Source organism: Podarcis liolepis (assembly GCF_965112155.1).
Source record: "Podarcis liolepis genome assembly, chromosome: 5".
Lineage (NCBI taxonomy): Eukaryota > Metazoa > Chordata > Lepidosauria > Squamata > Lacertidae > Podarcis > Podarcis liolepis.
The window spans coordinates 76,856,620-77,144,977 of NC_139556.1; positions in this window are offsets into that span (position 1 = coordinate 76,856,620).

The window sequence follows — 288,358 nt, forward strand, 5'->3', positions numbered from 1 at the left end:
TTTAGTGATGCATCTTCACTTTTGGACATTCCAGTTTTCTTTCATTCCAGAGGTAGTCCTATTATCCTATGGGTCCATGGGAGACTGTGCTCTCTGACAATTGATTTCTGAAGGTTCTGTATCTTTGAAATGTGTTATACAATAGGATTCATTCCTGTATGCCGAACAGTTGAAATCAGTAAAAAGCACACTTTTCTTTGTGTTAACAAATTGTATTGAGTTCAGCTGAATGGCTGTAGCAACTGTTGAATGATTTATGCTATGAAACCTAGTGCTCAACAGAAAGCAAACAAACCTTTGTGCTATATATGGAAAGCAGCACAGCGCTAGACACAAGCCACAAAGCACCCATCCACCTGTCACTTTTCAGATTTCTCCGATGGATATTCCCAGAATCAAAAGCAACAGTATATTAGCACATGCTATGTTTTGTTCTACCTATGTTATATTAAACACTACCTCTATAATAGTAATCTGGCACAGATCTTTACACTATTCTGCTCTGAAATACAAAATACAGAGTAATAAAAACTAACTAGGGAATAATAATAATAATAATAATAATAATAATTAAACTACATCACAACATATTTAAAATCAACAATTAAAATACAATTTATCTCAAAAGTCAGCATAGACTGCACCTTAGGTTTCAAAGGCCTGTCTGAATAGGAAGGCCTTTGCCTGTTAGCAGAAGGATAACAGCCAATCTAGCTTCTCTTGGTAGGGAATTCTTCTGCTAGGAGCCATCCATTGGTTCCAGTCCTACCCTCTGGAGCAGGAGAAAACAAGCTTACTCAATCTTCAACGTGACCCTTCACCAGTCCTTTAGATCAGGCATTGGCAAACTCTGGCCCTCCAGATGTTTGGGACTACAATTCCCATCATCCCTGACCACTGGTCCTGTTAGCTAGGGTTTATGGGAATTGTAGTCCCAAACATCTGGAGCTTTAGATATTTGAAGATGGCTATAATATCTCCTCTTATCCATATTAAACATACCCAACTCCCTCATAAGGCTTAGGTTCCAGACCCTTGGTCATACTGAGCATTATCCTCTGCATATATTCCAGATTGTCAATACAGTGGTGCCTCGCAAGACGAAAAGAATTCGTTCTGTGGGTCTTTTCGTCTTGCGATGTTTTTCGTCTTGCAAAGCACGGTCCGTCGCAACTGCGCCTCTTCAAGCGGCTTTAAAAAAAAAGTGCAAGACGTTTTCGTCTTGCGAAGCAAGCCCATAGGGAAATTCGTCTAGCGAAGCAACGCAAAAACGGAAAACCCTTTCGTCTAGTGAGTTTTCGTCTTGCAAGGCATTCGTCTTGCGGGGCACCACTGTAACCTTCTTAAATTGTGGGGCAATCAGGAATAATATAAAATCCTCTTGCTTCTCGTTTTCGTAACTTGCCAGACCTAAGGCAACTCTAGATTATGTTAAACTTCATGTGATGCAGAGGTGTATCCTTACATATGAACCTTCATCCCACCTGCCTCCTTACTTTCAGCCCAGTTACCTCCATGCAGGCTCACCTGTGCTATACAGGAGCCTGTGCTTATGTCCAGCCCTGCAAAGGACATCAGCTGCATGTTTGGTTTACCACTTTATAACAAAGTCAACTATATCTTGTGGGAACTAATTAAAATACAATCTCTTGCAGCAAAACGCATTAAGAAAATACAGCATACAGTTGTAATGTACAGAATGCAATCTTCCAAAATGAATTAAATCAATAAGACCATTCAAATTGCAATAGCACATGTCTTTGCGCTGTAGAGTTTATAAATATGCCATGTACATACTTATCAAAAGCTGGAATGCTTGAGGAATTCATTCTTTGTGGATTTATGTACAAACTTCCCAGATCTGTACCTCTGTACATGGGAGCCTTCATGAATATAGTGAGCCCCCAACTCCAGATATTCACACTCCAACACAAGGAGGGCCCTCGGGCCTTGGGACCAGGCAGCATATCCCCCATGCAATTCATATCATGTGGGGGAACTGAACACTCAAATAGGGTTCAAGTAATTGGGAATTCCAAAATCAGAGGAAACATGCAGGTGGGAATTTTTGAAGCATCACTACCTGAGCTTTGCTAAATAAATAAAAGAAGACCTCTATTTTTGCAAAGAGAGGATAATGGAACCGGATCAGTTTGTAAGCTGTTTCTGAAAGCAGGGAGAAAGCATTCATTTCTATCTGTTAAATATCCTCAGCTGTGTTTTGCATGAAGAACTGGATGACAGATTTATCAAATGCAAAGGGACAAACAAAATTAGGAGGGATTGCAAATACTGCATTTGCTTCCACACGAAGCACATGAAATGCGAACTTCAATTAACCTGATCCAGTTCAAACTTGAAAATATATTGTCAAGCATCTCACATTGGAACACAGTGGATCCAGGCAGGTGATGTTGCTATCTAAGCCTAGCAGCCATCCACTGAGCTTGTTTTTGTTTGGTCCGATGCTATTCCCCTGCTAGGAAGCGCAAGGATTTTCCTCAATTTGTTTTCATTTCATGATGCACCAGCGCCAAGCACAGCCTGAAGAGCACAACAAACCAAAAGCTTTCTTCGAGGTAGCAAAGCCCCAGCTGAGCTCAAAAGCAGCCAGTTGATGATTCAGATGGGGCTTTAATAATTTTGAATGCATGCTCATTAGCAGCAGCAGCAGCAGCAGCAGCAGCAGCAGCAGCAGAAAGCACTGGCCTGGCAACTTTCAAACACAGGAAGTCCTCTTCTAATTTTATTTATAAGTGGAAAGTAATTTAGGTGGCAACCCACAGTGAATGACCTGGAGTTGAATAAATGTCACAGTCCACAGCCTCACAAGAGTGGGGCTCTCTCCCCTGGTTCTTTTCCTTTCAGAAAACAGTGCTCAGATTAAAGTCCGGTGTCTGGGTGAGTCTGCTTCTGCTAGCCATGCAATGCTGCAGCTGGGTGCATTGTTGAAGCCAGCCTGGGGAGGGGGGGGGGGACAAGATGAAGCCATCTGCTGTGCACATGCATGCCAGCAGCTCCATATCATGGGAGGGGGCAGGCTTGATAGGCTTCACTTCAGTTTATTAATTCACTCACATCAAAGAACCCCAGGATAATGCAGCTGGTGAATACATCCCCCCCCCTTATCTCCGCTTTAACATTCTTCCCCTTGCATTCCACATGCATGGCCTTGATAACAAAATGGTTGGTGCTTCATCCTGGAATCCGACATCAAGGTTTCATCAGCTGGCTCTTCAGGCAAGGACCAGGGGGTTGGACTAGATGGCTCTTGCGACCTATACATGCCTTAGATTCTATACAAATACAAAGGCAGACTATAGTAGCATATGTGGGGACTTTTAGTGGCTTTTAGTGTGGACAGGGGCTCTCAGGGGTGTCGGCCGATCCCTGTTGATTATTTGATGGAGTTTTGTGGAAGTATGCATGAGAGGGGCTTGTCTGTACAGACAATGAGAGAGAAACTTCCTGCTCTATCCTTTTAGGCAAAGAGAAGAAGAAGAAGTTTGGACTTGATATCCCACTTTATCATTACCCTAAGGAGTCTCAAAGGGACGCGGGTGGCGCTGTGGGTTAAACCACAGAGCCTAGGACTTGCTGATCAGAAGGTCGGTGGTTCGAATCCCCACGACAAGGTGAGCTCCCGTTGCTCGTTCCCTACTCCTGCCAACCTAGTGCAAAGTGCAAGTAGATAAATAGGTACTGCTCAGGCGGGAAGGTAAACGGCGTTTCCGTGTGCTGCTCTGGTTCGCCAGAGGCGGCTTTGTCATGCTGGCCACATGACCCGGAAGCTGTACGCTGGCTCCCTTGGCCAATAAAGCGAGATGAGCGCCGCAACCCCAGAGTTGGTCACGACTGGACCTAATGTTCAGGGGTCCCTTTACCTTTAAGGAGTCTCAAAGCGGCTCACAATCTCCTTTTCCTTCCTCCCCCACAACAAACACTCTGTGAGGTGAGTGGGGCTGAGAGACTTCAGATAAGTGCGACTAGCCCAAGGTCATCCAGCAGCTGCATGTGGAGGAGTGGGGACGCGAACCCGGTTCACCAGATTACGAGTCCACTGCTCTTAGCAGTGGTTAAGAGTGGCTCTCCAAGGTCTTCAGAATCTACATGATGCCAGAAGGCTGGGTGTGGGCACAGCCATGGACTTTGGAGGCTGGATAGTTCATTTGCCTAGATATGCTGAAGGGGCTAAAGACTCATTGGTTGTTGGTGTATACCTCACCTTTTGTTCCATGCAGCACTAGGGGGCTCTATGGGTTGGTGATCTGGTGGCAGTTCATTAAACTAGACACAAAGCCACATCAAGGCATGAAACCCTGTAGTGTGCATCAGAACAGCACTATCTCATAGAGTCCATTCATACTTCCACTTGTCCCATGCCCTAGAAAGCATGGACCCCAGAAGTTTTCCACTTATCCTGTGGTTTCTAGGGATGGGCCTAAGCAGTTTTCTGTTTGTCCCACTGGTTTCCCCAGGAAAACCCACTCTTTACCACTGAGATGGAGCAAATGTCAATATGTATAAAACCTGACTGACATTTGTTCCAATGTAGTGGTAAAGAGCAGGTTTTTGTGGGGTAAAAGGGTGGGATAAGTAGAAGTGTGGACACAGTTCTAGCCTCTAGGCAAATGACCCCAGGTCTGCTGGCTTGTGGAGCAGTTGCAACAACAATGGGACCATGCTCCCACTAGCTTGTGTACAATAGTACCTTGGTTCTCAAACTTAATCCGTCCCAGAAGTCCATTCCAAAACCGAAGCATTCCAAAACCAAGGCGCGTTTTCCCATAGAAAATAATGCAAAATGGATTAATCCATTCCAGATTTAAAAACAACCCCTAAAACAGCAATTGAACATGAATTTTATTATCTAACAAGACCATAGATCCATAAAATGAAAGCAGTAATCTATGTACTGTACTATAAAATAAATAAGACATTATTATAGATGATACCTGCACTGATGGTAGTCATTGTTTGGATGGGGGGCTTTTATCCATTTCCATTCACATCAGTAGCTGAACTAGGTTCCATACAGTCACAAAAATAAATTAACTAAAAAAGCCTCAACAAGAAAAACAGAATAAATAACAAAAACCAAAGCGCCAAACGTAATCCGTTCCAGAAGTCCATTTGACTACTGAAATGTTCAAAAACCAAGACACAGCTTCTGATTTGTGCAGGCGACCCAGAAACAATAACCGACAGCTGTATCAGACGTTCAGCTTCCGAAAAACATTTGAAAACCAGAACACTTACTTCCGGGTTTTTGGTGTTTGAGAACCAAGGTGTTTGAGAACCAAGGTACCACTGTACCCTCATCTAATGGTTGCATGCACACAGCCTGAGGCTTCTCCTACATGAAAGCTGTTGCTGCTCTTCCCTCTTCAAGCCCCTCCTGGTTCTAGGAGACAGTGTGGTGGAGAATGGCCCATCTGAACAGCTTCTTCCCCCATCACAGCCTGCATGCCCATCTCCATCTCTGACGGCTCTGTGGTGTTTGCCCTCCTAGGTGGGTCATAAGGAAAGGGTTAAATGAGTGTGAAGTGATTGGCCAGTGGGAACCCAAGGGGAGGAGTTGAGCGTTGGAGAAGGAAGAGGGAGGATACATCTGTGGGTTGGTCTAGTTTTGATGTGAGAGAGTGAGAGAAACTGTTAGGAGGAGTCAGATAGAGAGTTGGGATAATCAGTTAGAAGTTATTCGGAAGGTATAGGCCAGTAAAGAAACTAAGAATAAGAAACTGACAAGAAAAATTATCTGAAACCATAAACTTGTTAATGCATATAAAATAAACTTGCTTATTTGATTTAATGTTAACAACTGTCTGGACTCTGTGTGTACCCGAGAGAAAGGGGTTGGTGGCAGCGGGGAAGCAATCACAGTGGTGGCACAGGGATCAATAGACCGTCAAACGTCCGGGGACCCTGTGTGATCGCCACAGGCTCTGACTATTCCTCTTTCCCCTGCCCTGGCTTCTGCCTTGTGGGTGGTGCCAAACCCCATAAATCGCTGGTCTCCTGCCTCTGACACACACTCATCAGAACCCTGCCAGTTCCTGACAGAGATTCTCCACAGCAAGGGGAGCAGAGCTCATTTCTATATGAAAGGAATATTTGATCAGAATTTCATAGCAATTTCATTTATTATACTAACTCTTTAAATAGTAACTTCATTGATTATTCTATTTTATTCACTATATTTGTATGCCATTGGATGGCTAACATACCTTCACATATATTCACATGCTTTTTTACCTAAAGGATATAGTAGCATTGTGCAAAATGTGTGAAACAGTCCTCAAACCAGTGACTCTAAAAAAACAAGATGCGCAATCTTCAACTAGTTCTTTGAAGATTGGCCCACACAGTACTTGTTAAATTGTCCACAAAGTCATAAAAAGAAATGAGAGGTTTAATATTAAAGGAGGGAAAACGGTGTCATTTCTAGTCTTTCTTGTTTCCGAAAGAGAGATGAAATGTACTTGAAATTAAGACTCTTCCATTAAGCTTATGATGCAATATTTATAAAGGCAAAAAAGGAGAAGGATGGAGAGGTGCCTTCTATATTAAAATACATATAAAAAACATTTATTTCCTGGATCTGCTCTCTACTGTTTATAAATATTTAAGGAAGTTAAAGTAATTTCATTATGCTACTTTTACTTTCTGACCTAGAGTGCAATTTTGCTTCAAAACTATTAACTGGGGGAAAATGTTGTTAACCTGGAAAGGTGGCTTCATCTAAGCATTATACTTTTCTCACTTAGGCCATATTCACACCATACATTTAAAGCATTATGGTATCAACATGGCTTCTCCCACAGAATCCTGGGAGCTCTACGTGGTTTGTTAAGGGTGCTGAAAGTTGTGAGGAGACCCCTATTCTCCTCTCAGAGCTACACTTGCCAGAGTTCCCTGGGAAGAGGGATGGACAATTAAACCACTCTGGGAATTGTAGCTCTTAGAGGGAAATTGGATCTCCTAACAACTCTTAGCAACCTTAACTACAGCTCCAAGACTTCTTTGAGAGAAGCCATGGCAATTTAAAGTGGTATGATGTTGCCCATGCTGTGAATGGGGCCTTAATTCTACTTAGTTACATCTGTTACAGTCCATTTTATAAAAAATTCCTTCCAGTAGCACCTTAAAGACCAACTAAGTTACTTCTTGGTATGAGCTTTCGTGTGCATGCACACTTCTTCAGATACACTGAAGTCCATTTTATGAAAATCAAATTGTCACTGGTTTCATAGCTGAGTGATAATTTGAACTTAGGTCTTCCAAGTCCTCATCCTGCACTCAAGAGACTCCACAACACTGGTTTACAGAATAAAGGTAAAGGTAAAGGACCCCTGGATGGTTAAGTCCAGTCAAAGGCAACTACGTGGTCATCTCACTTTCAGGTCGAGGGAGCCGGCATTTTTCCACAGACAGGTTTCCAGGCCATGTGGCCAGTATGACTAAACTGCTTCTGGCACAATGGAACACTGTGGTGTAAGCCAGAGCGCACGGAAATGCGGTTTACCTTCCCGCCACAGCAGTACTTAATCATCTACTTGTACTGGCATGCTTTCAAACTGCTAGATTGACAGGAGCTGGGCAGGCAGGAGTCTTTCCCAACCCTATCTGAAGATGTTGGTGATTAAACCTAGACCTGTTTTGCATGCACAACATGTGCTCTGCTACTGAGCCAGTGCAAAGGTATTAGGCGACTGATGCTTTGAGATAGGCTATTCTGTGTGCCCATCTATAAAAACTGCTGCTACATCATAATCACTATTCTCATGCATTCGTTCAGTTGACCTGCTGCTACCATCACTTCCCTAATAGGCACTCTCATTTCTGGGTTGCTTCCAAGTAAGTTCTACACAGAGTAATATAATTTAGTCATGTACATTAATTTCCATGGGTCTTCTCTGAGTATGGCTAACTTTGGCTAGAACTCACTGTTTTCAACTTCAAATGGTAACATTTACCCTTGTTAGCAGCCAAGCATAAAGAGGCTGCTCAAGAAAGCGAGCTTTTAGACAACCAACCTATTGCCCATTCATTCTGATTTGTTTGTAGGAAGACTAGAGGACATGCTATCACTGTATCATCTCACATCTCACATTAAATTTCCCAGTCCCTTTTCTGATTGCAAAAAGTCTGGGGAAGTGGGTTTGTTGGGCAAGAGTTCCCAATCAACTATAATTGTGAAACTTGAATTAGCAGGTGTATGAGATTGAATCCTACCTGGAAGTAGCAATAACTTGTAAGTGCCCAAGGAAAGCCAGAATGCATAGCACAGCTTTTTAGAGCTTGTCATGCATCAGCTTTGTGCCAGCATTCACGCAATTTATGTGGATATCTGCAACAGAGCATAGCCACATTATGGCCTAATAAAAGTGTATCATGTATATATTTACAGCACATTGGCCCCTTCCAATATGAAATCTATTCCATAAGGTGTAGAACTGACAAGGATTTGCAATTCTAAAGCAAAAGATGGGGAATTTGCGAATTCGTTCAGCACAGCGGATGATGCCTCTTCATTTAATCCTTCCAAAAACTGCCACTGAAAAATAGTGAGGTAGAACAGCTAAGCATCATCAATTATTTGGTAATTTTAGAGGTTGTAAAGTGAGACCTGCTAAGATCCTTTTTACTACGAACTTCTGAAATTTATGTATGGTTCCTGAGACTTTTTGCATGGAAGGTCCCATTTCATCTGCATCACTTTGAAGGTTCAAAAGACATCTCTTCATCTGACAGCCCTAAAAGTGTCACCTGAGGAGGAATCTCCAAATACATTTCAAAGGACACTTTTGGGCAAGCGCTGTAGGAGAGATGGCATTTTTTGAGACTAAGGCCCTTGGCAACTAGCTGCAGCCATGTCCTTGTTGAAAATGTCACCCAAGACCTAGAAAGCTAAGGCTGAAAAAGAACAGCAGTCATCTTCCACAATAAAAATAATAATGCATTTATGAGACTTGGTTTCTGGTAGGCAGCCATGTGGCATGTCAGGTGCTGGTAGAGATGAAGCTCTGGTGGTTCTTAATGGAGTGTTCATCAACCTTCCCCTAAGGGCCTATCTCTTTTGCGTGTAACATGATATCACTGATGGTGAATGATTTATATGTGTTTTACAGTAGTGGATAGTGTGGTGGAGCTTCATCACATACCTGACTTCCCTCCTTCTGAGTCACTTCTGCATAACAGGTCAGATATGGGGAGGTGATCGCCGGATTGATACAGTGTCTCTGGCTCTGCTGATCCATCTGCACTGCACCAGCCTAACTGCTGACTCCCCCTCTCCATCCTATACAGCAGGAGAGAGGTCAGGTCAGGTGAGCGTACCATCCACTGCTGATGTTCTGAAATAATGCAATATGTACCTTTTGGAATTTTTTACCCCAAGAGCTAATGTTGCTGCTTATATGCACAGGAATGGTAGTACTGTTTGGTTTAGAATGTGGGATTTGTATCCCCACCCCCACCCCAATTTATTCCCTTAGAGGTGTTTATTGAAATATGAAATGGTATATAACAAAATGAAGGGGAAAGGTCAAGGGGAATGGCTCCACAGCTGGAGTTCCACATTTAGCAAACCTCACCCTCCCCAATGTCATATAATGATGTCAATAATTCTTCATTAAATCATCATCCACGGTGATCTAAAGGAAGGGAGGGGGAGTTTCATAATATCAATAGCTTGATATAAACGATTCTTTTCCCATATCTAATCAATTGGATCTGAAGGTCAGATGCATAGAACTCAGCAGCGGTCCTCACAAACTGTTTGGGTTCTCTACCAAACCTAAGAAAAATAAATATTTACATTTAAGAATATATATATATATATATATATATATATGCAGGTTTTGGTGTCCTCGGGTGTCTTCCCGTGTAAAAGTTGGGGTGTCTAGGCGACGTTTCGACGAGGTCTCACTCGTCATCTTCAGGCTGGTGCTTTCGGCTTCTTGTTACTGGAACAGAGCGGGATCTCAGTGTTTGAGTTCCTATAAATACTGTAGAGGGGTGTGGTGTATTGCCTCAAAAGTTCTGGGCAGAGGGGAAGTTCCCAGGCTAGTGTTCTTTTCTTCTTTTGTTCCTTAATTACTTGAGGGATATCTTGAGTGATTTCTTGAGTGATATTCTGAGTACCACTTAGGTGGGTCATTAGGTGTGGATTAGTTGCTAAAGCCTTCGTGTCTTGACCTCTTGAATTTGTGAAGAGTTTTTCTGGGAAGATGGCTGTACTGCACTTAGTTGTGCTTTGGCTTGGCTTCGTGTATAGGGGCGAGCTGTGGTTTTGTGCCCTGTGCCAGCCAGATCTGTGTAGGGATTGCAGGGGGGTGCAGCATCCGGAGGTGCCACTATGGTTTGGTTACTGGATGGTGTCTGTAATTTATCTGTGGAGAGGGTCTGGGTTTGGGTCTGGTGTGGTTGATTGGTGGTGGCGTTCTGTGTGCCTCTGGATCTGGTGTCGGTTTTTGTGGGGAGGGCTAATTTCCAGATGTCTGGCAGGCGGGACGTGTCGTCACGCTTGTTCATGTTGTGAGGGTGTTTCTCTATCTCGATGGCTTCCATGATTATTCTCTTGTGGTGATGTTCCATGTTAAAGAGCAATTTGGAATCTGCAAAATTAATTTCGTGTCCTGTTTCTTTCATGTGTTGGAAAAGAGAGGAAGATTTTTCTTCTTTTTTGACGGCATTCTTGTGTTCTGCGATACGTGCATTTATTCGTCTGTTTGTTTGTCCAATGTACGTGGCTGGGCAGACTTTGCAGGGTATTTCATAGACCCCTTGGTTTTCCAACTGGATTTTATCTTTGGGGTTTCTGAGGATATTGGCTATTTTTTGGTTGGTGCAAAAGGCTGTTTTGATATTGTGTTTATGGAGGATTTTGCTAATTTTATCTGTAGTGCCCTTGATATAAGGAAGGAGGGCCATGCCATTGTTTTCTTCCGTGTCTTGGTTTTTGGGGGGTGTTTCTTTTTGGATTAGCTTCTTAACCCTGTTTTGCTGGTATCCATTGGCGATTAACACATTTGAGAGATTCTGTAACTCAGTTGTCAAGTGGTCTTTGTCAGCCAGGCGTTTGGTTCTGGAGATGAGGGTCTTGGCTACGGAGTTTATTTGTGCAGGGTGGTGGTGTGATTGAGCATGTAAGTAGCGGTTGGTGTGTGTTTTTTTCCGGTAGATAGTGTGTCCTAGGGAGCCATCAGGTTTTTTGTAGATTAGGACGTCAAGGAAGGGAAGCTGGTTGTTGGCTTCTATTTCCATAGTGAATTGTATTTTGGGGTGTAGGCTGTTGAGATGTGTGAGGAAGCTATCTAGTTTTTCTTTCCCGTGTGGCCAAATTACAAAGGTGTCGTCAACATATCTGAGCCAAAGTTTGGGTTTGTGTTCTGACTTGTCTAAAGCATTGGTTTCAAAGTGTTCCATGTACAGATTTGCGATGACCGGTGAGAGGGGTGATCCCATAGGTGCTCCTTCTATCTGTTTGTATCTTTGTCCATTGTGGATGAAGTACGTGTTGGTTAGGCAGTGGTTGGTCAGGTCCAGGATGTATTCGGGGGGATTGTATTTGTTTTGAATGGCTGTCAAGGCTTCATTAATGGGCACTTGTGTGAAGAGAGATACAACATCGAAGCTCACAAGTAGGTCATCGGGATGTAGGTTTTGCTTCTTTATTGTTTCTATGAACTGGAAGGAGTTTGTAACGTGTGAAGAGATGGATTCTGCATAGGGCTGAAGTTGCTTAGCGAGAAATTTAGCGAGATTTTGTAGAGGTGAGCCTATGGAGCTGACTATTGGTCTGAGTGGTGTTCCTAGCCGTCTGGAGAGCTGAAACTGAGACCTCACATAAGACAGACACACACACCAACAAACTCCACAAACTAGAGAGACGCCAGAAGCCCAGCCACCCTCCACAACAACCCATGAAACAAACAGTACATAACATATCAGACAGGATCCTCACCTCAACTGAAACCAAAGTACTCTCCAAAGGTTTCAACTTTGCAGTTACCCCGAGACGCATCCCCACGGAAAACATCATATGCGGAGTCGAAGCTAGCCTAACCAAAATCAACCCAGATGAAGCCAATAAAATCAGACTTGAAGTCACCAACATCCTCTGCTCCAGCAAACCACCCAGAAGCAATTTACACAAAGAAGAACAGAAAGCACTCACCAACCTGAGGAAAGACAACAACATAATCATTCTCCCAGCAGACAAAGGTAATGCCACTGTTGTGATGAACACATCGGACTACCAAGCAAAACTATCAAATCTACTCCAAGACCCTACCTACCAACCTATAAAAACAGATCCCACCACCTATCTGGAAAAAACCACCAAATCCAAAATAAAAGCCTCTCCTATCAGTGAAGAAATCCAGCTAAGAATCATCCCCAGAGAAAAATCATCCAGATGCCCCAAACTCTACGGCCTCCCCAAGATACACAAAGAAGGAACACCACTCAGACCAATAGTCAGCTCCATAGGCTCACCTCTACAAAATCTCGCTAAATTTCTCGCTAAGCAACTTCAGCCCTATGCAGAATCCATCTCTTCACACGTTACAAACTCCTTCCAGTTCATAGAAACAATAAAGAAGCAAAACCTACATCCCGATGACCTACTTGTGAGCTTCGATGTTGTATCTCTCTTCACACAAGTGCCCATTAATGAAGCCTTGACAGCCATTCAAAACAAATACAATCCCCCCGAATACATCCTGGACCTGACCAACCACTGCCTAACCAACACGTACTTCATCCACAATGGACAAAGATACAAACAGATAGAAGGAGCACCTATGGGATCACCCCTCTCACCGGTCATCGCAAATCTGTACATGGAACACTTTGAAACCAATGCTTTAGACAAGTCAGAACACAAACCCAAACTTTGGCTCAGATATGTTGACGACACCTTTGTAATTTGGCCACACGGGAAAGAAAAACTAGATAGCTTCCTCACACATCTCAACAGCCTACACCCCAAAATACAATTCACTATGGAAATAGAAGCCAACAACCAGCTTCCCTTCCTTGACGTCCTAATCTACAAAAAACCTGATGGCTCCCTAGGACACACTATCTACCGGAAAAAAACACACACCAACCGCTACTTACATGCTCAATCACACCACCACCCTGCACAAATAAACTCCGTAGCCAAGACCCTCATCTCCAGAACCAAACGCCTGGCTGACAAAGACCACTTGACAACTGAGTTACAGAATCTCTCAAATGTGTTAATCGCCAATGGATACCAGCAAAACAGGGTTAAGAAGCTAATCCAAAAAGAAACACCCCCCAAAAACCAAGACACGGAAGAAAACAATGGCATGGCCCTCCTTCCTTATATCAAGGGCACTACAGATAAAATTAGCAAAATCCTCCATAAACACAATATCAAAACAGCCTTTTGCACCAACCAAAAAATAGCCAATATCCTCAGAAACCCCAAAGATAAAATCCAGTTGGAAAACCAAGGGGTCTATGAAATACCCTGCAAAGTCTGCCCAGCCACGTACATTGGACAAACAAACAGACGAATAAATGCACGTATCGCAGAACACAAGAATGCCGTCAAAAAAGAAGAAAAATCTTCCTCTCTTTTCCAACACATGAAAGAAACAGGACACGAAATTAATTTTGCAGATTCCAAATTGCTCTTTAACATGGAACATCACCACAAGAGAATAATCATGGAAGCCATCGAGATAGAGAAACACCCTCACAACATGAACAAGCGTGACGACACGTCCCGCCTGCCAGACATCTGGAAATTAGCCCTCCCCACAAAAACCGACACCAGATCCAGAGGCACACAGAACGCCACCACCAATCAACCACACCAGACCCAAACCCAGACCCTCTCCACAGATAAATTACAGACACCATCCAGTAACCAAACCATAGTGGCACCTCCGGATGCTGCACCCCCCTGCAATCCCTACACAGATCTGGCTGGCACAGGGCACAAAACCACAGCTCGCCCCTATACACGAAGCCAAGCCAAAGCACAACTAAGTGCAGTACAGCCATCTTCCCAGAAAAACTCTTCACAAATTCAAGAGGTCAAGACACGAAGGCTTTAGCAACTAATCCACACCTAATGACCCACCTAAGTGGTACTCAGAATATCACTCAAGAAATCACTCAAGATATCCCTCAAGTAATTAAGGAACAAAAGAAGAAAAGAACACTAGCCTGGGAACTTCCCCTCTGCCCAGAACTTTTGAGGCAATACACCACACCCCTCTACAGTATTTATAGGAACTCAAACACTGAGATCCCGCTCTGTTCCAGTAACAAGAAGCCGAAAGCACCAGCCTGAAGATGACGAGTGAGACCTCGTCGAAACGTCGCCTAGACACCCCAACTTTTACACGGGAAGACACCCGAGGACACCAAAACCTGCATTCCTGTACCCGTGAAAATCTACGAAAACAAATATCTCACCTCTACGGGGAGGAAACCTTCCAGCTGACAAGAACCTACGAGAAACTAGAAATCCGAAGAGCCACCATCTTATGTGATCTCTTGTTCCTACGCAACTGCCGAGACAACAACTTAATTCCCACATGCTTCCAACTTAAATTCCACTCTAAAACCCCAGCTACCGAAAGGATCCTGAAACGAACTGAACTATCCCTAATCAGAAACGAACTACATAAGAAAAGATACCTACTAAACCAAACCAACAAAGATCTGCTCACTCTTCACCTCAAACTCTGTAACAAAATCCACCCTGCACTCTGGGACAAATGCAAACAACTAGCCGTCTGGAGAGCTGAAACTGAGACCTCACATAAGACAGACACACACACCAACAAACTCCACAAACTAGAGAGACGCCAGAAGCCCAGCCACCCTCCACAACAACCCATGAAACAAACAGTACATAACATATCAGACAGGATCCTCACCTCAACTGAAACCAAAGTACTCTCCAAAGGTTTCAACTTTGCAGTTACCCCGAGACGCATCCCCACGGAAAACATCATATGCGGAGTCGAAGCTAGCCTAACCAAAATCAACCCAGATGAAGCCAATAAAATCAGACTTGAAGTCACCAACATCCTCTGCTCCAGCAAACCACCCAGAAGCAATTTACACAAAGAAGAACAGAAAGCACTCACCAACCTGAGGAAAGACAACAACATAATCATTCTCCCAGCAGACAAAGGTAATGCCACTGTTGTGATGAACACATCGGACTACCAAGCAAAACTATCAAATCTACTCCAAGACCCTACCTACCAACCTATAAAAACAGATCCCACCACCTATCTGGAAAAAACCACCAAATCCAAAATAAAAGCCTCTCCTATCAGTGAAGAAATCCAGCTAAGAATCATCCCCAGAGAAAAATCATCCAGATGCCCCAAACTCTACGGCCTCCCCAAGATACACAAAGAAGGAACACCACTCAGACCAATAGTCAGCTCCATAGGCTCACCTCTACAAAATCTCGCTAAATTTCTCGCTAAGCAACTTCAGCCCTATGCAGAATCCATCTCTTCACACGTTACAAACTCCTTCCAGTTCATAGAAACAATAAAGAAGCAAAACCTACATCCCGATGACCTACTTGTGAGCTTCGATGTTGTATCTCTCTTCACACAAGTGCCCATTAATGAAGCCTTGACAGCCATTCAAAACAAATACAATCCCCCCGAATACATCCTGGACCTGACCAACCACTGCCTAACCAACACGTACTTCATCCACAATGGACAAAGATACAAACAGATAGAAGGAGCACCTATGGGATCACCCCTCTCACCGGTCATCGCAAATCTGTACATGGAACACTTTGAAACCAATGCTTTAGACAAGTCAGAACACAAACCCAAACTTTGGCTCAGATATGTTGACGACACCTTTGTAATTTGGCCACACGGGAAAGAAAAACTAGATAGCTTCCTCACACATCTCAACAGCCTACACCCCAAAATACAATTCACTATGGAAATAGAAGCCAACAACCAGCTTCCCTTCCTTGACGTCCTAATCTACAAAAAACCTGATGGCTCCCTAGGACACACTATCTACCGGAAAAAAACACACACCAACCGCTACTTACATGCTCAATCACACCACCACCCTGCACAAATAAACTCCGTAGCCAAGACCCTCATCTCCAGAACCAAACGCCTGGCTGACAAAGACCACTTGACAACTGAGTTACAGAATCTCTCAAATGTGTTAATCGCCAATGGATACCAGCAAAACAGGGTTAAGAAGCTAATCCAAAAAGAAACACCCCCCAAAAACCAAGACACGGAAGAAAACAATGGCATGGCCCTCCTTCCTTATATCAAGGGCACTACAGATAAAATTAGCAAAATCCTCCATAAACACAATATCAAAACAGCCTTTTGCACCAACCAAAAAATAGCCAATATCCTCAGAAACCCCAAAGATAAAATCCAGTTGGAAAACCAAGGGGTCTATGAAATACCCTGCAAAGTCTGCCCAGCCACGTACATTGGACAAACAAACAGACGAATAAATGCACGTATCGCAGAACACAAGAATGCCGTCAAAAAAGAAGAAAAATCTTCCTCTCTTTTCCAACACATGAAAGAAACAGGACACGAAATTAATTTTGCAGATTCCAAATTGCTCTTTAACATGGAACATCACCACAAGAGAATAATCATGGAAGCCATCGAGATAGAGAAACACCCTCACAACATGAACAAGCGTGACGACACGTCCCGCCTGCCAGACATCTGGAAATTAGCCCTCCCCACAAAAACCGACACCAGATCCAGAGGCACACAGAACGCCACCACCAATCAACCACACCAGACCCAAACCCAGACCCTCTCCACAGATAAATTACAGACACCATCCAGTAACCAAACCATAGTGGCACCTCCGGATGCTGCACCCCCCTGCAATCCCTACACAGATCTGGCTGGCACAGGGCACAAAACCACAGCTCGCCCCTATACACGAAGCCAAGCCAAAGCACAACTAAGTGCAGTACAGCCATCTTCCCAGAAAAACTCTTCACAAATTCAAGAGGTCAAGACACGAAGGCTTTAGCAACTAATCCACACCTAATGACCCACCTAAGTGGTACTCAGAATATCACTCAAGAAATCACTCAAGATATCCCTCAAGTAATTAAGGAACAAAAGAAGAAAAGAACACTAGCCTGGGAACTTCCCCTCTGCCCAGAACTTTTGAGGCAATACACCACACCCCTCTACAGTATTTATAGGAACTCAAACACTGAGATCCCGCTCTGTTCCAGTAACAAGAAGCCGAAAGCACCAGCCTGAAGATGACGAGTGAGACCTCGTCGAAACGTCGCCTAGACACCCCAACTTTTACACGGGAAGACACCCGAGGACACCAAAACCTGCATTCCTGTACCCGTGAAAATCTACGAAAACATATATATATATATATATATATATATATATATATATATTTCTCCATGCAGCTTGTTAGATTAACAGTTCAAATGGAGCAATGTGTTGGCGGGATTAAAGACCCCTGAGATACTTTACCAAACTAAAATCTGTGCTATAAGCCTTTTATCCTTTTAATCCTTTACATATTTTCCACCATGTGCATAACAAGTGAGGCTACACAGTTTTAACCTGTAAGACAGAAATATCCTGGGGACGGCCTCCTGTGCTGAGTTGGCTGAGGCCAGCTTTGCGTAGGCAGCACTGATGTGGATCCAGTGCTCTGTTTTTCTTTCTAATCCCCAGGAAGTTTGAATTTTCAGTAGCTCTGGAGAATTTCCAGCTGGTTGCATCTGCTTCTTGTCCTATGATAACTGGTATGTAGGCTTTTAAAAATAAGATTAGTAAATGACACTGCCAGATGAGTTTTGCATTTATCTCTTTGGAAGATTATATACAGGTTTACCTAAAAGGTATTGTATTAGCAACAATGCAAGAGCTACACAAATTAAATAGCAGTTATACAGGTTCACAATCTTCAGCTTTTGGTGATATAATTTAATCCTCAGCCCAATCAAGTGCATTAAGTCAGCAATCATAGCATGAATTTGGAAACATAGAAACATAGCCTTAGTATTAATTTGACTGCTTTCAAACACACAGCCCTCCCCCATACTATCCTCAGTGTTGATGGGGACATTGGCCTGCATGACTTGTGAACTCAAAGAACCATTAAGTCCAACCCTTTGTCAATGCAGGAAAACCACTACTACTACAGTAATAAAGGTAAAGGACCTCTGGATGGTTAAGTCCAATCAAAGGCGACTATGGGGTGCGGCGCTCATCTCGCTTCAGGCCGAGGGAGCCGGCATTTGTCCTCAGACAGCTTTCTGGGTCATGTGGCCAGCATGACTAAACCGCTTCTGGCGCAACAGAACACCATGACGGAAACCAGAGCACACGGAAACACCGTTTACCTTCCCACCACAGCAGTACCTATTTATCTACTTGCACTGGTATGCTTTTGAACTGCTAGGCTGGCAGGAGCTGGGACAGAACAATGGGAGCTCACCCCATTGCGGGGATTCAAACTGCTGATCTTCTGATCAGCAAGCCCAAGAGGCTCAATGGTTTAGACCACAGCGCCTCTACTACAGTATCCCAGCCTGAGGGGTGGCCACCTAAGCTTACTCAAAAACCTATGTTCCACTGTTGATCAGCTCATACCATCAGGAAGTTTTTCTTAAACTCCTTTTCTTCTCATTTGAACCCATTAGCTTGGGCCATGCCCAACCCGCATTTGGAAGTGGTACAATCCAGTAACAGATGCATCAAGTATGCCTGCAGCTTGGTTCATGGTTTGTCTACAATAAACTGGAAATATAAACCAAATGTTATTTTTGTTTTTGTTTTGATTTTTAAAAACAGTTCTGAGAGAGAATGCCATCAGCACTTTTCCAAATTAAACAAATAAATGATCAATCATGGCAGTGTCAAGAGACGAAGCAAAAGTCTACTTTTGTGTTATTAGATTAGAATGAAGTCTTCGATTGTTGCTTTTGCGAGGAGTAAATGTGCAGGGGTTCTCTGCCCCCCTCCCAGCTGTGGCTCCACAATTCTCTCCTGTAAGCACTATGATAACATATAGCCTTCAGTCAAGACATTTTCTTCTACAAAACACCAATATAAGATATTTTATTGTGCACAAAGTAGAAAGGAATGGCTCACAAATTTTCATTCTCCCCATTCCATTATTGGTTAAGAATAATGAATTGCAAATGCGAATGCACAGAAAAAAAGAATGTCTCAGAAATGCATTATAATGAACAATCACTGCCCACCAGGAATTAAAATAGGTATAAATAACACGGTAACATAACAGTATTTTATTCCTCCACACCACATCAAAACTACAAAACGAAGTTCAGAGAGACGTTAGATTCTAGGTCCCCCCCCTACAGTTCTATAATGCTTCAAATTATAAATGTGTTATTCATAATAACCAAATTATAATAAGATTTACAATTTGAACAGTATTTTTGCTGTCTCTCTCCTCCCTTGGAATTCTGCCACTCTCATTCCCCCCCCCCCTTTGTAGATTAATAACAAAATAATGCATTCAAAAATTATCAGAAATAATTTTTATGAGATCAAATTTTGGTGAAATTCTACTGTGTGGGGTTCGTGTTTTATAGATCCGACAGCATGCTTTATAGATCTGCCAGACTAGTAGCAGATGGATTCACCTGGCAACATAAGGAGAGTCACCTCCTGCATAGCTCATTTATCAATAATGTCTACTTAGAAATCTATAGAGCTGAAACAAAACCATGTAATATGTACTTTTCAATAAGAACTGTCACATGGAAAAAAACTAGAGCAATCAACATGCTATTCTAAGACCATTAAAACATTCCAAAAATAGGTCAGTAAACAATAGTAGACTTTATTTAACAGCAAGCAACTAATCATATTTCATCCCAAACAATTCTCCTTTTGAAAGGGCTAATTGGCTGCATGGTGGGAGTTCTATGTAGGTGGAAAATATCAGAAAAGACTTGAATTCAACTGTTAAATTCTATTCCTGCTTTTAGCTTCTTTTTACAGCCCTACCTATGTCACAATAAATATGTGTCTGTTAAGGTTAAAGGCATCTGAAAGTGTGGTGAAAAGGATTGACCACACCATCTGCTGCATCCCTAAGCAATTTTCAGGAGCAGGAAATTTTCAGCAGAAGGAGGAGCAGGATATACGGAGACAGTTCATTGTTTCATCTTACTCAATACTCTACAATGACAGGCAGGATCTACATATATAGGGCAGATATGATGGGGAACCTGTTTGCCAACAGATGTTGTACTCTCCTCATTCCTGACCATTGGCAATGCTTGCTGGGACTAATGGGAGTTGGAGTCCAACAACATCTGGAGCGCAGGAGGTTCCGCTAGTGTTTCAAGAACAGGGGTATTTCCCATCCTAACCTGGAGATGGAACCATTTGAATCGGGGACCTCCTACATACAAAGCACCTACGAATGAGTTTCTAATGTGTTGTGGCCATTCTTCCAGCCAAGCCCTTCCTCATGTTCCCTCTTGGGGCTCTCAACTTCCGTGGACAGAATAGAATCTATTCTAATGCACTCTCACTTTTCTGTTCATTTCCTCCTTGTTCTCTTCCTATTCACCCCACTTTCACTGTCCCATCAAATGTACCACCATCATAAACTTTATTGCACTAGCCAAAGGCCGTGGCATCATTCACAAAGGGAACAAAAAGAAAAGCAACAATAACCGTAAAAACCATAAAAACATCAGGCACTGCAAATACAATAAACCACGGTCACGTCTCCTAATAGTTATTTGTTGCATACGATAGAATAGCAGGGGGTTCTCAGGTAGAATGTGGCAGCTTAAACGTCCAAATCACCTGTGCAATTGACCGCTATTTCATCTAGTTCTTTCCCCCTGATCTTCTTAGCTGCCAATGCATATAGTGCTACTTTATAAGTTACAAAGTCATCAGTCATCACATGCACAAATATCTATATTCCTGATGTGAGGCACTGAATATCAGATCTCTGTTTGTATGCTGGTCTTGCACCGAGAAGCCCCAGTGTCTGCTTACATGCATCAAGAAATGAAAGGATCCCGCGAATAGCATGCACATTCAACATATTTTTTTAATGCAGCATAAGTTTCCAGGGGTACCAGACAAGGTTTCCAGAGTCTGTGTTTCCTTTTGGAACAATGAGGCACAACAGTGTCTTTATGATCTATGGATTTATGTATATGTACAACCTGAACCTAGGGACGCAGGTGGCGCTTTGGGTTAAACCACAGAGCCTAGGACTTGCCAAACAGAAGGTCGGTGGTTCAAATCCCCACAACGGGGTGAGCTCCCATTGCTTGGTCCCTGCTCCTGCCAACCTAGCAGTTCGAAAGCATGTCAAAGTTCAAGTAGATAAATAGGTACCACTCCGGCGGGAAGGTAAACGGAGTTTCCATGCGCTGCTCTGGTTCGCCAGAAGCGGCTTAGTCATGCTGGCCTCATGACCCGGAAGCTGTACGCCGGCTCCCTTGGCCAATAAAGCGAGATGAGCGCCGCAACCCCAGAGTCGGCCACGACTGGACCTAATGGTCAGGGTTCCCTTTACCTTTACCTTTACTACAACCTGAACCTAGATGGAGAGAGGGCAGAGAATTCACATTGGAAGAGGGTTCTGTTCCTTCCATTGCTGCAGCCTCAGATTCGAAGACAATCGAAACATCATGTCTGCCCCTCTCTGCAGAATAAAATAGACTGCCTATTTCATGCTCACCCTCCAGCTTACAAAACTGACACTTTTTCCATCACCCACTGCAATTCTGCTTCTGCCCCCTGAAACTCAGGCCATTTGTCTCTGCTGTCTCTAACTTCAGAGAGGGGCTTTCCTCATTTTCTGTCCAGCCCAGAGTATCTCAGTTAACAGCCTTCTTAATGGGTTTGCCTTGACCATTCCAGTCATTACCTCTTGATGGTTCTTCCACCAGGCAGTTTCCTGGACACAGGGGGGGGGGGCGGCTTTAAATTCCAGCCCCCCACTAGATCCAGGAATTTACGGGTTTGCTTAAATTCTAACCCTGTACTGAACCCAGATATTTTAGGGGAGTCTTGCCTCCCCTCAACTTATAACAATATTTTGAGGCATACTTTATTTGAGAAACGTTCTCACAATCCTTTGACATAAAGTATGATTCAAATACCGTTTGCTTTGCAAATCAGATCAGAAAATTAATTTTCATTAAGGCATTTTTGAATGTTCTTGGGAACATTGACATGAACTCTATCTTCATTAATTTTGGCTTGCTGGAGTATCTGATGAAATCCAAGTTTATCACTGACTGGTTCATTAAACTATCAAACTAACTCAAACATTTGATTCCATCAGTCAAACACTTTATGCTATGCCCTGTGATATCAGTCAATCAAACATAAATTTAATCAATCTGGGCTGATTTTAGCCTCACTTCCACAATCAGAGACAGTGATGAGAATGAAGTCCAGCATCCAATAAATTAGGATTCGTACTGAATCACAATCACAGCTTTTTCAGTCTACACAGAAAATTTACTGATTATGGACGAATGGCCAACTCAGACTGTGACACAACAGTGAAAAATCAGCCTTAGGACTAACTAAAAGAAAAGCCAAAACACTGCTAATACAAGATGAGGAAGCTGTGTGAGTTTAAGAGGGGGCAAATTATATTGCTTCATTTTACGGTTATATCTGGAGCACTCCACCCACTTCAATCTTTAAAACATCTAATCATTGTCAGTTTTTGAGCTGATTATTTATCCTACTGCTGTCCTCAGGATTATTGGAAAAGGTTTTCCATTCTAGCAACTGGAATCCAACATTCTGCATTACCCATCTGCTTAATTAGACTTTGGGTTTAGCAAAGACTGCACACACACATGCGCGCGCGCACACACACACACACCACACACACACTTTCTGCTATGGGAGGAATATGTTAATCAGGTATTTCTTAAGTGGCACTGGACTGAATCCTCACAGTGCATTTGAATTTTGGCAAGTATCTTGTTTACTGAATTTCTAGCCAGATTAATATATTGCCCAAAGAGCCAATGTTCCAGTGTTTACACGGCACTTGATTTTTAAAATATTGTGATCACCATACAACAGCAGCTGGCTAAATATATCAGCGAGCTATTCCAGCACTACCACTGCCATTCAAGGCACGTTCCCATAGAATAGCAGAGCCACAGCTTTTCAAAGGTACCTCAGGAAGAGAAATATATAAGAAGATCCAGAGGGGATATACTAGATTGGTGCATTTCCTATGAGCACCATAGTTGGGTGGATAGGAGAGGAAAAGGGGAGGAACACTTGGCTATTTAACAGCTAAGGCTGTAACCCTAACCTCACTTACTTGAGGGTAAGTCCCAATTAATTCAACAGAACTTACTTTTGAGAAGTCATAATTAGGATTACTCTGTAAAATCTCTAAAATGGATAACAATGTGATGCTTTCCACATGTTTTGGACTACAACTTCCATCAGTCTCAGCCAACATGACACATAGTCAAGGATGTTGGAAGTCGTAGTTCAGATATTCTAGGGTTGCCAGACGGCTGGAATTTCCCGGACATAGCTGGCAGTCGGCCGTGGAAAGCTGTGTCTAGGTGGAAATTGCTGAAGTGTCTAGGAAAATCCAGATGTATGGAAACCCATATTGGTAGTGCTGCAGAAAAGTGTCCGGATTTGCACCTTTTGAAAAATGGCAACCCTAAGATATTCATGAGTAATCAAACTTTGAAACTGAATTGATTCATAAGAAATAAACTTGATGATATTTCTTTGTCTTTGTTTTCACTGTGCAATCCCTGTAAAAGAGACAATACATATTTTTGTTAAGAAAAATAGTACAAATTTGTACTATACCTTCATAAACATGGAATTAACAGATTCATTAAGATTCTGGTCCTTGCACCATCATCAAAAATAGTGTTATCTGGGTTCCTAATGACTCATGTTTAATCTCAGTTCCTATTCCCAGAACATTTTAGATGACAATAGCACAATAGTCATGGGAATAAGGGTTCAATGTTGAGCATGCTTGCCTAGGATTAAGTCCCATTGAACTTAAAATATTCACTTGGATTTACAGCAGCCTTCCACAAACTGGTCTCTCCAAATGTTGTTGGACTCCAATTCCCAACAGTCCCAGGCAGCATGGTGAGGGAGGGTGGAAATTAGACCCCAAAGCATCTAGAGGGCAGAGGAAGACTGATTTACAGGTGATCCTCTTAATGTTTCCTTAGTCTCATTGAGTTCATTTAGACTTAGCTTCTATTGTGCATTTATAGGATTGCACTGTTTGAATTAAAATAACTATACTACTGTACCCTGATACCCCTAAATGGAGGGATTATGTGCCTATGGTGTTCCGGAAATATAAGCTCCTAAAGTAGTCATCACTTCAAGAATTAGCCTCACCTAGAATGAGGGGATAGAATGACACAAATCACAGTTTGGCCCTAGAACCCAAAGTCAAGTGTAGCCAAGTGGAATATATCCAATCTGCCACAGCGCTCCCCGCCCCCCTTTGCCTACACATATTATATTTGCCTGCATTATTCCCATGAAAAGAGCATCCTACAAATACGCAGGAGCAGGGACACCTGATTGTATCTGTGTTCCGAGAACACACAAACACAGTCAGCCGGTCTAGCTCAAAAGGACACAAAGACTGAGCAACTCATGGGAAGGAGCAGAGGCCACCTTCAAATATCTAGTGCTCTGTCCTTTGCTTTGGGCACCTCTGGAAGACTAGCAGCAGATGAACCACCAGCAGGACCTCACCCTCCCACAGAGGAAAAGGAGCTAGTTACAATGGCAGTCCTGATCACCACTGGGGGGCGGGGGGAATGGAGAATAAGGGGAAAAACCTGTGCTTGTTCATAGCTGGTTGAAGCTCCTGCCAACTATCCCAAGTCAAAGCCCTAAACAGTCTCGACCCAGTATACCTGAAGGAGCATCTCCACCCCCATCGTTCAGCCCAGACACTGAGGTTCAGCTGTGAGGGCCTTCTGGCAGTTCCATCACTACAAGAAGTGAGGTTACAGGGAACCAGGCAGAGGGCCTTCTTGGTGCTGGCACCATCCGACTTTTAGAAGGCATCTGAAGGCATCCCTGTTTAGGGAAGTTTGTAATGTTTGAAGTTTTATTCTGTTTTTAATGTTCTGTTGAAAGCCACCCAGAGTGTCTGGGGAAACCCAGCCAGATGGGTAGGGTAGAAATATTATTATTATTATTATTATTATTATTATTATTATTATTATTATTAAAGAAAGGGGGCAAGCCTCTGGAAGAAGGAAGGCTGTCCCATCAATGCAGAATGCTGTAAACTTTAGGCTCCAATCCTTCCTGGACCATTATCAGTGAGTTGACCTACATTCTTCTCCTTTTGATTTTGTTCTCTTGTTCTTTTTCTTATTGAATATTTGACCTCTCGAAGCTCTAGCTCCAGTATGAGGGAAGGCAAAGGCCACTGCTAATTAGGCTCCATCCACTGGAAAGGTCTCTGATCCCCCAAATACCTCCAGAGCATACAAAGCAAGAACTAGCCCACCAGCTTCTTCATGATCTCATTGGAATGGATCCTGGCCACCCTCTGTTATGGACAATTATCTGTCTTAGTATGAGACTGCTTCATATGTGTTTTAGTTGTGTTTTAAGCCTGAGTCTTGTTGCTATTGGGTTTGTGAAACTTTCCCCAAAGACTCCTGCCGTTCTTCACTGTGGTAGGAATATAAGGTAATGGTTCTAGCTGGTTGCCATGGTCTTAATTATACTGACACTAATAACTGCTTTCTCAAAGTTTAATGTACTTCTGCTTTAAGCCACTACAGATCTTTATTAAAAATATATATATTCTCATCGGCTGTATCCCACAAGCAAAGCTGTGTTTCCGCCCTGATGATGAATTATTCTTCAGTGCTTCAGTTCCCACCTGCTGATGAATCTGGTGATCAAATGGGTTAATTGGGGGAATACTTTGTGAATAAAAAAGAAGAGAATGTGCTTTTATTTTACATAAAATGATTTTTAATATACATTCTGAAGGAATAAATGCTTTGATACTATCGGCTTTGCCAATCGCTATCAGGTACCCACTATAGCTATTATTCCTTATCAAATCAGACAGACACTGGAAATTAATTGATTAAATTTGGCACATTGCCTGCAGAAAAGTCGGCAGTGTCTAAACCACTCTATTGTATTTATCCTCTTCAATTTATGTATAATTTCATGAAAGAACTTTGCTGCAAGGTGACTGCCATCTCCACACGCTCAGAATGCAAATCTGGAACAGTAGGAAGTGGATGTGCTGCAAATATGTTTCATTGCGGAAAGGTGCATTGATTTGAAAGTAATTCCTGCCTAGGGTGCAATCTGCAGTCCCATTGTGCTGTGCAGAACTGACAGGACCCTCCATTCCTACTCCCATGCAGGCATTTTATTATTTATTATTAGTATTTATTTCATTTCTGAACCAGTTCTCATGAGACATCCCAAAGTGATTTACATTGTCCAGGCAGGCACATATTTGTGGCTCATGAGCACGGTGGGGAAAAAGGACTGGACACCAGTGTGTGTGATGAAATCAGGCAACAGCCTAATTGCCCAAACAGCAGTTAAGCTGCTAGCATAACAGTAGGGCAAGGATCAATTCCTCATTCCACTCAGTCCTTGCTGATGGAATGGTATTCCACTCTAGATTGGGAAGCACCCAAACCCCCACCATGTCGGCCAGCACTGATATTGCAAAGCACACAATCACTATCTTTTTAACTTTCACCATTAAAACTGATAATATATACTTATTTTATTCAAAAAACAACAACAACCCAACAGCCCATTCATTGGAGGCTGAATGGTAAGCAGGGCCAGATCTAGGCTTGATGAGGCCCTAAGCTACTGAAGGTAATGGGCCCCTTTATATGTCCAGCTGTCCTTTGTCAACAACAAATTGTCAATGTTTTTTGTGTTGAATATATGCTATGTGGTAATTTATGGACCTAATATGTATCTAAAGCCATTTCCACATAACAAAATACGTATTTTATCAAAGTAATTGTTGAACTGAAATACAATTAAGAAGTATATTAATAGCAAACTAGTGATATTTTAGGGAGCAGGCTAGCAGGTGGGGCCCATTAGTTACATCTTAGGAGCCTACACAACACAAAACACTGTTGCTGTATGTAGGTTTAATTTTATTTGTTTTTTATCTTATGTTTTGGAAATGTACATCCAGGTGTTTTTTTTCCTTTAAATTTTTTTGGGGGCCCAAGAGAGGGGCCCTAAGCTACAGCTTGTTTAGCTTATATGTAAATCTGGCTCTGAACTACTGCATTGGGCCAAGTCTGCATATTTATTTACTTAGGGTGCCATCCTATGTTCACTGGAAGGAAACCTTCAGGACCATTGGATGATTCAGACAACCCCACTGACATTAGAGACAGAGCTCCAGCATTAGAGAATGAGATTCGATGGTGCTGTGAAATATGCAGCATTTTATAATCAACAGGCTTAACTCTAATTAATGTATGAATGGGTTAAGACCATAGAGTATGATGTCCTGCCAGGTTTAGTTAGGTCACTCCCCCTCACCTTCTGAGTAAGGGTTACCAAATTCTTTGTGCTCTCACTTCTACCATGTGAACCCTAGCGGTAAGGAGGTCTAAGATGGATGCTCCAAGCTAAGATGGGCAAGGGCTTCTCTCACCAAGCCTGGGCAGAAAAGGAGCTTCAGAAACCTGCAGCAAGCTGGCAAGCCTTAGTGAAGATTACTTCTTAAAGAGAAACCCCTGCAGAGCCACATGCTCCCCCCACACTCCGATCACAGGGGCAGCAGGGGGCATTTTGCCCCAAGCACCGTAATGTCTTTGGCAGCCCTTGGCTGCAGGGCACTGTATGAGAAGCACAGGCCACATTTGGTTGCAAGTAAAACCCTTAAGTCAGCAGCCTGAAGGCATTTCATAGCACACTTAAATCATACGCCCAGAGCAGTTCAACAGGAAGAATAAAAAACAATTAAAGTATAAATGCACACAGTACTTGATAAACTAAAAGGCCACAAGACCACAAACCAGCATAAAACAGTCAGCAAGATCACAGTTACACCCAAAATGCTGGGGTAGGGTTTAAAAGGTGTTTGCTGTGCACAGGAAGTGCAAGAAGAGAGCACTTGTGGTGTTTTGCTAATAACTGAGTTTCAGAGGTCTTAATTTATTGAAAATAAAAAGGAGAGCAAATCTGAGCCTGCTTTCATAAGCAGCAAGTAATTAAACAGTCTCTTTAGTATTTCCAGAAAAAAGAGGGACAGGGATAGCAATCCTTTAGGTCATGCGATTTCTTTAACTTGAAAGTCTGTCATTGCTATTTTTGGAATTCAGCCTAGCTGTGTGTTTTTCCTCCCGAGAGCATCTTTCAAAGGTGCTATATTTCCAGTTTCCTTAACACACACAGAAAGACTTGAGAGGCTCCAAATGGTGCTATTTTGCAAGGAAATTTTTGTCTAAAAGATAAGAACTACAATAACTCCTCCCATTTATTTTAGTCTAGCAATGTGGCAGAGGCTTTAAGGAGCACAAAACTGGCATCCACAAGGTACAAATTTCTACTCACAATGGGCAATACCATTACATCATGTTTGGAATTACAGTTAGGTGATCACCGTGTATCTGTAGATATTATTAGAACCATTCAGAACAGTCTTCCCCAAGACACCATTTTCCTCCCACAATTACTTGCCCATTTGTTTTGTTTTGATTTCTGGCATCCCCAGTGAGAAGCATGAGGTGCAAATCTGCTGCAATGACATCCCACAGTGCTATCAAGGCCTCTGAGTACTTCCACTTTTTTCTCCCTTCAGAAGTAGGGAGAGAGAAACCACATATTTAAAGTGTGCATAAAGGTGAGGGAGGTAGTGAGCAGGATGTTGACCATTCCTCTCTTGGCTCTCTGAACTTTTCGAGGCTGAGATCCGCACCCCTGCACCAAGACATCTAAAAGAGTTATAGCAACAGCAGATAACAGTGCATCAGCAGAATACAACAATCAGAGAGGGTGCATACACATGGTGCTTTATTCCAGTTTCACAGCATTTCCCTAACTGTAGAATATAGTGGAACTATAGTTAAATATAGCACAAGTCCAGCACTCAGTTCCATATTATCTGCAAATGGATTTTTTCTGGAAGCAAATAACACTGAAATGAACACGAAACTTGCACTGTACTCCACTATGGTTCCAGAAGTGGCTTTACCATCCTGTGACTCCACTCACCCAGACTGGCAATTGGATCCCACTAGGCAGGAAGGTGGTGCTGTGGTGTAAACCACTGAGCCTTGGGCTTGTCGGTTGGAAGGTTGGCAGTTTGAATCCCCATGACAGCGTAAGCTCCCGTTGTTCGGTCCCAGCTCCTGCCAACCTAGCAGTACGAAAGCATGTCAAAGTGCAAGTAGATAAATAGGTACCACTCTGGCAGGAAGGTAAACAGCGTTTCCAGGTGCTGCTCTGGTTTTGTCAGAAGCAGCTTAGTCATGCTGGCCACATGACCCAGAAAAACTGTCTGTGGACAAACGTCAGCTCCCTTGGCCAATAAAGCAAGATGAGTGCTGCAACCCCAGAGTCGTTCACGACTGGATTTAACTGTCAGGGGTCCTTTACCTTTTTAGGCAGGAAGGAGTTTAAAGGACTTCCTTTCCCACAGGCATTGCTTGAAGAAAGAAAAACTACTTGAGGTTTAGTGTGTCTTAAAATGCAGAGCTTGCTCCTTGATCTTAAATGGGATTATTCTCCAGTGCTGCTCCCTGGTTTGAACTGGGATGCTGAACCCTCTGTGGTCCTGACTCCAGGATTGTTCTCCAGCCCTCCCTTCTGGTCTCTCCTCAGATCCTGATTTTTCTTTAGTTTGACAGTCAGCACGTTCCTCAACCCTACCTTCTGATTTATCCTTAGGTCCTACTCGCCTTGCTCACCAGTTCTGACCACCAGCCTATCTCATGGCTCTTCTCCATCTATTGTCCAATGTCCAGCTGTGACATCTGTATAGGCATCATGCATGCCTCTCTAGAGAAGGAGTCCCATAAGCATGAAGCCGCCACTGAAAAGGTCCTGTCTCTAGTGCCCATCCATATAATGCCTCTTAGAGAAAGTTTCATACTACACATGGATTTCAAGTTGTATTAATTAGATTATTTTCCTATGTCTAAGCATTGCAATTAAGAAAATTCTGCAATATATGTCAAAACAAATAGGAGCCTTTTCCTAACAGATTAATGGAAATGTTTAATAATGATGATGTGTTAGCTATTTCTTCTGTTGCATATAAATATTAGAAGTTTGACTGACAACAATAAAATGAAAAGAGGGAGTTATTAAATGCTAAAATGTCCTTATGCAGGAAGATTGGAAAGACTAGGAATAATCATGCATACTTACATAAAAATGAATAAAACAATACATTTCTATTCCAAGCAATTAAATCTTGAAGCAAACCAGAAGCATCTGATGATATTATATATATTGTGCGTACTTTGATGTGGTAAATATAAAATGAGAGGATGTAGGAACAAAGTACAACCTAAAGGCATGCATATTCTTCTGTTTCTGACAAAGGTTTGGAAGTTCAACAAAGCTGCAATTAGATTTGCTATTGACATATGTTTGGAATAGCAGTTAAGTGGCTTATTTGAAGTCAGGTTCAAACTATGAATAGTTGAAAGAACTGTATGAAAATCAAAGATGGTCACTGAACAAAGGATTAAATTAACAGTTCCTTCAGAGATGGAAAATGTCACGAGGGCTGCATCCTGAACTCGTAACATTCGGTGAGTGAGCAAGCAAGTATGTTCTGACACTTGGCATGTTCTGTCTCCAGTTTCCGGCCTTTTGCTCACACTTTCTAATTTGTAATGACTTTACTCTGATTTCCCTCCCGGGCCAGCTCCTTGGTGGTTTGTCTGGAGAATCAACATTCATAACTTTGCTTGTTTATGCTCATACCTTTACCTCTGATCATGACTCTTATCTGTGCTCCATTACACCTACACATTAGGTCTGTCCCCAGGCCCCCTCCACGTGTTTAATGAATGGCTGTGTCAGCACCAAGGTACCCAAATGTTGCTAAAACCCACAGGCTCTTTCTCTCTTAACTTCACAAATTCAGCAGGTATCTGAATGTTATGTAGAAGATATCTCTACAGATGTACAGACGTAGGCTGCATGTTTAATTGGTGTCTTTGACAATCTCCTAGTTAAATGTTAGCTCTGCCCGCAGAACTAATTTGGGAGCAGATTCAGGATGGGGTGGGTAGTGCCAGGATTGGCCCAGGGCAAGTCAACTTGATTTAGGAGGCCCTGATGGGGACAAGGCTGCAAATGCACATGGAAGGGCTCTGCAAAGCACTGTCCTATAGTCGTAATCCATTATAACACAAATACATTGATATCAGTGCAGATTTATATCTGTGCACAGAATGTGTGCATGCCATATGTTCTCCACAGTATACTGAAGATAAACATTTATTCCAGATGATCATTCACACCATTTGCAACCTCACTGTTTTATTGTAGAGTTACAGTTGCCCCAGTAACTTAAGGTAAAGATAAAGGACCCATCCCATGGACAGTTAAGTCCAGTCAAAGGCAACTATGGGGTTGCAGCATTCATCTCGTTTTCAGGCCGAGGGAGCCGGTGTTTGTCTACAGACAGCTTTCTGGGTCATGTTGGGTCATGTGGCGAGCATGACTAAACTGCTAGACTTCCGGGTTGGCGCGATCTGGGAATGGCGGATTCCCTCCGAGCTCCGGAGGGAATCGGCTCAGCGGTGGATGGGTCTTTGCCGTGCCGGCGACACGGGGACCCTTAAAAACCGCAGGCGCGGAAGCCTGCGGACTGAAGACTCGGCGGGTGCCTTAAGCGCCCCCCCTGATTCGCAATGAGCCTTTTTAAAGGCTACGGAGGGGATACGGGGGACGGCGCGGCACTGAGAGTCGATCGCTACCGCCGCTGAGCGAAGCCGCGAGCCATAACTGGAGAGCGCTGACTTCCTTCCTTGAAATTTGGACTGGAAAAAGAACCCGTGAGTAATTTGGAACCGAACTTTAAAAATCTTTTACTTTCTGAATTTGAGACGACCGGGGGGGTGTGCCAAAAGGAAGTCCCCACCCCCCCCTTGCAGACGATCCAGAGCAAGGACATAAGAACTAAGCTGGAGCGCCTACCCTGTAAAGGGTGAGTTTCAAAAAGACAGTAACTTCCAAGATTTGGAAAGGCAAATTTGAGCAGGAGAGTGGAGTGTTGGAAGAGTCTTTGTTTTGTGGTAAACAACCCTCCCTCCTGGGCCCGGGAGCGACCTGCTTTGGAGCCTGTATAGAGGAGCAGAATTTGACAGCTGTCAAAGCTGTCAAATGGACTGTTAATAGTGAAAAAATTGCTATTTAAGACCTCTCCGGATTAAAAGGAGTTACAATTGAACTAAAATTGTGGGAAACAAAGAAACAATAACAGGACAGAGGATTGTTGGAGAAAAGATCACTTAGTAACCAGATTCCCTCTAGGGGGAATTCTGTGGAATTACAATGGCTGTGGGTGGAAAGATACTGAGAGAAATCGAAAGGATGTTCTCACTGGTGGGAGCCTTACAGGAGCAGACTACAGCTATGAGTAAACAATTGATGACCTTGGATTTGGAAACAAGTAGTTCTGCTGAATGTAATGAGGACCTGAGTGAGAAAGAACCTACAGCTGAATTCGAAATAATAAACAAAAAAGAGGAGAAGACAAAACATGAAAGAGAACAAGTTATGCAGGAAAATACTAACCAGAAGCCGACATCAGGAGAACACAAGCAAGGAGACTATTGGATTAAATTCATTTTAAGCCTACGAAAGCTACAGAAGACGAAAGTGGAGGCCCTGGGAGTTTATGGAATTCAGGAATTTGAAATAAAGAAGTACAATTGGGGCCTCCACATAGACTTTGACTTCGACTATCACCAAGACCTAGGCCTTGTGGAAATTCTTCAGCAGTTGCTTCTAAATATGGGAAGAGACTATGGACTGATTGGATTGATTGTTAAGGGAATCTTTCGAGACTTGATGACAGACAAAAAGGACTACCAACAAAATTGGCGGAGAGGGACTGAAAGAGATTTGAGAGCCTCTGACGTGCGGAACCCAGGCTAAAAACTGTTACTTTGGGCATGTCTTGGGAAAGGACGCAAAACGGGGATGGGAGGGAGGGAAGTATAAATTTAAACAACACTCAAGACCAGGGGGATTAGTAATAAGATAACTATTCAAGGAAAAACGAGAAATCGAGGGAAGAGAATTGGGGTCCAACTTAGGGAAAATTTATTTTTGTTTTTATAAAAGGACTAATATTGAGACGGAAGAAATGCCAACTTGCTGACATAAACCTGGGAATAGGGATGCAAGGGAGGGGGTGGGGGGAAGTCAAGGACTAGGGTTAGAAAATAAGATTTTCGGGAATTATTCATGTTTGTTGTTTTTTATGTTTGTTTTGGTGTTATGTGTTTTGTTTTTGTCTATATAAATTGTGAAAACCCAATAAAAATATTTAAAAAAAAAAAAAGAGCATGACTAAACTGCTTCTGGTGCAACAGAGAACCGTGATGTAAGCCAGAGCACACAGAAATGCTGTTTACCTTCCTGTCACAATGGTACCTATTTATCTACTTGCACTGGTGTGCTTTCAAACCGCTAGGTTGGCAGGAGCTGGGACAGAGCAACGGGAGCTCACCCCATCACAGGGATTCGAACCGCCAACCTTCTGATCGGCAAGCCCAAGAGGCTCAGTGGTTTAGACCACAGCACCACCCGCATCCCTGCCCTAGTAACATTGCCCATCTTATAAAGTATAAAATCAAACTTCGGCATTACAGTCCATGCACACAAACAGAATCCATTGTCTCTATGCACAGTCAAGTGTCTGTGGTGTGTTCTGGCCTATTCAGCCTGCACTGGTGAAAGCAACATGAGTGCAGAGAGGTTTCACTGCAAAATGTGGCATTTGGTGGGAATACCAAATCCACAAGAGCTGTAATGCGTAAAAAGTTTTCTACATCGGTCTGCAAAGCCTGATATGTTTTGACTGCTTGTTTCATGCAGGGGGGGAGGGAGGGAGTTGTTTTCTGAAATGCTCTAATTTTTACATGGTGTCAGCTCCTGATGTACTGCCTCAACTTCCCACAAATATAATTAATGTAAAAGTCAAATTCAAGGTATACTAATTTTTCTCACTGTTTTGAAAGGGAATTCAAGAAGTGCTAATTACAGATAATGTGTTTTCAACATTTTCAGGCTGATTAAGCAAGCCTGATTGTGCTCCCTCTTCCTAACCTTGTTTTCTCTTTCTCTTCCTAATCATCTGCACTTTAAAGTGGCTCTTCTACAAAGATAAGACATAATTTTGGAGGTGTAGGGGGAAAAACAACCCAGCACTGTCTTTGAAAAATGAACAAGGTAAACAATATCAAATGTACCAATATTCTATTTTTTACTACCTTTGTGTGTTTTTTTACTGCATTGGACTGCTTTTCCTCCAAGGAGCTCAATGAAGCAGAATACATGATACTTTCCCATTCTATCTAAGCCTCACCACTTGTGGATGCATCATACTGGGTTGTATTCAGTGATACAAGAGTGGGGTCCTCCCCCACCTGCCCTCAAAATGAGCTCTAGAGAGGATTGGGAGGGGGTCCAATTGAATGCAACCCTACATTGACCTACATTGGCTCCCAGTATGTTTCCGAGCACAATTCAAAGTGTTGGTGCTGGCCAGCGCCGGATTTATGTATAAGCTAAACAAGCTATAGCTTAGGGCCCCACTCTCTTGGGGGGCCCCCAAAAAATTAAAGGAAAAAATAAGCTGGATGTACATTTCCAAAATATAAGATAAAAAACAAATAAAACCTACATACAGCAACAGTGTTTTGTGTTGTGTAAGCTCCTATGATGTAAGTTTTGGGCCCCGCCTGCTAGCCTGCTCCCTAAAATATCACTGGTTTGATATTATTAATTCATGTTATAGCAAGTTTCTAGAGACTAGATTATGAGTCTTTGTAAATTGTGTTTCTAAAGGAACTTTTGTTATTGACAAATGCCAATGTGTTTGCATTATTAAGTTTGTTGTGAATAAAAAATCATTTTAAGTTAGAGCTTAATAATTATTTCACTATTAATACACTTCTTCTTAATTGTATTTCACTATTAATATACTTCTTCTTAATTGTATTACAGTTCAACAATTACTTTGATGAAATACACATTTTGTTATGTGCAAATGGCTTTAGATATCTATTAGGTCCATAAATTACCATATAGCATATATTCAACACAAAAAACAGCGACAATTTGTTGTTGACAAAGGACAGCTGGACATATAAAGGGCCCCATTACCTTCAGTAGGGCCTCATCAAACTTAAATCCGGCCCTTGTACTGACCTTTAAAGCCCTCAACGATCTCAGCCCAGTATATCCCACCCCTATTTTCTGTATGCACTCCCACTTAAAGTTATAGTAAACTGTTAGCACAGTATACACATTTCTATTTAAAGTAACTGTAACAAAGTGAACCATCTAGTTCCACAAGCAATGGCATATACGCACATCGCCATCTATTAGGAACAAACTTAAATAAAATATATTATACTTTGTTTTCACTTTACATTTGTATCTAAGCTGTTTTGCCCTACTATAACCTCAATATAGCTACGGGAAGTTAAACTGAAGTAGAAAAGAAAAGATACTTGGTGGCAGCAGCAGTAACAAAAGGTTAAGAGAAACTAGAGAAATTTATAATGAAAGGGAAAAGGTTATTATCTAGTGGGAAATATCAGTAAAAGGGCAATATAATATATTAGCATATGGATAAGTTATGCAAAATGTAAAGTCAGGTCCACAGAGGAATTGGGTCATAGGTGAAACACGAATCAATGTGATGTAGTGGTTAGAGTGCTGGAACTGGGTTCAAATCCTATCTCAGCCATTACAGTCGGCCAATCATTGCCTCTCAGCCTAATCTACCTCATGGGTTTTTTGCAGAGATTAAATGACGATGAGGAGAACAATGTACACCATCTTCAGCTCCTTGGAGAAAAAGGTGGGATATAAATGCAATATATAAATAAATAAAATGACATTCCCACAACCTGGTATGGTTCTCCACACAGGACCACTTGGAGGGAGGCTAGGCTGAGAGTTCATGGCTAGTTCTAGGTCACCAATGAACATAGGGCTTCCCATTGCTAGTACAACCCCATAACCACTTTGGTACTTTGCTATCTATTTTCTAACCTAAATGGCATATTTTCTTTTCTTTGTCATCTTCTGATACCATAAACTTTGATTTAATTTACATTAGCTTTAATTAACGTTACATTAGCGGTGTTAGCACTGTGCTTGTGAGAATACTAATGGAACCAATTACCCCGCTCCATACAAACAGAGCCTTCTTATTCACACCAAGTGTTTGCGAGACATCTGCATGTGTAACCCAAGTGTGTATACAACAGAGGTGTGCACTGGCTGCAAAACTTGCCTTGTAGCTCTATGTGTGTGTTTTTAATCCAGTCTATTTCTGAGTCGTTCTGTTCTCCCTTTGCTTCAATCTGTGATATTGGTTCTGGGCCACTGCATAAAAAACAAAGCACTGGGTTTGCCTTTCACTATAATGAGGAATCTAAAAGCTGCTTTACCATTTCCCTGTTTTGACCAAAGCACAGAAATGGAAATCCCTCCAGAGTAGATTCAGCCTGCCAAATTGCAGACAGAGAGGTGCAGCGGCTTTTGTGAGGGAAGTAAAAGAGATTCACTTAGAATAAATAAGAGGCGGCTGAGTCATTTGTCAGGAACGTCCTACACAAGAGTAGGAACCTGGCAGAGACACATGCCCGGCTGGCATGTTCTCTCCCTCCTGGTCGGTCATTCGGGAGACTCAAAGTCTTTCTCCAGCCCGAACATCACACTGATATCTCTGAGAGGCATCAGCACACTTCAGGATTCTGTAGAGTATTGGCAGTTCGCGTGACAGACTCAGCAGTACAGCATTTTGGCTAAACTACTTTATTTACATATAATACACTCGGAGCTTTCTGACACAGCTTCTTCCTCTTTCTCCTCAGACAGCAAAGAGAAAGAAACAAAGAAACAAACATCCTACATCACGGAACACAGTAATACAAACATCCTGTCTCCATCACTTCCCACACTGTGGAATGAAAACATACACCGTCATGTGATGAAACCAATCCCATGACTGCAAGCACAGGGCAAGAATCCTAACATCATTTGTATTCTTGCTTACTAGTGCTCTGCACAGACCCCCTGATCTATCCTGTGGGCCAGATCTCCAGCCGACAGATTGGGTCCATTTGTCATGGGCTGACCTGGGGACCACCCGCCCTGTGTTCGTCCCCAAATTGATATGGGGGCAGGGCTAAATTGTTTTTTGTTTTTGGTTTTTTTTAGTTTTATAAATCCTATTTTAGAGTCAGGAGGGAGCTGGCACAGGTCAGATTATCCCAGAGGATCAGACTATCCCACCACCCAGATTATGGCCCCCATCCAGCTCAGAGAGTTCATTGACACTGCACTTCAACTTGAGGTTGTATAAGACATGTATAAAAAAGCTTCTACTCATGTGGAACTTCATGTCTCAAAGAGATAGGCTACATCTTATGATCATTATATGGTAAGGTGTTCCATGCATTTCCACCATATTGAAGGCCAAATCATATAACCGCTTTTAAAGTAGAGGAGTCACCAGCAGGTGACTTCCAATCTCAATGTTCCTGGGGTGGAATAGTCTTGTGAAACCTCCCTCTGCAGAAAGACGGTAATTTATTGTGGCCCAGAGCATACTTGCGAACTATTCAGGGCGCTTTGGTGTGGGTCAGAAAGAGAATCCTTGAAAATGTCTCTCTTATTTTGTGCTTTTGTCCCTGATGCAAATTACTATTTAGTGAGGTAAAATACATTGTGGTGGGATCAGGAGCTCACCTGGCTTGTTATAAAACTAAACTTTACATTTGTTCTGAAAGATTAAAGCAAGCATGTTTAATGGCCTGGAGAATATCGGTGGTGTGATAGAATCTGTCATAGTCATATTTTTAAGAGCTTGAAGATTAATTGGTCTGCTTTTACTTGAAGTTGTTATGAAACTTTGAAGTATTTCTAGGATGAAGAACTAAGTGTAAACTTCTTCAATATGCAGCATCTCTAGATAATCTTAGACAAACTGGGTCAAGAAACCATTTAATCTAGTTTACTGATGTATTATGTGCAAGAGAATAATGTGAGTTTTAGAGGGTGATCTTACTTTTCTTTTTACTCACCATCCACATCCCCCTATCCAAGTTACCCCCTTTTAAGACAAGATTCTCCAGAAATTTGCTTGGGAAACCTAAATCAGAACAGTGGGTTGTTGTTATTTTTTATTGGATCTGAAAATGCAGTTGATACCATCTAACATGGCATCCATTCTAATATATAAAAGTGTGTGTGTGTGTGGAGAGAGAGAGAGAGAGAGAGAGAGAGAGAGAGAGAGAGAGAGAGAGACTGTGACATATTTTAGATGTGATATAGCCCCATTAGTCCTGAGTGATTGGTCTAGTCTAGTTTCATATACAGTGGTACCTCGGGTTAAGAACTTAATTCATTCTGGAGGGCCGCTCTTAACCTGAAACTGTTATTAACCTGAGGTGCCACTTTAGCTAATGGGGACCTCCCGCTGCCGCTGCACCGCCACCAGACGATTTCTGTTCTCATCCTGAAGCAAAGTTCTTAACCCGAGGTACTATTTCTGGGTTAGCGGAGTCTGTAACCTGAAGAGTCTATAACCTGAAGCGTCTGTAACCCGAGGTAACACTGTATGCGTTTAAGTATGGTTTTAGGGCATTGGCTTATAAACACCCTCAGTCCTCCATTTGGGGTAGGGGATGGAAATTATTATTCTCAAAAAGCCTCAAAGGCTCATCCAGAACAGAGATTGTTCTCCCCACTCATTCAAAGATGAGTAGGAATGTTAGGAAAACAGTATCCACTGCATCAATTGCCCCAGAAAAACCGGGCCATCCTGTTTCCCCCATGAGAGTATGGTGGCCATTTTGGGCACCTTGCTGTCTCGCAATTTCAGGCCAAGATTCCATCTGTGATCTCACTGTTGGAAAACGCCCTGGGGTTGCCTGCAAACCCCCGGAACTCCAAGCGTCCTCCAATGTGCACAGCACTGGAAAAGGGCACCTCCCTTCTTCTCCAGAGTGCTCAGCGACATATATCAGCTTGATATACGCACACCACTCTTCTGGCATAACACAGGAAGAAGAGTGAGACATTGTAGAGCTGAGATACTATTTATTTACACACTATATGGAGACTACAGCATAATGGTGACCGTTCTCTTCAGCTCCGAGAGAACAAAGCAAAATGAAAGTACGTTACAAAGTACATACAGCAGAAGAGCGATAAGGCTGTCTTCCACTCCCACAGTCTTCTCAGATTCACACCAGTCACATTTGCAGCATAAGCTGCATGAAATGCTAACACTCACATGGTGCCCCAAAACATACATTTTGGGGCACTGTGCCCCCCCAAAGTGCTTTTTCTGGGTTCACAATCTTGCACTGGTCACATGACTGATGCAGTATTTTGAACCCAGAAGATGGTGTACCGGATTTGGCTGCATACTGGAGGGTATGTCATTAGCACCAAAGGGAACTTTTTTATAAGGCTCCTATCCGCATACAGGGTTAATCTTCATTCCACTGACAATGGGGGAACTAAATAAATGATCCCGCTTGACACTGCCTTTCCAGTATGAATTGGATTTCCCCACACCTGCAATTAATACCTAAAACAAGGTAATTAATCTGAGGCCTTCCAGATAGTCTTGGACTACAGCTCCCAACTTGCTTGTTCATCGTCCATTCCGGCTAGGATTGATGGGTCCAGCTACATCTGGAAGGCCCAGAGTTAACTACCTCTGAGCTAATGGAAAGCAGGACACACACCTGCATGCTGATGGTTGCAACCTCAATCCACTTACCTGAGAGTAAGTTCCTATGAATTCAATGAGACTTACTTCTGAGTAGACATAGTTGCAGCCTAAGTGAACCTCTGTTTTGCTCCTAAGTGTGTTTAGGACAGGGGTCTTAAACATTGATCATTGTGGTCATATTCTACTCCTCACAGGCAATTCAGTTCAAGAATTCGAAGCTAGGCTTGGTGAATTCATTAAATTACGTTCCTCCACCCGTTGTATATTTCACATTACTCACAAAAAGCCATTTCTCTCTGCTAATATGCTGATAAGGAGAGCAAGGCACGTGTTCTCATGCACCTCTAGGACAAATGTTTAGCTCTCTTCCGCTAATGTTTCTGCACTGCCAGATGAAATGCCTTCATTACCATGGGCCTCTTTCTCGTATTGTCATGAAGAAGAATGAATTTCATTTACATACCTAGCAGCTCTGACACTTGAATGGTGGCAAATTCCCAAGTTTCATTAAAAGCTCTCAGCTTGTCCCCCCTCTTAAATGACAAGAAATGCTCTTAAGGGACAAAAACTAATTTTGTGCCATTTCTGTGCCAAGCACTTAAGACAATTAGAAAGCGTGAATCTGGCATGACACCATCTAATGTGAGGCAATTATTAAGATGTCTCACAGTTTGGGGGAGAGGCAGAGAGAGCGCTTTCGTTCATAGAAAGCCAATACACTGTTTTGTTTGTATTTATAAACACATTCACACTTTCACTAAAGCAAATATAAGAGTCTTCTTCTGGCCCATGCTGAACTGGAGCTGGCTAGAGATATTTATTAACTTCCTTTTTCTTCTGAAGCTGTAGGGTCTCAATCTTGTGCACATTTAACACAAAAACTGCATGGACCAATTCTAAGTGCAGGTTGGCTCTGTATGTAATGGGAGACACAGGTCTCCAGCTGTTTTTGGACTACAAGAGAGCCAGTGTGGTGTAGCAGTTAAGAGCAGTAGACTTGTAATCTGGTGAACCGGGTTTGCTTCCCCGCTCCTCCACATGCAGCTGCTGCGTGACCTTGGGCTAGTCACACTTCTCTGAAGTCTCTCAGCCCCACTCACCTCACAGAGTGTTTGTTGTGGGGGAGGAAGGGAAAGGAGAATGTTAGCTGCTTTGAGATTCCTTTGGGTAGTGATAAAGCGGGATATCAAATCCAAACTCTTCTACAACTCCCACCATCCCTAATTGGCAGGATCAGTGGTCAAGGATGATGGGGATTATAGTCCCAAAACAGCTGGAGTCCAAAGTTTGTGAAACCCTCCTTTAGATAATTTGGAACTACTCTGATTATCAGGCCCACCCAGCATGGCATGGGTGAAGGAACCTGTACAGGATTTTATTTCTAGGTTTGCAAAATCCCTGATTAGTGATGACACAATAAATAGGTTATGCAGCAAAATGAATAAAAAGAAAGGACCCTTAGTAGACTGTGAACAATCAACCAGGTCCCATAATTAAAGTGACTTGATACAACTCTTATACAGTTTGATTTGCATCAATAATTCTTGAATAATCCTCTTTGGGGCTGACAGACTGAACTGTTGCCTAGGGCGACACATCCAAATAAATCTTTCAGATCTCACATTATTCAGTTTTCTTCACTCTACATAATTCATTTTGTGTTACGCCATACGCCTCCTTCGCCCCTTCCTTCCTCTTCATAAATATCAGATTTAATTCCAAACTTGTTTTCTTCTCCATTTTGTTAATAAAACATTTGTTTTCAGCAAAAGAGAACAAGAATCATTATGTAAAAGATAAGAAACTAGGACTAGTGATGGGCAAATCTGTCAATTTTGGTTTCTGTTTCTTATTCTTCCAGTCTCCCATTCGCAGTCCTCCAGATTTCAAAATGAGTTAGCAATGTTTTTTTATTTATTTAAAGAAAGTCCTCATGAAATTCATCACCATTCAATTCAATTTTCTCATAACATAAGCAGTTTTGTATTTTATTTTCAGTAATGTATGCATTTTATATACACTTTCCCCAAATATGTGCATGTTGTTAAACATTACTTGGCTGGAGAACTTCACTGCAATTTTGTCTAATATTTCCATTTTTGCTAAGCTATTTCCCCAAATATTTGCATTTACTGTATATGCACACTTTATACAAATATATGCGTTTTGTACACATAACTTGGCTGAAGAACTGCATTGCAAGATTAGGAGAAGTTTGAATTTTGAAGCATGATTGTGTTTCAGTTTGTGTATGGGTGTGTATGCAAATTAGGTTGGTTTTTGCCTTTAAATGTGAAATGAATTGAATTTCTTCTCCCATCTCTACCTGAGACCCTCCAGATGCTATTGGACTCCAAGTCTCATCAGCCCCAGCTAACATGTTCAATAACCAGAGGTTATGGCACTTGTGCTTCAACAACATCTGGGTGACCTTCTCTAACAGTAGTGTACTATAGTTAGTGGTATAGCTGTAATTAATGCTAATTATGTCCCCTCTTAATGACTCACCTTCTGGCTGCCCCAGCCACTCTGGGAGGCTTCCAACATATTAAAAGCAACTCAAAACATCAAACATTTAAAGCTTTCTGAAACAGAAAAGCTTTGCCAGGTTCCCTGTAGCTTCACTTCTTATATTCAGGGAACTAACAGAACTATCAGACCTCACTGGACCTCAATGTCCAGGCTGAATATGGCATGAGGATTAACACAGGAAAAGACATAAAGGTTCGTGGCAAGAAGCCTAATCCCACTCTCTTAACCCCAGTTAAAAATCCACCCAGTGTTTACATGTACACCAGTCATAGAGATCTACCATTTTTATGCTAGAAAATCTGCTGTCATGTTATTTATTTGAAAAGATCTGGAATAGGGAGCAGCCAGATGTTGTGAGCACAACACGGGAAGCTGTACTCCAACAGCATCTCCAGGGCTACCAGTTTCCCATCCCTGCAACAGAACATCAATTCCATAAAGTTATCAGAAGTGTGTGATATTTGAGTAGACAGTTCCTCCTGCTGTACATCAAGAACATCTGGATAAAACATATCATGCTGAGGTCTTTCACCTGACTGAAAAGGAAAGGCACAGAACAGTTTGAGGTGGAGAAATTTCTATTCAGCATCACAATGCAAGTCTTTGACAGGGAAGTACAATCATGAGAAAAAGCTAGAACCAAAAAGGAAGGGGAAAATAATTCACTTATGTCCAAAAACGGAGCGTTTGCTATACACAGCAATGACTAGTTTGTTTGTTTTACAACAGAACTGATGTCAGCACAGACTGAATTATTAATCCTGTTTCTTACACATTTCAGTCTTCGGTGGAAATTTATCCTCATGCAATGCCATTACTGGCAGCCTAAATTTTCATTGCCCTGTCCTTGAAGCATGTCATTTTCTGGCTTGAAAAATATATCATTGCATTTATTTATGAGTGTTAACAATGCCAATAATAATAATAATACAATGGATTCACAGTACAGTGATAAGAGATCAAGGAGAAGTTCTTAATATAGATGTGGAAGTAAACAATGTTAAAATCCATAGCATTTACTCTCTAGCAAAAATCAAATTTGAGTAGGATCTGACTGAAATAATTCATAACAAAAAAGTGAAAGATTCACTGTACAATAATAAGAAGTGGAAATCAAGGACGTGATCTTAAACACACACGCATACAGAAGTAAATGGCATCAACATCCATATTTTTTACTCTATAGTAAACAGCAAATTTGGTTAGGATCAAACTGAAGAATGCACATCGAAAAGACCATTTAGTGATACAACCTTCAAGTTTGCATGCAAAGAGGAAGGCACCCTATGTGTGGAAAGTATCTGAGAAATGAATAGATCAAATATGTGCAACAATGTTTATGCTTAGCATTTATACATCCTTTTTTGGCTCAGGTTTTCAAGTCTCTCATTCACATCAGCCTTGCTCAACATTATAGTCATCAAATGTTTGAGAGTACAACTCCCATCCACTCCAAATAGTGTGCCCATGGGACAGAGATAGTGGGACTTTTTGACCAAAACATATGGAGGGCACCAGGACTGGAGAACATGTTATTCCTAAGGAAATGTGGAGAATGTAATCTAAGGCTCAGGCACTCCACAGCTACAGCCATAGCGTCTTGATAGTTATTTCTGCAGTTAAAACAGCAAATCACTTCTGGCTAGTTGTGGCTGAATTTCTCTCTGGAGGACTTGAACATAGCTGTCAACTTTTCCCTTTTCTTGCGAGGAATCCTATTCGGAATAAGGGAATTTCCCTTAAAAAAAGGGAAAAGTTGACAGCTATGGACTTGAATATGTCACACTTGGGGGTCAGTGGGATTAGGAAGTTGGTTAAGCTTGGCTCTGAGCACACATGAGCAAGGCCTTTTAAGGTCTCATCCTTCATTCTTCTCACAAGATCTCTCAAGCTGCTACCACCCGAGGAAATGCCACGAGAGGTCACGGGGGACAAAAGAGCCCCCCCAACAATCTCCAGGCCCTGTGATGCCAGGCAAAGTCACCCCACATGCAGAGGCAACTGGCAGAAGGCATAATGTGAATTGATGTGTGAATTGTCCACCACTAATGCACTATTATTGTGTTACTGACATTTTGTGGAATATATCTGAAAACACCTCACTAGTCTCGAGGGGCCCTGGATTCTCCCAAAAACAATAACATAGAGATTCAACTCATATAGATGTACCTTGCATGCTCTTTTCCATCTTCCAAACAGAATCAGATAATAGATGAAATATCTCTGCTGGAAATTATTCTATTGATATGTTGTTGTTGTTGTCCCCCCGCATTACTGTAACTTTCTTGAAATTTTTGGCATGCGCACAGCAAAGGACTCTAACTAAACACAGACGTATGTAAAAATCCAGCTGTGAGAATCTTATTAGCTTTTTGGAAGGCTAAAGGCTGTATTTGCATATTTACAAGATGAAATGTCAAGTTAATTTAGAACATTTAAAATAGTTTAAATTTGAAATGCAGTAGCTGCCCAGTGGAACTACAGATTCTATGTGGAAATATAAGAGACAGTGGGATGTAATAAGCCTGCTTTCCAAGTAACTAAAAGTTGATGGTCAACCTGAAGGCTCTTTATCTTTAAATTGGACTTGGATCAAGCAGTTTTTCAACCAGAGGATGCCTACTATTTGAGGACTGGCCTCTGTAAAGCAGAACATATAGTCACCCTATTCCTGAGTGAAATCAGGAAGCTATTCATAAATTATCTGTACAACACTTTTATGCTGAGACAAACCCCAGTGAGTCCAGCCAAATGTCAAGATGTGTGTGATGGCTAACTAGTGTCTGAACCCTTAACACTACTTTGGTGGTAAAATTCTTCAGCTCCAGAAAGGATTGCCAGGCCTCCTTAGGCTCAAGCACGGGGATCTAGGGGCTGGAGCCTGAAAGCTTGTGGGTAGATCCTATCAAACAGTGGTAGATTAGGGGTGGGAATTCCTAACACAATTCATTCATGTGCTGCATCACAAGTAGTATTTTACATTGACATACATAACCAGAACATGAATTTTTACATAGGAGAGAGACCTATTACAAAAGTAAAGGGAGAGAATTAAATGGCAATGAGGCAGAAAGCTTTATTTTATATCGGCCCTGACCTGTCCCCCTACATATTGAAAACTGCAAGGAGAGAATGACCAAATAGGACTTAATTACCCCTAGAGTGTGTTATCTTATGCCACTATATATATGTTTGACATATTTCTGCATGTCAACGATAATGCCTAAATCTCTCTAGCTAGCTAGCTACCAGTAAATGACTCCATAGGTAAGATTAGGGATGTGATCCATAATAGGAACAATAGGACTTCTTCCTGCTCTCCTCTCTGTAATAGACCATTTGCATTGCATACAGAGGGTCCCAGGTTCAATCTCTGGTGTTTCCAGGTAGGGCTGGGAGCAAACATTGCCTAAAACTCTGGATCCCCACTGCCAGTCAAACAGGACAATAGTGAGCTAGATTGACTCATTATAAGGTTCTCTATGTTCCTTCTCCCTGCAGTCCACCAGTGTCCCCAAAACTGTTCCAGAGGTTTGGGGTACACTTCAGGCAAATTTTTGGAGAGGCCAGAGGAGGGAGAAGAGAAACAAGAACTCCCATTGCACAAGTGAATGTCCATTTCCCCAGCATGCAGATGTCACTGGATATCATCCTAGGAAAATATATATGAATAACAACTTGGTCATAATGCTGGTGTTTATCTATCTGTGAGACTGGGAGGGGGGGAATCATGTTGACTCTTTTTCCTCCCATGGAACATTACTTATGGAATAAACGGTGCATGGGAAACTATATCACACCTGTGGATCCTGCACATGCTGAAACCTCTTGTAAAATACATGAGTAGAGATAACAGATTAATATTAATGCCTTGTCTCTTTTTTCCATTTTATATATCTCCTCTGAGTGATATCTGGTTTAGTACAGAGAAATGTTCCTATATTGATCACAAGGAAAAAGATAGTGCAGTTGGCCTTTTATTGGGCAACCTTTTATTTATACGTGCAAGCTTTGAGGGTAAAAATAATTACTTTGTACCCATCTACATGCATTTATGAAGCTTTAAGGTAAAATTGGCTTTTCAGATTTTTTTTTAAGTAAATGCAAGTTTTGTTAGAACCAGAGGTTTCTATTCTAATATGGTCTTTGATGCTCTGTTGAAAGCAGTTTTACTGCATTAAAAAAAAGTTTTGTTTTGTTTAAGGCAAATTACTTCTTTATGCCTTCAACAGATTTCTTTCTGAAAGAGCTTGAGGATCTTTGGAGACTAAACTAGCTTTCGAGGTGTCTGTGTTTGGAAACTCTGAGATATTAAGCAGAAATAAACCATCATTAGAACCAACCATGACTTAGTGTTAGCTGCGAATGGCAATGCCACCATTGTCAAATTTCATGACACCGACTATTAAGCAATGGCTTTTATGAACATTAGTAATGCCTGAAGGGATAATGGAAACACAAAGATTTAGGAAGGATACCAACAAACTGGGGCATGTTAGGAAGAGAGAGAATAAGAGAAGTGGAACTGGCAACTTGGTCTTCATTCACACGGCTGTTTATTTCATTTCTCCAACATTTCCCTAACTGTTAATTTCTGCATTATATTTTAGCTTTCATGCAACATAAAAGCCACTTCCAAATCTATGCTGGAAAATAATGTTTAAGTTTAGTGCTCACTTCCATATTATTTGAAAACAGATGTTTTCTGGAAGGAAATAACAATGAAATGAGCACTAAACTTGCAGAATATTCCACTATCATTACAGAAGTGGTTTTTACATTGTGTGAAAGCTCTGACATATTGCAGGAATTAAAAGTTAGGGAAACACAGGGAAAATGGAACAAACTATTATGTGCATCCCAAGTTCTGGGTGGGGGGGGGGGACAATGGAAAAAACTGGATATGTTTAGCCTGGAGAAAAGAAAATTAAGGAGAGACTTTATAGACATCTATCATGAAGGCTTGTTGTGCAGCAGAAGACAGGACAGACTTGTTGTTTGTTGATTTGGGGGGCAAATAGGATATTGTAGGGTTCAAAAAGGTTCGGAAAAGATAAGATTGTCATACACCTGGAATTTCCCAGACATAGCTGGGATTCGTCCATCAAAATGGCATTTTAATAGTAGATAAATGTGCTTTTCTCCCTCTCTCATAACACTAGAATTCATGAACATTCGATGAAGATGAATGTTGGAAGATTCATGACAGATCAAATAAAGTCATAGAATCATAGAATCATAGAATCATAGAGTTGGAAGAGACCACAAGGGCCATCGAGTCCAACCCCCTGCCAAGCAGGAAACACCATCAGAGCACTCCTGACATATGGCTGTCAAGCCTCTGCTTAAAGACCTCCAAAGTAGGAGACTCCACCACACTCCTTGGCAGCAAATTCCACTGTCGAACAGCTCTTACTGTCAGGAAGTTCTTCCTAATGTTTAGGTGGAATCTTCTTTCTTGTAGTTTGGATCCATTGCTCCGTGTCCGCTTCTCGGGAGCAGCAGAAAACAACCTTTCTCCCTCCTCTATGTGACATCCTTTTATATATTTGAACATGGCTATCATATCACCCCTTAACCTCCTCTTCTCCAGGCTAAACCTGCCCTTCATGCAGTGCATGGTTAAACTATGGAACTCACTCTCACCGGATTGGCAACCAATCTGGATGGCTGTAATGGAGGATTAGACAAATTTGTGGAGGAAAAAACGATCACGAGATAGTTAGCCAGCCATGAGAGTCATGCTCTGCCCCCGCAGCTGAAAGAAGTAATGCTTCTGAATACCAGTTGCTGGAAACTGCAGAAAGGCAGAGTGTTCTTCGGCTTGGGCCCTGCTTGTGAGTTTCACATAGTCATTTGGCTGGCCACTGTGAGTGCAAGATGCTAAACTGCAGAGGCCACTGGCCTGATACAACAGGCTCTTCTCACATTCGGTGGGTGGAGAATGCAGGAATGGTGGAACAGGCTGCCTTAGGAGGAACTGAAACTATTGATGTGGAAGCTGCATGGCCATCTCTCTGGGATGATCATGGTGTAGTTGCATCCTATATTGCAAATCCTGCATATCTGACTTCCAAGAACCTTGCCCAAGAATGGGAGATTGGCAACTGGCTGGTAGTTACGTAGATTTTCAAAATCCACGGAGAGCTTCTTAAGGAGTGGTCTCACCACTACCTCCTTCAAGAAGGCAGGGACCACTCCCTTTTGCAAGGAGGCACTAATCACCTCCCTGGCCCAACCAGCTGTCCCTCAAGAGAGACAAGGGTCCAGAGCACAAGTGGTTGCTCTGACTTGTTCTGATTCTCAAGCCTTGCTAATCGAAACTCATCCAACAGGACTAGACAGTGACCTGGGCATCCCATGGGATTTGTCTGCTGTTATTCTAGTCCTCCTTTCTGCCTCAAATCTTCCTAAAAGATAAATTAGGGACACGAATTTACTAGGGACAGGGTATGGAAATTCAAGGACTGTGTCTGGTCAACGGGGACAGTTGGAGCACATGAATTAAGCAAAAGCATCTGCCAAAAGGGAGCGTGTTGTGAAAATGTTCTGCAGGCAATTTCACAAAGCCTTTTTGTAGGCATCCACGTTACAATTAGTTTGAGTTTGGCATGCAGTCCTGACATTTGCTTTCTATTCCCTCTTTCAGTCATAGTTTTTCCTCTCTTTTGAGGTCAAGACCCAAGCACTTTCCCTGGAGGAATGGTTTTTTTTAGTGCAATCCATTTGCAACCTATTATTCATTTGGTGAAGAAATACAATTAGGTCATTACATTTCTCAAAGGTTCACCTGTTACTTTGGTACTTGGAGGCTAATTGACTAATCATTAACAGCCCATATTGTCTGCTAAATTGGGAATGAAAGTAATTGGAATCGGTACAAATCACGTCCCTTAATCTTAAAGAACAAAGTGGTGCATGTCACTGTGTCAGGACATGAGACGCAGTGAATAACAGCTTGTAGAAGCCCCTGCTGATACTGGATGAAGTCCGCAACCCTTTTACATTAAAATCAGTGGCAATGCTCCAAAATCAGTGGGTATGAAAGTGAAGTCGCAGCTTTAAAAAATAACTTGTTTTCTAAGATTCTGACCCTTACTTTTTTTTTTAAAAAAAAAAATGTTTTTACATCTACCACCTACTGTAATTTTTTTCACCCAACTCTGTTTCATAGGGAATCATGAGCGGTTGGCGCTGTGGTCTAAACCACAGAGCCTAGGGCTTACTGATCAGAAGGTCGGCAGTTCGAATCCTCACGATGGGGTGAGCTCCTGTTGCTCGGTCCCTGCTCCTGCCAACCTAGCAGTTCGAAAGCATGTCAAAGTGCAAGTAGATAAATAGGTACCACTCCGGCGGGAAGGTAAATGGCGTTTCTGTGCACTGCTTTGGTTCGCCAGAAGCGGATTAGTCATGCTGGCCACATGACCCGGAGGTTTTACGCTGGCTCCCTCGGCCAATAAAGTGAGATGAGTGCCGCAACCCCAGAGTCGTTTGTGACTGGACCTAATGGTCAGGGGTCCCTTTACCTTTACTCTTTGCCCCACTGCTTTCCCCCAGGAAAACTCACAGATTAGCACTGAACCAGAACAAATGGCAAAATGTGCGGCAACTCCTAGGGGCAGAGGTGTCTCTGGCCCCCTCAATATTTGCTGGCAGGGGGCCAGGCCCCCTCAATATTGAGGCGGCAGAGGAAGCTGAGCACAGAGCTGAGTGTGGCACTATTCAGTCGCTGGCTCCTCTTCAGCGTGAGAGAGCAAGTCGCTTTGGAGACTCCCTTTTCCTGCCACTGCCAGGAACCACTTCTTAGTACAAGGAATGTGGCAAGACATTTTCTGTATGATATTAGTGTGCAGATTCAACAAGCTCTGAAGGAAATAGTCTGGTCAATACATAAATGTGTAATTTTATTATTATTATTATTATTATTATTATATTATTATTATTATTATTATATTATTATTATTATTATTATTATTATTATTATTATTATTATTATTATTATTATTATTATTATTAGATATGCCAGAAGAGAAGGAAAAAACCTGTTCATGTATGCTACAACAGTGGCTAGGATTTTACTAGCCCCAAGATGGAAAAGCGATGAAATACCAACCAAAGAACAATGGCAAGAAAAACTGATAGAAATATGCTGAAATGGCGAAGCTAACTGAAAGACTCAGAGACAAAGACAATACAGATTTTTAAAAAGATTGGGAACCATTTATGCTGTATCTACGGAATCAATGTAAAGAAATGGACTCACTAGCAGGGTTTGAATAAACACTTACAATTAATAATATAAACATAGAAGTTATAAAGGTGAGGTTAAAATGATAAGAATATAACAACATTCGATTTAAGGATATCGTATAGTATTGTAAGCAGGACAAGTTCATATGTAAAAAAAAACCAGAAGGGGAAGTTGAGGGAAGTCATGGGGAGGTGGGGGAAAGCGGAGAACTCAATTTGTTATTACATGTTATGATGTAATTGTGATAAAAATAATAATAATGTAAAATTCAATAAAAAATATTTTTTTAAAAAAATACATTGATGTGTATTCTATGATGGAAGAAAAGTGGGATATAAATGTAAGAATAAATATGTAAAATGTAAAGAAATACATTTCTGCTGGCTGAAAGAATGGATGCTCCTCGAGAACACGGACATTTTGGATCTGGAAGGTTTTAATAATGCCTTTGGTTGGCATGCATATCTATGGTATGACAAAGTTAACAGTGCCTTTAAAAATCACATTGTCAGAAAAGCATTGTTTAATGTTTGGATAAGATATAAAGATCTATTGGAAAATAAAACCCCTAGATGGGTGTCACCAGTGGAGGCTAAAGCAGTGAAGAAACTCAATATGGAGGTCGGATGGCCGAAGTATTGGGAAATTTTAGAACAGGATGGAGATAAGTTCAAATTACAAAGTCATGAGAAATTGAAACATAAAGTACAAAATTGGTTTCAATATCGTCAAATAATGGAATTTTACAAACAGGACAGGAAAATTGGTTTCCAGGTAGAAAAATCAAAACTAGAAACCGAACTGTTAGAACCCAATACTAAGAATCTATCTAGAATGTATAACTTGTTGCTGAAATGGAGTACACAGGATGAAACAGTTAAATCGGTTATGATTAAGTGGGCACAGGATGTTGGACATAACATTATGTCAGCTGACTGGGAATGGTTATGGAACACCGGCATTAAATTTACGGCATGTAATGCCTTAAAGGAAAACATTATGAAAATGGTTTATAGGTGGTACATGACCCCAGTCAAGCTGGCAAAAATCTATCATTTGCCCGATAACAAATGTTGGAAGTGTAAAGAGACTGAAGGTACCTTCTACCACCTTTGGTGGACATGCCCGAAGATTAAGGCCTTCTGGGAAACGATCTATAATGAAATGAAAAAGGTACTTAAATGTACTTTTCCTAAAAAACCAGAGGCCTTTCTCTTGGGCATTGTCGGCCAATTGGTGACAAAGAAGGATAGAACTTTTTTCATGTACGCTACAACAGCAGCAAGAATACTCATCGCAAAGTATTGGAAGACACAAGATCTACCCACTCTGGAAGAATGGCAGATGAAAGTGATGGACTATATGACATTGGCCGAGATGACAGGCAGAATCCGTGACCAACAAAAAGAGACGGTGGAAGAAGAATGGAGAAAATTTAAAAGTTATCTTAAGGACTATTATAAACTTAATGAATGTTAAAATGTTGTGGTTTTCAGAAATAAAGGGGTACAGGGATATAAGGTCAGAACACAAAGAGGACTAAGATGACAGAGGTTGGAAAGTAACAATTGGGAGTTGCTACGAGATTATGGACATTGGGATGCAGAAAGGGGGGGTATGGGGAAGTCCAAGAAAAGAGGTTTATGAAAATATGTTTGAAACTATACGTGTATGTTTGTCTTTTTAAGTGTTTGTTTGTTTTTTTTAAAAAAAATTGTAAAACCAATAAAAATTTTATAAAAAAAAAAAGAAAGAAATACAGAAGACTGCTCTCACATCTGCTGCAGGGCTATCACAAAGAGCATATTCACAATTTATGTGAGTTCATGTCCACAGACTCCATGCCAGGCCTTCTCTGACATGCATAAGCTGCTCTTTGACCTGGTGTGGGGAATATTTTTCCCTGCACATGTTGCTGAACTACAACTTCCATCAGCCTCAGCAAGTATAGCGAATCACCATGGATGATGGGAATCATATTACAGAAACATCTGGAGCACCAAAGGTTCCCCACATCTGTCCTTGACTAATTCACCTGCAGAAATGGAATAATGCATGCACTGATTTACTCACAACAGAAAAATATTGATGCTAGCTTGTGCGGTTTCAATTAACGCAGCAGCACACTGATGTGCACTGAACACTAAAGTCTCCACTAATGAGACTTGGAACACTGAAATCTAGAAAGAGAAATAATACCATCAATTTACAAACGAAGGGAACCAGTTTGACAAGACCAAAGTTCTTTGGACCTATATAATTGCACTGTGTACATTCACTATCAGTGCAATATGATGTGTAGCACTATTGTGTTGCTGTTCTCTGGTTGATATTTTGGTGTCGCTGAGGTCAAGATTGACCCTGTGACCATAAGTTCACTCTAGTATTGGGAAGGGAGAGTGAAGGGCAGGCAGGGAGATAGCTTGGCCTATAAGGTCATTCATTTCCACTCTAGGCATCTATGAATGTATGATTTAGTGCACTGACCATGTTATTTATCCATATGCCAGCCACAGTGAATTTCTTTGTTATCTTATCAATCATTCTTTAATAGTGATTTAGTGGCTCTATTTATCTCTGACTGGGAGATTCTTCAATAACCATGTAACCCAATGACCTCCAACACGGCAGTTGTGTCCATGAGTCAAATATAATGTTCACAATTTTTACAGTGAAGGATAGGAAATGCAAATGATTTTGCCAGTGATGGAATTGGGTTCCTAGTAGGTGAGGGGGGAAACCTATTTTATTTAAAATCTGCTGTATTCTTTTTTCTTCTAGGAGGAGACTAAGTGTTACTGCATTTGTGTGTCCTTTGCACTGTCACAAGGTATATCAACATGAAGGGTAGGCTGCTTTTTAATTATTATTGAAAAATCAATGATGGAGGGAAAGGAAAAAATAAAAAACCTCTTAACTACATAGTCGTTTTATAATGGAATTTCTCCTTTGTTTTTTATTTTGAGGAACATGTCTGAGAGTCTGAAACCTATTCTTATTGGAATTACTATGAATGTCTTATCTACAGTAATTCTAAGGAGCAAAATATTTTGTCAGATATTGGCAGATTCATAAATTCAGTCAGTTATGTAGTGAGAAATTAATTAGTTAAATCAGACCTTGGCAAGAAAAATATACCTTGCAAGGCAAGCTAGCAAGGTCTTACTGGGTGACTAGAGTGCAGATTCCAACCAGGCAGGTACCCCTACCCGAGCTTGGGGGTGCCGTGGTTAATAATAATAATAATAATAATAATAATAATAATAATAATAATAATAATTTATACCCCGTCCATCTAGTTGGGTTTCCCCAGCCACTCTGGACAGCTCCCAACAGAATATTAATAATAATAGTAATAAAACCAATAAAAGACCAAACATTAAGAACAGGGCTGCCTTCAGATGTCTTCTAAAAATCAGATAGTTGTTTATTTCCTTGACATCTGATGTGAGTGCCACTACTGAGAAGGCCCTCTGCCTGGTTCCCTGTAATCTCACTTCTCACAGTGGGGGAACTGCCAGAAGGCCCTTGGAGCTGGACCTCAGTGTCCGGGCTGAATGGTGGGGGTGGAGATTCTGAGCCCAATTCGGCAGTGTTCCATACAGCCTTTTGTGGCTTGGAACCTTGTTATTTTAACATTCTGTAATCCCAGATGCTCCCACCCAGATCCAGAGATCATCAACTGCAGCCCTTCTTTGAGTGCCCCTGCCTATTAAGTTATAGTGGGTGGGTACGTGTGTGTGTGTGTGTGTGTGAGAGAGAGAGAGAGAGAGAGAGAGAGAGAGAGCATGTGTGTGTGCCTGTATTGTGGAATGGCTTCCCAAGAGAGAGACAAACAGAGGAACCTGCTTGGCACCAATTTCAGTGTAATTTTGGTGCCAAGTAAAATACTTTAAAAGAAATTTTGAGCCTTTTAAATGATGTTGTAGCTTTTAATGCTTCTTGAGCATCATTCATTTTCTGTTCTCAGCCGTCTGTTACCTTTGATCTGTTTTTTATCATTTTTTAAACACTGCGTTTAATACGGTGTTTTAGCCAATTGTATTTTGATTCTGTTTTTTCATTTATTGTTTTTATTTGCTGTACTTCGCATGGAATTTCCATTATACAGTGACCTGTAAATAACATGTATAAATAAATAAATAAAAATTGTGACTTCATTAAAGGCAACTGCAGTGTGATGTGTAATATGCTCTTCAATCATCCTTTATTTGGCTCTACCTGTTCCTAGAAAGCAGCATACTTCTTCTATCTGCACTTTAAAAAAAGAGAGAGAAAGAGACCTTATTTCTTAATTTACAATGGACAACAGTAGGAGACCATGCACAGAGATCACATGTGGAGAGAACAGATTGGTGTATGTCTGAGATATTAAGAGTTAAGCTTAGCAAGAAGCTGTGTGATGTTGTATCATTGTTTTCCTGCTGATCTACTGGATTTCACCTTGAAAGTCCCAGCATGAAGTTTATTTCTCTTTCACTTGTTATTGTTCTTTATCAGGCTTGGAGCCACAACTGATAAGAATGTCTAAAAAGAATTCAATATGCCATATTTTGTTATGCAGAACATTTCTTTAAGATGCTAGCTCATTAACAAGGAAGTCCTTGTAGTACCATGGGGAGAAAATAAATATATTGTGGGTTACCATCACAACTGAACTATTTTTAAAATTTACACCACAAAGCTAAAATGTTATCAGACAGAAAATGTATATCAGATGCACTGTCTATACTGATGGTATATAAGATCATAATATTGTTCATACTAGTGATTTCACCATCAAATAATATTAGCTTGCCATACATCCTTTACATTTTGACTTACATTTTTGACTTACCAAAATTGGATTTTGGTGGAACTTCTGGAATGAATCATTTGTGTGGCATGTGAACAGTGCTGGATTTACGTATAAGCTAAACAAGCTATAGCTTAGGGCCCCACTCTCTTGGGGCCCCTAAAACAATTAAAGGAAAAAAGTGTTGGCATTATTAAGTTATGAATAAAAAAGCGTTTTAAGTTAGAGCTTAATAATTGTTTCAGTATTAATATACTTCTTCTTAATTGTATTTCACTATTAATATACTTAATTGTATTTCAGTTCAACAATTACTTTGATAAAATGCATATTTTGTTATGTGCAAATGGCTTTGGGTCCATAAATTACCATGTAGCATATACTCATCACAAAAAACAGTGACAATTTGTTGTTGACAAAGGACAGCTGGATATATAAAGGGCCCCATTACCTTCAATAGCTTAGGGCCTCATCAAACCTAAATCCAGCCCTGCATGTGAACAAGTATCAGGATGGAAGGGCTAGGGATTGATGAGCATGGCCTCCCTCTGACTGGTGCAGGCAGGCAGTCTACGAGCTCAGTTCAAAGGAGAGACAACAATCATTAGCTAAGGACAAATGTCTACCACAAGGCACTACATGGAACAACCCCTCCAGCTTCTACTGATTAGTTCACTGGTAGAGCAGTTGCTATGCATGCATAAGCTCTGAGAATCAAACCCTGGCATGCCTAATAATAATAATAATAATAATAATAATAATAATAAATGCATCTCCAGTTAAGAGTATCAGGAAGCAGGTGGTGTGAAAAGCCAATGCTTGAGACTCTGGGCTAGATCATAGCTGTCAACGTTTCCCTTTTTAACCCTTGAAGGTCCCAGGCCACAGAGAAGTTAGGCTGGCCTCAACTAGAGCCAGGGCTTTTTCGGCTGCGGCTCCAACCTGGTGGAACGCTCTGTCACAAGAGACCAGGGCCCGGCGGGACTTGACATCTTTCTGCAGGGCCTGCAAGACAGAGCTGTTCCACCAGGCCTTTGGCCAGGGCACAGCCTGACTCCCTCCCTCGGCAATCTTCGCGGAGCTCTGGCCCAATGGTTGCCAGTGGCTTGAATTAATTAATTTTATAATGAATGATTTTAGAGTGTTGTTTGTGCTGTACTTTTGTACTGTTTTATTGTTGTTAGCCGCCCTGAGCCCGGCTTCGGCTGGGGAGGGCGGGATATAAATAAATTTATTATTATTATTATTATTATTATTATTATTATTAAAAGGGAAATTCCCTTATTCAGAATAGGATTCCTTGCAAGAAAAGGGAAAGGTTGATAGCTATGGGCTATATGAATAAACAATCTGATTTACTCTAAGGGAGCCTTCTGTGAGAAGTAGTAACTCATTCATATTAGAAATGTATCGCTCCCATACATTTGAAAAACCAGTCTATTGTCCTGTGGGAGAAATATGGACACATAAAAGGGCTACTCTCATCAGAAAAACAATTAATCCTCGCTAACGGTTTTCATCAGCACTGACAACACAATGAAAGGACCATATATTCCTGTTTAAGCCAACAAAGAATTCATATGTAGCAACCAGAGGACCATTTATCATCTTGTCTCAGAAGAGGTTACTATAGCAATCTCAAAGAATCAAGCTATTGAGTTTTAATTAAGAATTAATAGATCCTCAAAGAGAAGATTAAAAGCAATAATTGCTAGACAATAGACTATAAAAAAGCATGAGACAATAAAAAATAATTAGAGGCTCTGCAGAGCCTCCATGTAATGTCATTGGAGGTTGTTAAAATCAATCTGTGGTGATGCTGATGTCATATTTATTATTTGTGAAACATTCATATTATGCTGTTAAGAAGGAGATTTAATGGAAGAAGATGATGTATATGCACTCCAGTATACACAGAATTGGTAACAATTGCATACTGGCCAAATACATGCTATATGCTTAAAAACACAAGGCTTCCTTCAAAGGGTCCTGGGAATTGTAGCTTAGAGAGCTACAAGTCCCAGCGCCCTTAACAAACTGTAGTTCCCAGCATTCTTTGGGTGAGGGAGGCATGTGCTTTAAATGTACACAGCCCTTGTCTGTGACTTCAGCATGCAAAGCAGCTGTACCATCACTGAGGAAGCCCCATCCCCAAGCATGTCAATGAGTTATACCTGGCAACACAAAGCCACTTCAAAGCAGTGTCTAATAGCTCACTTTAAAGAAAGAAAGCCACAGATTTCCTTAAGTCTTTGCAGTAGAAGGACCATGTACACACACTCACATAAACAGATATCAAATGTGAGACTGTCCAAAGAATACCTCAATGAAGCTGAAAACGTTGACTAGGGCTGAATAAAATCATGTGCTTTGAAAAAGAAAAGAAAAAGACTATACAGTGGTAACTCGGGTTAAGTACTTAATTCGTTCTGGAGGTCCGTTCTTAACCTGAAACTGTTCTTAACCTGAAGCACCACTTTAGCTAATGGGCCTCCTGCTGCTGCTGTGCCACCACCGCGCGATTTCTGTTCTCATCCTGAAGCAAAGTTCTTAACCCAAGGTACTATTTCTGGGTTAGCGGAGTCTGTAACCTGAAGCGTATGTAACCTGAGGTACCACTGTACTAAATTTGATGCAAACACCTTGGAAAAGAACTATACTGACTGGTAAGAAGAAGCAAACAACATAGAAACAAAGGTAAATCCCAACTTTATTCATTATTAGCTTAATATTATGGAAATGTCTGGAGTTATTTAAAATACCAAACACTTTTTTTTATTGTCTGATGCCCAAATACTACAAACAAATCTTAATATGAATCAGATACTTCATCCAAAAGCTTCATTCTAAAATAGCAATATATGGCCTCTGGGCAACATTCCCAGTAAACTACATGTATGCAGAGCTTATTTTCTGGTGGGACGCAGGGGTACGCATACCCCTAAACATTTTGTGAATCTTTTTACTTTTGTCCATTTGCTGTATTTATTTTTCCAGATTTGAACTATGAAATGGTGATTTTCTTGAGTCAAAATGAGGGTACCCCTAAACATTTTTTTAAGGAAAAAAGCACTGCATATATGTCCTCTCCAAACTTGTCCCCCATCCCTCCACCATTCATGCATTCAACCTACACATGTAAGAGGAAAAGTGTGTAGAGGGTATGTGGGCATGCACATGTCTCTGGCCATGCCGGGAATGTCTGCATGTTTAGCACAAGAAGCCGAAAAGGACTTGTAAGTGTGATTCCCTGGATTCACTTACACAAGTCTCCTCGTTGCTGGAAATCTTGATGGGGCTGAGTTCCAGTCCATTAGAAGTGTTATGAGTATAAGAAGCAAACATTCTTACAACCTCTGTTCAGACCTTTTACCATAAACAAGCAAAGGTCAGAAGTGGAAGCAGTTGGAGGTGAGATGTTGGAGGTGGAACCAACCTGCATGGCAATGTCTCCTTTAGGCACTTTTGCCCTTGCAGGTCCAGGATGAATGCTTGAACACTTTGATGTATATCAGAAAATAAAAGTAACAAAGGAGTTCATAAATTCAGATTATTACTGTGGATACTAGATCATCTCCTGCTAAATCATCACCATCATCATTATAAAATGTCCTGATTTGATATAGGAACATCTTATATCTTCACTTAGGAACTGATACGTGTATAATTCTGAGACATTTACACTGGAGTATTTAGGCAGTAATCCATATCTAGCTAGATATGTATTAAAATTATCCTATACCATGCTCACAATCCTAACATACATTTTATTCCGCCGATATGAACATTGTGAACGTGTTCTGGGTGTTTTGTCCTGTTTTGCAGACAAGATCTGGTTTCTATCTACACTTTTGAACATCTGCCAACAATGTTTTAAAATAGTATCATAGTATCATAGAATCATAGAGTTGGAAGAGACCACAAGGGCCATCGAGTCCAACCCCCTGCCAAGCAGGAAACACCATCAGAGCACTCCTGACATATGGTTGTCAAGCCTCTGCTTAAAGACCTCCAAAGAAGGAGACTCTACCACACTCCTTGGCAGCAAATTCCACTATCATCAACCTTCCTTTTACTGTCCTCTGTCTAATCTAGGTTTTCAAAGTTTGTCTCAACTCATATTTGTCACTTCATAAAAGGGTTGACTCTGGCTATTCTCTTGCTTTTAGATCTTTCAGAAAAACATTTGGGGAGTTGAAACAGGCTTAAGTCTAGCCGGGCCCCATCCCACCCGCACCATACCCACAGAACACCCACATTTGAGAACATACACTGGCTTAAGTTATGGTACATCATCTTAAATTAAACTGGCTGATCCCTGGTCAAGGGACTTACACCAGCACTCTCCTACTCTCCTGCCAGGGTGAGGTCCTTACTCTGGCATTGCCCCAGCTGAGCCCCAGTGCAGCTGAGAAAACCCATGATCCGCAAAATCCAAATTCTCTCACCCCAGCAAATCTTATGTTTGGATTGTTCTGTAGGATTTCCTTTTGTTCCAAGGCATTTGCTGGCAAGTGATGGATCGTTTAGTATTAATTATCAGCTTCTGATAGTGCTTGGCTATTGATTGTGTGTTGTGATAATGTTCATTGTGTTGGTGCTTATACAGAAGGGTGGTTTTTCTGTATTATATGGATAAATTGTTTGGGTATTTATTGCTTGGTATCTCAGAAATTATACAAACAGTTTGTTAATTTCATTGAGTGGTAATGCATACCATGAATGATCATATTTAATTATTGTGATTTAAATAAGTTCATTTCCTGACTGAAATCCTAAACCCACTGAATTCAATAGAACTTACTTCTGAGTAGACATGGCTAGGATTGTACTGTTAGGCATTTTTTAAGACCTTCGTTTTGCTTTTTTTATGCTCACAAAACTGCTGCAATGTTGCCAGTTTTTGTAACCTACTTTTAAGATTATTTTCTTCCCCTTTACTTCAGATTATTCATGTTTTGTCCCAGTTACATATTTGCTTGTCCAGCTGGTATTTGCAATCAGTTTTGTAAACTGCCACATCCCACAAGTCATCTGAATAACATGTTCAGTGTATTTTGCAGTTGTCTGCAAATTGACATTGAGGTCATTGTCCTTATTTATTCTTGGTGGCAGGAGTCTGCCGGTGACATACAGGGTGTTTGTTGTTCAGATCAGAACATGCTGCAAAGACATGGAACATTTCGGCAATTAAAACACAGCAAAAACAAACTTTTTTTTTTTAAAAAAAAAACATTTTCACATCTACAACAGTTCAGATGTGATAAGAGGAAGAAAATACAAAGAGAAAGGGGAAGGCACACAATGTCCCTTGATGCTGGAAAGGAAAGTGAATCCTGTTAGAGGACACGCAAGTTGAATTAGATCCCAGTGGGGATAAGACTGGCTATTTTAATTCAGCCCTATCCAGTTGTTAGACCTGATGAGATGTGGTATTTTAGAGATAAGCACACAGAGAGAACCTGCTGAATTTTTTAAAGCTTTGTGCACTATAGTTTCTTTCTTTGTTCCTCATTTTTTTTCCAGTTTTTGGATGTATTCTCCAAACCATTCCAAGACCAATGTTGCTGATAAGCATTGTAAACAAACCTGTCTTCATTTTTAAAAATCCTTTCATTATCTCTCTGCATGGTAGGTTACAGTTACAAGAAAACAATACATTTTAGCCCAGTGTGAAACAAAGGAGTTCCTCGCTGCAGAAATCTTTCTAGCCTTATCTGCACTTGGGTTACAGCTAAGGATGCCTTTCCAATATTGAGCGGCGCCTTCTTTATGCCAGCAGGGGCGACTGAGGTTGCAATCCTGTATTCACTTATCTAGGCACAAACCTCACTGAACCAAACAGGACTGGATTTATATTTAGGATTGTGTTGTTGGCTAGGGATGCTGGAGGAATCCGTTCAGTCTTTTAGGTGGATTTCCTTCTGTTTGCCTGTTTGATCCCTGTCATTGCACAAACCCTTGCTTTTCACCTTATTTCTTCACAATTATTTTTTTAAACATGCAAACATTACATGTAAATAGATACTTTGCAATTTATGCTATTTACATATTCACTGATATTTTATTACTATTGTCCTGGCATGGGCCTTGTTGCTTTCCTTCTTTTTTCAAGTGTTCTTTGTTGACTCACTCTCTCTCTCTGTAGGTTGTTTGTTGCTAAAGGCAGCCTGCAGGCACTAAGGCTGCAAAACTATCCATGTCTACTAAAACATAAGTCCCAGGTAAGTGGGCTCCAGGATTGTAGCCTTAATCCACTTCCCACAGTGAATTTTAAAAATCAATAGAATGCATTATTCATTGTTATCGTCACGTGGAAGTATATGGTCTCTTTTGTTACCTGTTGACTTTATCTGTGCTTCTCGGATGAAAACCAGAGGATTTTTAAGCTGCCGATGCCAAAATTGTTTACTACAAACATTTAAAACATAATTTAGCTTAAGCAAAAGGAGATGATTTAGAACTGTAATAAGGGAAGGGTAATATTCATTTCTTACATATCATTGGAACAACTATTAGAGGTCATCTGCCATGTTCATTCCCTAATGTCAGATTTTATCTGGATAATGGCTAATTAGCATTTTGGCATGCACAGCGGTGATATAGTAAAAGTGCAGAGAGCATATCACAAGCCACCATTGTGTTGTTTATGTGGTTGAGATGCAATAACTAAACTCATTCGAAAGGGTGAGGGAACACTATTAGATGTTAGCTGAAGAATCTGAAGAAGTGTGCATGCACATGGAAGCTTATACCTAGAACAAACTTAGTTGGTCTCTAAGGTACTACTGGGCAATTTTTTTATTTATCTTGACTGCGTCAGGCCAATATGGCTACCTACCTGAATCTAGATGTTAGCTGAATCACAGTCATTAATTGTTACGTAGAAAGTGTGTGATTAAAGTCTCATTGCGTGTTCAACCCATCCCCATTCATGTGTTTACTTTAAAATGCCATTGAGCCTAATGTGACTTACTTCCAAGTAGAGTAAACATAGAAGGCATAGTGAGAATATTCAGCTGATACAAATGACTTTTGTCAAGGGTGTAATATAGTCCTGTACAATGCTTATTTAATGAGCATTGCTACCGTAAGACCAAACAAATGTTACAGATTCATAATGCTATTATTTTCCTGTTTCAAAGGACAACAAGATTCATTACTGTTGTAGTTCAGGCATGAGGAAACTCCAGCCTGCAGGCCAAACTGGGTAATCCTAAATTGGCCTGTGATGCTATTATCCCCAAGCCACACCCAGCTACCATCAAACACGTTGTCACGTGTGGGGCAGGCAGAGACACACTGCAAAGGAACAAACTGTGAACCCCACAGTGCCCTCCCAAATGTTCCTTGCATTCTGTGCCTTTCAGATTTGGTGCCAAATGCAAGCCCTGCTGAGACTGGATACTCCCAAATGGAATGATTGGTCTGCCTGAGCAGAGTTCAAGATCCTGGATCACCCTGGCTTGCCTTTCTCTTAAGAAGTGCCAGCTGGGAGTGATTTAGGCCAATGGACTGAGAGGAGGAAAATAGGGAAGGTGAGTAGGAAGCCAAGTTTGCCATGGACATTACAGGCCACCTCTAGAGGGATAAGGGGGCCCCTCTTCATAACATTATACATACGTGGTAGGGTTTGGTGACCTGGAAATAGTAATGACTGACTGTGCACAGTAGGAAAAGTTTGATAAATGATTAAGGGAAGCAGTGGCAATGTACGATTAAAGATTCAGAATTACTTTCAGTCTTCCAAGCAATTTGGAAGAGCTACTCACAAACATGCAGTTTTGTGTTGGAAACTGCAACTCCAGTAACTATAAATAACAAGAATGTGCTTGATCTGACTGAGAGCTGAACTTTTTGCCTTCCCACTGCAGCGTGCGAGCCATATTAATATGCTGAAAGCAGCAATTGGGATCCCCTTGGCGTATGAATTTGCACAGGCTTTTTGAACACAATTTAAGCGAGTGTGATGCAAGGACAACTGGCAAGAGCCTGCCAAGATGACAGTCTATCTCGAGTTGCGATATCTTAATCCTCAGATTTACCACCAAAGTGTAGAGAAAATTAGTTCGGGAAGCTTTGGGCGTTGGGAACTCTTGAGTCTTTTGTACTCTTTAACTTTAATGCAGACATTACATTTATTCTTTGTGTTTGCAAGCTCTTTTTCAAAAAAGAAGAAGAACTCAAATAATTCCTATTGCAGCTCCAAATGTGATTTGCTTAATCTACTAGCAGTCTTTCTGGTTGTTTTAAATCCCTTTCCTAGCACAGCTGACCTGGTTATAATATGTAACTTTAATAACTCAAATTTTGTGACTAACTGGAATGGAATTATAATAATGCCAGAGTCTATTAAAGTAAAAGGCTATGCAATTATTACTTAAAGGTCATGGAAGTTCTCTGCAGAGACATCTACATTATTCTGAGGTGTTTTCAACCTCTAGGTGTAGACACCAATGTGTTATGCATAAAAATTCATCATAAACAATGGGAGAAAGGAACATTGGAAAATAGCTCATGTTTAAGGGCTCTGTCATGCAACTTTTCAGTATTATTTGAGCAAAGTAATACCCATAAGGTATGATTATCCTGCCAATCTCACTTTTGTCAGAAAAAAAGGGTAGGTACTCTACGCAAGTATGTGAAAAGAACTTGTCAGATATTCATTGTTTTTCTTTTCTTTTTTAAAGCCAAAACACTGTGACCAAACTACACAAGCCTACTGACTTATATATTTTAATGAACATGCTCTGAGTTTGTATATAGCTACACTGATTGCCTTTTAAATTGAAGATTTGCAAAAGGTACCTACATGTGAGTGGAAAGTCTATAGTTTAATCATAGAAAGGTTGAGCTAGGTTCCTCAGGGTGGAAAATGGTAAGCAAGTTTTCTTAAACTTGTTGAGGATGAACCTACTTAAGAATTCAGGGCCAAACTGGATGTGACATCAATTGTGTGAAATGCAATTAAAATGCACTTTTTAATGTAAACAGCAACAGTGGGGAAACCTGATCTGCCTTTGGGAGCTGAAACTTCATTTTTCTCTCTTCTTGATGTGGTCCAGACAAAAACACCCTCGCCAAAGCTCTTCTATTCACATTTCAAGAAGAACATCTATTGGACCTTGGTTGGAAGAACCCATAATTAAAACATGTTAGTTCAAGTCCTGCCTTTTGGGGCAGCAGAGAACAACTCTTTGAAGAGTACTATTTACAAGTTTAGATGACTTACATGCTGCCCTTTCTGGAAGCCACAGTGCAGTTTGCAAAAGCAACAACAAAACAAGATAAAAAGAATACATAAAAGCCATAAACTAACACAATCCTTTAAAATGGCAGCACAATTCATAATAAATCCTTAAACAGCAATTCCTAATAGCAGCAGCAACTATGTATCTACTCACATTGTCTCACCAGGGATGGATCTACAAAGGGGGGAAATGCCATAAATAAGTCAGAAATTAAATTGTTATAACAAAAGAAAAAGAAAGAATGCTATGGAAATTCACGTATAATTTCTCTCCCCCCCCCTCTATCTCTCCAGCACCATAGGGTGCCGCATGTATATAAAGCATTCAAACCAGTATTTCTTTACTAATGTAGTTGAGTCCCAAGTCTTTCCTCCTATAAATGCCTGTTAAAAAGTTTTGTCTTAAGCAACCACCTTAAACTATAAAGAGGTGTGGCTACCAGATGAACCTTAGTGAGGAAGTTCCACAAGCAAGTTCCCCTCGGGTTGGTTGTCTGTATGGGTGATCTAACACACACACACCCCAGCATGTCCCGGACATAGTCTCACATTCTATCTTGGCATCTGGTGAACTCTTATAGGACTTACCTGACCTCCTGTCTCTGGGCTTGCTGCAGTATATTGGGAGGGAGAGAAATATATGAAACTACATAATTACATAAGCCACAAGTATCAACTATGAAAAGATTTTACCAACAATGGTAACAACAGAATCAAGATAACTTCTGAGGCATGTGTGTGTGTGTGTGTGTGTATCACTAATCTCTCTTTAAAAAAAAAAGAACCATAAACTCTTATTATATGCAGGAATCTTGATCCTACTCTCACCAATAGGGGTATCACAAGGGTTCTCATAGTTGGGGGTTGCTTATATGTCTCCTAGAAATCTATCCAGATCAGGCACAGGAACCTGTGTACTTCCAAATCCTGTTGGACTGTAACTCCCATTGTTCCTGGTGGCCATGCTGGCTGGGGCTGATGGGAAGTGGAGTCCAGAAGTATCTGGAAGTAGAGTATTTATGGAAATGAAAATCCTGTTGAATTCAATAGGGCAGTTCCCAACTAAGCACCTCACCTTTATGACGTGGGATAGTGTGTTGTCTCTGAAGGAAGGAAGATAAGGAGGGTGCATTAGAATGATGGAATTAACTAGTGCAAACTCTCCAAATACTTATAACCTGTTTGCACACTAGTTATTTTCCTGAAGCCATGTGGCACAAACAAAATATTTAGCTATAGGTAGTCTCACTACGGAAAGAGGCAACATGAACCTGGCAAAGATGATTAATATAAGATTCTGAAAGAAATGATACTTAAAGGTTAGCTTCTCTGAAGGATAAATTGCCCCTAGAGGGGATAGCTTCTCGTAATATAGAAATGAGCAAACACTTTTGGACAGCTTAATTTATTAGACATAATCTTCAGAGATGTGCAGTTATATATAGAAAACTATTAGAAATGCAAGAAAATAGTTTCAGTCTTAACAACACAGACCCTATGCAGACATCGAGCTGTATTGTATACTGTTGTTTGGCTAGCAAAATAGACTTCTGCTTACACAATAGAACTTGTGTCTCAATTGCCTCTCTCTCCCCACCCCACACATTCAAAATCTGTTCCAGAGGGTTGGAGGACCCCCTGGAACAGATCTTGAGGGTGTGGTGAGAGGGGAAGCCCTCTTGTGTGTGGGAAACTCCACATGCAGAACATTGAATACAACCCACACTACTTAATCATGGTGCCTTAGCCATGGTGACTTATTAGCTGTGAACCAGGACATCGAAGACTGCATTGAAGCTTCTTTGCTATACTAAAGTGTAGCTAAGTGATAACATCTGTACTGAGCACACCTCTGCACCATCTTGTTGTGCTGCAAGGTGACAAGCAAATCTCACTGGGTTCCTCCTGTATACACCTGTATACAGTAATTTCTTATTTGTTTGAACCAGAGTGGGTGGGCAACTTTTGGCCCACCAGATACTGGCTGCATGTTCAGAATATGTTTGAAGCAAATGGCATGCTCCAAAGAATCGTGGGAAATGTAGACAGTAGTCATTCCCAGCTCTACTGGAAATGTTGGGGATTGAACCTGGAATCTTGAAGAATTTGGAGCAAATGATTCAGCAGAGGAAACACAGGCCAGAATAACTAAGGAGATAGTACAAGAATACTTGGCTAGTTTAGATGTATTCAAGTCTCCAGGGCCAGATGAACTGCATCCAAGAGTATTAAAAGAACTGGCAGATGTGATCTCAGAACCACTGGCAGTCATATTTGAGAATTCCTGGAGAACAGGCGAAGTCCCGGCAGACTGGAGGAGGGCAAATGTTGTCCCTATTTTCAAAAAGGGGGAAAGAGAGGACCCAAATAATTACTGCCCAGTCAGTCTGACATCAATAACAGGGAAGATTCTGGAGCAGATCATTAAGCAAACAGTCTGTGAGCACCTAGAAAGGAATGCTGTGATCACCAATAGTCAGCATGGATTTCTGAATAATAAGTCATGTCAGACTAACCTGATCTCGTTTTTTGACAGAATTACAAGCTTGGTAGATGAAGGGAACGCAGTGGATGTAGCCTACCTTGATTTCAGCAAGGCATTCAACAAGGTGCCCCATGATATTCTTGTAAAGAAGCTGGTAAAATGCGGTCTTGACTATGCTACCACTCAGTGGATTTGTAACTGGCTGACTGACCGAACTCAAAGGGTGCTCATCAATGGTTCCTCTTCATCCTGGAGAAGAGTGACTAGTGGGGTGCCACAGGGTTCTGTCTTGGGCCCGGTCTTATTCAACATCTTTATCAACGACTTGGATGATGGACTCAAGGGCATCCTGATCAAATTTGCAGATGACACCAAACTGGGAGGGGTGGCTAACACCCCAGAGGACAGGATCACACTTCAAAATGACCTTGACAGATTAGAGAACTGGGCCAAAACAAACAAGATTAACTTTAACAGGGAGAAATATAAAGTATTGCACTTGGGCAAAAAAAATGAGAGGCACAAATACAAGATGGGTGACACCTGGCTTGAGAGCAGTACATGTGAAAAGGATCTAGGAGTCTTGGTTGACCACAAACTTGACATGAGCCAACTATAACAACACAACAAGACGGAAGAAGTAAAAAACTGAGATCACACATGGGTGAAGGGAAGTGGGGGGTATAGGGGAATTTGAATTATTATTTATAATATAAAAGTTCTAATATAAAATTTCTAACTGTGTTGTATTTGTATACAGCAAAGAGAAGTTTAGAGTAATTAGGTATATTTTGATTTAGCTAATCATGTAATAGGTTTATGTTAGAAAACAAAAATGGATGTTGTATTTGATGCTTGTAATTTTTCTTTTTTTCGATTTTGAAATAAAAGAAAAAAGAGAAGGGTAGAAATGCTTCTGTAAGAATGTGAATTATATTGCAATGGTATATTACAGTAACAGGATATACAATTTACTGTAATAATATTCTCACTTTCAACATACAAAGACCTTAAGTTTAACAAAGCATCTGCCAAAAATATCCCTAGTTTGTTCTAGAGCAGAATTTCAGTCTGTATGCATTACTGTATGCATTTAAAATGTAACACAGCCATTCTTACGATTAATGATTCTTTTAGAAAGAAGTTGGGGATTATAAGAAGAATCTGGTTTTTCCATAGCATTGAGAATACGACTGTTCCTTTTGTAGTATTGATGTTGAGTCATATTCTGCTCCTTTATTTTTATGCTATATCCTTCTTGTGTACCTCTTCAAGGAAAAGTAATATGTTTTCAGTCCTTTGAGACATCATTTGCTTTACTTGGCCCTTCTCAGAAATCGTCAATGGGGGAATATTTCCATAGTTAAATTATGTAATTTACTACCAGAAGATGTAGTCATGTTCACCTACTTGGGTGGCTTTAAAAGAAGATTCATCAAATTCATAGAAAATCCTAGACATTCTGGCTGTGTTCTGCCTTTATTGTTGGCGGCAGTATGCCTCTGAATATCAGCTGCTAAAAATCACAAGCCTGGAAAGATTCCCATAAGCCTCTGGTAGGCCACTGCAAGAACAGGAGGCTGGACCAGATGCTGGGGCTAAAGCAGCAGGACTCTTCATATGTTCTTATGCCCAACTCTTCAGCTCTCAACATTTTTCCATGTGTAAATGAGGAGGGAGGCGTGACTCTACATAAGCAAGACTTCCTGTAGACTTTGCTGTTGTGGGAAGGTGGCTACCATATCAACCTCCCACCATTATTTCCCTGAAATTTATCTCTACCTAATGTATCACCAATTAGAGATGAGCACATGTATACGCTCCAAAATCCATTTTGTCTCGTTTTCACATTAATCTGCATTAACAAAATCTGAACATAAATTGGTGTTTAAATGTGTGTTTTAGAACATACTGTTGCACGTCACCCAAATATCTGAGCCCCAAACCCGGAGGTCTCAGGGCGGTTCACAGTTCTACTCCAGCGGGGAGTTTCCCTTTGACAAAGTGTAGGATCATGGCGATGAAAATAATAAATAGGATTGGGGTGATAACACAACCCTGTTTAACACCTGATCCCACTGTAAATGGTTCACTTTGAGAGCCATTGTTATCTGCGACTATTATCATGGAGGAGCCGAAGGATGTTCACCAATTTATCTGGGCAGACAATTTTCAGAAGGACAGTCCACAGGGCATTACGATTTACAGTGTCAAAGGCCTTAGTCAGGTTAATAAACGATGCTTCAGCTGGCACACAGGGCTTAGGACAGTTCTTCTCAGATTTTGCAGAGACTGAATTCCTCAAGCATTCCTATCACATGCATTTATTTAGCCATTTCTGGGAAGAGGCCCATATCTTCACATTTATAATTTAGATTCTAAAACATGGTGAAACACCTCCCTGGTGTAAGAGATGATCCACATGCCAACGGGTCATCTTGCTTTCGACATGTGGCACCATGCTGTTTTTCACTCTTGGCAAGAAGCCTAGAACACAAAATTAGTAACTTTCAGCCTTTAATCCCATTGGTAAAGAGTGGTGAAGTGCCTTAAAACCACTCATTTAAAAAAGTTTCCTAGAGAGACAGCATATATTTCACATCAGCCTTTTCCCTCTTCACTTGCAGCCAAATTGTATATCACATAGCTATACATCCACCATTTATCTTTGGTATATGGTAGTAACATGCCGAAAAATTCTCCTGCATTTTTATTTTTATTTTACATTTGCAATCCATTAATGGGGAAAGATATGGCATTTGACAGTTATCAGAGGGAGAGAAAAATTCAGTGCCATTCTCATGAGCAGAATAGTTAAGCACCAGCAGCATAGGAAGCAATAATATATTTGTACCCTTTATCCTAACTTTTAAGTGCTATTATTATCTAGCTCTTTATATCCTTTTCTAGCTACTTTCCTTTTCTAAAAGTCCTCTAATTCAATAGGTAAGTACACTATTTTCCCCTTGTGTGTGAAATTTGCACAAAAGAAGGTGGGCTTCTTTACATATGAAGGGATGGGGAAATGTTTATTACAACTCCTTTTGTCTCATCTTTTATTACCTGTAGGTCACAAAGCAGTACTTGCCTAGGGCAAGAGGGAAATATCAGAGACCTTGGAGTTGTCACTCTTTTCTCGCCACACTGTTCTTGTGACAATAAGCGACTAGAGAGCTGTGAAGACATGTTCATGTACCTTTGAGAGACCTGAAAATACAGCCTGTGGTATTTCCCTTTGTTATGCCCTTGGAGGTTTTGTTGAGGCTTAAGACAGAGCGAGGCACTCTGGCCGTCATGTTGAATCAACAGGAGGATTGCAACACAGCAGTGAATTTCTTTCCATCCTTCTAAGACACAGCATTTCTCCAAGAACAAATACGAATATACACATGCAGCAGAAAGATTTATATAGACTACACAGACACTGGAAACAGAATGTGCAATTAGAGACCAACTAATTTGCTCAAGAAGGAGGAGAAAGGAGTGGAGAAGGAAGACCAGACTTACTATGAAATGACATGCTGTGCTTTTGGGGTGGGCAGATTCCAGAAAGGCCGATTCTCTCATGTTGGAAACTGACACTAACAGGATAGACCCATTGAAAGTAATGAACATGACCAAGTTAGGTCCATTAATGTCAGTGATTCTACTCTCAGTAAGACTTCATGGAATGATAGCCATCTTGAGTCCTGTCAAGCAAAAGGACAATGAATTAATAAATAATAATAATAATAATAATAATAATAATAATAATAATAATATCCAGTGTCCATGTTAGTAGTGTTAAGAAAAAGGTTTTGTTTCTATAACCAGCACTATACAAATGCTTGATCACCCCTGTTGATATTAGCTACCCATGCCCACACTGGAGTAACTGCGCAGGGTGTCATTTCATTGTAAGCCCAGAAATAATAACATACTTATCACCTGCAAAGCAAGTGATCACCACATTTTCTGCACCATAAGACGCACCTGACTATAAGATGCACCTAGTTTCTAGAGTAGGAAAACAAGAAAAAAATTATTCTGAACGAAACAGTGGATGTATGATTTTTGTGGTTCATGCTGTGGCCACAGACATGATATGTGCTTTGACAGCGAGTTTGGGGTAGGCCAATGGAAAAATCCCGAGAATCCATGTGGATCTGATCTGCATAATTTGCTTTTTGCCCCTGGGCAATTTGGCTCCAGGGACCACGCATTCGCTTCATAAGATGCACAGACATTTCCTTACTTTTTAGGAGGGAAAAAAGTGTGTCATATGGAGCGAAAAATACGGTAAGTGGTGCAATAGCTGAAACTGGAATAATATGTTTGATGGTGTGCACACCTCTGGGCAGTAGCAGGTGGTGTCACTCCCCCACAGAGGCCCAGGGTGGAAGTCTTCTTCTTGGCAGGAGGGCTCTGGCAGGCTTTCCCTGATACCAGTTGGTCACATTGCTCCTTTTAAAAAACAACACCAGTTTAAACAAAGTGGGAAGTAGGAAAGTGTCTGAGTGCATGGAAAATAATAATAATAATATATGAATATTGATGATAAAAAACACCATCATCCCATATTAAAAATACAATACTAATCAGTATATCCATCTTAAGTTAAACACATAGAAGAAGAGGAGTTTGGATTTGGTATCCCGCTTTATCACTACCCTAAGGAGTCTCAAAGCGGCTCACATTCTCCTTTCCCTTCCTCCCCCACAACAAACACACTGTGAGGTGAGTGAGGCTGAGAGACTTCAGAGAAGTGTGACTGGCCCAAGGTCACCCAGCAGCTGCATGTGGAGGAGCGGGGAATCGAACCCGGTTCACCAGATTATGAGTCTACCGCTCTTAACCACTACACCACACTGGCTCACCGCATAGGCTTATGTAAGCCCTCCAAATGTCCAAATAGTTATCCACAGAAATGAGGAGGAGGACAAAGTGCTGCAAATGGACTGGTGGAGCCAATTTGGCGCTACCACTGGTGCGTTTGCACCTCACCACTGCCTTGCCCTTCCACTTCTCCATAAGTAGCTGTGACGTGACTGGCCAGGGTGCTGGAGAACTGAGTTTGTTCTCTTTGTCCACAGGCAGGGTGAGCTCCAGAAGGACAAAGCACTCCCAGAAACCCATTTATGTGGAAAGATTATCATTGCAGGCTTCAGTTGCTAGACTACTATAATATCTTTGGCATTTTCACACAAAAACTACTGCAGAATTTTTAGTTTCACATAAGGATGCATGCATGTTAGTAACTACGTTGTATTTCTCTTGAGAAAAGAAAATCAAGAAGCAGTAAAAAGAGTTTGGACACTCAATGGGGTTTTTTTTGTCTTTTTGCAGGGAGGGGGGTGTTATGCTCCTCATAATTATAATTCATTTTATGAAGTTTATTAAAAATCTCAAAGGCTGGCAGTTATTCCCTCTGTGATTATGTAAATGGGCAACAAATAACAAACACAAAAACACAGTGTTTGGCAGGGAGAGCAAATTCAATCAGGAAATTAAATAAAAAGATTTATCTCGCTCTTGGCAGGGAAGCAGATGCTATAGCTCGATTTCAAATTGGCAGCAAATCTATATGAATGGATAATTTAGTGCCATGAAAATTAAATGTATTAAGGGAAAGGGATTTTAAATATTTATAATACAGTTTTTCACCTTAATGGCTGGAACCTTTCAATTAAAAAATGAAACTAATGTACTTGAGAAGGTCCAGAGGAGACCATGTCACCCAAAGATGTAATGCTCGGGTTGATTTGCGCTTTATGTGAAAAAGAATTAGAACTAGTTTGAGCTCTATAAGGAAGCATGATGGGAAGTAGCTATCAAAGTCTGGTGAAGATGAAATAGCCTGGCAAAGTGATACTATTGCTTTTCAGCAAGATTTGGTGAGACAAATAACAACAACGAAGGTTAATTACTGAGGGCATAACCCAACCCAAAGTCAGCATTTTAAAGCCGTGTTGTTTTCATTGGGATGTGCTCGACATTCCCATTGAAATGATCAGGGCCTGGATGATGTTCAGATTGCATTTTATGTGCAGCCTTACCTTTGCCTACTCAGAAAGCAGTCCCATTCTGCTGCAAGTTAAGTGGTGTGGCATTGCAACCTTAAATGGGAGAACAACAACAATTTATTATTTATACCCTGCCCATCTGGTTGGATTTCCCCAGCCACTCTTGGTGGCTCCCAACAGAATATTAAAAACACAATAAAACATCAGACGTTAAAAGCTTCCCTAAAAAGAGCTGCCTTCAGATGTCTTCTAAAAGTCAGATAGTTGTTTATTTCCTTGACACCTGGTGGGAGGGCATTCCACAGGGCGGGTGCCACTACCGAGAAGGCCCTCTGCCTGGTTCCCTGTAACCTCACTTCTCGCAGGGAGAGAACCATCAGAAGGCCCTCGGTGGTGGACCTCAGTGTCCGGGCTGAACGATGGAGGTGGAGACGCTCCTTCAGGTGGAAGAAGAAGCTACTTCATAAAGCATATCATTTACCTCCTTCATTGATCAGGCATTATTTACTTATTGGAAGACACAAGATTTACCCACCAGGGAAGAATGGCAGATGAAGTTGATGGACTATATGGAACTGGCGGAAATGACTGGCAGAATCCGAGACCAGGGAGAAGAGTCGGTGGAAGAAGACTGGAAAAAGTTTAAAGACTATTTACAGAAATACTGCAAAATTAATGAATGTTAGAAAAATGTTGGAATGAAGTTATACGGCTTTAGTAGAAATGTTATAAGGAACTAAGTATAAATAGATTAATAGAGTATTAAAGGAAAAAATAAGGTTAGAATGTGTCAAGATAATTATAGGATAGAAAACAGAGGAAGATGGAAAGGAATTGCTGAAACAATTAACAGAAGTGGAATACAAAAAGGGAGGTGTGAGGAGGTCGTTGAAATAAGTGAATGAAAGATAAGATATTGAAATTGTCTGATGTGTTTTAAACGGTTTTTGTTTTGTTTTGTTAGTTTAATGTGTTAGTGTTATGTAGTGTTTTTGCATTTTATTGTATTGTTCCTTTTTTCTTTTTTCTTTTTTGTAGTGTTTAAATTGTTGGAAAAGTAATAAATATTATTATTATTATTTTTTTAAAAAAAAGATCAGGCATAATTTACTGAGGAAGCACCAGCCTCAATGAAATGTATAGGATTCTAGGGGGGTGGATACAAAGCTCCTCACTAACAGACTAAACAGAGCATGTATTGAAGAGCATCCCAGTGGATTCTTGCAATCTATGATAGGATTAATCATTTTGATGTTCAATACTCCATTCTGTAGAATGTCTTCCATGTGGAGGAACTAGCTTCTGCTTAACCTTACCAGTACTGCAAAAGCCAGGTGTGGTGATGGAAACCACATATTCAGGAGCTGGCAGTGTGCCCCAGGTACAGCCTTAAAGCCTGTCCAATAGAAAATGATCACTATAGGAGCAAAAGCTTCAGCAAATAATAAAATCTGATTGACCATGGGGGAGCAGGAGAAAGGGGGGGGGTCTCTATACACTTTATTATGATCATATATATATTTATACATTGCCTTTTTTCCTGATGAGACTCAAGGTGGCTTACATATAAGAGCAAGAATTGCTAGAAACATAGAAAAATAATAATTAAAAAGCAGTTAAACATTAATGGAACTAAAACTATGTACACATATAATATCTGTTTAAAACATACAAATAATTACAATGAAAACAGAAAAGCATCAACACAACATATAACATGTTCAGATCAAAAAGCAGGATGCGCATCTTCCGGGATGTACAAGTCATGTGAACCCCCACTGCGATCTTGCATTTTTGGGCACTTTGCAGGATCATGGCCCTGGCAAAAGTGCTTTTCTGGGAGGGGGAAGAGTGCTGTGCAAGAACACGTGTGATTGCAGCATCTACTCGTGCACGAAAAAAAGGCTGCCCCATTTTTTCCCAGGACACCCGGCAGATACGCATCAGCCCTTTCATTAAAATCAGTCAGTTCCCCAAAGCCTGTTGGAAACCAGCTCCCTGACAGTAAATTTAATTACATTTTAATTGTTACATGTACTTGATTTGAATTGCCACAAACTACTTTGGGAACCATTTTTGGGGTGAACAAGTGCACTAAAAATATAATTAATAATTGAGGTAAAGACTGTGATTTCTAATACCGGAATACACAAGATCAGGGTGCGGTTCTGAGGGTTGATGATCTTTCCAATTCAGTAACCCCTTACACCCAAATGGCCATGCCACATTTCAAACGGTAGATTTGTGGGTCTGCTGAATTAACGAAAAGGATAACCATGCAATACAACAAATCACACCTTTATTAGTAATTTTGCTAGACTGCATCCAAGCCATTAACTGCTGCTCACAGTGACAAGGAGATTGCAATATGACAAGAAAATATGAAAAAGAGAAAAATTTAGATTTTGACCTGTTACTTCATGCAAATGTAATTTTCGCAAATGCATCTGTAGTTTCAATCCACCATGTGCATTTGGAAATCTAATTACTTTCTCAGCACTTCTTGTGCATAATAAAATAATGCTCTTCACAGACAGATACCTAATTATAAAAAATGTGCAGGCACTTTGTGAAGCCTGTTGAAAGCTGACGGACAGAACCAGTAGCAGGGACAGAATCAGGGCTATGTTGCCGCAGGCAGGCAGTGACTCTGTCGCCCCAACTCCTATTCTCACTACCACACCAAACCATCCTCCTCTTCTTGGTAGTCAAGCTATTCCTTTAGACCCTTCAGATCCTTTTCCAAAGCCAGAGACAGGTGCCACCAACACAACTAGTCCTCCTTCTCCTCTGCTACACCCTCCACTTTTTCCTGCCTGCCAGTGAGGTCTTTCCTCCAACTGAGCCATTCTGTGTACTGTGGTAAGGAGTTCGCTGTGGAGGAGAAAGGCTGTTTAAACTTTGTGGGAATAAAATTACTGTAGAGGATGCGGGTGGTGCTGTGGGTTAAACCACAGAGCCTAGGACTTGCTGCTCAGAAGGTCGCGGTTCGAATCCCCGCAATGGGGTGAGCTCCTGTTGCTTGGTCCCTGCTCCTGCCAACCTAGCAGTTCGAAAGCATGTCAAAGTGCAAGTAGATAAATAGGTACTGTTCTGGCGGGAAGGTAAACGGCGTTTCCGTGCGCTGCTCTGGTTCGCCAGAAGCGGCTTAGTCGTGCTGGCCACATGACCTGGAAGCTGTACGCCGGCTCCCTCGGCCAATAAAGCGAGATGAGCGCCACAACCCCAGAGTCGGCCATGACTGGACCTAATGGTCAGGGGTCCCTTTACCTTTACTTTAACTTCAAAGCTGCCCTTCCTCAGAGCATGGTTGAGAGGAGGGAGTGGTAGATGAAGTAGACAACCTCCCTTTCCAGGTAGGTGGGTGGGCATTGACAGCAGTAGCAGGCATAGGAGCCAACTCCTAGGGGCCGAAGGCCCCTTGGTCCTTCCAATAAAATAGTTGAGGGGATAAAGCCCCAAGTTGATGGGCATTGCCATTCAAATGGTATGTGTGCACTGTGTCATGCAATTGATTATGCAGGCCGGGGCTTACCTGACCCCCCCCCCCCCAGTATTTTATTCAAGTTGGTACCCCTGGTGAGAGGATCAGCAGTTACTAATGAAACAAGTGCAGGGTGGGTCATGCATGCAATGAGAACTTTGTCTCATTCTGCCTCAGGTATTTTATAATAAGTTTTTTTTAATGATTATGGTGATGATAATAGATTTATTGTTCTATACAGTCTGCACCGAAAAGTGACTGGGATATGGAAGGAATGACAATGGTACAATGATTTTTGTGAACTGAAACCATTAAACCCTTAATGTTAGCTTAATGAGGTCCAAATCTTTTGTAGAAGGCTTTAAGGGAATTGACTTCCAAAACGTAGCATAATGGTATTAATTTGGCATAAACGAAACCCTAGAAGCAAAATGCTACCTACTGTTTAGTAATTATTTTTAAACAATAAACTCATTGGCCTTCTACATGCTTTTCAAAATCTTAATGTTATCCATTAGTACACAGATGCTCCTGCTTTTGATACAGTAGCTCTGGGAGCCTGAATGGATCATTAGCTTACCAATTAGCTTGTCTTTATTAAACATCTATTTTATAAACTTTTCAAAAGGGTGGGGGGCTTGTACCGTGTAGGACATTATGTTGCGTTTTCCAATTCTATCCAGGACCTGAATGCTCCAAACCCACAAAAGAGATTCTAAAAACTGGATGAATGTGATTGGAAGATAATATATGAAAATACAGGCAATAAAGATGCATTTTTCTTAGTAAGCACAAAGGGATCTGATCTCCATAGAGGGCTATGGAGAAAATAAACAGAAGTGAGCTTCCCTGTGTAGCATCAAAAAATAGTCCAGATATGTGGCAGCCCTACGTTGTGAAATTCCCTCCCCACAGAGGTCCATCTGCCTTCTTCACTATCCAGCTTTCAGCCAATGCTGAAGACACACTTCTCTATCCCTTTGACACCTGAGATGTTTTAGGACCCACTCTATTTCTGTGACTGTAATCTGTTTTAACTGTACTGCTTCTGAAATTGGAACTCACCCTAGGATCTGCTGTTGGAGGGCAAGTATTCATTTAACAACAATAGGAAGAAGAAGAAATCATTTTAAGCTTAAATATAAACTAAAACAATTAACATATGTGAGCCATAATAACAGGCAGACCGAAATACTGAAATACAGCAGGGACAGCCAGCCGTACCCACAAAATATACAAGTTTGTATTGAAAGGTGGCAGCAGCAACAACAAAAACAACAACCCTCGTGCTTCTGCTGCCTTCTGCCCAACTTTAACTCACACCAGAAAGCGGGGCAAAATTACACAACCTCACTGCTAAAGCAATATGCTCTCCCTGGGAGCATCCCTCCCACCTCCAATATCACCACCTCCTCAAGCCAAAGCAGTGGTGCCATGGTCCTTGGTGACTGACAGCAGCAGATATTAATATTGCACAGCTTGAAGTGACTGAATGCATAAAAACTGACTCCTTTAGGAGTGAACCATTGTCCAGACCTATTAGATATCCTTCAAAACTTCACTTGCAGAACTTTCTTCAAAAAAGAACAAAAACATCAAAGATGTCTCCAAATAATTCCATACCTTGTGTATACCCAGCACAGGTTCAGCACCTTATTAGAAATAAAAGATAATTCCAAACAAACCTATAAGCATAGGTCTCTCCTTAACAGCCTCCATTTTGCTTGGAGCTGTTGTCTCTCCCTTCAGGTGACGCTTTTATACATCTCTACTTGCACAAAGCTTAAGAACAAAGACTCTAAGCACCACCTAGATGGCAAATTTGCAATTCAATAGCCTCCCATGTGATCTAAGGTTAATTACTCATGTGTTAGCTAGCAGAGAATAGCAAGTTTATTACCAGCCTATCCAGGAGCTTAGGAAGCTTTTCTTGCTTTTCTTTGGGTTCAAAGTTTATCTTCCAGTTAAACCCTTTCAACAATCCACATAGTCATTCTCCATTTCAGTGTCAATAAAACAATTATATTTAACAAGTACTGTTATAGGTCCATAGGCTGAGAGTGTTTCGTTGTTGTTGTTGTTGTTTGTGTGTTTTGTGTGTGTGTGTGCAGGTCAGCATCTGCCACTGAGTATGTGTATAGCAAATGGGGAATGGTACAGTGAAAATGTTACAAAGAAAAACACAAGCATCATTTTTATAGATCAGTAATTGCTAATTCATGATTCTAAAGCCTTTATACAACACTGTATTTTAAAAATATTTTTATAATAATAACAATAACAACAACAACAATCTAAAGCTGCTTTCTTTGGGGAAAACACATATTCTTTCATCTCTTAGCAAAGTGCCCACTACACTTTGCTGAAACTTACATTCTCTTGACTGCAGTGGGTGATTGAAATATTAATGCATTTTGTATTTGTCTAAGGATAATCAAATAGACACTTGCTGCTGAGCTGTGAAATAGCTCTCGCTGCATTTTTATCCAAGCAGTACTTTCTTCTGAGTTTCCTTGCTGCACTACAACATTATTGATTGGTATTTTGGGGAAGGGGAGGGGAGAGGAGAGGTTTCAGCTTATATCCTGAAGCATGAGCTTTCCTGGAAACTGAGCAGGAGAGCAGGGAAAGTTGATAGACTATTTTTCCTATAGTACCTTTCCTTCAGCTCATTGTGCTTGAGGACTGCCTCAAGCACACCCTTTCCACATTATAGATTACAATGAAGGTGGCTGCAGGGGGCGGGGGGAGTTAAGAATGAAAAGGTCTGCCACAAAGGCAGCAAAAGGTAAAGATTAAAAAAGAATCCAACGTACCAGCTAGTTCTTTTGTCATTGTAACTGTGGAATCAATCATAGGTCCTTTCAGAAACTGGAAGACCCTGCTGATGTTTTGAAGAGGACATAACACTTTTCAAATATTTAAAAGAATGAAGAAAAAGGATGAGCGGTTGCTTAGCATATCCGCTGAAGAAATGTTTGACATCCATTTAAGCATTAGGGGAAAAACAGATACAATGGAACTTAAGGAAGAACAAGATGAACTTGCTATAAAATGTTGATGTACAAAGTGCTCCTGTCCATTGTGCCAGTCAGCCAGCCATGCTCTCCTTCACAACACTCCATTACTGATAACCATTTGAGGCAGGGATGGAAAACCTGCCACTCTCCAGATTTGGACCTGTGGCCTACCCCAGTATGAAGGCATTGCTATATTGACAAGTTTAGTTTTCTATTCATTTCTTAATGTTCCTGAACATGGAATTCACCCCCCCCCCCATGCTGCTCACCAGAACCATTTGCATGTTTCGTTCTGGAAAAATCCTAACATCATATATGCCTTAGTCCTTTCAGCCTATTGCATGTCCCTGAGTACTACCCAGATTTCTGGCTTCCTTTGAAGGAAGCAGACTGATAGCATATTTATGATAGTAGCTTTATTTCCAAACGCACAAGTAGCAACAAAGTGGAGGCATCAAGAATTGCTCCACTGTCCAAACAGCTGCACTTCCTCTCTGACCAGCGTTTGATATTCTCCAGTGATCAAAGGACTAGCATACTGCCTGGCCACAGCAGCTTTTGAAATGCTATGGTTCCTGCTATAATGTACCATATCAACTGTCCTCTCTCTACTTCATCTTGCTTCAGGGGAGGCCCAAGCCATTGTGCTGCCTGAGGTGAAGGACAAGATGGTGCCTTCCAAGTCTGTGCACAAAATCTAACTAGACAGGTAGTTGAATTTTACTTAGGCTCTCATGATGAAACAGAGCCCCCTTCCGCCATACCCTAGGGCAGCAAGTTAGGGGCTATAGGGTAGGCCACATAGCACACCTTTCTAACCACTTTCTGCCCTTCAGAATTTGTCACCGGAGGCAGCTGCCTCACTTTATACTCCAAAATTATTGATAACCTACACTCCAAATTTGTTTCAGTTCATGACATTCTGATTCCCCACCAACCACTCTTTGTCTCTGCTATTTAGTTGGAAGACATCTCATGGTTAGTCACATACTGATTTGGCTCTTGTCCATACGCTCTACCTCTATACAGTGGAACCTCGGGTTAAGAACTTAATTCGTTCTGGAGGTCCGTTCTTAACCTGAAACTGTTCTTAACCTGAGGTACCACTTTAGCTAATGGGGCCTCCGGCTGCTGCCGCGCTGCTGCTGCACAATTTCTGTTCTCATCCTGAAGCAAAGTTTTTAACCTGAGGTAATATTTCTGGGTTAGCACAGTCTGTAACCTGAAACATCTATATCCTGAAGCATCTGTAACCTGGGGTACCACTGTACACATATCCCATATTGGTACAGCATGGGATTCTTAATCCCAGGGTGGTGGGCTTGAGTGCCATGTTGGACAAAAAGATTTCTGCATTGCAGGGGGTTGGACTAGATGTCCCTTGTGGTCCCTTCCAACTCTACAATTCTATGATTCTATATATACAACGAAGAGGGTTTATTTCCACCTGCAAGCACATGCTCAGCTCTTCTGGGCAATGTCTCTTTGCATTTCCACTGAAAGCAATAGAAACTCATTCCCACGTGGGGGAACCAGAGTATAGGAAACGCCTCAAGACTATGTTCCTGTGGTTTTTCTGTGTTGACCTCCGGCTTGTTTCCAAACTTTGGCTTGGCTGTATTCAAGCATTTAAAGAAGGACTGGATGCACCGCCCAATGAATGCAGTTATTCTGAAGTTGAAGAGGGACATTCATCTTTCCTTTGGCAAGCTCAGCTAGGCTACTCTAACTATACTTTGGTGGAATTATATTTCTAGCACCCTCAGGATAACAGAAACATATTCTGTTTGCTTACTCTATGGCAATGAGGACTCCACTGAGTGCCCAAAAGGCTTGAAGTAAGCATTGAGTAGGAATGCTGCTAGGATACTTTAACACCATTTCAACATTAAATTAATGCACATACAAAGTGACATGTTATCTTGAGCACATTTGTCTCTCCCTGTGCACTGTTTGCACAGGAAGTAGTACAACATTTGTGTTAATGTTCTCCATACCACACATGAGCACCTACCTTTCCATAAGCCCTAAATCTATGGAAGAGGAATTAGACTAACATTTAAGGGATGGAACATTTTTTTAGAACTTGTACAGAATCAAGCTGAAGCGTGCTTGAAAGAGGCAAGGAGAAGCAATATAATTTTCCCCCCAAACATGTTTAACTACGGCCACGGAACAAAAGAAAAAAAAAAGATGGCCTTTGATAAACTTTTGAGATTACTCCCCCCCCCCCTTTGCTACAAAACACTATCAGCTCCAAGGGCATCAAGAACATAAGTGAGATTTAGAATACAGTTTAAATAAGATTCACCTCTAGATTGATCAGTACGCGGTAGAAGCCAATTGCATCATCGTTTTTTAATTAGATGGTTTCAGATATGAGTCTTTGAAAAAGGCAATAAAACCTTGGGGGTTTAATTGGTTCTCGAGTCATGTAAAACTAACATTATAAAAGCTAGGGCATAATACAGAGTGTGGAAATGTGGCATTTCAGGGGATTCTACTGCATTTAAAATGCTGACGGTGGTAGGCAGACGATATTTGCAGTGAAACTAAGGCTACAAACAGATGAAGATGTAAAGAGGCCCCTGTGTTTATGAAACTGCTTGACTCTTTGTTTTTTGTTTCTGAGCAACTGGAGGAAATGAGAAGCTTTTACTTTGAAGCCAACTTGCCTCATTATTTTAGACAGAAAATCTGCTAGAAGTGCAAAAAAAGAAGTGAAATTATTTATTAACATCATTATGTATTTTCAGTGGGAAGCTGGTAATCTGTTTCAATAAAGAGAATATTCATAATGAAATCAAGTTGTTGGTCATAAATTTCAACCATATATTTATTATTATTATTTAAAAAAGCCCACAAAGCTACATTTTCTTAAGTGTGGGGAAATAGCAGGTGCTTCCTTATAGTGCACAGTTAAAAGCTTCTCAAAAGAGCACGAGGCCTTTATTAAAGGGAAAACCCACTCAGCTGTTAATTAGACATCAGACCCAGCACCTTCTGTAAGGGAATTAGAATATCAGCTGGTAGAAATGAGGGGGGTGGAGTCTTCAAATTAGGCCAAGGTAAAGGAGGTAGAGCTGTGTATAGTCTGTGAGAGGGGGTGCTATTGAGGCAGGGAAGCTGAGGGCTACAAAATCAGCATATGCTATGGACTTCTGGATTGGACCCAAAAGCCTACCTGATCCAGCATCTGACAGGAGCAGCAGTTTGGAGTGTGGGTTGTGCGATGCTACCGTCTTCTTGATAGCAGCACCAGTGCATCACTTACTAGGATGGTGCTGGGTTGAGTCAAGGTGATGTTAAGGTCAGGGCTACCCTATACTTTGAATCACACGGCTCTGTCCTCGCTACCCCATTGACCTATCCCATCCTGGCGAGTGCCTATGATTTGCTGTTAGGAGGGCAGGAGCACCTCACCACCCCAGCCACTCTGGGTCTCTGGTTTCCTACAGTATCTGACCAAGTCATATTTCATGACTTAGTCATGACTTGTTATCTGAATGGGGAGATCTGGGAGCTTCCCCACCACTTGTATAAGGCAATCTGGAACCCTGAAAAGTTGGTGTCTGGGTTGCACAGAGAGAGTCCTGTGCTTATACAGTTGTTTTGACATAGGTTTTCTGCAGCCACTTGACTAATAGTGTGTAGGTCTGCTCTCCCAATACCAATACACATTCGTACATCATGCTTGTATCACCAAGGTAGTGGTCTAGTTAGCACAGCATGGCTTTCTAAATAGGGGGTGCAGAATGCAAGAGGATTCCATAAGTAGATTTTCGTTAAGTCAAATGGTCTGGGAGAGGAAAGTAATTTGTAACTAGTGGGCCAGATTCCGCAGAAGAACAACTCTGATCCTAAACATCCGCTGTCTTACGGCCAAGCTCATTTGTGAGAAAGGCTTTGGGAGTAAACTCTGAGGAAAAACCCATACCAACTGCCTTGTAGGACACCTTCAGGAGAAGAAAAGGCTAAGGAGTAAACCCGACACCAGGCATGGCTAAACTTGGCCCGGCAGCTGTTTTGGAACTACAATTCCCATCATCCCTGACCACTGGTCCTGTTAGGTAGGGATGATGGGAGCTGAAGTCCCAAAACAGCTGGAGGGCCAAGTTTGGCCATGCCTTCCCTACACAAATCCAGAGTGGAGTCCCTAAGACAGTGGGATGGCATCTTATACGCCTCCTTCTGGCAACTCTTGCAGCCAAGCTAGTGCCAAATGTATTGCTCTGCTTTTCTTTGGACTACATCAGTGAGGCTGAGAGGGGGTCTTGTTGTCTAGGCAGCCCAGGAACTCCATACACACTGCCCAGACTTGCACCCTAGAGACATCACTTTGGTGTTGCTAATGCAGCAAAAACAACACAGGAGACAGCAGTTACAAGTTACCAGTCTCTGTAGCCACAATGCACACAGTGATTTTCCTGTGGTTTCGCTTTGCCACTGGAGGTGCAGTCCATTGTCTCTTGAGACAGACAGATGCCAACAAGGCCACATTCACTTAATACATTTCATAGAATCATAGAATCATAGAGTTGGAAGAGACCACAAGGGCCATCGAGTCCAACCCCCTGCCAAGCAGGAAACACCATCAGAGCACTCCTGACATATGGTTGTCAAGCCTCTGCTTAAAGACCTCCAAAGAAGGAGACTCCACCACACTCCTTGGCAGCAAATTCCACTGTCGAACAGCTCTTACTGTCAGGAAGTTCTTCCTAATGTTTAGGTGGAATCTTCTTTCTTGTAGTTTGGATCCATTGCTCCGTGTCCGCTTCTCTGGAGCAGCAGAAAACAACCTTTCTCCCTCCTCTATATGACATCTTTTTATATATTTGAACATGGCTATCATATCACCCCTTAACCTCCTCTTCTCCAGGCTAAACATGCCCAGCTCCCTTAGCCGTTCCTCATAAGGCATCGTTTCCAGGCCTTTGACCATTTTGGTTGCCCTCCTCTGGACACGTTCCAGTTTGTCAGTGTCCTTCTTGAACTGTGGTGCCCAGAACTGGACACGGTACTCCAGGTGAGGTCTGACCATTTAAAGTGCTCTGGTATACTTTAACCCCTCATGGCTTCCCCCAAATAATCTGGGAGCTAGAATTTGTTCAGGTTGCTGAGAGTAACCACCAATCCCTCTTCACAGGGAATGCTGGAAATTAGAGGGGACTAGGAACCAGTCTAGCCTAGGGAACTAGGGACATGGGTGGCGCTGTGGGTTAAACTACAGAGCCTAGGACTTGCCAATCAGAAGGTTGGCAGTTCGAATCCCCGTGATGGGGTGAGCTCCCGTTGCTTGGTCCCTGCTCCTGCCAACCTAGCAGTTCAAAAGCACGCCAAAGTGCAAGTAGATAAATAGGTACCGCTCCGGCAGGAAGGTAAACGGCGTTTCCGTGCACTGCTCTGGTCCGCCAGAAGTGGCTTAGTCATGCTGTCCACATGACCCGGAAGCTGTACGCCGGCTCCCTCGGCCAATAAAGCGAGATGAGCGCTGCAGCCCCAGAGTCGGTTACGACTGGACCCAATGGTCAGGGGACTCTTTACCTTTACCTTTTAGGAGCCTGTCAGCACCTTTAACAAACTACAGTTTCCAGAATTCTTTTGGGTAAGCCATGACTGTTTAAAGTTGGTACCATAACACTTTATATGTGGCTTGTTGTCCTAGCTAACACCTCCTCCCATTTCCTCGTAGTTCCTTATATGACAAATAGCAGTTCCTTCACAAAGTTCTTTGTACTCTCTTAACACTTCTGCAGAGGAGAGACTGATCGGTAACCAGATTTGGAATGTGCCAAGAGAAGGCATGACTAGTGTACTACAATCCTGCTAAATTTCACCTGTTTAATCTGGATGGGTCCCTTTTTCCTTGATGGTATTTCTCCCTTCAGCAAAGAACCTTGTGGCTGGTTTCAGTTAAGGAATAGATTATTTGGAAACTTCATCCTGAAGGGAATGAGTTCAGACAGAATAATGGATGTCACTTAACCCAAAGCAAACATACAGAGGTTACTAACCTGTGACCAGAAACTCACACTGACTGCACTTCATTTGCAGTTCATTAGGTAGAATGTCCCAACTGTTGTTTATTTAATGCAAGTGAACACTTTTGTCACTTAGCAAACCAAAATATTCCCATGAGCTGAAATTAGCAATTTCTGAAGCTGTACTTAAGAGACAGATAGGATTTCTAATTAAAATACGATGTACAGAATTATTTTGCATATTGAACAGGTGCAAAGGAAAGGAAAATGGTTGAGATTCAGAAGAATTGGCTCTACAACAAGGGGAGGCAGACATCTCCCAAGAGTGGAAGTGCCACAAGTCACTTCTACACTGCCAAATATTCCTCAACTTGAAGGTCAGTCTGGTCCAAGTCACTTTAAACTTAAAGAACCATAAGAGAGGGCTGGGGACCTTAATTTGCCCATCAACAGTTAATCCTGGGACAACAGACTAAGCAGGTATGCAAGGACTTGGTCCTGGTTCCTGCAGGGTTGTTTTGTGGACCCTGTGTTGTTCAACATCTTTATAAATGACTTGGACGAAGGAAGAGAGGGGATACACATCAAATAAAGAGGACACCAACTAGAGAGGAGCAGCTAATATCTCGGAAGACAGAATCAGGATTTAAGATGACCATAATAGATTGGAGAACTGAACCAAAACTAACAAAATGAATTTCAACAGGGACAAAGTTCCACGCTTACGCAGGAATAATTAGATGAACAATATGGGATGCTGGACACTTGGCTTGCTAGCAGTACATGTGAAAAAGCTCTAGAGTTCAAAGTAGACCACAAGCTTAACATGAGTCAACAGTCTGATGCAGCAGCAAAAAACACCTAAGACGTTCTAGGCTGAATCAACAGAAGTATCTTGTCCAGATCAAAGGAAGTAATAGTTGCACTCTATTCGGTCTTGATCAGTCCTCACCTGGAGTCCTGTGTCTAGTTCTGGGCACTGCAGTTTAAGAAGGATATTGACAAGCTGGAACATGTGCAGAGGAGCGTGATCAAGATGATAAAGTGCCTGGAAACTAATATTTATGAGGAGTGATTGAAGGAACTGGGTATGTTTAGCCTGGGGAGAAGATGTGGGTTGTTGAGTGAGCTGGGTATGCTTATCCTGGGGGTGAACACGGAGAGGTGATATGATAGCAATCTCTTAATATCTGAAGGGCTACTGGAAGTTGGAGCAAGCTTGATTTCTACTGCTCCAGAGGGTAGGACCTGAGCAAATGGATTCAAATTGCAAGAAAGGAGATTCCAGTTAAATGTTAGGATGAACTTTCTGGCAATAAGAGCTGTTTGACAGTGGAATGGACACTTCTTCATTGAATGTTTTTAAACAGATGTTGGATTACCACCTGTCGGGAATTATTTAACTCCGATGTCTGCATTGCAGGAGGACATTCTGTTGTTATTTAAAAACATCACAAGAACATCCAACAATACTGGTTGGCTAAAAGAAAATCCACATTTCAAAAGCCCATCTAAAAGAAGGCATAGGTGATTCCTCTTGAACCTCTACTGGCCAGGAGATCCACAGAGCAGTGCCTGCTACACTAAAGGTTGAGTCCTTAGTGAAGGCTGATATAACTGCAGTGGTTTGGGCAGCCACCAAGTGCCCCATCTCTGTGACTGAGGTGGAGCATAAGAGATCAGGCAGTCTTTAAGTTACTTTGACTCCAGGTTATTTAGGGCTTGAACCTGACTGGAAGCAAATCAGCAACCAGAGCTGCTCTCTCAGCAGTGGAGTAATTCCTCTGAGAGAAAGTTCCTTGGTTTGTTTCCGCCTTTTCCTTTGGCTGCCCCAGCTCTGTCTGTTTTACCCAGACTACTGTATATCTAGTGAGCTTTCCTCACCTCTTTGGTGGATCTGATCCCAGTCTACTCTCCAAGGAACCTCAAGACTCAGAAACTATAACCCTGGGATGTGAAAGCCAAGGGTGAAATAATATTGTATTGAGCACATCTCCTGAAAACTCCTATATGGGTATTCAAGCACACAAGGGACATAGCAAGCTGCCCTTTCACACTATTACTCAGTAAGGAACATTCCATGACCCTTTGATAAAACAGGTTTTGCTTTGCCATATAATGCACTGAAATAAATTGATTTTTGTTTTGTTTTGTTTTTCGCCATCTCAGGCTTATGTTGAATTTGGCAGTCTACAAATGTGCTGCCACTTGGCCATACTGCGTTATTTTTCAATATTTGGTTTTATTCTGCTTTGCTCTAGGCAATGTATAACAGCTTTTGGACACACAAATATTGTGTTTAATTCCCATATGAGCCCGGAAGAGTTATGATTGAATATTATGAAATAATGTTGAGTCAGTAAGTTCTTGTAATCAACAGATGAGCTGTGAGCTTTTTTAAAAAATGAGTTCTGTGTGGGTAGAAAGATTCACATTATTCCTGGTTTTGCCCACTATTCTTAGAAACTGTTAAGTGCTTGCTTTATTCAGGAACTGGTTTTCTAATGAATTAAAACTTCAGTTGATGGCTAGTGATAGGGGCAGTGGGGTGGATGGTGCTCTTTGAGACTGGTATGGCAGAAGGTGGGGAGGTCAAGAGCAGATGGAGCCAGAGCCAATGACAGAAGGAGCCAATTGATTCCACTTTTGTCTGCATCCTCCTCCCTGCTACAAGGACAAAACTGTCATTAAGGAGGAGGAAACACACATCCTCTAGACTGGCTGGAAGTAAGAAAGCTGGTGGGCTTGGAGGAATGGAGACTGTGTTTGGTGGGACAGTGCCCCATTTGTCCTAATAAACCACCACATTGGGAGGGGAAAATATTTTTCATATCATGACTTGGAAAAGAGAGCCTTCTGCATCAATACGCCACAAGCAAAATAAAATAATAATAATAATGACAGAAATTTGATTTTTTAAAAAGCTGCTTATGGGCTCTGTGCATCTGGCTTCCGATGAAATGAGATGTAGGATCTGTACAGAGGCTTTCATTAAATGAATGGCTATTGGGCTGACAAGCCCTGGGGCATCTTTGCAAATCTCAGATATAAATGGTTTTTCCATAGTATAAGAATGTTAACAATTTCCAAAAGGGTATGAGAAAAGGAAATAAGGCTTTTGGCAAGATTATTCAGCTGTTGCATTTCAGCAGCTGAAGCCCATCTATATCCCGCTAAGCAAGAGTGATTTAACTAGGTGACAGGGAGACGCCATTTCAGTCGTAGTCATAGAATCAGAGTCAAGTCTCAAGAGGCAATAGCACTGCTCCACACAGCATATTCAGTTGACATGTTGCATGCTGAAGATAGCACCTTTTGTCTTTCATGCACATGCAGTCAGAGAAGTTAACATCAGTGTGCCACCATCCATGTCCTTCCTAGGAAGCAGAACTACATGCTGCAGCACACAGGCTAGGTGAGTGACCACAAGGACCCAATTAAAAACAGTAGGAAACACAATAGCTGCAACCTTTCTTGTGGTGTCTGTCTGATTGCTACTTGCTCAGCTCCTCAAGTGGTAAATGCTGCTGAGTTCATGTTCTAAATAATAATAATAATAATAATAATAATAATAATAATAATAATAATAATAATAATAATGGTTTTCCCAGTAGTGAAAAAAAATTCCCAGTAAAAAAATGCTTTTCCCAGTAGTGATGTATGGAAGTGAGAGCTGGACCATAAAGAAGGCTGATCACCGAAGAATTGATGTTTTTGAATTGATGCTTTTGAATTATGGTGCTGGAGGAGATTCTTGAGAGTCCCATGGACTGCAAGAAGATCAAACCTCTCCATTCTGAAGGAAATCAGCCCTGAGTGCTCACTGGAAGGACAGATCCTGAAGCTGAGACTCCAATACTTTGGCCACCTCATGAGAAGAGAAGACTCCCTGGAAAGATGGAGGGCACAAGGAGAAGGGGACAACAGAGGATGAGATGGTTGGACAGTGTTCTCGAAGCTACCAGCATGAGTTTGACTAAACTGTGCGAGGCAGTGGAAGACAGAAGTGCCTGGCATGCTCTGGTCCATGGGGTCATGAAGAGTTGGTCACGACTAAACGACTAAACAACAGCAACAACAACAACAATAATTTTTATTTATACCCCACCCTACCCAGCCAGAGCCGATCTCAGGACGGCTAACACCAATAAAATAACAGTAAAAACATAATAGGCGAAAATACACGTTAAAATGCAATTTAAAATGTAGCCTCATTTCAAAGTAGCCGAAAAATCAAGACCATAAGGGGAGGGAAACATAAGGATCAGACCAAGTCCAAACCAAAGGCCAGGCAGAACAGCTCTGTCTTGCAGGCCCTGTGGAAAAATGTCAAGTCCCACAGGGCCCTAGTCTCTTGTGACAGAGCGTTCCACCACGTCTGTGTTCAGCTCTGGAAAGCAAACATGCAGAATTTATAACTAGGACTTGGTTTGTGCCTCATGCTAAGCCAAGGTGAACGTCTGCAGGCTCCAGGAAAGGGGACCACAGCCTCTTTGCTCCTGCCTGGTTGTTTTGCTGCACCACATTGAGCTAAGCCATAGTTTGCCTTAGTGTGTCATCCCCACAAAACAACTTGTTCAGCACCTGCCCCGTGATTGTGTGCATAAAAGCACATGTCCTTTTTGAATATTGTGTCTACCTTTAGACACTCATTTTGCTCAAGATTGAAAGTTGCTGAAATTAAAGTGGAAAACTCATCTCTCCTCCCTCCCGTCTGATTTGTAAAGTACTAATTCCTACATCATATGGAACAGACTTTCAGAAGAGATGGTATCTATAGGAAGTCATCTCCAGCTTAGTAAACATTTGGTTATATAAGGTGTGAGACAATGATTTAGGTATCCTGATCTCAAGGTGCGTAGGGCTTTGTGCACCAGTAGCTAATTTCAGCCAGTAGCTAATTGTTAGCCCCAGCAGTTATTTCAGCGATGATAATATTCTGCCCCAGTAAGCAATTGAACTACTGCACTATGCAGTGGTTACAGCTTCTGGGCCAGCTACAGGGGCAGCCCTATATAGGGTGTATTTCAATAATGTCCAACCTTTGTGTCAGTTTTCTGTTTTCAGATCAAGGTGCTGAAAAACAGGGCTTTCTATATGTCTGGAATGGAAATACCATTTGTCTCAAGTTACTTCCACATCTGCCAGTGAGAACAAACACAGTGCTTGCTGAAAAACAAATATTTCATCAAAGTCTTTCCAGTTCTGAACTGCTAGCCATTGGATTTGGTTTGTCATAAACCGGTGCCTTATTTACTTCTCCCATCTGCAGCTCACCATCTGGAATTTTAGAGAGACATTTTGCAAAATGCATACGGCTCAATACTGTAAATAAACATCTATTTTATTAGTGGAATAATGGCATCTCAAGGGTTGGTGCTCAGATCCTCTAGCACTGAAAGGAGCCAAAGAGCAAAACCATTGTGATTTGCTTATTTCCAGGATGGATGCAGAGAAGCAAACATTTGCCATTCCCCAAAAGAGAAAATATAAAAAGCAGGACTCTTCAGCATATTCAAACATCTTTTCTTTTCACCTTTAGAAAGTGTGCCAGGCAGGCTGAGTTTGGAAGGGGAAAACATCCCGGCAGACTGGTAAAAGGAGAGAGAGAAACAGAGCAGATGGCTGGTTTTAAAGCTGGTGCTGAACATTGTCAATCAACACACCTCAAAGCAGCAGTGGCAGGATACATAAATAAACTTAAGGGCTTTTTTATGAAAAAAAAAACACCTGGAGTTCATGAGCAATCTTACATTATTGCAATCTCTACTAATTAAAACAAAAGTTAATGTAAACAGAAGGCTAACATTTCTGTGGTTTCTGGTAACCTTGCCTATACATTCCATTAAATGATAGCAGATTCAGCACACAAAACAACAGTACAGGTAATTCAATCCCCCCTTAATCAAATGTTATTGCAGTGTTTTATTTTCCAATTCACCCCGTGTTCCAAAGGAGGTCCCTCCTGCAGCTCTCTCTGCAGAAGTTAGTTAAAGTTAAAAACAAAATGCCAGGAACTACAGAGCTACTCAATTAGCATTGTATGCCCGCAGGGGATTTTGAGTAGTGTTTCTTGAACAGCAGTGCACGCACAAACCACACATTCTCCCTGGCCCAAACCTGAAACTGAGAGGAATGCCAACCAAAAGCAGCCTCTGGTATGACAATGGTCCTGCCAATCTTCTCACCTCTTTGTCATTGCTTTGGAGCAACCCTACTCCATTTGAAAACATCATATTCAGTTTTAATAGTGCTTTTTAAAAAAAAATTGGGACATTGTCTTTATTTATTGGATTTATAAAGCTGCCCATCAATATTATTCGCTGGGTGGCTTACAAGCAGTGGCGTAGGGTGGGTTGCCAGAACCCGGAACAGTGCAGAAGGTGGGTGGGTGGGTGGGAAACGGATGGAGTACGCATGCACATTCAACTGCCTAATGGCGTCTGTGTCACCCAGGAGATCACAGCTGCAGAGCTAAGAAGAGTTGTTCCATTGTCTGGAGAGGTCACTTCCTGGTTTGCATTGAGCAGACGTTTTCAATGGAGCCCAGCAACGGAAGGTGCAACTGTATTGAGGCAGCACCGGGCGTTGAAATTTTGTGCCCCTAACAATTTTGTACCGGGGGCAACTGCCTGTATGTGGTCCCCTGCATGCTATGCCACTGTTTAAAAGGAAGACAGTGTTAATAAGTTTATATATAAAATAGAACAGGCAAGATAAACAGAATGCAATAAAGGACTGCAATGAACACACACACACACACACACACACACACACACACACACACACACAAAACTTTTCTTGTAACAGAGGCAGCATAATCTGTTTACTGCCTGGATTTAAAGCACACATTGCCAGCCTGGGTGAATAAAATGGTTTGCATCTATTCTCAAAAAGACCATAGAGAAGCAGCCAAACCAGCCTCACTGGAGAGGCAATTCCATGATGCCCATACCAAAACTCCATGTATGCTGTAGCCACCTACTTCATTCCACCTGACAGGAGCACCCAATGAACATCCAAATAGATTATAGTATAGTGAGCTATTTTTAACTGCCCCAGGGGGGGTACCCTATTGAGTAGACAAAAGCACTAAAGTAAACAGTAAACAATGGCTCTGTTTTATCTGGGTCTTCCTTTCTCAAAAATGTTTTTCTCCATCTTGATATAAATAGAAATTGCTTTCCACCTGCCAAAAATAAAGCCTCACTGTTTTCCAGTATGCAACATTTTGCCCATAAGTCAAGGAAATGACTACAGTCATTTTGACCCGACCCGCAATGCACCTAGGATTTCAGCTCAAGATAACTGTCATTGTTTCTCACACATTGCTGGCTAAATGAAAATGATTTGCAAACCAATCTCAGAACCTTCTACTCTGATCTCTGCTTCGATACATAACTCAGATTTTTGCATTGTATTGGCCTGTTTTGAAAGCATGAAATCTATTTCTGATGCTCAGATTTGTGGTGGTAGTGGTGGTGTGGTTGATTATTTTTCTTTACGGCTTCTGATGTTATGAATCTTCCTTTGGCATGAAGATCTGAGAGGGACATCAACATCATAAAGCCAGCTGTGTCATACATCTGCCTTAGATAGTGGTCATAGAAATATGGTTTTAAGAATTTTGCCCATTTTATAAGGTCTTATAGGGTCTTAATGACCCATTTGCAACATTATACCTCTGGTTAGCATCCAATGACAAGAGAAGGACCCCAGAGGGATACTGATGGAAACATCACACACAAGCAACTTTGCCAACCACAGCCTGGTTCCAAATCCTCCCAAGATGGTTGGCCATTCTTTTCTGCTCCTATAAAAACTATTTTGTCTGTTGGCAGACTTAAGACTATGTATCAAGAGATATTCCCTTCCCATCATTGCTCCCATGCCATTCTGAGTGTCCTCATCCCCTGGTCTACCTGGCAAACAGACAGTGTGCCAAGACCAAATCCAAGGGCCGATCAGCATCCATAAAGTCCACAGTCTGAGATCCAAATTTGAAGGCCGAAAGTCAGGAAACAAGGTTCAGGGCCAATCCAGGTTCGAAGTCAGGATTGTAGTCCTGAGTCACACCCACAGTAGAAACCTGTGGAGGTTGAGGCATATCCAAGGCTAGTTCCCTCAACATGGGCAGTTGAGCAGACACAGCACCTCAGCTCTGCCACCTTCTTATACTCTGCCTGCTGACTGCAACATCTGGGCTTGATGAGGGATGTGACCCTCACCTGCTCTCAGCTTGCCCCAGCTGAGGAATCACATGCCTCCTTCCCCACCTGGCCAGCTAGTGAACTGGGCTGCAGGCCCTGGGCTGCCTCTGCTTCCTGGAGTGCCCCACTCACTGTTCCCTATGTCTCAGGACTTGCTGCGTTTGTGGGGACAGGGGCCTCTTTGGCTCTGGCCAAGGGTCCCACTGCTCGTCTTCCTGTGCACTGGCTCCTGTCCCCTTATCATCCTCTGTCACCCCAGGAGTACTACCTACACTAACCTCTCCACCCACAGTCCCAGCTGCACCCCTCACTGGGATCTTCTTCCTCCTCTTCCTCCTCCCCAAAGTCTTGCCAGTCCATGACACCTAGTGATGTACACAACTTTTGTTCACATTGGTGCAGTAGATTGCAAAGGTACGCTGGCGGCATGTGAACCATTATTGGGGAGGGGAGGTTGCTACAGCAACCAAAAATCTCATTGACAGTTGATATGTCAGGATTTTATTCACTCTCTCATTGGAATTCATTTTTTCCTTTCTGTTCACCACCTCCTAGATCAGGAATGGAAATTTTTTAGCCTTCTGTTCTGGACAGCCTTTCTAAGACAACATGGATGGAGCAGGCAGAGAAGATCAAACCTCTCCATTCTTAAGGAAATCAGCCCTGAGTGCTCACTGGAAGGATAGATCCTGAAGCTGAGGCTCCAATACTTTGGCCACCTCATGAGAAGAGAAGACTCCCTTGAAAAGACCCTGATGTTGGGAAAGATGGAGGGCATAAGGAGAAGGGGACGACAGAGGACGAGATGGTTGGACAGTGTTCTGAAAGCTACCAGCATGGAGTTTGACCAAAGTGCGGGAGGCAGTGGAAGACAGGAGTGCCTGGCGTGCTCTGGTCCATGGGGTCACGAAGAGTCGGACACGACTAAACGACTAAACAACAACATGAGCTTTGTACTGCATGCAGTTTTCTATAGGCACTCCCATCCTCCTCTTTATCCTTCATCCAGACAAGCAAGAGGCATTGCCAGAGTTCAAGGATGCATTCCAGCCAGGCAGGACAAAACAGTTAGTGTGTGACATAGAACCAGTGAGGGGTGTGGCGTGGGGAGAATTCTGCGGGCCAAACAGGGCTATATTGGCACCCCTGACTTGAGATGCAACCACTTCTTTTCTAGAAGTTCTCAAAATGTATGAACTGTGTTTTCTGGACCTCACCTTTTATTGAATTTGTGCTCCATGAGAAAGTATTCCAGTGCTAAGTACCCTCTTGCACTGGACGGCCAACAGTATGGCCATTTGTCAGTTCCTCTGCAGGAAATTATTCCTTCTCAATTACAGAGTCATTTACTTGGGACTGATTGCTAGATTGCTACAGGCCAGTTTCACATTTTCTATTTCTCCCGAAGAGAAAATAATGGGGCATTGAAATGGAATGGGTTGCCCTAAAGCACAGTGTTCTTTCACGGCTATTTGTCTCTGGAGATGGCTAAATATTTCTTGACTTTCTTTTAAAGCCATCTTTAACTTAATAGCAACGACTAGCTTTAATTCTACAGCTTGTATTCATAAAACCCCAACAGAAATGTCTTGTGATGTAAATTATGGTCATTGAAGTCATAATAAATGAACGGCTACAGAAATATCTATGATCAAAATGCTCAGTCAGCCCTATGCATTTTTCATTTAGTCAGGTATCTGCAATAAACAAGGATATTATGCTCCCTCAATTTATTTATTTTTTTTGAAAAGGACGCATCTTTAATTTAACAGCACTTGACTACCTTTAATTCTACAGCTTGTACTCATAAAAACTCATGCAAAAACTTCTGATGTAAATTATGATAGCTTAAGTGATAAGAAGCAACTGCCACAGGAATAAAATGCTCAGTCAGCCCTATGGGTTTTTCATTCAGACAGGTATCTGTAACAAACAAGGATATTATGTTTTCCATTTTTTCCTACTTAAAAAGAAGAACGTGTATGCTTCAGCACTCTGGAGCAAAGTGAGAATTGCAAGATCATGAACAATGTCGTTACATTCATCTCCACTTTTCATTAGATTCTTTGGGTGCTTCTCAATGCAAGTTTTGAGCTTATGGATAGACTTTTCAAAGCAATCATCATGTAAGCCATTCTTTATCCTGCAACATTTTCTAACTGTATACGCAGTTAGAGGATTCTACATTTCTCTGCAGTGCTTTTCATGGATATATATTGTACTTCTATAAAAGGCACATATTTCTTATCTGCCTTCAGTGCACATTGACCAAGATATTCCTGTCCATGTAGCATTTATTCAGGATGCAAACGACACAAGAATTAGATATTTTAAATTATCCATCAAATATTCAACTTTGCATGGTTAAGGTCACCTTTAACCCTGAAAAATCAGCTCTTTATCGTTTTTGTCACTCTCTGCAACACCTTACCTAACTAGTTTATGTCCTTCTTGGAATTTAAATAGCCAAACTTGTATTGAGGCCTGGTTATTGTGCAAAGTGATGCCTAGGCTTGTGCAAAGTGATACTAAAGATGTCTGCATCTTGGCTTTAATGATCTCACTAATGCATCTGAAAATGGCACTTGCCCTGTTTTTCTGACATCTCTATCTTGCTGACTATAATGTTCTGCTTGTCAGCAATGATAATTATAAATCAATGGTCATTAATCTGAATCACAAGCGACCCTTTGTAAGTAATGGGAGGAAATGCCTATTGCCAAAATGGGGGGGGGGGACTGCTATGAATTCCTTTGGGCTCATTTTCCCTGTGAAGAGTTCCTACTAGAAATTTGTGTGTATTTGTGTGTTGATGGGTGAGGACGAAGGTTGAATCTGACATTTTCAGTTCTTGGAGTTTGTAATTTTTTGACTCTTAAATTCAGTTCTCCGCATTTCCGCAGCAATTTGAAAATCCACCTGCATGGATCATTTCTTTTTGCAGATTTGACTAATTTAAACATTTCTGGAAACTGGACCCTAACTCTCTTCTGTTCAGTCATGTGACCCAGTAGTCCAGAATAATTTAGGCTGGCAAATAGGGTGGTGTAAACCAAATTCTATGTTTAAAGGCTTGATTTCCCTCTACCAGACTTAGGCTGCCTCAGCCAGTCGAGGAACCACTCCTGAATGGAGTTTGGGCCAGGTGTACTTTATAATGACTTAATTTAATTTAATTTAATTTAATTTAATTTAATTTAATTTATGCCAGTTTCCCATAATGAGGATTCCTCCCTTAGTCAGATACAGCCTCATATGAAAACTATAGAATTACACAGAGGAAAGCTTCTACTACTGCAATGATTTAGTTGAATACAGCCCATTGTCAGCATTTGTGCATAAATATAAGCATTCAGGTGGCGCTGTGGGTTAAACCACTGAGCCTAGGGCTTGCCGATCAGAAGGTCGGTGGTTTGAATCCCCTCAAGGGGGTGAGTGCCCATTGTTCAGTCCCAGCTCCTACCAACCTAGCAGTTTGAGAGCACATCAAAATGCAAGTAGATAAATAGGCACCGCTCCGGTGGGAAGGTAAACGGCTTTTCCGTGTACTGCTCTAGTTTGCCAGTCATGCTGGCCACATGACCCGGAAGCTGTATGCCAGCTCCCTCGGCCAGTAAAGCAAGATGAGCGCCGCAACCCCAGAGTAATCCACAACTGGACCTAAGGGTCAGGGGTCCCTTTACCTTTATAAGCATTCACTAAACTATGGAAGTTTAGCCTAATACTGGATGCTACCCCAGAGCCGTGTATCTTAAATAATAAGCAGTCAAAACTAAGATTAAAGCAAGCAAGTGAATTTTGTTTTATGCCTGAAAATCAGATCATTTGTCAACTCAGTCTCCAGTACTCTCGAGATCAAACTTAATCTCATGATCAGGAATGGGTTGCATCCTTAGCACCCTCCCATTTTAAGGCAATATACTCATGAATATTTATGATAAAAAGAAAACTGCTTCTGAATTGCATCTTTGTTCTTCACGAGCAAAGAAATTGCATCCCCCACATATGAAGGGAGTAGATAAGTCATAGCTTCATTAAACAAATGATTACAAGCCTCATTTTTATACGGCTATAGACTAGATGTCTCTGACTCACAGTCATTCTTTGCTAAGCTCATGAGCCTGGCAATCCCATTGATGTCTGCATTCATGGAAATAGATGTAAAACAAACAGCAAGCAGGTACAATATGAATCTTGCTCCTGCAGAGAAGACAGAGTGCTGGCTTTGACGGATGCAAATTTTCATTTCAAAACAAAGCCATCTAACACACATTGAACCCATCTATAAAGCAACCTTTGCTGCTTTGCTATGCTGGAGTTGTCTTCAGATGTGACGATAACATCGCTGGACTGCAACTCAAAAGGCAACTTCAATACAGAAAGAGGAGCATGTGTCAAACCTTCAAGAGATATGCATATTATGGATGCATATACTGTGGCAGTGGTGAGCAACAAACCAAGGGTTAAGTATGGCTCTCAGCCTAATTTCATGGGAAGGGAAAATGAGTGGGGAAATAGGGAAGAAAAACAGGGGATGGCAGAAATAAAGAGGGTAAAGTGTTGGTGGGGGAAAATAGTGCCCCATTCACTTTTAGCTCCCCCCCATCCAGTTTCAACCCTCCCCATCTATTGCATGCAGTCACCAAATACTACCTCGCTTGAATGCAGCCTTTGACTCTCTGGACATCAGAAAACCACTTCAGCCCTAGAAGGAAGGAAGTAGAAAGTGTATCATCCAGGCAACTTTTACCCCAACCCTATCTGTGGAACTTGGATGAAGCACAACAAGAATTTACAAAAGGGGTCACCAGCATGGTGCCCATGGGCACCATTGTGGCGTCTCCTCCCGAACCTGCTATAACGCCTGCAAGAAGCCTTGTCCCTTATACAGCAGCTAGACAATTGTGACCTCCTCATAATCTTTTAGGTTTTATGCAAATCAAGACTTTTGGTGGAGCAGCATCAGACTTTTGAGATACTGTGCCTGATGGAAATCAGTTGGGCACCTACAGTCCTGATATTTTGTCACTTTTGTTTCACCAAGTGATGTAGTGTTGGTCATTTGCTCTGTATTTTATTATTTTAGAATTTTATGGTTTTGGCTTGTTGTTGTTGTTATTTAAATTTATATACCACCCTTCCCTTCATCTGTAGCTCACAGGATGGTTCACTACATTAAAAAGTTTTAATTGTAATGCTTTTCTGGTACACTATTATGTGTTTATATATACTCCGTAGCCAAGACTCTCATCTCCAGAACCAAACGCCTAGCTGACAAAGACCACTTGACAACTGAGTTACAGAATCTCTCAAATGTGTTAATCGCCAATGGATACCAGCAAAACAGGGTTACGAAGCTAATCCAAAAAGAAACACCCCCCAAAAACCAAGACACAGAAGAAAACAATGGCATGGCCCTCCTTCCTTATATCAAGGGCACTACAGATAAAATTAGCAAAATCCTCCATAAACACAATATCAAAACAGCCTTTTGCACCAACCAAAAAATAGCCAATATCCTCAGAAACCCCAAAGATAAAATCCAGTTGGAAAACCAAGGGGTCTATGAAATACCCTGCAAAGTCTGCCCAGCCACGTACATTGGACAAACAAACAGACGAATAAATGCACGTATCGCAGAACACAAGAATGCCGTCAAAAAAGAAGAAAAAACTTCCTCTCTTTTCCAACACATGAAAGAAACAGGACACGAAATTAATTTTGCAGATTCCAAATTGCTCTTTAACATGGAACATCACCACAAGAGAATAATCATGGAAGCCATCGAGATAGAGAAACACCCTCACAACATGAACAAGCGTGACGACACGTCCCGCCTGCCAGACATCTGGAAATTAGCCCTCCCCACAAAAACCGACACCAGAACCAGAGGCACACAGAACGCCATCACCAATCAACCACACCAGACCCAAACCCAGACCCTCTCCACAGATAAATCACAGACACCATCCAGTAACCAAACCATAGTGGCACCTCCGGATGCTGCACCCCCCTGCAATCCCTACACAGATCTGGCTGGCACAGGGCACAAAACCACAGCTCGCCCCTATACACGAAGCCAAGCCAGAGCACAACTAAGTGCAGTACAGCCATCTTCTCAGAAAAACTCTTCACAAGCTCAAGAGGTCAAGACACGAAAGCTTTAGCAACTAATCCACACCTAATGACCCACCTAAGTGGTACTCAGAATATCACTCAAGAAATCACTCAAGATATCCCTCAAGTAATTAAGGAACAAAAGAAGAAAAGGCACACTAACCTGGGAACCTCCTCTCTGCCCAGAATGTTGGAGGCTATACACCACACCCCCTCAACAGTATTTATAGGAACTCAAACACTGAGATCCTGCTCTGTTCCAGTAACAAGAAGCCGAAAGCACCAGCCTGAAGATGACGAGTGAGACCTCGTCGAAACGTCGCCTAGACACCCCAACTCTTACACGGGAAGACACCCGAAGACACCAAAACCTGCATATATATATATATATATATATATATATATATATATATATATAGGTGTTCTAGAAATATTTTTTTAAAAAATAAATAAATAATATTGTATTAATTTGCTGTAAATCACTTTGAGGACCAGATGATTGAAAGGCAGGATGTAAACCTTAAACAAACATGTTAATATGCAAGTAAATGCAAGAGCTCAGGGTTTATATTAGTGATGCAGTGAACAAAATCCTCCTGCCTTTGTTTTATCAATCTAGATCAGTTAAGGAGAGAATACAAAGCATTTAAAAGTTATCAAAGAGGAGATAATATGTTGGTGAAATTATTATGGGTGGGGTGCTGGTTTTTGTTGTATGTTTGTTACTTTCAAAGTGGTGAAGGAAAGTTTGTGAGTGTCCTTTCTTTCATTCTGCAAATCATTTCTCTAGTGACCTCCACTGTGCAGCCTTCCTGGGCACTTGCTTTTCTATAAAAATCCTTGACGTCATCGGTTGGGCTTTGCTGTAAGGATGGTGAGGCTGTCTGGCAGCTGTTCACAGGTGTGTGTGTGTGTGTGTGTGTGTGTGTGTGTGTGTTATTCCATTTCCCTGTGGCAGCCAAGTTCTGTTATGATGGGCAACCACAGCACCTTCTCAAAATCTGAAATGTGACCGCTGGTTGGTGACCCCTGTTGCAGACAACACTGAGCTAGATGGAGCAATGGTCTGGCTCAATGTAATGCAGCTTCTGATGTTCTTGTACTCAACGCTAATGTCTCACAAAAAATGTAACTGATTTGTAGAAAAAGAAAAAGAAAAAGATCTTTCTGAAAAAGAAACAATGCATGTACTTTTGTAAACCAAGCAAATCTTTAATACAAATTATACTAAAAAACTGGGTTCTCTCTGTGACATCACAAGGATTTATGCTGAATTAGTCCCACTAAAACAATCCTAAACCATCTCCATCTATTGAATTCATTTACATCCTGGACTGTGAGATACCAACTTTTAAAATAATATACTGAACAGTGGATAACAGGAAATTTTGGAGGGATGGTGGTGGTTTAGATGCTTCCAGTTCCATTACAGATCACATCACATAAATGCTTGAAAGAATCTTGTTTTGAAAAATGGATGCATTGTCCATTTGGATGGTACAAAACTAACAAGATGGGGGAAAGGCATTGTGTCCCTTTTTAATCTTATGCAACTATAGAACTATTGGAAATCCAGTCTGCTGTTTTCAATCAGATACACAGGAAGATAAGGAAGAACACAGAATATACAAGGGAAACAAGAGGTGAAAATATTGATTTCTCAATGTAAATGTATTCCAGGCCACAGAAGTGACAACATTTGTGCAAATCAACAATATTTCCATTTCTCCCCTTATAATGGTTGTATATTCATGTTTTCTATGCAATCTAAGTGCCAGTATGGCATCTCACAGTGTTATTTAAACATTGCATCCAAGATGTATTATGGAAAGGGCTCGTCAGCAAAAAAATATTCTTTAGTCCCCACAGTCTTCTTTACACATGAAAGAGCAGATGTTCATTTTGTTTGATGAGCTGAGAAATACCACTGGCTGCATCCAAAACAAGATAACCTTGGCGCAAAGAGTTGAAAGCTCTCTTGTCTGCAAGACAGAGGCACCTCACTGGTTCCCAGTCCACACACTTATCAACCATTAATGCAGATTTTGCAAGGCATGCTAAGCAAGACCAATAACAACAGATGCAGCGAGGAATTGATTTGCTGTGTTTCACTATGAGTTATAGGCTGGAATCCATTTTCCCTGCCACCTGAGGCTTCCTCTCAAGAAAGAACAAAGAAAAAAAAAGATACCATTTCCAAAAAAAAAAAAAAAAAGTTACATATTGATCTGCTGCAAAGTACTGCACATGCAGGAAGGAAGTAAACTAGAAGTTCATTGGCATGGAAATTCTTCAGATGTACTGTAAAACTTAGATGAAGTAATTAGAAAGGGCTGGCTCATGACTTTTGACCTGGCAAGTCATCAAGGAGAACTGTGCCTGGAAGATGCTCTGCTACTCTTTCAGAGATCCATTTCCCCTTGTACTTTAAGCTCATTAAACACTGAAAAAGAAAAGTAGGGGCAATTTACTGCTTGTGTCATAGAACCATAAATCTACTTCACAGGAAGTAGTCATTATGCAGAAGAGTTTCAAACTTGCATCTGTGAAACAGCTGTTGTCATGACCTTGGTCTCCAACTCAGAGTTGGAGAAGGGGTTGATGTATTATCACACTCCTGGTGCTGTCGGCTCAGAGCTTCCAGAGCGCCATGGTTTCAAGCCCACAGGATCTGAGGCTGGTGGTCCAGAGCCTGGAGTCTGCAGAGCCTGAAGTGAGACCATCACAGAAGCTGTCTTCCATGCTAGACTTGCTTCAAGGGGCAGATGATCTCAACACTATCACAGTGCAGGAAGCATGCCAAGCAGAAAGTTGTTCCTTTCAGAACCATAGGTCAAGGAGGTGGAGTATGGGAAAGAGAAACTGGAGGAAGAGACTCATAAGGCCTCAGTATAGCTCCAACCTTTTTAAGAGGAAGTGATGCAGGGAAATCCACACTCCCCAAGCTAGTATGTGAACCAAAATACAGGGATCCTTCAAACATAGCACTTTGCTGAATTTTCTGGTACAATTCTCCAACCAAAAGATGAAGAAAAAAAGCATATATTAGGGGAAACTGAATGCAAAAAAATAATGTTTATATGAGAGAAAATATTGCACCAAAAATGCACTCTTAGGAAAACCTGATTGTAAAATATGCATCCTTTAAACTTCTCTGCATTTTACAGTTGTCCAACAAAAAATATGCATGAAAATATGGATATTAAAAGAAAGTGTGGACAGAAGTGCATGTATTATGTAGCCTGTGAAGTGCATGAGCAAAAACTAACACTTCCATGCTTGAATAATTCAAACAGTTTAAAATTAGATTTTGGAACGAATGCACATTTCTAGATTTATCTTCTATTGCTTTGTAATAAGAAAACACTGCCTTCTCGGAGCAGTGGGTGTTTCACAATTTACAGCGCTGTGCCTGTGCTTAGTTTCTTAATGGTCTGAAAAATACTTGGCAAAGAACAGCCATGAAGCAATAGGAGCAAAATCATTATCATGAGCACTCCAGACAATCAGACAAGTGGCTATTTTGCCAGCACATCTCAGAGGGATTCAAAAATGCCCGTGTTGTGCTGGTGTACAAGAAAACAATCTTCTCATTCTATCTGTTAGTCTTTGAAACTTACATTCATGTCATTTTTAAGAGGTTTTATTATTATTATTAATGTTTAAAATTTTTATTTTTTCACAACAACCAAAACACAAACAGTGAAACCCCCCAGGTGGCTTGAGAAGATATTGAATTATTTGGGTAGGTTTGAACAATTTGGGGGAATTAAAATGTTAAAAGTTAAATAAACCTTGTGGATGGAGGAGTGTTAACGTATATAAAATTGTACATATGGTTGATTTGAATATGTTATTATTGATTATACATTCATGTCATTGTCGATTCATTAGAACACCCTTCATTTCATGATGAATAGTTGCAAGAACATCACATTTCCCACCGACTGAAATGGGAATTATTTTTGATCATTCCCATTGATTTCAATGGGGAACCCACGTGTTCTTCTGGCACTTATAGTTTTATTTTAGAATTTATTCCTCACATATAGCAACATGAAAACTAATGTCTTTCTTCCATAATTCTCCTTGCTGTGCCCACTTGCTGTAAGTCTTGTGGCAGACTACTCTGTGCTTAGTACAGGGCATTCAGATCCAGGAATTCCTTGGATCAACAAATGGGGTTATCATAACAAAATCACACTGTAGTTCCTGGAACTCCAGTGACCATCAGCCAATCAGCATTTATGTGCAACAACCAATCCACAGAATTCTGTTCTTCTGTCTTCCCTTCTCCTGTCCCCAAGGGTGGTAACTTTGAAATTTTCATTCTCATTCTTTTCTATAAATTCTGAGTTGCATGGCCAGATTTCTGAAAGGCATCTCAGAAAGGATAGGGTGACATGTCCTCACAAGAAGATAAGATGAGCCAACTGGATCAGGCCAATGGCCCTTCTAGTCCAGTATTCTGTTCTTACAGTAGGCAACCAGACACCCAGGGGAAGCTCACAAGCTGCACATGAGCACAACTCCATTCTTCCCACCTGTAGTTCCCGGAAACTGGTATTCAGAGAGGTGAAACACAGTCACCAAGGTTTGCAGCCATTGGTAGCTTTGTCCTGCATGAATTTGTCTAATCATCTTTTAAAGCCATCCAAGTTGGTGGCCATCACTGCCTCCTGTGGGGGCAAGATCCACAGTTTAACTATGTGCAGTTTCTTGGAGTTCAGTGGTCCAGTGGTACTGAATTCAATGGTCTTTAGTTGTTCATGTGTATAAAACAGAAAATACAACAGAAAGTATAAAACAATGCAGCTACATAAGAACATAAACCATTTCCAAAATATAAACAAGCCTCTTACATATATGTACCATAAGTATGTATAGAAAGCCAATGAGTTAATTCTGCAATTTTTTAATACTATACTATACGACCCTACACTAAAATGTTTAAACGTTTCTTTGATTGTCCTTGAATCTTCACAACACACTTTCCATCCTCTCCTGGCACACCAGTGCGGCACACCACACTCTTTGAGAACCACTGAACTAATCCTTCTTCGGGATATACAAGTTGTTTGCTGTTCAAGTTTTCTTCAAGTTAATAAAGTTGAAGATTAATTTAAATAAAAGTGTAGAACATATGAGTGTTTAGCTGACTGGGCAGACACGCAGTCTTCAGAACCTAGGAAACTGATACACTTACTGGCAATGCCTCTCCAGGATTTCAGACAGGGTTCTCTTCCAGCACTATATATACCTTCCTGAAGAAACCAGAGGCCTTTCTCCTGGGCATTGTCGGCCAATTGGTGCAAAAGAAAGACAGAACTTTTTTTATGTATGCTACAACAGCAGCAAGAATACTAATCGCTAAGTATTGGAAGGCACAAGATCTACCCACTCTGAAAGAATGGCAGATGAAGGTGATCGACTGCATGGAACTAGCTGAGATGACTGGCAGAATCTGAGTCCCGGGAGAAGAGTCGGTGAAAGAAGACTGGAAGAAATTTAAAGACTACTTAAAGAAATATTGTAAAATTAATGAATGTTAGAAAGATGTTGGATAGAAATTAAGCAGTTTCCAGCTGTAATGCTTTAGGAGATATGAAAATAAGATTATAAAGCGTGTTCTCACTAGCAGAGAGCACGTGTTGCGGTTGGGGAGCAGGCCACCATCATGATTAGGCAAATTTGGAGAACCAAGCTGGTAGGGGGTTAAAATTGGGTTGCTGGGGATTTTTTGGTGTTGCTATTTTCGGAGGAGGAGTCAGAGTCTATAAATTGAGGAGTAGGACTAGGGGACGTCCTCTTGGCCGTTTTGCATTGGATCAAGGAGCTGCTTGGTGTCTGAGACGGTTGTATTTCCATTCTATTTGCTTCCTATTGCCCCCCTGCCTTAATTTTTTTTTTTACCGGATTTATTGTTCCTCTTTGATTTAATTTCTGGGCTTAAGTTCCTCGTGGGTTCGTTTCCTTAGGCAGGGGGGGGTGCCCCCTCCCTAGTCAGGGAGGTTTCTCCTTGATTGCGCCGTTCCAGGCCGCTTCTAGGGCCGCGGAGTGCGGCCGAGCCGCTTACAGCGTACTGCGGGAATACCCTGCACCCACCGGGGGGTCGCTCCGCGGCTCCGCGGCCTCGGTGCGCAGCCAGCTTCCATCCTTCCCTCCCCCCCCCACATTCCTCCATCGTCTCCCTCCGAAGGGAGGCCCTAATTGTGGAGATCGCCCGTGGCTCCCGAGCTGCGGAGCGCTCCCAGTCCCCCCTTCCTTCCCCGTCCTTCTCCCATTCCGACTCACCTTATCCCTTTCGAGCCGGCTCCTGGGCGGTTGCGCTGCCTGGCGCGTCCCCGTCGCTCCGGCGGCCTGTAAAATAAGAAATAAATAAATAAATAAATAATTGGTGTGGGCTACCGGAGGGACCGCGCGGCGCGGCCAGCGCCTGCTTAGGTGGCCTCGTTTACTTTAAAAGCAGCAGCCGACGCTTGAGGGTGGTTTGAGGCCTTCAGGGCTTCCTGCGGCCTCGGAGCGGCCTGTGCCGGTGGAGGAGCCTTTGCTGCGTCAGGGCCCTCCATTGCTGATCCGTTTGGCGTGGCTAGGGAGCGTGCGCAGTCAATCGGCCTGCGCCCCCTTGTGGCCGGTTGCAGTAATTGCAGCCTGCCTACTCCGGAGCTCCCCTAGTGGCCTTGCCGGTATTGCAGCCGGCCTGCTCCTGAGCTCCCCTGGTGGCCTATTTGGTACTGCAGCCTCCTTTCCTTTTGTGGACAGGCTGTCATAGCGCCACCTGCTGGTGGATCTGCTTATTGCACCATTGCAATTGTTTTCTGTGGAATTTTTTGATGTTCTTATAGGTTTCCCTATTGGAATTGACTGAATAACCCCTCTTTTGTGTGGTTGAGCCCTTAATTGGGCTGCCTACTCTTTTATCCTTGCAGGCTGGTTTGGAAGGCGCGTAATAATTTTACGTTAAGGATTTTAATTAGAATTGTTTAATTTTGTGCCTGGTTCTAATGAAGTTAATTGTCTTAAGTGTTCTGGAGTTCTTGGTTTCAAGTGCTACCGGGTCAGGCCTGTTTACTCGTTAACTGTTTGGAATTTTCTATTTTTATTTTCTTATTGCCTAGCAGGTATGGCTCCAAAGCGGGACGCAGCTCGCCCTGGTCCATCTTCCACTGCAAAACGGCCTATTAGAGGCCCATCGCAGGCGTTACGCTCACCTGTGACAAGACAACCAGAGGGACGAGTGCAGTCCTTGGTGTCCAGCATGGCCGGCGATCCTGCGGCTTTATCTCGCTTCGCGGCTAATCTGGATGGCTTTCTACAGCAGTGTTCCAGTCAGCCGTCCACGTCAACAGCACCGCCTCCTCCTGTGGGCGCATCATCACCAGTCTTGTCGTCATCTGAGGAGGATGAAAGTGGGGAATTGTTTCCTGTGGTGGGGGGAAGTGACCCCCAGCCAACACAATCCCGATACATACCTGCTGCTCGTGGCCGGGCACGGAGGTCCCATCCTTCGCGGAGACCTTCAGGGAGGGGTGCCCATTCGGCCCCTTCTTCCCGCCATGGTAGGTTAGTGCTGCCTACTATTGAGGCAGCATCTGTTCCTGGTCCCTCACGGGTGGTTTCTTCTCCATCGGTCCCAGGTCTCTCTCGGCCGGATCAGGAATCGGAATCTTCCATTGAAGACAGCTTACCGGTTCCGGCCAGGAAGTCTTCGGGCGGGAAGCGTCGCCGCAGGAAGTCTTCCCGGAAGCACGCAAAGCGTAGGAGGGATGACTCCTCTACTTCTTATACTGGTACGTCATCTTCCAGTTCTGACGAGGAGGCAGGTAACTCACTGGAACTTTACTGGGGATTTGGCGAATCCGCATCGGGGCTTCCTAAGTGGGCTTGGGAGCGCCGGTCCAACACACATCGGGCTAGATATGGCATCGTTCAGGAATGTTTGGATGGCGTTTTGGTACCAGACGTTAAAGTATCCACCAACTCCGCCAGAGATGTTATTCCTGGTTTGCACCTGTCATCGAAGGTGCGCTCTAGGATTTTGGATGGTCGATATGTAGACATGTTTAAGTTGGCCCCGCCCTCGGAGGACCAAGAGAAGAGTAGTTCTTCCAAAAAGCGCCAGGGGGTTCCCAATGCATATCGTTCGTTCGAACTTTGGCTTGATTGTTTCCAGGTCTTTGCTGGTGTGGTAATGGCTGCTTATCCCCGGAGATCTCTTCATTTAATGGTTTATTTGTCTATCGTTCGCTCGGCATTCACCAGAGCAGGTGAAAAAGCCGCGATAAAGTATGATGAGGCTTTCCGGCGCCGCGCAGCAAAAATTCCGTCTGCTCGCTGGGATCGGAAAGATCTTGACGTATGGACCACCCACGTGGCCCCACTTATTGATAAAAAGGCTCCTGAGCAGCAGAAGCCTAAGACAGGGGTTTTAAAAACTGGCCGCCGCCTGTTCTGCTGGGACTTCAACAAAGGGTCTTGTAATCGACAGGGGTGCAAATTTGTCCATGCCTGCGAAAGATGCAATGGCTCGCATCCCATTTCCTCTTGTTTTGCAGGCCGGCGGCCCTTTCGTGGTGGAAAAGGGGGTTCTCAGCAACCCCCAAAGCCCGCTCCTCCCGCAAACACCGCGGGAACTGCAAAATAGCTCGTTGACCTCTTTAGCTTTTACACCTATTCGCCTGGGGGTTTTGTTAACTTGGTTGCAGTCATACCCCAATAGGGAGGCTGCAGATTATTTGGGTAATGGTTTTTCTCAAGGTTTTCGGATTCCGGTAGTTGAGTCGCCTGTGGCAAGGAATCCTGCTAACCAAAAGTCAGTTCGTGAGCTACCTCAGGTTGCTCGCAAGAAGATTGCAAAGGAGGTGGCCATGCGTCGGATGGCCGGTCCTTTTGTCACCCCTCCTTTTCCAAATTTGCATGTATCCCCATTGGGTATTGTGCCTAAGAAGGCACCGGGGGAATTTCGTTTAATTCATAATTTGTCACACCCCATGGGTACGTCAGTTAATGACGTCATCCCTCCTGAACTCTGCTCAGTGAAGTACGCATCTCTTGATCAGGCAATCAAGTTGATTCGGAGCTTCGGCCGTTCTGCGTTATTGGCAAAATGCGATATCGAGTCAGCTTTTCGCCTCTTGCCAATTCATCCGGAAGATTTTTGGTTGCTGGGTTTTCAGTTTGAGGGCAACTATTATTTTGATAAGGCAATGCCGATGGGATGTTCGATTGCTTGTGCCGCTTTTGAATCTTTCAGTACCTTTTTGGAATGGGCTCTCAAATCAAAAACCGGCCTGAGCGGAGTCACTCATTATTTGGATGATTTTTTATTGGCCTCAGCCTCTGATACTGGCGATTGCTCGGTGCTTTTGCAAGCTTTTGCCGAGCTTACACAGGAATTGGGGGTGCCCCTAGCCGCGGACAAGACTGAGGGTCCTTCGACTCGGCTTACTTATTTGGGTATCCTTTTGGATACTGTTGCTCAAACTTCTAGCTTGCCAAGCGACAAACTAGCAAATTTGAGGAGGGTAATAGAGGAACTACTCCCGTTGAGGAAGGTGTCTCTTCGGCAGCTTCAATCGCTGTTGGGACACTTGAATTTTGCTTGTAGAGTGGTGGCGCCGGGGCGCCCCTTCTGCTCTCGCCTGGCTCGCCTCACCTCAGGGTTGAAAGCCTCGCATCATCGTGTGCGCCTCTCTAGTCAGGTAAAGGTTGATCTTTCCATTTGGTTGGAATTCCTCGAGGAATTCAATGGGGTGTCACTTTGGCAAGACACTTTGAACTTGCAGAATGACTTTCAAGTGCAGTCTGATGCTGCCGGTTCCCTTGGCTTTGGACTCTATTGGAAGGGACGTTGGTGTGCGGAACGTTGGCCAAAGACCTGGCAAGGGGGAGAGATTACGCGGGACCTAACTTTTCTCGAGTTTTTTCCCATTGCAGTGGCAGTGCATTTGTGGGTCGAGGAGTTCAGGGACCGTCGTGTCTGCTTCTGGACCGATAATCAAGCGGTGGTGTCAGTTTTGGCCAAGCTGTCGTCACGCTCCCCCCGGGTGTCGGCCCTTTTGCGGGTTTTTGTGTTACATTGCTTACGTTATAATATAGTTTTTTCAGCACGTTTTGTCCCCGGGGTGTCTAACGAAATTGCTGATGCTCTGTCCCGTTTTCAGATGGAGCGGTTCAGACTCCTGGTTCCAGAGGCTCGGATACGTCCGGAATGTTTCCCGGAACATCTCTGGAGCCTTGGCAGCAATTAGTTTTACAGGGAGTAGCGGCATTGGTCTCCCCTTCTACCTTACGTTCATACACAAAAGTGTGGGGTGATTTTGTAACATTCATGCAGCAATCTGCCTGCGACTTAAAAAGGGCTTCGCCCACATCTTCGCAGGTGTTGAGTTATTTAGCACATTTATTTCAGCTGGGCAGGGCAGCTAAGACGATTAGGATACATGCTGCCGCTATAGCATTTTTCTGCAAGGTATTCTTTGATAAGGACCCTTGTGCGAAGTTCATTGTCCGCAAAGCCTTGGAAGGATGGAGTAGACTTTGTCCTTCCCGCCCGGCAAGTCGATTACCCATATCTTTTGAGATGTTGTGCGTAATGCGCAGAAAGCTGCGGGGGGTGTGCTGGTCCGGCTATGAGGCTCGCCTCTTTTCGGCCGCCTTTTCGATCGCCTTTTTTGGTGCCCTAAGAGTGGGTGAAATTGTGATTGAGGTTCATAGGGATGGCTGTACACGGGGCCTTTTGTTGCAGGACGTGCGGCTGTCTCCTGTGGAACTTCAAATTACAATAAGGCGCTCGAAGACGGATCAGAGGGGTAGGGGTGCAATCATTCGTCTCCCGGCTACTGGGGAGGCGGGCCCTTGCCCTGTGAAGGATGTCAGGAGGTACCTGTCCATCCGCACCCCTGGGGATGGTCCACTACTTAGGCATGAGGATGGTTCGCCCCTTTCTAGGCAACAGTTTGCGAAAATAATGCGGAAAGCAATCTTGGCGGGTGGCGGCAGGGCAAAGGATTTTGCCCCACACTCGTTCAGGATAGGGGCTGCCACTACGGCAGCACATTGGGGCTTGTCAGCAGCCAGGATAAAGGAGTTGGGTCGCTGGAAGTCGGGAGTGTTCAAGAATTATATCCGTTAAACGAGGACCTCACATTATTTTGTTTATTTATATTAGGTTTGGCGCCTGTCCGCATATAGATGGTGGGGCACAGCATCGTCCATTGGGCTGGTGTCGCTGCGCGGCAGTCGCGAATGGGTCCCGGTCTCGGCCTTCCTCAACATGTTCGGTTGTCCTGGCTGTCCAGAAGGGGAATGCATTGGTCGGAGCTCCTGCCTCGGATTCGGAGGCAGTTGCTATGGGAAGAACCCCCGTCGGCCATTGTGGTGCATCTGGGCGAGAACGACTTGGTTTCTTTGGACTGTCGTTCACTGCGTGCTGCCATTTTATTGGACTTGGAGACGCTGCGAGCTATGATGCCGGCAGCAAAAATTTTTTGGTCAAGGCTGCTTCAACGGCGCTCTTGGAGGGGCAGTCATTGCCCGGCCGCCATTGAGAGAGCCAGAAGTCGCATCAATACTGCAGTATCAAAAAAGGTTTTGGAGTTGGGCGGGGATGTGATTTTTCATACCGAAATTTCTTCCCAGAGGCCATCCTTATTTCGAGATGACGGCGTGCACCTTTCGGCTTCGGGTAATGAAGCCTGGATAGGTGCAGTGGTGGTCAAGCTGAGGTCTTGGCTGGGGTTGTGAGTGGTTTGGCGGTGAGCCGTTGGCTCCATGGCGGTTAGGCATTGGTTAAATTGGTGCTTGGAGGGGTAAGGTGCCTATCCCTCCAAATGATGCGAATGGGAATTCCGTTAAAGGAATCCAGGGGCTTGCCATTCTTTCGTCCTTGTCCGTGGTGCCGGGCTTGGGCCGTGCAAGCCCCACCGGAACATGAGGGTGAGAGGTGTTGGACTGAATTCCCAGCCTCATTTCTCCCCAACAATTGTTTCCCACGCTGGCTTCCGGTGGTGCCCGGAAGTTTCAGCTCTGTCCTCGGGGGCAAGGACAGTTAGTCATAACCAGTGCCTAAGCAACCACTCACATTGGCTGTATTTTAATAAAGTTGTGGCCAAAATTATGCCAAAAACCTTAAACAAAAATGAACGTGTGTTGTGTGAATTTTGGGGGGGTGGCACTGCGGAACTCAACACGCAAAGCGTGTTCTCACTAGCAGAGAGCACGTGTTGCGGTTGGGGAGCAGGCCACCATCATGATTAGGCAAATTTGGAGAACCAAGCTGGTAGGGGGTTAAAATTGGGTTGCTGGGGATTTTTTGGTGTTGCTATTTTCGGAGGAGGAGTCAGAGTCTATAAATTGAGGAGTAGGACTAGGGGACGTCCTCTTGGCCGTTTTGCATTGGATCACCCGCCCCCCCTCCCTTTTATAGGGTGGTTCTTGGGTTCAATTGACCTTGCTCTGCCTGTCATGGGGTCGTTCGCATTGGTGCGGGGGCCCAGTAGGAATTTTCCCATCTGGCTGATTAGTGTGTGCCTTTGGGTTTTGCCTACTGCTTAGCAAATCGTCACAACTTGTAAGGTTGGCGGTTAGGCATTGGTTAAATTGGTGCTTGGAGGGGTAAGGTGCCTATCCCTCCAAATGATGCGAATGGGAATTCCGTTAAAGGAATCCAGGGGCTTGCCATTCTTTCGTCCTTGTCCGTGGTGCCGGGCTTGGGCCGTGCAAGCCCCACCGGAACATGAGGGTGAGAGGTGTTGGACTGAATTCCCAGCCTCATTTCTCCCCAACAATTGTTTCCCACGCTGGCTTCCAGTGGTGCCCGGAAGTTTCAGCTCTGTCCTCGGGGGCAAGGACAGTTAGTCATAACCAGTGCCTAAGCAACCACTCACATTGGCTGTATTTTAATAAAGTTGTGGCCAAAATTATGCCAAAAACCTTAAACAAAAATGAACGTGTGTTGTGTGAATTTTTGGGGGGTGGCACTGCGGAACTCAACACGCAAATGGGTAAAAGTTTTATGGTAAGGATTTGCTGAACTAACAAACTGAACTGGAATACAAAGAAGGGAAGTATGAGGAGGTCGGAGGAAATAAGGGTATGGAAGTTATATTATTGAAAATTAATGTGTGTTTTTAACTGCTTATTATTTTGTATGTTTATTTTTCATTTTTTCTTATATTCAAAATTTTTTCTCAATAAATATCTTTTAAAAAAATAAAGTTGAAGATTAATTTAAATAAAAGTGTAGAACATATGAGTGTTTAGCTGACTGGGCAGACACGCAGTCTTCGGAACCTAGGAAACTGATACACTTACTGGCAATGCCTCTCCAGGATTTCAGACAGGGTTCTCTTCCAGCACTACTGGGAGATGCTAGGGTTTGAACCCGGGACCTTTTGCATGCAAAGCAGATGCCCTACTAATGAGCTGCAGCCCTTTCCCTAAATCTAACATGTGTTGAGGCCTAAACATCCCCTATGGATCTTTTTAGCACAGGGATACATTTAATCTTCAAGGCTCACAGCTATCTAATATTTTTCTGGTGCCAATAAGCTCACAAAGTTTGCTTGTAACTGCAATGCTGAAACTCTGAAGGGGAAATAAAATAAAAAGTAAACTCTGTCAAATGAGTAACCTATCAAAGATAATTGCACTCGGTAGTTCAAAGCAGCTTCCTATTCAATTAATTCATTTCTATCTACTTTTCTCCTCTAATGATGTAGCCTCTTTCAAATGTCTCTGTATTCTTTGGCTTTTGGGAAATGCTAAGGGAAAAAACACCCTCTGCTACCAGCGAATTGGATTTTCAGTCTAATCAATACAGCTAAACTACACTTCCTTCATGTCATTTTCTTTCTTAACTTTTTTTTGTCCAATCTATTTTATAACCACAACCTAACTAAGGTAATTAATTTAGAGTGAAGGGAGTAGTTGGCATGGCTGAAAATACTAAGAAAAGTGGGGTGGGTGTTTGTTATTTTCTTTCTTTCTTGAAAATCCAAGCAAGCATCATTAAAGCTACTTTGAAAACAAAGTTTAGAAATCATTAAAATCTGAGGCACGCTTAGTAGCTTAATCCTCTAAGGAATCCCAACATGGCTTATATTTTCGGTCTCGAGAGTGGGTAGTATTAGCAAAGCAAAGAAGGAAGTTACTCTCCTCTCCTCTCAAGGGGTGTTTTAGCTACATCTCCACCCCTGTATTGAAGGTCAACAATGAGGGAGCCAGTCTAACATCTCTGTGGAGGGCGTTCCAAGTCTCAGTGGCTGCTCCCATACTTTAGAACTCCCTCTCTAGAGAAGCTAGACTGGCTTCTTCCTTGTTGTCCTTCCACCAGCAGATGAAGACTTCTTTGCTTCCCCAGGCTTTTTTGAACTGTATATAGTTATTTATCTCCTTGACCTCTGGTGGAAAGGCATTCCACAGGGTGGGCGCCACTGCTGAAAACACCCTCTGCCTGGTTCCCTGGAACTTCACTTCTCACAGTGAGGGAACTGCCAGAAGGACCTCAGTGTCAGCTCTGAATGATGGTGGTGGAGATGCTCCTTTGAGACATGGCTCATAAACAAATCATGAGCATCACAGTTCTCTCTTGCTGTTGTTCCACAGTAGCTGATATTCAAAGACATGCTGCCCCTTGTTCTAAGCTGATGGCCATTTGTGCATTTTTGAGTTGTGAATTCCATAGACTCACTGCACAGCATATGAAGCAATATTTCCTCTTTGTTTGTCCTAAATCTCACACCACAATGCATGGCAAATAGACATAGCCAGAGCACATGGAATCAGGGCTATGGCTGCACTGATTTCTGAAAATCAGAGGCCACTGGATGACATGGCAGAGGTAGGTTTAAGGCAGTGCAACTGGTTCTGCTGCACTGGGTGTTGAGCCCAGGGGGTGCTGCAGTGGAGATACCCTGCCCATGAAAAAATGCTACAGCTGTCTCACACTGGCATTTATCCTGGGTGCAGGTCCACCCCCGCCCGCCCTGTTTTGTCTGTGATTACAACGCACATATTATTAAAAGACCTTGATATCCAGTGGTTGCCGCCAGCAGATATTAAGATCATTGTACAGTGGTACCTCGGGTTACATACGCTTCAGGTTACGTACGCTTCAGGTTACAGACTCTGCTAACCCAGAAATAGTGCTTCAGGTTAAGAACTTTGCTTCAGGTTGAGAACAGAAATCGTGCTCCGGCGGCGCAGCGGCAGTGGGAGGCCCCGTTAGCTAAAGTAGTGCTTCAGTTTAAGAACAGTTTCAGGTTAAGTACAGACCTCCAAACGAATTAAGTAGTTAACCTGAGGTACCACTGTAATCCTAGCCTTAAAAAGTTTCACTTTTTCTAGCATAGCCTCTTCTTAGATTGCTTAAAACATTTCTGACATTTTCTACTTCTTCAGACAGTTGACTAAAATGTTAGTTAAATCATCTATCAAGTCCATGGAGGCTCTTCAAAGGCCTTGTCTCAATGAAAGACATGGAAGTCAGTAACTGTCTCTCAAATACTCATTGGTTCTCTAGAGAACACTAATTGAATAGTGTGTCACTGAGAGCAGTTTTATCACTGTTTCAGGAAGGCACAATGGGAAAATGCTGCTGCTGGCAAATAAATGTTTGGTCTCACTATGCTACATAAAATAAGTTATTCTCTGTTAGTTGTTATTAGTACATTCAAAGGAAAAAGCGAAAAGTTTCCCAGTGCTCATGAAACTTAGTTAACTATTGGCACAATCCTGTACTTTACATGGGGATTTGTTGCTGTGAATTCCAGGAAATGTATCTCAGAGTTAGTGGCTCAAGGCTGCAAACGTTTATTTTTCTTTTGAATGATTCTAAGTACATTACTTGGAAGGAACACACAGGCAAATCTACTCATGACTAATTCGAATCCCATTGCTTTCAGCAACCTGCTTTTTAAAGGTATTATATTTTTATGACAGACACATAGGGTTGAATCCAACTACCGGTAATTCACTATCGGAGTATACTTAAAATCAATGGGCCTGACTAACATGTCTATTGAATGTGATTTAGGAGAATACAACCCAACATGCTCAGAAATCTTATGTAAAGGAATAGGGTATCTTAATACTTGCAAGCACCAAAGAAAAGAGATGTGGGGAGGAGTGTGCTTAATCTATATATCATCTACCTACCTACCTACCTACCTACCTATATTTAAAACTGTTTGTCCTCTTACTGGGATTTCATAACATAAGAAGATCCTTCCGGACCAGGTCAATGGCCCATCTAGTTCAGGCATCCTGTTCTCATCATGGTCATCCAGATATCTGTGGGAAGTCTATAAGCTGGACATTAGCACAACAGTACTCTGCCCACCTGTGGTTTCCAGCAAACTGGTGTCCAGAAACCTTATTGCTTGCAGCTAGGGTAGATCAAAAAGGGACGCAGGTGGTGCTGTGGGTTAAGCCACAGAGCCTAGGATTTGTCGATCAGAAGGTTGGCAGTTCGAATCCCCGTAACGGGGTGAGCTCCCATTGCTCAGTCCCTGCTCCTGCCAACCTAGCAGTTCGAAAGCACGTCAAAGTGCAAGTAGATAAATAAGTACCACTCCGGTGGAAAGGTAAACAGTGTTTCCATGAGCTGCTCTGGTTCACCAGAAGCGGCTTAGTCATGCTGGCCACATGACCCGGAAGCTGTACGCGGGCTCCCTCGGCCAATAAAGCCCAGAGTCGGTCACGACTGGACTTAATGGTCAGGGGTCCCTTTACCTTTACCTAGGGTAGATCAAGGCTAGTTGCCATAGATAAGGTTCCCCAAATGAATTTGTCTAATCCTCTTTTAAAGCTCATGAGAGTGATCTCCATAGCATAGCTACGTGCTGAGAAGAAGTGTCTTCTGCTGCAGCTCTAGTCTGGTCTAGGGTTGTGCCAAAAAAAGAGAAAATGTTGGTGAAATTCTTATAATTGGGCTTTTGTTTTTGTTTTTACCACAGTTACCTAGCTTTTGAGGTGGCTGATGGGTTCTGAAAACCATCTTGTCAGTGGTCTATACTCTGCAGCTTTCCTGGGTTACCACACTTCAATTAAGGACCAGGAAACGACTTATTGAGACAGCGCCTCCCACTGCTTTTTATTAGCCACAGCTAATAAAGAGATGACTCAATAGTTTCCACAATCTGTTCTATTACCATTTTTAAACAAATTGATAATTTTGGCATCCCTAAAGTCTGCTAGGATCTCCTCTCTCTCCCAGATTTTTTTGATGAGCTTGTGAAGTTGTGTAAGTTCAATTCCACCCACTTTGAAGACTTTGGCAGGTATCCCATCAGGTCCACTGGCTTTGTTGTTTTTCATTTGGTTAATAACTGTACACAACTGTCCCAGATTTGGAGATACTGCAAGCTCATCTCTAATTTGTTTTTGTGGAATTTGTGAGAGGAGTTGCAGTTAAGGAGATGCTGCTAATGTTTTCCAGCACAGTGCAATAGCTCCTTTATCTTTTAGAAGTGTGGTATTATCTGTTGAGAGTAGGGGGCATATGCTATGATTTATTGGCCCATAGATGGTCTTTGTGACTTTAAAGAAACTCTGTGCATCGTGCGTGTCGGCTAAGTGCTGGATCTCTTGAGCTTTTTTTTATCTACCAAGTGTTCTTTAGTTATCTGGTTCTTCTTTGAACCTCAGTCTTAGCATAGGTTTTTTTCCTTAGTGATGCAGTTTCTATCTCTTTGCCAGATCTGAAAGGCCTTCCTTTTCTTGTCAATAATATGTTCAATTTCACTGTCAGTCTCATCAAACCAGTCCTGGTGTTTCTTGGTTGGGTATCCAATAGTCTGATCACAGGCTGCAAAAATGGATGTTTTTTTTAGCTTGGTCCAGTGTTCCTCGATGTTGACACGGAACTCTGAAAGCAGATTGTCCTTAAAAGTCATTTGGAAGCAATCCCATTTAAAAGGACCTTGAAGGGCTTTAGTGTTCATTTTGTGCCTTGGTTTCCTTCCTTGAAGCCTGTGTTGAGGTATAATTTTGATAGCCATAATGGAACATATTAATCAGCGATCTGTCCAGCAGTCATCAGCATTGGCGGAGGAAGTGGGGTGCAGTGGGTGTGGTCTGCCCTGGGTGTCATACCTGAGGGGGGGGGGGTTGTTGTTGACATGCAGAGGGCTGAGAGGCCAGCTGGCAAGCCCCAGTTCGGACGTCTTCTTCCATCGGCCTGTGCTCCAATGTAAATCAGCAACCCGGACTTCAGAAGCCAGGGCACGCAATTAGCAGAGTGTACTACACACAGAGAAAGTAGGTGTGAGGTATATGAAGTCATGCTATAGCTACAGCTTTATTAAACATAAATCAGAACAAAGAAACAAGTCGTCTCTCATGTCGTCTTGGAGAGAACAACAAAAAGCAAAAGCGATACACAAACGGAAGTTCCCAGAATACAGTGCTGGAGTGTAAACAGACATGTGACACACAACAATCTCATGCCTGTTCCTTAAGGTGGAATGGAAAATGTCAACATTGGTGACATTGCCGTGCCACCCCCTTGGGATGCTCGCCCTGCCCCCGTGGGCAGCTAGCCATACGCCTGGGTACACAGCATGTGTGCAGCTCTGGTTGCCGGAGCAGCTAGCTCCACCTCTGGTCATTGGCACACGTCATAGCTCTGGTAAGGAGCACATCGTTGCGATCTTCAGCTTGGACAATTACACAGTCTGAGAGGTGCCAGTGGTTTGACTGAAGTGCCTTCATGATGTTTTAAATTTATTTATTTATTGTCAAAAGTGTGTGTTGGTAATAACAAGGTTCCGCGCTGCTCATACAGTCAAAGTAAGATTCCATTCTGGTTGCTGTTGCCAATCCCTTCTTTCCCAATAGTTGCATGCCACAGATCAAAATTTCATCCAACTTTTGCATTAAAATCACCCAGGAGGATAATTTTATCCTCTTTAGGCAGCTCTGATAGGATGACATCCAGCTGAGAGTAATTTTTTTCTTTAATGTCTTCATCCATTGTTGGTGCATAAGCACTTAGAATAGTAGCCTGCTGGTTTTTGGAGAGTTTTATTCAAAGGGTTGAAAGTTGCTCATTAATGCAACTTTCTGACAAGAGCTTTACAAGATCATTTTTGATAGCAAAGCCTACTCCATGTATTTAATGTTCAGGTAGACCTTTCGAGAAGAATGTGTAACCTCCCTTATCTTCCTTCAGTTGTCCGTCTCCTGCTCTTCAAGTTTCTCAAAGTGCTGCAGTATTGATGTTACAACATTGCAGCTCTCTTGCAACGATGGCAGCCCTGTGTTCGGGACGCGCATTATCCAGCAAAGTCCGTATATTCCATGTTACAAAGTTCAATTGCCTTTTACGACCGCTGGGTGATGACCCCACTGGGTGCGGTAATCCAGTCAGGGAAAAAGGGAGGCAGACTATGTTCAGGGCACCTTTTCTAGCCCCTCCCCCTTTTCGAGGTGAGCAGAGTGGATCCTAAATAATGTTGGGATACTGCCAGGGAGACAAAGTCCATCATGGCCCCACGTCGCCTCCGGACGTCCATTGATCTCCCGTAGACACGCAGTATCAACAATTAGCGACATGAGCTCCAGAAATAGCTTGTCACATTCCAGTGCTGATGCACGCTCTTATCAGCAGATAATGCACAGCGAAAGATGCACGCAGGAGAGCATTATTTATAAGTTTATTCTGCGTTAGTCAGAACAGAGAAAAAACATGACCGCCTGCTTCAGCGTTCAGGCACCGAGAGAGAAAACGAAAGCAATAGAAAACATAAACTTCCTGTGAACAGGAAATGCGCAGACTCTGTGACTCACAAAGCCTGCTCCCTTTTAAGGTGGAACAGAAATATCCTAACAAATAAGACTGTTCAGTCATGGATACAGCTGCCAAGCTACTCAACTGCCTCATTTCTTGAGTTAGAACAAGTGAATCTGTATCCACGCCCATGTGCCAGTTCATGACTAGGGGCTTCCAGATTTCATGGTCCTTCCCCAATTACCATTTGCCAATCGTCACTGGACTTTTTTGTGTTTGGGATGGGTTTTTGGAAGATGCTTGTGTGTGAATTTGATCAAAGCACAATGACCAGTGCACAGTCTTTGCACTTTGCACTTTGCACAGCCATTGTAGTGTACTGCTTCTTATCTCCCACCTGTTCTGCCATTGAGGACTTCTTGGACCATTCTTTGTCTAGCTCCTTCCTTTTGAGTTTACTGCCTTGGGTGACCCTGCTGGGAGTATGAGACTTTCAACGGCTTCACTCACAAGGGTCATAGGAACGTTCAAGCCCACTCACCACAACAAGGTGATGATCCAGTGAGTGAGACAAATGAGACAATTATACAGTGACAGATTGTTTTGTGCCCCCTCCCACCAAAAATAGCAATCTTGTCATACTCTCTATTCTCTTTCAGACAGAACATTTGTCAAACTGTTAGCCAGTAGAAAGGAATTCTGCCCCTTGGTGGTGGTTTCGAACATTCTCAGTGATGCCATGAAATTTTGATGGATTTAACAGGATTTCTTACAGAACAATTCAGGTCTCTGATCTGCTTTGGTGTTTGGATGTAGTAGAGGTGTCCCTCTACCAAGTCCCTATTGCACCCATTGAAAACATGGGTGGAAGCTAATGCCTGAAACCCTGAAAGGTGCATTTTGGGGGAGAGGGAAGAGGGTGGAGCTGGGTCAGCCACTAATCCCAAGCTGGGCTAGCTACTGCTAATAGGTACAATCCACACCCCTCTGCTGTGCCAGTCTGGAGTTGGTGCAGCAAAAACGGGAGGACAAAAAATGGCTCGCCACCTTGCATCAAGGTGGCAGAAGTTCAGATGCTAAAGTAGCTTCATTGCTCTGTTCAGCAACAATAAAACAGAAAGCCATAATAAAGACCATAAAAAGTTAAAAATAGGCATCAGTTAAACATTGCGGGAGAGCCTTTTCAAACCTGGGGGCTTCCAGTTGTTGCTAGACTACACCACCCCTGAACATGGATCACGTTTGCTGATGTTGATGGGGGTTGAAGTACAACTAAACAGAGGAGCACAAGTGAGGAAAGGCTGGTACAGAAGCATTGTCAAGGCTTCCTAATAGGATCTTTGACTGAACGCTCAAGCCAGATGCTTGCTTAAGGATATCTACTGGTCAGTAGAGCGTCATTCATTTACATCACTTGAGGATCTTTTCTCATGTCACTTTTGAGGCTTCCATGAATGGAATGCCTAAAATCAGGCTGTCAAACCAAGCTCCATTGAATGAAGATGAAGCAATGCTGTTTAATTATATTTATTTTGTTTAGTTCCAGAAATGACTCACTCGCCACCTCTCATATTTGCCAAGGAGACCTCAGCACACTACAGCATTCACAGGAATATCCCTGCGATGATTTAATCTTTACCTTAATACCCACAGAACTCCTGTGCGCACTGCTAATTTCATTAGTCAAAATATTTGAGAATATTATAAATGCCATTCAGTTATCTCTTAAACCTCATTCTGCACTATAGATGATTAAATGGCTTGTTATAAGAAAAGGAGTGGGCAGGACTTTATTCTGATTGATGTCAAATAATTGACTTGGGGCAGCCACTAAAAGATGGTGAATAATTGAAAGAGCAATGGGATAATAGTTCTACATCACACTGTTCCTTTGCATCTTGGAGTGGGTGATAAATTTTATTCAGAATGTACTTAAAAGTGAATACAGTGGTACCTCAGGTTAGGAACTTAATTCATTCTGGAGGTCCGTTCATAACCTGAAACTGTTATTAACCTGAGGTACCACTTTAGCTAATGGGGCCTCCCACTGCCACCGTGCCGCCACCGCCGCGATTTCGATTCTCATCCTGAAGCAAAGTTCTTAACCTGAGGTATTATTTCTGGGTTAGCAGAGTCTGTAACCTGAAGCATCTGTAACCTGAAGCATCTGTGACACGAGGTACCACTGTATACCAAATTCACACCTTCCCAGACAGTGTACAAACTCAGTGCCGCCATCTTTTGAAATTCACACTTCTCTGAATTTTGCAATGTACCGTATTTTTCGCTCTATAACACGCATCTGACAATAACACGAAAATAGTTTTTAGAGGAGGAAAACAAGAAAAAAAATTCTGAATGAAACGGTGGATGTATCATTTTTGTGCTTCATGCTGTGGCCACAGACATGTGATTTGACGGTGAGTTTGGGGTAGCCCAATGCAAAAATCCTGAGAATCCATGTGGATCTGTGCTTTGTAACCACGTTTTTGCACCATTGTGGCCCCAGGCAACAGTGGGTGCATGTTTTTTTTGGTGCAGGCTGTAGCCATGGTCATGCTATGTTATCTGATGGTGAATTTGGGGTGACCCAATGCAAAACTCCTGAGGATCCATGTGGATCCGTGCTTTGTAACCACATTTTTGCACCATTGTGGCCTCAGGCAACAGTGGGTGCATGATTTTTTTTTGGTGCAGGCTGTAACAACTCGCCGGTTGGACTACTTTCCCTGATGCTTCTCGACAAATTCCAATCTAGCTGGTTGAAGGGCATCCTCAGAAAACTGGCCACATATGGTCTCTCCCCAGAGTATTTATTAAGTTTAGAAAGGGGAAGGGCCAAGAACATAATCAAAGAAAGGCTCAGGGACATTGAAACCCAAAATGACTTTAACCAACTTCCGATAACTTATAAACCTCTATACAATTCCCAAAGGCCCCATCTAGCAAACTATCTCAAAGTTCTAGACAATGCTAAACACCGATGGGCATTTTCCAGGGCCCGCTTCAACGCTCTCCCTTCAGCTCTTCTAGAGGGAAGATACAATAAAACACCGATCGAACAAAGACTATGTCCCTGTAACAGCAATGAAATCGAAACCATTGGGCATGTCATCTTATACTGCCCATTATATCGAGACTCAAGAAAAGAGCTGATCGAACCGATTCTGAGGAAAATACCTCGTAGCACAGATGACACCTATATCAGACACCTCTTAGCTGACAAAGAGCCCGAAATTAACAGGTCCGTGGCAAAGTACTGTTACATTGCAACAAGAATAAGACGAGCAATGATGTCTACAAAGGAGTCCAAACTGTAAACATCGAAGGAATGATACTAAACAGTAGCGACTCCTGAATTGAATTTTAAAAACTTAAAACTCGAAACCTGGTCATAAATATAAGCACCAACTCTGAGAACTGGCCATATTTTTACTGCTACTTCTAGCACAATATTACTTTTAATGTCATATTTTATAAACTGTTTCCTGGTCATTGACCGTATTAAAGATATTTGATTTGATTTTTGATTTGGTGCAGGCTGTAGCCATGGACATGTAATGTGATCTGATGGTGAATTTGGGGTGACCCAATGCAAAAATCCTGAGGATCCATGTGGATCTGTGCTTTGTCACCACGTTTTAAATGGGGAGGGAAGGAAAAACATAGAAGGGACAAGGAGCATGAGAGGGGTGTGCGGAAAAGCAGCTGGCTAAGAATGCAGGGGAGGGGTTTAACGGGGGGGGAAGGAAAGGAAGGCAAAAGTCCCCCCCCAAGCCAGCCCTCTCTCTCTCTCTCTCTCCCACCTGCATGTTTTTCGGCTGCCTGCGAGTCCCTAGAGCACGGAGAGGAGGAGGTGGTGGTCTGGAGCCTGCGTGCAGCGTGACTAGGAAAGAATTAGAAGGAAGGACTCGATCCTTTCCTTAACCCTCTGCTTGCCAGGAGGGCAGGGGATTCCCTGTTGTTTGTTGAGTTTGAGCAAACACAGCAACAGAAACAGAAGCGGGTGGGCAGTAAGACCCTGAGGCAGAATGCAGGAAAGCAGCAGCTTCCGCCTTCCCTCCGCCTGCCCGCACAATCTTATTTTTGCCTGATTTTTGCCCCTGCGCTCCGGCGAGTCAGCTCCAGGGACCACACATTCGCTCAATAACACGCACAGACATTTCCCCTTACTTTTTGGGAGAAAAAAATCTGCGTGTTATAGAGCAAAAATTACGGTAGTTTTCCAGACAAGCCTCTCCCCATGTGAACTGTCCCAGACCCTTCTTCATGCGCCTCCTCCATGAGAGGCCCAGAGGATGGCAACATGGGCCTTTATGTGGTGGTTCCCCATTTGTGGAATGCTCTTCCCAGCAAGGCTCACCTGGTGGCTTTGTTGTATGGTGCCAGGGCTTTGGCTAATTAAATAGTCTATGATCTTTTAAACTGGGGGAGGAGGAGTATTGTTTTTGTTTGTTATTTTTTGCGTATTTTATATATGTTGTGCATTTTTTGTGCTTTTATATTGTAAACCACTCTGTGATCCTCAGATGAAGGGCAGTATAGAAGAAATAATAATAATGATTATAATAATGATAATGATTATAATAATAATCTTGAGTGATGTACAGTCGTACCTTGTAAGTCAAACGGAATTCATTCCGGAAGTCCGTTTGACTTCCAAAACAGTCGAAAACCAAATCGTGGCTTCTGATTGGCTGCAGGAAGCTCCTGCAGCCAACCAGAAACTGCGGAAACCCCGTCGGACATTCGGGTTCCAAAAGAATGTTCACAAAGTGGAACAATCCCTTTCGGGTTTGCACCATTCAGGAGCCCAAATGTCCGAGTTCCAGGGCATTCGGGGTCCAAGGTACGACTGTCCACTATAAATGTTTTCATGTGTTCTCACTCTCATCACAATTGCCTGATTTTAGTGCCAACTATAAATTCTCAGTTTGTCTGAAAACAAGGAATGGTCATCCGGCACAGGGCTTTTGTTTTGTTTTAAAGAACAACTACTGAAGAGTCATTGCAGAAGAAAGATTCTTAAATATCATTCCGATAAGGGGGGAATGGGGGGGGGCTATTTCTTTTTTGAATAAACTTACCAGCTGATTGAAATCTTAAAGCTGAGCTTCCATCTTTCTTGCCACATTACCTGCACTTTGCAGAGAGCTGACAGCCATGAGCATCACTCTTATTGACTTCAAGGTACTTGCCAGCTCCCCGGGCTCCATTATTTGAATAACATTTGTATAGTACAGAATTCGGTTCATTTGAAGCTATTAACTGAGATGGAACATGCACAGCATTCCCCAAGGCCAAACTACGTATACATTTCATCACTCTTTGATAGTCAGCATTTTTCAGTGTTTCCTGGGAGAGGAGAGAGGGGGAAAAAAGTATTTTCAAGGCAGAATATGGAATGATGGGTTGCATTCGCGTTTTTAAAAATTACCCTTAAAGAACTAGTTTTTGCAAATATTCTCCTATAAATTGATCTGCTAGGTGCAATAGTATTGGTCATAGGTGTGGTCAATAAAACATGACTTCTATATAAGGAAAATGTTTGGGAAACCCCTGTGACTGGGAAACATACATACTGAAAGATTAAAGACTGCTTCACAAAAGGTATTCCATTGAATTGTCTTGAAGTTCAATTTTCAATGCAAAAGCTACATTTCTTCTGAAAGACAAGATATTCTAGCACAATAAATGCTTTCTTTCTGCTGAACAATTGTCAAGAGGTGCCAAAATCCACAGGCAGCTGCCCTATGTTATGAGCTTCTGCACTGCAGATGGGAAACTTCTCAGTGAAGAATCCCCAGGCCATGAACTGATTCCATCCCTCACAGTGGCCATTGAACTCTCCTAGACAGGAAAGGGTATGAGAGGGGTTCCTTGCTAGTGCAACACAATATTCCTGAGCTCTGGTGTGTTTCTGTTCCTTGGTTCTTCTTCTTGGGTCCTGACTCCTGATTTGTCTCATGGCTCCAGTTTCCAGCTCATTACCCATCTTAGATTGCCTTCTGTGGCCCTGTGAGTGAGAACTGTGGACCACACTGCAGATCACCTCTGTTCTTATCCAGACTCTTGTGTATTTCACATTTACACTGATTGAAATAGTGCGCAAGGTGGGTAGCAATATTCAAAGAACAATAAAGTCATAAGCAATGGCTATCCAATTAAAAGGGATATGGGTGGTGCTGTGGGTTAAACCACAGAGCCTAGGACTTGCCGAACAGAAGGGGAGATGTGGGGAGCTCCCGTTGCTCGGTCCCTGCTCCTGCCGACCTAGCAGTTCGAAAGCACATCAAAGTGCAAGTAGATAACTAGGTACCGCTTGGCGGGAAGGTAAACGGCGTTTCCGTGCGCTGATCTGGTTCACAAGAAGCGGCTTAGTCATGCTGGCCACAGGACCCAGAAGCTGTACGCCGGCTCCCTTGGCCAATAAAGTGAGATGAGAGCCACAACCCCAAAGTCCGTCATGACTGGACCTAATGGTCAGGGGTCCCTTTACCTTTACCTAATTAAAAACAAAGGCATAATTAATTGTGGAAAGACATGTGCAGCAGGCTTAATCAGGTCTCCACGGTGCTCAGTGCCATGCAGTCACACCTGCTCGGAAGCAAAGTGCTTCAAAGCAGTTGTACTTTGTTTTGTTTTGCTCTGTTCTTGACTAGTGGCCAACTACTTACAAAGCCCCATGAAAACTTATAAGCTATCTAAAATAAAGTGAACTTGTAGCATTGGATTTTACTAAGTTCTTACAACTTCTTGACTCAATTTTTGTTTTTTCTTGTTTTTTAGGTAAGTTCAAGAAGAAGTTCAACGATGTTCCCGGTAGCTGTGAAGTGCAGATGGAAGACAGGGTGCCAACGTTCTACCCCTGTTTTGCCCTAGTAGTCCATAAAGTTGAAGAGCTGCTATTTGGCCCCCCACACAGCCAATTTATTGGGGTTGGCTGATAGCCCACTCCCTGAGCACAGTTTTCTGGGCTTCCTCAGTAGTCTTGAGCCATTAATGTGACTAAATGTGCTAAATGTAGTTATAGAAACAATTTCTTGGCTTAAGCATAAAGAACTGAATAGCTTTGCTTAGTGCCCATCTGAGAGGTGCTGGAACCCACCCATGAGGTGCCAGAATTGAGTTCCTGTGAGTACTCCCTGAAAAAAGGCCCTGTGTATGATGGATAACAATTTCCCATCACTAACCACCCCCTCAGAATGTTTAAGAAGAATCCTGTGTCATGACCTCATTCCAAAAGGCTTTGTGGGAGTGAATGCTAGTTTTCATCATCCCAGGCAGAATATATCAATAGCTTCAGAGAATGTGAGTTGTACTCCCAGTCACCATGACAGCGCTAGGCCTGGGCCAAGAGCATTGGATCCTGGAATCAGAAGACATGGGGGGAAACTGGTAGCTGGGAACAAAGAGTAAGTCCAAACCAAAATAAAATTCAGGAGGCAGAATTGAGACTCAAAGGATGCAACAACATGCCAGAGCTCAGAAATGCCTTATCGGTTTAGTAAGATTTAATGGGAATAGGGATCCCAGTAATATTTTTTCCCCCTGTCCAGGTGCATGCAATGACCAGTCTGGGTGTGTGAGGTCAGTCCCAGATCTGAGGATTGCCAAATTGCCAGGGCAGATGCTGCAACATGCAGTTTTGTGGTCCACTGCATGGGGCAGCCACATGCAAGCCCAGAGACCCCCAGTTCAGACCCCAGGAACCCCTGACATCCTGTAGAAAGGCACACCATGGAATTAATAAATGTCAGAAGCATCTCGTTTGCTTTAAACAGCTATTATATGTGTGTTTTTGTGCTGTGGATTGTATCACTGTTAATAACATTGGGCATCTTTTTAACGTAAAGGAGGTGTATAAAGAGCCCATTCAAGGTGGGTTCTGTTGCCTGCCTCAGTTCTTCACACAAAAGCTGAGCAAGGGCAGTCATCTATGAGTGCCTCTCACTTTGTTATGACATCTCTAATTATGGAGCGCTTACCTTATAGGCATTTAGTTCGGGAGGAACTTAAAAATTGGTTCACTACTGCTTACTATGGTAGAAGGATCAGAACCTGAGACTTGCTTTGTTTAAGTGCTAATCAAATGTGCCTTTATAGGTAAATGTCCCCATGCATTTGGGCACAATATAAGAAATAATAGAGGGATGGGAAAATCCCGCAAACCATCGGATTAGGGAATGGTCAGAGAAATGGATTATTGATATTGTATTAGAAAACATACATCACCATATTCATTATTTCAGGGGAAAGATGTCAGCTGCCTTCAGTTGTAAAAGAAAATCCAATTTACTGCCTACTGCCTTCAATTTGATTTTGACAAGTGCTCAGTCTTTTGCTGTATGCATTTTGTTTCTGACATTTATCTTCTAGAGCATGTTCTGTAATGTCTGCTTAAGGCAAAAACAATAATCTTTCCATTTAATTTACTAAAAATAAAAAAGCAAAAAAAGCTTATGCATTCCCCGCTTATTCAGTGCAATAATATGGAAACAAATTCCTGTTGCTAAAGATCCATTTGACAGAATGAAATAGATTCTGACTCTTTAATTTAGAATAGAGAGGCTGAGGGCATTGGAGTGCATTCAATGTATGACATTGCACCATTTACTTACAAACCAGATGCAGGGAAATAATGTACAAAGGTGTTATTTATGCCACTAGTCATAGACTACTGCAGCATGAACTTCCAGTGTTGACAAGTTCATTGGGCTTTCAGCTGGTGGAGAATGTGAAGAAGGTGGGATATTGCAAACATTTCGGTTGCAGCTGCCAGCATCCTTCATTTTGTACACAGATCAAAACCCTGATCACTGCTTGTAGTGATTGCATAACCTATAGTATAATATATGGTCTTAAGGAACTTAAGGACTGCCACTGAGAAGAGGGTTGGGCTAGAGGACTTCTAAGGCCCCTTCTAACTCTGATTTATGCTGGACCACATTCTCTAGTAAACCACACCATGGAACTTCAAATCTACAGGTGATATTCTACTTATGCATACCCTCCAACATTTCTCCAATGAAAATAGGGATGACCCAATCCATAATGATAATTTTCCTATTTACACTCCACACATCTTACTGGGTTGCCCCTGCTACTCTGGGTAGCTTCCAAAATATATTAAAAAACAATAAAACATTAAACATCTAAAACACTTCCCTATACAGCATTGCCTTCAGATGGCTCGGGGGTCAGATAGCGCCATACCCTTCAACATTTATCCAATGAAAGTAGGGACATCCTAAGGAAAAGTGGGACATTCCAGGATCAAATCAGAATCTGGGACGGCTTCTCTAAATCAGGGATGTTCCTGAATAATAGGGACACTTGGAGGGTCTGCTGATGCATATTTACATTGCACCAACTTTGAATAGTGAATAGAAATGGTCACTGTTTCCATGACAGATACAATTTCTAAGTGACAGGCTTAAGAACATAGGGAGAGTCTGCTGGCTCATAGCACAAAGGTATCACATTTACTTCATTCCAGAAATGATCTGCCCTTGACACTCTCCCCTGTCCACCTTTGGCCCTCTCTATCATCAGAGCACCTACAACAGAGAAATGGCAAGCCTAGGCCCCTATATGCACTATGCATTTAAAAGCAGTATCATGCAGTTTAAACAGCCGTGTTCCCACCCCCACCCCAATAATAATAATAATTTCTGGGAGCTGTAATTTCTTAAGGGTGCTGACAACTGTTGGTTCCCTCCACAGAGCAACATTTCCCTGAGATCCCTAGAAGAAAACATTGATTGTTAAGCCACTCTGAGAATTCTAGTTCTGTGGGAGGTCTCCTAGCAATTCTCAGCATCCTTAACAGGTCAAATTTCCCAAGAGGCCATGACAGTGATACTGCTTTAAATGTACAGTGGTACCTTGGGTTACATATGCTTCAGGTTACAGACTCTGCTAACCCAGAAATAGTACCTCGGGTTAAGAACTTTGCTTCAGGATGAGAACAGAAATCGCTCAGTGGCAGTGTGGCAGCAGCGGGAGGCCCCATTAGCTAAAGTGGCGCTTCAGGTTAAGAACAGTTTGAGGTTAAGAACGGACCTCCAGAACGAATTATGTTCTTAACTAGAGGTACCACTGTATAGCACAAATGGGGCCTAGAATTTGCTGTTGTTTCTGCTGCTGCTGGGAGAGATACAGAGGGTATCCCAGGGGGCTAGGATTGTGCAGGTCTCCTTCTCCACGGGCAAAGAGAAAGGAGAGCCCATCCTTCTGGATGAGGCAGAGGAGCACAATCCAAACAGTCCCAGGACACTCTCTCAAGGGACCAGAGGTTTTCGACCTTCAAGCCTACAAATTATTTTGTGTCGAGAATATAATAGGTGAAGTTCAGAATTTTATAATAAACACTTTTGCTCAAAATTGAAACATCTTTGATAAAAGGTATACAATAACAGATGAAATTATGCTAACAGATGATATAAATAAAAGCTTATTATTATTATTATTATTATTATTATTATTATTATTATTATTATTATTATTAAATTATGCTGGGTTGTGAAAGTCAAGTATAATGGAAAAATTATTACAAATAGTTTGAATTAAATGACTAGTTATTTGCTGTTTTATTTTTTAAAAATTAAGGATGTTATTGTACAGTGAATAAGGGTTATGATAATGCGTAAATAAAACAAAATAGTTTATACTAGAAGTATGTAAAATAAAGTTTCAGCTTTTCTTTTTCCTTTTTTTTAAAAAAAACCCAAGTTTAAGCTTATATTGCTCATACCAAGACAAAAAGAACAGGATGAGGGCAGTATCTAGCCAAAGTTAAGTACTCTCAGGACACATTGTTTTCAACACATTGAGTTGATGCTGCTGAGTATATGCTTAGCTTTCCTAATAAAATCAATGAGCCATTATTTTACTGGTTTCCAAGCAGAGTCTTCTGTTAAACAACCCAGAAAAGCTTCACGCTGTCCTCATTCTTAAGGACAATAAGAGTCAAAAGGGAAAGTGGGTGTTTTAAAGAGGCATGGGGCACCATGAGCAATAGAAGAAGTACTAGTGATAAAGGAAGAGCCATGGGAAGATTTAGATCAGGGCTGAGAGGAGGGCAATTTAACTCTTGCTCAAATGCTGATTTCCTGAAAGCAAATCCTAACTCCCCAGAGCTGTTATTAGCAAGGGAACAGGAAAGCACAGAGGAACAGTGGGTGTCTCATATAGGACTGGACTAAACTTTCAACAGTTCAACACTTGACCCAAATTTGTATGTAGACTTTTCATACCTTGGGATGAGGGACATGCAGTTGTCATAGGGGTGAAATTCACTGCACAGTTCCAATGATCTGCTGAGCACCAGCAACAAGATACAGTGTTGATGACATGGCTCTGGTCAAAATTCTCCCCCATCACTGCTTTTATTAAAATAAAGAAGAAAAAATAGTCAGATGTATTCACATTTCTCCAGTGTCATATCAAGTCTCACACTAACTTACACTTTGCCATCTTTAAGCAGCCCACATACCTCACTATCAAAAAGAGCCACAGGAGGACGTTTTTCAGGATCATCTAAGCATGACAGTGATCTTGAAAGAAATCAATTCTATCCACTTAGCTTACCATAGATTGGCAGAACTGAGCAGGCCAAGAGAAGGGAGTTTGCACATTGCCACTTTAAAGGGAAGCCAGCCAGCACTGATCATTTTCTTTTTAAAAAACCTGAAAATTTTGCATTCTAAAGGCAAGACCTTACACCATTCTTTAAATGGAAACTTTAAATGGAGAAACAGCAACACATCAAAACACGCTGTTAAAACACCCGGCTTAGATGGAGTGAATCAGGTCCTCTAAATCATGGATGTCCAACAGGTCGATTGCAATCTATTGGTTGATCCCTGCAAGGTTTTGGGCCCTTTTGGGCCCTGCCCCCCTCACCCCACCCCATCCTCCATTGTTGAAGAACAGAAGACCAGTCCTCCGGTGAGCTGCTGTTTATCTCTGACCCCAAAATAATATAAAAACCTCAGTGGTAGAGCAGATCCTCCAAGTGTCCCTATTTTCCAGGGATGTCCCAGTTTCTGATTTGATCCCAGAATGCCCACTTTTCCTTAAGCTGTCCCTATTTTCATCAGAGAAATGTTGGAAATATCTGAAGTCAATCCTGTAGAGGGAAGTTTTTTAATGTTTAATTATGTTTTTATATCTGTTTGTAGCTTCCCAGAGTAACCCAATAAGATGTGTGGGGTATAAATAGTAAAATGATCTATCATGGATTGGGGCGTCCCTATTTTCATTGGAGAAATGTTGGAGGGTATGGTAGAGCAGTTGCATTGCATGCATAAGACCCCAAGTTAAATCTCCAGCCAGAGGCAGATTTAGGTGAGTGTGACAGATTCAGTTGCACTGGGTGCAGAGCCTCAGGGATGCTGTGGTGGGCATCACAGCTATGATGTAGAATGGAAGACAAGAGGCAAGGGGCACCAAATTCTGGTGTTGCACAGGGCACTGCTGAAATTTGAGATGCCAAGATCCACCACTGCTCCAGCATCTCCAAGTACGGGTGGGAGAGACTCCTGCCAGTCAGTGTAGATGATGCTTAGCAAAACTGACGAACCACCTGACTCAGAATAGGGCAACTTCCTATTTTCCTGTGTACCTCAAGGGTATTGGACTGGACGGCCATGCCTTGCTCTAGCATCACAAAATGTTTTGCATGGACACCACTGCTAAGACAGGAGCTTCTTGCTCCATTTTACCATGTTGGCTACTCATTAAATTCAATGAGTTTTGTCTGAGTAGTGCAGAATTCAACATTGTGCTGTGGCGAACATCCCATCACAGCTGGCCGGATGCTATATTATCTCCTTTCCCTGCACAGTGTTCTGTGGGTTCTCTCAAAACCCCTGCAAGCCAGTTTGCGGGTGCACCAGGAGAGGTGAAAGCTCTGTTGTATGACTGGAAGTTCTGGTGCAAGGCTCTTGCTGACAAGACTCATTAGGTGACTCTAGCCCTATGTGTGTATGATTTAGTAGTCTCTCTTCTTACTTTATTACCTGCGATGTAATCAAACCTTACGCTTCTTTATCCAGGTGCGAGAAAACAACAAAAAAGGAGAGTAGCTGTGCCAATCAAATTAAAACCCTCTTTCTTACCTGACAGCCACCCAAGTGTTGAACCAATTAATCAGTTTTCTTCAAGTGGTGTAATCAATTCAAACTTTGTTTCATCTTAATCTCTGGAACACAGCTGCTACAAAATGCCAATACTGCTGCTGATAGATTAGGTGATGCTATCTGTTTGAGCGTTGGCCTCACATATGTGTTTGTATCAGATAAATTAAATGGCTATAATTGCTCCTTTCTAACACATCACTGATTCAGGCATAGTGAGTGTGGCACAGTGCCTCTGATAAGGCAAACATTTACCACTTTGGTGAAGAAGACTCATTGACATTATTGTACTTAACCTGGCAATTTTAAAGTGCTGCAAGAAACTGAATTTCAAGATTTATTCCCTGCCACCATAGTCGCAACGTTTATCTCTAAAGCTGTTGTAGTTTTGCCTGCACACTTAGGGAACGCATCCCTGGGATTTGGGTGCCCATGATCTTTATCATTGATTTGCCTTCAATTCTTTATTTTAAATTGACTGTATCACTTCTTCTTGAGCACACTTGTCCACAGGAAGTTCTCCTGCAGAGGAGGGGAACCTGTGGCCATCCAGATGTTGCTGCACTACAAGTCCCATGGTCCCTGAACACAGTGGTAAAGGTAAAGGGACCCCTGACCATTAGGTCCAGTCATGACCGACTCTGGGGTTGCGGCACTCATCTCACTTTATTAGCCGAGGGAGCCAGCGTACAGCTTCCAGGTCATGTGGCCAGCATAACTAAGCTGCTTCTGGCGAACCAGAGCAGCACACAGAAACGCCGTTTATCTTCCCGCCGAAGTGGTACCTATTTATCTACTTGCACTTTGACGTGCTTTCGAACTGCTAGGTTGGCAGGAGCAGGGACCAAGCAATGGGAGCTCACCCCGTTGCGGGGATTCGAACCGCCGACCTTCTGATCGGCAAGTCCTAGGCTCTGTGGTTTAACGCACAGCACCACCCGCATCCCTGAATACAGTGGTACCTCGGGTTAAGTACTTAATTCATTCCGGAGGTCCGTTCTTAACCTGAAACTGTTCTTAACCTGAAGCACCACTTTAGCTAATGGGGTCTCCTGCTGCCGCCGCACCGCCACAGCACGATTTGTGTTCTCATCCAGAAGCAAAATTCTTAACTTGAAGCACTATTTCTGGGTTAGCGGAGTCTGTAACCTGAAGTGTATGTAACCTGAAGTGTATGTAAGGTACCACTGTATTGGCAAAGCCAGATGGGGTTGACTTCAAGTCCAAGAACATGTGAAGGGCCATAGGTTAGCCACCGCTGCTCTACTAAGAATGAGGTCTATATTGCTATAGTTAATTTTTTTTTACATACATCTCCCACTGTACCAAGCAAGAGAAGTCCAGATTAGGGATATTGGAGAATTCTGTTGAAAACAGAAATGGGAGTGGAAATTGCCAGTGCCAGTTGAAGCAACAGTGGGACCACACACACCCTTGGACTTATGGGGTGGTACCAAACCCCATGAACTGCTGGCCCCTTCTTCTGGGTCAGTCTCTGGCAATGTCTCCATTACACACTCCTCAGAGCCCTGCCTGTCCTTGACATCCCAGTACTATAGGTGTTGTTCCTAAAAGAAGGGAGCAGGATACTCTTCTACATGGTAAACTACTCTGGGTTGCGGCAGCAAATACAGAAAAGGACAGTTAAGGTAACCTCTCTCCAGCTATCCAGTACTTTGTTCATTCTCGCTCTTGCTTGAAACACTGTTATTACTGTGCTGACCAAGTTAGTGCTGCACCGAGCAATTCTGAGTTCTTGCATGCAAGACTATAAAAAGTCATATAAATCAAAGAGAGCTGCTTGATTGTCATATGATTTATGAGACTACCTGCATATCTTAAAATGTTGGGAAGGAGGTTATTTGGCTGAATCCTCCCCAATCACAGTGAGTGTACGGGGGGAGGGGGGAGAGAGATCATGCCTCATGTTACAAAACAGCTTAGGGCAGGAGTCAGCAACCTTTTTCAGCGATAGGCTGGTCCACCGTCCCTCAGACCATGTGGTGAGCCGGACTATATTTTGAAAAAATTATAACGAACAAATTCCTAAGCCCCACAAATAACCCAGAGATGCATTTTTAATAAAAGCACACATTCTACTCATGTAAAAACACGCTGGTTCCCAGACCGTTGGCAGGCTGAATGAGAAGGGGAATGGGCTGCATCCGGCTCCTGGGCCTTAGGTTGCCTACCCCTGGCTTAGGGAGATGGCTGGGCAAGAGCTCCTGTCTCTTGACACCTTACTTTCTGTGAGCAAAGAGTTTTAATGCTGATATATAAAAGCTGGCGACATGTGTGATCTGCCCCACCGTGCACTAAGCAAAGTCATTTCCAGGGCAGACCCATCAGTGGCATATGCCAACAGCCCATGATCTGTGGCAGACACCAGCAAGGCCTACAATTTTGATGGTCTTGCCATGTCATAATGTACCATCACCTCAAACATCATGTACCATCACTTCAAACAAACATGTTCGGCAAACATCAAAACAACAGCTTTCTAGCAGTGCGATCCAAGTCCATGATCATCCAGGGTAAGACAGTTTGAATTTGGCAGTTTGGGGGCTTTCCTGGGGTCAGCTGACATAAGTCCCCCACCTTGGTTTAAGCCTGAGATATGCTGATGCAGGTGGCACTGTGGGTTAAACCACAGAGCCTAGGACTTGCCGATCAGAAGGTCGGCGGTTCGAATCCCCACAATGGGGTGAGCTCCCGTTGTTCGGTCCCTGCTCCTGTCCACCTAGCAGTTCGAAAGCACGTCAAAGTGCAAGTAGATAAATAGGTACCGCTCCGGTAGGAAGGTAAAGGGCGTTTCCGTGCGCTGCTCTGGTTCACCAGAAGCGGCTTAGTCATGCTGGCCACATGACCCGGAAGCTGTATGCCAGCTCCCTCGGCCAATAGAGTGAGATGAGCGCCACAACCCCAGAGTCAGTCACGACTGGACCTAATGGTCAGGGGTCCCTTTACCTTTACCTATGCTGACTCAGCCAGCAGAACATAAACTGATATAATTTATGCCCGCATAATTACAAAAAGGGGTGTGGTAGAGGAGGGGCAAGGAGAATATTATGCTTGTTTCAAATCCCATTCAATTCAGTCATGTGACCTAGGGTCCAGTCCTCAAAACTTGAGCCCACACTCACTTGTCACTTCAGCCCCTACACCAGTTTACATCACACTGGTGTAAATTATGCCAACTTCCTATAGTGTCGTGGACTGGGTGGATGCAGAGGAATGGTGGGAGGCACCAGCTGGGGGACCCCCAAGAGAAGAAGGCTTAGAGCCCAGGGACTGGTCAGCGGAAGATGAATGGGGGAAGGAGGTGTCGGAAGATGAAGAGGTAACAGGATTCAGTGAGCAGGGAGAGTCTGTGGCAGAGAGGAGTCGAGAAGCAGAAGCAGGAGTAGAAGCAGGAGAGGAGGGAGGCACAGATCAGTGGCGTAGCGTGGGGGGTGCCAGGGGTGCCGGCCGCACCGGGCGCAACATCTGCGGGGGGCGCGAGTCCAGAGGGAAGGGACAAGTTCCTTCCTCCGCCGGGCTCCCCGCCGCCACCGCCAGCCTTGCGCCCTAGCGCGCGCGCGCGCCCCCCACCGCCGCTGCGGCTGCGCTCCGCAGACTGGCCGTTTTATTTGGCTTTGAAAGCCCAACAGCTGCAAATCAGGCGCTCTCCCCCGACCCGCGCCCAGCGCCTCTCCCCTTTCTCTCCCGCTTCTCCCTTTCCCAAGGAATCTGAGAAGACCTGCGTTTAATGAAACGTGAAGTGTGAAAACTTCCTGAGCTGCAGAGGCGACTCCTTAATGATGTTCCCAGATGTGGCGGGGCTGGAGAATGGGGTGAAGGCGCGCAGAGGCGCCTGCCGGAGAGGGAGAACCTCACCTTGCCGCGGGCACCGCTAGGGCCCGGGTAATGGGGGGGGAAAGAGCTCTCCAAGCCGCGCGTAATTACGCACCGCAGAGATTCTGCCCTTGCGATGGGCGGCTTCCACCTCGCTCTGGAAAACACCCCGTCCTTGTTATCTTCTTTTTTAAAAAAATTATTATTTCTTTTCGCGCTGGGGACTTGTTTCATGGGGCTGAGGGGAGGGGAAGAGTCCGATCACTTGTTTAGAAAACGAAAAAGCGGGGTGGGGGGGGAGGGAAGAGGGCTGCCAGCACCTCCGAGCTATTCCGGTGAAATTCAATTTGCACTGAATTCTAAAGATCCTCTCGCTGATTCTCTTCCAGGCTGTTACGCGCCGCAAAGACAGCTTGGAGGAACAGCCCACAAGGCAAAGCTGAAACTCCTTCCCTACCACAAAAATACTTTGTATTGGACTTTGTGGTTGGAAATAATTTCACTGGGTGCCCACCAGATACCCAAGCGGTTGCAGGGAGAATGGGGCTTTGGTAATCCTGGTCCCTAGTTAATTCTGAGAGGGTGTTTTTCGGTTTCCCATGTGAGGGACAGAAAGGATGAAATTTCCACCCTATCTGACACAGCCTCATAGAATCATAGAATCATAGAGTTGGAATAGACCACAAGGGCCATCGAGTCCAACCCCCTGCCAAGCAGGAAACACCATCAAGCACTCCTGACATATGGTTGTCAAGCCTCTGCTTAAAGACCTCCAAAGAAGGAGACTCCACCACACTCCTTGGCAGCAAATTCCACTGTCGAACAGCTCTTACTGTCAGGAAGTTCTTCCTAATGTTTAGGTGGAATCTTCTTTCTTGTAGTTTGGATCCATTGCTCCGTGTCCGCTTCTCTGGAGCAGCAGAAAACAACCTTTCTCCCTCCTCTATAATATGACATCCTTTTATATATTTGAACATGGCTATCATATCACCCCTTAACCTCCTCTTCTCCAGGCTAAACATGCCCAGCTCCCTTAGCTGTTCCCAGTGGCGTAGCGTGGGGGGTGCAGGGGGGCCGGCCGCACCAGGCGCAAGGGGGGGGGCGCTCGCACTCAAGTGCTAAAATCCACGGGTTAGGGGGCGCAAATTACTTGCCTTGCCCCGGGTGCTGACAACCCACGCTACGCCACTGGCACAGATTAGTCAAGCTGATGAAGATGCCAGGGTGTCTCCCTCTTCTGCTGTGACAAACTCCCCCATGCCCTGGTCTCCCAGGACCAGGAGAGATACGAAGTGAGAGGAGCAAATGCAGGCATGCCAACATAGTCTCAGATTGCTTGGGAAAGACCTGAGAGAGGAGGAGACGTAGGCAGCTGTGGGAAGGCATGGACTTTCAGTCTCCACAGATGCCTCATAGGGGCAAGACCTACTGAGAAGAGTTGCTGTGTTCAATAGGCCTGGCATTCTTGAGCAGACCTTGTTTCTTCTAATAAAGAGTTAACTTCACTTACTCCATGTGATTTATTGCTGGCTCACCCCTGACATATAGTTAGGGTTGCTCTGTTACTGCCCTTCTATGCAGCCCAGTACATCCAAACCATGGACCAGGCTGAGCAGGAGGGACAAACCCAAGGTGAGCCATGCCACAGTGCTGGGGTCCCACCAACTGCCAGGTGCTGCTGCCAGCCTTGAGATGAGTGTCTGCAAAGCAGGGACATGGAATCTGTGATCTTCTGAATGTTGTTGGGGCACCAACTCCCATAAGCCCAGTCTGCAAAGCCAATAGTCAGAGATGGTGTGAGTTGCAGCGCAACAGATAAGTCATGTGAGCCTCCATTTTCACTCTGAAGTGGTGCAGTCTATTTTTGCCCCTTCGTTTGTTATTGTCTCAACTTGGCCCAAGTCCTTGTCGCCAGTTGGGTTGTTGTTCAGAGGACTTCTCTTGTCATGAGGTTGTTTCATTTACTTTAGTAAATTTGTGTTATTATCACAAGCTATTTTAGCAAATGGAACGAAAACAAACGAACAGGTGCCTGTGTTGGAGGCAGGCACTTAGCACAGTGGATTTAAGAACTCAAACGGCTAAATTATACTTTTTGTGCAATGCTACAATGAAAGACTAAAATTAGCAAAGGACATGCAACAAATTCACCAAGCTCATGGGCTGCAGCTGTCAGGGATAGTTAATTACTATGGACTACATAAATGAGATGTTATGTATTGCTTCACCTGACTTACATTGTTGCATTATTGTAATATGACTTGGGAAAGTTTTTCTAAACCTGTATTACCAGCCAGAATGATGATTTAGCTGCAAAGAAATGGGAATGGTAAGCAGTTGCTTTGACTTTTTCCTTTCCCTCTTGAAAGCCTGCAGATATTTCAGCCATGACAATTTAAAAGCTTATTTGGAATGACTTACTAAATTAGCACCCATATATTCTCAGTCCCCACCAATATTTTAGTTTATAATTCATGTTAAAACTAGAAGGTAAATCACTTAATTTTTTTTAAAAAAGAACTTTAAGTCAACCCTCTTCCACCTAAGCATCTCTAGTCAAAATAAATGATTTTTAGCAGTGCTTTTTTTTCTTTAAAAAATGTTTAGGGGTACTCTCATCTTCCTAATCATATTGAAATACTGCCTCTCAATGAGGCCAAACTTAGATTCACAAAATGTTTAGGGGTATGTGTACCCCTGCGTCGCCGTCCCCCCCGAAAAAAATGCACAGATTTTTAGTATTAGCCCTTTTGTTTGAAAAATGTGGTGCAAGGAGTAAGCCATTGAAGCTTCTGAAATGCGACAGTCCTCTCATGAGACTGCACTACCTTAAGCTGCAGTCCAAACCTGCTTTGCACAAGCCTGTGGTAGGGTTGGATTGAACAACAAACCCACCCCTTACGTCTGCTGGCTCAGCCTCCCAACAGACAATGCAGTGGTGTTTGCATCACTCTACCAAAGCAGATCTCGTTCCACCTGCTGAAGGCCCTCCAGTATTATCCCTGCTCAGGATTGCTCTCACAGCTGGCACTGTCTAGCATCGGACCTAATATTAGCCATACCAGTACACCAGCTGAAGCCCACACAGGCACCAGGCCAGGTCTGCCTGTCCCCACTTACTACTGCTGTGGATGCAGCAGTAGTTTTGACTTTGGGTTACCTAACGTCATTGTGAGATTAAACAATTGGCAGGTAGGCAACCTCTTCTAGTGTCAAAATGGCGTACAGAGTTGATGAAGGAATGAATCCTGCTTGCTGGCCAGATCCTGTTCTGTATGTTTAAGGATATCACCATTTTTGTTTTGCAGTAACTTTACTTTTGTGCCTTCTCCTTTGAACTGTTGATATGTAATTTCTTTTCTCTTTTAATGAACACCGTCAAGAATCTCATTTCCCTTAATCTGAACCAATTAACTGTTTTGCACTTTCCATTTACTAAAAGAACAACTTGGTTTGTGTAAATTATGGAGATGTAAATTAACCCCTCTCTCTCTTGTTCAATTTATTATAAGAACAGGGGGAAGATAGTCAGTGGGTTGGATCCAGACTTACTATGAATACCTCCATTGAAATCAATGGGACTTAACTAAATCATGCCTAACGTTGATCTCAGCAGATCTACTCTAAGCTTGTATCCAGCCCAGATCTGTAGAACAGTGATGGAGAATTTGTGACACTCCAAATTTACGACTCCAACTCCCATCAGCTCTAGCCACTATGACCAATATTCAAAGATGATGGGAACTGTAATGTTCCAACACTGTCTGTATGGTCACATGGCCCACACTTATGCACACACACTGTAGAGCTTGCTCAGGGACATAGTAACTGGTTCAATCTTAAACAACAAGAAACAATTTTTTATACCCCGCCCATCTGACTGGGTTTTCCCAGCCGCCCTGCATGGTTCCCAACAGAATATTAAAAACACGACAAAACATCAAACATTAATAACTTCCCTAAACAGGGCTGCCTTCAGATATCTTCTAAAAATCAGTTAGTTGTTTATTTCCTTGACATCTGAGGGGAGGGCATTCCACAGGGCAGGCACCACCACTGAGAAGGCCCTCTGCCTAGTTCTCTGTAACCTTACTTCTCGCATTGAGGGAACTGCCAGAAGGCCCTTGAAGCTGGACCTCAGTGTCCGGGCTGAATGATGGGGGTGGAGACAATCCTTCAGGTATACTGGGCTGGGGCCATTTAGGTCAGCACCAACACTTTGAATTGTGCTTGGAAATGTATTGGGAGCCAATGTAGGTCTTTCTGGACCAGTGTTATATGGCCTTAAAGCTTATGGTGGAGAAGTGTGTGTGTCAGTGGATGGATGGATGGATGGATGGATGGATGGATAGATAGATATATGATAGATAGATATTTAGATCTATAGTCATCAATATGTTGTGGTTTTTTTGGCTAAATTAAGCATTATTAACGTTTCTCAGATAGTATGCTCAATCTAGGACCCATTCAAGACAGAGGGATAATAGCAACTATGTTAATCAAATGACTTATTTTGCCCTAGTTACTGTGCTTGTAGAAATAACCTTTGGAAGAAAGAAAAACAACCATGTTCATCCACTGCAATGCGTTCTGGAAAGAAGGAAATGCATGCATATTACATGTGTGAGACAAAAAGATATATATACGATACTCTTAAGACTAGGTGAAAATAAAATGGCCTGTTCTGACAGCCACACCTCAGCACCAGAAGCCACACAGCGCTGATTTATAAGTGCAGTAGCCCACACCAATGAGGAATCTTTGCTTTGTGCATAATTCATTGCAGTTTCAGCTTTTTGATATGTCACGATGAATAATCCTAAATGAAGGTTATCTCCCTACTGTAAAAAAAAAGCCAGATCTGTGCTGAATAATACTGCATGTACTTTTTACAAGAGTCTTTGACATATGGGTGGACTGTGTCTTGAGAACACAAGAAGCTGTCTTATACAGAGTCAGACCATCAGTCAATCTAGCTCAGTAAAGTTGGCACTAACTGGCAGTGAAGCAACTTTATTGAAAAGAGTAAATTCTTGACAGTTCTTGACAACTGAGATTCAGAAAAAATTGTACTAGTGCCACATTAGCATACTGGTTTGGGCTGGTGGGAATTGTAGTCCAACATTGATGGAGGGTGGGTGCGAGGTCACGGGAGGCTGATCTACAATAATTATATATCATTGAAGTTGTTTTGCAGAAAAGAGCTAAATATCAGGGAAGTAACAGCTAATTCAGGAGGTGAATAGGGACCCCTGGTCTACTCAGAAGGAAGTCTCATTGCGTTTAATGAAGCTTACTCCCAAGTAAGTGGGTATAGGGTTGGCACCACAATGTTTCCTTTACTATTGAAATGCAAACATAATAGCTACAGGATTACTTGGACAGAAATATTTCTGCACAGTTTTAATTGTTCCATATAATAAGTATCATGTGAAATTCATAATGTCAGCAGACAGCAGTCTAAGCAAATCTTGGCTCTGGTGTCACAGAGACAATTGGGTGGTTCATTACCAAGTCAGATCCGCTTTGGCATTTGAGCAGCCTAAAATATCTATGACATTAGCATATTGTTCGGGGCAAACAAATTTCAGTGTTACTAAAATAAACTGCACACATCCTTTTATAACATCAGGTCACCCTGAAGATGGACTTCTCTGGTAATTTGAATGTTGAAAGTACAGTGAGCCTTCATTCACAAATTATATTTACTGCTGCATAGTGTTGTAGTTAGGCTTGGCTTGCTATTTCTATTATAAATCCTATTTTTCATTGTTATGGCTCAGCTCTTTCCATTTGCTTCAGGGCTTGAAACAAAGCTACATCTTTTTCAGCAAAGAACTTTTTAAAGATTATTATTATTATTATTCTAACGTTTTCTTTTGCAATAGTAAACGTTTAATAAATAGAAGTACAGGTTTCAGCCCAGCACTCAAGGACCATACATTGACCATACCACCATCAGCATGTGTGAATGGCTCATCAACAGCTTGACAGAGAGAGAATTTCCATATCACTCAGTTCAGTTCAAGCACAATACAGTGGTACCTCTGGTTACGAACTTAATTTGTTCCAGAGGTCCATTCTTAACCTGAAACCGTTCTTAACCTGAGGTACCACTTTAGCTAATGGGGCCTCCTGCTGCCACTGTGCCGCCGGCACACGATTTCTGTTCTCATCCTGAGGTAAAGTTCTTAACCCAAGGTACTACTTCCAGGTTAGCAGAGTCTGTAACCCAATCTGTTTGTAACCCGAGGTGTTTGTAACCTGAGGTATCACTGTACTCATTTTCTGTTCATAAATTCATCTGGAAACCATCAAATGTTGAATAACCAAGTGATCTGCATGCATGCAAAAGCCAATGCAGATTTTCATTCATGTTCTAGGGTGTTGGAATAAATCTTAGCTCTCACTACATGGGACTGGTTTGAAAAGAATGGACACTAAAGGTAACTTTCTCATACCTGCTGTGGGAGAGCAGGGGAGTACAACTTGAAAGGCAAAAACTATGTGAAGATCTTCAAGCACCTCTGAACCCAAATTTTTCTCTGATGTTAGAGATAAGAAGGTAGGCATTGTGGAAGAACTTTTGTGAGATAGAGAGCTGCTGGAACATTTCTAACCCCATGTGGGCAAGTTCCTAATGCATGATTATAGATGGTGGCCATAAATATCATTTTTATCTTCTGTTTTGCTAGGAAATTCAATATTATGATCAGCAAACCAAAACACAGAGAACAATGAACTATCAGAATTTGATACTGGTAAACTGCTCTGCAAGGATGAACATTTACTTTTTCTAAAATTATGACCCCTAAAGGCTTAAGGCATCCTTGTTACAACATGTAGCTTTGGAACGCAATGCATGACAGATCTTCAGAGGTGACACTCAATTAAATTAAAAAGAATAAGAGGAGGATCCAATAGATGACATATTATCCTTAACTTGTGGTATAATAATTCTGTCAAGGCTGAAGCCAAACCTGTCAGAAGCAGGGAATTATGCTATTGTGGCATAGCAATAGTATGTACTTCTTTTTATCGTGTCCCCTTCAATTCATATAAATCACATCAGATGACCTCAGAGCTATGCGAAAGAGGCACGCAGTCAGCAAATAATGTTATTACAAAGGGAAATAAAGAGACAATGTAATAATAGTATTTATGCTCTACTTAGTAACTCAGCTGCAAGAAATGTACATTGCCTGTGAATTCCTTTCTGCTTTCAGTACATGTAGTAGCATGATTTCAGCATGGCATAGATGAACAGCTTCACCAAGTTCTTTATTATTTATTCAGTTTATATTCCATCCTTCCTCCCCAAAGAGCTCGGGGCAGCACCTTCCATTTCAGGATTTGCTTACTTTGAATTCTTAATCATTGTATATAAAATAAACAATTTATACATAATTTTAAATAGCCCTTCAAACAAAACAAAAAAAGAAATCATAAGAAAACAATGGGCTGGAATTTGGATTCAGGAGTAATTAGAAACCTATTGGTTTTTGGGCTATAGAACAGTGAGTGACACAAGATCCCTTCACAAATTACCCTCCATGCATTCATGAGCACATGGATGGGGGAAGAGATCACACATACAGTGGACGCTCGGGCTGTGAATGTGATCTGTGCAGGAGGCACGTTCGCAACCTGCAGCATTCGCAACCCGCAGCGGTGCGTCTGCACATGCACAGGTTGTGATTTGGTGCTTCTGTGCATGCGTGACCGCTGAAAGCCCGTTCCGGTACTTCCGGCTTTCGGCGCTTCTGTAACCCCCAAAAAAATGCAACCTGAAGCATCTGTAACCCAAGGTATGACTGTATTGGCCCAACCCTCAATTTTCCCTGCCCAATGCATAGACTTCCTCTTCTGACCTTCCACCAATGGGGGAGGAGACTACACTTTTTGGCCCTGCCCCTCAACATTGCCACCTCCCAATTCACAGGAATTCTTCTTTTGACTTTCCACCAAAGACAGATAGGGAAAGGGGTCCAAACCTGCTCTTCTCACTACTACTATCAACATTGCCACCCCCACCTTCCCTCTGGCCCAGCCCAAGGCATAGATCGTATTTCCTGGCCTTCCTTCCACCAGATGTACAGAGGGGAAGTGAGTAAAGTCGTCCCCTTCCATGCATTCATGAACAAAAAAGGGCTTTACATTTGCAGCATTGTGGCTGCAAACAACCGATACAGTTTATTTTTAACTCAGAAAAGTGGTTATTTATTAGTCTTTGCTCCAAGTGTGCCATCAGCTTCTAGTATACAGCTTCTGCTCAGGGAAGTTCAATTTTAAGTCCTCAAGCAAACAAATCCCAAACCCTGCCTATCTACAAAGATTGAAACATAGCTGGGATAACCGAAGTGGTATTTATTGCATTTATTGTGAAATTTAAGCAAAGCTACTAGAAGCTGCTTAAAGACAGCAGACAAAGTTGACAGTGAAACTGGTTTACATCTGTTATGTTTGGAACTGAATACAGCAGACTGTCATTTTGATGCTTGCATTTGAATTGCTGGTATATGTATGTACCAGCTGTTTTGTACAGAGCCAGACTGGCTATTTTCTAATAATGTCCCTACTCTTGTTCTCTAAATTGTCCTGAAATACCGAACCACATTTTGACACCGTTTTCCAGCATTCATTTTATTACAAAAGTTTCTCATGTGTAATTGAGGTCGCAACCTCAGCCCCTACAAGCTTACAAATTTCCATCTTTTCAATTTCCTTCTCCCTCTTCCTCCAGCAATAAAGGATTTGTGTGGGTACGGTGCATTTTTAATCCAACTTTGGTGTGCATTACCTTAGAGCTAAGATTGCTTTGCCAGCAACATTACCATTTCGGACAGAGACTCTATCCTTTCCCCATAGCACAGCCTATTCAACAAGTTTAAGCTGTTGTGGGGCTGTGACTCTAAACCACACCCAAAGAATGCAGTGTGTCTCTTCAACAATTTGGCTAACAGTGAAAGACAGAGCTAACAAAGATTCCTACAACTGACAATGGTCCTATCTACTTAGATAGCCTGTTATTTATCCATCTCTGTTTAATTTGAATTTCAGGGCATTCACCTTATCTGTAGCATCTTCTTGAGGCACATCTGGAAATAGTTCCAGACTGAAATATTTGGCCCATCTTTTTTTCAGTATGTTTAGGGGTGGGTACTGGGTAGCACTGTGGGTTAAACCACAGAGCCAAGGACTTACTGATCAGAAGGTTGGCAGTTCGAATCCCCATGACGGGGTGAGCTCCCATTGCCCGGTCCCTGCTCCTGCCAACCTAGCAGTTTGAAAGCACACCAAAAAGTGCAAGTAGATAAATAGGTACCGCTACAGCGGGAAGGTAAACAGCATTTCTGTGCGCTGCTCTGGTTCACCAGAAGTGGCTTAGTCATGCTGGCCACATGACCTGGAAGCTGTACACTGGCTCCCTCGGCCAATAAAGTGAGATGAGTGCCGCAACCCCAGAGTCGGCCACGACTGGACCTAATGGTCAGGGGCCCCTTTACCTTTACTGGGGAACCTAGCTGAGGAGTGCTAAGAGATGAAAGTAGCTGCACTTTCAGGCATGGAGAGGACATTCTTTAAACTAGGCTACCACTCCAAGTAGTGGACGTGGGTGGTGCTGTGGTCTAAACCACTGAGCCTCTTGGGCTTGCCGATCAGAAGGTCGGCGGTTCAAATCCCCACAATGGGGTGAGCTCCCATTGCTCAGTCCCAGCTCCTGCCAACCTAGCAGTTCGAAAGCATGCCAAAAAAGTGCAAGTACATAAACAGGTACCACTCTGGCAGGAAGGTAAATGGCCTTTCCATGCACTGCTCTGGTTTTGGTCTCATTGTGCCAGAAGCAGCTTAGCCATGGTGGCCACATGACATGGGAAAACTGTCTGCAGACAAACGCTGGCTCCCTCGGCCTGTAAAGTGAGATGAGCGCCACAACCCCAGAGTCGTCTGCGACTGGGGTCTGTCAGGGGTCCTTTACCTTTACCTTTACCACTGCAAGTGGTGGCTTGGCTACTTGTTCCTTTGAAAACACAGGCCAAGGTGCTTCATGAGAAAAATGTTATGGGGCATTCCAGGGGATGGGGATGGCTGCCCCATTCAGTTGTATTGTCTGGGGCACCATTTTCAGATCCTGCATGCAACTGAGAGGAATTACAGTAGCTTTGCAAACTGTGTTGAATAACATTAAGAAAGCAAAGAAATTCAGTACTTGTAAGTATAATAACACTGAAGTTTCAATATTCAATCATTACTGAAAGTTGCAGTCGCTATCCATCCTTATCTGAGAATAACTCCCATCGGGCTAAATTGGTCCTGCTTCTGAATAGATACGAATACGTTTGCACTCTTGGTTAAACAAAATCAGTGTATGCTTCTTATCAATTGGGGAAATATAATTTAAAAAGGAGAAACTCCTGTAGGCAAGTCTAGAATTATACAGGATGCTGGATAGCTGTAGCAGCTTGTATGGTGAGGCAGAGACACCATCAAGACACCAGGGTCACTGCAGCTTACCTAGAGGGAGATGGAGCCTGGTGGGGAGGTAGCAAGGTTGAGGCTGTGTCAATATGGTACTTAGCAATGCCACCCAATCACATGGGCAGCTACTGTTTCTTACCATTAAACAACTTGAAATGAAAAGTCATGATAAATAACTATAGTTGTCCAGTCATAGTCCTGCGCCCTTCCACTTGTACGTCTGCTGATGGAGTGGGCACCAGACCATAACAGGACACTCCAGATTTATCCAGTAGTCAGTACCGTTTTCAACAAGAAAAAGAAGAAGAGAAGAAGAGTGTGGACTTGATATCCCACCTTTCACTCCCCCTAAGGAGTCTCAAAACAGCTAACAATCTCCTTTCCCTTACTCCCCCACATCAAACACTCTGTGAGGTGAGTGAGGCTGAGAGACTTCAGAGAGAAGTGTGACTAGCCCAAGGTCACCCAGCAGCTGCATGCGGAGGAGCGGGGAAGCGAACCCAGTTCACCAGATTCCGAGTCCACCGCTCTTAACCACTACACCATGCTGGCTCCCAGTGTGATCAACAACACAGTGTGATCCATATGTGCGCCCCTCAACAGCTGGTGATGCTTTCAGTTTTGCGCGGGTTGATAACTATGGGAAAGACCAAAGGCCAAGCTACATGTTATACTGTGGTCCATGTAACATTCCTTATACAAGCATTAAGCATGTTTTTACCTGTAAGCTAACAACATCTGCCTAGACCAAAGTTTCATACACAGAATTGCACGCTAGGGTCATCTAGACATTACTATCAGCCTTTGTGTTGCACTCTGCCCTTTCTGTTATCATATCATACCCATGGCAACCAGATGCAAAGGACGACTGAGCTTCTACTAACACTCAAGCATCATTTATCTGATCCCAATACAAACTCTACACCCCTTGTGTGTGGTTTTGGGGCAAAATGATGATTGATTGATGTCCCTTAACTTGTTTCAGCTCCTTATTTTCTCCAGCTGCCTAGTTTTTATTTATAGACAGAGAAGGCGATATGGCACAGACGTGTATTAATTATGCATGAGTGACAAATCCCTTTGGACACTGTTCCCTGTTGCTGGGATCTAATGTCAGTTCTTTTTTTCCATCCTCAATACCCGAGGCCTAACTCATTTATTTACATATGTTCTGGGGCCTATAAATCCTATCAGCAACACTGATGCCTGCTGTTTGTGGGGTCTCAATGACCCTGATTATTATGGTTGTTGTCACTCTCACATTCTTGTTGGCCTGTACTTAAGAAATGCCAACAGGAACTAAAGACATGTGGGACCTTTGAAAGACCATGCCAGATAAGGAGGGTTACACTTCTCTGTGTTTCCCAAAGTACAAGACCCAAACTTTCTCACTTTGTGTGTTTTAGTTAGTGCTGGGTCACACTTTGCAGCCTAGCAAAATTTGTAAGGGGTATTTCTGGGGGAGGGGGAGGCAGAAAATGTTCCATTAAGATTGTATTTATCTTGGGGAGGAGAGTCAGTTTTTTAAGAATTCTCAGGGGACATGAAAAGAGCTAGTGCAATTCCAGACTGGCACTATATTGCGGTAGGTTTCAATCGAATACTGTATTGACAAATTCCAGTTGCACAGTTAAAGTAACCAGTGGTCTACTTCCCCCAAACCTCGATTTTTTTGTGATAAGAAAAAGGAGGGGAAATGCACTGGAAAGTGTGGAATAACAATTGCTTGACACAATGTCCTATAACCTTCCTGCAACCAAATTGGAATGAGTGCTCAATAAAAGTGATCTAAGATAACCTATAAACTTCATGCAAAAAAATAAATCAAAAAATCAGGGTGAACGCTCAATATACAGAGGGTCTGGAAGCCACCTCAGTATTGCACAGTAGTTAGAGTGTTAGACTAGATCCTGGGAGAACAGAGTTCAAATCCTCATTCAGCCATGAAGCTCACAAGATGGTCTTGGGCCAGCTACCACCTTTCAGCCTAAACTGAAATTTGCCAGATGTTTCTGAACTAAAACTCCCATCAGCCTCAGCAAGCATGGCCAATGACCAGGGTTGAGAGCTATAGTTCAGCAACATCTAGAGGGACATAGGCTCCCCACCCCATCCTACATCGTGCAATTCTCCAGTGTTGCTATCTGTGGTCCATTTGGTCTAAGCATTTTCAACAATCCACAGTGCTTAGTAGTTATCTTCAGAATTGATTGTTACAGTGCAAAAGCAACTAAGAATCCCTGAATTTATTGCGACATTAGCTTTACTACAGTCTACTTCACCCCCTCAGGAAATTGTTCAGAAATGCAGCTTTTTCGGTACTATGTCAAAGTACCTTATTAACATCTATCTAACAGTATTTGAAAAGAAAAAGAAAAAGAATTTATAGATTTTAAGTGTGATCCACAGGTTCACACCTGAATAATTTCCTCCACCTTTTCGTCCTTGGTGTTTTGAGTGTTCATGCTTCATTCCACAATTTTACAAAGAATTTCAATTGCGCTTAGGTCATAGCACTGGTCACAGAACTGAAAATAAAAATGATGCATTGCTATAACACAGTACAATTCTGCAATCTGCTTGTTTCTACTAATTTGGACATTGGCGTGATTTTACTTCCATGCTTTATAGTTAAGAGAGTAAATTCTGATTCAAAATAAGTTCAGTTTGTAAACTTTCACCTGTCAAAGGAAATCTAGTATTCATTCATTGTAAACCTATCATGAATATTTGGTGATGCTCATGATCCATTGATTAATATTTCCACTGAGCTGTATTTATTCTGCTCTATAATTGCATTGTGCTTTGCCTTTGTGTTTCTGACATCATACCAGGTTCCTGCTGCAATATTTCTGAACCACCACAACATTAATTTATTTGTTTTGATTATGTGCATGAAAGGTGAAATTCACTGTTCAGGTATGAAAAGAGTTGTAAATTTAAAGAAGAAACGTATTTTCCCCCACTCCCTGCACAGCTGAAAATCTCCTTGAGAGTTTTCTTGCACTTTTGTATGAGAAATATCTGCATCCAGATTGGATTGTTGAAATATTATATGGTGCTCTGCTAGGGATTTATTTATGGTAAATCTCACAAAGAGCAAGTTACACTATTGGAAGGACCCAGTCCAGACCACACAATCATAACACCAATTAGATGCTCTTAATATTTGCTGATCTGTTGCTGGGGAGATTTTGTTTAAATCTTGGACTCAGTTCCCCTAGCCTTAGCAGAGAATTGGCAATATCCAGGGTATCTCATAGAACAATAGAATTGTAGAGTTGGAAGTGACCCAATGGTCATCTAGTTGAACCCCCTGCAATGCAGGAATCTCATCTAAAGCATCCATGACAGATGACCATCCAACCTCTGCTTAAAAACCTCCAAGGAAAGGGAGTCAACAACCTCACAGTGAAGTCAAACCCTCAAGTGTATCTAGCAATGTGCATTGGTATTTGATTCAGTTTGCATTTCACAGTGAATCTAGCATTTCTCAATTTCCAAAGATACACACAAACCGAAACACAATCATCTTTTAAAATTCACACTTCTCTGAATTTTGCAATGCATATCTCCAGCCAATCAATGTGAATAAAAATGCACGTGTTGGTGTGAAGGAATCATTATATCAGGGGGAATTGCTTTGCGAAAATGTGTGCATTGGGTAAGGTTGCATTAAAATGTGTGTAGCAGGAGAAATTTTGCACAGAAGTGCTGCTGAATTTTCACGAGGGTCTTTTAAAAATAAATAAATTGTAGGGTCGTAATGTAATCTATGACGCAAAAGTAAGAGTCATACCCATTGCTCTGTCCATTTTTGCCTCTGGCCCAACTTTTCACTGACATGTAGCTTCTAAAAGATGGAGCATGAGAGAGAATGTGGACTTTGGCTGAAAAGCACCCCCTCTCCCTGTTCTAAGATATGTAGGGGGCCATCTCTGTTGTCCTGCGTGCTGCTCTTCCTGTCTGCGAGCGCTGAGGAGGACAGGAGGGTCTTTGCATATTTCCACAATGTGTTATTGCTGGAAATAAAGGGAGGTTTGTATAATTAGCAGAATGAGATGGTGAAGCCATTTCTGGGCGGTGTCATTTCAGGCAACAGTGTCATGCAGCTAGAACAATGGTGAATGTAATTTTGAGGCAGCATTAATTGAACCATATCCCACACTACCCAGACCTGATCAGGAGTACTGAGTACAGTTCTGTATTCTGCATTTTGAGAAGGACGTAGACAAATTGCCTTCCAGAAGAGGGCAATCAAAAGAGCCACAGTTCCATAACACAGCAAATTAATGCAGTATAAAAGGAATGTTAGCATCTAAGATAGAGGTACTAGCATGATAATCAGGGAAACTAATGCAATAATTCCCACATCTGAATCCAATCTCAAAAAACTTGTTGGATCAAGTCCTCCGAACTTTCAGGATTCAATTCCAATACAGCATCAGGTGAATTCTTGAACCACTCCTAGCCAGTATAAAGGCTGCAACAGACATTGTTGTTAACATGTGTGTCTTTCCCTCCACCTTGGAGAATTGTGTTGTGGTATTGTATTTCCATTTTAGATGCATTTCTTATAACTTCCTAGCGTACTTGACTAATGTCACTGACCCCTGTCTTTGCAAATGCATATTTGAACAGTCAGACATGCATTTACGTCTGCCTCAAATATTCATATTTTGTTTGGGGGGGGGGAATCTAGGAATTCGTTTTGCATGCGTGCCGACAAAGTGTTTAATAGTGTCCATTTACAAAACATTCAGCAAAGGTGCTGTCAAAATGAACGAGGATGGGCTGCTCTCACCACACAGAAAAGGGGCAGGGGGAAGAAAGAACAGAAGGAGGTTGAAGGAACCTGAGTTCGTATTTGGTAATGCAACTTTAATGCTTGGGTGGTTTCATTTTATTCTGCTTCTTCAAACAAGGATTTATCATTTTTCACTTGCTTCTCCTTCCCACTGACAAGTAAAGGGTTGAAAGATTTAAGTTTATCTCAAGAACTCCAATTCAACAGAAAATTACCCTTCAACAGTAAAGGTTGTCTTTTCATTTTTTAAAAATCCAGCTGACTGCATCAGAGTTTATTTAGCATTGTACAAAGAAACAGCAGAATCATATGGACACCAGTATTATTATTTTCTTTACTAGCTTTTCAATACGTTCCCATTGCACTGATAAGATAGCCTTTCTGCAATTTTGTGGTGTGGGAATTGTAGAATTCTTCAGGGACTCAAGAAAATGTAGAGAAGTCATCTAAGCAGAGAATGGTTTCTTTGCAATAACGTTAATAGCTAACAAGTCATTATATTGGCCTGTCTGGCTAACTCATATACAGTGGTACCTCGGGTTCATTCTGGAGGTCTGTTCTTAACCTGAAACTGTTCTTAACCCGAAGCACCACTTTAGCTAATGGGGCCTCCTGCTGTTGCCACGCCGCTGCTGCATGATTTCTGTTCTCATCCTGAAGCAAAGTTCTTAACCCGAGGTACTATTTCTGGGTTAGCGGAGTCTGTAACCTGAAGCGTCTGTAACCTGAAGCATCTGTAACCTGAGGTACCACTGTACACCCAAAGAACTACCAGTCTAATAACTTCAGAGTAACTAATCTGAATATGACTTAGTCAGAGACAATCCACTGAGGTCCACCAGAAACTCTCAGACCATGTCCAACTTGCGTAGAAAAAGAATTTGAATGAAACTTGTGTTAAACCTAGGTTAGATTCTAGCATGGCAGGTGGGTTTTCTTTATTAGCCTGGGGGCTGTATTCCTTTGTGGGGTACCTTCTGCCTGCTAGTAGCAAAAGGGTCCAAGGACAAAAGCAATAGACCCTCCAAGTGTCCCTATTTTCCAGGGACATCCCTGATTTAGAGAAGCCATCACGGTTTCTGATTTGATCCTGGAATGTCTCACTTTCTCTTAGGGTGTCCCAGTTTTGATTGGATAATGAGCCATCTGAAGGCAATCCTATATAGGGGAGGTTTTTTAATGTTTAATGTTTTATTATGTTTTTATATATGTTGGAAGCAGCCCAGAGTGGATGTGTGGGGTATAAATAGTAAAATTATCATTATGGAATGGGACGTCCCATTTTCATTGGAGAAATGTTGGAGGGTATGAAAAGTAATGAAACAAGCAATGCGACTCTCACCTTTGTACAGATTCCAGCCTCACAAAAGGCCCAATTTGTTGATCCTGATCATGCCCCAATCTGACTCAGACCGATCTGGGCCCTGAACCAAAACAGGGGCATGTATGTTTCTAATTTTTAATCAGCATTTAAAACCCCAATTAAGCATGGAGTTAGAGGTGAGGAGAGATGGAGCAGAAAGATTCTCGACTGCATTGCCTTTCCCACCCCGGACTGCATGTTTAACCAGGGTTTAAACTTAGTAGGTAAGTGAACAAAAATATTTTAATATATGCTGAAAACAAAAATAAAAAAAGCTCTATTGCTATCATCTTATTAGGTAATGAGGGGTCAAATTGTGGCTCTCCTGTAGGTTAAATGCTACTTATATGATGATATAGCCAATGACAGAGACTCTTCCTAGAGAACATCGCATCATGTGACGATGTTTTGGGCAAAGTCAGATTTCTTCCATGGCCATCTAATTGTCTTTCTCGCTGACAGAGGTCTTTCCAAACCTCCTGTTTGAGATTATCTTTCTGTAGATGCCAAATAATATTATTATTATTAATAATAATTTATTTATACTCTGCCCATCTGACTGGGTTTCCCCAGCCACTCTGGGAGGCTTCCAGCAAAATATTAAAATACAATACAGTGGTACCTCAGATTAAGAACTTAATTCTTTCTGGAGACCCGTTCTTAACCTGAAAAGGTACCACTTTAGCTAATGGGGCCTCCCGCTGCTGACACGCCGCCGCCACGCAATTTCTGTTCTAATCCTGAAGCAAAGTTCTTAACCCGAGGTACTATTTCTGGGTTAGCAGAGTCTGTAAACTGAAGCTTCTGTAACCCGAGGCACCACTGTAATTCATCAAATATTAAAAGCTTCCCTAAACAGGGCTGCCTTCAGATATCTTCTAAAAAAGTCAGATAGTTGTTTATTTCTTTGACATCTGATGGGAGGGTGTACCACAGGGTGGGCACCACTACCGAGAAGACCCTCTGCCTGGTTCCATGTAACTTCGCTTCTTGCAGTGAGGGAACTGCCAGAAGGCCCTCAGAGCTGGACCTCAGTGTCCAGGCAGAATGATGGGGGTGGAGATGCTCCTTCAGGTATACTGGGCTGAGGCCGTTTAGGGCTTTAAAGGTCAGCACCAACACTTTGTGCTTGGAAGCGTACTGTGATTGAATCATACTGGGAGACAATATAGGTGCTCTGCCCCCAAGTTATAGTCCATCGCCTTGCACAGCCCTTTTCCTGGTGTCATATTAAGTAGAAAGGGCAGTAGCTGTGGACAGCAAGGTGGGGTGGTGATACTTATCTAAACTGCTGGGAAGTGGGTTACTGCTGCTTACTGAGAGGAAGGGTGGGAATGGGCAAGAGGGTGGAGAGTTTGGCACTGTGCTAACATACCAGTGGAGCAAATTTGTTTGCATAACACTTACATCCCCACTGTCTTTCCATTCCCACTCTTCCTCCTGGATAGCAGCCGTAACCCAATCTCTCATGAGGTCAGGTAAGTAGTGCCGTCCTATCCCTTCATCTGCTACTAAGGGGCACAGAGGGGGAAATAAAGTGACAGAAACCCATTTTGTATGACAACATGAGCAAGGAGATGGAGGGACGATGTACGGAAAAAGTAGTACAAGTTATTAGCATTGGTTGCAATCTAAAAAATTAAAATCAATGCAAAAAAATAGGTTGCTAACTCAAGAAATGTTTTATAAATATGATTTATATATTACAAAAATAAAATAAAATAGTGCAATAATCCTAGAGTAAAACACTGCCTCCCAAAATAAATAGTCACAGCAAATTAAATTTAGAAAATTATTACAGCAATGAAAATAACAGCTGGTATAATAGCAGAATCAGACACAGTTTGTACTGCTTGGCAACCATTTTTTTGGAATTCAAAAGTAAACACAAATTCATATAAGGGTATGACAAAAGGCCTGCCAGACACAAAATCACATTTCCAAATTGTTGGGATGTTTGTTTTCCCAGCTTTGTGCTACAGTGAAAATGGTGATATGAGCTCCCACCAGGAATTTTAAGAAGGAACTACTTATTACCTTGGCAAATGTGTGTTCCTAATCAGACATTTTCCAGCATAACATGGGAGAGGGAAGGGAGGAATAGGAGGAAACAAGAAGCCCAGATCCCACTTTCTATCCACTAATTCTTCTTGAAATAGCTTCTCCCGCCACCAAAGATTCTGTTTCTTCTAAAAAGGCTTCCAATTTTAAGTTAAAGTATGGAGGGGGGCACCTTGGTCAGGGAATAGGTTCACCTGCAGAGCCTCTTCTGCAAGTTTCTCCCAATCCCACTGCTGCCCATATTTTCCTTGCAATTCCTCAGAAGCAAAAGAAAACAAAAATATGTTCTCTAACTTAATCCGTCTAGAACAATTCACTCAACATGGGGCTGGCTTTGAAAATGGTTCAGAAGTTTCAATCAATTCAGAAGGCAGCAGCAGCAGCCCAGGTTTTGGCAGGTGCAGATCACTGGGTGTGGTAGAGGCACTATGTTACTTGGTAGGCAGATCACTATTGCTTAATGGGAACAAGAGGGGGGAAGTGATGGGAAGATCAGCATAGTGCAAACACACTGGCAGGAGCTCCAGGTTGGCTACACCACTGCTTTTGTACTGCGACGACCTTCCTGACAGAGTGACCCACCTTCTGACACTCTAGCACAACACCTCCACTCCACTCAGCACATTGCTTCTGCTAGATATCAGCACCATATTGCACCAAGTCTCTGTCAACTGTGCCAAAATCTGACTGCTGCTTTTACTTCACACATGCAGGCATGCTGTTTTCAATTATTTCAGAGAGTAGTGTCAGCCCACAAAGAGGTTAAGAAAAATAACTGTACACATTAGAAACATCTGTGCTGACAAAGAGACATATTTTTCAAATATGTATTATGTTTGGAGGGATTTATTAGCTCTCTGCAAATCTGAAACAGGGGTATGAGCTTATATTTGAAGGGGAACCTCATGATTAATGGCACTAGATTTCTCCACCGAGGGCGGGGATTGTGTAAAGGACCTGTTCAGGGGTTCAACTTTGATATCACCTTACAGTGCAAACTGTTCCTCTAAGGAAAACTTAAGAGCTTACCGGCAGAAAGGAAATGAATGCTTTTCTTCAAGTTCGCAGGCAAATCTGAGCACACATTTTCTTTTGATAAATACAATGCCCATATTCAAGTTTTCAGCCTTTGAGAACTTTGGCTTCCAATCAGCAGCTTCAGTTGGTGCTCCTATCAAAATCTTGGCTAGCAGAAGAATTTGGTACAGGGGCGAGATTCAGATGATCACATTTTCTCAGCTGCAAAGTTGCTTTTGCAGCCCACTTATGCGGTATTCTAATGGAATTACCTCAGGATACTAGAAGAATAGACATCTTTGCTTTGACAGCAAAAGCAACAGTATTCTTCAAATCAATTTTATTCTGGAACTATCATACAGTATTAGTTTACAGTGTAATCCTATACATGTTTACTGGGAAGAAAGCTCTACTGTGTTCAAAGAGACTGCAGCCTTATACACACTTAACTGAGAGCAGGAATGAGGGAGAAATGAGATTCAGTCCACATTTAAATACAAACTTACCAGATCCATACTTTCCAGAGCAATATGCAAACCAAAACATAGCCAACCTTCAAAATTCATAGTTTTCTGAATTTTGCAGCCAAGCAATGTGAACAACAATGCACATATTACAATGTGCGTATAAATGCATACATTAGTAAAAAAACAAAAGCACATATGAATATGCATTATATATGGGGAAAATGCTTGCAATACATGTATATTTGTCAAAACTGCATGCAAAAAAAGAGTTTATTGGAAGTTCACAAAAGGGTATCTTTTTTTAAAAAAAAAATACCACCTCAGATTATTGCAGAAATGTAGAGAACTGAATTTAAGGTTAGAAAAATGAGAAACAGAGAGAACTGAAAACGGACATATTCATTTATTCCTACATGAAAGTAAGCTCCATTGATCCCACTGAGTCTTACTTCTGAGGAGCTGTGTGTAGGATTATGCTTAAACTGTATCAATGTCATAATATTTCTATCAGAACCAGAGGAAAAAAATACATTTCTCACTTCTGTTTGGTTCATTCTGCAACCCATGAATGCAGACTATATTCCATTATCATTCCTAATCTTATTTCTTCTTAAAAGTAATCATTTACTGCCAGCTCAGCAACCTGCACAAGCCATATATACAGTATATATAAAATCTTTTTTCATGCTTGAATGCCACTTCCTTTGCAATGAAGGAAGCTTGCACGAGCAATGAAGGCACTTCAGCCGTTTGTTATAGAATGCAAAGTCGAGAGTTCCTTTTAAATTAATTCCTTATATAAGTTCCACAACAAAGAGACATTTATGATGCTGAAAGACTAACAACCAAGGCTCAGAATGGCCATTAGAATAATAGAATCTTAGAGTTGGAAGGGACCCAAGGGTCATCTAGTCCAACCCCCTCCAATGCAGGAATCTCAGCTAAAGCATCCATGACAGATGGCCACCCAACCTCTGCTTAAAAACCTCCAAGGAAGGAGAGTCCGCCACCTCTTGTGAGAGTCTGTTCCACTGCTGAACAGCTCTTACTGTCAGAAAGTTTTTCCAAATGTTTAGTTAGAATCTCCTTTCTTGCAACTGTATACTTCCTGCCCCTCCACGCTTAAGGGTATTCCGTTAAAGGAATCCGGGGCTGTGGATCTCGTCCGAAGACCGGGGAGGGGCTAGAGCCATGCTACGACCCCAACGGGAACCCAGAGGGGCTTGAGTCAATCCACATCGGCAGGACTCCTCTTACTGGTGGTTTACCCTTCCAGACTTCCTGCAAGGCGAGCAGGAGTCAGATATAGTATGTTGATCCCAATGCCTAAGCCAATACCACTCACATTCTATAACCAATGAAGTTGCGGCCCAAATTTTGCCCATTACCATTAACCTAAATCCTTGTGTATTTATTCTCCTGGGGTGGCTTGGGGGTCTTGAAGTGCAACGCCTCGGGAGATTGCTCAAATTCCCCCCTTCTTCCTTACATGGGCACCCTTCCTGTTATATCTCTGGTCTCTCACAAACTGACACCTTCTTGTCTGGCAATGCATTTTTAATTATTCTTCCAGTACTTTCTTTACAACAGTGGGAGTGAACTCTATAGCCCACTTAGTTAGCATGGCAGAAAGCATTCCTGGCTTGTCCTATGTAATTATAGCCAACATGCTGCCCTCTAGATATTGTGTCCTCCAGCTTCACCCCCTCAGAATGGTGCTCTTGTCTATAATGTATATCTATTTCTGACAGGATATTTTAAAAGTTAAAGCTTTTAAAGGTGGGGGGCAAATGGGAAGCATGTCTTGGGCACAAAATGGCCTCACAGAAAGTATTTTTACCCTCTCACATGGCTGTCCACTATCACGATGACTCCTTGCACCATTCTGTTTCCCCCTCACTCCACCATTCTAGCTAATCCAGAATTGCATAGTTACTGAGATGATATTATTATCCTATGGAGCTAGTGAAGATCATCCATATCCATAATTACACTAGCTATAATCAGCTGCATTTTGTTACCTCCCAGACCTGCTCATGCAGTGACCTGAATTTCCTAAGTTATTTTCTTCTCCTCTCTGACCTATTTCCTCTTTTGCTTTTTGTCTTTTAAATTACAAGCCAGTATTTTAAATTGTGAACTGTCTAGTGCATTCATTGGCAGAAAGGTGGAAGACAGATAAATGTATTAAGTAAATAATAAAACGAACATTTGGAACTGAAAGAGGATGGAGCACGGAATGCCAAAAGTTACAGACCCTTGGGTACATATACCTTTTTAAATAAGAACCTACTAGAAAATGGAATAAGAAAGCCAAGAAAAAATCCAATCATTTGTTGTAGGAATGAATGTGGAGACCCCATAAGCAGACCTTTTCCTTTCCTGATGCTAGGTGAAAATAGATAATGTAGCTTCTGCCTTGAAACGTCTTCTTGGTGTCTTATCCTGTGGAGATCCAATCTGCTGAATATCTGACCATACAATGAACAAATATTTATTGGCTCTTGCAATCAGCAGGAGGGGTGGCAACATTTGAGACAACCCTTTTCACTTTACTTGTATTAGTTTATCTTGAAACTACAGTTCTCAACCTTTTTAAGAAGATAAGAAGAGCCTGCTGGATCAGGCCAATGGCCCATCTAGTCCAGCAGACTGCTCTTGGCTTGGCCAACCAGATGCCCATGGGAAATCCATGAGTAGGACCTAACCACAAGAGCACTCTCCCGTCCTGTAGTTTCTAGCAACTGGTATTCAGAAATGCCAACAGTGCCCTTCAGCTATCTATATTGGACAAACAGGCCAAACCCTACGCCAAAGGATAAATGGACATAAATCTGATATCAGGAATCACAAGACAGAGAAACCAGTAGGAGAACACTTCAATCTCCCAGGACATTATATACAAGATCTCAAAGTAGCTGTCTTATTACCAAAGAATTTCAGAAATAGACTGGAAAGAGAAGTTGCTGAATTGCAACTTATTACCAAACTTAAAACCATGGAGAGACCTGGTCTGAACAGAGACATTGGATTCTTATCTCATTATACATGATATAGCTATTTTTAGCCATCTCACCCCTTGCTTTTTCCTGTAAGACCAATTGCAGTCGTTAACAGTCGTCAACAGGTTTACCACACCTATCAGCCAATCACCCATTCCCACCAACCTTTTGAGTAATAGCCCTCCCCACCCTCTCACTGTATATAAGGGTCTGGTGACTTCTGCTTCAGTGTATCTGAAGAAGTGTGCATGCACACGAAAGCTCATACCAATAACTAACTTAGTTGGTGTCTAAGGTGCTACTGGAAGGAATTTTTTAATTTGGTATTCAGAAACATACTGCCTTCAGCTATGGAGGCAGAACCTCCATTACGGGTAGTAACCATTAAGAGCCTTATATTCCATGAATTGTCTTTTTTTAGAGTGATCCAAGTTGGTGGTGATTACTGCCTCCTCACTATGTGTTATGTGAAGAAGCACTTCCTTTTCATTGTCCTGCATCTTCCAACATTCAGCTTCATTGGATGTCAATGGGTTCAGGTACTATGAGAAAGGGGGAGAAAGTTTCCTCTAGCCATTTGCTCCATGCCATGCATAATTCTATCAGGTCACCTCTTACTTGCCTTTTTTCTAAATTAAAAAGTACCAAACACTGCAACCTTTCCTCATAGGGAAGTTGTTCAATCCCCTTGATAATTTTGGCTGCCCTTTTCTGAACCTTTTCCAATTCAACAATATCCCTTTTAAAGTGTGGTGGCCAGAACAGTACAGTGGTGCCTCGCAAGACGAAAAGAATCCGTTCTGTGATTCTCTTCGTCTAGCGGTTTTTTCGTCTTGCGAAGCAAGCCCATTTGATGGATTAGCGGATTAGCGCTATTAGCGCTATTAGAAGCTTTTAGCGGCTTTTAGCGGCTTATCTGCTGATCGGATCAGCTGATAAGTGGCTTAGCGGCTTAGAAAAAGGGGGGAGGGGAAAAAACCCGCAGGAACTCGCAAGACATTGTCGTCTTGCGAAGCAAGCCCATAGGAGATTCGTTTTGCAAAGCACCTCCAAAACGGAAAACTCTTTTGTCTAGCGAGTTTTCCATCTTGCAAGGCATTCGTCTTGCGGGGCACCACTGTACACAGCTTTCCAAAGGCAGTCGCAGCATAGTTTTGTATAACAGCAATATAATATCGGCAGTTTTATTTTCAGTTCATTTCCTAATGATCCCTAATGCGGAATTTGGATCGACACCTTCAGCAAACTATTCACTACAACCCCAAAGTCTCATTCCTAACCAGTCACCAGCAGTTCAGACCCCATGACTGCATATGTTTTGCCCTAACATGCATTGCTTTACACTTGTCAGTGAGAACAGGCAATTAGTTAGATGAACAGATAGTCTGACAAAATATGGCAGCTTCTAATGCAATCGGGATATTTCCCACAAGACCTTCAAATGCACAGAAGAATCAGAAGATGAGGTTGGCTACACCATCCATCCACTGTCATCCTGAATGACATTCCCTGTCAATACATGTCATAGACACTAGAGTGAGTCTCACCTCTCATCCTGCTTATTCTAAAACTATCAGCAGATTCGGAAGGAAATGGTTCATACCAATGGCCCTACAGATGCAATATGCACATGAGATTGTAGGTGAATAACAGGGACCCGGATATGCCACTGGCCACCCCCACTTGACATCTGCATATTCAGCATGGACATCTACAAAAGGGTTCCTTAACATGACTAGGTGAATGCAAATAGGCATTCCATATCCATCTTGGTTCAAAATGGATAGCATCAACATGCAGCCACCTATTCATGCATAGGCACGCCTTTGTAGAATATCCATGCTAAATGTGTGGATGTCAAGGGGGCAGAGCTATTGACGTGCATGACCTGCTGTTATGGCCCACTTTGTATTATTGATGTGAGCCTTACATGCATGATGTGGTTTATTATGTCTACTGAACGGCTGAGATGTAAATGTAATAAGCTTATTGGACAAACTGTCCAATATGTGACTGGAACTTCCTAAATGTGCCCTATGTGGAGCATTTCCATACGTGGATCAGAAATGCAAACAAACACACCATCTTTCCATTTAAATGGCATGATTTAAAGATGGTTATTTGCAGAACCCATCTGTACCTACTGAATGCCACACAGCGTCTTCACCAATGCAAAACAAAGTAGCTTGTGAAGTTGTAACATGTTGTTTTCTGACTACCAATTTAACATGCTGGCACTAATTGCACCTTTTAATGCAAATATTGTCCTGTGGCAGGAACCACCTTGTCAGGAAGCCCAGGTTTCTGTATGGGACAAGTACAGCATATATTACATTCATTATGTCATTTCAATCTCAAATCATTTTAATTACTGCAATCACTGTAGAGGAGCACCTGTGATTCAGAGCAATCATTGGCTTTCAGATTGCTAAAATTAAGTGTTCACATACATTATTAATAGATGAAAGCTTTTGCTGAATTCTGTCAAAATGTCAGCTGACCACATGGTAAGGCCTATTTGCATAAGCTTGCTTGGCTTTTTTTAAAAAAGGGATTGTTTTTCTGATCAGCAGTGAAATGCTGTTGAGCAAAGCAAAGAAAGAAATCATACAGAAATATATTAAGAGTAAAAGTAGACCTAGACCTCAGGGCTTGGCAGGTCGATTATGTGAGAAATGAACCTGAGTTGGGAATTAAGTGGTGAATCAATCTGAAGCAAGAATGCTTCATATTTAGCATTTTTTTCCACATTGCCCATTTCCTCCTTACCTGGGAGTGCCATTTTGCAACTTGACCCAACAGTGGGGCAGGAGGAGCTATTGGCATTGCAGAGCTTCCCACATTTGCTGGGAAGTACTTCACACACAAGACTCCGGGAGCCAGTCAGCAACCAGGCCTCAGTACAGACTTGATTGGAGACTATGCTCTGTCAGTTCCATGCCTAGAGCTCACCCTCTGTTGGTCGGTGATGAACCCTCGTCTGTTCCCTTTAACTCTTACTTCCTTACAGGGGAAGGACTGTGATAGCTGTTAGTCACTGGTTTCAGGGTAGGGGGGGGGAATTTTGCCCACAGGCAGATTGGCTTCGGCTCTTTGGGTTTCCCCCTACGCTATACAATCAGGGGACACGGGTGGCGCTGTGGCCTAAACCAACTGAGCCTCTTGGACTTGCTGATTGGAAGGTCGGCGCTTCGAATCCCTGCAACCTAGCAGTTCGAAAGCATGCCAGTTAAAGTAGATAAATAGGTACCGCTGCAGTGGGAAGGTAAATGGCATTTCTGTGCGCTCTGGAACTCGTCATGGTCCTCTGTGTGCCAGTAGTGGTTTGGTCATGCTGGCCACATGACCCAGAAAACTGTCTGTGGACAAGCTTTCATCTGAAAACAAGATGAGTGCCGCAACCCCATAATCGCCTTTGACTGGACTTAACCATCCAGGTGTCCTTTACCTTTACCTTTTACCTTATACAATCATCCCTCTTTTTTTGTTTTGTTTTGTTGGGAGAGGCATTGGATTAGATCCTTAGGAGGCAGTGGCAAGGATACGGGATATCAAAGGGAAGTTCTTTCTGCCCAGAAGCCCTGCTTGGAGGCCAAAAGGCCATAGTGTCCTCTAGCAATGGATAGACAGGGTCCACCAGAAACAGTCCACATCATAGGGGATCCCAGCTTTGCCCAACCCCTATTTCTCAACTGACAGCATATTAAGCACCAAGTGGGCTGGTTGATCATCAGATCCATGCTGAATGGCTACACCAAACCTATTTTTATGATATCAATAAAGTTGTGGCCTAATTTTAATCCAACACCATTCTTTATTCAGTGCCTACTCCCCATGGTTTCCCTGTGCTTGGAGCTGCAAATGGGAATTCAGAACCTAAAAACTGCCAAAACAACTAGTTTAACATTACAGGCCTGTAATAATAGTTATCCTTTTGCCCCTAAATAAGCGCACCATCCAACACGACATGGCCCCAATCCGAGATGCCATCTTCTGGGTCCACACTCTCATGTGAGTCATTTGACTGGCATGAGATGGTAGAACCTGGAAAAGAGCTTTTTTGGGCACAGCGCCCAAAAGAATGCATTTTGGGACACCACACGAGATTGCAGAACTGGAAAAAAAAAAGTGTTTTGGTGCACTGCATGAAATCGCGAACCCAAAGAAAACACTTTTTTCAGGGCAAGATCTTGGTCTTAAATCGTGTGAGAGCAAGGCATCCCAAATGGCTGCAGTGCTGTCCTGGGGGGGAAATTGGATGTCCCAGTTTTCCCAGGGCAGGTATCAATCAAGTGTATAAATAAATAATCACCTGCCCCATTTCTTCTATAATGTCTATGGTATCAACATTGCCCCCAGCAAAATACGTTAAAAGGAAATAAACGAAATCCTTGCACAGCCAGCCAGACTAAAGCTCCCATCATCCCTAAGCATTGGTCATGCTGGCTGCATCTGATAGGTGTCTAACATCACCTGGAAGTTACATTCCTTTTGTACAGCAATATCCTGCTGCATTCTGACTGCACCATATTCCACGCTATTGTGTGATTTGGATGGCAAATGCATTAAAGACATTAACCACCGTTTTTACTTAAGGTGTCCTATTTCTTTTAAGAAAGGGTAAGGAACACAGTGTGTAACATATCCAGAGCAGGAAACAGCCTAAGGGGGTTGTCCGCATAGGCAAATGTCCAGGATGAGAAAATAAACATGTCATAATAGAAAATACATACTCTTTCAGCTTACCCATATATGGAAAATTCATTACATATGTTTATACAAATGCCTTCCATGACTAAAGGCCCACTAAAGGATTAGTTATTCATTTTGATAACCTTTCTCTCAAGAGGAACCTGAAATAGGTCCAGCTCAAAGTTTTACAATAAATATACAGATATAAATCAAAGTGAATGTCTGCTCACTATTCCTGGTTATTCATCTGAGCCGACAAAATGGAAGTTTGGAAATAATCTTTGAAGCTTTCTGACCTTGTCGTGGAAAGATTATTTATGAAAGAAAGGGTGTATTAATTTATTAAGGGGAAGGGCTATAGATCAGTGGTAGAGGACATGTTTTGAATGCAAAACGTCCCAGGTTCCATCTCAAGCATCTCCAGGTAGGGTGGGAAAGAAATCCAGACAGCCACATGCAGTCAAAGTTGACAATGTTGAACTTGATGGCCCAATGGTCTGATTCTCATCGTGGAGCTTCCCATGTTCCTATCGATTACTAAGGACTAAATGCAAAAAGAATGAGAAAGAGAGATTTTGCATTGATTGAAAAATATGCATGGCACAATGAAGGCACCTTTATCCTACCACTTCCATTTCAATCTACTTTCAGACGTTGATATGGAATCCGCCTTGTTTTCCCTAATGGATGACCTATGTCAAGAGAAGAACAAAGAGACGTGCTAATTCTTTCGGACCTCTCAAAAGTTGTTTTTCTTTTTCTTTCCCAGAATCGACATAGGATGCCTTCTAGCTTGACTGACTGAACTTGGAACACTGAACTTGACTGGTTCTATTCCTCCTTGGATGGTCAATTCTAGAAGACAGTGCTGGAAGTTTACTGCACATCCTGGTGGCATTTATATTGCCTCTTCTATACCATTTAACATGAATGAATTCACAGGGTGGGTTCATCCAGAGAGTTGGAGTGAGCATGTGAATAACACCCAGCAAGTTTTCATGAGACTTGAGATTACTTCACTATTTGTTTATTTAGCCTCCGTCCTGATTTGCTTGTACAAAGTTTGTAGTGAGATTATATCTGCCATTTACTGAGCTTTGGTTCTGATTTGTTTACAGCCTAGTTATATGGCAGTGAACATTCATCATGGAACTTTGAAGTGTCAGGCATAGCCCTATTGGCTTTAGCCCAAACGTAGCAGAGTTTTCCTGCACAGCGAGGAAGCTAGTTGCAGCGGTAATGACTAGTCAGCTAGACTCAGAATAACTATTTACAGGATTTATTAAAAGGAAAAAATAAAACCAGCAGAGTTTCTGCATACAAATAAAAGCAAAATAAATCCTCTCTTTCTCTCTCTCAAAACCATACACAGCACTTCTAACTCCTAACACACCTCACCCCAAACTGAGCTAACAATCCCTTGATAACAGAGTTGAGTGCTGGTCGTTAACCAATCAGAGTGAGTAGTTTCTAGGTCAAGCAGACCTGGGCTTTCTGCCAAGAGTAAATTGACACCAGCTTGAGTTAATTGGTGAAGCTAGAATCTGCAAGTTTCCCACGAGAACCAATTAACAGAAACTGAACACCCCCTCACAGATTCTGCTGAACAATTAACACCAAATACACCTATGTAGGAGATTATTTTTCCAGCAAACCTAAACCCTTGCACATTCGCTTGTTCTTTATCTTTGCCAATGGTTTAGTTAACACATCTGCTACATTTTCTTCACTTGATACATAAGTACAGGTGATTACATTGTCTTGTACACAGCAACGTACATTTTGGTATTTTACAGAGATATGTTTGGAACGCGATTTGAAACCCTCTGTTTTACTTAAGGTTATACAAGCTTGATTATCAATGTAAACTTGTACTGGTTCTCCACAATTCACATTTAAATCTGCTAACAAATGCTTGAAATAAATCACCTCGTTGCACAATTCACTCAATGCGGCGTACTCCGATTCCGTTGATGACACACTTACAACGTCTTGCTTGCGTGACCGCCAGCTGATTAAAGCTCCACCGACCATTATGACTAGTCCTGTGACAGATTTTCTATCTGGCAAATTTCCCCAGTCACTATCACAGTAGCAACTCAACATTTCATCCTCTGAAGAATTTAATTGTAACATATAGCCAATTGTCTGTTTGAGATACCTCAGAACTTGTTTTACCCCTTTCCAGGCATTTAGTGTGGGTTTTGAGACCAATCTACTTAATATGCCTACTGCATAGCTAATATCAGGTCTGGACCACTGTGCTATATACAATAAACTTCCAATTACAGAGTGATATACATCAGGATGTTCAAATTCAGGACTCTCATCTATATGAAGTGTTTTTATGAAACCTGGATCCATAGGCACCGCTGCCCCTTTGCAATCCTGCATCCTGTATGTAGTCAGTAGTTGTTTAACTTTGTTCTGCTGACTAATTAGGCAGCTGCCATCTTGGGCCCAGCACACTTCCAACCCTAGATATGTCCTAACCGGGCCTAAGTCTTTCACTTTGAACTTACTGGACAATTGCTTGGCAAACCTTTTAGTTTGTTTATCTGTTTTGCAGGCATACATCATCTACATAAATCAGACAAAATTCTTGATCACTGCCTGTACCACGTACATAAACACAATTGTCAGCTGTACTCTGCTTAAAACCAAATGACACTAAGGCCTCATGGAAACATTTGTTCCAAGATCTTGCAGCCTGTTTGAGACCATATAGAGCTTTGTTTAATTTCAACACTCTATTGGAACCTGTCTCATAACCAGGCGGTTCGGCTAGATACAGGTCTTCTGATATTGGTGCATGTAAATATGCAGTCTGAATATCAAAATGGTTTAACAGGAGTTTTCTCTTTGCTCCAAGCGTTAAAATCAGCCTTACACTGTCCCCCTTAGCAGTAGGGGAAAAAGTCTCGTCATAATCTTTTCCAGGCCTCTGAGAATATCCTTGAGCCACTAAACGAGCTTTGTACTTGTACTCTCCTGTCACCAGAGGTTTAAGTTTGTACACCCACCTGCAGCCTACAATCTTTGCCCCCTCAGGCGCTGCTACTGGTGTAAAAACCTTGTGCTCATTCAGAGAGGACATCTCTTCCTCCATTGCCTGTTTCCAGAGATCTGCCTCCTCTTTTGGTAACTTTAACACCTCCTGAAAACTCTTGGGTTCTGCAATTACACTAAACACATTTGCAGTATCTGGAGAAAAACGCACTGGAGGCACTCCTTTGTTTTGTCTTTTAGATCTTCTGGGAGAAAATTTTTCTTCTGACCCACTTTCCTCCTCAGAACTACGACCTCTCTTTTGTTGCTTAGCAACTGGTCTCTGGCTAACTCCACTTTCTTGAGAGCTCTTATCTGAACTTTCCTCCCCCTCAGACTCTGATTCTCTATGTTTACCTTCAGAGTCATGAAGCTCCTGGGAAGGTTCAAACCAAACCTCAGTATTGGCATGTAGTCTCTCCCAGCCACTATGTTCACAAAAACTGGCATTCCTGGAGATCACAATGCCATTTGTCCCTTCAGCAAAGCGGAAACCTTTTCCCAGCTCCTGGTAACCCACAAACACTAACTGTTTGGTCTTAGGATCTCCCTTCTTTCTCATTTGTTTCGGAATTAATACCCAGGCTTTTGATCCAAACACATGCAAATGGTCAATTTTGGGTTTTTTCTGAAACAATTTAAAGTACGGGGTTGTACCTATTGTTTGGTGAAAGAGCCTGTTTTGGAGATAACACGCGGTGAGCATGCTCTCCCCCCAATAAGACATGGGCAAATCAGCATCCTCAAGCATGGCAAACATCATATTTTGTAAAGATCTGTTTTTTCGCTCTGCAACGCCATTCTCCTCTGGGGAAAAAACGTTCGTTTTTCTATGCCCAATGCCACGCTTTTGTAACCAATCTTTAAAGGCATTTGACATAAATTCACCACCTCTGTCCGTCTGAATCCTTTTGAGTTTAATGGACAGAAATCTTTCCACAGATGCCACCCAGCCTTTAAACTTAGTGAACACGTCACCCTTATTCTTCATGGGAAAAACCCAAGAATAACGCGTGGCGTCATCCACAATTGTTAGTGAAAAGCGCGATCCACCCCTGCTTACAGCAAATGGACCAATTACGTCCATGTGAACCAGCTGTAGCGGTGACTCACTAACTCTGTCACTTCTGGGGTAAGAGACTCTGTGGGTTTTAACCTTTTTACAGACATTACAATCAAGGTACTTGTTACAACTCTTTAAATTACCCCCATCAGCCAATTCAGACATTTTTAGTACACTTTTCCAGCAAGCATGCCCCATTTTCCTATGCAATAAGTGCACACAGTTGTCATGTATAGCTTTGTTATTCACTGCAGGCTGAGATTTACTGACTACTGCTGCAACTTGAGATCCTGCTTTAAGCCAAAACAAGCCTCCCTCTGACTTAGCAGTGCCTAAAATCTCACCAGCCTTCTTAATAATGCAACTGTCTCCTTCAAAATACACTTTAAACCCAGCTTTTAGCAAACAATCTACAGACATCAGATTGCTCCTTAATGACGGCACACAAAGTACATTTTGCAGGCATTCACGAAGACAAGGAACAAAAATTGCACCCCCCGAAATCACTTCGGAAGTACTTCCGTCTGCTAGAGCCACCTGGCTGCGCTGTGCTGAGTTCTTGGAAACAAACAAGTCATCTGAGTTCACGATGTGGCGAGATGCTCCCGAATCGACCACCCAGACCGCTTGTTTCTCATCAGCAATCTTGACCTCGCTGGTCACCAGCTGAGCCGACTGTTTTTGTTTGAAGAATTTCTTTTTCCGCTGCTGCTGCTGATCTCGTCTCTGCTCCTGCACCGGCAACTGAGACTTGACCAACTCCGGACATTGTCGTTTTAGATGCGCTGAAGACCCACATCGGAAACAACGCCTAACAGCAAACGCTGACTTCTCACCGGCACGCTGCTCTTGCTTCACCTCTGGTACGGCATGAGAACTCCTTCCAAACCGCCCGCCTGTAGAAGCCTCTGCAGCCAACGACCTTTCTTGCCGCTTCTGCCATTCTTCAATCAAACGCCCAGTAATGTAACTGACTGATAAATCATGCTCCTGCATGCCTTCTAGAGACAAAACTAAATTATCCCAGCTTTCCGGGAGAGAACTCAAAATAATAGCCACCTTCTCCTGCTGGTCTAACGCACAGTCTCTTTCCTGTAGCGCAGAAAACTTTAACTGTAAACTGTGAAGGTGTTCCTGCATTGTAACCCCAGGCTGTAACATTGCCTTGTACAATGCCTTGCGAATGAACAGCTTGGAAACCGCTGTCTCACGCACATGGAGTTCTTTAAGTGCTTGCCACACACCTCTAGCTGTCTTGATTCCCCTCACATAGGGCAACTGGGAATCTTCCAGCCCCAAGACAATTGTGGCCCTTGCTCTTTGGTCGTTATCGAGGTCTTCATCATCAGGCTTCGTAGGAAACTTACTCACCACTTGCCAGAGACGATCCCTCTGCAGCACTGCCTGCATGCGTTCCGACCACAGCAAGTAATTGGAGTCATTCAGACGCTCAAAAGCCATCTGAACTGGTTGTGAGGCCATCTTGAGAGCGATGTCCCTGGAACCTGGAACCAGCTACTCACGACCACCGAGAGAGAAAACAGGAACCACAGCACCCAGCACTCACACGCTGCAGCTGTTGTCCTTGTGTCCGCTGTGTCACCAGCTCACCACAGTCAGGAACCAGCCAGAGAACAACAACTTCTGGAACTACTGGAACCAACACCGTTGATGCTGACACCACCACAACTCAGGCTGGCAGCACAATGCCCATAACCTCATGGAACTTTGAAGTGTCAGGCATAGCCCTATTGGCTTTAGCCCAAACGTAGCAGAGTTTTCCTGCACAGCGAGGAAGCTAGTTGCAGCGGTAATGACTAGTCAGCTAGACTCAGAATAACTATTTACAGGATTTATTAAAAGGAAAAAATAAAACCAGCAGAGTTTCTGCATACAAATAAAAGCAAAATAAATCCTCTCTTTCTCTCTCTCAAAACCATACACAGCACTTCTAACTCCTAACACACCTCACCCCAAACTGAGCTAACAATCCCTTGATAACAGAGTTGAGTGCTGGTCGTTAACCAATCAGAGTGAGTAGTTTCTAGGTCAAGCAGACCTGGGCTTTCTGCCAAGAGTAAATTGACACCAGCTTGAGTTAATTGGTGAAGCTAGAATCTGCAAGTTTCCCACGAGAACCAATTAACAGAAACTGAACAATTCACCCTCCATTCATCCCGACTTGCTTGCATGGTATTTCCATGTCTTCCTTTAGTCACGTAATCTGGGTAACCGGGTTCGCGTCTCCGCTCCTCCACATGCAGCTGCTGGGTGACCTTGGGCCAGTCACGCTTCTCTGAAGTCTCTCAGCCCCACTCACCCCACAGAGTGTTTGTTGTGGGGGAGGAAGGGAAAGGAGATTGTTAGCCGCTTTGAGACTCCTGAAGGGGAGTGAAAGGCGGGATATCAAATCCAAACTCTTCTTCTTCTTCTTCTTCTGTTAATCATTTGTTCACTCCACAATTTGGACGGAACATTTTCAATGTTCTCTGTCCCATGGCTAACTGGGTCTTACTCCCGGCTGGGCTAGTATCACAATATCCCCACAATATTCCAGCTTCTACAGATGCTGTACATCTTTTTGCTCCTCGATAGATGGCTTTTTGGAACTGAAACTGGATGGGATGTGGATCAGTAGAACTGAAGCTAAATTGAGACAAATGGAAGTTCTGTTGGTAGATATTTAGTCCGATGAGGAAGGTGGCAATCATACTTTTCTGAAGGTGGTTGCACTTCCACAAAGGAAGCTCACAGTTAGGCTGTGCTGACATGTGAAGCATCACTAGAGGTTCAAAGTGGCATCAGTTATATGCAGCCACTTCCACCAGTCAAACTGGTGCATTGGTTGTGATTGAGAAAGCCACTGAGACGTTTCCCTGTTGTTTAGTTAGGGTAATGTTTTGAAGAACTTTCCAGCATGGCAGTGGTCAAACTTCCACCCCCATGAGGCACCATTACTCCAAAGGTCCGCCATAGGGGTGGCTCTTTGGTCCCCAACTCCAGGTATTCCAGGAGCAGCTATGTTCCCAGAGGATGCTCTGGGTGCAGCTAAATTTTCTCCTTCTGCTACAGTCCTGAGAAAAACAACCTCTCTGAAGCTGCTTGACTTTTCATTTTTATTTTATTTCTTTATTAAATTTCTATACCGCTCTTCATCTGAGGATCAGGGGGCAGGTGACAATATTAAAACACAAAAATACACACCAGAGTAGGAAACAAGAACAATACCCCTAATACACACAGTTTAAAAGACTATAGATTGGTTAATCAGCCAAAGGCTGCTGATGCCAATAGAGGGTTCCCTTAAAATGGAAATAGCAGCTTTGAAGAGGTGCTTTTTTGTCAGTTCTGTGGTAGGGAGATAAAAAGTTAAACTCCCCCACCCCCTGTCCCCAATAGTTCTGAGGCTACTCAATTGATATTTATATAATAAAAACTGCATGCTAATTGCATTCACATAAGTAATGTCTAATTTATTTTGTCCCTGAGCCATTGCTAAAGGACTCAGTCACATCTCTTCCACTGCACAGTTTAATTGGTTCCCCTCCATGAATCTCACTTCTTCATAGGACCATGCTGGGTTGCTTGTTCAGTCAGGCCAGTCTTGCGTTGTGGACAAGGCAAGGGAAGTGTGTATCACAAAAATGGTTTTTCAGCAGTGACAATACCACCCGGGCTGTTACATTCATCAGTAAGGAAACTTGAAAAGGGCAGACTTTCATTTTGCTGAGATGCCTGACACATGTCACCAAGTTCCTCAGTCAGCCTTAAATCACATTTTCTACTTGCCTGTGTCCTTTCACTCACAAGGGAATCAATATCTGTGATAAATAAATGAGTTCGGCACTGCAGTTTTGAAAACCATAATGTAATTTTAGTTACTGGAAATTGTTCTAATCCCCACTAGATGCCAACAATAGTAATAGTAATAATGATGTTAATGTCTGTTCAGTTATACACACAGGAAGAACATAATATATGTGAGCCACATCCAGCAATAGCAAAGCTTTTTTCAGCCACCTCATTTTTAAAGGTAAGCCTACACCCACCTGGAATTTCTTCAGTTTTGCCCTTGGAAAATTAATTCAAACTTCAGGTGCATTTTCACTCCACCTGTGAAAGTACTGAAAACTACCAGGCCAAATAATTAGGCCAGCACTGCCCCAGTTAGTTGCACCATTTTATAGATTATGGTATATGAAGAACTATTCATAAACTGATATATTCACTTGGAACTTCTCCACATATCAAGTGGGACCCTGGTCAAATTGGAGACACACATCTCTCATTTGAATGATGAGCTCTTTGTATCTGAATCCTCTTACTCTGACATAATGAAGCTGTATTATGACAAGAGTTGAGCCACAATTTATCAGAAGCCTTTTTTTAAAACAAAACAAAACACTGAATAAATTTGGACCCCCCCCTTTTCTCAAACCCCTAGAAAAAGAGAAACCATACTGCAAATTTTTCTCCATATATTTTTCATATTGTGGCAGGCGGCCTTTTCCCCCTCACAATCTCCCCAAACCATGCTAATTATCTGTCTGTCTGTCAGAAGAAAATGGTTTAAGTGGAAAGGTGGCTCAGTTTCAAATTAATAGATTGTTTGGTTAATATTATTGCCCACCGAAGTTTACAGAGCAAATTACCAAGCTGTAAGATTGGAAGCACAAATTAGAAACCATCTGAATTGTGTGTGGGTTTGTTTGTTTTCTTTTTCTTTTCTTTTTTTAAAGACATGCCCCCATAGTCACCTGTGCTTGCCTTTAGAGCACTCCCAACTAAAAAGGATTATTTTAGTAAGGATGCATCAGTACATAATAAATGTGCTTCATTTCTCCCCTAGTTCTTGCAGCTGACAGCCAAAATGAATGTGCGTTCCAGTACTGGCATGAGAGGTCCTTCTACAAAGATTATTTCATGGTCCATTGGACCCTAAAGAACATTGTTTTTAAAGGCATATGATCACAAAGAATAAGGCATACCCTCAGAGTTGTTATAGCCACGTAGAATCAAAAATTTAGAGCAATAATACTGTATGCATGTTATTTGAAGTCTGTTTATTCTTGCTATAAATAAAGTTCATTGTGCTGTTACATATAGGGTAGCATAAACAAAGCACAAATTTGGTCCAGCTTCAACTGGTGTAAAGATACTTCAACATTTGCTTACTATTACTAATGTAAAGGAACAGAACCAAACAAGCGAAGCAAACAGATTTCACACCAGCATGTTCAGACCTAAACCAGTACATATTTTTCACTGTTAAAATACATTTACAAGGATAAACATTTCAGATTCATCTCCTTTGGGGAGTAAAACAGAGCTATGACATAGAAAATTCGTCTATACCCCTTGGCAAAGGAGGTGGCTAATCTGTTTGTAGACTGTCCCACTGACAGTTCCACTATGCAGTAATAGCAGGGGATTCACTCACAAGCCATGTTGAGAGAATTGTAACAGTTCTTCAGGCCTATGTAGGCCACCTCACCCCCCATTGGTGCCCCCCTCAGTGGCCACCACTCCCTATGGAGTTGTGTTCAGCCTGCTGCCCAGCTAGTGGTAATGAAGCTCTCAATCACTCTCCTCTCCCCAAGCAAGTGCAAGATTTCTCCTGGGAAAGAGGATCCAAAAGGTATTTTGATGCCCTGTCTGCATCCTTGACATTGCATCAAACACAATGACCACCCACTTTAGTCCAGAGACACTGTCCTGCATTGCATTGATATGATATTCTAGCTACATTATTACAGTAGGCTGCAATCCAATATACTTCCACGTGGGAGTACATCAAGCTGAAGTCATTGGGCCTTACTTCAGAGTAGACATATATAGGATGGCACTGTTAAAGTCCTAAATAATACTTAACATTTATGGACCACTCACATATTAAAAAAGCGGTATACTGGGTTATAAGCCAACTAAGTTGTACGTAGAGTAGACCTACTGAAATAAATGGGTCTAAATTGGCCATGCCTATTAATTTCAATTGGTTTACTCTGAGTATAGTTAACATTGAACATAACCTATTATCTTGTAGATCTTAGAACTATAAGGGAGGTTTAAAATATTATCTTCCTGTTGCACAGATGAGGGTTGATGTGGCCTGTCTGAGGTTCCCTACTAGAGTCAGAGTGGTATGGTAGCTAGAATGCGATTAAGATTTGGGAGACCAGGCTTCAAATCCCCACTCATTCATGAAGCTCACGGTTTGACCTTGGACCAGTAACTCACTCTCATACTGTCCTACCTCACAGGGTTATTGTGAGGATAAAATGGGGAGAAGTACTGTATGTGCACCACCTTTAGCTTTTTGGATGAAAGGTGGGATATAAATGCAACAAGCAAGCAAACAGAAGCGTGTTCTTCTTCATGGAGAACACGTGTTGCGGTGGGGTCTGCTGAGCCACCCCTCTGTTACCAGACAGGGTCTCTAAAGATGGCCTGGGGTAGTGATTGGTTCACTGGGTTGCTGGGGTAAAAGTTATGTTGCAGTTTTGGTGGGAGGGGTAAAATGTTTAAATACTCTGCACGCAGCCTGGAGCTTTCTCTTTGCTGCGTGCAACGGATCACCCGCCCACCCGCCCTTGAGTAAGGGGTTGTTGCATTGACCTTGCTATGCCTGTCATGGGGTGGTCTGCCGTTGGGGCAGGGGCCTGGTAGGAATTTTGTCCATCTGGCTGATTGGCTAGGCCATTTGGTTTTTGCCTACTGCGTAGCAAATCGTCACAACTTGTAAGGTTGCAGTTAGGCATTGGTTATAAATTGGTGGAGGAGGGGTTAGGATAGGCTGGGCCTGCCCCTCCATGGTTGCTGCGGAAAGGGAATTCCATTAAAGGAATCCTGGGGCTTGCCATCTTTTCGTCCAATCCCTGGAATGGGACTAGGGCCGGCAAGCCTTCGGGGAGCATGTGGATGAGAATTGAGGGTCTGTGACTCAGCTCCATTTCTCCCCGACTTGTTTTCCCTCACTGTCTTTCGGTGGTGCCCGGAAGTCAGTTCTGTCCCCAGACGGGGGGACAGATAGTCTTAACCAATGCCTAAACAACCACTCACGGTTTTGTATTTAAATAAAGTTGTGGCCAAAATTATGCCAAAAACCTTAAACAAAAAATTAAGTGTGCGTTGTGAGTTATTTGGGGGGTGGCTTGGGGACCTCGACACGCAAACAACAAATTTGCAACAGAGACTGAATTTAAACTGAAGCCTTCTTGAGTCATAATTCAGTTTTTTCATCACCACGCTGAATCAACTCTTTATGAACATACTGTGTGATCTGCTTGTTCCATGCTGGAATTACTTTCATTTCAATTATTGCTCATTCAAAGAATAAGCATTTAATCCTCTTCAAAAAACAACAACAGACAATAGTGTTGATTTACAGCACTGCGTAACAAACTATAGCAGTGCCTTCCTCAAGGGAAAAATTGTTGTCAGCAGATTACAAGCCTTAGGAGATTTTAATGGTAGGGTTGCCAATTTGTCAAGATAGCAGCCAGTCTTAGCACAGGGCAGTGATAGAAGAATCCCAGGAATTTCTTAGCTGGGTGATTTTAAAAATGATATGCCAATTGCTTGATCTGAAATATCTTTTCTGCTCTATCCTGAGCTAAGGCCTAAACATTTTTCAGTTGAGCCTTGGAATGACTTGCATTATCCTCTGTGTGGAAATTAGTGAAGGGTGAATACAATCTTCTCCAAGCTGATTTGGCATTTTGCTGGACAAAGTGAGCTGTTACCCTTTCCCCTCACCTGCCCCAAATGGAAGATAACTTGATTAATTCTGAGATGGATTCAGACTCTGTTGGGCTTCCAGCAATATCATCTCACTGGCTGTATTATCTCAATCAAATAGAAACCTGCTCCCAACATGTAGATGTCAGGACTCCACACAACCAATCACCTTGCAGGTGTGGGGCTTGAGTTACATGACAATGCAACTCAAGCCCCACTTGTGGCATTGGTTTTCTATTGCCCCACACCCTGGACATCCAAACATTGATGCAGGAATAGGCTAGAATCTTGTGTGCGATCAGATGCTAATAAACAAATTTCCATGCAAATGGCACATCCACTGTGGAGGTGTGGTAAAGGAAAAAGGTAAAGGGACCCCTGACAGTTAAGTCCAGTCGCAAACGACTCTGGGGTTGCGGCGCTCATCTCGCTTTACAGGCCGAGGGAGCTGGTGTTTGTCCACTGCACAGACAGTTTTTCTGGGTCATGTGGTCATGACTAAGCCACTTCTGGTGCAACGGAATACCGACACCAGAGCAGTGCACGGAAACACTGTTTACCTTCCCACCGGAGCGGTACCTATTAATTTACTTGCACTTTTTGGCATGCTTTCAAATTGCTAGGTTGGCAGGAGCTGGGACTGAGCAATGGGAGCTCACCCTGTCACGGGGGTTTGAATCGCCGACCTTTTGATCAGCAAGCCAAAGGCTCAGTAGTTTAGAACATAGCACCACCCGCGTCCCCCGTGGTAAAGGAAACCGACACATAAATAGCTACTCACATATAGAGTGGCTCCATCCTGTGAGTGGAGCCATTGGCATGTCCAAAACCAAGGGTGGGGCCAATGACACAGTCATTTTCCATGGTCATATCATGGAGCCTCTTTAACAGATGAATGAAAGAAATGGTCTATCAAGTCAATTCAGAGTGTGGACATAAAACATAGCCCTCACTCTGAATGGGCAAACATTTTCACTTCACGGTCTTCCCCCCTCCCAGAAAAAAAAATGCCTGCATTTTTGGCTCAGCCCTTGTATGAATCACTCAAAAAGCAATTATGCTTCTGTTTAGCCTGTTATTTCCTTGTAGGGTATGAATTCCCGTAGCTGAAAGAAGCAAACACATCAGAATAACTACTGGTCAAACTACTGTGACATTACAAGTTCGTGGGCATTGCCTAACTTGATAGAATCTGTCATGGTGCTAATTAGGAGTCAACATTATACCATCTTGACACTTTAACAGTCAGATAAATTGCCACAGTTATAACATATGAACAATCTCATAAGCAGATAGCATTACTGCTACCAAGACCTGACACGGCAAATTAATAAATATATTAGAAGCATCTGTACAGATGCTAAGTAAGGACGTAAATAAATAAATAAACTCTCACCTTGAAGAAAAGCTCTCTGGTGGATAAGACTATCTACACCGTCTTGTCAAGAAAGATAGCATGGTGGGGAATTTAATACAAATGATTAAACATTGCATACTACCCCAGAATAAACCCTTTAACTTTTATCGTCACAGTCTTTTGATTAAATTGAATGTATGCATGCAAAAATATTGAAGAGTGACAAAAAATAAATGTCACTCAACTGATATCCCAGAAAGAAAGCATGCATAGTTTTTAAAAAGAACAAGTTAAATTAGATGTTAAGGGTGGAGACTATTACACTAGAGCAGCAGCTCTATTCCTGACCTTTATGTCAATTGTTTATGGTGCAATCCTATATATAAGCCCCTCAGACCTATGGGTGGGGACTGTCAATCAATGCCTTACAGTTTCTCATTTTCCCAGTCTTAAATTCAGTTCTCCTCCACATTTCCATATCAGTTTGAAGATATATTTTTATGAAAATTCATCAGCATTTCCATGCAAACTTCTAATATATACATTTGTATGCAAGTTCTCACAATACACACATTTTTAAAAAATAATATAATGCATTTTTGTACGCCAATTGTTTTGGAAAGCACAATTTAGATAATTCCCTCTTTAAATGCAAACTGAATTGAAGCTCTACCCAAGGCCAACCAAATTATTTTGACGCTTGAGGCAGGAAATCCCACTATCTCCTTAACTCTGGCAATAAAAATATAACAGCAGCAGCAGCAACAACAACAACCATAATAATGCACTTAATAACTGACAGTGTGCTGTCTTTTTATACCATTTAAAATATACTGCCTGAGGCAGCTGCCTCACTCTGTCTACCGGTAGGGCTGGCACTGTTGGAAACTTAGTGGCAAGTAGGCTGTACAGTAAGCTTTATAAACATATTTGCTGACCAGACATTTGATTCTACCCTGCTTCTTCCTTTCCATCCTTTAGATACAGGCTACATATCCATGCCTGCAATGTCTATAAAAATCTCTACCATATCCCAACCCAAAGTGACAGTGCAGGTTGTTCTGCTTATTATTCTAGTGTAGCCAACACTATGCTTGTCTTTTTTAATGATGTATGGACTTGCCTTAGTGGTGGTTCATCTAATGATGGAATAACTCCCTGGAGGTAACCAGGACCATTTTCTGTGTTTCTAGCCTGCAGGCAGCATCACAGAGTGATTGATGTCTGGAAGGCATTTTTCTCCCTCTCTCTCAAAACGAATGCACATCCACCGCAATATAAAGTTAGCACTATGGCTCTCTGAAGATTACTCCCCAAGTAAACTGCATTGCATTCTGTGTTATTTATTTCCTAAGGAAACTCGCTTTCTGTAAAGGAAGCTTCACTTCCAGAGTGTTAGGGAAATTAGGATTTGCCCATAGAGCCACAGTAACAGTGCCGCCTCTTCTGGACTGGTTCCTATGTGATTCAACCTCCCAGTGCAACCTGATTGTGTGGCCTGATCCACATATGCCATACTCAAGCGAAGTCTGGAAGGTTCCCACCTGTGCATCAGCTCTTCTCAGGTCAAAGAACACGGATTCCTTTTTAAAATGCATTTGTATTAGTTTTCAAAATATTACGGAACCACAGAGACAAGTAAACAATAACAAAAAATCAAAAATATATCTCAGGGCTGTCCAACTTCCAAGAGACTGCAATCTACTCCCACTATAAATAATCTGGCAGTGATCTACCCATTCGGTTGACCAGAGTTGCTTAGCTTTTGGGGGGGAAAGCTTCATCAAAGTTGTTGAGCTTTTTGTGGGGAGGATGAGCCAAAGTTGTTGAGCTATTTTTGGAGGGGGGCAGGGATATCCTGCAATTGACTGGACAACCTGTTGGACAAACCATTTAATATATTGAATAACCTTCCATCTAAAATCATGGCAAACATGATTTTTGGACTACAGTTCCCATCATCCCTGACCACTGGTCCTGCTAGCTAGGGATGATGGGATTTGTAATCCAAAAACAGCTGGAGACCAGAGTTTGGGAAACTCTGCTCTAGATGGTGCAGTAAGAGATACCCATAGATGTGAAACGAAACAGTTTGAAATAAACCCCCACCAAACTGAGTAGATCAGGATCTTCTTGTCCCTTAAAGCCCTGCAATTTGTGTGTGTGTTTTTAATATGCAATAACTAAATTCCAGAGATTTTTATGCCATAAGGCTACAGTCAGATTTTTTAAAAAAACAATTTCCACTATTTTGCTATAGAGATCCGGGCTGCCTCCAGCACCTGTGCCAAAAGTTCTTTTTTGATTAAATGTCTTTGTGGTATCAGTCTACATATTCTAATACAGGTAGAGATGGAGCAGAAATTCGATTCAGTTTTCATTTAGAGGTGCATCTACCTAATTTACACTTCCCGTAACAATTTGTAGCCCAAAACACAGCTATCCTTTGAAATGTTCACTTCTTTGAATTTTGCAAAGCAGATTTCCAATCAAGTAATGCATACAAAAGGGCACATAGGGGGTAAAGTGTACATCAAATTACATATATTAGTGAAAATAGCATTCAGAAACGCATTATATTAGGTGAAATTGCTTTAAAATTGTGTAAAACTCACTGAATTTCTGAGTAGAAATGTATGGGATTGCACTGTAATATATATGTATCATCCACCTGTTTGCTTATTTCCCTGGCAGTATTGGACTCTGGTGGGTCTCCTTAGGATAGAGTTACATAAAACTCATAAAAACATCTTATTCCCAGTTTCATTGTCCAATTTATTATTTAAATGGACTGTAGTGACCTTTCCTTCTCCTGCCTGTTGTTTAGTACAGTACATATATACATATCAAATATAATTTCCCCAGTGACAGCTGCTGGAATCTTACCATGAAGGGTCAAAAGCTCACGCAGCTATAATCAATAAACCAGCAAAAACTCATTACAAGTCAGTTGGCTTCTAAGAAAAGGCTACTCCCGTTATTGTTTACGGAACAAGCATACAAACAGCGCGGTTTAGTCTCTCTCTTATCCTCTCTCACACACATGCAAAAACTAGACTACAGTAATGAAACAAATAGACTTTTGTCATAAAGTAATACCAGTTTGTGCCTTGTGTTGCTAACTCCATTTGACAGCTGTTTTGTCACTACTTTGTCTTCATCTGGAGCATTAGTGCCCTAGCGGCGAGACAGCCAATTGTCATAGAGAGAACTTCAAAATACTTAGCAAGACTTAATATTGTAATGATTTACATGCTGACCCTGTCCTCTCTGGTAGACTTTGTGGTACGAGTGGAACTGTGTGTCAAAACAGTTACAACAGCATGCAGAAATGTCCAATGACTGATCAGACAGCTTGCTGGGAGGCTAAATCCGTCCCTTTAACTCTGGACAGGTGACGGGAACTGTCAATATTAATACTATTGGAGTAGTAGCAGGGATTTGGAAGAATTCTAATGGAAACGTAAAATGAAGTGGAAATTGCTGTTCATCTATGGTCAGGAACAGAAATCAGTCAAGCCAATATGACTGGTATTTCCTCACTTCATTGGTATTGTTTTTCCATCTGCCAAAAATAGGTTTTTAATTTTTTAACATTGAATGTAAACTATGTAAGTTATATACATAGTTATGTAGCTTGTCTAAGCAAAACAAATAATGTAGTGTTGGGCAGAAACTGAACTGCAGTGGAACAGAAACAGTGCCAGTTGTGGCAAGTACTGTACATGTCAGAATGGAAATGGCTGCCTTCTTATGTCCCTAATATAGGCACTTGTAGATTGATAAGTGTGAAGTAGTGTTACATACCCTCCAACATTTCTCCAATGAAAATAGGGACATCCCATTCCATAATGATAATTTTACTATTTATACCCCACACATCTTACTGTGTAGCCCGAGCCGCTCTGGGCAGCTTTCAACATATATAAAAACATAATAAAACATTAAATATTTAAAAAAACCCTCCCCTATACAGAATTGCCTTCAGACAGCTTGGGGGTCGGATAACTCCATACCCTCCAACATTTCTCCAATGAAAATTGGGCCATCCTAAGGAAAAGTGGGACATTCTGGGATCAAATCAGAATCCAGGATGGCTTCTCTGAATCAGGGACGTTCCTGGAAAATAGGGACACTTGGAGGGTCTGGTGCTATGTGCATGGACCTTTGAATGTGGACAACATAGCAGATCTAAAGCAGAGACTTGTCTGCTTACAAGGAGTCCATTCATTCAGTATGCCAGAGATCTTGACAGATCAGTGGGAAAGCCTTCAAAGATGAAACCAATACAGATATCAAACCCTCTGATTTAGCTTCAATGACTAAAGTCCACATCTTACTTATAGCTAGTCTTATTTGCACATATGCTACTGATTTTACTGTATGTGCCAAAGTTTTAGTTTCCTGTTTATTTCATCTGCCTTCTCTAATTGTCATTATTTTGTTGTTTCTGCTATCCTATTTCTGCTATCTTGTGTTTCTTTATTTGTGGGAAAATTAGATTAAAAACTATTAACACTCATTACAAAATAAAAAAAATTATGGTAGAAAATTATATATTAACTAGTCAAAGCATTTGCTTGTATCCCAACTTTGTTCCCATGTATGGGAGCTCCCCCTAAGTGAACATCTGTTCAGGGGACCCTCCTACTGGCAGCATTAATGGAGGTGGTTAATGATTTTTGCTGATTCCCTCTCACCATGAAGTCCCAAGTGCCACCTCCCACACTGAACCAGAAAGGTGGGGGGGGGATCACAAATGTTGCTTTGCTCCCTCCACCAGTGGAGTCCCTTGGCTTGATCAAAAGCCTTCCATGGATGGAAGGTGCATTTTTGTCAGTGGAAGGTGAAGTCTAGATAAGGACTAATAATAATAATAATAATAATAATAATAATAATAATTTGTATCCCACCCTCCCCGGCCAAAGCCGGGCTCAGTGTGGCTAACAACAGGTAAAAATAGCACAGTGTACATAAAATCGCACAGTCAATTAATTAAAATTAATCAATTTAATTACAGAAGGAGAGAGGGGGTCAGACTGTTCCTTGGCCAAAGGCTTGGCGGAACAGCTCCATCTTGCAGGCCCTGCGGAAAGTTGTCAAGTCCTGCACAAATGTCTTGTGACAGAGCATTTTGGGGCCATGGCTGAAAAAGCCCTGGCTCTGGTCGAGGCCAGTCTAACTTCCCTGTGGCCGGGATCCCCAAGATGTTCTTATTTGAAGACCGTAAGGTCCTCTGTGGGACATACCAGGAGAGGCGGTCCTGTAGGTACGAGGGTCCTAGGCCACAGATAATCAGATAATTGAAGGCAGAGGTCAACATGGTGCCGTTTAGCTGTTATTGGGATCCCCTCCTAACAGCCTTAACCAATGGTAAGGGATGATGAGAGTTGTCCTATAGTAGCTGGCAACCACAACCAAAGGAAGCAAAGTCTGAAGTGAAGAATTGTTTACTATCTAGTCTTCAGCACAGTGCTTTTTTCTGGGGGGACACATACCTCTAAACATTTTGTGACTCTAAGTTTGGCCTCATTGAGGGGCAGTATTTCAATATGAGTAGGAAAATGAGCGTACCCCTAAACATTTTTATTATATAGAAAAAAGCACTGCTTCCGCACAACACACAAGGCCAAACATGTTTAACCTCGAGTAACAAAACAGCATCACGTCTCTCAGTTCATTATGCCCAGGCTTAACTGCAAACACAGACTCGCAAATCAAAACAATAGCATGGCTTCCAAAATGGAGCATTTCTTTTCAGTCATTCGGTGACAAACTATTCCTTGAATTAATAAAGAATTAATTGTTATCTAGTTCTCTTGCAGCTGTTAACCCAGCCATCGCTTTTTGCTGCTTCCCATCACATACTGCTAATGTTCTGGGTCAGTGAAAGTATTTGCAAATTTAATAAAAGATTGCTGCAGTTTCTTCTGCTGTGGGTTTGTTTCCAACAACCTTAACTAAAACCATGTATGGCAATTAATCAGTGAAAGAATAATAATGAGCTCATTGAGCACACGCTAGCATTACACAATCAGATAACATCCTATTATGAATGCATATTCACACAATAAAACATGCCACTTTATTTTATTTACTTCAACAGACAGAGCACTCACAATTATTATCTGATTATTAACACCCACCAGGTTATTTACACCACCTTCTACAATAATCAGCATAATTATTTTATACCACTTTGTTGCCATAATTCAACTGAAAAATCTCAACAAGACTCAGTGGTTTAAAAGCTGGCAATAATAAGCCTGGGATCAGCATAATAGAGAACGTGTTTGAATCCTAGATAAATATGTATTCAGGAGATATAATTGTTAAATTTTGTTTGAATTCATCATCTGAAGATGAGCTCTAGAGCTCACAATGTGTTTTGGTTTGATTGTATTTGCACAGACAATAAAGGACCTACAGATTTTTGTTCCTTGTAATTTTTCATTACTAAGTTTGCACTGTAACATTGCCAGGGAGCCCAATCACACCGCCATTTTATGCACACATGTCACTAGCTCAGACTGGTAGCTGTCAAGATGCCTGCCACATCTCTTCTCTGAAAAGCTTCAGAAGTACCTTGGTGGCTCCATGTCACAGTTTTGGTGCTCATGAGAATTATACCAGCAGATTACACCAATGACCCAGATGTCAAAAACAAGCCCATGGTGCCTTGCCAATGACTTTGATTGGAACATTCCACGTATCTGTGGCACTGGCAAGGGAAATAGGGAAATATTCTGAGATCAAATCCAAAGCCGGGGTGACTTTCATAATTCCAGGACTGTCCCTTGAAAATCAGGATACTTGGAGGGTATGGTTTGAGTTACACCACTGTTTTTGCCAGTGTAACTTATGCTGGGTTGCCAGGTCACATGACTGAGCTGAAAGGGCTTAGGATCCAGCCTAAGTCTCTTCTTCTCTAGTCCTGTCCCCACCACACCACATTTGCAAGGTTTGTGGAGGCTTAAGATCTGCTGGGCTCTTGCTGAGCTGTGGATATAGGAGTTAGGCTGGCCTAACTTCAGAAACCTTGTTCAGTCAGTGATCCTCTGGATGTTGCTTAAGGATTGTTCCTTCACTTAAATACACTACTCACTAGATCAACTCTGAGGATAACTGAGGCAAATGCCACCATGAACATGCAATTTTTCATGATGATGTGTATCAAACCTTGGCTGAAAGACATCAACAACCTTAAGTTGTGCTAAAGTCTATGTTATTTGGCTGTACTGTCAATATTCCATATTTCCAATCCTCTGCTTAACCTTCTAGGACATTTAAAAACCAAAACACTGTTTCCATGCTTATAATCCCAGTTACACATACCATCTAAAACAATTTAATCTGTCTCATTTGCTAAATTGCAAAAGTAAAGAGGAATTAAGATTTTGGATTGCCAAAGGTGTGATTTTGGACTTTTGTCTTACACACAGGTTGCTAAAGGAATGCAATATGCTATATAAATAAGAAACCACAGCACCATAAATTTATACACACAGACACACAAAATATGACCTACATTCAGGCCATAGTACCTCAGAACCTTGAGAAGTGATTCAATGTGGTATACAAACAAAATGGCAATTAGATGCTACATTAAAAAGAGCTATATTTTTATAAGACAGATTCCATATTGACCTTCAGTGCACATTGATCCATTTGAAAATTAGAGGCCTTTACCTTGATCAGAATGTAATGTCATGTTTATAATTGTGTTGTATCCTTGACTTCATTCAAGGTAATTTGATATTGATCGGCAGGCTAATGCTACACAAATAAATTTTTTCAGTTATGTGTGAGTTTTTATGAGAAATCATTGCATCACGGTGAAACAAATTAGACTGTCAAACAGACGAACATGTTTAGCAGTTCTGCCTTATTACCTTTCTCATTGTGGATTTACCATTTGTGCAGTTTCACATGAACTGTCAAGGAATTATTCAGAGGATGATATACAAGTGCTGTCTGATTTGCAGTATTTTGTCATAATTTCAGCAATACATTTAACCAAGCATTGAGAAGTCATTTGAAAATAGTTCTGAGGTTCTACATTGGCATCAGATTCACACAACACAACACAATAGATCAAGGTCAACATTTCTCCTTTATTTAATTCAGCACAGCTTCCTAACATTTCACAAGTGAAACAATGGCTACCTCCAGAGTTAGTTTGAAAAACAAGACCATTTATTGTTGAGTATGGTACTAGTGCTGTGCTGAAAGTGCCGCTTCATTTTTTTTAACCATCCCCCATCAATGAATGAGAAAAGAAATTGCATTCAAATATTATCAAAATGAAGATAACATTTTGACGACATTTTTGGTGTAGGATTTGGTTGTGGCTCATATTACTTTCAAGCTGGCCAATAGGCATTTGTGAGTCTTCTTCTTCTTCTTCTTCTTCTTCTTCTTCTTCTTCTTCTTCTTCTTCTTCTTCTATCAACCATTTCTCTGGTGATTTGAATTCTGTAGCCTTCCTGGGTGCCCACAATTCATGAACACTTGGCTGGGCTTTCTGAAAGCATAGGGAGGCAGGGAGACTGCCTACCATATGCCTCATGACTGTACATGGAGAAGCTTTCAGTTTTAAAGAAATAAGTGCATAAAGTGGTTTGTTTTTTAAAAAGTTAAAAAGCAGTGAGCACATCAAACTTAGATGTCTGATAGCCAACCCCTCTCACTTACTGTGCTTCAAAAAAAGTCATGGGAAGATTTCATGAGTTCCTACAGGTAACTCCTATCGGGCTTTTCAGATCAGGATGCTCCAGGGCTGGCTGAAGACATCATACTCCAAATCTCCAGGTGACAGCTCCCAACACTTTCAAAGCACTTCAGCACCATGTGAGAGCTGAGATTTAAGCTAGTCCCACACCCCTTGTTAATCATGGAATGACTTCAGGCAGAGGTAAGAGCAAAAGATTTCACTTGAAATGTGGGCACTGTTCCTTAATAGCACCTCTCCTATTGGAGTGAAGAGGGAATTGAGAAGGCTCAAAAGCAGAATACATGAACTAACGGGACAATGATTCACTTTGTACATTTTACATTTGATTCAGACTTCCATTTTTCTCTTCAAATTAGAAACCAGAAATCATGATAGCAGACATCCGTTGGATTAAACCTAGATTGCAAAATTTGTAACTCAATAAGCTGAAAGCAGCCCACTAGCCGAGTGTGATAGCCAAGCAAAGGCTCCAAAAAACCTACTTTTGCCCTCCATACCTCTCAAGATTTTGTGAGGATGTTAGCTGCACACAAATGGAAGCAAGTGTTCCTGGGTAGGTGTTTAGTTTCTTAGCAATGGATATGTAGGGCAATTGACACATGAATTCAAAAACATGTCATGTGGTATTAAGAGTCAATCTTTTCTGATGTTTGGACCCTCTTACATGGACGCTCTTCCCTTACAGTAGATGTGCAGAGAATAATTGATTTATTATTTTTGGGGGGTGAGGAGACAGTGGCACAGCACAAGTGTAATGGCACAATTTCCTTAACAAGTGCTGTACAAATCCCATTGTAATGAAAACAGCAAATTAAAAAACTGCAGCCCTAGCAAGTTAAATGTTACCAGCTGCCTCTCTACTGAATTTATGGAGAAAAAAAAGGGAAGGGAATTTCAGATGCTGCGAAATCTACTCAAGATATCTCTGTATTTAGCACAGTGGAAGTTAATTTGAATACTTGTTTTGATGTCTGATAACATTTACTCTTATTTATATAGATCTTATTTCCTTCGCACTCAAAAGCATAACAGAAAGATCAGGTTCAAAAGAAACATTCTTAATTGTTTTTAATTCCAAAGCAGTTTGGGTGCTGTTGCTCCACTCGAATTAAATTTCACAATGCAATTTCTCTTCTTCATACTTCATGTAGCAAAATTTGCAATTATGTCAGTTGTGGAGGAAGCTCTGCAAAGTTGTTGAGGTTTGATGTGAAATTAAAAGAAAAGGAGCAGCTTGCTTAGATGAAGTATCTGACATATCATTCAGCTGACTTGCCTCCTGGAGGAGGAAAAGTGACAAATGAGTGGGATGGGTTGAAAATGCACAGGGAGATGGATATCAAAAGGAAATAAATGGATATTTTAAAAATAGAAATGGAACTGTTTTAAATCCGGATATGTTTATTCGAAGTGACAGAGTTAACTGGAATCAAGTGAGGTGTAGAATATAGATTGCATCTGTGAGAAAGTGTCACGAAAAGTGTTTCTCATCTCATTTTCTGACTATACCTTTTATTATGATTGCTTTGAGGGTTTTTGTTTGGGGGGGGTAGGCAGAATGTCTGGGCTCCCTTCTAATTCTTGGAATAGCCAGGCTAGCTTCCTGGTGAGGTGATAGCCTGGGTGATGAGCAGTTAAGGAAGGGGAGGAAGGGGTTCTGTGCAAGATGCCAAATGGGTGGGGGTCCTTCCCTCAACTTGCAGGTAGTTAGAAGGACAAAGCCAGAGTGCAGAGAGTTGAATGATACGAGCTAGAAGCAAAGCAGCAGGCTGGGAAGCCAGAGAGTAAGAGTGATAGTTGATTTCTGTTTAAATCCAAGGCTGCAGCTATGGGGAAAGCAAGACTGTGGTTTTTGCCCTCCTAGGTGTGTGACATCATACTGGGTTCATAAGGAAAGGGTTAACTAACTGTAAAATGACTAACCAATGGGAACCCAAGGGGAGGAGTTAGAGTTAGAATTGTTGAGAAGACAGTCTGGAGTTAGAAGAGACAGAGAGGATAAGTCTGTGGGTTGGGCTAGTCCAATGTGAAAGAATTAGTTAAGAGGAGTCAGTCAAACAGTTGAGATAATCAGTCAGAAGGTATTAAGAAGGTATAGGCCGGTGAAGAAACTAAGTTAAGATACTGACAGGGATTTTATCTGAGAAACCATAAACTTGTTAATGTTTATAAAATAAACTTGTTTATTTGGTTCAATTTTAACAACTGTGTGGACTCAGTGTTTTACCTGAGAGTAACGGGTTGGTGGCAGCGGGGAAGCGAGCAAAGTGGTGGCACAGGGATCAATGAACGGGTGTTCATGCTGTGAACCCCTCCACCATAGGCTTAGGTTGTATATATGTGTCAATAAACCATCTATCATAATCCACAGTCTCTGCTGTCCCTCATTTCAAACCCTAGATAAGCGCCTGGACCCCTTGGAATCTCACATCACTCAGAGATTGATGCAACATCAGAGCCAACCTAAGACATGTTGGCACCTGAGGCAAACCACAAAATTGTGCCTCCCTCCCTCCCTCCCTGGGAAGAAAGGGTGAATGGAGATCTACATCAGGAACAAGGGGGGAGGGAATAAAGATCTACACTGGAATCTGCTGCTCCTGTGGATCCTGCCACCTGAGGCAGACATCTCACCTTGCCTCATGAGTGGGCCAGCCCTGCTTCTAAGGCTATTCAGCCAAATGCACTTACAAGCCCTCTTCAGACCTTGGAACTAAACACACATCAGATGAAGCCACTGTGTAGCATAATGCAATGGCTGAGCTAAGTCTAGGAAAAATGGGCTCAGGCACTGATTGGCCCAAATGGTTACATGCAAATAAGTTGCTATGTAGCAGCTGATCATCTGTTTTGGACAAAACACTCACTGTCTTCCCATCCAACCTTTGCAGATCCCACCATTACACGGGAAGAAATGTACTGTTGTGTGTGTCCAGGGCGGGATATAGGTTTGATGAGGCCCTAAGCTACTGAAGGTAATGGGGCCCTTTATATGTCCAGCTGTCCTTTGTCAACAACAAATTGTCACTGGGTTTTTTTTTGTGTTGAATATATGCTATATGGTAATTTATGGACCTGATAGATATCTAACAGGTAGGCTTTGGGTTCATCAGGCCCCTTATCTGTCTTTATAAAGAAGCTATCTAATTTTGGTCATTTGCTGAGCTCTTCTTCAGCTTTCTGCTTCTCCTTCCTCTTTTGAGCTCCACTTTTCTAACTTCTGGTTGACATTTTAGAAACTGTCAGTAAAATATTTAATACAATTATAATCTTTATATATAGTATTATAGCAGGAAGTGGGGGTAATAGGGAACTGTACTAGTAAATAATAATATAGGCCTACTAAATAATCAAGATGAATATTTTTCTAAAGTAATTTTATAATGGGATCAAAATAAATAAATTATGTATTACATGAAATCAATCAGTAGGCACAAGACTCATACCCTTAGTCTATGCTGCCTGATCATCAGTCTACAGGCACTCTTTAATATTAGACAACAGGTACAACAGCTTGACTTACATTCAGCTGTGCTGCACTGCAGTCTGCAGCTGTGTGCTACATGTTGCCATGCAGCCAGTCCATGCAGAATGTAGGCACCCTATATATAAAAATGAGCAAACCGGTGGAATTTTAGGGAGCAGGCTAGCAGGCAGGGCCCATTACTTACACCATAGGAACCTACACAACACAAAACACTGTTGCTGTTTTATTTTATTTGTTTTTTATCTTATATTTTGGAAATGTACTTCTAGGTTTTTTACCCTTTAATTTCTTTGGGGGGCCCCAAGAGAGTGTGGCCCTAAGCTACAGCTTGTTTAGCTTATTCATAAATCTGGCACTGTGTGTATGCACACACAGTGCAATCTTCAAAATGGCAGAGCACCTCTTTGGGTGGGCCCCTTGCAATCTCTGCCCACCCAACTACAGGGGTGATTACAAAGCCTTCTTGACTGGACACTGGCTCTTCTTCCATTCTCTTGGGCAGCAGCAGCAGCGGGTGGGGGGAGTCAATCTAGCTGCAAGCAATCCTGCTGGTACTTTCTTTTTCAGTCTGTATGCCATTCCTCTTGTGGTCTGCCATACGGGAGGGCCCAAAATTAAAATGGTGGGCACCAGCAGCATCACCTGACAGCTAGTCCCGATTTTTTGCAGCCCCTGAGTCTGTCTGCCTCGACATTCCCTTCAAGAGAATGGGTTCTCCTGACAGCAGAGCATTGTAACTGTGATTAGACCAAAGATGATTAACTTAGAATTTTTTTCTTTCTGTATAAACATGAAACTTGTTAAGAACATAGCATCCTCCAACACACAACGGTTCAAATTTGTTGCTAAAAGAGCACACTGCCAGCAAGACAGCATGGTATTTATAAGACAAAGAGAGAACATTATTTCCACACTGAAGAGAATAAAGCTGTGGTTTTGTATCATTGAGCTTGACAAGATCGCTCCATTACAATTGTCTGGAAACCAATAGATATATGTTGTAATTTTCTTTTTATTTACACTTGTATTGATTTTATCAACGAAAAACATAACCAAAGATTTAAATGCCATTATGTTTCCTTAAGAACCTTCATTAATAACTTGCATAATGAGAATTCTGAGAGACAGCGAAAAAGAAGAAAAAGCTGTTCCGTGCTATTGATCCTAGGAAAAGGCAATTATAAATATCTACAAATATCCCCCATAAATCATTAAGGCAACCCAACACTGAATAGCTCTGTGGCTGCTCAAGAGGAGAATGCAAGGAATGGAAGAGTAGAGTGGCAATAAGACAAAAGAAGAGATCAGAGACAAAAAAAAAAAAAAAAAAACTGACACAAAGGAAAATGTTGAAAAATACACCATGGAGATTTGGGAAACTACAGAAGATAAGGCTAAATGGAAAAGAAGCCTTATTCAGAGTGATTTAGAAACAGAACGAAAAAATGTAAAACATCACAGATACATAAATAGAATATTTAATAAAAAGTTAAATACTATAATTACAATGGGCCCATATATATACCCCTAATTATCCCTGCCAACTTAAGATAACACTTCACACATCTGATGGTGTGAATTCCAGTGCACAAAAGCTTATGCCACAGTAAATTTTGTAGACTTTAAGGTGACGGTTATCTTTTTCTTGTTTTTTTTAAAAAAATAAATAATATGATGATTCATCACAGACCAAATGGTCTCTGCATAGAAATTTAGTGCTGTGTATAAATGGGGTTCAGAAAACGATAGGGAACATTCGCTCATGGAAGGCATCATTAGTCGAGAAACTTTCTGAATAAAAAACAACCTGCTCAGGGAAGCAACGAAAGAGTCAGCAAAAACAATTCTTATAACCAACACAATCTGTGTAGTGGTCCAAAAGTACCCTATTTGTTGTGCTAGTTGATGAGATACATGCTGCATAAATCATCGTTATGCCCTTTATTGAAGCCATAAAAATTAAAAGGAAGAATATTAATATATGAAAAATAACATGGTAAGCATTTTTGTTTTTCGCTAACAGCAAATATAAATTATCCACTTTTTAAAAGTATGTATTGGATGACATCAATACAGTTAACAGATAATATTTGAATGGAAAATTCTTGAAGGTAGGAGGCATCTATATGCAGCTACATAAACACAACGGCATGACAGTGAATGTTCTGCACCTTTGTCATTTTTTCTTATAGTCAGTTTGATTACAATTTCATGTACACTTGCCTGGGAGCAAGTCTCATTGAACTTAGTAGGGCTAATTTCTGAATAGGGCTGCACTGTTAGTTGACATTTGTTATTGCGATACTAGAAATCTCCTGCTCCCTAACAAAATGAACCTATGCATGTCTACTCTGATGCAAATGTCATTGAGTTCAATGGAACTTACTCTTAGATTAGTGGGTATAGATTGCAGCCTAAGGGAGCAATCCTGTTGGGATGAGTGGCTTTAGGATCCAGTAGATCTCTGGCTGAGCCGGGATGTTCCCAATACAGCCAAGTTACACCGGTATTACTCTCCATCCTTGGCTCAGCCAAACATTTGCCATCTGTGCTCAGCTGGGTCCTAGCACCAAACCCAGTGGCGTAATTTCTGAAAAACAGGGCCAGAGAGGAGGTACTTGGTCTGGATTATAAACCTCTTCAGCTCAAGACATGTGACATGGTAACCTGGTATATCTGACAAAAAGGATGACAGACACTATTTTAAAGGCTTGTTTTCCCTCTGCTAGACTTAGGCCAGCTCAGACCCGCTCTTGAATGGCGTTTGGATCTGGTGTCCTTTGTACTGTCTTAACTTCTGCTGGCTCAATTTACGCCAGCTTCTTGTGCATAAGATTTCTGCCTGGCAGGGCTTAAGGGAGCAGAGCAGCCACACCAGCTGAGGCAGGAGCAGGGGAAAGATCAATCAGAGTCCTGTAGTAGCCTGGATAGGGCCCTAGGCCATCACATGACAGTACTGGGAGCGGCTCAGGAGCCAACAGATTCCATGCCAGCTCAGCCCTTTCCTGCACTTCTGTCAGGAGTCCAGGTTACCTGCTTCATAACACAGTAAGCATGGGTAATTAAAAAGGGGGATTTATTGCAAAAACAAACAGATAGCTCCGGACAGCTCTAACAAAGCCTCCAGCATCATTAATCAAGCTGACCCTTCTGAAGACTCCTTCCGGCGACGACAGAAGATATTGAACTTACGACCTTTACATCTCTTGTTTTGCTTCCTATCTAGCAGCCCTCCCATTTGCCGACTCTTTGGACTTAGTGGATCAGCTCCAACTTCTTCTTGCGAGCTTTGGCTGTGTTCTACCCTGCTCTCAGCTACTGCCTTATCAGCTGACCCGTCAAGGTCAGGGTCAGCCAAAGTCTGCAGCTGCCAGCTCTCCCCTGTCTGCCTAACACCCAAGCCTCTCTGTTCCTGGCTGCTTTCCACACTTGGCTGCAAACCTTCGCTTAGAGCTGGCTCATTCCTGACATCTTCCTCTTCTAAACACTCAATTTCAAGGTTTTCTGTGAGCTACTGCCAGTGGGCAACTTTCCATCGGCACTTCTGTCCTTCCACGAATGGAGTAGCAGTAGCAACACTTCACTCCGCATGGGGGTAAAGGGACACTTCCACCCAGTTCAACACACCCAGCCCAGCTCTGTCGCATGCCTTTCTCCTCAAATGCTTTGTAAAATGTGGTTGGTTGCTCCATAGTGTCTTTACCTTCTTACATAAAAGCCCTATATAGTATATATTTCATATTAATTATTTCCTTACAATTAGTAGAATTTTGTTGCAGATCTGGAGAAGCTGTCACAGCACATCCTTCTCACAAACTGTCATTTGGTAATGGGGTTCAATGTCTCCAGTCAGTTTTCATCCCCGTCCTCTCTCTCTATGCAAAAATTTGCTGCCTTAATTTACTGATTAAAATGTACTGTGAACCCAGGAGGGGCAGCAATGAATTCTCCATAGGGCAACTAATGTCTGGAGTTAATAATTGTTGGTGTCCTACAAATCTAGGCTTGGATCCAAAGTTTCAAGACTGCATATACCTTCACTTTGATCCCGAGTTAGCTGCTCAAACTAGCTATTAATGCTTTAGGGGCGAAAGACCAATTAGCCTCCTCTGGAAACATTCAGTAATTCTTTTGTCCTTTGTCTGCATTAGCAAAAGCTGTACAAAATCCAAAAATGGTAATTTGTTTTAAATTAAGAGCTGAAACCTTTCTATCCACCCTCAGGAAAGCTTTTTGTGTCTTTTTTTGTTTCCTTGTTAAAATCATTTCCTGTAAGTGACAATGCTGCCTAAGCACAGCTCATAAAAGCTTATAAACTATTGTAGCATTAAAAAAATAATCAGAACACCTGTTCCCCTCTGGTTGCCACCTGTCCCATATGTGCAAAATTGGCACCCACTTGGAGGAATGGGGCGTTTCTTATGGATTCTGGAGGCCAACGGGCCTCTGCTCACCAATTTCCAGGTGACATAGAAAGCTTGCAAATGGAACCATCAGCTCTGTTGCACAAGCTTCATCCAACTCCCACCCATTGTTTTTTAGATATTAGGTGATGGGAGCTTAATTTCAAATGGGTCATTAAGATATCACAAACAGGTAATTGGCAACAGGTGTTTACTTTTTTTATGTACTGGCTTTTCCCTGGAAAAGATACATTTAGATTTAATGGGAGAGAAATATGAGCTGGCATTTTGATGTCAACAAAGTTGTATGGATGTTGCAATAAATTTGCACACATGAGGAGCATTTATCCCATGTTAAACATCCATCTGGAAACAACCATTCTGCTTACCCTGTGGCTAGGAGCGCCTTTTAGCAGCTGATCTGGTTTCCCAGCTACAGACGTATCTGGATCAGGAAACATTGGTCGTGGTAGTCCATGCACTTGTGAACTTGAGACTGGTTTACTGCAACCCACTTTTATGTTGGGGTGCTCTGCAAGTTGCAGCTAGTGGAGAATGCAGTGGTTAGACTGCTGATTAGGGCAGGTGGCTGGTGATACGTCTGCCAAAACATGTGCACTGGCAGCATATTTGCTCCGTTAGTTTCCCAAATTGCAGAAGCAACCAGGTAGCTCCAACTTGAAGTGGGGCATTTTACATTACTGGTCCAATCCTGCTTTTAACTTTCAGACATCTCTTGAAGACCCTTTTATGCCAACAGGACCTATGCAGCTGTTTAAACTTTTTAAAGGCATATGTCTTCCATATGCAGGGTGGTCTATAAATATTTTTTATAAATAACAAAAAATTAGGAAGTTGAACACTCCAAAAGTCATACACACAGACAGTGATTGTGTGGACCCCACCTTCCAAAAATTGATGCTCTTCAGTGCTAAAATGAAGAAGCAGGAAAACAAAGGGAGTTCTACAGTTTTAAATTTTGTGAAATAAATAGGAGAACAGCCCTGCTGGATCAGGTCAAAGGCCTTTCTAGTCTTCACAGTTTCTTCTGGGAAGTCTGCAAGCAGGAAATGAACACAATACTACTCTCTCATTCTGCAGGATTTACTGGGTGCTGGACCATAAAGAAGGCTGATTGCCGAAGAATTGATGCTTTTGAATTATGGTGCTGGAGGAGACTCTTGAGAGTCCCATGGACTGCAAGAAGATCAAACGTATCCATTCTTAGGGAAATCAGCCCTGAATGCTCACTGGAAGGACAGATCCTGAAGCTGAGGCTCCAATACTTTCGCCACCTCATGAGAAGAGAAGACTCCCTGGAAAAGACCCTGATGTTGGGAAAGATGGAGAGCACAAGAAGAAGGGGAAGACAGAGGATGAGATGGTTGGATAGTGTTCTCGAAGCTACCAGCATGAGTTTGACTAAACTGTGGGAAGCAGTGGAGACAGAAGTGCCTGGAGTGCTCTGGTACATGGGGTCATGAAGAGTCGGACACGACTAAACAACTAAACAACAACAACAACAAAGAGAGTGCTTATTTGCTACCAATAGGCTTTGATTTTATTTTTGTAAATGAAGCAAATGTTACAGAAATAGCACAACAGAGGCTATATTAAACCCAGTACTTTTGCCCCTTGATCTTCCATCATTCAGGGAAGCGGCAAGCATGGACCAATGCACCCCAGGAGTGCAGCAGTTCCAATGTATTGTGCCTTGTTGGGTTTACAGATCTTTGGACAAGAGTTCCCATCCCACGTGGAACATGATGTTATCGGTAGAGGGGATTTGGTCCCCAGTGCAAAATCTAAATTGGGGCTGTGATATTTTGACAGCCCAATTAGTACACGATTAGAATTCTTTGCTTATGCCACAAATAGATGAAAGGTGTAGGAAGCAGTCTTGAAGACAAGTGCATATGATCTGACCTTTTCTTTTTCTTGTGAGCATAACACCTTCCCTTATGTGAACTATGGCATCTATGCACAAGCTTAGCATCTTTGCACCAGCTATGTGGGTAGGTGAGTCAAAGATCAAGGAAGGACACACATAAATACCGTGTGGGTTACGAATCCTGGAGGTGGAGGGTGAGTGTGATGCAAATTCATGCAGAAGCACCATAAATAGAGGCCAGCAGAGGGAGCCCTTATATAGGCCTTTACGCTTCTGAGGTCTGTGTCAGAGTGACATCAGCAACAAGAATGTTCACTGGAAGCTCTAACCTCATTCTGGAAAATTCAATAGTGTCAAGATAAAATTTGAGCAAGTGAGACAGCAGTCAGCACAGCGAGCTTCTAGTGAATCTCCTCACCACAATTTTAACTTCACCTGATTGTAGGCCCCTTTTTGTTTTAATCAGCACTTTCTATACCAAGGTCACATGACTGACTTTTATATCCCCATTGTAAAGACTGAAAGGTGTGGTTTCCGGGGAATAAGTAATCAGTTAATCAATCTCTCATTCAAGAACCCTCCATCAATATTTCCATCCATGCATTTTTGCTTTATATGTACCACAATGATTAGAAAGATGTTTCAGTTTTGCTTGACTAAATCTTGCTTGACTGTTTAGGGAAGATTTTAGTGACTGATATTTTAATGTATTTTCAATCTTTTGTTGGAAGCCATCCAGAGTGTCTAGGGAAACCCAGCCAGATGGGTGGGGTATAAATAATAAATTATTATTATTATTATTATTATTATTATTATTATTATTATTATTATTATTATTATTATCCATCACAATTTTTTTCACCCGTGCCTATGCATGTTTCCTTGGTGGTAAGGTCCACTTTGCTCAATCGGTCTTATTTCTAAACCTATGTCCAAAGCAATCTTCATTGCAATTCCTGGCTTATCTCCACTAACCAGTAATCTAAAGCATTTTCCATTATCATGGGTTAAATGATTCATCTGCTAACGAGAACAAATGAAATAAAAATATGTTGCCGGGATTTCTGTGCCTTGTAGAAATGCAATAAAATGGATCCCTCTAGAGGACAGCTCCATTATTTGTGCTTCCAAAGAAGGCATTCAAATTATTTCTCTGCTCTCCATTTACAAATAGAACTGAAGGGGATTTATCAAACATCACATTTTGTTGGAATAGGATGCTTATCCTGTGACTTTCAATATATACAGGTAAATATCATGTAATTTTACTGGATTTGATTTACAGATGTAAAGAACGTTTCTAGAAAATTGCACTTACCCATTTTTGGGTGAAAATTTAGATTACTATCCCTAGTCTAATTTGATTATGTATCTGAGGATGCTTTTCATTTATGGCTTTTTTCTACACTTTTGCTATAGTTCTATTTAGGTTGCAGGAATACAGAGAAGAACAGGAAAAAATTAGAAAATACTGAAAAATGATTGTTTAGTCCACATTAAATACAGATACACGCTGACAGCCACCAGAATATTCCTCTCAGAAATGCTTGCTGAATGCTATGTTGATACACATTCAAGTTATGGATTTTATATCATTTATATTCTATATTTCATTGGAAGTGGCTTCAGGGTGGCAAAAAAATGAGTGGAGACAGTATCAGATAGCCATAAAACCACAAAATGAAACAAAAAGCATAGGTAGCAGAAACCACAGCAGCTAAAAAATAAAAGGATCTCAATTACAATTGAAAGCATGAGAAAACAGAACTGGCTTTGCCTGGCATGGAATAGATAACAAAGATGGCAATCAATAAAGATGGCAGGCTCCAGGTAGAGAGAGAAATTGGATTCAGTTCACATTGAAAGGCAAACCTGCCTAATTCACATTTTCTGAAACAATAAGTGAATCAAAACACAGCCACCTTTCTAGATTTCATAAATGTAGAATTGGATGGGATACCCAGAGTTCTTCATCCAATGCAGGAATCACAGCGAAAAAATCCCTGACAGATGACCACCCAAACTCTTGTTTTAAAAACCCCCAATAAATGAGAGTCCACCACCTTCTGAGGTACTTCTTTCCACTGTTGAATAGCTCTTACAGTCAGGCTATTTTAATGTTTCATGGTTCATTTGCACTCCTCCAAAGTTCGCAGTGTGCTCCTGAAGCCAAGGAATGTACACAAATGACTATACCAGGGTAATGTGTGCATAAAAATGCAAATATTAGAAAAAAATTAGCATGCAATGCAAAAAAATAATAATAGAGGAAATTGCCTTGCAAAAATTGTGTACATTAGGAGAAATTTGCACTAAGACGCAGATAAATAAAATCATGAAGACTTTAAAAAAAAAAAAATTCCTCAAACTGGTGTGGGAAAGTGTATTTAAGGTTGGAAAAATTAGAAATTTGGGGAAACTAACAGAGTGGTCTGGGTTGGGTGGGAGGCTCCCAGGCCAAATGCCCACACAAGGATTCTTATGTTCATAGGCTTTCTTGAGCTATTGTGGCAGCAGTACTAGCTGGGCTTCAATTCTAAATTCCCACAATGCCCCAGAGTGTCATATGTGATTGGAGACGGCCACTGCACATGGGAAAGTGAACTTGGGAAGGGGAAGTGCTGGGTGTAAAATGCCTGAGATACACAATGGGCTGTAACTAAGTTCTAGTCACAGTAGAACCAAGTTCTAGTCACAGCAGAAAATAATTGAAATTAATGGAACTAACCTGGGCTACATTTAAAGCACTATGATACCAGTTTAAATTTACAGTGGTACCTCGGGTTAAGTACTTAATTCGTTCCGGAGGTCTGTTCTTAGCCTGAAACTGTTCTTAACCTGAAGCACCACTTTAGCTAATGGGGCCTCCCGCTGCTGCCGTGCCGCCGGAGCACAATTTCTGCTCTCATCCTGAAGCAAAGTTCTTAACCCGAGGTACTATTTCTGGGTTAGAGGAGTCTGTAACCTGAAGCGTATGTAACCTGAAGCGTATGCAACCCGAGGCACCACTGTATTGGGGAACAGCCTTTACCAAAGGTGTCATGGGCTTTGAAGACACTCAAACTCAGGATGAAAGGGAGAAACGTGCTAAGAGAAAGGTACGCTTGGCAAACTCTCACCGTGATCAACTCCCACCCGGAAACCTATGTCCTCACTGTGGAAGGACATGTGGATCCAGAATTGGCCTCCACAGTCACTTACAGACTCACTGTTAAAACCATGTTTATGGAAGACAATCTTACTCGGCTACGAGTGATCGCCAAAGAAGAAGACCAGTTCAAACAGTCATGGCATCTGCCAAAGAATTCTGGGAGCTGAGAGTTGTTCTCACAGAGCTCCAATTCTCAGAGAAGTTAACAGTCAGTCCCTCTTCACAGGGAACTAGAAGAATTGGAGCTCTGTGAGGGGTCTAGGGATTTTTTTAGAGTTTAGACGTATGGTGTAAATGTGACCCTTACTAGCTAATTAATTGTAGCACGAGCTTCAGTAGGCAAGAGCAAGCATTGTCAAAACTCTCTTGCATGCAAAGCTTATGCTATAATACATTAGAAAAAGACTGCATGGTCTGATTATAAATGGAACAGACAAGCTATTAGTAAGAGAGACTTTTCTATAGAGCTAAGTGGTTGTATGTACATGTACAAGGCAGCTCTGACTATAGGTATAATTATCTCCCATGTGCAAAGATAGCTCTCCTGGCTGATGGCTTTAGCCTGCATTCAGCAAAGCTGCTTAAATCCCACAGAAGTAGACAGGATTTGGGCAGCTTGAGTGAGGTTGAAGCCTACCCATTTTGACTTCAAGTTCTATTCAGTTCACTGGGGCTTACTCACAGGTAAGTGGGGCAGGAGTGCAGCCTTTAATCTTTAAGACACTGTCTGCTTCTTTGCAGTAACAAACTAGCAGGGGTGTTCTTTAGAAATTCTGTAACGTCAGACCCTCCAAGTGTCTCTATTTTCCAAGAACATCCCCGATTTAGAGAAGCCGTCCCGGTTCCTGATTTGATCTCGGAATGTCCCGCTTTTCCTTACGACGTCCCTATTTTCATTGGAGAAATGTTGGAGGGTATGGCGGTATCCAATCTCCAAACTGTCTGAAGGCAATCCTGTATAGGGAAGTTTTTTAATGTTTAATATTTTATTATGTTGCTGATGTTGGGAAAGATGGAGGGCACAAGGAGAAGGGGACGACAGAGGGTGAGATGGTTGGATAGTGCTCTCGAAGCTACCAACATGAGTTTGACTAAACTGCGGGAGGCAGTGGAAGACAGAAGTGCCTGGCGTGCTCTGGTCCATGGGGTCACAAAGAGTCGGACACGACTAAATGACTAAACAACAACAACAACAACAATTTTATTGTTTTTAAATATGTTGGAAGCTGCCCGGAGTGGCTGGGGCAACCCAGCAAGTTGTTTGGGGTATAAATAGGAAAATTACTGTTATGGAATGGGACGTCCCTATTTCCATTGGAGAAATGTTGGGTATGTAACGTCGCTTTAAGGAAATATGTTTTAATCACTCTTGACCCTTTCAAATGGCTAGCAGGCTTGACAGCTGACTAACAACTGCATTTTGCATTAATTATGGAATTGTAGAGTTGGAAGGGCCCTCCAAATGTCACCCAGTCCAACCCTCTGTAATGAAGGAATCACAGCTAAATAATCATTGGCAGATGACCATCCAAAATGTGTTTCAAAACCTCCAGTGAATGAGAGCCCACCACCTTCTGATGTAATCCATTCCAGTGTTGAACAGCTCATACTGTTAGAAAATTCCTTCTAATGTTTAATGAAAACATTCCATCTGGGATTTGAACCCCTTCTAGTTCTTACCTGCATATCACAAATCAAACAAGTGCCCTAAAAATGTTCATGGTGTTTGTTTTTATTTTTGTTTGGCTGAGTTTAGCTTCCTATTTGCCACTTTAGGATAATTCTTTAGAAGTATCTGATTCTACTTCCCCATGTAATAGTCTTCTCATTGTACCAAATCTTGTTTAAAAAGAAGAGAAACCCAGCTTTTGCTTTGAATCAAATGACTGGGCAGAATGATATACATTTACTTTTTGTGCAGCCCTAAATGGTTTTTGTTCATCATTACTTGCCAACAAAGTATTATGTTAGACTGCATGGAATATAATTACATTCACATGAATGAACACTGATAGCGCATGTTTGAAGTAGCACTGGATAAAATTACAGGCCCCATTCAACTTATCTTATTATGGTACAAAGAATAAGTCTTTGATAAAAGAAAAGATGCAAGTGAGCATTCTACAAAAGCAATCTCTCACCAAACCAATTCACTAGAAAATACAGATAAGTGCAGTAGTATTTTTCCACTATCCGAATTGGTGTTTTTTAAGGGACAAATTTGTTCCTAACCAAAACAACTAACCAACTATACATTTGATTAGTAGGATCAAATGGCGCTGGATCTAATAGTGTTACTACTAAAAATAATAATAACAAAAATCACCGGAAGTAAGAATTCTGCAATATAATTTTGTGGTATCTCAGTCTTTTAACACGATGACAAGGCACCCCAGACAGGTAAATTAGGGAGGTGACTCCAATATGCACATTCGCCAATGTGATGCAGCAGATAACCGTTCTGAAAATGCTTGTGAGTTACAGAGACTCCCTTCAAAACTTCTGCTTTTTATTAGTCAGCTATTTCTATAAATATGTTCAAATCTTCATCCCCCCCTCATTGTAACTCGCTCTACGTGGGGCTGCCCTTGAGACTGACCCAGAAACTCCAGTGGGTGCAGAATGCTGCAGCAAGACTCCTTACGGGGTCTTCGCTGTGAGATCACATTCACCCAGTGCTATACCAGCTGAACTGGCTCCCGGTGGAGTACAGGATCAGGTTTAAGGTGCTGGTTTTAACCTTTAAAGCCCTATACGGCCTAGGACCCTCGTACCTACGGGACCGCCTCTCCTAGTATGTCCCACAGAGGAACTTATGGTCTTCAAACAAAAACATCTTGGAGGTCCCAGGCCATAGAGTGGTTAGGCTGGCCTCAACCAGAGCCAGGGCTTTTTCGGCTGTGGCTCCGATCTGGTGGAACACTGTCACAAGAGACTAGGGCCCTGCGGGACTTGACACCTTTCCGCAGGGCCTGCAAAACAGAGCTGTTCCACCAGGCCTTTGGCCAGGGCACAGCCTGACTCCCTCCCTCAGCAATCTTCGCGGAGCTATGGCCCAATGGTTGCCAGTGGCTTGATTTGAATTAATTTTATAATGAATGGTTTTAGAGTGTTGTTTGTGCTGTACTTTTGTACTGTTTTATTGTTGTTAGCCGCCCTGAGCCCGGCTTCGGCTGGGGAGGGTGGGATAGAAATAAAATTTATTATTATTATTATTATTATTATTATTATTATTATTATTATTATTATTATTATTATTATTGGAGCCAACTCTAGGGGGCTGTTGGTTCTGCCTCCAAGAGAGAGCCAGCCTCTGGGGCACAGTCACAGAGAGAGAAGCAGTTCAGCTCTGCCCTCCATAGCCAACGACCAAGGCACCCTCTCCCTGGGGGGCGGGGCTTGGGCGTGGAGGCAGAGGTGCAGAAAAGGGGGCCTCGCTGGCTGTGGAGAGGTGGAGGAACCGCCATCGCTGGCCACTGCAAAGTTGTCAGGGTCTGAGAAGAGTGGTGGAGACCAGTAGCGGAGCTTCATGCTCCAGCACCGGGGGGGGGGGCGGAGAGTAGGCGGGGCAGGGCTCGCACGCCCCCTGGGGTGGGACACACCACCCACAGGGGAGGGGCACACGTCTTGGGGGCAGGACACACTGTCCGCAGGGGGGTCCCAGTGCAAGCAAGGGGGCAGCCACAATGACACCCTACTGGGATCGCACTGCTGGGGGTGGTACGCTCCCCCCACACTCCTCTTCCTCCACCAGTGGTGGAGACCGCCTCCCCAGTTTGACCCATCCAGAAAAGAAGAAGACAGTTCAGAATTACAACAGGGGTTTGAGGGAGGTCACAGCTCAGAGGAAGATGAGGGAGAAAGTTGCAAAATAATGGGAGAGGAGAAGGAGGCAGAGCTGGAGCAGCTGGCTGATACATTATCACTAGAAAGCATCCCAGACCCACCATCTCCCAGAACCCGGCAAACCTTAAAAATAGGAGGACAAAGGGCTTGGAGACAACTGTAAGCGGCAACCATAAGGGGAGTGGGGCTGTTGATGAATGAGAAAGTGGGAGAGAAGGGGAGTGGAGATTTACTTGCAGCAATGCCATTATTCCAAAAGGCTACATTTCTAAGCCTCTCTGTGAATATTGAATAAAAGACAATTGTTGGTAAGAACTTCCCTTGGCTTAACCATTCCTGGCAACCCACTGTGGGGGTTGGATCCACTGATGCCTGACAAAAGCAGACATGCAACGTCACACACACACAAGCATGCACATAGTGTATGTGATGCCGCACATCCATGTTGTGATGGCAGGCACCCACAATCCAGAGGGCAAGAGGGCACCCCTGTTTCCCTTTCTTCCCATTGCTTTATTTCCCCCAATGCTGGATTTCAGCGAAATCTGCTGAATCTGTCAAACAAACCACTATTGAGCCTGACGGTTCTTCATGATCATGGTCCATAAATTACCATATAGCATATATTCAACACAAAAAACAGCAACAATTTGTTGTTGACAAAGGACAGCTGGGGATATAAAGGACCCCATTACTTTCAGTAGCTTAAGGTACCCCTGCCCATACGGGCCAGTCGTGTCCGACTCTAGGGTTGTGCGCCCATCTCACTTCAGAGGCCGGGGGCCAGCGCTGTCCGAAGACACTTCCGGGTCACGTGGCCAGCGTGACGAAGCTACTCTGGCGAGCCAGCACCAGCGCAGCACACGGAAATGCCGTTTACCTTCCCGCTATAAAGCGGTCCCTATTTATCTACTTGCACTTAAGGGTGCTTTCGAACTGCTAGGTGGGCAGGAGCTGGGACCGAAAGACGGGAGCTCACCCTGCCGCGGGGATTCGAACCGCCGACCATGCGATCGGCAAGCCCTAGGCGCTGAGGTTTTACCCACAGCGCCACCCGCTTAGGGCCTCATCAAACCTAAATCTGGCCCTGCAAGTACTGTAAGTATGTATATGATTGCAGCTTGACAGTGCAAACCTAGTCAGACATCAAGGTTAAGTTGTGTAGGATTGTAACCTAGATGACTTAGGTTGCCAAGAATCGAATGGTCTTCCATGCTCTGCTCTGCTAAATTCCCTGGCTTCTATCCAATATAGTGCTATGTAAACTGTTCCACCAGTGCAAAGATTTCCACTTCCCTGACAAGACACACACGTACAAATGCCATGCACACTTACCAAATCTACTCCATACAGTTATAGGGAGAATATGAGTGGAGGAAAGCAAGAAAAGTCCCATTGTGCAAGTATAAACAAACCCCTGTGCAGACAGGAAGGTTACTTAGTGCCAAACTCGATACTTCCTCTCTCTGTTTTCTTCATCTCAAGAATCTTCCTTGTTAACAGGATCTGTCTTAACAAGATAGGGAGTGCAGTTAGGAAATGTGAGCAGCTTGTTAATAAATATTATTCTTCTTTCCTTGATAACTTGTCCATTTTTATCTTATTTTATTTCTGTCTGAGTAGTAAAATGGAGAAATGACCTTGTGGTCCACCAGTAAGGGGAGCCCTTTGCTAGTTTCAGGAGAGTACATGTGCTGTAATGACACTGATTCAATCTAAAAGAAAGTTGCGTGATAATGGAGAGCCGATCAGCATAGTTCACTGCAGACCGCCTGGAATGTAGAAAAAGCAGATAGCATATTTTAAAAACTCTTTATTGTAGCCTTACTACTTCTTTCAAAAACTAGATAAAAACTTGACCAATATATTTATTTGTCTCTATCTATTGAGAAACTGCTTCCAGAAGTTAGAGAGTGTAGAATTTTTACTAGAGATCCCCACTTAAAGCTTTTCTTTATTTATTTAAATGGGATTTCTTTAAAACATGACCCATTGACAGTCAATCCTGTACCATATTATTTTGAGGTGGGGTTTGTTTGTTTTTTTGCATTTTTATGATTTCTGATTTTATATTATCTACTGCTTTGGTTTTTTGTTTTCATTTTTTAGGTAATAGTCTGTACACAAATTTGTACAAATATAGATACAGAAGCACTATGGGTTTTATATATGCAGCACATTCCACTTGGGCAATGGGATTTCCACTTCCTCTCATCTCCCCGGCTCTCTGAGCAGATTTTAAAGTTACTCAGGGGCTGCAAGGAAAAGGAGAGAATGAGGAAGTTCTTTGCACAAGTGGCAGTATGTTACATGAGCAAAACGGCAGCATTGAATACAACTCTCAGTTTCCCAGGTGACCATTCTTCAAAAGTAAGCACTCACTGAATGAAATTCCTATCATTATATATAATATCCATATAGCTTACTAGACTGGTTGGCTCATATTGTTTATGAGTCAATTAGAGATGAATCTTTACTCATAGAGATACTGAAATTTCAAATAATATGAAAACAACAACAAAGTTAATGCACAACATTCAGTTCTCACACAGTGGTCAGAGAGATTCCTATGGGGAATTTGCAAGCAGGGCATGAGTCCAGCAGTGCTGATGATTGCCAGCAACAGGTATTAAGTGTCATCTCACAGCTGATGCTGGAGGGAGAACCTAGTCATTATGGCTAAGAGCCAATCATAGCCTGATTCTCCATGAATTTCTCTAATCCTCTGTTAAAGCTATCCAAATTGGTGGCCGTAACTATATATTTCGCATAATCCTAAAGGAACCGGATGTTTATACTATTTTCACACCACTACCAATGTGAAAGTACATTTTCCCACCACACCAGCAGATCGTCTTAATACTGGCAGTAGACACCTTTTGCTTCTGTATACAGAGAGCTCCTTTTTTTAAGAGTAGTAGACAGATTTCTAGCAGTTTCACATAAAGCCAAAAACAAAGCAACACTTTATGGAGTGTATGTGGAACAAGCATCAAGGAATGCAGAATAGAGTTTCCACTCAGTTGTGAACAACTGATCCTCCAGGATCCTCTCGGTCATCCAGCAGTAGTAAGGATAGTGCCCCCCCCCCCCCCGTAGAACACCCTCCCTTCAGATGCCAAGGAGATAAAGAATCATAGAATCATAGAATCATAGAGTTGGAAGAGACCACAAGGGCCATCGAGTCCAACCCCCTGCCAAGCAGGAAACACCATCAGAGCACTCCTGACATATGGTTGTCAAGCCTCTGCTTAAAGACCTCCAAAGAAGGAGACTCCACCACACTCCTTGGCAGCATAACTTTTATGGCAGCATAAGAGCTACATAACTTTTAGAAGACATCTTAAGACAGCCTTGTATCCAGAAGTTTTTAATGTTTGATGTTTCATTATGTTTAGATATACAGTCATACCTCGGGTTACAGATGCTTCAGGTTGCGTTTGTTTTTGTTTGTTTGTTTGTTTGGTTACAGACTGCCAAAACCTGGAAGTACCAGAATGGGTTACATCTGGGTTTCAGCAGCCTCACATGCACAGAAGCACTAAATCATGCTTTGCACATGTACAGAAGCTCCGAATCGCAACCCGCACGTGTGCAGACGTGCCGCTGCAGGTTGTGAATGCTGCATCCCACACGGATCATGTTCGCCACCCGAGCGTCCACTGTATGCTGTAAGCTGCCCGGAGTGGCTGGGAAAACCCAGCCACATGGGTGGGGTATAAATAATAAATTTATTATTATTATTAGGAATGCCTTCATATTATCCCTGGCCTAATACATTCTTGCAATATCAGTTCTAAAATGTTCATCTATATGGGGTATAAGGCAATCAAAATGGTTTTAAATCAGACTTTGACAGTCCATTCCCTTGATTTTTCTACCTTCATCTAGTGCTCTTTGCATTACATTGAAAGCATATACCAAATGTAGTTGAATGAGACACTGCCATAGGTTACCAGGACATCAGCATTCTTTATTTGGAAAAGCCTGCTGTCCTCACTTTTTGAATGATCTTAGGCTGCCTGGAATCCTGTGCACACTTAATTGGAATCAGGCCCGATTGACCTCACTTCTGAAGAAACATGCATATAATTGCACTTCATGTCTCATATTGAAGAATCATGCACATGCACTATGTTGATCTCTCTCTCTCTCTCTCTCTCTCTCTCTCTCTCTCTCTTCCAGCTGCAAAAGTAATGAAAGGAAGTGTGTGATTTATCATGGCCCGTTGTTGAAAAGAACAGTTGGATTCATTTAACCTAGTACGGTGTGTTATATTGAAGGGACATATGAAATTAAGTAAGGATATTTCTATTGTTCTGTCTTACTCATCCATCTGGCACCAGAAAGGGAACTCTCATGTTTATAGGAAGAGTAACATGAGAAAGTGTTTGCCACATGGTAGTACAGAATGATGTTTATTGGCCAAAGACTCTTAACATTTCCGGACAGTGATGTCATCTCTGCATATGCCTTGTACTTTCACAATTGCCTGGAAAAGAGCGGCACCAAAGGAAAGTTTTTTTTTTAATATATATAATTGTATAAAAAAAGCAAGAGTAACAAGAGTTTTCCAACAATTCAACAAAAGAAAAGAAAAGAAAAGAATTCAGCATGGTCAGGTATACAGCAAGGAAATTAGAGATATAGAGAAAAATATTAAAGGAAACATGTACAAAAGAGGCAATAGGGCAGTATTTCCAGATAAGATATAAACAGATGAAAAAACTCACAATCAAAAACAGCACCAAATGAAATCCTGTTTGGATGGAATTTGCCACCCATGTGACTGTATCTTTAAATAAGCTAGAAAAAACCACCAGCACAATGGGTCAGTTGCCCCTCCTAGAACCTGGAGTTAGTGGGTGAATTTCTCTGACGTGGCAATAAATAAAGCTTTTTAAAACCAAGAGTATGTAGAAACATCCTTCCAGCCTTGAGACACAAGGCAGCTGTTAGCAAATGAGTTATCAGTATCTTGTGATAAAATCAAGGGCTTCTGGGATATGGTGTATGAGGAACTAAAGAAAATATTCGAACAAAATTTTATAAATAAAACAGAAGCTTTTTTTATTGGGGATACTTGATACAGATATAGCCGGGGGGGTCTTCTTTTATGCTACAGGGGCCACGAGAACATTAATTGCCAAAAATTGGGGGGGGGGGGGAATAACACCGACAAAAAAAGAATGGCAAGATAAATTATTGGATTGTAGCGAATTGGGCAGATGGACAGAAGCTATCAGGGATCAGCTCAAACAAAAATTTCAAAAAGACTAGGGAAAATATAGAGAATATTTTAAAAAGCAGTGCCCTCAAATTAATACTTGGACTTGTTTTGATTAACTTCTGCAAAATAAATTAAGGTGTGTAAGAGAAAAATAGAAAGAAAAAGAGGGAATAAGGAATCAAGAAGGAAACAGTTTACCAAAAATGAAAAGAGAACTGTGTTGAGGATGAAGGAAGCCAATTGAAAATAAAGAAGAAATGAAGTATGGTATATATATTGATTTTCATTTGTTTGCATAAATTTTTGAAACAATGTTTAAGTTGTATTTCTTTTTTTGCAAGTTTTAATGTTGATTACTCATTATTATTGTTATGTTTAATGTGTGTACGTGTGTCGTAAAATAAATTCAAATGATAATTAAAAAAAACAAAACTGAAGGAGACTTCCAGCTACACAGACATTTATGGGAGGTTGTATGTTGGTTCATTACAGAATCACACAAGCTTCTTTGAAAAAAATGGCTAGAAATGACTCAGAATTGATCAGAAGCCAGAAAGGTACTTAAAATCATTACCTTGTCTCCTCAAAAGTAAATCCCAATGGGATAGAAAGATGAGTTGTCAGTTGAAGTTTCTCTCTTTCTGTCCAGTCTACTTTGTTGTCCCTTCTCATGCCTCTACTTGATGCAGAAAATATCCCCACATAGGAATCCCTATTTCACTGACCACAGTAGCACTACAAACAACATCAAGGGCCATCTTACCCATAGGTGCTAAGAGTGCGGGGCACCCGGGCACCGGGCTCTCAGGGGCACGAGGCTGAGAGTCCGGGGCCCGAGAGTTGAGTCCAGGGAAGAGCCCGCCCATCGGTCGGAGCGCCACAGCGGGCTCTTCTGCTGCGGGCAGCTCTGCGCCATGAGCTTGGGGGCGACCGAGCCAGCGAGACGCTGTGGCAGCTAGCTGGCTCCGCCCTCCTGTCCTCCTGGGACTGGGCAACCTGGGGGGGGGGCACCAGGCAGATCTTTGCACCCTGGCGCCACATATGCTTAAGACAACCCCGACAACATACATTTGTGTGTTGTGTGTTGTGTGTCACACCAATTAGCATTATTACTAGCAGAGAACTAGCCCAAAAAAGAATTGCCTTTTTAAACACAGTATCAGAAAAAGCCTAAGACACAACAGTGTCTCGAAAGTGAAGTGTTTACTACCCTTGTTACTTTTTTGTTTTTTTTGTGTTTAAAAAGGAAAAGGAACTCCCCCCCTCTCTCTCTCTATATGCATGTACAGTAACCTCAGCTTTAATAAAATACACACCATTTTTGCCAATAAATAATACGCGGGTGGCACTGTGGGTAAAACCTCAGCACCTAGGACTTGCCGATCGCATGGTCGGCGGTTCAAATCCCCGCGGCGGGGTGCGCTCCCGTCGTTCGGTCCCAGCGCCTGCCAACCTAGCAGTTCGAAAGCACCTCCTGGTGCAAGTAGATAAATAGGGACCGCTTACCAGCGGGAAGATAAACAGCGTTCCGTGTGCTGTGCTGGCTCGCCAGATGCAGCTTGTCACGCTGGCCACGTGACCTGGAAGTGTCTGCGGACAGCACTGGCTCCCGGCCTATAGAGTGAGATGAGCGCACAACCCTAGAGTCTGGCAAGACTGGCCTGTACGGGCAGGGGTACCTTTACCTTTACCTTTTAATACTGGCTTAGCATAATCATTCATCAGTAGCTGTATTCCCAGTTCTACCACCTCATGCTGAAGACTGGGCTCTGCCAACACCACATAAGTGGAAATCTTCCTCATCTCACTGGGGGAAAAACCCTCAATCTTTCCTGGAGGTCAGTTCAGTGTGGAACTAGACTTTCTCCTGGGGTTTGTTCATACCCTTTTAATGTCCTTCCCTGAACAAACTTTGCCAGTGACTGACATCTGATACAGTCAGACCAAAGATTTAAAGAGACTCTATAAGGGCTGGAAGCAAGCCCCTCACCACAGGCTGCGAAACACATGTACACACTGAATGGCTGGTTCTGAAGTCAGTTGAAGGACCCATGGGATGGAAGCTGGATAAGTAGAGCAGGATATTTTTCTTGCTTTATTTAATCAAAACCCTGTCCTACATCCAAATATAAACAGCAGAGTTGTTTCAACCTCACTCATCTTACCCCTTACTCTGTCGGAGGTCTTGCTACCATTCTCCTATCACATTCTGTTTCTCTTAATCATAGGAAGCACAGCTCACAGGATTGACTCGGCTTGTAAAAAGTTAAGCGGAGTGAGAAAGTTTCATTTTCTTGAGTTGTAAAAGTATATGATATAATTCCAGTAGTACTGTAAATTTCATCACTTCTTGGAGGGTTATGGTGATACGCCTGCAAAGTGACATTTGGCAGATGTTTTCTCTGTTCAAGCGCACAGTTGGCTTTTGAAATTAACATGAATGGTATTGATTCTTCTCCTTTTCATTGCCAGTGGAAGTAATGACATTTATTGATATACGTAAAATCAGAAGTGAGTTCAGAAGCAGGTTTCCAAACTGTACAGTGGCTGGTGAAAAACTGCCTTAGCTGTTGGTGCTGTGATACATATACTGCTTCCTCTAATCTCATCTGGGTAGAACTCTTATATGTATTGAAAGGAATCAAATAACACTGTTATTTATTGGACAGAGAAGTAAAGGGCGATGATGCACAGAGAGTGGATTAGAGGTTATCACCACAACTAAAGAAAATCCAAACACCCAAGAGACACTGCTGAAAAACAAATTTTCCTAGCCCTGCAAACTTGCTCTGACAGGACCTTCAGTTTATTCATTTTCATGCTCCATTTCTCAGTGTTCAGATGGGAAAACCATTTCCATCACCTCAATCGCCTGGTCCCAATATGGAATGTCAAGTGTCAGTCGAAGTAGTACGAGCTACTTTAGCCTTTGCTGCTTTATCCTGGGTTTGACCCATCTATACCCTATTGGGGTGCCCTGCTGGTGTAGTGTAGCGGCCGAGTTACAAATCAAGATGTCCCTAGTACAAATCTTGCCCTTGCTAGGGATTCACTAGCTGAGTTTAAGTAAGCCACTCGGTCTTAGCTTCAGTCCCCCATCTCCAACATGTGGATTAATAATATTGGCTTAAAGGTAAAGGTAAAGGGACCCCTGACCATTAGGTCCAGTCGTGACCAACGCTGGGGTTGCGGCGCTCATCTCGCTTTATTGGCCGAGGGAGCCGGCGTACAGCTTCCGGGTCATGTGGCCAGCATGACTAAGCTGCTTCTGGCGAACAAGAGCAGCGCACGGAAATACCATTTACCTTCCCGCCGGAGCGGTACCTATTTATCTAGTTGCACTTCGACGTGCTTTCGAACTGCTAGGTTGGCAGGAGCAGGGACTGAGCAATGGGAGCAATATTGGCTTAGGCCCATCTAAATCCATACCCTGTTCTCACATTGGCCTATGGGAGGCCCAGTTACAGAACCTGAGCACAACAGCACCCTACCCACCTGTGACTCTCAGGAACAGGTATTCAGAGGCTTCATTTCTTTGGCAGTAGAGGCAGAACATAACCATCATGGCAAGTAGTCACTGATGGCCTTATCCTCTCTGAATTTGTCTAGTCCTCTTTTAAAGTCACCAAAGTTGGTGGCCATCATAGAATTGTAGAGTTGGAAGGGACCCTGAGGTTCATTTAGTCCAACCCCCTGCAATGCACAAATCTCAACACCTAGTCCCCCATCAAATTTGAAACCATACTGGACCCTGCTTAGTTTTGTTCAGGATGCTGCTGCTGTTCGTAACACTTGTGGGAGCGAATTCCATAGATAAACTATTGTGTGGAGTGCTTTCCTTTGTCAATTGCAATTCTGCTAGCATTTCGCTTCATTGGCTGCAGCTGAGTTCTAATAGTATATGGCTTCTAATGTTATTACAGGGCTTCCATAAGGATTGTTGTTGTTTAGTCGTTTAGCTGTGCCCGACTCTTCATGGCCCCATGGACCAGAGCACACCAGGCAGTCCTGTCTTCCACTGCCTCCCGCAGTTTGGTCAAACTCATGTTAGTAGCTTCAAGAACACTATCCAACCATCTCATCCTCTGTCGTCCCCTTCTCCTTGTGCCCTCCACCTTTCCCAACATGAGGGTCTTTTCCAGGGAGTGTTCTCTACTCATGAGGTGACCAAAGTGCTGGAGCCTCAGCTTCAGGATCTGTCTCCTTCCAGTGAGCACTCAGGGCTGATTTCCTTAAGAATGGATAGGTTTGATCTTCTTGCAGTCCACGGGACTCTCAAGAGTCTCCTCCAGCACCATAAGGATTGCAACTAGGTAATTCATGTGACATGAATTAGAAGATATCTGAAAACAGCCCTTTTTAGGGAAGTTTTTAATGTTAGTGTTTTGTGTTTTAGTGTTTTTAATATTCTGTTGGGAGCCACCCAGAGTGGTTGGGGAAACCCAGCCAGATGGGTGGGATATAAATTTTATTTTATATATTATTATTTATTATTATTATTATTATTATTATTATTATTATTATTATTATTATTTATTATTAATTTGAGCACTTTTTGTTTTATCGCCCATATTCTGGGATCCTACAAAGGACTGCACCAAATGGGACTCCTCTTGACAGCCACCTTCCTCCCTAAAACTCCCTAAAACTTGCAGACCACACTGCAAACCATTTCAATGGCAAAAGAACAGGCATCACACTCACAACACAAATGGTGAACAGAATTAAGGGCTGCATAACAAAACCAAGGCTAAAGGGACTTGTCCAATATCCAAAATGAGTTTTTCTTCTGCCTTATTCAGCTCCTATGAAGCCCAAACTGCATCTTATTGGACCCCCCCCCAAAAAAAGCCCCAACTAGCGGTGCTTCCTCAAAACCCACAGATGCCAATAAAAGTAAGTCCCAAACAAGAAATCTAGCTCTGTATTGTCTACACTGCATGCCAGGGTTTCAGACAAAGGTCTTTCCCAGTTCTGCCTAGAGATGCCAGCGATTGGAGTTAGGACCTTTTCCCATGTAAGACAAATGCTCCACCACTGATCTATGGCCCTTCCCTTGCTGAGTCCATCTTGCTGGATTATTATAAGCATTTCCCAAAAAACCCGGTGCATGTGCTGCATCTTGATTATTCGAAAGGCTTAGCATCAACACGTTTAATAAAACTGAAAAGGGTTGTTTTCCTGATGTGCTACCACCGTAACAAGCTTCCTGAATCCATTTGATCCTGACCTCCTTCCAAATTAAAAAGGGAAACAAAAACAAAAACAGCACATAGCTAATGACAAACAGACTAATTGCCAGCCCTGCTCCTCAGAGTCCATTCAGGCATGAAGCGTAATTTTGCATAGGTTAAGCATGAAATTGAACAGCCCATAAGCACTGCCTTGTCAGAGGAAAACTCACCTCGAAATGAAAAGCCTCATAAATAAAAAATCCTGAGGTTGTATTGACAAATTGTGAGAAACGGGTGAAGTGGTACACTTCACCAGTATAGCACCATGCTTCCAGGGCATAACCATGTATAGGGAGCATGGCAGAGTGATGTATATTTGATGAATGCTAGTTCAGAGGGGCTATCAACTGAAGGGAAAAAATGGTGGATTAAACAGACTTCCCCAGAGGCCTTGTGGGGAGCTGGACAAATGGTGAGGCCATCAATAAAGGCAAAGGGAAAACTTCAGAGAGTGATGCTGTTGGAAAAATTTAAAAAGAGGTTCCTAGACTGGAGGTTACCCACACAGAAACCCAAAAGATAAGAATGCATGCTCCAAGTGAAAATATAGGCCTTCATTGAAATACAAATGCGCATAGGGACAGCCTCAAAAATGAGGAGGGTGCAAGGAACCACATTCAAAGCAATGTTTTTTATACACTTTCAGATCACACATGTCATTTGATTTCACCAGTCAAAGGATCACAGAAATCTTAATAGCTGCAGTCCAATGTCATCATCCTGAATCAAAATCATTGGCCCTTCAGATCAGCCCACGTCATAATATCATGTGATTACATATAACCATTTTTCAGTGTCTTTCTTCTGTTCATTAAATGTCTTCCAATGTCCTCTTTCACCTATCAATTCAATATAAACAATTCAAATCAATTCATCTAAACAATTCAAAATGAATCACAATTGCCATGCCTAGCTGATTCTCTTTTCAGGATAACAATGACCACCATAGATTCTAACAGTTTATTCTTTTCAGTGTTCTGCAATGGACATTTAATATGTACTGTACCTAAAAGCAGCTACGTCTTTACCATAGAAGGTAGCCAGGCACAGGGCTTTTCAATTTAGCTAGGCCATAGGCTTAAAGGAAAATAGAATCATCAAAATACAGTTTTATTAAATTATTATTTTCTCCAACAATGCAGTTTGCCTTCTTGAACCTCTGGCCTACTTTTTTCGTCACTCTTGCCCATTCATGTTTAGGGTTCAGATTTTAGGGTGTGAAATCCTCAGTGGAATCCCAATATACTAAATGATTGGGTAGATAATATGGAACTTCCTTCTTGGGCAATCAGAACTTGAGCCAGGGTCGGAGATTAATTTGATGCAGTTTATATTTAAAGGGAAACCTACCAGATTTGCATTTAGTGAAACATGGGAAGCGAAACACAACCTTCCTTTGAAATTTGCACATTTCCTGAACTTTGCAATGCAATTCTTCGGTTAAGTAATGCGTGCAAAAATGTATATAGTATGGTAAAGAGTGCACATAAAGGCATATATTAGTGAAAACAACAGGCAAAAAGCATTGCATTAGGGGGAAACGCTTTACAAAAATGTTCAGAAGCTGGCATACAGATTCTGTTAAATAAAATTGCCTGTGTTTAGTGGAGAACTGAATTAGAAAAGTGAGAATCCGAAATTGACAGATTTACCCATTCCAAGCCAGGACATTATTTTTTTAATTGGGTCATTTGCAACCAAGGTGCAAAAACCGGAAGGACTTCCTAGGATACTTGCAGTTGGAGAGCTGAGATGAGATAGTGCCTTGCAGGACTGCATTCCCAGAAGACACTGTGTTCAATGGCTGCTCTGCACTTCAACATACACAACAGTTACCTCCTGTCCTCCATCGACTGTCAGCAAGTGACTGCTATGCCCGGAGACTACAAATCAGCATAACTTGGGTCATATCTACTAGCCACAATTTTCCAGTGAGCTGACAGTTCCAAAATGCTAGAAGAATTCCCTGTGCTTAATTCAGATTCAGGTTATATGCCTGGGAAACAGCACTAAACAACTTGATATTATCAGCGGCATACCAAAATGATGTCAGAATAACCACCCAATATTCCAAAACAGAAACAAACAAACAAATCCAATTTCTCTCATTCCAATTATTCAGATGCTGTCTGGCTGCTTAATCCTATCTTTATCCCTTCTCTCAGCTGTGTCAATATCTTTAATTTCAGACTCACAAAGCAACAAAGAATAAACAAATCAATATATTTGCCTTTATTTCCCTTTTTCCACAGTAGTGGAAGAATAGAAATATGTGAACTGGAGAAAAGCTTGCTGATTCCTCCCCAGTGCCTCAACTTCTGGTTTCTGAGAATTCATGAGTGAGCAATATCAGCTACAAGGTTGCTTCTATTTAAAAAGCAAGTTCTTGAAATTATGTTTCTCTCCCCCCCCCCCCCCGGAAACATAGGGCTGCCATACATCCTGATTTTCCAGGATATGTACTGCAATTTGCCTCTGAAAATGGCATCCTGGATCAGTTTTCGGAAATTGGGCAAATGTTCTGGAAAACCAGCAATGGGGTTAAATCGTGCCCAAAATGCCTTAAAAAGCTCCAAAACTTTTTTTAAAATTACTTTTTAAATATGGCAACACAAACATTTATTTAAATGTATAATGTTATAGTGTGAAGTCACTATTGTGGATTGGAGTTTTGTTTATTTTGCTAAGAACTGTCAAATTAACTTTTGGAAATGGCTAATCTCCCCTTGGTCGCTAATAGAGCTTCATCTCTTATAAAACCGTCTACTTTTGCTCCTAGGGTGTGTTTCTTTAGGGAAACCATTTTTTTCTGAACTAGTTTTTTCTTTTCTGTTTTGTGATGGACTAAAAGATACTTAGAAAAGCACCATAATTATGAAGGACAGCAGTAAAGGTCAAATATGGTTTGGGTTGTCCAAGTCATCCTTTTGAATTTGTCTGTATTTTTGTTGTGGTATATCTCAGTCTCCCTTTGCACACTGCTTGCCTGTTTGTCTCTCTAGATCCCAGAGTCCCTTTTTAGACTCTGGAAACCACAGAGGCATCATGAAAACAACAACAGTAAGTTCGAAATAGGGATTGAAATTCTATGCATGCTTATTTGGGAATTGTTTCTTTGTAAAGCTTGCACTGCAAAACATACCATTAAAACCACTCCTCTTCTTGGATCCCAGAGTGGCCCAGTTTAATCAGATGGGAGCTAAATGCCTATCCCTTTTGTCAGTCACCCCGGCACCTTATAGCGTTGCACATAGAGTTGTGTAGCATGATGTGCTAAACATTATCAAACCCTACTAAAATGGATAGCTTCTTTCAAGCAGGTAGCAGCAGCAGCAGTGACTTATTGTGTACAGATTACAGCTCATTTTCACTATACCATGTATTATACAAGAGTTTCACAGTCATAGATAAAAATATTTAAAAAATATAGCTGCTGCTCAACATTTAGACCCCAGCTGGACCGGGGTGTATTTGTATAGGACTCAGAGCAAGTGGAAGTCAAATACTAATACTTTCACAATGCATTACTGCACAGTAATGCACAGTGCATTACTAGTGCATAGGGACTGCAGAGAGAAAAACCCATATATGAACTAAAACACAACTTAGCTCTAAAACAAAGTTTAATTGGGGGCAGTACTACATGTGTGGTGCGTGAGCATGTGGTGTACATTTTCAGATGAGGGTACTGGTAGGACAAGCCATTTTTGAAACCAGCAGGAGTTTGCAGTTCCAAAAACAGTAGTTAGCTCTGACATATGAAGCAATGTTTTCACTTAGAAATCAACACTGCTTGTCCAAAATAAAAATGAACAGGGTATTACTGGCAAAAAAAAACACAAGCAAAAACAGACAAGTATTTTCAGCCTGTCTGAAACAGAAAATCTGAGCATATTAGCTGATTCTTAGGCTTTTTGCCGTAAAAATTAATTTGGAAATATGGTTGACTAGCCAGCCAAATGCTTTTTACAGGGGCAAGTTTGTGTTTCTTTCCCATTGCTGTCTTAAAGAGAGGGGGGGGGCATGGAGGGGGGCAGAAGGAAAACAGCATCAAATAACATCTGTTAAGTCAGCATGCACCACGGTATGCATGTAATCAGACACATCTGCTGCAGAAGCAAAAGTTCCTGGGAAATCCTTGGCATTCCTTGTTGGATATGTCCAGCCTTAAATCTAATTGATGCATGAAGGGGTTGAGATAATAGCATATGATGTCCTCCCGGGCTTAGGTAGGTCATACCACCTCACCTTGGGAGAAAGAGCTACCAAAATCTTTGTTCTCCTACTTTTTGCTATTTTTCCACCATGTGAACCTTTTCAATAAGCATGTCTGAGCTAAATACTTCGAGCTCAGACTGTGTGGCTTTAGCATGTAATTATGTTGTGTAAAATTATTTTATGTTTTAATACAAATAATATAGAAACTTACCATCTTTGAAACTAAGTTGCACTGCCTGTATTTTCTTGCTGCTGTATGGGAAAGCACATGAACCTGACCTTTGAAGAGTTTGTAAGTAAAGCATTTTTAACTTACCCAATGTGTGGTGTTTTCTATGCTAAGGGAAGTGGTAAACTTTGAAAGGAACATAGAACGGGATATTTTAAAGGTCTAACAGCCTATTTTTCCACACTTTCATTGCTGCACATTTTGTGATTTAAATCCAGGGGTCAGCAACCTTTTTCAGCCGTGGGCTGGCCCACTGTCCCTCAGACCATGTGGTGGGCCGGACTATATTTTGATATTTTTTTTAATGAATTCCTATGCCCCACAAATAACACAGAGATACACTTTAAATAAAAGCACACATTCTACTCATGTAAAAGCACCAGGCAGGCCCCACAAATAACCCAGAGATGCATTTTAAAGAACAGGACACATTCTAGTCATGTAAAAACATGCAGATTCCTGGACCATCCACGGGTCTGATTGAGAAGGCGAGGCCTTAGGTTACCTATCCCTGTTTAACTCTCTACTGGGGCTCTCTCGCCAATAGGTACTTGCCTCAAACGTGGATCTAAGCATCCAGGGAATTCTCCTGTTATTCTTAAAGCAAAATTACCAAATAAAACCCACCAACCCTCCCAGGATGTAGAAATCACAGACCTTTTTTTCCTAGACATTTTGTTGCTAATAGCTGTAGGTAGCAAAGTGGTTTCTCTCCAGAGTTATACTTTTGACTACTAGTAAGGAAGGTGAGGGAAAGGACAATCTTTGGATGACTTACAGGAAAGCTTATGAAGCTCCCAGAGGTATTGGTCATAGAGGATCGGGCCAAACATTGTGCATTTTCTAACATGAAAATGTCCAGTTAGCATGAAATCAGATGAGTTGATACTCAGACTAGTGTAGAATCAGGGGATTTTATCAGTAACTAGATCAAGGATATATAAGACAATTTATAAAAATAGTACAGATATGGAGGGTAGGATTTCTGCTGAAAGAGGCTACATGATGAAGCTGATATTTTCAGCTCCAGGCAAATATGCTTCTGTGTCATCCATATTTCACAAGGTTGCGTTTCTCCATTCCTCCGTCTACTCAAGGAAGGTTTGCAAGATCATGAACTCCACAGGCGTCATTCTTCCCTACGTCTCTCTGTGTTTTTAGAAACTTTATAGGAATGTGGTTCTCCATATGAGGTTTAAGCAAAGTTTTATGTTGTGATTAACAGTATGAGCCCCAAGTGAATTAATCCACTATTCTGTCCATTGAACACAACTTCATTCTTTTTTTATTTCAGAGTGCAGCTGTTTTGGTTAACGCGGCTTGCTGAATTCCCCTTAAGAATATAAAGAATTGGGTTAAGGCAACATGGTATCACTTCCCTTTTCTGGACAGGGCTAAGCTATGACACATAACTAAACCGAATAAATCCAACAAATATAACAGCAAGTTGTCTGTCCAGGGACTGATGTGAACTGGCAATGCTACATAGTCTTATGCTACCAGTTACTAAAGTCTTTGATTCATTATTTAGTTTTGAAAAAACAACCAAAAGCATTGTTGTGCTGCTCTCTTTTTTCATGATTGGCACAAATGAAGCTACTGCATATAAAAAATACAAAACAAAATACCCTCATGTGAATAGTACCAACTATGATATTCTTCAGTGTGACAAATTTAGATTTTCTTCCAACATAAATTTTAAAAGCAACCATTTGATCTGAGCAATCGCTAAAACTTCTGGCAGTTTTATTTTTGTTTGGTTTGGTTTTTGATACATTCATAGTTGTCAGAATCCAAAAATGTTTTGGCCATCCCAGAATCTCATTTGTTAAAAGAGGGTGGGTGAACTATATGGAGTTTTTGCATTTTCACAACTGCTGTATTCTTACGGCATTTGAAACTTTTAATACCAAACTATCTTAATTCTCACAAGCCAAACATGCATGTGAGTGTGCCATACTCTCATAATATTTAAACTCTAGTTTTAAATCTTTTCTTCCCCCCAATGTTGCTAAAGTACAACTCATATTGTCCCTGGTCATTGGTAGTTCAGAAAAGTAGTGACAGAAGAGCAGAACGGATGGATAAATTTAAAAAACAATGGTTTGGGGATTCTGTTGCTGTCGTTCCTCTCTGCTTGAATGTATTCAAGTTCCATGTTACAAGGATAAATGGAATCACATGGGCAATTACTACAGTATCACAGCTTCACCAGAGCCATTGATGCACCTCTGGCAAGTTTCTTTCCACATGATTTGGGTCTCCTGTGTGATGCTGAACACTGACAAGTTACCAATGTGACGTGGCAGCTGAGCACGGGCATACACTTACCTGGCCACTGAATGTTTTAAAGTGCAAGCATGCAGGGCAGAGCCTTTACTTCAGGGATGTAATGGATAATATTGAATTCCCCTCCATAGAATTAGAACTCCTTAATTCAAATGTGCAATTGGTGGCTATATGCAACACTGCAAACTTAAGCAGTGTTCTATTTGAGCAATGGAGATTTTAACTTCTTTTTCTCTCCCCATGTGCAATCTGTTTTAGAGGGTCACTCAACTCTCTGGAACAGATTTTTAGGGTACATGAGAGAGGTGAGTTCTGTTGCCCAAGCAGAAGTCTGTTGCACGAGCGGAATGACAGTGTTTGATACAACCCTGTGTTGTTTTGGGGATACGCAAAAATCCAGTGCCCAAGACTGAGAAACAATGCCACAGAGTGGAATTCATCCAGTAGCTTTGAGCAGAGCCGTGCACCTAACCATTCTGCCAAAATCTGCTGGGCGTATTGTTGAACCAACAGATGCCATGGAGACTGAAGTAGGGCAGAAAGCCTGTGACTGTGTGGAGGCAAAGAAGGGCCAAGAACCAGACACAAAGGGTGAGAAATTGTGAGAAATCAGCATTTGGATTGAGGAAAGGTGGATAACAACTGCCTGTGAAGACTATGACTTAGATCCATCCTGATTTAAGCAGGACATCCTGGAATTACAGAAGCCATCCTGGCCTCCTATTGGATTCCAGAATGTCCCATGTTTTTTGATCCAGAACTTTGGCACAAGTCAGGCGGCTTGTGTCAGAGCACAAGATGCTCATTTTCTGTCTTGCACGAGTTTGGGACAAAAGAAAGAGTGTCCTGATTTTGATCAGCAGGATGTTGGAAGGTAAGGTGTCATGGGAATTGAGTTGAAGTGGGGTGGGATTGGTACTGAAAACAAGGAAGCAGTTTAACAAATCAAGGGATAAGCAGGATGGGTTTGCCTGGAAGCCATTTTGATACGGCACACACAAAAATGCTATAAGCAGACCCTGCATTAATCCGGCCTCTCCTTATAAGCAAAGACATTATGCTTATATATGGTCAGCCTGACATTCATACAAGGATGTTTGGTCTGCTAGCCATGTAATTAAAAGACAGTGATATCCCCCCCTTGTTTTTACTGGCATGCTTAGAGCTAAAACTCTATCATTGTCTGGTCAGAGAAATGTTATTTTAGAGTATAAGTGGGCAGTAAGTCAAAGAGAGCTATGTCTCAGGATGAAAGTAGCTGTTTCTTCATTGCAAATGAAGTCCTTACATTGTTTGCTAAATGCCTAGATGTGGTGCTAACTAGTTCTGCTTCTGATTTCTAGAGCCACACCAGCAGAAAATGGTTAGTTTCCTCAGCTAGGTTTTCTGCCAAAAGAACAGGGAACAGAGTTGGGTATGTATAGCCTGGAAAACAGGAGACAGAGGAGATATGATAGCCATCTTCAAATATCTAAAGGGCTATCACATAGAGGATGAAGCAAGCTTGTTTTCTCTTGCTCAGGAGACTAGGAAACAAAGCAATGAATTAAAGTTACAAGAAAGAACAGTCTGACTAAACAGGAAAAAACTTTGATAGTAAGAGCTGAATTCCCTCAGAAGGTGGTGGACTCTCCTCCATTGGAAGTTTTTAAGCAGAGGTTAGATGGCCATCTGTCCTGGATGCTTTAATTGAGATTCCTGAATTGCAGGGGACTAGACTCGATGACCCTTCATATGAACATTTCATGCCACCAGGAAGAGAAGAGAAGAGAAGAGAAGAGAAGAGAAGAGAAGAGAAGAGAAGAGAAGAGAAGAGAAGAGATTGGTGTCTGCACAGAGAACATTGCCATCACCAACCAGCAGCAAATACAACATTGTGAACAATTTTTTAAAAGTCTTAAGGAGGTGCATATCAGTCTGTCACCACACTCCATTTTCTTGTAATTTCTAGGCTGGATTGTGATGGGTTCTACTTGGGGTTGTCCTTGAAGATGACTCCGCGAGAGGTCCAGAGGATGGAAACATGTGAACAGGCCTTTTCTGCTGTGGCTCCCCATTTCTGGAATGCCCATCCCAGGGAAGCTCACCTGACACCTCTGTTGCATACCTTTGGCACCAGGCAAAAACATTTTTCTCACAGGCCTTCAGCTAATTAAATAATCTGCAGCCTTTTAATTAGGGGCAGGGGTAGGAAATGCTTCTGTTTTTGCTTTTTATAGTATTTGTTTTTGTAGTTTAATATTATAAAGCACCCTGTGATCTTCAGACAAAGGGCAGTATAGAAAATATTGTTGTTATTATTATTACTATTATACTGATCCAAGATTAAGCAGATAGATGACTAGCTGGGGTTCCATTTAGAACTCATATAACCCCTGTGTTAAAACAGGTGCACTAATTGCCAATTTGTTTGGGGACCCAATACAAGGTGCTCACATTAGGTCTTTAAACTCAAATAGACACTAAACTATCATAGTCTCTGTTATGTATTGAAGTGCTTACCCTGGCCAAAAGGAGTATCGTGTTTGTAGTTTTCACTCAGGTCCACGTCAGTTACTTTAGGCGGGAAACCCTGGGTTGTTGTTGCTACAATGTTGACAGCTGGCTGCCTATAAAAGCAGGCCAACTGAGCTGTTTGTTGTTCAGTTCTGTTCCAGCTTACAAATAAAGAGCTGCTTTGGAGAAATTGCTGTGTCGTCTGCTATGTCTACCCACTACTTAACAGTCTCGTGCTGGGCAACAATGAGCAGAGCTCAATGGAGTGAGGCGGCCAGCCAACCAGAAGAGTCTCTGAGGTGTACTTTCCTGGAGGCAGAGTCAGTATCCAAAATCCTAGGGTCAGGTGAACAGCAATCCATGTGGTCAGACGGTCCAGAGGTCAGGGAACATGATGGTCAAGGGTCAAGACAAACAGAAAGCAGCAAGGTAGGACCAGAAACTACAAGCGTTGTTACCAGCAGCTGACTGGTGCTGGAAGTTCTGCTTAAGAAGGTTGAAGCCAGCTGGTTCACATCAGCGCCTTCTTCTCTGAGTCATTGAAGGCTGAATAACTGCAGGTGGAGTCACTCCGCCTTCTTCCCCTTCAGGCTGCTGTTCAGCAGGCGAAGCTGACTCCTGGCCCATGACATAAATGACTTGGGGCTCCAAATATCTGAAAAGCCACCTCCTTCCCTACAGACTGTCATGGGTGTTAAAATCAACTTAGGCATCCTCTTGGTAGTTCCACCACAAAGGCAGTGTTCACATAACTGGATGCTTCACCATACAAAAGATTCTGTGCATATACAAAATTATGGTGTCATGTAAAAGGCTTAGCTAACACCCTCCTTCCTGAAATATGTGTGGGGTGTGTGGGGGTGAATAATCTGTTAAGTCCCCACAGTCTGATGTACTATGGACACGGCCAGCCCAAGACATATTGGCCCCTGAAGTAGATAGCAAAATGGCATCCCATTCCCTGCTAGGGAAGCAGGGGTGAGAGAAGTTCTACATCAGGAACAATGAGGGGAAAGAATCAACATTGGGCTCTGCTGCCTTGGTAGATTCTGCCACCTAAGGTAGTCATCTCACCTTGTCTCATGTAAACATTGGTTTACTGCCTCAGTGAGGTCTAAGCTAGAGTGACGTCTATATCTCCTTACAAAAAAATGTGGCAGGCCACATTTTAAAGTCCTCCTAAGCCTTTTGTTTCTTCTGTTCATATTTCATGCTACTGCAGGTTGACTGTGGAGAACTTTTAATACTTTGTAATTCAGTGGTTGTTTCATGCTGTTCTAGAGGCGAGGACCTAAGCCAAGATGATCAAAGTGGGGAAAGGCTGTAGCTCAATGCTAAACTATCTGTTCTGAACACAGAAGGTGCCAGGTTCAATCTGAAGCATCACCAAATAGGACTAGGATAAAATTCTGCCTGGAAACGTGGAGGGCCACTGCTAGTCAGTATAGACAATAGAAAGATAGATAGACCAATGGTGTGATTTTGTATAAGCCAGATTTCCTTGCTCCTATCTTCCTAAATTACCAGCAAAAAGATTTCTACTAAATGTTATAAAGAACTTTTGAATGGTACAAACTGTTGGACCATAGAACAGGCTGCTTTGGAAAGAGTGAAACCTCATTCATTACAGGCTATTAATCAGAGGTTGGAAGGCTACCTCTTAGGGGTGCTGTAATAGGGGGCTTCCTGCACTGGCAGAAAGTTGGACCAGATGCCTTTGAGATCTCCTCCAAATCTATAATTCTATGGTTATTACATTATGACTGCATCCGAAATTTCCCAAACCAATCAAAAGCATAACACGAGTTCCTACACTGCAGCTGGGTGAGGAGTAAGTTAGTGAATGCCTCATCAGCGGGAACTATAAATTTCTAAGCCCATCAATATTGCAGCAAGATTATTAAAAGCCTTGAGATATCTACTTGTATATTTGATTCTAGGAACTCAATACGCCAAGTAGTTATCATTTGACCTCCCTTGTTCCAATATGAAAGACACTGACATCACTGATAATTTTGCATGTGAGTTACAGCGTCTCCCTGACATCTTAATTCTTTCACCTTCTCATCTTTTTTTGTAAAAAGTGTCACACTGAGATCTATGAAAGCCTGTAGCTAACAGAAACTCTCTCATAAATCAAACTGAATAGTGGTCATAGACATGAAACACTAAGCAATATAAAAACACTTAGGGGGGGAATAGAAGCTAGCACTGGACTTTATACTTTGAACTGCTTAATTAATCTAATTTGAGCGCCTATCATTATAGTCAGGATGATCAAATACAGATTTTGCCTTGAGAACCAGGTTGCCTTAAAATGTTAAGTTGAACTATGTAATTAAATAGAGTACATAAAGTTCTGGGACGGACCATAACATCCCTTCATATAATTTACTTCCAAAAGGGCAAATGGTATAAAGATAATGTTGCAAACCATTATTCTGACATTTTAAACATACCTGTGCAGAGATGTACTTAACCAAGTGCTTATTTCTGTGCAACAAATCTTCCAGAGACTTCCATATGTATTAATCTTCCATATATATTAATAATAATATATGTAACTAAATCAACCAAAACTATTATTGTCAACTGTAGGAATTTGCAGTCAAAAGTAACTAAGTGTGAGTGCTAGTTAGTGCATGAAGGGGTTAAGATGATAGAGCTGGAATCCTTTACTCAGCTAGGTTACACACCGTCTTCTCCGATGAGAGAGGAAGTGAAGCCTTCTCCTCCTGTCCACTTTCTCGCCACACCATGTAACTGACCAAGGAAGACGTGTCTAAGCAAACTCCAAGGTTAGAGCACGTGTTAAAGGTATCTTTCTGTATTTTCTACCCCAAAGTATTCTGCCTGTGTTCTCCTTGCTGCTGCTTGGATGAATGCATGAATGTGACCTTTGGAACATTTTGTAAGTAAAGCATTTTAAACTCACGTAGAGAAAAGGGGAGTGCTGGATGAAACTAAATAGGACACATTATTCTGCTGTTCAACTTTTGTTAGTTTAAACTCTGCTACTGGGGGCTCTCTCCTGTTGGAGAGTAAGTTTAGCCCCACATTTTGAACCAAGGAACCCATAAGATTCTTTTGTTATTTACCCCACACATGTGGGTCATGGGGATTCCTATTCCCCCCTCACATAGGAACAGCAGAGATTGGTCCATTAGATCTAATGGGGCACTGCTCCACCAACGTTGGTCTGCCCTTAGTCAGCTTCCACTAGCCTGTCTTTTTACCCAAGGGGTGGCACTGGTTTGCTAGCTTCCTCTTCCTTGGTTTCAGTATTCCCTTTGGAGAACTCAGCAGGGAGGAGCATGGGGACAAAATTAGAATTAGTTCTTAGTTGCACCTAACATTGGCTTTGACTATACCAATTCTTGTTCTCCTCTGTCTTCTGCCCTGTTAGTCTTAGTGGGCACCAGACACTGCTGGTTATAGAGCTATTGTAGTCTAACAAGATAATTCCATAGTTGCCAGTTTCAGATGTTGCGAACCTGTGAAGATGCAGTAATTGAAGTGGGGTTGGGGATTGGTCAGGCCATCTACATGCTCTGCATATGGGATCATATGGGATCATGGATCTCACAAAACCCATAGTCCCAATTGTATGGAAAAACCCCAAACATTGACAAGTTGTGTGCATGAAGGATCAGTGCACATGTTCAAATATTTTAATTATGTTGTAAACTGCCCCGGGATATTAATTGATTGGGTGGTTTAGAAATGGAGTAAATACATATCACATCAATGCACAGAGAATAGGCCAGGACAATAATAAATAATAATAAAAAATTTATTTTTATTCCGCCCTCCCCAGCCGAAGCCAGGCTCAGAGCGGCTAACAACAATAAAATGATACAACATTCTAAAATAATTTCATTATAAAATTAATTCAAATCAGATTAATGGCACCCAATTGGGCTAGAGCTCTGTGAGGACCGCCAAAGGAGGGAGTCAGGCTGTGCCCTGGCCAAAGGCCTGGTGGAACATCTCTTTCTTGCAGGCCCTGCGGAAAGATGTCAAATCCCGCAGGGCCCTAGTCTCTTGTGATAGAGCGTTCCACCAGATCGGAGCCACAGTTGAAAAAGCCCTGACTCTGGTTGAGGCCAGCCTAACCTTTCTGTGGCCTGGGACCTCCAAGATGTTTTTGTTTGAAGACCGTAAGTTCCTCTGTGGGACATACCAGGAGAGGCGGTCCCGTAGGTCCGAGGGTCCTAGGCCGTATAGGGCTTTAAAGATTAAAACCAGCACCTTAAACCTGATCCTGTACTCCACCTGGAGCCCGTGCAGCTGGGATAGCACCGGGTGATTGTGACAAACAAACCCAATCCACCCACCCCACCCCACCCCACACCTGTTCCTTATGGTGAACCTAAATTAGTAATTTCCTGCTATTGTGTATATCCCTGACATCATAGTTAGCACAATGATGCCCCTTCCAGGGACCAAACATGACTTGGCACAATTTCCATTCAGCTGAGGATTAAGCAGCTATCCATGCAACAACCAGTTGATTAAAAATAAATAAATAAGCACATTTAAAGTAGAGGAAAGCTCAAGACATCTATTGTCTGTAGATTTCCTTCTTATAGCTGGTAAAATCTTGGAACCACAGTATACTGAAATTAGGAAAATGTTGGTGTACATAATATTTAGAAATTCTTAATCCCCAAGAATAATCGAGTCTTCTGTTACAGCGAATGGTCTTTGCAAACTCTTCCCATCATGTGCTGCACTTTTCATTATCAGCAGAATTAACCTAGGAGTGTTCCAGATTGTAAAAATTTAAGAGGGCTGTGATAACATGCCATTAAAAAGACAATCAATCAGTTCAAATGCAGCATTCAAGTTTCCAGTTCAGCTGTTCCAGAGACAGTGAGTACTCACTACTGTTCTGTGAAACTATAAAGAATTTAATTAGCTCTCCAAAGATGACCTCTATAATCATAAACTGAGAAATTAAAATAAGGAACTCAGAATTACAGTTCACCCAAATGAACGGATTAAACTATATAGTAATTTAAAGGCCTCAGATTCAGGCACTGGGAAACAACTTTAATAAGCTTTGGTGCAATATAAACCTCCCTCTTTGTTTGGCTAAATAAAGTTTACGTATGTGGCAAAACCATTTTTTAAAAAATTCACACAGAAGAGGTTTTCTGACTGTTGTTGTTGTTGTTGGCATCTGTTTGTCGTATTCCTTCATATTTTGAAATAATTAAGATAGTGGGCCCTTATTGTTGAGGAATGAGTTTTATTCTGACTTCCTGCTTCAAGGTAAGGAAGGAACTCTATTTCAGGATAGCTGACCTCCCCTGTCCAAGAATGGTGGAACAATTATGTCCAGCTCAACAAAGGACCCATAGGAAGCCAAGAGAGGCCAATGTCATGGTCCTGGTTATGGGCAGTCGGAGTCCCGGCTTGGTACGTCGGGACCGGGGTTGAGGTAAGGAAGCAGGAATCAGCAGTCCAGGGTCAGCAGTCCAGGGGTCAGCAGTCCAGCAAAGAGTCCATGAAAGAGGAAGCCAAGAGTCTGAGGATCAGGAAACCAGGAATTAGAAAGCCAAGAGTCTGAGAGCCAGGAAACCGAAGCACAGCTAGGTGAGTAGCGTGTTGCTGTGGCAAAGAGCCAGAGGGAAATGCTGGTCCCCTCCTAGTCCTTGCCACCAGGTGCTACAAGTCTTCTGTCATGCCTCACCTATGCTGCCGCGCCTTGCCCTTCCAGGCCAAACTCAGGAAGGCCCCAATCCTGCGAAGCCCTACCAGTCACAGGGCCTGGCTCCTGCACGCACTCCTGACAGCCAAGTACTGTGGCAATGCTGATGCTGGAGACAGAACCAGTAGTGCAGGCCCCGTCCCCATTATTTGCATGTTGAAGAGCTGTAGCTCCATGATAGAGCACCTTTACTGCATGCAGAAGATTCCAGGTTCAATCCCAAACATCTCCAGTAGGGGCTGGAAGAAGCCTATGTCTGAAACCCCAGAGACCACTTCCAGTCTGTGTAGATAATGGTGAGCTAGCTGAACCAATCGTCTGCCTTCAGTTTCCTGTGTTCCTGTAATAATGGGTGGAAAAGGCTAAACCAGTCAGTTATTTTGTCACTGGTTGTGAACCTCTCAGGGCTGCTGTCAAAGTTATAATAAAGCAACTCCAAAAGCTAATATTACAGGAATGATGAGGCTTCAAAGAAGTATCATTGATATCTTTTAAATTCAAGCCTGCACGCTAGCACTGAAGGATCTTACTGCTTTATGGTATAGTTCGAAAAATCACTAAGTCTAGTCCTGCAAACATCGTATTTTCATTGGGAGGGGGAACTCCACCACCACCCCATTCAGCTTAAATGAACTGGAATAAAGGAAATAACTTATTTTTCCTTTCTAGTCATTCAGTTCAAAGGGTGTTCAGACTGTTAAAACTGAGAATGGCTTCCTCTGCACTGGAATAACCTGGGGAAAATTGTATGTGCCCTCCAGTCATTTTCATTTCCAATTTGCCTTTTGAAGTTAACTTCCTCATCTAAGGCACCTTGTAGACAATGCTGGTTCTCCTTTCAGAAACCAGGGGCATGGTTTGACGATGAGTAATATTATCAAAATTCAAAACTGGGAGATTCAGAAATGGAGCCCTCTGATTAGGAAAACAAAACATGCTCAATCTTTCTAAAGTTTAGGTGTGACTCAAAATGGCCTATCGTAGGCCCAGGTCTCTTGACGGCCAGACATGGTTCCTCCATATAACCTGTTTATTGAGCATTCATCCTAATTTGCTTTCCCAAAGCTTACATGAATGTTAGAGCATGTCGGGTCTATTACGCATTCATTCTGATTTGTGCGTGGGGAGGTTATACGAAAAAGAACATTCAGCTTGATTTGCTTGTGCAGTGATTATACATTTCCGACCCTGTACTTTCCCGATCACTTTCCTTACCACCAAAAGTTTGGTTTATCTTTAAAGAGGATGTGTTACATTAAGGTAGCAGAGCGCTTTAAGCCACTTTACCTGGGCTAGCCAAAATTTACAGTATGTACTGTACTTGAATCGGTTCTACAAAATAGCAAGAGTCTGCAGGCACCCACATACCTTCCACCTCCCTTTCCCCAAATACACCTTGGTGGAAAGGAGGATAGAGTCAGGGCAAATTATTTTTATTTTTTTTAATTTACATTTTTGCTGAATTTTGGCAGACAGCATTATTAGAAAGACTTTGCTACATGCAAATGTTAAAGAGTGCAATCACTGTGATGCAGAATTTTAATATCAGGGTGCCACCAAGACATAGCTGTCAAGTGTCCCTTATTTGAAGGGACAGTTCCTTATTCCAGCGCCATGTCCCGCTGCTGTCCCTTATTGATGGATGTCCCTTAAATGATGTCCCTTAAATTTCAAAGGAAGCCAGCTCCTCTCCCTCCCTCCCTCCCTCCCTCCCTCCCTGCCGGCCAGGGAGGAGGGAGGCTCCAACTATGTTGCTTGGCTGTGTTGCTCACCCAATATGAAGTCTAAGAATGGCTGGGGGGTGGAGCTTGCATGCCTTGTGCTGAAGAAATCAGCTGCGTTGCCTGGGGACTTGCCTTTGCTCAGCGCTTCCCAGTGGAGAGATGACGGTGGTTTTCCTTGAGGCTTCGATTGGCTGCTGGCTGGGCTTTCTGCCTTTGGCTCAGAGGGGCTCAGAAGTTGAACATACCTGTGCTGAGTGCTCAGATCAGAATCGGATGGATACGTCATCGACGGCGCACTCATCCTTGCCAGCGAAAAGGTCTGTCTGGAGCGGGGGCACATGGTGGGAAAAAAGGAAAGGAGATCTCGTGGGATGGGGGGCTTTTGAATTTGTTTTGGAGGCTCCTTTGATTGACTTATGGGGGAAAAGAAAGGAGCTGGTTGACTAAAATGGTGGGTGACTGGCGATCTCGTGGCGAGGGGGGGAGGCTGTGTGTGTGTGGCTAGTTAATGCAAGCTGAGGGGGTTTTTGAATGCTGGACGCCATTTTGTTGCACGTGCTGCTGCAAACTTTACAGTGCAAAGCCAGGCCAGGGAGCCATCTTAAGTTGAGGCTGCATAGGCCTTGTGGTGCATGTGATTCAGATTCTATTCAGTTGAACCTCTGGTTACAAAGTTGGTTGGACAGTGTTCTCGAAGCTACCAGCATGAGTTTGACCAGACTGCAGGAGGACAGGAAGACTGGAGTGCCTGGAACAGGTGAGGCTGCAGGTCCCTTATTTTGGCTGCTGGTCCCTTATTTTCAAGGCTGCTGGTCCCTTATTTTCAAGGCTGCTGGTCCCTTATTTTCAAGGCTGCTGGTCCCGTATTTTCAAATCTGTAAGTTGACAGCTATGCACCAAGAACTGCAGCACATATTTACAGATAGCACAAATGTGTCTTTCAGCCACGGGCATTTATTTCACCATCCTGTAATTGCTAAAACACTCTCAAAAGCCAATAATGGAAAGCACGTGGTGGGTCCACTCGCTGGAAACATATGAAGCAACCTAGTGAGCCTACACTATATTTGTGGCTGGTTTATTTATTGTTTGGAATGCCATGGTAGCTGCTTCTTTTGTGACTTGGAATTGAAACCTGCTTTCCTAAGCTGTAGCTCATTAATCAAAAGAACTCCCTAAAACTGAATGTTTCGTTTTCATGATGCGCAAAGGGGGGAGGTGAAGAAAATAACTACTTCAGTTCTGTAAGATTTAAAGATAACTTTGCACAATTTGGATTAAATTAAATGATTAGAGATTTGTAGTGTGGGGTGAGGTGAGGTGTTATTTGTTATTGCTTTTTTTGACTCTTGCAAGCTGAACTATGACTAGCAGTGGCATTTAAAGTTTCATCTTCTGAAATATTCAGCTAAAACCTGGCATTAGTAAATGTACACCCTTCTATAAACACATCTGTTCAAACACAGCTCATAGAGGATGGCACAAAATCAATGGGAGGCTATAATTTTTTTCATCCCAGTTGCATTGTAAATGTGCTATATTCTGGGCCATCTGCTCTAAGAAAAACGTTTCTGTCTTGACTCCCCATCCCAAACATGCCAACAATATTTTTCTTTTTTAAAATCATGTCTATATTACTATATAAAACAAAATTAGTCACAGTATTGTCTGCAGAATCAGGACTATATCATACTTTTTTCGTTAACTTGCAAAATAACTTGCAAAAAGTTATTCCTTTTTACTGGGCCATATATAAATATAGAGGTTTGTCACATGAACAAATGAGATGAGAAGACATAATAAGATTCTTGCACAAGGGAGCATGAATATTATTTGTTTGTTTGTTTATTAAACCCCTTTCCTCAGAAGAACCTGATGTACATGATACATATAAACACAGCACAATGAAACAGCACTAAACACACACACAAACATTCACACACACAAACACACACAGAAAAACATCAATTAACACAAAAGTACATACACTTATGATGAGGAAGACAGCTCTTATTTATGAAACAATGAAGGTCTGAGAAAATAAAAATATTTTGGATTGGCATGCCAAATACACACCTCTAAGGGCAAATCATTTCAAAAATGGGGGAGGTGGGTAATTATTTGCACCAAAAGCCATATAAAACTTTGAAAACCATCACCTGCACCTTGAATAAAATCAGAGCTATATTCAGATATGGGATTAATTCAATTCGTTTTATTGGTTATAATGCTAGTGCTTGTGCCCCAATTTCTAATGTTCCTTTTATACCACAGTACCAGTTGGGTTACGAAAATACAGCTTTTTGGTTGATCTACTGCTGTGTCACACTAAATTTTAAATAGCAGGGAATAACTGCATGCCAGAATACCACCCCAAATTTTGCGACATGAAATTATAGCACAAAAACTCCCAAAATTTTCTGAGTTGGTAGTGTTGAACACTCATCTTCTATTAGATTCCTGGAAATGGCTTTTACATCAAATAAAAGATTACCCAAACTGTGGCATTTTATTCTCAGTGTGATCATCTTTGTGTTGACGCAACCCTATATGTACGGTGATGGGAATGCCATTGACAGCCCAATCAGTTGTATTTCACACAAAGTCAGACCATCTAATCTAGTATTTGCTACTCTGTCTAGGAGTAACTGTCAAGGGTCTTAAGAATGGATAGGTATTTCCTATCACCTCCAATCTGATCATTTGAACTAGAATGCCAAAGATTAAACCTGGGACATTCTGCTCATAAAGCACGTTCTCTACCACTCTACTTCATCCCAAAGCCAACTGTCAGAAAGCTGAGAGCTGGAAAAGCAAGGTGATCTATATAGCCAGCAGCAATAGATGTGTTATGTACTGAAGTTGTCACCCTGGGCCAGCAGGGGGATACTGTAGATAGTTATGCAAATAAGGGATCGGAAGTGACGTTCAGTGATTGGATAGTTTTAGAAAATTGTTACAGTTTACGTTGTACTGGAGTTCTATATAAGCAGGCTGACTAAACCCTTCAGTTTAGTTCTGTTCTGGCCTGTGAATAAACAAGAGCTGTTTGAAAAATCGCTGTGTCGTCTGATATGTTCATCCACAACTTAACAAGATGGTCTTGTGCTCACACCAGGAAGCCAGCCTGTTTTGGAGGGTTTTAGAGGTGACTGAGACTATCAACTGAGCTGGCTTGATATATTGGTGCTTCTGTAGCTGCTCTGTCAGGTCTTTCTACAGTTGGCTCCTTTGACTGCTGTACAGTGGTATCTCGGGTTATATAAACTTCAGGTTACATACACTTCAGATTACAGACTCCGCTAACCCAGAAATATTACCTCGGGTTAAGAACTTTGCTTCAGGATTAGAACAGAAATTGTGCTCCAGCGGCATGGCAGCAGCAGGAGGCCCTATTAGCTAAAGTGGTGCTTCAGGTTAAGAACAGTTTCAGGTTAAGTACAGACCTCCGGAATGGATTAAGTACTTAACCTGAGGTACCACTGTAATGCAAAATCCCTCCTTGACATCTTATTCGTAATTTTTCAAAGGACCCAGTGTGGATTTGAGTAATGGACAGGCCTACTCAAGATGCCATAGAATCTACGTCAACAGATGCAACAGGGTGAAAGATCGTACGGTCTTGAATTCTGAAATCCAGTATGAATTGGGGCCCAAAAGTTCCTGTTCCCCTTCTAAAAACCCGAGCCCCCATCCTAAATAATGTTAGAGCATCGATGTAGAAGCCCCTGAAAATATAAGAACACAGGTTTAAGGTATGCACTTGTAACTTTGTCCAAACTACACCCCTTCAGAGAAAGCTGATAGATAATGCAATGTTTTCTCCAGATCTGAATTTCACTGAGTGAAATAAACATCCCCGTGCCAACATGACAGCCAAATAGCACTAAAGAGCTGCTCAGGGCCTGTCTTGACAATAACTCAAAAAATGAGATAGGCTGGGAGTACACTATTTGCACTATATCAAGTCCTCAATGATCATTTAACTCACAGGGACATTTTCTTTCATTAAAAGTGATTACCCAAGCATGATGTTAGTAATTTATCAAGGCAGGAGTGTACACAGAAGTACAGTTTCTAAGCTTATATGTAGTTCCGCAAACCTTCATTCTTCCTTCCCTCCTTGATAAAGTAAAAATGCTAAATGCTTGAAATAATATTTTGAGTAACATGGCATAGAGTTTTTGGACATTATTGCACATTATTTTATTATTTATAGGGAAAGTCAATTCCCCAACATGAATTGTAACCCTAGTTAATAATAATAATAATAAAGCCAATGTAGCTTTATCTCTTTTCTCTAGAGGCAGCTTGGTCTCTTACCAAATATTGTGGGAAGTAATTTCATTAGAAGCAAAATGTTCAAGCAGGCAGAGGCAATTCTTCACTTAGAATTTCTGCTGCTATCTCAAACCATGTAACTCACAATTTTAATTTTAATTTGGCTGCAATGTGTTGCAGCAAGGCTATTATTCTTTATCTGTTAATGAAAGGAGAGCTGGAGCATAAACTGTTAGAGACTGGGCTGCATGGGCAAGATCAGTGCTAGATTACCCAATAGGCAGACTAAGCGCATGCTTAGTGCATCGAAGTAGTAATCATTGTTCTAACACTGATGATTACTAACTGCTCTGCAGAACACTCTTTTTCATAGCTGAAAGGAATAAAAAAAAACCTAAGAGACCAATGTGTGGGAAGACGGACCTGATTTCCTTTCCCTACTGTGGATTGAAGTGGACATGCTTTGTCCAGGCAGCTTTGAACTCATCCAATCAGAAAGAAACTATTTTAATTTCAGCATACACAGAGGTTTTGTGCCATTTAGAAAAAAACACATTTTTAATATATTTTACAGTTTAGTATTGTTTTTATATTGAATTACATATGGCGGGCACTATCATATTTTCTGTATATAAGGCCTCTATAGGGCCTCGGGCCAGATCATTTATTTTTACTAGCCCTGGTTGTTTCTTGACCAGACACTGTACAGTGGTACCTCAGGTTACATACGCTTCAGGTTACAGACTCCGCTAACTGAGAAATAGTGCTTCAGGTTAAGAACTTTGCTTCAGGATGAGAACAGAAATCATGCTCTGGCAGTGCAGCGGCAGCGGGAAGCCCCATTAGCTAAAGTGGTGCTTCAGGTTAAGAACACTTTTAGGTTAAGAACAGACCTCCGGAACGAATTAAGTACTTAACCCGAGGTACCACTGTACAGTGGAAAGAGGAGTTCTAACCAACATTGGTGTGGTGCTAAATTTTGAAGTACCAGAACTCATTATAACAGCCTCCATAGCTATGCCCTCAAGGAGTCTAAAAATGGAGTTAACTGTACTGATCTATTATTAAGTACTTGTATACACATATGTGCACACACATACCCCAAAAGGCCCAAGTACATAATGCCCAGTTCAGCATGACTACAGTCTCATGTATAGTTTCTTGGGAGTAAGCTCCAATGAAGTATTATTATTATTATTATTATTATTATTATTATTATTATTATTAATAATAATAATTCAACTTATACACTACCCTATAACCAGAAGTCTAAAGGTGGTTCACAACAAGACCACAACATATAAAATCAAAGCAAAAGCAATAACCCCCCCAAAAAGCCACATTCTAAAAGGGTGTTGGATGTCAATAAGATCAACCAAGGTAAAGGTAAAGGGACCCCTGACCATTAGGTCCAGTCGCAGACGACTCTGGAGTTGCGGCGCTCATCTCACTTTATTGGCTGAGGGAGCTGGCGTACAGCTTCCAGGTCATGTGGCCAGCATGACTAAGCCACTTCTGGCGAACCAGAGCAGTGCACGGAAATGCCGTTTACCTTCCCGCCAGAGCGGTACCTATTTATCTACTTGCACTTTGACACGCTTTCGAGCTGCTAGGTTGGCAGGAGCAGGGACCGAGCAACGGGAGCTCATCCCGTTGCGGGGATTGAAACCACTGACCTTCTGATTGGCAAGCCCTGGGCTCTGTGATTTAGGCCACAGTGCCACCCGCGTCCCTAAGATCAACCAGAGGCCTGGTTAAAAAGGAACGTTTTTGCCTGGCGCCTAAAGGTGTATAATGAAGGCGCCAGGCGAACTTCCCTGGGGAGAGCATTCCATAGATGAGGCGCCACCGCAGAGAAGGCCTGTTCTCATTGTTGCCACCCTCTGGACGCTGGCGGAGGAAGGGGGTGCGGTGGGTACGGCCGCCCCGTGTCTCATCCCGGGGGGGTGTGTGGCATCAGCGTGCTGCCCCTCTGGGATACTCGCCACTCGCTGTGGGCAAGGCCCCGTGGCGGCTAGCTCCGCCCCGGGTGCACAGCATGTGCATCGCTCCGGGTACCAGAGCAGCTAGCTCGACCTTTGCCTCTGGACCTCTTGAGGAGGAGGCGCTCGAAGGAGGGCCTCAGAAGATGATCTCAGGGACCGGCTGGGTTCATATGGGAAGAGGCAGTCTTTGAGGTCCTGAGGTCCTGAGCCATTTAAGACTTTATAGGTCAAAACCAGCACTTTGAATTGGGCCTGGAAACTAACTGGTAGCCAGTGCAGTCAGACCAGGATCGGTGTAATATGCTCAAACTCTCTTGCTCCAGTGAGCAACCTGGCCACTTAATTCTGCACTAGCTGATGTTTCCAAACCATCTTCAAAGGCAACCCTACGTATAACGCATTGCAGTACTCAAGTAGGGTCCTCAGTGCATGGATTTAGCTCGTGGAATGGAAGTTTAACAAAAGATCTTCAGAAAAACTTCCAAACTGTCATACATCCTTTGGCTTTTCATTAGAAATAGAAAAGAAATTTGCAAACAAATTTGCTACCATTTAAACTGTTACCATGAAATAAGAACCTCATCAAAGAAAAAGAAGTACCCAGCTTCTTCTTCAGTATTTTCATCATTCTCTGATTCCCCCCCCCCCCATGGTCATCTGTCACAAACAAACCCGGAAGCTTCATTATCAACTCATTCACTTGCACAAGCAAGGAAGATGTCATCAGTTACCCTCACACTCTAGGAGATATGGTTGAGTAGACAACCATTTTGTTGTTGTTGTTTAGTCGTTTAGTCGTGTCCAACTCTTCGTGACCCCATGGACCAGAGCATACTAGGCATCCTGTCTTCCACTGCCTCCCGCAGTTTGGCTAAACTCATGTTTGTAGCTTCAAGAACACTGTCCGAACCATCTCGTCCTCTGTCGTCCCCTTTTCCTTGTGCCCTCCATCTTCCCCAACATCAGGGTCTTTTCCAGGGAGTCTTCTCTTCTCATGAGGTGGCCAAAGTATTAGAGTCTCAGCTTCAGGATCTGTCCTTGCAGTGAGCACTCAGGGCTGATTTCCTTAAGAATTGATAGGTTTGATCTTCTTGCAGTCCATGGGACTCTCAAGAGTCTCCTCCAGCATCATAATTCAAAAGCATCAATTCTTCGGTGATCAGCCTTCTTTATGGTCCAGCTCTCACTTCCATTCATCACTACTGGGAAAACCATAGCTTTAACTATACGGACCTTTGTTGGCAAGGTGATGTCTATGCATAGGGTTGCTTTTTAAGATCCATACTGCCAAAATGGTTGGACAAACTATATTGTTGGCTGCATACCTTTATCACATATGGAAGCCCTGGAGGATAAATATGTGGGACATACATGTGATGAACATGAAACACCTCCAGCTGGAATTAAAGGCTCATCCAAACTTCCTTTTGCATTGTCTGCACTGCGCTTTCCAGTCACAAGTCTGTGCTTTAAAGCTCTGTGTCCAAGCAGCTATTTTGGGGGTTTTTTGTCACAGCACTTTCCCCGGGAAAACCCACATCTTACCACTGAATTGGAGCAAATGGCAGTCTGCTTCTAAAAAGGCAGGCAGTGGATTGGGCTGTATATTATTTTAAACCATTTTGACATCACAGATGCTAAATTCCAGAGGCACAAACTACCAACTACCACTTCCAAAACACACACACACAAAAAAAAAAACAACAACAGATGGCAATGACTATGCCCTGAGGACACAAACATGTGCATTTGTCAAAGGAAACTAATGCTCAAATTGGATGAATGAATTTGAAATGCGCTACAATTTTTTATGTTGGTTATCACCAATTCCAGGGCTAGTGCAGAATTACTTTGCAATGCTGGAGAGTTGTGTGTTCCTCTAAAGTGAACACAGAGAAATTTCGTCCTACAAAGAACAGGAAAAGGTTGTGGTGAAGAAGGCACGTGCACAGATTTTCATGAGACTAGGCAGCCAAATTGATATATTATGTGCAAAAAGTGGGAGAGAGTTATTCCTGGACTTCAAACATAAAATGAGGATATTATCTATCCCCCGTTTCGAGGGAAAGTGTTCTTCTTTCTGTCCTCTCCAGTACTGTTGTTTTTGTGTATTTATTTTAAGCTTCATCCTGTCTCCAACAGCCTAAATTGATATGACCAAGTTAAAGCTTTTTGTGTGATTCTGTAGTGTACATAAGCAGGGCTTACTTTTGTTATAGTCTGTGGCACAGTAAAGCATCAAGATGCTATTTTGAACTCATTTGCCATTATTTCATAACTGAGAGATATGAGCAAGCAGATTTTGGAGACCAGTAAGAGAAGATGATGTGATGACTGAGAACTTGAAGATACCCTTCGTTTTTATGTTTTGCCAAAGGAAAACAGCATAAAATCTGCATAAACTATTTTTCTTCTGTATAGCTATAAATGAAGAATTAAATTCCTATACAGTGGCACCTCAGAAGTCAAACGGAATCCGTTCCAGAAGTCCGTTAGACTTCCAAAATGTTCAAAAACCAAGGCACGACTTCCAATTGGCTGCAGGAAACTCCTGCAGCCAGTCATAAGCCGTGTTGGATGTTTGGGGTTCCAAAGAACGTTCACAAACTGGAACACTCACTTGTAGGTTTGTGGCATTCAGGAGCCAAAACATTTAACACACAAGGCATTCACAAATCAAGGTACGACTGTAATTTAGAATGTACCTCATTTTTGTGAGAAAGACTCTGACGAGCTTTGTTGTCCATTTGCTGACTACTTTAGGTCCCCTGCTGCTCTCCTTTCTTATGGGACTTTATCTTTAAGCTAGACTTGGACCAAGTAGTCCTTCAAACAAAGGACAGCCCTCTGTAACATAAATCACATGGCCACCCTACTTCAGACAATAGAAGAAAGGCCTGATGGACATGCTCTTTGAAGGTGTGTTGCTATGACTACCTCTCTGTTTCCTCCCCTGCCATGTTTAAGATGGATTTTGTGGTCACTATTGTCTTGTGAGATACCTTTAGAAGAAGAAAAGGCTAAGGAGTAAACTATACACAAATCCGGAGTGGAGTCATTAAGATGGTTGGATGGTGTCTTGTACGCCTCCTTCAAGCAGCTCCTGCAGCCAGGTTGGTGCCAAATGTATTGCTCTGCTTTCCTTTGGATCAGATCAGTGAGGTCAAGAGGGGGTTGTGTCATCTGGGCAGCCCAGGGCCTCCATACACACTGCCCTGAATTGTGCCCCAGAGAGGTCATTTCAGTGCGCACTCCATTGCCTCTCAGAATAAATAGATGCCAACCACAACAACAATTGTCTTGTTTTGGGTGAGAAGAGAATACATGAAACAGAATTCTCAAGCAGTTCTTCTAAGTCCAACCAAATGTAATTTTTATTTCACATGTGCAGTATAAATCAACAATGCCTAGGCACCACTCCTGCAACCACAGGAGCCCAAAAAGTAGATCCAAAAGAAACATTAACTTTGAATCACACACCTCCTGATGGCATCTGATCCAACGCATTAAGAAGTCACCATGGAAGCTGTGGCAACAACACAGCTCCAGAAAACATGTAAACTAGGCCATGGGATGCAAGACATGCGTGAAACAAAATGAAGTGGAAAAATAGAACATAAGTAGTTAGTGATCCGAATTAGGAATCTGTTAAACTAAAAGATAATTCCCTCCCACATCACACATCTTGTCTGCTGTGCAATTTACCACTCACTAGTTCACCTGGATTGTATAGAGATTGCTCCCTGTTGAGCAGCCAAGCAGTAAATTGTACTTGCTGCTCTTTCATGCCACCACCTACCCTTCAGACTACTTTCAACATTATCCAAGCACCCATATCAGCCATTTAAAGCCAAGCTTTGCAGTCCAAATAGTTTCACAGCACTGCCATTTCAGCCGGGAAACACACTTCAGTGCTATGATATACCGTATTTTTTGCACCATAACACTCACTTTTTTCCTCCTAGAAAGTAAGGGGAAATGTCTGTGCGTGTTATGGAGGAAATGCCTACGGGTGGCATGCCTACGGATTTTCCTCCTCTAAAAACTACGTGCGTGTTATGGTCGGGTGCGTGTTATAGAGCGAAAAATACGGTAGTTTCCCTTCTCTCTCTCTCTCTCTCTCTCTCTCTCTCTCTCTCTCTCTGTCTTCCGGCTATAAAATGCCAGTAGCCACAGAGCAGAAGACTCAAGATAAAATCTCAAGGATGTTTAACATGCTCCTTGAAATAATATTGGGCAATATGCAGCTATGAAGATGATGTTAGATTCCATCACAAAGACACATCTCATCTCCATAATCAGAAGAATATTGCCTTATATCTTCGCAGTTCATAGCCTGTCCCACAGCAACTGAAAATTCACCCTTAAACGTACATTCTGTTTTATTTGGCTGCAGCCATCTCCATTTTACATAAAGGGAGAATGTTGGATTTCTACATGAGTGTTCGATGTTGAATGTTTGAGTGGTTTGGCTTGGTTTGGTTTTCAAGCAATAACTGGAGGTCTAGAGAGCCTGATGGCTGAGTGATTGGGTATGGCAGCATGGTTCTTCTAGTCCTGTTTTGTATTATTACATGTGAGGACAGTGACTGAAATGTCCTCATCCTGAACATCCCAGAGGAAGAGCTAGAAACAAAAATAATTAAATATCATCAAGGGAAGAAAAAGATCTAAATCTATGGATCCAGGTTCTCAATTACAATTGAATGCCAATGCAGTAAAAGCAAGTTATTTTCTCCTTCATCTTTGGTTCTAGGTTTGCACCAAACATTTACAACATTCCAGCTTCTGGAATCTCACCTCCCTCTTTTTCCATTCCACAGCCATGTTCAACTTCTACATTTTTTCCCTAATTCTTATCCTGGGAATAAGACTATTTTAAAGGAAAATATATTGCTAAGGTAATTAACTTAAACCTGCTAGTTAAAGCATATGTGGCATTTTATTGTATTTAGTCCATAGTTAAGAACATAAGGAATGACCTGCTGGGTCAGTCCAGCAGTCTGTTCTTACAATGGCCAATCAGATGCCTATAAGAAACCCAAAAGCAGGCCCTGAGAGCAATTTGTGATTCCCAGCAAATGGCATTCAGGGGCGTTGAAAACGGAGGTGGTTCAGCTATTTGTATACAGCCCCCCCCCCATTTACGTGCATTTAGTATGTGAGTAACTGCACATACGCACGTTGTGACAAACCCAGAAGTGGCCTGAAAACATCATTAAAAACATCACAGAAAGGAGTGGAATGGATCAGGACAGGGGCAGGGGCAAGGTGGGGATGGAATGGAGTGTTTTCAGGCTTTTTCCAATGATGTTTCAAATATACATGATTTCATTGTGTTGCCTCAGAACGTAACCCCCACATAAATGGGGGCCTTCCTATACTACTTGGCCAGTGAAGTTTCTAAGCTGTGTCCATAAGAACTGCAAATACATGCAATGGATAAAATCAATCACAACCAATCAGGAAAAAAACTGTTTTGCTTTCCATTAAATTATTAAACTTTTTTTAAAAAGCAAAATAAAAGAATATAGCAAAGCAAAAAAAAATTCTTTTCTTTTATCCTTTTAGGAAAACTTGTATAGCAAGATATGACAAGGCCTGATAAATGGAAAGCCATGTTATTCCATACAGGCTGCAGGTGAGTTTTATGTTTTTTCATTCGTTTTCTCACTATACCTCGCATAAATCTGTGCCAGGAACTACGGGAGCATGATGCACTGGAGTCAAGTTCCATAATGAATTTTGAATGAATAGCGGGTGTTGGGACATCTTGGCAGATCCTATAAATTACCCTGAGTGTAACAGCCTTCTCTAAGAATCAAGTAAGCTTAACCAGTTTCCCATCTTCTCACAGCTTCTTGTGTTGAGTTGTATTCTGGCAGCTGGTGAAGGCTAAGACCTTAGCGCCTCATTTTGTGGCCAAAACCAGACTACCCTAAGCAAGAGGGTAGGATTCTGAAAGGAAAGAACAAGAAATACTCAGGGGCAATGCCCACTTTTATAGCACCCCCCCAACCCCTGCACTGACTGGCCTGGAGAAGCAATGTGCTTTTGCCCCCTCCCCTTGCGAGGAAGTCTCTTGACCAAGTGGGGCAAATTAACTCCTGTCCAAGGAATGGGAACAGCCACCTCAATACCATGCAAGCACAAACCTAATGAAAAGGAGCATCCCTCATGTTATTTCTCTGGAGTTTCTGAATACATGCAGTGGAGCCACCGGCAATAACGTCACCTTGATTCCATGAAACAAAAGGTTAACAAAAGTTGGGTGCTTTATGAAGTACTTGTGGGCAAACTCTTCTTGGCTCCCCTGGAATCAATTCATTTCCACCATCAATTCATTTCCATTCATTTCCTGCATGGATTATCTAGCTAACTAGCTAGCTAGCTATCATCTATCTATTTATTTTGCTTTTTAGAATGTTTTATTGAAATAAGAAGAAAGTAATATATAACAAAATTATCCACAGATAAAAGAAAAAATATTTTACTGTTTGTTACATTGTATCATGTTCTTCTTAAGATTCCAATGACTTCCCACCAACCCCTCATGCCTCTAAACATTGTTCTGCCTATCACACTATTTATTTCAAATAAAAATTGTTAGATTTTGTAGATATTATGTTTTTCTTTTTTTAAAAAAGATATTTATTAAGGTTTCAACATATTACAAAATATGCAAAAAAAACACGAAAAAAGAATTAAAGAGAAAAAAATAGAAGAAAAAAGTAAAAATACAAGATAAAAACAGTTAAAAAAACAGATTGGTCTTTCCATGTCTTATCTTTCATTTGCTTGTTTCCCCGACCTCCTCACACCTCCCTTTTTGTATTCCAGTTCAAATTAGTTAGTTCAGCAAATCCTTTCCCTCTTTAATTTTATCTTAATCTCTTATCTTAAAATATAATAACTTTAAATTTTCACCTGTTAACAATCCATTTTTACATATTCCTTTTAACATTGCTGCTTAAAACCACTTAACTTCAGTCCAACATCATTCTAACATTCATTAATTTTGCAGTATTTCTGTAAATAGTCTTTAAATTTCTTCCAATCTTCTTCCACCGACTCTTCTGATATTATGTTTTTCTAGTACTCATCCAATATATCACAGAAGTTATTCAAGAGCTGCCACAGACTTCATGTTATTACAATAATTCCTGAGATACTTTTCATACATGCCCCATTTCCTATTAATAGTTTGTTCAGTGTGGTCTCTTGGTTTTTCTGTTAATTTTGCAAATTCAGCATATTCCAACAATTTATTTTTGAATTTTATTTTCTGCATGGATAACTACACCCTTGGGGGTCTCTTCCATCTTCAAAATTCTATGATCACCACCAAGCTTTCCACAGAATGCTTTAAAAAAAACCCAAAAAATTCCAATATTGAGCCTTTCATAGCTTTCCAAGAATATTTGTTAAAAGGGGGGGGGGAGAGAAATGCACATCCTTTCCCCAAAACTCAAAAAGGGTGTGGAAATAAGCAGCAGTAGACCTCCTATGGAACTGGGAAAATGTTCAGGAGTTCTATTTCCTGTCAGCCACCCTACTATTTGGAGTTTCCTTTATTTTCCCTTTCTACGTGGTAAACTGTTGAGTTGTTCTTCTTCTGCTGCCCCATTCTGAATTAAACATTGATTCAAATGTACATAGCATTGATTCAACTGTGCATTGATCCAAGTGTATCAGATGTTGTGCCTCTTTACTCAAACATTCATTACTACAATCAGGCTAGCCAGCTGCTCCTTATGGATATCAGCTCCCTCTCCGTCTTCCATGTGTCTTATTAGGCGGCATTCAAATGTGGGGTGTATTGCATTATCTTGCTGGTTATAAAGTCCCAATTCCTATTGTTCCATTAATGTTGCATTTTCCACTGCACTGTGGAACAGTGGCTTTTTATCAATATACCAACATGCGGCAAGAACTTTTGAATGGCTGAAAAGAGTCTTATGCCAGGATACCACCCCAAATTCCATCACCGAGGGGTGAGGTGGCATGATTATGAATACCAGAGGGAAATTACAGTGCAAAACTCTCACAATGTTCTAAGTCAACAAGGCTGCAAGAGATATCCCCTCTGGAAACAATTAAATGAGTTCTCAACTTCCGCTAGATTTCCAGAAGTGGATTTTACATCATGTGAAAAGTCACATAAAACATGAAAATTAACAGGTAACGGAACATTGGGAAGACTGAAAAAAGTGCTGTCTAAATGCAGCCTTAGGCTTTCTCTGCTATGCTATGGTTCTCAGATGATTCTCTGATAATTAACAGCATTTAAACAGCAATTTCCCACGCTGTTATAGGAATCAGTAACACCCAAGCCTGGTCACCTAAGTTGACACTTATTGTTTCATTTTTACAACAAGGATAGAGAACCTGAGACCCTTCAGAATGTGTTGGACTTGAACTCCCACCAGCCCCTGACAGTGTGATAAATGGTCAGGATGATGACATCATCCTCCTGAAGGGCCAAAGATTTCCCACCCGCGCTTTACAGATTCCAAGTTATTCCTGGTTCCCCAGTTTCTGTTGTCACCAAATATTCAACATCTTCTTGCCTAAAGCCAAGAACATTAATTCCAGCCTTGGCAGTGAAAGTCTACGCAGTAGTAGACAGACTTAATTTTTATACACAGTTATTGGGTCTTCTTTGAATAGTCTTTTTATGAAATCAGAAATTCAGCTGTTGCTACTTTAGAAAGAGAGAGGCAGAGAAGCATTGAATTATCGAGATGATGGTGCGCAAAGCAGTAGCACATATGACAAAAATTTCACACAAGTCAAAAAAATAAATAAATCCTGTGGGGTTCACAGTAGTAATTTGGTGACTTTCTGATCCCCCGTTCATTGACAACAGATGTCTGAGGAACAGCAAAGCAAACAGAAAACCTCCGTCAGTTTAACCACACTGGGCTCTGCTTCCAAATGTCACATTTCTTCATGCTGTAGGGCAAGACTGGATGAAAAATGACACAGAAAGGTCACAGCACTGTCACTTTTGTATTAAAATGAAATAGGCTTGACTTTGCAGGGCTTCTCCATTTTCACAAGTTAATATGAGAGAGTGCATTGCATCCAAATGCCATTTCGAAGCTCAGCTCTGTTTTCTTACACTGAGGAAATGGAAATGTGTTGGTTTTGATCCAGCTCCCGAGCCTATTGTGTGCAGGGGGGGGGGCATAAGTATTTAGAAGAGAAATATGACTTTGGGAAGGATTACTTATTGTACTAAGCGTGCAATTTGTACTGTTACCTGCCAAAGAAATTGCTTTCATAGCCCTCCATCTTCTGCAGCCGCTGTGGTAAATTATAGTACTTGAAGTTCTGATGGAAACTATAAGGACCAGTTGACATACTGTAAGAAATGCTGAATTCATCACAATTGGCAACTTAAACTAAAGATAATTGGTGACTTTGGAGTTGTTGCTTAGATGGATCCTCCTGTCTGTAGCAACCAAAATGTTCCAAAGAGGAAATGCAATTCCCCACCGCCTACCATATTCATACTGTTTTTCTCCCTTGATATAGAATGGATCAAGGGATTATTTAAACATTTTGCATCCACTATGCCAGGAGGAAAGCTGATCTGGCTCCTCCAATGGTGACTATCCAATTTCTTTTAAATAAAAAAATAAATAAATGGTTGTGTTGATTTTTTTAAAGACTCAAAGGACAAGAATGTTGTGAGGGACATGACGTTTCATTATGAAAAGCTAATCTAATGTTGCTTCTGCACCCCTTGTGATTCTCAATAGATAGTGGTGGAACATTAGGTGTTTTTAATCAGGGCTTGTTCCAGATTTGAAGAGATTCCAGCAAAGTGCTCTCTGGTATATCCTCTGTTACATTGGTTGGTGCTCCTAGAAGACTTACCTGATGCTGTTGGTGGTAGGAAGCATCAATGCTGGCACCTGCAGTGATTAGATGTAAGATGTAAGCCTCCTGTCATCTTCATTACCCATAATGCTGAAGGAAAGACATGAGGCAGGAGTTGGTAATGCAGGTGAGCTGTGCATAAGCAGGCTGCCAGCTAGCTCTGCCGAGGCTCTTTTTATTAGCACAATATGTAAAACCAGTCAGATACATTTTGGACTGGGACCTTTACACATCTTTCAATCCTGAGATCGTGGGGTGGTACAAAGTTATTTTGGCACCTGTTTCCACCGCATCATTTCCCCCCTGAACAATGTATAACAAAAGAGACAAAGGTCACAGACAGGGCACGGCAGACCACTAAGAGAGCAAAGGTTAGATAGAGAGCATGATGTTCAGACAGCTGCGGCTTGTCTGCGGGTGGAAGTGTGCTCCACACCTCGTGGTCATTCCTTCATAATGCCTCTGGTGTACTGTCACTTCAAGGCATTTTATATTGTGAGCCACTATGAGATCTTCAGATGAAGGGTGGTATATCAATTAAAATGATGCTGATGATGCTGTTGCATACTTTACACAGCGACCTCCTAGCGCAAGTGATGCTATTCTAGAGGCAGCTCACAGCCACCCAGTGCAGGGTATCAAGGGCCAATCCCAGTGGTCGGCTTTGTTGGTGCTCAGCAGTTGCCCATGGATTTGGTGTGCTAGCACTGTATCTGGAATGAAATGTGCATCTGCCTGACCCAGTGGGGGCTGGGAAATCAGTTTGGCCTGAAGGTATAAGGTGTAGGAGTGATAGACCTAAATAGTCCGTTGAGTTCTGGAGTTAGCTTGCGAAAGTGCCCAGAGGATTTCTGAGTGAAAAGAAAATAAGTTTAGGGGATCATTCCATCTGACTTGCTTCTGTGTCCCTGTGATGCTAATTTGAAATAACCAGCAGGCTAAACAAAACCCCACTTGTGTATCACTTGTGGCAGCTGGTACCCTCTGGGCCCTTTTCAACCACCATCGCTGTCATTAGGAAATAGCTGTCTAATCAAGAGCCTGCTTAAGCTTTCCACTGTCTTAGGATAGATGGTACAATCTGGGACTGTGGCTTCAGTTACTACTGCCAAATCCTGCTCTCATCACGCTGGCCTCTTCTTTGGTGGCCAGTCACTGGAAATTTTGTTACTTCCAGTACTCAGCAAGCAGACTCCACTCTGTTTCTCATAATATTGCCCACAGCTTTGGCCCTGTGTTTTGGGGTTGGGAGGGAGGCAATGGCTGTCCTGCTTCAGTGCAATGGGTACGTTCATTTTTTTAAAAAAATATATCCATATGGACATGCCATCTTCCTTCAGAAAGTCCTTGGCAGAGCCTCATATATTCCATATATCATGCAGAAAATTTGTTTCTCAGAGTACAACTCTGAATCACCACTGAAATTAAAGAAAAGACCCAGTGTGGCATAGTCATTCGAATGTCAGGTTGGGACTTGAGAGACCCCAGTTCACATCCTCACTTGGCCACAAAACTGACAGTGTGACCTGTCAACTCAGCTTACATCACAAGGTTGATTAAAGGGGCAGGTGAGGATAAAAGAGAAGACCATGCCAAGCTACTTGTTGAAAATATGGGGGGAATATGGGATGTGAACTAAATACATTTTTTAAAAAAAAACTTTCAAAATCTAGTGCCCTAAATTACTGAAAATTAGACCTGCACAGAGAATAGGCCTAAAATAATTTCCTCTATGCCAGGGGTAGCTAATGAGGTTCCTCCAGATGTTAAATTGCATCTTCCATCATCTGAGAGTTAAAGGGAGCCCAACATCAGTTGGAGGGCACTAGAATAGGAAGGCTGCCATATGGTTGTTGTTTTCTTAATAACATGGAAACACTGTGAACTTCATGCTATGATTACCTGATAGCTACTGACCATGTGATATGTATATTTTTTTCTAATCAAGGGAAAACTTAAATTAGCACGCATTTATGCAAATACACAGAAGCAATAGCTGAGCTGCCCAATCTCTAAGAGAATGACAGTCCTACTCTTTGACCTTTCTCAGGGCTGGAAAATAGCAATTTGGAGTGTATTGATCCCGGTTACCAATAATGCTGCTCTTAACCTTTCTTGCCTTTTAGTAGAGAAACCTCTTGAAATGTGACATGGATATTGTTCGCTGTTACATTTAAATATCAAATATTCCAATTACTGTAGCTGACAAAGAAGACTAAACTGGCTTTGTTCAATTCAAACTACAATCTTTCAAGTTTCTGGAACCAGACCTGTCCTCTGGGATTAGCACAAGTACAATAACAAGGAACAAGATGTTAAATTGCAGAGGTCAGTAAACTAGTCAGAGGTTAATCTCTAGGGTTCTGTGTGGTATATGTTTAAAAGTATTTTAGAAACCTATGATCGTGTTTGGCAAATTATGGAGAACTACATAATGATAGATTCTACTCCATGAGTTTAATAAAGTTTAAAATTCAAATGTTTCCATTGTGAACATGAAGAAGGCACTGGTTGCATTTTTTAAAAAAAATCATGCAAATTATGTGTGCAAAAATAATAAAAATAGAATGAGCAGTGAAAAATAATATTTTGCTTCTCTATAAGAAAACCACAGGGGCATTTTCACACACAACATTGAAGCTGAATTTCTGCATCCACCTACTTTAGCGAGCCTGATTCAAATTAGTAGAACTTACTTTAGAGTCAATGTGGATACACTTGAGTTCCTCAAGTTTGTATTTTGATTGTCAAATCTAGAATGAATAAAATATCTATTTGATTTAACAATTGCTCACATATGTTGCCTGCTTGTAGCATTCACACATACAGACAATTACCACAAGAGAAGCAAGTAGGCTTCTTTAGAGCCCCTAAACTGGAATGAATAGTTTCAATATATTTTATTATTTTAACTGAGCACAATTCAGCCCTAACAAGACATGAAATAGATAATTGAGCGAGTGAATGAGTGGACAAATGAAAACTTAATCACAGAGATTTCTGGAAGGCTGACACTCACTCACCCCACCCAAAGGAAAACCTGTGGTATGGGCAACATTTTGTCAGAAATGGAAACTTTCTCCATCTCTCTTTTCTACTGGAGCTACAATTCACCACTGCATAGAAGACTGCTATTTTCCCGGAGTATGGGACAGCCATTGGATTCCTTTCTTATCCAGCTTTGATCCTATGCAAACCAAGCCATATCATAAACGTATGTGAAACATGGCTTATCGCTGCCAATGAAACCACACAACTATGTTGACTTTCCCACATATAATTTGTGAGCATCGGCAAACAACCGTTGGAAGGTGGTGTTAGGATGTGGTGAGAACAGAATGGGTTGGCCTGCCTTGTTCCTGCATCTAATACATAGCTGCTTTAAATTCTTTTTGAGACTTTTACAAGACAGCTGGTTTTCATACTCAGAAACTGGAGACTAGCTGGTGCAGGTTTAGCCTAACCAGTGAAGTATCCTGGGATGCTAAGGGAGAGGAACAGAGAGAATACATCTTTTTGCCATATTTTGAAATATTATGGTATGGTGAAAAGTAGTCAAGGGCAACTACCGATTAACAAAGCCTGTGCCTTTACCAATAGTCATCTGTTATATGAATTCAAGGCAGCAATACTAGACAAGCAATAGTATCCCTCCCAAACAGTTTACAAAACATAAATGCAAGTGCACTGCTGGTGGATGCCTGGTAGTGCCCAGAACAGGCCAATGACTTTATTGGTCTGTATTTGGATAGGGTGCTGCTGCCATCATTCACCAGCAGCAGATTGGTACTGTGTTGAGTAAATTGCCTTCAACAGAAACCTGCCAATAAGGTTGCCCTGGGCTCCCCCACTCAACAAAGAAGCAGCCATTTGTCACTTTGGTTAATTGAGTGTTAATAGTCACTGCTTTTTGGCCACCACAGGTAATCAATATATCACCTTCTTTGTAGAATCAAGTATACAAATCTGACAATTTCAGTTTCTTGGTTTTTCTCTCTTCAGTTCAGTTCTTCAGATTTCCACATCATTTTTTTCTTTACGTTCTCCTGAAATTTAGTATGAATTTATCCTAGGCAACACATCATTGCCTAGAGTTTTGCCTTATATTCACATTTTGTGCAAACTAATTTCCCGTAATATGATGCATTTGTGTATGTTATTTTCAGTATTATATGCACTCTTTACTCCATAATATGTATTACTGCACACATTAGTTTACTAGAGAACTGCATTGCAAAATTCAGAGAACAGTGAATTCCGGATGACTTTATTTTGGTTTGTGTATTGTTTTGGAATGTGCACATTAGGTAAGTTTATGTTTAAATGTGCACTGAATTGAATTTCTCCCCCATCCCAGCAGATTCCTATGTACACATCTAAAGAAAAAGAAAATGTATACTTCGGACCATTGGAAACATTCATATTCCCCAAATGATGTTTCTACTCACCTGCCGGGTTTTTTCTACATGCTGAATTCCAGATTCAGGATATGTTGCAAACAGAATTAAGGGCAGGAGCTGCAGGGTTAGATATGGGATTTTCTTGGCCTCCATTGAGACTTGTTTTTCTGCATTGCTTGCGTGCTTACTTTAGCTGAATACAGTTTGTTCCAGAAAGCAAAAGTACCATTTCTGCATCTAGAAAAGTGATTTACAAAATATATTGTGGTCATTCTCACTCTGTTATTTGGGGGCCATTTCCATGGAATTCAGCCTTTTTTCCAGTAACAGCATATAATTTACTTTTTGTTTAGGAAGGACTTCCAGTCATGCATGTATTGAACAAGCAAAGAATATAGCAGACAAAAATAAGTACTTTCCAAACACAACAGTATTTATATAGAAGGTCTGCAGAAAAGTGAAGTAACTATGTGCAAGATTCCAGATATCCTGCTGGGCAGTACTAGCCTCAAGTAGATATAGCAAAAATAAAAGTAGTCCTGTCAGAAAAGCAGAGACTTGATATTATTTAAATGCACTGCCTCTACCTTCACAACCAGGTCCTTTCCCCTTACAATATGCATATGTTACAGCAGTTATGTTAAGTTGCCAGAATGTGGTAATTTTACCTCCACACCAAGCAGTATGAGAAATCTGTTCACCTTTCGCAGTGGGTAGCATTGCAGCTGGGCATCCAGGTCACCACAGTGATCCAGCGTAGAGCCAAGAAGTCGACACGCCCTCTCGTGCTGACCCCGGCCATGCCACCAGCACTGGGCAGGGCCCTCCGGGGCCCCACAAGCCAATCAGCACCAGGAATAGGTGTGCCCATGGGAAATTTAACCTTGCCTGGGGGCTCTCTTTCGTCCTTTCGCCGGATCTCCCAACCCACCTGCCCTCTTTTTATGCTTTGCTGTGACAAACCTAGACAGCATCTTAAAAAAGTAGAGACATCACTTTGCCAACAAAGGTCCGTATAGTAAAAGCTATGGTTTTCCTAGTAGTGATGTATGGAAGTGAGAGCTGGACCATAAAGAAGGTTGATCGCTGAAGAATTGATGCTTTTGAATTATGGTGCTGGAGGAGACTCTTGAGAGACCCATGGACTGCAAGAAGATCAAACCTCTCCATTCTTAAGGAAATCAGCCCTGAGTGCTCACTGGAAGGACAGATCGTGAAGCTGAGGCTCCAGTACTTTGGCCACCTCATGAGAAGAGAAGACTCCCTGGAAAAGACCCTGATGTTGGGAAAGTTGGAGGGCACAAGGAGAAGGGGACGACAGAGGACGAGATGGTTCGGACAGTGTTCTCGAAGCTACCAGCATGAGTTTGACCAAACTGTGGGAGGCAATGGAAGACAGGCATGCCTGGCGTGCTCTGGTCCATGGGGTCATGAAGAGTCGGACACAACTAAACGACTAAACAACAACAAATGACACGACCTTACTATGGAGAAAAGTTGGCTGCCATTTTGTGGAGCCGGGTAGGATTTTTGTCCACTTGGCATCAGCCATTTGGTTTTCACCTACCTCGTAAAAATCGTCACAACTTTGTGAAGTTAGGCAATGGTCCAAGCCTTTGGTTGGTTGGAAGGGAGGTTGTAACCTCCACCTGCCCCTCTTCATTAAGGGTATCCTGCTAAAAGGATCTGGGGGTGTGGATCCTGTCCGATGCCCGGACATGGGCTAGGACCATGTCACAACCCCAATGGGGACCCCTCAGGGTGCCTCTATTTGATGTAACTCATAGGGCTCCCTTAGATGGACTCCCTGCAGATGGGCAGGCATCAAGATATAGCCTGGCACCACCCAATGCCTAAGCCAAACCGCTCACATCTGTAACCAGTAAAGTTGTGGCCTATTTGATCCCATAAACCTAAATACTCATGTCCATGTGTTTATTAATCACTAGGGAACTATGGGTCATGGAGCCTTGGTATGCAAAATAACTTGTAACCTCTTGTTTTAAGTCATTATACATCAGAAACAATTAGGATCTTACGTGTGTGTGTGTGTGTGTACACCACCGAGTCAAGGGAGTGCAAAATTGAGAAGATCTATAAAGTACACGTGGGTGGCGCTGTGGGTTAAACCACAGAGCCTAGGACTTGCCGATCAGAAGGTTGGCGGTTCGAATCCCCGCAACGGGGTGAGCGCCTTTTCCTCGGTCCCTGCTCCTGCCAACCTAACAGTTCGAAAGCACGTCAAAGTGCAAGTAGATAAATAGGTACCGCTGCAGCAGGAAGGGAAACGGTGTTTCCGTGTGCTGCTCTGGTTTGCCAAAAGTGACTTAGTCATGCTGGCCACATGACCCGGAAGCTGTACGCCGGCTCCCTCGACCAATAAAGCAAGATGAGCGCCGCAACCCCAGAGTCGGTCACGATTGGACCTAATGGTCAGTGGTCCCTTTACCTTTACCTTTATAACTGAGAAGATCAGATTTTGGCTTCACACAGGGCACCATATTACCAAATACTACCAAACTGCCCTGCTGTCAGGTTCAATTTAAGTAGAAACAGAGTAGGGTATGTAAACTTGGCCTGTCACTTAGTGCTAAGGTAGGTTTATCTCTGCTTCTGACCACATTTCTGGTTGTTCCTTCAGACCATCACTTAAAGGAGTTTTACTCTCACAACTATCAGAGATACTTGGGATGAGCACTGGTTAATCATTCATAAATATTTTGTATATTTCTTCATTCAGACTCCGTTTCACGATCACCTAAACACATTTAACCCAGTTTTAAAAATGCAGGACACAGATTCCCATTGACTGGGGGGGGGGGAGCCCATCTACAAAAGCAGATGAACCATGAAGCAGCTTTCGCTGTGCCTTTTGCTGTAAAACAGACTGCTAGCTTTATGATTTGAACATTAACCATCCTTTGCAGAGGCTCATTTGGAAAATCCTGTCAGACAAAATGTTAGGCACCATGCACAGGAAACCACTATCATAATCGAAGAATTGTACCATGTTGGAGACAGATGCAAAACAGAACAGGTCCAATGTTGTTTAATGTCGCCATGTGGAAAAAAAGGAAGCCTGATGTATTGCCTATCCATTATAAATCCCTTCATCCCATTCCAAAAATAAAAGAAAAAGTGTTGGTTTACATTTCTTCAATATTGCCTGACAAAGGAAGGGCCATAGCTTAGTGGTAGACCATGTGCTTTGTATTAATAGGCCTTGCCTTTGATCCTAGGCATCTCCTTGTAGGGCTGGGGAGGATGGATATCTGAAATTCTGAAAAGCTGCTGCCTGTCAGTTTAGACTGTTCTAAGCTAGGCGGGCCAATGGTCCTACTTGACATAGCCCTTTGGGCTTGGCTACATCACTAAGGGCAAAGTCAACTGAAAAGTAAGGTTCTTCCCAGTTCATTTGAATAGGCAATCTCAACCAATCAGGGATCATGTAGTGAATAAAATAACATCATTGTCACTGCAATTGCCAGATTTGGATATTTGAAAATATCATTGAGAGCAAACAAAAGCCATTTGAAGAGGCAGCAAAAGAAAGGAGTGAAAATGGACAAACATATTTATTATTAAATGGCAAATGGCAAACTGTTACCGAAATAAATGTGTACGTATGACTCTGTAGTCTCTTTTCTACATATTTTTGGTCTAGCCATTTCATTCATTGATTCTAAAGCCACAGAACCTTCAAACACACACACACACCACTCCTTTCGGTCATTCATTTTGTGCTTGGCTGTGGGAGAATGAAAGCTATTTTAATGTCTCAAAATAACTCTGGTGTGAATGTACAGTTTAATGTGTGAAATGGCATAAATAATGCAGTATGAAAAAACTGTCTCTACCTTAGAGTTGCAACTACACTGAATTATTAATCTTGTTAGATCTTGTTAGCAGAGCTGTTAAATGTATTTTTGGGGTCTCTCACTTAATTGTTCATATTTAATTAATACAAGAGCTTTTTTTCTTCTTTTAAAGAGGTCATGGGTGTCTTGCAACATGGCCTGGCCAAGCTTAGTTAATCAAACACATTCTTTAAAAAAGATACACCCCATGAACCTAATTATATACAGCGGATTTGTTAAATAGCCACTTGTTTCCAGGGAAACAATAGTACATTATTGTGATTAACAGAACAGTATTTTTACAATTTAAGTGTCAAAACGTTTCCGCTTCTGCCATCATCAGCTGCTCTGATAAAAATGAAAAAGCATAATTTTATTTTTATTAGGTAATGAAGGCAGAAGCCAAAATATTTCGACACATAAATAAAAATTTTCTGTTTTGTTAATCACAGCAACATATATATTATTTGAGTGATTAATCGAAGCCTAAAAGGGAACCACAGCAAGCTTGCCTGAAGTACAGTTTGACACTCCCACACCCCCACAGATATCTATGTCTATTGCTTTGCATGTGTGGCAAATAAGCTATTGTATATTTCTGTGATCTGCTCACAGAAGTGGATAGTAAAGCTATAGTTTAGGGCCCCACTCTCTTGGGGGCCCCAAAAAATTATGAGTCTTTGTAAATTGTGTTTCTAAAGGAAATTTTGTTATTGCCAAATGCCAATGTGTTTGCATTATTAAGTTTGTTATGAATAAAATTCATTTTAAGTTAGAGCTTAATAATTATTTCACTATTAATATACTTCTTCTTAATTGTATTTCACTATTAATATACTTCTTCTTAATTGTATTTCAATTCAGCAATTACTTTGATAAAATACATATTTTGTTATGTGCAAATGGCTTTAGATACCTATTCTGTCCATAAATTACCATGTAGCATATATTCAACACAAAAAACAGCGACAATTTGTTGTTGACAAAGGACAGCTGGACATATAAAGGGCCCCATTACCTTCAATAGCTTAGGGCCTCATCAAACCTAAATCCGGCCCTGAAGGGGAGACTTGGTTGCAAGGCTGAAGCCACACACTACATATGTGGGGAGCCTCAGGCCATGGGACCAGATGCACCCTTCTCAGCCTCTTATCCCTGCCCTCAGGATTCTCTCCAGACCGCACCTTCTCATGAAGCCACACCCCTAAGTGCTCCTGCTCCATACCCTCCTGAAGTGCTTTTGCCTGCCTGGAATGCATCCTTGGACTGACAGTTCACCTTGCTTGATTTGAATGGAATTGGAGAGCTATACATACATGCATGTACCAACCTCTGACTTTGGTGCAGTTCAAATGTAGCCCACAAAGATAAGAGCCAGTGGCGTAGTGTGGGGGGTGCAGGGGGGGCCGGCCGCACCGGGCACACCTGAGGGTTAGGGTTAGGGGGCGCAAATCCATGGGTTAGGGGGCACAAATCCACGGGTTAGGGGGCGCAAATTACTTGCCTTGCCCCGGGTGCTGACAACCCACGCTACGCCACTGATAAGAGCCATATTAATTGCACCTCCTACCACTGCTAGTGGGATGCAGGTGGCGCTGTGGGTTAAACCACAGAGCCTAGGACTTGCCGATCAGAAGGTCGGTGGTTTGAATCTCCGTGATGGGGTGAGCTCCTGTTGGACCTAATGGGCAGGGGTCCCTTTACCTTTACCTTACCACTGCTAGTGCAACCTGTTCTGTGACCTGGTATCTTTACAATGTGCACTGAACTGCTATTGCTCAACATTATCAGCTGGTAAGAACTTGGGGCATTGCACAATGCTGGGTACATTGTACAAGCTTTGGAGTTAAAGAGTGGAACTCAGCTCAACATAGGACTGCCATCTGGGGAAGCAGACCCATCTTCTCTGCAACGTTTAATGCCACCTAAAGGTGGAATCCTTTGCAAACCTGAAGCTAAGGATGGACTGAGCAATTAATGCCATTCCATTTCAGTCTTTCTGACATTCAGTCACAGCTCTGTTCTGTCCCACTCCATGCCCTTGTGTGCTTTTCCTTCTTGTTTCGTCCCAGTGTACACATTTTGTGCACAATTTTTACAAAAAATATGCACTTCTAAGTAAAATACATGCCTTTCAATGCATTCCCTAGAAGAATACACATTTAGTATATATATATATTACAGCAAAATACATATTTATATGTGCCCTTCCTGTGCATCAAAAATGGATTGCAAAATCCAGAAATGTTTAATCCAGCTGGGAGCTGCATTCCAGTCTGAAGCAAGTTTGGGAGTGTCAGATTGGGTTGGTTTAGTGTGAAAAGCCCATTACTCTCCGAGCTCTACCTTAGCATTTATTACCTGAGTATTTGACAGGATAAGTGTACATGCAAATATGCACAATGAAACTGCATAAACAGAATTTTAAGATAACCTAGTTTTGCATCATGAATGCCCATAGACATTTGCATGCTTTATATCCCAATTCACCTTCTGTTGCATTACAGTTCTTAATTACAGTTCTTAATTTTTCCCAACGGGATTGAAGAGCAAAAAACTAAGGTACAGTGGTACCTCTGGTTATGAACTTAATTCGTTCCGGAGGTCCGTTCTTAACCTGAAACCATTCTTAACCTGAGGTACCACTTTAGCTAATGGGGCCTCCTGCTGCCACTGTGCCGCCGGCACACGATTTCTGTTCTTATCCTGAGGTAAAGTTCTTAACCCGAGGTACTACTTCCAGGTTAGCAGAGTCTGTAACCCAAACTGTTTGTAACCCGAGGTGTTTGTAACCTGAGGTTACCTGAGGTGTAATTATATCCATAACCCAAGTTAGTGACTCTGGCAAGACGTTGAGCTACTTGACTCTTAAACGTTTAAAATAATATTATGCTTGGTTTAGAAGAAGAAGAAGAGTTTGGATTTGATATCCAGCCTTTCACTCCCCTTCAGGAGTCTCAAAGCGGCTAACATTCTCCTTTCCCTTCCTCCCCCACAACAAACACTCTGTGAGGTGAGTGGGGCTGAGAGACTTCAAAGAAGTGTGACCGGCCCAAGGTCACCCAGCAGCTGCATGTGGAGGAGCGGAGACGCGAACCCGGTTCCCCAGATTACGAGACTACCGCTCTTAACCACTACACCACACTGGCTCTTTATGGAAGCATTAAAAAAAAGCAAGACATCTTGGAACAATGTTTTAAATCTAGCATGTGTTTTTTGTCGTTGTTTGAAATCCCAGATTAGAAACTCCTTGGTTTCTGGAAAAGAATGTAACATTTTTTTCACAAAGTCTGTGGCATTTCAAAATGATGCTACAAGACAAAAGAAATGCTGGCTACCATCCCAAATGCTTTCCATGCTGGCAGAGAACTGCATGTGGAATGTCTTCTAGTGGGACAACTTGCTGTGCCTTCCCTGCTGGCATGCTGTGATGCAATAGTGATTAATGTGTGCATCTGTGATGCCCCAAACCACAACCTTATAGTGAAAGGGAGACTCACACTAGGAAATTGTTTTCCAGGCCAAGGCTTGGCTTGAGAAGCAGGAAATCAAGATATTCATCAATTAAACGAGCTATCACCACATCCTACTGTGTTAGGCCTTGCGAGAAGGACTGTGAGATACTGAGAGCATCTTTGCCAGATACCATTACTTCTCTTCAAGGATAGATTGGAACAAAACACTGAAGGCTCCTCTTCCACACAGGGAAATACAATATATTCTTCAGCTAGGTTTATGTCACCAAGTCACTTTTGCTGCTAAGGCTGCAGTCATATACACACTTACCTAAGAGTAAGCCCCATTAAACTCAACAGGGTTTTTTAATAGGCATGTAAGGGATTCCACTGTAAGAGGCAGAAGTAAAACTAGTGTCAGAGATTAATTTTCATAAGGGCTCACCAGTGTTATACTCCGGAATCTGATCTGGTTCAGGATAGTTGGAGAGTCACTGGATAAAGGTGGATGACAGAATGAGTACCATAAGCATCTTCCTTGCTCTTGGAATTAAAAGACATTAATTTGGATGCAGGCAAGCTTTAACCACAGAAACTAACGTTTTCATGAATTAACATAACAGAGTCATTTATTCATGTGCGATACACCAAAAATCGCATGCATGCTCAGCTCTAAAAGGATGTTTGTGTATATCAGGGGTAGTCAACCTTTTTATACCTACCGCCCACTAATGCATCTTTCTTGATGGTAAAATTTTGTTACCGCCCACCAATGCTCGATGGAAGGAGGATTCAGTTTGTGCCGTAGAACCCCCTACTGCCCACCTAGAATCCTGGGCAGTAGGGACAGGTTGACAACCCCTAGTGTATATTGTGTACATGGGTATAATAGTGGTTTGTTGTGAGGGAGAGGCTTATTAGAACCTGTGGTGTTATCTTTGCTGATACACAACTGGACTATTAGTATTGGTTTTTCAGCATATCTGAAATATGTATTGGTTGCCTGGCACTTGAACAGATGGTAATATGAGTGGGATATCGTGCACTGTAACATATTACTTAAAATAAAACAGAAGCCTGTTTTCCACATTGTGGCAGATGCAGGCATAACATTTTCCAGCGATGCTGGGCGTGGGTATCTCAGTTTACTGACTGATTTACGAAAGGAAAAAATCATGTTTATTCTCTTTTCAGGTAGTCCTATGAAATGCGACTATAATTACAAGGCAAGGCAAATGCAGACAGTTGCAGACTGACATCACCTCTTCTTTCTGTAGCTTCCAACAAAATACTAAGAGTACAATTTTTCAGATCCAATTGCACAAACATACCCATGCCAATTCTCTCTCCCCGTGTTCCCAACCCAAATGGGATTACCGAAAGCACCTTAATCAAGGCAAGCATTTCACATAACCATTTAATGAAAAGCATGGCAATCACCTGCTCTGTAGAATGTCAGGCATAAATAGCAACACCCCAACTTCAGTATATTCAGTATCTCTAAAAATATACACAGAGTCCCTTGATTCAACAGACAGTCTCCATGTGACTATGGATATACCAGAACTATTGAGTTCATATTAGGACATAGTGCTGAACTTAATGTGTCAGCAATGTTTTGTTGTGTATTATTTTAGTAGCCATGCTGATGTCTGGATAGTATACTGTCTGAAATATAAATCAACAAGTTCCTTCCGCTGTGGATTTACTAGTTGGACTTGCCACATAATCCTAACCCTCTGCCCTCCTCACATTGTTGGTGGGTGAGGGGGATATTAGGGTTGGTGAGAAATGTCATTCAGTTGGCATTTCCCAATCCATTGCACAAACTGCAGCTGATCACACTTTTCTGAATTTTGTGAAGCAGTCCTTCAATGAATAAAAATGTGCAAAAAATACGATTAGGGTAAAGCATAAAATAATTTTGCTGTTTTGTTCTTTTTTTGTAAAGTGCTTTGAGGTTTTCTACAATCAAGCGGTGTATAATTTTTATGAAATCAATCAATCAATTGCACAGTCCCTCATTCCATACACAGACGTAGAAACTTTCTCCAATCCCTTTTATGCATGTTTGAAGGCAGTGCTCCCTGGACCTCACTGCTGTTCACTCTCTTGCATGGACTTACACTACCGGTCAGAAGTCCTGGGCAGGGTTGACTGCCACTGGTGGACAGCAGCTAGCTCAAAACTGGTTGGAAATGGGAGGCAGCTTTCATTTTCATCACGTGGGAAGGAGGTGCAGAAACCCCCATTGGGAGACCTACAGTACTCTGAGGTACATCAAATTCTGAGCTTCCATTTCCATGCATCTCCTATGGCAAATCAGCATGCTGATCTCATTGAAAATGGCTGTTCATCTCACTGCAAATACATTTCCCTTCAGAACCCAAATGCTAAGCTCTCTTGAATTCAAATGCATTATTAAGTTGTTATAGAGTCATAAAAGGCTATTGCAAGGGGTTTCCCTTAAAAACAGTCCAGAAACTGCAGCTGGTTAAAAATAGGAGTGCAAAATAGTTAACTGGGACCAAGCATTTTGATCATATTGTGCCAGTGCTTCACCAGATGAGCTGGCCCTCAATTTCCGGGCCCAACTTAAAGTGCAGTTTTTAGCCCATAAACCATTTTGAGACCAGACTACCTGAAAGATTGCTTATACCCATATATGCCTCCCAGGACCTTAAGATTCTATTCTGTTCTGGGTGTCCCCACCAAGTGGAAAAAGGCATGAGAGGGTCTTTCCAGTCACTGCACCCCAACTGCAGAAGAACCTTCCCACAGAGACTAAACCAGGATCTCTTGGGAGAGGTTTACCTGGCGCTTTCTTAATGTGCTTTTTGATCTTTGCAATTCTCCAACCAGACAATATGTTCAAAGATGTGCATATTAGAGGAAAGAGTGCATACAAATGCATGTGTTAGTGAAAATGACATACATATTTGCATACAAAAAAATGTGTATATGGGTGAAATTTGCACTAAAATGCCAATGAAATTTCATGAAGACATTTTTTAAAAAATCTGTGAACTGATGCAGAACTATGAAGAACGGAATTTATGACTGGAAAAATGAGAAACTAAAAGGAACCAATTTCTCCAGTGCTTCTCATATCTCTGACCAAGTTCCTATACTCTGGAAATCACTTAGCACTGCCCCAGCCTAACAGATACAGATCTCGAATCATTTGTTCTTTATGTTTTGTCCTGCCAAGAAATTTACAGGAACAGCGTGTTCCTTGAGTGTTCCCTGAAGCTAAGCAGAAGAACTGAAGACAAGGAAGTAGGGAGCAATGACCCCAAGTCTATAGCCAGAAATGATGATAACTGCTTTTAAATTTGAGCCTGCTCCTGCTGAGGTCACCACCAGCATGTCATAAGGATTCCAGTATCTCGCTCATAGATCTTTCCGGCAAAGTCTGCATGGATTTTCCATTCCAACGAAACCTTTCCCATATGTATTCCTCTGCAGGAATCATTCCAAACCACTTTCATTAGAGGGGAATATATTGTGTTAAAACAGCCCTTGTGTCAGTTTCCCCTGAAGCAGGATTTGAGCCTCTTATATTGAGCCCACATCACAGGAATGTGGGACATACCTCAAGCATCTTACATTGGTTACGCTACAGCAAGCTTTCTCCAGAGCTGCAGGAGGTGAATTGCAACGCTTGTGAACAGCTCCATTTTTAAAGCTTTCTGTTTTGTAGTGCCTACAACACAAGATCACCTTTTAATCAATGCTTGGAGAACAAGTAATATGCTGCCAAGTAATATCTTTTGTAAATGCATGAGGTTGCTTGAGAGGCAAATTGTAAAAACATGAGCACTGCAAATTCCACGTGTTTACTCTTTTTGGGGGAGGGGGACCAGAACTGTTTCCTCTACACAAACATCATGCGCCCCACCAGCTCCTCTCTTGATAGGTAAAGGTAAAGGTAAAGGGACCCCTGACCATTAAGTCCAGTCGTGACCGACTCTGGGGTTGTGGCACTCTCTTTATTGGCCGAGGGAGCCGGCATACAGCTTCTGGGCCATGTGGCCAGCATGACTAAGCCACTTCTGGCAAACCAGAGCAGCGCATGGAAACGCCGTTTACCTTCCTGCCAGAGCGGTACCTATTTATCTACTTGCACTTTGACATGCTTTCGAACTGCTAGATTGGCAGGAGCAGGGACCGAGCAACGGGAGCTCACCCTGTCGCGGGGATTCGAACTACCGACCTTCTGACCGGCAAGTCCTAGGCTCCATGGTTTAACCCACAGCGCCACCCGCGTCCCTTCCTCTCTTGATAGACCACGCATTAAATGCAGATGTCAGAAAGAGGAAATCTATATGCATAGAACAGTCTGTGTGGAGATTTACATGGGACTGAGAAACTTAGGTTATTGGGCTACCCAATTGCATGGTAGCCTATGTATTAAGAACATAAGAAGAGCTTTGCTGGATCAGGCCAAAGGCCCATCATAGGCCAGCATCCTATTCTCACAGTGGCCAACCAGATGCCTATGGGGAGGCAACAAGCAGAACCGAAGTGCAGCAGTATTCTCCTCACTTGCCATTCTCAGCAACTGGGACACAAAGATATACAGCCTTTGGCTGTGGCAGAGAATATAGTGATTCTTCATGTTGAAAATCTCCATTTAGTGTGCACAGTTGGGTGCACCCTTGCTGGTTACGTAAACCAGCCTTGCTAGTTGCGTAAACCAAGGCAATGCATGTAGACCTTAACCACATGTTGAATATTCTCAAAGGGGTTGAGCAAAAGGATGTCAAACATACAAAGTTATATACATGTCAGTTTAGTTTATCCATGGGCTGTTAGGGCTGAATGGAAAATAATATAGTGCAACTGACTTTCGGGGTTGGTGTGTTGTGCGAGAAGCAAACAGAGTGCAATGAGATTGAGTGTTGGGGGGGGAGGCTCGGTTAATTTCATTGTACACAGGATGTACATTGACAATACAGTGGTGCCCCGCAAGACGAATGCCTCGCAAGACGAGAAACCCGCTAGACGAAAGGGTTTTCCGTTTTTCGATGCGCTTCGCAAGACGAATTTCCCTATGGGCTTGCTTCGCAAAACGAAAAAGTCTTGCGAGTCTTGTGATTTTTTTCGCTTCCCCCCCTTTTTCTAAGCCGCTAATAGCCTTTTAGCCGCTAAGCCGCTAAGCCTTTAATAGCCGCTAAACCGCTAATAGCGCTAAGCCGCTAAGCCGCTAATAGGGTTGCTTCGCAAGACGAAAAAACCGCTAGACGAAGAGACTCGCGGAATGGATTAATTTTGTCTTGCGAGGCACCACTGTAAAGGTTATATTATTATTATTGCCGTCCTCTTTTCAATGTCAAACAATTATTTCATGCCACTCCATTCTACAAGGCTAATGCCTGTTTTCCATGAAAATGCATTTGAGGGGGGGAAACTACAACAACCCATGAGGTAGACTGAAACATAGGCCTCCTATTAATAAAGTGTGGTCTAGCCAGCAACTAACATAGCTTTGTATGCATAATTCTATATTACCATCTCTTACTATAGATCAAAGTAAGCTGTAATGCTTGGTTTCAAAGCAGTAGCCAATGTGCTGAGGGCCACCCACTGTTTCCAATTAACTGATGAGAGACCTTAAGAGGAAACTGCCTCAGGGATGACCATATAATTTGATGCTGGTGGTACCTTTTTGGATGAGCATACATATTATGCTTCTCCCCAAACTAAAATGTGATCAGGTTTATGTTACATCTGCCAAGGTACGGGAATGAGACAGAAGAAAGCTTAGAGGCTCAGTAATAAGAAGAACTACTATCAAACTGTGGCCTTTCATTTGTAGTCCTTTTCCTTTTAAAATAAATGTAACATGAACTGTGCAAGATGTGTGAACATACAAAGCAGAATAAGCTTACATCATTTTAGCGTTCGGTTATGTACATATGTACATGCAGGAGCTTTCTACATTTCTAGTGAGGTGCTTATGTGAAACACAACCTTACGCACTGAAGCAATAAAACCAACTGTTCAAGACTCCAAAATGATGAAGCTCTGGCCATATGGCTTGTTATGCCAGAACAATGTGGGTCAGGGTGTGGTACACCAGGGGGGTACGGGATTACAATGATGGGAGATTATAGATGTATGCTAACATGTATGATTCCAGTAGCTGGAATTCCAGTAAACTTCAGCTTTACGGTACCTAAAGTTTCATGTTTTTTAAATACTATTTTCTAGTTGTGCCAAATATTTTCCCTACAACCGTGATACTGGCCACATCTGGCCAGTTTGTGCAAAAGTTTTATCTATAGGCATGCAGTTCTGATAATCCCAAGCATGCCTTTTGATGGACACAATGTAATATGAACCAGGTAACAATAAATATATGTTAGACTACAATCCTATGGTCCCAGTGTGTTGGAGATATGATTTTCTGAATCTCTGTCTCTCTCAGGGTGAAGAGAGATGTACAAACTTGCAAGCCTCTTCTCTGATGCCACAGAAGGGGGCGTGGCCAGTGTTTCTCTAGCATTGAAGCTCCAATGTTGGAGAGGGCAGAAAAGAGGTTTTCAGCAGTGCGTTGGGTGAAGCTGGGAAACCACAGGCTCGGAAGCTCTCCTATTCCAAAATGCCCCCCGTAACTGAGGACAAATTATGGAGCTTGTGTAGCTTATCAATGCGAGCAAAATTGTTTTTTATAAATAAAAGCTCCCAGATTACGGCTGGGGATTCCCCACTACCCACCCTGCTGGATTTTAATAGAGTGGTTCCTCAACTTTCATCTCTTTCTCTCTCTTCCCCAGTAGATACTTCTGCTTTTCAATTGGTTGAAAAAATTGCCACTGAAGTCAGTGCACTCCTTGCTAAAACTCTAGTGTCTGATAACACTAGATTTGTCCACATGAGCCCCAAGATAGTTAGACTATTTGAGTGTATGAGTGTATGTGTTTATATGACCTTTAAAAACTGGACTAAATTAGACAGCCCTATAACATTTATTGCTAGCCAAACTATGGTTAAATGTTATCCAAAGAGCATTATTTTAAGTACTCATAGAAGCACACCCCATCTGATGCTAACTGTTCCAGCTGATCAAATGTGTCAAAATCAGATGTGACAATTTTTTTTCATCTTTTCCACCTAGAAAATTAATTGGGCTGTGTGTCATCTATCACAGTCTCCACTAAACTATGATACTTTGATCAACAGTCACATGGTTCATTAGTGGAGAGAAGTCTAGATTGACTTGCTGTCATGGTTTTTTATTTAAGGTACACATAATAAGAGGCTATTCTCCTAACAAAACTGCATTGAAGTCAGGAAAGCAGTTCAGCTTAGCCTTAGAAAATTGCTTATTAGCTCTCTCTAATTGGAATAACTCACAGCCTGAGAAGATTTATCTTTCTGGCCTACATTTCATCTTCGATGTGTGCATTTTATTATTTTATCAATCTTCATAAATTTGTAATAGCCTGGTTAAAAAGAAAAGTTTTCTAAACTAAACCCATTTCACTAACAACTCTTCAAAGACTTGTTCAGGTGTCACAAATGTGCTTCAGCCTTTTCTTTCTTAAAGCTAGCAAAATCTATATGAAACAGAGAAAACATTTATATTTTAATTAATTATGCCTCCTCAGTCATATTATTACATGGGGGGAAATAATAACATTTTGTCATTACTGATTTTGAAGCAGTAATGGCTGGCAGGGCAGTACAGGCTGTGTTACTAATCTGCCGTCCCACCCAGTGCCTTGCATCACTGCTGCTTACAGTGAGGAAGAGGAGAAGGTGAAAGGGAGTATGACCTGGGTGTGGAAGGAAACTGATGCTAGCCAGTAAACTGAACTCCAGAAAAATGCAAGGAAAACAGCACTGAGGTAGACAGCCTGAGCTAGTATGTGGAGGGGATTCAATCACATATCAACAAATTCCTGTTCAGTTAAACAGCAAACTTTGTACAAATAAATCAGGATGAATACTCAATAAATGCTCATCTAGAAGTGACCTTAGTCCAGGCATAACCACTCAGTAGAGAAACTATAAAATTAAAGATTTTTCATTCATTCATTCATCATCTTCTTGGGTTTTTGGACCAAAGCTAACAATTTGACAGTTAGTACAGATTAAGGAAAAACTACTGTCTAAAATGTATAAATTATTACTGGAATGTGAAACAAAGGACAAGCTGGCTAAAGCTTCAATGCACCACCGGGCAATGGACATAGGGCATAATATAGAACTATTCCTCTGGGAGAAACTTTGGAAGAACGATTTGAAATTTATTGTTTGCTACACTTTGAAAGAGAACTACAAGAAAATGATTCATAGATGACACTTAACCCCGAGCAGATTGGCTAAGTGGTATAAAGTAGAATCAGATTTGTGTTGGAAATGTAAAGAAATGGAAGGAACTCTTTTCATATTTGGTGAGCATGTAGAAAGGTTAAAGAATATTGGGAAATGATATATAATGAGATAAAAAATGTTTAAAACACCCCCCCCCCCAAAAAAAAAGAACCGGAGACATTTTTGTTAGGAATTGTTCAGACAGAGGTCCCCAGGTGTCAGAAAAACTTATTTATGCATGCAACAGCGGTGGCTCAGATTTTGTTAGCCCAGGTAAGGAGGATTTGCAACTTAAGATAATAGAATATACAGAGTTAGCTGGTCTAACGAATAGAAGAAGAGAGAAGAAGAACAGGTATTTAAAGAGGAGTGGAAGTTTTTTGCTGAGTATATGGAATATGATTGTGTACAGTTGAAAATGCTGGCAGTATTAATTCAACAGTAAAATAAATGTTGGAGTGATGTAAGATAGGGGAACTGAATTAGATGGTTATAGCAAAATATGCAGGAATGGTGGGTAAGCTAAATGAACCATGGAAGGGGAAGGAGGGAAGTCACTGAATGTATGGTATATTGAATGATGTTTAATTTGAGATATAAAACTGAAAACTTAATAACATCTCTCTCTCACTGTCTCTCTCTGTCTCTCTCTCAGATTTTTCCTTCATTGAGCTTGGCTCAGTTGATGAGTCGTAGCATTAAAAACAAAATTCTCTAGGTGGCATATACTGTAAAATAGAGAAAATTAAAACATACCATACAACTCAATAAAGCCATAAATCAATAATACCCCATTCAGCAGCCATAAAATCAGCCATAAAATCCAACAGACAGACACAAATCAAAACACCAGCAACCAATCCAACAAAACACAGCCCACCTACAAAAGCTAAAAACTGCCCAAATTAACATTATTCTACAGATTAAAAGAAAATAAAATAATAGCAGTGATATTAAAGAGGTAGTAGAGAAGTTAAAAGACAGGTGGCGGAGTCATCATCTGGTGCAAAAACCCTCAAAACATTGAAGTCTCTCTGGGAGAATGAGATGCTGAGATGACCAGTGATGGTAGGTAATTTGCAAAAGGGAAGACATATGTGGGGGCGGGTTGATAGCCAGGGTGACATGGCAAATCCAGAGCTTGCTACATCATCAACAGCTAGCTGTTATTGTTGTGTTTTTATTGTTGTGATGTACACTGCTTAGAACACATTGTTATATTTAGTACAAATTTAATAAATAAATGGCTTTTATACTTTTACAGGTAAAGTATAAAAAAAAAATTAGGGAAATACTAGGGAAACCCCCAAATTAAGGTAGAATAGCCTTGGCTTAATGTAACTGCACTTCATTCTTCCCATCCATATGGTTTAGAAGGACCATAGCTCAATGGGCTTGATGGTAGAGCATCTGTCTTGTATGAAGAAGGTCCAAACTTCAACCTCTGGTGCTGCCAGGTAAGGCTGGGAAAAGATCCTGCATGACACCTTGGACAGCTGCTGACAGTCATAGAATCATAGCATTGGAAGGGACTCTGAGGATCATCTAGTCCAGTGTTTCCCAAACTTTAGTCTGCAGCTGTAGTTTTGGACTACAAGTACTGTCAGCGCTGCCTCAGGTCCTAGCTCACAGAGGACCAACGCCAGTTGCTCTTTATAAACAAAAGTCTTTATTGTGGTTCATTGTTGGTTTGACATCCGTGGCGCGCAGCGCTACGTCTGAGTCCTTAGACCGGCGAAGCTCCGTCTGACTCCTCCCCTCCCCTACACCAGTTCAAGACCCGAGCTTTGCTCCACCTCTTCCTCTCCTCCTTCTGCTCCTTTCTCCTCCGGGTCCTCCTGTCCTCTGGGGTTACCTCCTTCCTACTTTCTTCGGAGGCGGATTCTTCTGACTCCTCCCCACCCTTCCGGCGGGCTTTAGGACCTGGCTCCCAATCCGGGTTTTCTGCTGGCCCGCGCGCCACCACATTTGAACTTGGCGCGCGCGCCCAGCCGCCTACTTTCCTCCTAACGGCTACACTGCTCCCCTCACTGCTTTCTCCTTCAGGGATGCTGGCCGGACCTGCTCTTCCCTCCGCCCCTCCACTCTCTGACGGAGGCGTGGTCAGTCCAGCCTCACTCTCTCCCCCTGCAGGAGGAGGCTCTTGTTTTAATCCGTGGGATTCTTCCCCCCCCCCCCCCGCTACGCTCTGGTGGGGAAGCTACCCCTGATTTCCAGCTGCCGCTTGGAGACTCCCCACTGGCCCCCCTTGCCCTGCCTCTGGGGGCCCCCTTCTGGGAATCCTCTGATTCGCTGGAGAGACTCATGGAATCTCTCTGATCACTGGCATACCCTCCTGAGCTCCCCTCAGATTGTTCCCCTTCGCTCTCCATCTCCTCCTTCCCCTGTGGCTCAGCCCCTGAGCCCCTGACAAGTACCATCATCCCTGACCATTGGTCCTGCTAGCTAGGGATGATGGGAATTGTAGTTCACAAACAGCTGGATACCCATGTTTGAGAAACACTGATCTAGTCCAACCCCCTGCAATGTAGGAATATGCAGCTGTTTCTTATGGGGACTGAACTTGCAACCTTGGCGTTATCAGCACCATGCTTCAACCAGCTGAGCTATGCAGAGTAGGCAAAACTGAATTAGATGGACCAATAAGAACATAAGAAAAGGCTGCTAGATTAGGCCAAAGGCCTATCTAAACCAGCACTCTGTTCTCACAGTGGCCAAGTAGATTCCCATGGAAGGTCCCATGGTGTTCAGTGTTATTTACTTCTAGGTAAGTGGGTACAGGACTTCAGGTTTAAATAGACCCTTCCATCTGGTCTAGCTGTGGTGTTATTATGTTTTTGTATTACGTGGCATACCCAGTGTGGCCTCTTTTAGTTTAGTTTAGTTTTTTTTACTTTGAGCTCACATTCCTATTTCTAAATCTCGAATGACAATTTGATATCCAAGAAGCATAAGGACATGAAATGAGCTCTGGTGCATCAGAACAAAGGTCCAACATGTCACCATGACTGACAAGGTGTCTGTAGGAAGTGTTCCAGTCCTTTCCCTTCCCATGATCCCTTGCAAATGGTATTCAGAGACAAATTCTCCATATACAGTTTTGAGACATACTTCACCATTATTAAGTGTAGCACAGTGATTCCTCATAATGAATATATTTCCAGATCTGAGTAGGACTGTCAATGCCTCATTAAATAATAAAAATTATTTCTCTTCTAGTACCAAATCTATGTTAATTTGAATCTTCATCTTATGTAGCTGTATTGCCTTCATTATTCTTCTTAGAAAGGAGAAATGGGAGTTGCAGTGGAATCTGTTTCACTCAGATTTGGTCACATGCATAATCCCCTGAGCTTGGTAGGGATAAAGAAGTTGGGTAGGGGGAGAAGTTCACCTCCTTAAATTTTTCTTCCTTTAACTTTGGATTGAAGCTATGCTTAGCCTTGAGAGCTTGTCTTTTAGCATTATGACTAATAGCCTTATATGGTATAATGCAATTGGCTGGTATTTTACACATTTTTGGCAAGGTTAGCTGTTTTCCCTAAGCAAAGATTAGATCATTTATACATACATCAGATCATTCTGAAATGTTGGATTTCAGAACCATCAAGTGGGAAACATAGACCAGTTAGAGGATTGACAGATGACATTCTTTAACCTGTTCTTTAACCTCCCCTTGAGTGAAGTAAAAATACGTGTAGCCCATCAGTTTCCATAGCTAGTCCCAATGTCATTCTCAAGTAACACCAAACATGCTATTCGACCGAGTTCCATATCTTCTCATTCTATTGCCAGAAGAAACACACACTCTCTCTAAAACTCCAGTATGAGCTCTCCCTCCCTCCCTCACACACGCAGAGTGCAATCTCATACATTTCTACTTAGAAGTGGACATGGGATGCAGGTGGCGCTGTGGTCTAAAGCACTGAGCCTCTTGGGCTTGCCAATCAGAAAGTCGGCTGTTAGAATCCCCGTGAAGGGGTGAGCTCCTGTTGCTCTGTCCCAGCTCCTGCCAACCTAGCAGTTCAAAAGCATGCCAGTGCAAGTCAATAAATAGGTACCACTGCGGCAGGAAGGTAAATGGCATTTCTGTGTGCTCTGGCACTCGTCACGGTGTTCCATTGCACCAGTAGCAATTTAGTCATGCTGGCCACATGATCCAGAAAGCTGTCTGCAGACAAACACCAGTTCCCTAGGCCTGAAAGCAAGATGAGCGCTACAACCCCGTAGTTGCCTTTGAGTGGACTTAACCATCCAGGGGTCCTTTACCTTTTTTTTATCTTAGAAGTAAATTTCATTGACCTCAGTGTGCAGCTCCTTCCTTAAATGAAGCTCATACTCTTCCAATTATTTCAACTCATCTTAACATACACTTAAACGTGTTAGTTGAACGCTGAATCATTAAGAACATAGGAAGAACCTGTTGCAATGCGTCCGAGGGAACGGGGGCAATTGGGAGACCCCCAGCTGGCTCCAGCCCACCGGCCGGCAGCCGGTCGAACTCCAGTCCTCTGTTCTGCATCAAAAAGTGTGACTCAGAGCTTCAGAAGCTGAGCACGCAAGCCAGCAGAGATAACAAACTCCTCACAACGCAAGGGCGGACAGAGGCATATGTAAAGCATATTTACAAGCAGTTTATTCAGCATAGATCAAGACAAAGAAAACATGTCTGCTCTCCTTCATGTCTAAGAGCAAAAAGCATAACGCAAAATCTATACACAAATGGAAGTTCCCAGCAAGCTGTGCTGGAATGTAAACAGACATATGACATACACCTCTACACATCTGTTTATGTGGAACAGAACCTGATGGGTCAGTTGAAATGACTTACTGAGTTCAGCATCATGGTCTCACATTGGCCAAATAATTGACTACAGGAAGACTGCAAACATAGCCTGAGTGTAACAGCCCGCTCCTCATCTTGTGATTCGCAGCCACAGGCATTCAGACTGTCTCTGACAGTGGAGGCAGAGCATAGTCATCCCTGCTAGTAGTCCCTGATAACTTTATTTTCCATCAATTTGTCTAAACCTTTTTTAAAGCCAGCCAAATTTGGACAATACATATTGTACACTGTAATATCTGAGCCAACCCAGCTGTGCTTTCTCACTGAAGGCCTGATGTTGTGGTGTTGGGTTCCAAAGCATGAACTATTCATCTGAAATGGAAACTTCTTCTGCGCTCTGGACAAAGATGACATTTTGGGTGGAACAAGTTGCCACATACACATTTGTGGATCAAACGCTGCTGGAAGTCAGTAATCACTGGGTGCCGCTTTTTGGATTGTACACTGACCTCAGAATTATTTCCTCTCTGGGTGAGTCACAAAATGTCATAGCTGAGGTAAGTTTCCTGACCAAGCTGAATACATCATGGAGTGCCCTCTGAATTATCTGTACTTAACTTACCAGCTACTGCGCACGAGGTTGCCACCAATCTTTTTATTTTCCTTCCAAATTGATAGTCCATCGTTTCCAAAGACATGAACATAAGGGTGGGGTTCCATGCATTCAAATGTAGAAAGGACAGCAAGATCTTCAAATCACTGGGTGACAGATGGTGGACATTTGTCCTTACAACCTTGTAGTAGAAGACTCTTAGCATCCATAAGGTCTCAAAGACTCACTTGTTCATCTGTTAGTCCCCATGCCACCGGAATATAATTTAAGAGTGTGGGAACACCAGCTTATATGAACATAATTTGTGTAACGTAATTTGAAAGGGATATACTACAATAAACTGAAGTGTCCAAACCTTTTGAAGAGATTCTTCTTAGAATCAAGTTATAATGGGTAGTGTGGTTTTTTTTATCTCAGAAACCTTCCACCTTGGACTAGATTATCCTCAGGGTCCTTTCCAGCTCTGCAATTCTAGGATGGAAACGCAAGTTAGAAATAGACCTAAGGTGGGTCTAGAAATAGAACCAAAATAGGCTATTCTGTGCATTAGCAGATGCTCACTTGAAGTCCACAGTCCTTAAATATAATGGCAGCATCAATAAGAACAGAAGAGTCCTGTGGCACCTTAAAGACTAACACATTTATTATAGTATGAGCATTGATTGATTGCTTCCCCTTCACCAGATGCATGAATCATTATCCTGAGTTACCAGTATATACTGTACTGGTAAGCTTATTGACACTTGCAGTATGTGGAGATAGATAGATAGATAGATAGATAGATAGATAGATAGATAGATGATAGACAGACAGACAGATACAGTGGTACCTCGGGTTAAGAACTTAATTCGTTCTGGAGGTCCATTCTTAACCTGAAACTGTTCTTAACCTGAAGTACCACTTTAGCTAATGGGGGCTCCCGCTGCCGCTGTGCCGCTGCTTCGCGATTTCTGTTCTCATCCTGAAGCAAAGTTCTTAACCCGAGGTACTATTTCTGGGTTAGTGGAGTCTGTAACCTGAAGCGTCTGTAACCCGAGGTACCACTGCAGATGATAGATAGATAGATGATAGATAGATAGATAGATAGATATAGATAGATAGATGATAGATAGATAATTCAAATAACAGGAGATAGGACTGAACATACTGATGAATTCTAATTCAGCTGTTTCACGTGGCAGTCTCAATAAGTGTCAATAAATGCCATCCTCAAAGCAAAAGGGAAGAGATGGGATATTTCATATCTGCCTGCAGTGGCTGTTTATAGTATATTTTCAGCTTAGTTGTTGCCCTACCGCTACTAAAACTTTATCTTGGAGAGACTGAGACAGAGAGAAAGATTGCAGAGATAAAGCAATAATATAACATGTCTATTTTTTCCATATTCCTGTATCTTGTAGCATGAGTTTGAACACTGACTGCAGATTTAGTCTCTTTTGTGCCAAAACAGCATGTTTGAAATCCTCTGGAGAAGCCCCAGGCGCCCAACTGCTGCATGATTGATCAAATTAGCCTTCTGATAAATAGCAAAGGGGAGGCCTGCCAATAGCTTTAGACATTCCATTGCCCACAAAATATGCTGCTACAGCTCTGCGCATCTTTATTTATGCTCTTGTAGCAATGGATGCAAGCCAAAATAGATAAGCAATGGGTAGAGAGAATATTTTTTCGGCAGTGTGGATCCAAATCAAAGTTCACCTTATGCACATATACGAAATACAGCGGTATCTTGGTAGTCAAACAGCTTAGTTGCCGAACAAATTGGCTCCCGGACATTTCAAACCCAGAAGTGGGTGTTCTGATTTGCAAACGTTTTTTGGAAGCCGAACGTCTGACGTGGCTTCCGATTGAGTGCAGGAAGCTCCTGCTGCTAATCGGAAGCCTTGCCTTGGTTTTTGAAGTGTTCCAGGAGTCGAACGAACTCCCAGAATGGATTAAATTCGAGAACCAAGGTACCACTGTACTACAAAATGGTCATCATGGCCTGATGAACAGAAAGCAGTGGTGTAGCGTGGGGGGTGCCAGGGGTGCCGGCCGCACTGGGCGCAACATCTGGGGGGGCGCGAGTCCAGAGGGAAGGGACAAGCAATCGAGGCTTGTTTGGGGTGGGGGATCGTCGTCTCCGTTTGGCCGGCCCCCCTCGAGGAAGCGGGAACCTCTCCAAGGCGCAGCGCACCGTCGGTGGAGGGAAAAGAGCCGCGCAGCAGCAGCAGCAAAGCCGGGAGGAGGAGGAGGAGGTGGAGGCGCTGCCTGTTGCAGGATCCGATCCGAGCCTGCTAATCGCTTGCTGGGAATTAAGCGGCTCAAAGAGGTAAAGGAAGAGGTGGAGCCGCTGGCCCAGCCGGGAGGAAGCTGGAGGGAGCAGCGCGCCTGGGCGCGGCGAGGTTGGGTAGGTGCGCCCTGGCTGGCTACCCGCCTCCCGGGCTCAGTGCCTCCATGACCCCTCCAGCGGCGATGGGAGAGATGGGGGGGTCTGGAGTAGCCCCGGCTGGCCTGCTCCTGCTTCTCCCCCGCCTCCTTCCCGTTGCTGGCGCCTTGATCTCATCCGGATCAGGGACGAAACATGCCCATCCTTCGCTACTCCTTGTCGAGTCACTGCTTCATTTCTCCAGAGAGAGAGAGAGGAGAGGAGAGGTGCCGGGGATTGCGAAGCGTGCGTGACGCAAAGGGCCTGCCCACGCGCAGGCTGAGCACCGCGTGGCGGGGGCGGAGGGAGGCGCTCTGCACATGCTTAGGAGGCGCTCGCCAGTGGCGTAGCATGGGGGTGCAGGGGGGCCGGCTGCACCGGGCGCAACATCTGGGGGTTAGGGTTAGAAGGCGCAAATCCACGGGTTAGGGGGCGCAAATTACTTGCCTTGCCCCGGGTGCTGACAATCCACGCTACGCCACTGACAGAAAGTCTCTCTCTCCTCACAGTTCTTCCTCTGGAGCAGCTCCCAAGTCTCTGTGCAGGTTTTTGCAACACCAGCCCATAATGCTTAGAGGAGGCAGTGGTAGAGCACATTCCTTGCATGTAGAAAATCCCTGTTTCATTTACTGGCACCTCCAGTCCAGCTTGAAAAGACCCCTGTCTGAACCCTAGAGAATCACTGCAAGTCAGTGTATGCAATATGAGCCAGATGAACCATTGTTCTGGGTATAATGCTTTCCCATCAGTGTTTTATGGGAAAGATGATATATTGTTTCTAACAGAGAAGTTACAACATAAAATAATGCAGGAAGGTGGGGAAAGGAGCTGCAGAGTTATTTCAACAGCCTCTGTGCTTAGTGGGTATAAATCAACATATGGTGACATTTCCCATGATCAAAATGTAACCCTCAAAACCATCCAATACTTTTATACCTTTGACTAGCACACTTTTTGATCAATTCATCAAAGGGACTAAAATGATATTTGCACCTCTTTAAAGAATCACATAGCTCTCCATATGTCCGATCACTACAGCTCTAACATGGTTGCAGATGAGCACCACGAGCGGTTTGAAAAAGGCTCTGTTCCACTACAAGTCCTTCAAATATGGCCTGTGCGGTAAAAGATTCAGTGACTATTCTCTAGATGTTTTAGGATTTCAAAGGTGCTAACGTATACATTGCAATTTTTAGAAAAATAAAACCAGACAATAAACTTGTTAACATGAAACTCGCTTGATATATTGTCAAGCTCAAGGCTTTTCTAACAAAAGCTGTTAGGAAAGCAAAACAAAGGGAAAGAGCGCCATAAATCCTCTATTTATAAAACTGTTTAGTGACACTGAATGGGACTCCAGCGATTTTGCAACAATGCCATCAGACACAACAACGTCTTCTTTTACATTCAGCTGCACACATTCTCCCCCCCCCCCCATGGCATAAAAGTCACATAGTTTGTTTCGAATAAAAGACGTGAGCTGCCATTATACCTGTGCATTGGGGAGAGTATTACCACTCTGGTTTATATAATTAAGAATTCTTTGTATTTGGATTAATTTGTATAATTTCTCAAGAGGAGGAGGAGGAGGAGGAGTTTGGATTTGATATTCCGCTTTATCACTGCCCTAACATTCTCCTTTCCCTTCCTCCCCCACAACAAACACTCTGTGAGGTGAGTGGGGCTGAGAGACTTCAGAGAAGTGTGACTAGCCCAAGGTCACCCAGCAGCTGCATGTGGAGGAGCGGAGACACGAACCCGGTTCACCAGATTACGAGTCTACCGCTCTTAACCACTACACCACACTGGGTCTCAGTAAGATTGCTTCAGTAATGGTTTGTCTCATGGTTTATTTCAGTACTGTAATTCCACACGTCCAGGCTGATGGGTGGGTGATGTTTGCAAGCATGAGGTCATGCTTCACCTGAAATATTGCCCCAGGTTCTCAAGCGTAGTGATAGGCACGAATTCAGGAATATCAGGATGTGAGGTCTTCCAGTTTGAAAAGCTTTGGGACAGACTTGTTCATAGTAAGATTCCCAACCCCCATCTACACTCTACACCACCTCTACAGATTCTCCTAGGTTGGAGCATGGTGCTGATAAAGCCAAGGTTGCAGGTTTGATCCCCATATGGCAGGTATTCCTGCATTGCAGGGGATTGGACTACATGATCCGCAGGGTCCCTTCCAGTTCTACAATTCTATGATTCTATGAGCACAAGAAGAATAAAAAAGCTTTGCTTTCGGAAAAGAAGCAGGTAAGTGGTGCTAGGGAGAGATTATTAGTGGCAAGTGAGACCTGTTTAAGGGCTTCATTCTTAGCTAGAAACAATACTACTGAGTACACTACAGGAGCAGCTGGGGATTTTGGGACTGCAGTTCCCTCCATCAGTAAGCTCAATTCAGAACACAAAATAAAAATAAAAACCCATGGTATCTAGCTGAAAGCTATGACTACTGAGAATGCTCAGGACCATTAATTCCTGCAAACAAGAAAGCAGCGAGAAATCTCCTGACTCTAGCAGCCCCTTCCTGTTGCTGATGACAATCTCACACTTCTCAAGTGTGTTTTTTGTTTTGGTTTTTTTTCTGCTGGTACTGGAAGAAAAGGAAAAGTGGAGCATATCACCCATTTGTCTTTCTCAGAAAAAACCCAGCAAAGGCCAGATATATTTTCTTCAAGCATTCTCTATGAAATCTCAGAGGAAATGGAATTTCAAAGTGAACAGGTGAAAATCTCACTCATAACTACTCGAGGAAGTGTCAGGTTTGTGAATATTCTGTCTGGCCCGTCCAAGAAACACTGTGGATGTGCCATTTCAAAAGCAGTGTTCTCAAACCTGACAACCATCCTCCGATGTCCATTTGAACCCTTGCAGAAGTAGTAGCTCGATAATGTGGTGCCGTCCATATATTTTTGGAGTCGGAGGCACAAACACCCTCTAGACCTGTTTCTACAATTACATTTTCTAGAAGGGCCTCAGAGCCACAAGATTCAATATGGCACCATGCCACTGTGGAGCCATTCCGGAAGTGTGACTGGCTGCTTTCTTCCTGCCACACTTCCTGGAACTACACAGTAGTCTGAAGCCATTGAAGTGGAAGGAGTGGGAATAGAGGGACGTGTGCAACTGTAAGCAGCTGGAGGGACACAGGTGGGTTAAACCACAGAGCCTAGGACTTGCTGATCAGAAGGTTGGCGGTTCAAATCCCCGCGACAGGGTGAGCTCCCGTTGCTCGGCCCCTGCTCCTGCCAACCTAGCAGTTCGAAAGCACGTCAAAGTACAAGTAGGTAAATAGGTACCGCTCCAGTGGGAAGGAAAAGGGCATCTCTGTGTGCTGCTCTGGTTCGCTGGCACATGACCCGGAAGCTATACGCCGGCTCCCTCGGCCAATAAAGGGAGATGAGTGCCCCAACCCCAGAGTCATTCAGGGGTCCCTTTACCTTTACCTTAAGCAGCAAGAACCCTTGACTTTAAAGTTTTTTTCAAAAAGTGCAAAATGAAAATCAGCCGCCTCAGAAACTCAGCAGCAACCCCCACCTAGAGTGGTGGGCAGCATGCCAAAACTTCTATAAGAGGTTTTCAATAAAAGTTAGGAAATGGGAAAATATCCTTCTTCACTGTCTGGTAAGAACAGGGGGAGGGTGTCCTTTTCCCCTTTTTTTCTGATGGGCGAAAGAAACAGGGGGCCTGCAGAAAGCTGTGGGTGGGGCGGGGGATTGAGAATTGATTTCTCTCTTCTTTTTTGCTTACCAGAATGAAAAGGGGATTCATTCTCTTTCCCCTTTTAACCAGGATCTGGACAGCATCTTGCCTGGTAGGGAGCTATTTTGCATGATTAAACACATCATTTATGTAAAATAACTTATTTCTGCAAACCCATATCAATAATGGCCCTGCATTTAATTTTCCAAGACAGAATGAATGAGCACTTCTGTAACTATGAAAAGAACTAAGCTTATGAAAATGATCCAAGAAGATACAGAACTGCTAGACTATTTTGTAATCTTTATTGGTATATGGGTTTTTTCCCCTGTTTATTGATAGCTGTTTAAAACTGTATAGCATAAATCTGTATCTTTTGTCTCCTGAATTGACTTGGTTACCAGGGGAAACTATTTTCTCCCTAGCCAGTAAGAAGCTCTGTTGCTCCCAGGTTGACAGTGATGCTCCTCTACATACCCAGTAATGTTCTGTCTTTTTCAGGGATCAAAGTTTCATGGTTCAGGATAGACAAATTTCACCATTTCAGTTTCTTTCAGTTTCTTTCAGTTTCTCATTTTTCCAATCCACATCAGTTTGTAATTTTTAGAGTGAATTTCCCTAATAAAATGATTTGTGTGTGCAACTTTGCCTAATTTTTAACACAATTTTCCCTGGCACAATTCAATTTTTCACCAATGAATGCTTTCAATGCTTAACTTCCCAAAATCTGTTCATTACTTGACTGGAGGATCTCATCACAAAATTTGGAGAACTGCGAATTTTGAAGGATAGCTGTCTTTCGGATCACATATTGTTTAGACTCAGCAATGAATATTAGGTATATTCATATGAAAATGCAAATTTCTTAATTTCTCCCCAATCCCCACTATTAACAGACTAAGACTGGTCCTTAATATGATCATAACCTTTATGGGCTGGAAATAGAGGCAAAAGAATCAGAAGCAGTCAGAGTTTTAGTTTTGTGACAAGTTAAGTAAAACTAGGCAGAGCACACAATAATATGGTTTTCAGGGTTAAACACAGAAATCATGGGTTTACATGGAATACCCTAATTAGATCTTTCAATGCAGAAACACGTGTTCATTTAATTGAGTTTCATCCCAGCATGCCTCAAAATAAATTGGGTTAAAAAAAGCAAACTTGCTGATTTTCACAGGGGGGAAATGGTAGTTACGTTATTGCTCATTATACTGTATGTCAGCGGTTTGGAAGCTCATTCTGAGTGACTGAAAATAGAAATTACGCTCTGCAACTTTACTTCATCAAGCATATTGGATTTGAAAACCATATGCTTCAAGCTTTGGAATACTGGTATTTTCTATTATTGTCAATCCATGAATAAGGGCTGAAGTTCTCCAAAATGAATAAATCAAAAGGGAAAATCAAGCAAGGCTCTCCTTTTACATAGTGTACTGAGGATTGAAGAGAATGAATTTTCTGAAGAACTGAAACTTTGATTGATAAAAGAAAAACAGAACTTACTTTTCCCTTTGTACATTTTCCTCATGCAACTTGCTGTGCTATTTCACTGAGTTCTCCTACTGAAATTGTCTTTTAATGTTCTCTAATAATGTATAGAGGGAGAAACACTTTTCTATTCCACTAGTGTAAATCATGGTACATGGGTGCATACATGTGATAGCCATATAACACAATCCTTTTCATATCTTCTCAGAGGTCCATTTGACTGAGTTTAATGCGGCCTCCAGGGATGTGTGTACAGAATTGCAGCCTTAGTTTTACTTGGGAATAAGTCCCATTGAATGGAAGACTTGGGACCTAATTATGTTAACTTAAGGAAGTCTGTAGAGGGAAGGTTCCCTGTCCCCTCATCTTCCTTGCAGCCCTGAAAAGCCTCTCTGAAGGGCAGAAGAGATGATGGGAGACCCTTTTTTTGGAGAATTTTCTTAAATTAACCCATCTTAGGGTCCAAGGCATCACTGCTTGGTTCTAAGTAGAAATGTATAGTCGCATTGCACCGTTAAGAAGCAGGTATTAATCTGCAATCATTTTCAAAGGATTCGTCCAATGAAATTATGGTTGTTGTTTCCACTGGTTAGAAGGCTATTCAGTCCTCTTTATAAGAACAAAATATAAAACAGAATGGATCTTCAATTTTACAAGGGGCATACATATCTATGTCTAAAACATGGGAATGGCCAGGATTTATATTAGGAGGGGGCAGGACTTTTGTTGTGGATGGGGCAGAACCAAACTATCTGTGATGTGATTGGTCAGTTGGTTAACTGATTTTACTTGATTTGGTGGGGTCAACTGCATCTAAACTACGTCTAAAGATGTAACCTGGTTGGGAGAACTAACATTCCAGGATCATGATAAGGATGGTTTGCAAGCAGAGACTGCTGAAAGTCAAAGAATGTACATTTGTGTCAGAGTAAGACACAATGATCTACAGAGCATATTTCTTTTCAGTGTATGCTATACCTATCTTTATTGGAAAAAAAGAAAGAATTGTGTTTCTGTCAGTAGTTTTCTTTTTAAAAATCAATTTAGACATCAGCTTTGTAGGATGAGCATTATGATCTTAGTACTTCAAAAACCTCTGTTGCTTGCCATAGATAACAGCTCGATGAAAAGAGATATTCTGGTAATGTTTATGATGTGTTGTGCCCATTATATAAAAAACGCAAGCCCTCTAGCAATGAAATGCCATGCTCCTTCATTCCACAATGTTAGATCATCATATCATTCCGATTCCCTCATTTTCCTTTGTGAAAATGTCATGGACTCCTTAACTGTCAATCCTCCATACTAATAGCAAGCTCATTATTGGAACACAGGTCCTTGTGTAGCCAAACGATGCCATCTATGCAAGAAAGGGAGGCATCACCATGTCTGCAAGAACTGCTGAAGTACAAAAAGATACTGAGGGGCTGGGGAGCCTAAGTGGAACACCCAAAAGGGAGTGAGAAAGAACGTTCCACCTTCAGTATCAGGTGATGAATACCAGTTGCATTTGCAAGGAGTGTGCAAATGGTCAGGGATAATGAGAGTTGAAGCCCAGCAACTTCTGGGTGGCTACAGGTCCTGCCCAAGAAGATACGTATAGGGAATATGACTATGTTCTACAGCCACAGTCAGAGGTAGCATGCCTTTGAATGCCAGAGCCCCAAGTCTCAAGAACTATTGACCCATACACCACTAATCCTCTGCCACCAACCAGGTTCTCCCCAGTAAATCACTTAGTCTCAGTCGGGTTCTCAAGTTAACAACAAATATTGTAGTTTATTGCAAACACAAATAAACTTTGAATGCATTAGAAACGCTGTTACCCTTTACTCTCTTAGTCTTGTTTTATCCTGTCTCTAACTCTTCTACCTCCCCTCACACAAGAACCAACTACACTAACTGTCTCTCTATTTCCAAGGGTCTCCCAACTGCTTTTTCCCCAACTGCTTTTCCCAACTGTCTAAAGCTCTGGCTAAGACTTTTTAAAAACAGGTAGGCTCCACCTCTGGCTTTTCTATTGGTCTACCTATTAACCCTTTCTCTCCCCCTGTACAGACATTTCCAAAAGAATGGGCAAACACCACAGCCAGTTGCAGGGAATAGCAGGTAGAGACAGTAGTGCTCAGGGCTTCAATGGGCACCTGGTTGGCCACTGTGAGAACAGCATGATGGACTAGATGGGCTTTTGATCTGATCCAGTAGGACTCGTCTTGTCTATTAAGAACATAAGAAATGCCCAGCCCACAAGAGGCTCTTGTGCCACTTTTTCCTAGCTTCTGGCTGACTGTGAAAGGAAATTCCAAGAACAGCAGAAACTCCTGAGTATATCAACTGCAGTTCAGATTGTAGGTAAAGCAGACGTCAAATACAATATGAAAGCCAATTTGTACACGATGTTAAATAAATGTGAGCTAAGCAAATAACTTAACATCACTTTGTATAGAGCAAGGTTCAGAGAGGGTTCAAATTCAAATATTTGTTATGGGAGCTGAATAACTGGCTTTTTTGTGAATTGTTTTAGTTATATTCCACATGCCATTCATCAGCTCTTTAGCTAACACATATTTACCAAACCCCAACTGTAAACTGACCCGGTTCTTTTACTCTGGCTTTCACATGGAAGTGACTTGGGGTGAGGGGGTAGGGTGACCTTCAGCTTGTTCAACAAGCTTACTTATATTGAATGCAAACACACCATTCTGCAGCAATTTTTCATTAAAAAAATTAGGTTCTTCAGATGAAAAGATGGTTGCCTAGTGGTAATAACAACTGTGAGAGCCGGGTATTCTGAATATACAAAATACTGGAGTTGGGTTCTGAGGATAGCTTCATATGTAATAAGCAGCAGCAACTAGAAGCAAGAGTCACCCTGCTGTTAGATTTACCCACTTTTACCTGCTGCACACACTTTAAGTCATAACAGGCTAGAAACTGGCCCATAAAACCCTGGGATCCCTTATTTATTAGCCACCTCCCTGGTCAGATGAACCCCACTCACCATACCTCCATCATGCCAGTAAAGGTAAAGGGGACCCCTGACCATTAGGTCCAGTCATGGCCGACTCTGGGGTTGCACCGCTCATCTGGCTTTATTGGCCAAGGGAGCCGGCGTACAGCTTCCGGGTCATGTGGCCAGCATGACTAAGCCACTTCTGGTGAACCAGAGCAGCGCACGGAAACACTGTTTACCTTCCCGCCGGAGCGGTACCTATTTATCTACTTGCACTTTGACGTGCTTTTGAACTGCTAGGTTGGCAGGAGCAGGGACCGAGCAACAGGAGCTCACCCCGTCGCTGGGATTCGAACTGCCGACCTTCTGATCAGCAAGTCCTAGGCTCTGTGGTTTAACCCACAGCGTCACCTGCGCCAGTAGCAAGCTTCAATTTATTGGCTCTCATCCTGTCCTTTCTGACCACATCAACAAGTTAGTTAATCACAGCTAAGAAGTGAAGACTAGATGGCATATCTCCAGGGGGATGTTTGCTCTCTGTAAGAGGGCTGTGCAACAAAAGACTGAATGTTTAAAGTGATGGCCACACCATACATTGAAAGCTCTGTAGCTGCCATGGTTTACCTTAAGGAATTCTGGGAACTGTAGTTTGCCCCTGTAATGGCCTAGGACTCGGGCTTGGACTCAGAACCAGAGGAGACTCAGTCTGCACCAGATCCTTTGCCTCAGGCATCACCTGAATCAAGTCTGGGGCCTGATCCTGAAGAGTCCCAGTCTGCATAGGTTCCCCTGCAACAAACACCAGCTGGGCCGAGTCAGGGGTCTGAGCCTGCCCTGGCTCCAGATGCAGGGATTACCTCATTGCCTTCAGCTGGGCCATCACTTACAGCTGCTCCACTACTGGTTTGGTCAGTAGTGAGGCATCCCCTGGGTCTAGTAACCCACCAACGTCTCCCAAGCTGCAGAAACTAAGGTCTGAGAGAAGGAGAGACCTGAGTACTTGCAGGAGGAGTGCTTGCCTTTGGGCAAAACAGGGAGGTGAGTCACTGGGGGATCAGAACCGGCTGCTACCCTGACAATCATAAAAGGCTGTCGGACCCCACCCCAGGTTGTGGGAGCAACATTGCTGTATGCTAGCTTCTGCCTGAGATCCTGTACCTGTCCTTGCCTGGTTTCCTGCCTTGTGTCCTGCCTTGGCCCTGTCAGACTGACTCCTAGCGGAACCTTTGGATTCTGGACCAGTCCTGGACTGCGTTTCACAAGTTACCCCCGGGCCCAAAACAGCCCCTCACAGAGCTACAATTTCCAATAACCTTAACAAACTACAATTCCAATAATTCTTTGGAGAAGCCGTGTGCTTTGAATTTCTGGTGTGTGGCTGTATCTGGGCAGTTCACTGACTTTAGGAGGGAACAATTGGAAGCAAATGGAGACTAGTATACGCAAAGATCAAGGAAGGAGTCTAACCTCAAACAGAAGTCACAACAGAAATAACTGAAATGAAGTTTACAGCTTAATACACATCAAACCAGAGGGTTGTTTTCTGTCACCAACTTGGGCTGCACCCAGTGTAAGTAGCAGAAGGGGGTTATTACAAGCCAGAGAAAAAAATCCTAAATATATGTTGGGCTTCTTCTCTCTGCATAAATGGTGCCTGGCATGCCCTGAACCATCAGTTTGTGTGTCAAACCTATTATTGAAATGTGGATAATCTCATCTGATAAAACATGTTGGGCTCTTCAGATGGAATGTGCAGTTGGAATTGTAGGAAGCTGTGGCCCATGTAGCTCAGTATTTCTCTATATCACAGATGGGGAACTTTTCCAACCCAAACTTTTTCAACTGATTTCCCCTCTGGGTAAATTTCTGAGGGCCACATGCCAGATATTCCGTCTTGAGACTTCTCTTATCAGTCTGGATAGTATTAAACAAAACTCCAAAAAGCTCTCATACATAGATTTATTGAAGATAATTAAGGCACATGTAGAAATATTACTCACATTCCAGTAGGCTGTTCTTTGGCACAAAAGTGGGTGGAGCAACAAATGAAATGTTTATGTTTGCCCACTTGGCTGGTTTCTGTGTGTGTGCGCGCACCCACCCACCCACCCATTTCTATTCTCTATCCATACATGCAAGAGGCTTGATTAGAGTTGAAGGAGACAGTTCAGCCAAGCAAAAACACTCAGAATGCCAAGCAGCACTAGTGAGGAGAGTTCTGAGGGCCAGGTGGAAAGACCCGAGGGCCATATTCCTCAACTGCCTGGTGATGCAAGGGATGGAACTTGTAACCTTCTGCATACAAAACACTTGCTCCATCACAGAGCTATGACTTTACAGTTCCAAACTGTATCAAAGAATAAAATGCCTGGTATCAAAGAAGTTCCATCAAACTGTATATAAACAGGAAGAAGCTGGGGGTCATTTTTATTTTTTTTTACAATGGGGGGGGGAATCAATTTATTTTTCGGAGTCATACTGACAATGAACTAGCCTGGTGAAATGAAAAAGTTGAAATGTCTCCGGGTTTCTGTTTAGACTCTTTCTGCCTTTCAGGGCAGAAGATATTTATTTCAAAGTAAACATGCTGGTGTTTTTTGGCTAACAACAGCCAAGTTACAAAGGATATTACCGGAAATTCTTCTGGCTGAAGTGAACAAAGTCTGGAAAAACTGGGTTGTAACTGGGTTGTAACAATTATGACAAATTTATCTATTTGAAATGAAAAGCTTGCCTGTGTTATTCCTTGCCTATTGCCATGGTCACCCTGACCCTGCAAGATTGGTAATATTTATTCTAAGGTGACCTAGAGGCTACAAGAGGACACGATCCTAAATGCTTCCAATATGACACAATGTTAACTTGGTAGAGAAAAGCCCACTGTTATTATGAGAATGGTGAGAGTGAACATATTTTAGTCCTACTGTAACCAGGGCAGGATTTGGGTTTGATGAGGCCCTAATCTACTGAAGGTAATGGGGCCCTTTATATGTCCAGCTATCCTTTGTCAACAACAAATTGTCACTGTTTTTTTGTGTTGAATATATACTATATGGTAATTTATGGACCTAATAGGTATCTAAAGCCACTTGCACATAACAAAATATGTATTTTATCAAATTTGTTTGTTTTTTTATCATCTTATATTTGGGAAATGCACATCCAGGGTTTTTTCTTTATTTGGGGGGGTGGGGGCAAGAGAGTGGGGCCCTAAGGTATAGCTTGTTTAGCTTATACGTAAATCCAGCACTGACTGTAACATTGACTTTACTCGTACTGAATTTTCTTTTCTTTTCTTTTTCTATAGATATGGGAAACAGCCAAACATGATGAATAAAAGGGATCTACTCAAGTGACAGTACTGTTTTCAAGCTAAACTTGCTATCCTATGATCAAAACTACATATTTATGTTGAAACTCTGTTAATAATTGTGTGCGCTAATTCTCCTGGCCCCCATTGGTGGCACAGTTTCTCCTCCATGCAGTTTTAAGGAAGCAATCTGAATAAGGGCTTCAGCATGGAGGGGAAGTTTTACACATTCTTCATCTTTGGCCTTCTTCCCGATTTCTTGGATGGAGGTCCTATGTAAACTTTCAGGTCAGGTCAGCTTTATCCTGCCTAGAATTTCCCTTCCGGTTACACAGCTGTGTCTTGATTTGTAAAACTCCACTTTCTACTTGCCATTTGTTGCTTTACACTGGCTAGATTCAATTGTCCCACCCACCCTCCTACGATGCCATTCACAGGAGGGGGCAGTGTGGGAGTGCACTGACTGGTCCCACCCCTTGTGCTGTGCTCCCAAAGGCCTAAACTTCGGCCACAATCTGTCGGAGTGAAAATTCTGCAGCAGGGCAGCCTGCTCTGGATGTCTTGGTTCCCAATACAATTTAGAACCCTGCCACATTCTGAATTGGTTGCAGTTTCAGAGTCACCTTCAAAGGTAGCCCCACGAAGAGCACATTGCAGTAGTCCAAGCAGGAGATAGTCAGAGCATGTACCACTCTGGCAAGACAGTGCACAGACAGGTAGAGTCTCAGCCGGATGAAGCTGGTAGGCAGCCGCCCTCGGGATGCAGATATTGGGTACACCCAGTGGTGTCTGTTGCCTATTGGGACTGGTGGGGTGGGAAGACCAACAGTAGATGGAACCAGAGTCAACTTATTCTGGTTTTCGACCCATCCTCCTTCTCTCCGTTGAGTTCTACTCAGGCAACACTGGGACTAAGGAGCAGACAGCTGGCAACTGCCTGGACTGCTTGTAAGTAAGAAAGCACATGGGTGGGGGTGACTGAGGGCAATCTGTGATTGGTTGGCCAGTGTTTTATTCATTCTAATGGATCAGTCTCTGCTGATATCTACCTCATGCAAATGGACTCACATGAGGAGGAATGGCTCAATAGGGTTAATAGCCTCTCCAGATACTGAGCCCTGGAATTTTTTGTCCATAGTTGTTTATTTTTATGACTTTGTTCTCCATTTTCAGATTGAAAATGTTTAATGAACAGCAGGCTATAAATACTGCCAATATATAAATACTGCTTGGATACTGTTGTTGTTGTTGTTTAGTCATTTAGTCGTGTCCTACTCTTCGTGACCCCATGGACCAGAGCACACCAGGCACTCCTGTCTTCCACCGCCTCCCACAGTTTGGTCAGGACTTGGATACTAGACAATATTAAATAATGACAAAATACACCTGGTCTCAGAGATCTGGCTATGATACCTGACTTTGTCTTATGAAATTTGCTCTAAATTTCATGTGTAGAAAAGTTCCGGGGTTGTTTAAAAGTTTTGCAAGTAAATAAATAAAAATATGACCCTACCTAAACACCAAGCTCTTCTCAAATAATCACGGAACCATGGATAAAACATTTAGGGCCATATGGGTGATAAGTTCTTTGAAGACATCTGTTGTATACTAAAGGAAAAAAGTGCAGCTGCAGAAATGCTGAAAAATGAATGTCTTTCTGCTAATGTATACATTGCAATTCAAACATTTGCATGTTGTTAAAATATTTTGAATCTTTCTGCTTGTAGAATAATTACTGTGTACGCCAGAAAACTTAGCCCAAGCACAGACTTTAACAAACTGTGTATTGCATTTGAAATACCAGCCCAGCCATTTGCTTATGCAAAACAGCTACAGTTGCAAGCTTCAAAGAGCTTATGAAAGGATAGCTTCATTAAAATCAATTGCACTGTGATTAGCAGATTGCTAGTTACATTTCTCACATCTGCAGATAAACTTTTGAAAGCATACAGTGGTAACAGGTTGCTGGATTAGACACTTCATACTTTTGAAGTAAAAAGACAAAACATAATTCATTCCAAGGTTCAAGCCAATGCCAACACTGGTAGCCACAGGAGTTTCATTCCGGTCATCCATTTGCTCATTTTTTGCACTTTGTTTTAAAGAAGGCTTTTTGTTTCAATATGATGCATAAAATATCAGTTTTGCAAAGTCTCCCCCAATAAAAATCAGACATGTTGTTTCTTCTATTTCATTGGAATTTCCCCACTAAAATCATAGTTGTTCATATATATATATCAGATTGAAAACAAACTTTATGGGTAGCTATAAAAGAAACCCCACTTCAAAGGCTTGGC